The sequence below is a fragment of the Oryza glaberrima genome, chromosome 5, assembly GCF_000147395.1.
Source record: "Oryza glaberrima chromosome 5, OglaRS2, whole genome shotgun sequence".
Classification (NCBI taxonomy): Eukaryota; Viridiplantae; Streptophyta; class Magnoliopsida; order Poales; family Poaceae; genus Oryza; species Oryza glaberrima.
Window position 1 is genome coordinate 2,356,795 of NC_068330.1, and position 225,838 is coordinate 2,582,632.

The 225,838-nt window shown below is 42.1% G+C and overlaps 32 protein-coding genes and 1 non-coding gene across 41 annotated transcripts; 18 read left to right on the forward strand and 15 right to left on the reverse strand.

Annotated features, from left to right (window-relative positions):
- Positions 1-1,928: 1,928 nt before the first annotated feature.
- On the reverse strand, positions 1,929-9,580 carry LOC127772990 (uncharacterized). The gene is made up of 15 exons (XM_052298994.1): positions 9,445-9,580; positions 8,597-9,033; positions 8,035-8,175; positions 7,780-7,931; positions 6,169-6,438; positions 5,954-6,075; positions 5,443-5,560; positions 5,268-5,360; positions 5,087-5,164; positions 4,911-4,998; positions 4,729-4,818; positions 4,473-4,538; positions 4,222-4,266; positions 2,613-2,678; positions 1,929-2,244 (listed from the first exon to the last, which is right to left on the reverse strand). The coding sequence occupies exons 2-15, from the start codon at positions 9,003-9,005 to the stop codon at positions 2,219-2,221; spliced, it is 1,764 nt and encodes a 587-aa protein (XP_052154954.1). The 5' UTR covers positions 9,006-9,033; positions 9,445-9,580; the 3' UTR covers positions 1,929-2,218.
- A 3,795-nt stretch (positions 9,581-13,375) lies between these two features.
- Positions 13,376-15,042, forward strand: LOC127772931 (uncharacterized). The gene is made up of 2 exons (XM_052298926.1): positions 13,376-13,776; positions 14,749-15,042. The coding sequence occupies exons 1-2, from the start codon at positions 13,391-13,393 to the stop codon at positions 14,837-14,839; spliced, it is 477 nt and encodes a 158-aa protein (XP_052154886.1). The 5' UTR covers positions 13,376-13,390; the 3' UTR covers positions 14,840-15,042.
- Positions 15,043-17,207: 2,165 nt separating this feature from the next.
- Positions 17,208-25,920, reverse strand: LOC127775087 (coiled-coil domain-containing protein SCD2-like). Of its 2 annotated transcripts, XM_052301397.1 has the most exons (17): positions 25,322-25,919; positions 24,886-25,055; positions 23,157-23,220; positions 22,813-22,854; positions 22,685-22,738; positions 22,546-22,595; positions 22,434-22,461; positions 22,169-22,246; positions 21,968-22,075; positions 21,820-21,880; positions 21,144-21,257; positions 19,767-19,894; positions 19,016-19,073; positions 18,375-18,413; positions 18,242-18,282; positions 18,003-18,129; positions 17,208-17,825 (listed from the first exon to the last, which is right to left on the reverse strand). In XM_052301397.1, the coding sequence occupies exons 1-17, from the start codon at positions 25,751-25,753 to the stop codon at positions 17,704-17,706; spliced, it is 1,716 nt and encodes a 571-aa protein (XP_052157357.1). In that variant the 5' UTR covers positions 25,754-25,919; the 3' UTR covers positions 17,208-17,703. The 2 variants fall into 2 exon arrangements, 1 of the variants encoding a protein (XP_052157357.1); XR_008017865.1 differs by lacking the exon at positions 17,208-17,825 and having other exon boundaries at positions 18,027-18,129; positions 19,000-19,073; positions 25,322-25,920.
- Positions 25,921-27,552: 1,632 nt separating this feature from the next.
- On the reverse strand, positions 27,553-33,679 carry LOC127773762 (sodium/hydrogen exchanger 1-like). The gene is made up of 15 exons (XM_052299936.1): positions 33,551-33,679; positions 32,986-33,199; positions 32,767-32,885; positions 31,816-31,913; positions 31,271-31,330; positions 31,097-31,143; positions 30,820-31,014; positions 30,648-30,694; positions 30,489-30,555; positions 29,896-29,996; positions 29,690-29,791; positions 28,921-29,059; positions 28,756-28,818; positions 28,565-28,648; positions 27,553-28,184 (listed from the first exon to the last, which is right to left on the reverse strand). The coding sequence occupies exons 2-15, from the start codon at positions 33,157-33,159 to the stop codon at positions 27,846-27,848; spliced, it is 1,635 nt and encodes a 544-aa protein (XP_052155896.1). The 5' UTR covers positions 33,160-33,199; positions 33,551-33,679; the 3' UTR covers positions 27,553-27,845.
- Positions 33,680-36,217: 2,538 nt separating this feature from the next.
- Positions 36,218-41,309, forward strand: LOC127774778 (senescence-associated protein OSA15, chloroplastic). Its single transcript, XM_052301070.1, has 13 exons — positions 36,218-36,364; positions 37,152-37,576; positions 37,839-38,009; positions 38,105-38,178; positions 38,264-38,340; positions 38,448-38,519; positions 38,709-38,777; positions 39,323-39,369; positions 39,499-39,622; positions 39,698-39,766; positions 39,847-39,950; positions 40,376-40,451; positions 40,825-41,309. The coding sequence occupies exons 2-13, from the start codon at positions 37,260-37,262 to the stop codon at positions 40,996-40,998; spliced, it is 1,374 nt and encodes a 457-aa protein (XP_052157030.1). The 5' UTR covers positions 36,218-36,364; positions 37,152-37,259; the 3' UTR covers positions 40,999-41,309.
- A 2,603-nt stretch (positions 41,310-43,912) lies between these two features.
- LOC127774629 (glutathione S-transferase 4-like) lies at positions 43,913-50,378 on the forward strand. Its single transcript, XM_052300909.1, has 2 exons — positions 43,913-44,109; positions 49,795-50,378. The coding sequence occupies exons 1-2, from the start codon at positions 43,960-43,962 to the stop codon at positions 49,900-49,902; spliced, it is 258 nt and encodes an 85-aa protein (XP_052156869.1). The 5' UTR covers positions 43,913-43,959; the 3' UTR covers positions 49,903-50,378.
- A 1,440-nt stretch (positions 50,379-51,818) lies between these two features.
- LOC127773108 (probable glutathione S-transferase GSTF1) lies at positions 51,819-53,499 on the forward strand. The gene is made up of 3 exons (XM_052299126.1): positions 51,819-52,169; positions 52,386-52,434; positions 52,621-53,499. Exons 1-3 carry the CDS (start codon positions 51,942-51,944, stop codon positions 53,076-53,078), a joined length of 735 nt encoding a protein of 244 aa, XP_052155086.1. The 5' UTR covers positions 51,819-51,941; the 3' UTR covers positions 53,079-53,499.
- A 45-nt stretch (positions 53,500-53,544) lies between these two features.
- LOC127773109 (pectinesterase inhibitor 8-like) lies at positions 53,545-54,230 on the forward strand. Its single transcript, XM_052299127.1, has one exon. The coding sequence runs from the start codon at positions 53,624-53,626 to the stop codon at positions 54,173-54,175; it is 552 nt and encodes a 183-aa protein (XP_052155087.1). The 5' UTR covers positions 53,545-53,623; the 3' UTR covers positions 54,176-54,230.
- A 1,267-nt stretch (positions 54,231-55,497) lies between these two features.
- Positions 55,498-56,567, reverse strand: LOC127774720 (protein SRC2-like). Its single transcript, XM_052301003.1, has one exon. It carries the CDS (start codon positions 56,446-56,448, stop codon positions 55,609-55,611), a length of 840 nt encoding a protein of 279 aa, XP_052156963.1. The 5' UTR covers positions 56,449-56,567; the 3' UTR covers positions 55,498-55,608.
- Positions 56,568-58,678: 2,111 nt separating this feature from the next.
- LOC127773476 (PWWP domain-containing protein 1-like) lies at positions 58,679-66,389 on the forward strand. 2 transcript variants are annotated; one of them, XM_052299544.1, is made up of 4 exons: positions 58,679-59,588; positions 63,210-63,293; positions 63,762-64,432; positions 64,538-66,389. In XM_052299544.1, exons 1-4 carry the CDS (start codon positions 58,694-58,696, stop codon positions 66,068-66,070), a joined length of 3,183 nt encoding a protein of 1,060 aa, XP_052155504.1. In that variant the 5' UTR covers positions 58,679-58,693; the 3' UTR covers positions 66,071-66,389. The 2 variants fall into 2 exon arrangements, with proteins under 2 accessions (XP_052155504.1, XP_052155503.1); XM_052299543.1 differs by having other exon boundaries at positions 63,762-66,389.
- Positions 66,390-67,547: 1,158 nt separating this feature from the next.
- On the reverse strand, positions 67,548-69,589 carry LOC127772979 (1-aminocyclopropane-1-carboxylate oxidase-like). Its single transcript, XM_052298983.1, has 2 exons — positions 69,342-69,589; positions 67,548-68,744 (listed from the first exon to the last, which is right to left on the reverse strand). Exons 1-2 carry the CDS (start codon positions 69,447-69,449, stop codon positions 67,926-67,928), a joined length of 927 nt encoding a protein of 308 aa, XP_052154943.1. The 5' UTR covers positions 69,450-69,589; the 3' UTR covers positions 67,548-67,925.
- Positions 69,590-73,393: 3,804 nt separating this feature from the next.
- On the forward strand, positions 73,394-74,996 carry LOC127772978 (1-aminocyclopropane-1-carboxylate oxidase-like). The gene is made up of 2 exons (XM_052298982.1): positions 73,394-73,636; positions 73,912-74,996. Exons 1-2 carry the CDS (start codon positions 73,529-73,531, stop codon positions 74,728-74,730), a joined length of 927 nt encoding a protein of 308 aa, XP_052154942.1. The 5' UTR covers positions 73,394-73,528; the 3' UTR covers positions 74,731-74,996.
- A 3,735-nt stretch (positions 74,997-78,731) lies between these two features.
- On the forward strand, positions 78,732-82,159 carry LOC127773327 (uncharacterized). Of its 2 annotated transcripts, XM_052299385.1 has the most exons (5): positions 78,732-79,115; positions 79,227-79,840; positions 80,612-80,801; positions 81,081-81,145; positions 81,230-82,159. In XM_052299385.1, exons 1-5 carry the CDS (start codon positions 78,975-78,977, stop codon positions 81,723-81,725), a joined length of 1,506 nt encoding a protein of 501 aa, XP_052155345.1. In that variant the 5' UTR covers positions 78,732-78,974; the 3' UTR covers positions 81,726-82,159. The 2 variants fall into 2 exon arrangements, with proteins under 2 accessions (XP_052155345.1, XP_052155344.1); XM_052299384.1 differs by having other exon boundaries at positions 78,732-79,840.
- On the reverse strand, positions 82,000-88,644 carry LOC127773326 (cullin-1-like). Its single transcript, XM_052299383.1, has 18 exons — positions 88,324-88,644; positions 88,082-88,181; positions 86,461-86,646; positions 86,338-86,385; positions 86,054-86,257; positions 85,889-85,966; positions 85,606-85,695; positions 85,446-85,526; positions 85,299-85,361; positions 84,617-84,652; positions 84,457-84,543; positions 84,215-84,364; positions 84,077-84,132; positions 83,688-83,970; positions 83,379-83,522; positions 83,075-83,293; positions 82,811-82,978; positions 82,000-82,521 (listed from the first exon to the last, which is right to left on the reverse strand). The coding sequence occupies exons 1-18, from the start codon at positions 88,461-88,463 to the stop codon at positions 82,420-82,422; spliced, it is 2,235 nt and encodes a 744-aa protein (XP_052155343.1). The 5' UTR covers positions 88,464-88,644; the 3' UTR covers positions 82,000-82,419.
- Positions 88,645-93,492: 4,848 nt separating this feature from the next.
- Positions 93,493-99,432, forward strand: LOC127773988 (probable serine/threonine-protein phosphatase 2A regulatory subunit B'' subunit TON2). Its single transcript, XM_052300245.1, has 12 exons — positions 93,493-93,794; positions 95,022-95,113; positions 95,336-95,398; positions 95,521-95,619; positions 95,949-96,107; positions 96,643-96,714; positions 96,790-96,922; positions 97,037-97,101; positions 97,240-97,315; positions 97,461-97,562; positions 97,749-97,941; positions 98,801-99,432. The coding sequence occupies exons 1-12, from the start codon at positions 93,623-93,625 to the stop codon at positions 99,039-99,041; spliced, it is 1,467 nt and encodes a 488-aa protein (XP_052156205.1). The 5' UTR covers positions 93,493-93,622; the 3' UTR covers positions 99,042-99,432.
- On the forward strand, positions 98,178-98,297 carry LOC127775224 (small nucleolar RNA snoR104). The gene has a single exon (XR_008017901.1). It is a non-coding gene; the product is annotated as a small nucleolar RNA snoR104 (small nucleolar RNA).
- A 1,229-nt stretch (positions 99,433-100,661) lies between the features above and the next one.
- Positions 100,662-109,738, forward strand: LOC127773596 (anaphase-promoting complex subunit 7). Of its 3 annotated transcripts, none has more exons than XR_008017599.1 (19): positions 100,662-100,815; positions 101,151-101,219; positions 101,473-101,523; positions 101,661-101,798; positions 101,892-101,954; positions 102,138-102,253; positions 102,475-102,559; positions 103,110-103,169; positions 103,806-103,851; positions 104,223-104,296; positions 104,562-104,612; positions 104,686-104,886; positions 104,959-105,003; positions 105,275-105,368; positions 105,438-105,583; positions 105,722-105,951; positions 106,348-106,408; positions 106,502-106,778; positions 108,480-109,738. XR_008017599.1 is itself a non-coding variant. In XM_052299722.1 (18 exons), the coding sequence occupies exons 1-18, from the start codon at positions 100,747-100,749 to the stop codon at positions 106,586-106,588; spliced, it is 1,686 nt and encodes a 561-aa protein (XP_052155682.1). In that variant the 5' UTR covers positions 100,662-100,746; the 3' UTR covers positions 106,589-107,032. The 3 variants fall into 3 exon arrangements, 1 of the variants encoding a protein (XP_052155682.1); XR_008017598.1 differs by lacking the exon at positions 108,480-109,738 and adding an exon at positions 107,094-107,346; XM_052299722.1 differs by lacking the exon at positions 108,480-109,738 and having other exon boundaries at positions 106,502-107,032.
- LOC127773599 (monothiol glutaredoxin-S8) lies at positions 107,228-107,572 on the reverse strand. Its single transcript, XM_052299724.1, has one exon. It carries the CDS (start codon positions 107,570-107,572, stop codon positions 107,228-107,230), a length of 345 nt encoding a protein of 114 aa, XP_052155684.1.
- Positions 109,739-110,491: 753 nt separating the features above from the next.
- Positions 110,492-113,580, reverse strand: LOC127773597 (uncharacterized). The gene is made up of 7 exons (XM_052299723.1): positions 113,267-113,580; positions 112,273-112,339; positions 111,824-111,870; positions 111,398-111,485; positions 110,981-111,114; positions 110,799-110,897; positions 110,492-110,716 (listed from the first exon to the last, which is right to left on the reverse strand). The coding sequence occupies exons 1-7, from the start codon at positions 113,486-113,488 to the stop codon at positions 110,642-110,644; spliced, it is 732 nt and encodes a 243-aa protein (XP_052155683.1). The 5' UTR covers positions 113,489-113,580; the 3' UTR covers positions 110,492-110,641.
- Positions 113,581-116,820: 3,240 nt separating this feature from the next.
- Positions 116,821-118,448, forward strand: LOC127774879 (uncharacterized). The gene has a single exon (XM_052301172.1). It carries the CDS (start codon positions 116,823-116,825, stop codon positions 118,077-118,079), a length of 1,257 nt encoding a protein of 418 aa, XP_052157132.1. The 5' UTR covers positions 116,821-116,822; the 3' UTR covers positions 118,080-118,448.
- Positions 118,449-122,163: 3,715 nt separating this feature from the next.
- LOC127772504 (probable chromatin-remodeling complex ATPase chain) lies at positions 122,164-132,265 on the forward strand. The gene is made up of 25 exons (XM_052298431.1): positions 122,164-122,826; positions 123,398-123,529; positions 123,675-123,778; positions 124,376-124,488; positions 126,612-126,709; positions 126,839-127,018; positions 127,096-127,317; positions 127,473-127,607; positions 127,692-127,974; positions 128,061-128,134; positions 128,366-128,586; positions 128,665-128,752; positions 128,853-128,946; positions 129,029-129,217; positions 129,569-129,600; positions 129,742-129,821; positions 129,918-130,007; positions 130,112-130,181; positions 130,441-130,486; positions 130,570-130,628; positions 130,788-130,953; positions 131,129-131,307; positions 131,386-131,592; positions 131,728-131,832; positions 131,935-132,265. Exons 1-25 carry the CDS (start codon positions 122,338-122,340, stop codon positions 131,953-131,955), a joined length of 3,477 nt encoding a protein of 1,158 aa, XP_052154391.1. The 5' UTR covers positions 122,164-122,337; the 3' UTR covers positions 131,956-132,265.
- Positions 132,266-132,672: 407 nt separating this feature from the next.
- Positions 132,673-137,345, reverse strand: LOC127772505 (double-stranded RNA-binding protein 2). Its single transcript, XM_052298432.1, has 5 exons — positions 137,059-137,345; positions 136,319-136,466; positions 135,914-136,168; positions 134,483-134,702; positions 132,673-134,238 (listed from the first exon to the last, which is right to left on the reverse strand). The coding sequence occupies exons 3-5, from the start codon at positions 136,157-136,159 to the stop codon at positions 132,923-132,925; spliced, it is 1,782 nt and encodes a 593-aa protein (XP_052154392.1). The 5' UTR covers positions 136,160-136,168; positions 136,319-136,466; positions 137,059-137,345; the 3' UTR covers positions 132,673-132,922.
- A 2,939-nt stretch (positions 137,346-140,284) lies between these two features.
- Positions 140,285-146,771, reverse strand: LOC127773356 (transport inhibitor response 1-like protein Os05g0150500). Its single transcript, XM_052299419.1, has 3 exons — positions 145,999-146,771; positions 142,271-142,763; positions 140,285-141,474 (listed from the first exon to the last, which is right to left on the reverse strand). The coding sequence occupies exons 1-3, from the start codon at positions 146,496-146,498 to the stop codon at positions 140,704-140,706; spliced, it is 1,764 nt and encodes a 587-aa protein (XP_052155379.1). The 5' UTR covers positions 146,499-146,771; the 3' UTR covers positions 140,285-140,703.
- Positions 146,772-153,923: 7,152 nt separating this feature from the next.
- On the reverse strand, positions 153,924-161,910 carry LOC127774437 (ATP-dependent DNA helicase Q-like SIM). 3 transcript variants are annotated; one of them, XM_052300681.1, is made up of 16 exons: positions 161,776-161,905; positions 160,966-161,669; positions 160,634-160,853; positions 160,445-160,555; positions 160,041-160,230; positions 159,191-159,494; positions 158,711-158,910; positions 158,467-158,523; positions 157,862-157,942; positions 157,409-157,472; positions 156,835-156,934; positions 156,639-156,722; positions 156,285-156,372; positions 156,010-156,123; positions 155,707-155,799; positions 153,990-154,973 (listed from the first exon to the last, which is right to left on the reverse strand). In XM_052300681.1, the coding sequence occupies exons 2-16, from the start codon at positions 161,567-161,569 to the stop codon at positions 154,665-154,667; spliced, it is 2,619 nt and encodes an 872-aa protein (XP_052156641.1). In that variant the 5' UTR covers positions 161,570-161,669; positions 161,776-161,905; the 3' UTR covers positions 153,990-154,664. The 3 variants fall into 3 exon arrangements, 2 of the variants coding, with proteins under 2 accessions (XP_052156642.1, XP_052156641.1); XR_008017736.1 differs by having other exon boundaries at positions 153,996-154,264; positions 154,404-154,973; positions 160,966-161,910; XM_052300682.1 differs by lacking the exon at positions 156,639-156,722 and having other exon boundaries at positions 153,924-154,973; positions 160,966-161,910.
- Positions 161,911-164,104: 2,194 nt separating this feature from the next.
- Positions 164,105-166,544, forward strand: LOC127773214 (glycine-rich cell wall structural protein 1.0-like). The gene is made up of 3 exons (XM_052299241.1): positions 164,105-164,304; positions 164,443-164,518; positions 165,266-166,544. Exons 1-3 carry the CDS (start codon positions 164,263-164,265, stop codon positions 166,252-166,254), a joined length of 1,107 nt encoding a protein of 368 aa, XP_052155201.1. The 5' UTR covers positions 164,105-164,262; the 3' UTR covers positions 166,255-166,544.
- A 7,282-nt stretch (positions 166,545-173,826) lies between these two features.
- Positions 173,827-176,126, forward strand: LOC127773216 (bifunctional protein FolD 2). Its single transcript, XM_052299242.1, has 5 exons — positions 173,827-174,026; positions 174,111-174,294; positions 175,230-175,387; positions 175,474-175,686; positions 175,769-176,126. The coding sequence occupies exons 1-5, from the start codon at positions 173,934-173,936 to the stop codon at positions 175,997-175,999; spliced, it is 879 nt and encodes a 292-aa protein (XP_052155202.1). The 5' UTR covers positions 173,827-173,933; the 3' UTR covers positions 176,000-176,126.
- An 80-nt stretch (positions 176,127-176,206) lies between these two features.
- Positions 176,207-180,013, reverse strand: LOC127773213 (histidine--tRNA ligase, cytoplasmic). The gene is made up of 6 exons (XM_052299240.1): positions 178,588-180,013; positions 178,235-178,414; positions 177,616-178,008; positions 177,247-177,528; positions 176,768-176,908; positions 176,207-176,691 (listed from the first exon to the last, which is right to left on the reverse strand). The coding sequence occupies exons 1-6, from the start codon at positions 179,950-179,952 to the stop codon at positions 176,392-176,394; spliced, it is 2,661 nt and encodes an 886-aa protein (XP_052155200.1). The 5' UTR covers positions 179,953-180,013; the 3' UTR covers positions 176,207-176,391.
- A 2,579-nt stretch (positions 180,014-182,592) lies between these two features.
- On the reverse strand, positions 182,593-192,575 carry LOC127772964 (DNA-directed RNA polymerase II subunit RPB1-like). Its single transcript, XM_052298964.1, has 13 exons — positions 192,320-192,575; positions 191,249-191,512; positions 190,275-190,574; positions 190,032-190,190; positions 189,795-189,955; positions 189,492-189,713; positions 189,277-189,418; positions 188,838-189,173; positions 188,475-188,761; positions 188,130-188,388; positions 184,889-188,028; positions 184,710-184,781; positions 182,593-182,919 (listed from the first exon to the last, which is right to left on the reverse strand). The coding sequence occupies exons 1-13, from the start codon at positions 192,404-192,406 to the stop codon at positions 182,865-182,867; spliced, it is 5,484 nt and encodes a 1,827-aa protein (XP_052154924.1). The 5' UTR covers positions 192,407-192,575; the 3' UTR covers positions 182,593-182,864.
- A 7,216-nt stretch (positions 192,576-199,791) lies between these two features.
- On the forward strand, positions 199,792-201,143 carry LOC127774931 (ferritin-like catalase Nec2). Its single transcript, XM_052301220.1, has 2 exons — positions 199,792-200,549; positions 200,636-201,143. The coding sequence occupies exons 1-2, from the start codon at positions 199,929-199,931 to the stop codon at positions 201,017-201,019; spliced, it is 1,005 nt and encodes a 334-aa protein (XP_052157180.1). The 5' UTR covers positions 199,792-199,928; the 3' UTR covers positions 201,020-201,143.
- A 674-nt stretch (positions 201,144-201,817) lies between these two features.
- Positions 201,818-202,748, forward strand: LOC127775007 (translocator protein homolog). The gene has a single exon (XM_052301305.1). It carries the CDS (start codon positions 201,959-201,961, stop codon positions 202,526-202,528), a length of 570 nt encoding a protein of 189 aa, XP_052157265.1. The 5' UTR covers positions 201,818-201,958; the 3' UTR covers positions 202,529-202,748.
- Positions 202,749-203,258: 510 nt separating this feature from the next.
- Positions 203,259-205,142, reverse strand: LOC127775006 (REF/SRPP-like protein OsI_017815). The gene is made up of 3 exons (XM_052301304.1): positions 204,940-205,142; positions 204,548-204,811; positions 203,259-203,968 (listed from the first exon to the last, which is right to left on the reverse strand). The coding sequence occupies exons 1-3, from the start codon at positions 204,979-204,981 to the stop codon at positions 203,513-203,515; spliced, it is 762 nt and encodes a 253-aa protein (XP_052157264.1). The 5' UTR covers positions 204,982-205,142; the 3' UTR covers positions 203,259-203,512.
- A 917-nt stretch (positions 205,143-206,059) lies between these two features.
- On the reverse strand, positions 206,060-210,436 carry LOC127775005 (translocase of chloroplast 101, chloroplastic). 2 transcript variants are annotated; one of them, XM_052301303.1, is made up of 2 exons: positions 209,441-210,436; positions 206,060-209,329 (listed from the first exon to the last, which is right to left on the reverse strand). In XM_052301303.1, exons 1-2 carry the CDS (start codon positions 210,293-210,295, stop codon positions 206,285-206,287), a joined length of 3,900 nt encoding a protein of 1,299 aa, XP_052157263.1. In that variant the 5' UTR covers positions 210,296-210,436; the 3' UTR covers positions 206,060-206,284. The 2 variants fall into 2 exon arrangements, with proteins under 2 accessions (XP_052157263.1, XP_052157262.1); XM_052301302.1 differs by having other exon boundaries at positions 209,420-210,436.
- A 7,741-nt stretch (positions 210,437-218,177) lies between these two features.
- Positions 218,178-220,561, forward strand: LOC127772606 (DNA-directed RNA polymerases II, IV and V subunit 12). Its single transcript, XM_052298555.1, has 4 exons — positions 218,178-218,261; positions 218,369-218,507; positions 218,750-218,842; positions 220,317-220,561. Exons 1-4 carry the CDS (start codon positions 218,229-218,231, stop codon positions 220,337-220,339), a joined length of 288 nt encoding a protein of 95 aa, XP_052154515.1. The 5' UTR covers positions 218,178-218,228; the 3' UTR covers positions 220,340-220,561.
- The last annotated feature ends 5,277 nt before the right edge of the window (positions 220,562-225,838 follow it).

Genomic DNA, 225,838 nt, shown 5'->3' on the forward strand with positions numbered 1-225,838 from the left:
ATGGATCTTTTAAGCCTAATTTCTCCATGATTTGACAATATGGTGCTACAGTAAACATTTGTTAATGACGGATTAATTAAGCTTAATACATTCGTCTCGCAGTTTACATGCAGATTCTATTGTGTTTAATACTTTAAATGTATGTCCGTATATCCGATGTGACACAGAAAAAATTTTTATCTCTGGATTTAAACATAGCCTTAATCATTTTATTATATTTTTAAAAAAAGTGATCAAAAATGTACTCTTCATCTACTAAATTAATTATTTATCAGAACCTAAACAAAAATCTTATACTCTTTACTCATTGATTATATACATGTATATAGTTAATTGGTTTTGTTATATAGGGGATGAGTTAATTTCCCCTTATGTTGATGATAAAAAAAAATATGTCACACATTTCTTTACATATGAATGCACGAGTATATTCACATATTTCACTCATTACTGTAAGGCTTATCTGCTTAAAAAATATATTGATATTTCCATTCGTCAAACAAATTTCTATATGTGGTTTCACCATCTGTTCATCTCATGCTACAACCATCATGCCCACACGTCAAAAACATCATCCACATCCCGTATATATAAAACAGATTAATTGTTAAGAACACGACTTTTGATCATTGTACACATCGCTGATTCTTATGATCATGCTTACATTCTTTAACAAATCATTAAGATCAAATTTCAGCCAGCCCACTGTCACCCGGTGCAATGCACGGGCATTGTGCTAGTATAGGCTAAAAAATAATTAATTGCACAGATTGCGACTAATTTGCGAGACAAATCTTTTAAGCCTAATTGCTCCATGATTTGACAATGTGGTGCTACAGTAAACATTTGCTAATGACAAATTAATTACGCTTAATAAATTTGTCTAGTTGTTTACTGACGGATTCTGTAATTAGTTTTTTTGATAGTGCCCAAACACCCCATGCGACACTCTATATAATATCTGATGTGACACGCTAAAACCACCCCCAAAGGGGAAGAATGTAGGTTGGTGGACCCAATCGGTGCTATTCACAGCTTTAGGCACATGGGCGACACACGCTATAGGGGGCGGAGAAGGTAGCAGCACAAAATTCCTATTTCGCGCGCGCTGGCTACGGAAGTAGCGCACACCCACGCCCCCCTCAACGCCCATAATTAGCGGTAATGACAGTAATTTGTGCTAATTACGGTAATCTAGCAATATTTTTATTTTTCTTGAAGTTTTTTACTAATAGATTGATAAAGAAATCTATACGTGAAGTCAAATTTTGAAAACTTTCAACTTTTCGTCTTAAATTTGAAAAACTTTCAACTCTAATTTAAAATTTTCAACCCATATTTAAAAACTTTCAAGTTTGAAAACTTTCAATCTCGATTTGAAAACTTTCAATTCAAAATTTGAAAACTTTTAACTTAAGATTTGAAAACTTTCAACTAAGATCTAAGATTTAGAAACTTTCAACTCAAATTTGAAAACTTTTAAGTTAAGATTTGAAAACTTTAAACTCTAGATTTGAATCTTTTTTTCAGATTGAAAAATTTTCAAGTTAAGATTTGAAAACTTTCGACTTAAATATTTCAAAAACACATGTACTAACAATTAAAAAAATTGGGAAAATAACTTAAAAAAAAGGAAAACGCGCGAGAGGAGAGGAAAGAAAAAGGAAAAAGCGAAAAGATGGGAAAAAACGCAAAAAAATAGCGAAAAAAAACCGCGTGGGGGAGCGCCTTCCGTTTATGGCATACGCGTGCCAAATAGCCTCCGCGCTACTAGGGGAGTTGATTGTTGTTACAGGCAACACGAGTGAGCGATGGAAGAAGTAGAGAGAGAATGTGTGGTACTGTAGCGCACAAATTTTAGGCCGATCTCAGCCATCCAAAAATTGTCATTTTTTTTTTGTTTTCAGGGAATTGACAACTAGACAGTCCCAAAAAGTGCATATCTGATCTTGAAAATATGCGTACTATACCTGACTATCAGGTCAGCGTGGACAAAAAGTCGAAACGAGAGAACCTGTAAATGACAGTGTTAAACATCTAGCTAATTTAATATAGCATATAAACACGGTTATCGTGAACATGTATGGTATGGAAGCCACCCACGATAACAATCAGGTATCAAATATTCATTACATAAGGTTTAAAGGGAGACTATGCAAAACTGAACAAGTGCGAGACATCAGGCCAGTGCTGTACAATGAGCCTGCATTACCTTCGCTCAACCTGTTCTTTCCTGCAAGAAACCTGTACAAAATATAAGAGGAATAAAATAGATGAACTTGATTGCAGTTTTCCTTCGATTAAGCACAACATGGTTGTACTAGAATTTAAAAGGAAATAAGTATGGATGCAATATAGCAATGAAACCAAGAAGAGATAATGCGTTGCAGCGTTCGTAGAAGATACCATGGACTAAACCTATGAAATCTATGAAAGGTTAAAAGCAAGACTAGCATAAGATATGTGATTACAGGACATAAGGAGCACATAGTAATTATGAAACGTTATCACAATGCATATGGGCGTCTAGTATGGTATCAACAATTTCACAAGAATTCATTCGACACTTCGTGCAAAATTAACAGAAGATTAACACAGCAAAGATCATTTACCAGGCTCTACTTGGTCAAGTGGCCTTGAGGTTGATGTTTCTTCGGCGGTAGGGATTTGAGGATCGCCTAGACAATAAAAAAACATTTTAGTGAACTGAAATTCTCAATATCCACAAATGGAAAGCACAAACACATAAAACCAGCAATGTGTATTCCTAGCACAAAAAATCATTACTTAGTAATTCCGAGTAGTAAAGCAAAGACACAGGGGCGAACACCACACAGCAGCGACCATGGCTACCCTCTGTTCCTCCCAAACTTGTTGGAGTTTCTCATGCTTTTGGTAGGTTAGCAAAGGATTTCCCTAAGATACAAAAACCTATTCTAAAACCTCAATATCATTGGTAGGTTAGTTCCAAAAGCATTGATGGGCCATATGAAGATGTTGGCAGTTAGACCAAGATAGTTAGATAAACCAACGCATCTGCACTAACTGCAATTTGCTGGCAAGAGACAATGCTCTATTACTCTCTCCGTTTCAGGTTACAAGTCGTTTTGACTTTTGTCAAAGTCAAACTGCTTTAAATTTTATCAAGTTTGTAGAAAAAATAATAACGTTTTCAACCCAAGATAAATTTTTATGAAAATACATACACTTATTGATTTAATGAAAGTAATTTGGTATTATAAATATTACTATATTTGTTTATACACTTGGTCAAATTTAAAATAGCTTGACTTTGACCAAAGTTAAAACAACTTATAATCTAAAATGAAGGGAGTATGACTTAAAAGCATTTAAAGCAATTGTCCAAAAAAAGGACAAATTTCTTTGTCACTGCTGTAGGAGCATCCAGTGGCATTCTCTAAGTGTGGATTTTCTCATTGCTTGGAGGTTGCTACGTACAACACAATAGGTATCCTTTGACCACAAAGTTCACATATAAACTCATTTTTTTAAGGAAATGTAAAGCTCTAAAGTGTAAGACTTCAGGAATAGTTTCTTGTTTCTCTCAAATATTTATCGAACAGCACACCGAGAAGAAAAAAAGGATTCCATTGATGAATTGTATAAGTAGAATGGCTTGCTATCCTTAAGTGCTTTTGGAGCCAAAAGATTTGCATGGAGCAATATGCAAAAAACGATTCCCATCTAGAAAAAAAGATTTATTCCTAAAACACTTGCTGTGCCTTTGGAGCTTTTCGTTTACATTACCTGTTTAATGCAAATCAATACATCAGTCCAAAGAACAGTGTTCAGGGTTGTGAACTTTTTGGGTTTAGCTGCTTAGGCTATCACAAACTTGGCAAGATACATCTACTGCTTTAGCTGTATAAAATTTAATGCGACCAAATCTATTGTATAGAAGAATAAATCGATCTCAGAATATGGAGCAGGGATAGAAAAATGTTCTTTTTTGTTGAGAAAAAGGATTGCTAAATTTATTGAATTGCTAATCATTGAAAACATGAAAGCTCACTACATTGACATCAACAGGACAAATTAGAATTCACAAAACCATTTGTACATGTAAATCGCATAAGACATGCACGAGTACAGGGAAATGGCTATCAACCTCACATGGTACTGAGGCACTTACCAAACTACAAGACAAAACCACATTACATTTTTACATCACAGTTAACCTGTATAGAAAAGATCACTTGCCTGTCGTTGCTAGTGGCTCCTGGGTAGAAATCTCTTCCCGAGAATCTAATCGGTAAAACAAAATGATATACTCAGGCAAATGAACACAAATTATAATCCTTCAATTATCGTACTTGTGCTATGAAATATTCATGACGTAGTAATCAAGAAACATTATCACAATGTATAAAATGGCATTTAGCATGCTATCAATAGTTAGCACATGACTGTGTGCAAAAGAGCAGCAGATTAACACAGCAAAGATGACTTACCAGGACCTACTTGATCAAGTGGTACTGAGGTTGATGCTCCATCTGCAGTAGGGATGTGAGAATCACCTAGACAATACAAATACTTTTAGTAAACTGAAATTCTCAAAATCCACAAAAAGAAACCGCAAACACACATGAAAACACCAGGTTGTGCTTTCTAGCACAAAAGTTCATTCCTGAGTAATTTTGAATAGTAAAGAAACACACACGTTGGTAAACACAACACGGCAGCAACCATGGCTAAGCTACAGTTTACCTGCCCAGCCCTCTTCTCTTAGTGCACCTTCCCCAAGCGGGGCTAGATTAGGAATCTCTTCACAGGTAGGGCCAGCAACAAAGAAAACGCCTAGGAAATGAAAAACATCAATTTATATCATTGTTGCACAATGTACCGGTAAAGCATATCTACTCTCGTCACCATTAAAGAAATCTGCAGACCTCTTTTAACTACTTCCCCATTTTCTAAGACATTTGCTGTTAACTTTTTTATGCTTTGAGCACCTTTGCGTATGTGAAATAAGATAACCTATAAAATCAATTCGGTATAATTGAGCAAGTTCATAAAAGGATATCAAATTACACAACCAATGCAGCTCACAGTTAAGAACATTTACCGCCATTTCCAGTGTGGAATTGAGGCCATTTCCGTTATCAAAATGACCTTCACACAATTCTAAGAGCAACTCTTCCAACTAACACCATCAACAAAATAGTTACACAAGTCAAGAAAATAAACTAATACACACAGTGATTGCTTTCATTTTATAAGAAACTTCAACGTCTAGAACATGTTACCTGAATTGTATCATAAATCCTTTCTCCATTGAGACATTCAATAATGTCACCTATTCTGACTCCCAGTTTCTCAAGGATGGACCCTTCTGATACCTATATTTTAGTTGACAGTAGGCGTATATCTTCAGGAAGTGCAGAGAAGTCTACAATTAGCAATGATAAACAGTCTATATACCTCTTTAACAATTAGGCCATCACAAATATGAGTCTTGCGCAATATCATCTCGATATGGGGAAGGTCTAGAAACTTAATGGCCCAAAGCTTAACTCCAAGTTGAGGGCGAGGGATGCACCTACTCCAGATAGCCATTAATTTCAATTCAACAGAGGATATAAAGGATAATAAAAATTTATTAAAACATAATAATTTGAAACTCAAATAACTTGTACAAAATGTTGAAAGTTTGACAGAATATATCAAATCAATTGATACGGAATAGAGTTAAAACAAAATATATATAATCTATTCCAATACTCTGTGCAACTAAGGCCCGTCATGGTGCTGATCCTACAATTTGATACATGAGTTTTAGCATTGCATGATTTAACTACAATATACATTAGAAAATGCACATCTAAGGCAGTTTAGGTTATCTATCTGAATTAAATCAACTCTACAATTTAACTTTCAACAACAAACAGATGTGCAACACAATAGAAAAATAGAACTGAAAAAGAAAACGTACCGGAACTTATGCCATAGCTTCAAACACTTGAGTATCACCGATGAAGGTATAAAAGCATGTATAAGACCAGTCATTCCCACCACCTTCCCCTTAAGGTCAATCACTAATCCTCCCAAGCCAAACTACAACATTTACCAAATTAACTAGAACAAATCATACATGCCATACACTACACAATTCAAAATAAGAAATGGTGTGGGGTAAAATGGAGATACCTCGGGGATTGCACTGCTAACGTACATATAGTGATGACGATCACATAAGTATGGATTAGAGTACAACACTCTGCCATGACTTATACGCAGATACAAATTTTCATCTCTTCCAAGCATGAAAATATGTTGAGCACGGTCAACTCTAGAACTAAAAGTAGGTAACTCGCTAGGTGTCTCCAGAGCAATCTCAAATAAAGCCAGATTATAATGTGTTTGAGAGTATATCAAGCGGGCCTCCACTGTGGTGTCATCTAGTAAGTGGACATAGACCTGGACGTTGATTGCATAATATACCACACTAAATTAGAGAACAACACCCAAAAATTACATAACTGTACCAAAAGGATAGAAAATGATCCACAATCATTTCAACAAAAGAACAGTACCAAAAGGATAGAAGATGATCCACAATCATTTCAACAAAAAAATACGATACATATGTTTCTAGAAGAGTCGAATGTAGGACAACTAAATTGATTCAGTAACCTTAGATACATATTGGAGGATAAACTACTTTTCTAGGTTGGGCAGAAGTTAAGCTTCTATGGAGGCAATATTATGTTTCTGTTTGAAGTATTCATTGTAGCAATTCATATTTTTAATATAATGGAACTTCCAAGCTGGATCTTAAAGACGTTAATAAAAAAAAGAAAAAAAAAAGTCTAATTTACTACCCCAAACTATCGCGTTTGTCTACTTTACCCCCTAAACAATTTTTAGGCTCACTTAACCCCCTAAACAATTAATACCAGGTCGTTTAGCTCCCTAGCCTGGTATTCCACGACTGTTTCGCCAGCGTGGAGGTGGTTTTGATTGATTCAGCCACGTGAGTTGCCGACATGGTTGCTAGATGACGTAGCTCTGAAACTGGGCCATCAATGTGGAGCGTTCGTTCCTCTTGTTGGGTCGTCAACAAGGGTTTTTCGTTCTTAACGTTCCGCTAGCCACTACACGAGAAATTTCCGCGCGGCACCATATAATCAGAGATCATTAGTCGCCTTCTAAAGCCGACCTCATCCAGATCACCTCCTTGTCTCCTTTCTTCGTGAGCGACAGCCCCCAACCCCTGCTTATTCACATGATCGCTCTGGATTTGTCCTCCTGATCGCTGCTCCTTGCGGCAACGTTGAGGTTAGTCATAGTATCTTATTGGTATGATTTTGCTATGGTAGAACTATGTGTTGGTTTTGGATACAACACTCCCATGAACAAGAAGCAGAGGAACCAGGATAGCATTTAGCAATATACTAGTGTACCTGTCGGTAATCCTAATAAGCTTTTTAGTGTGTCCAGATTTTGTCGTAGCTATCATAGGCTAACAGAGAGGCAAAGAAAAGATGTTTTCTGCACACCATGGATATGCAACATGCAGGTGTTTGTACTTATACCTGTGTCAACCTCTCTTCTTACTTGGCAATTTTCTTGGTAATCAAACCTTACTGGTTTAATTAGCTATCACAACCGAAATAAAATGGTATTATGGTTTTATTTTCTTTTTTTTCTTTTTTCCTAAAATAATTCTTTTTCTTTAGGAATAGTACGATTAGGTTCTGTCCTTTTAGTTGTATTTTCTCCAACTTCATGAAAAAACATCAATATTTACCAACATACCTCAGCATTAGGACAAAACTCATCTTCACCAGACCAACAATCTAAGCTTGACTTTGAGCAAATAATATCAGAGGTTGTCATTACAATTCCCTTTTTCCTTGTTTCATCCCAATCAACTAGAAACCCCGAGCAGCGAGCTAATGGTTTTCCTCCTACAAATATACATACATACGTACGTACATATATATATATATAGTATCAGCAAACAAATAAAATTTTCTATTATATCAAATAAGAGATGTGAAAACTATGTACCAATGGATGACGAAAGTCCTAAAATGAATTTTGCAGCACCAAGGACTGCTTTCTTTGCAGGTTCATGGATGTCCAACAACTTTGGGTCCGAAAGACACAAAGATTTACTTGAGTTAAGTGTGGGCAGGCTCAGCTGACGAGCTACAAGACCATCAATGCATAAGTACATGATAATTTAGAGTTAGAGGAATATTTTTTTTTAATCTTGCAAAACATTTTTTATTAAAGAGAAAACGCACTAAGAAAGTAACACTAAAAAAATCCTCCTTTTTTCTATTAGATGGAGGGTGGTACTGTTCTCAACTTTTGACTTACACCATCATTAACAATGAGTTATGCCAAATCTGCATTATATGTCAACAGCATAAAGAAGAAAATGAAAGAAAGGAACATTGGCATATACAATATACATAGTGTACAGGTCAGTCAACTAATTTATAGAGATTGCTAGGAGCTAAATAAGGTCACTAGCTGTCGATACAGGATATGCACGATCTGTATAATCAATCAACCATAAAGGTATATTCCAACAGAAAAGAAGGAAGACTGGACTGAAAATTACCTCTTTTTTCTTGGAATTCCTCACGTCTCTGCTGGTAAGCATCAACAATGTCCATGTCAGGTGGCTCAAGGATCTCTTGACCATCAGAATCATACCCACTGAATTTGAAAGGTAATAAGGGCATGTGGAGTGGAGAGCTCAGTGCAGAAGATACCTCCTCCTCCTCCTCCTCCCCTTCATTCATCTTCTCTGGCACCTTTTCCTCACCATCCTCACAACTATGATCGGCCTCGGTCATTTTTCTCCTCCTCTTCATCCCTTGAGCTCGCTCAGATGATGGTGAAGCAGGTGGAGATCGGGAGCAATGTGAGCGCCCCTTGCTGTCTTGCTCATTACCACGGCCACGCACAGTCCTCAGGGGCTCCTGCAACCTTGGCACATCGTCCTCTTCCGCAGCAACAGGTGCCATACTCTGGGGTTGCTCGATTTTCCTGCAGCTGCATATGTAGAATTTGCAAATTTAGAGGAAAGGCATATATGTCGTGCTTTTCTGAAAGCATGATTGTACTCCCTCCAAGTTGAAAATAATTGTTGTTTTGGACAAGGCTAAAAAATATTTTCTATAACACTATTTTTCCACTGAATCCCTCCCTGGTTTGCTTCCCCTTGGGGATTTAACCTCCAAGAACCGAACAAGCCCTGACGGGGCTGAGCCGAAGAGGCTATTCTATGAAATCTATAGAAGGAGGAGGAGGGAGAAAGGTGATGTGCAGCAGCGTCGGCGTCAGCGGCGAGACTACTTCATCAATCTTGCCCGCCACCGCCGCCGCAGCAGCAGCACAGCGTCCGCCAGAAACCCTAGCCCTAGACATGGAAGAGGAGGGGAGAGGGGAAGGGGAGAAACTCACCGGACCGGAGAGAAGGTGGCCACCGGAGGAGGAGAGATCGTGGTCGCCGTCGCCTCCGAGTTGCGCTGCACCGCGCCGGCCGCCGCAGCGTCGCCTCCGAAAGCGGGAGCACTTGGTGGGCCGGCTGTTAATTTGGGCCGAGATGGGGCGGGGTTGGAATAAGTCCACTTTTACTCCCTTAAAATTGACCCGAATCTAATCCATGACCCTCAACTGCAAAACCGGATAGGACGACTCCCCGAACTATTCAAACCAGTGCAATTTGACTCCCTTAGCAGTTTTGGACGGCGGTTTTGCTGACATGGCGATGTTGACCAGGTATGTGGTGCTGACGTGGCGTTTAGATGGCATTAAGAAGAAAAACTATGTGGACCCCATTCGTCATTCACACAAAAACAAAATTATGGGGCGCATGTGTCATCACCTATCTATCCTTCTTCCTCCCTCTCTCTCCCTTCTCTGTCTGTTTCTCTTCCTCCACTCCGGCGTAGGATCTGGAGCAGCGGCGGAGGATGGCCGGGTCGTTGCCATGGTGCAGGAATGCGAGTGCGGAAGCGACGACGCAGGCGCGCCGGCCAGGGGAGCTGGCCGGCGGCGGCAGCGGCATCGCCGTACAGCCATACGTCAAGGTTGCCGCGCGCGAGGAGCTCGTAGACGAGGAGGCGGTCGGCGCCGGCGGCGCAGAAGCCGAGGAGGCGCGCCAGGCTGGGGTGGCTGAGCATGCCGAGCACCTCCAGCTAGCGCGCGGAACTCGTAGTTCCCCTCGCCCCCGGAGGCGTGGTCGGAGGATTAGATCTTGTTAAATCCATTTCAATTTAGTAAATCTGATGATTCGCGATGCTGGCGTGTGCTCACTTTTGGTAGTGTTTTGTTATTGTGATTTGGGGGTGTGCGCGTCTGTTATAAGTTAATTTAGTAGTATTTGTTGTGGTGATTGTGCAGCAATTGGTGTGGTGATATCTGTTCCGGTAATCTGCGATGAGGTTGTGCTCACTTTTTACTTGTATGTGATTGTTGAACAGAGACGCGATCAGCAAGGATGACATCAAGGTGTTTGCCGCAGTGTCATCAAATCCTGGAGCTGAGTTCACGAATGCTGCTCGCTGGAGCTGAGTTCCTGACCATGCCTCCCGGGGCGAAGGGAACCGCGAGTTCCACTCTTAGCTGGAGGTGCTCGGCACGCTCAGCCACCCCAACCTGGCGCGCCTCCTCGGCTTCTGTGCCGCTGGCGCCGACCGCCTCCTTGTCTACGAGTTCCTCGCACGCGGCAGCCTCAACGCATGGCTGTACGGCGATGCTGCCGCCACCGGCCAGCGCGCCTACGGCGTCGCTTCCGCGCTCGCATTCCTGCACCATGGCAACGACCCGGCCATCCTCCGCCGCCTCTCCAGATCCTACGCCTGAGTGAAGAGAAACAGACAGAGAAGGGATAGAGAGGGAGGAAGAAGGATATATAGGGGATGACATATGGTCCCACAATTTTTCTTTGCGTGAATGATGAATGGGGCCCACATAGTTTTTCATTTTAATGCCACCTAAGCGCCACGTCAGCACCACAGACCAGGTCAATGTTGCCACGTCAGTAAAACCGCCGTCCAAAACCGCTGAGGGAGTCAAATTGCACTGGTTTGAATAGTTCGGGGAGTCGTCCTATCCGGTTTTTCGGTTTAGGGTCACAGATTAGATTCGGGTCAATTTTAAGGGAGTCAAAGTGGACTTATTCCGGCGGGGTTCCGGAACAACCTTCTTTTACTTTTTGAATATGTTCAGTTTGACTCCTTTAACTAATGGATGAATCTGATTGACTGATTCATATCCTCAACCAAAATACTACTCCGTATATACTACCAGCAATTTTGCTATATATTTGTCGATAAATTTTTCCCCAAAAATTTGACAGATGTAATTACAGTACAATCGTAGTATAATTACACTGTAACTTGCATGTAATTACACTGTAACTATAGTGTAACTTGATGTAACTTTCAAAATATCTCCGTAACATGTTATTTCCGTAAAATGACGGTCGTGGGAACAAATTCTTTCACATATGTGTGTGTGCTATGATTTGTTTTCTTCCTCACCAAAACAAATCTTGTAATAGATCTAACGATTCAAAATTATGTGAAACTTACATATAAGTTACACTGTAGTTACATGCAAGTTACAATGTAATTATATATAAGTTACAGTGTAATTACACTACGATTGTACTATAATTACATCTGTCAAAATTTTTGGAGAAAAATTTGTCGACAAATGTATAGATAATTAAAACTAGTATAATTTGACTCCCTTGGTGGTTTTGGAGGAAGATTTCACTAACGTAGCGTACACGTGATGGTATTGACCTGGTCTTCCTTCCACGTGACATTGACATGGCGTTGATGTGATATTATTATAATTAAAAAAATATATGTGGGACATATTTATCATTAAATAAAAAAGAGTGAGATCCATTGACATATGGAGCCCAAACTTCACTTCGCCTTCTCATCTTCCTTCTCCCCCTCTCTCTCTCCCTTCTCTCTCTTTCTCTCTCCCCCTTCTTCAGCACCAGCAGATCACCCGGCGCCGCGCCACCCTCGACTCTGACCAGAATCGCGCCTAGCCACAGACGGTTCCGTCCACGTCGAGCAGTGTCAACGGCTGGTGCGCGAACAGCACGGTTCCAGGGGTGCGGCCTGCCGCGGAGGAAGACAGAACGGCCGCCGATACCCGCGGTCAAGCAGCAGCACGCACTCGCCGGGGCAGGCGGCGATCGGCAGACTCAATAATCTAAATTATAATAATTTTAAGCTGAAACAAACAGGGCCAGATGTGACATAGAGGTTGGTTTTTTTTTTATGGAGGAAGTACTGACATAGGCATAGAAAATGCTTTCGCATCACATACATAAAAAAGGCTTGCACTCAAAATAGAAAAAGGAAAGTAGTAGAGAGAGGAGCAGATCGTACACTACGCGAGAGGTGAAGCAAGGCGGGCAGACATCCGATTTTTAGTTCACGGATCAGGCACCAGATTAAAGCATTCTCTATTATTTTGCACCGATTTTAATACTTACATAGAGCGTCATATCTAATTTTGTGTCTGGGACATGCCGATTAGATTCGACCAGTTAAATTGTACTTTTTCTCCCAAAATAATATCCAAGTTAGGTGCAAATTGAATGGGGAATAAGTTCATATGAGGTCCCTTAACTTATCAACGAATCCAATTTTCATCTCTTAACTGAAAAACCAGACACAATGGTCCCTCAACTATCATAACCGATGCAGATTAGGTCCCTCAGCGGTTTTGAGGGCAGTTATGGCTGGCATGGCGCCTACGTGTCTAATTTGACTCGGTCTTCATCTGACATGTGATTACGTGGCAATTCGATTCGGAAAAATAATAAAACCTATGAGACCCACATGTCAATCTCACACAGAAAATAATAATAAAATGGTGGGATCCATGTGGGCCCCATATGTCGGTCCAACTCACCCCCTCCTCTTCTTTCTCCTCTCTCCCCATCTCCACAGAGAGAGGAAGAGAGGGGAGATGGGGAGAGAGGAGAAAGAAGAGGAGGGGTGAGGATGACATGCGGGGTCCACGTGGGCCCCACTATTTTTTATTAATTTGTGTGTGAAACTGACATGTGGGTCCGACGGGTTATTATTTTTCCCGGATCGAATTGCCACGTAAGAGCCACGTCAATGCCACGTCAGATAAAGACCAAGTCAAATTAGCCACGTAGGCATCACGTCAGCCAAAACCACCCTCAAAACCGCCGAGGGACATAATCTGCACCGGTTTTGATAGTTGAGGGACACGTTGTGTCTGGTTTTTCGGTTAAGGGACGAAAATCGGATTCGTTGACAAGTTAAGGGACCTCATATGAACTTATTCCAATTGGATGGCTACATCCTACATTGGTAGCGACCCAATCTGGCCTAAGAGATAGATGGGCCTGAAATGCGCCGATGGTCAGGCCTGCCACATCACCACTTCACTGGGCCCTAATACTCCTTTTCTAGGGCCCATCTCAGGATACCGAGTTGCTACCCCCCGACCCGGCGGCCAGATCGCGAGCTGGGAAGAGGCGGCGGCGGCGGCGGCGGCGGCGATGAGCGCGGGGGTGGGCGGGCTGCGGCAGCTGCTAGCGGCGGCGGTGACGACGGGGGTGGCGGAGGCGCGGGCGGCGATCTTCGGGCACGCGCTGAACCCGACGGGGAAGCGCGCGGCGACGAAGCTGCTGCGGAAGAAGATGGTCGGCGAGCAGCTCGCGCAGTGGTACCCCTACGACATCAAGCGCGACGACCCGCTCGTCATGGCGCGCGAGGAGAAGGCGTAAGTGCTCCCCATCCCTCCACTTGAGCTGTACTAGCTTGCACGCTGCCTGGTTGTGCCCACCATGTGTTCGTTCATTTGCTGGGTTACGCCCAGGACGTGTTTGTTGATATGCCTAGGTGACGAACTATAAGAGAGTATCCAGGATTTCTGCTCTGTTGGGGGGCAGTTTCTGTGTCATGTGCTCGCCTACTGTTTGTTGATATGCGTGAGAGTGGTGACTTCTGTTGGATCATGCTTGAGAGGTGCTTGCCGATGTGCATCACCAACACGGCTTTTGTGGCTCGATACATCCTGTGTTACTCATCCGTGTGGCCATGGTAGATTTACCGGTTGTCTGTTGTGTTGAGTACCATGGCATTTTACCGATTTCCACTTGCTAGGTGCATAGTCCTTTGGTAGGGAATTCCTGATGGTGGTATGATTAGGTGAGGTTGTGGATCCGTTGGGTTTGAAATGAGTAGTATTATCACTGCACTCACCATTGTCACCGTTGTTCTTGGCGCACTGTGAATATTATTGGTTGGTTTTGATAATTTGATGGCTGCGTAGCTTCGTTCTTAGTCTTGAGGGAACAAGTTCAAGCCTTGGTTTCTGTTTACAGTGGATTCATCAGTCACCAATTGTAGTGAATTGAACTTCCACATCCATGATATAACCGCCGAAGGTTGAGTTCATCTTGCCCAACTTTGACCCCAAATTCTCTTGAATATTGTGTTGTTATAATCTGATAGAAATGATTGATATAATCTTTACCACTTGAGTTATGCTGTACAGTATGTATGTGGATTACATTTAGTTGATTATCATTGTATTTACTGTTTTTAAATGTACGGCTAAAGTACAGAAGGTGTTCCTGCTATTCTTGTCAATTTGATTTTATTGCCATTTCCCCCTTGATGCCTTCTGCTTTTTAACTCTTAAGCATGTAGCATGGAATTTTGTAATTAACATCACATCTCTCTTTTGTAGGCGTTTGTCAAAGCTGGAAATGCTTAAGCGTCGCGGGAAGGGTCCTCCAAAGAAGGGCCAGGGAAGGCGTGCGGTCAAGAGAAGCAAATAGTTGCCATAATCTGCATACATCTGTTCCTGGCGTTCATCCTGTTTGGGCGCTGAAATATTTCGTTGTTGTCAGCAATGTACTCTTTCTAGTAGGTCAAAAAAGATCCATTTCACCACTGATCTGGCAATGAAATTTGCTTTCCTTCATCATAAAACCGATGTATTTGTGCTACCGGCATGAATGCAAGACAAATTTTTATCGATTGTTCTGCTGCCATAAATTTAGCTTTGGCTCAAAAGATTGCATTTGAGTATACACTTGGTAACCTTAGTTCTGTCCTCTCTTTCTTCTCATATACAGAATTCGTAGTTTGGTATTGAAATGCTACAATATGTTCAAACTTTCCTTTTTCTTGCATGCAAAGCTCGATTTTGGCAGTACAATGAAGGCTCAATTTTGCCAGTACAAAAGAAAGTATGAACATGGTTGGTTCTCTATTCAGCTAAAAAGAAAAGGAAAAATTATCATAAATCTGCAATCTGATCTGATCTCATCTGATCAACAAATTGCGTTTCTTACATTTGGACTCATTCACATCCTATGAACTAATCCTATCACTACAGTCATTCACAGGACACGCAACGCCAATTAAAGCTCCTCAATCGCCGGCGACCCTGTCCGGTTCAGGCGACACGTCCGCCGTCACCGGCGGCGGCGCCGGCCTGACCCTCCTCCGCGTGGCGAGCACGGTCATGCCGCCGGCGAGGCGGACCATGTAGGTGCGGTCGTTGCGGATGGTGACCGTGCCGCCGCCCACCCACGCGCCGTTCCGGAGCACCTCCACCGCCGTCCCCGGCGGCAGCAGCGGCGGCAGCGGCGTCTCCTTCTTCTTCTTCTTCGCCTTCTTGCTCCCCGCCGCCGCCGCCGCCGCTGCTCCCCCGCCGCGCGGCTGCTGCGATCCCTTCGTCTTCCACGGCGGCGGGCTCTTCTTCCTCGCCACCATAATCAATGGAGGAGACGAGGGGGCTCGTGGAGTATTTGTAGGCGGCTTTTGCTCGCTCTCGCGGGGTGAATCGGAGTCCGACTCGGATTGTGTTGGACGACACGTTACGTAGCGCTACGCTACGTAGGAACGAACGAACGACGCGGACGCGCGCTCGGTAGATCGATGCTACCGACTCTTGACACGATGTACGTGACGGGCAAAGCCAAGGCCATTAAGCCAGCCGTGCACTGCAACTGGTTGGTACATGTATGCCACGGACGCCATGGCGACGAACTCCGACATTTCTGCAAGTCCGAGCTGTCGCTGCTGTCGTGTACAAGGCACGTAGGTTTTTGCTTCATATTTTACTCTTTATATAGCTGTGTTAGTTCTATAGCTGTTAGGAAGAAGCACATCGAGATAAAAAATCTGTCATTTTTCATGAGCACGTTTACCTAACTGCAAAAATAGTATACAAATTAATATATATTTTCTAAGTATGAAATTATTATTACTCAATTAATCGTATGCTAATGATTTATCTCGTTTTACACATCATTTTAATCCTCTCCAATCCTTTTCTCTCAAACACACTTAATCGCAATCAAAATATATATTTTAGAAGTTGATTTTCATGTTTTTATCATAGTTTACTTTTTAGCATAGTCACTAGGAACAATAAGCGTTACGAACTTATAATTAGGTTTAGGCAAAACGGCTTAGAATCAGAACGAAGCATGAAAAAAAAAAGAAGGAAAAAGTGAGAAGAGGTCTCAAACAAAACTAGGCGCTTCTCCTCTCCGGCTAAATCTCGCCGTGCACGGCGTCGACGCACCGGCCGCCGTCGAACACCGCGGCGTCGCTCCCGTTGCGCGCCAGCGCGGCGGCCGGGAAGCTGAGCACGCACGCGAAGTCGCTCTCGGCGCCGTTCTGCACGGTGGCGACGTCCACCTTGACGACGTACCACCCGGCCGCCCTGTCCCGCGCGAGCGCCGCCGCCACGGCGCGCGCGCGGCGGCCGGGCGGCACGCGCTGCGTCCCCGCCCACGCCGCCGCACGGGCGTCGCCGGCGCCGGTGCCGCGCGCCGTGATCCCGGGGAGCGCCGCGGCGTCGCCGAGCCGCTGCCCGGCGTACGACGGCGCCGCCCGGAGCGCCGTGCACCGCCACGTGTAGAGCCCGCCCGGGTTGTCGAACCGGAGCGTCGCCGAGAGGTTGTACGCCACGGCGGGCGCCGCGGCGTCGAAGGCGAGGAGGCGGAGCTCGGCGGAGGCGACGACGGGGACGACGTGGTGCGGCCGGAGGAGCAGCCGCGGCAGCAGCGACGGCGCGAGGACGAGCACCGCCAGGAGCACGGCCAGCGGCGCGAGGCACGCGGCGGTGGCGGCCGCGGCCGCCGCCACGCACTGCCGTCGCCGTGCGCTCGCCGGCGGCGCGGGTGGCTGATCGGTGGACATGGCGTACACCCAAGGGGAGTGGATTGCAAATTTGCAATTTGCAATTTGCAAAGCTGCAAATGTGCTAATGAGCAAGCAATGCAGGATAGTGGGGCTTTGCTTTGCTCTCCTCTTCTCCTTGAAAGAGTCTAACTTTTTTGTTTTTTCTTCTCCTTGAAAGAATAGAAGCACCATTGCAAAAGCAAAAGGAGAGGAACCAACCAGTGCACTGCACACATCTTGTTGCAGCAGACCATGTAATTTGACAACGCAGCATACTGATGATTCCATGATTAATCCAGCACTTTTGCTTTAACAGAATAATAAATTAACATACCAGAAAATTAAAAAGGAGAGATTCCAGGAGAGAGAATTTAGTTTTGGTTCCGATCAAAACTTTTACATGAATGAATATATATGACAAGTGCGCAAAAACAATGAGACTCTAGGACCAGCGAACAAAAACAAAATTGGCACTAGGCCTCGTTCCGTTATTATGTTTCTGCTAAATTTCTGATCCGGTTGGGCTCCCGTGATTGCTAAAGTCATCGTCGAGAGATCTCCTCGTCGATTCCCACAGCTGAGACTCGATTCCCAGCTTCCTCAGCTCAGTAAGTCCTCTCTCAACTTGTTTACATAATTTTGCAAACAAGAAAAGCATCAGATAAAGTAAGCAATTTAGCCGGTAAATTTTGTACAAGACAGTCAAAACGAGAAGTATATGATTTCAAACTTTGAACGAATAGTGCAAAGGATGGCAGACTTTGAGACAAGAGTTTCATCATTGTTCAGAGAGGAGATTACCTTCTATGATATCGATCGTAGAAACTGGATGATTGCCTTGTTCTATCCAAAACTGTAGCCGCTCATCAGCTATATCTTCTTCTATGTCATGACTTTTGGCCCGTCTCCAGAAGTAGGTTAACCATGACTGCCATATGTATTCATGAGTTCTTGTACATACCAGTTCTGACCGAAAACGAATTTTTGTGCAACATCACATCGATTCCAGGAGAAAACAAAATGCCAGAGTGGTTTTTCACCTGCTTGAAGCGTACGTCGTCTTGCTCTTCCTCGCTTAATTCTAGGACCAATGACAGCATATGTAATTAGAAAGTGAAATTGTTATTCCCGAGCTATGGATGTAAAAAGGAATATTAGTGAAGTAGAACTAACCTAATGACTCTGGAGGGTTCTGGCCTTCAGAAGATGGACCTGCAGTAATTGGAAACTTAAGTCATAGTAGTAAAACTACACGTCACGCATTGCTGCAGGCCATTGATGTGCGTAATAAAGTTGCAATATTCAGACTGGAAGTTGTATTCATCTAATAGAATCAGGTCAACATAGCGACATAGTAATTTTTTTGAAGTCTCAGTGAATTGTGCAGGGATGATTCTAGAAAGCAGTTCTAATCACAATAAACTGCAATTCTTCAGCACATTAAATATTATCTAATATTTTGTTGTCAAGTTATTTCATATGCAACATCTGAATAAATGAGCTATCTTGTAAATACGGTTTTGTTCATGGTATCACAATCAGTCAGTGTATCACTTCTCATCAGGAACGAGGGAATTGGTATAACCAGCTCTCAAAATCCCAAGCTATGCTATGTGTTAAACATCAAATTGTCGGTACCCTCACAGTGAGGCTCGCATACATTCCCCATGTACTGAATATTAAGAAAAAAAAAATATTTTATGAGTTTATCTTGATAGAGAGAGAAATATTTTGAGATAAGAGACCTGGGAACCTCATAAAACAAAAATATTATAAGAAAAGAATAAGAAATGAGTACATTTTGGAGAAGCCACCTGAGAGAGGTCTGACGCGTCGATGTTCTGATAAAGCAAGCATGACTGCGTCCTCTACCTTCAAAGGGGATATTAAATTATTGAGACCGAAACCCAAATAAAAATAATAATTCTCTACCATTCCGTGGGAATATGTAAATGAAAATTCGTTGACACATATATTGCATCTGATATATACAACACAATGATAAAGCTAGTCAATCTAATACTTCCTCTGTTTCATAATGTAAGACTTTCTAACATTGCCCACATTCATATAGATGTTAATGAATCTAGACATATATGTGTGTCTAGATTCACTAACATTTATATGAACATGGGCAATGCTAGAAAGTCTTACATTATGAAACGGAGGGAGTAGTAGTAATAGTCTAGTAGCACTCTTAAGTTTCATACATCACTTTGCATTTCACTAATTACACAAAAAAGTGATGCATGAATAGTGAATTAGCAGTCTTTGTATCACCTGATGAGACTGAAACCAAATCAAAATATTTTGAACTAACTTCATCAACACTAAAACTGACTTTAAAAAAAATGAGAGAATTGACAGAAGATAACTTTCACATTCTAGGAAAAATTCATTGCAAATTTATGAACAGAAAGAAAATGAAAGATGAACAAAATATTCAAGTACACGGTTTTATTTCTGGACCATGTATCTCACCAAACTTGTCATGTGGTATCACATGGACTTTGAAAGAAAGGTATAAACTAGATGAATATCAAAATAATAAGTAGCAAGAAAAACCTTGAGTGAAGATAATTCACGTAGTCCTCTCTCAACTAAAAGCATGCTCTCAATATTTCCATCTCCACTCATATCATTCACGTGACTTGCGTCAGACATTTTGCTTTTGGTCTCCATGTCAGCATGATCTGCGTTATAAACAAACAATTCTGTAGAGCAGATATGTACAGATATGTAGTGATTGAAATGATGAATTTATATGAGCTATGTACACTTCAAAAGAATGATGCTTCATCTGGTAACATGGTCATGAAAAATGGAGATAAATAAAAGATCAACCCTCTTGATGAGAACTTTAGTGCCTAAAGCAAAAGATGGAGCAAGTTACTCTGCATGTTCAGGGGACAAAAGTCCTTGGAATCATTCAGTAGTTGCATGGTGCAGAATTAAAAGTGGCAATCATCCAATATTAACCACAAATTAAATATCAGAAAATGGACAGCGAACTTTGAACAACTCAAGTACATTCTGTAGATTAATTTAAACTCTTACTAGCTATTTGACCTACTTAAGTTTTTTTTTTCCTGGAACATGGCAGAGATCTGCACGTCATTTCATTACGAGAGAAGAAAAGCTAAAATAGCCAGGTACAGCGACCTTACATGACCATGCACAACCAAAACAACGGCCTCACAGTAGCGTATCTAGAATTATTTTAGAGCACGAGCAAACTTCACTATAGCTAGTATTTACTACAGAAATTCTATTTCATTTTTTTCTTAATTACATGGAATTTTAGTGGATTAACCACCGACGAGCCCGGGCAGCTGCCTGGGGTCACCAGGCAGTAGATCTGCCCCTGCGGCCTCATGCGACCTTACATGACCAGAACATCAACCAAGCACAACCAAAGAAACAACTAAAAGACGCCTCACACAAGCAAAACAACAACTAGACAATGCCAAACATGACCTTTAACCGACCAACACAATGCCTAGAAACAAACAAACAACTCCGACCAGCCATAACCAGATATGAGATTCAGATCCCACCAGAAAAGGCCTCACAACCACGACCGTTGGCTCCCACGGAGGCGGTATCAATAGCTGCTTCAAATAACATCGGATCCCACCCATCCGCCATGCAAGCCTTGATCATTGAATTCATCTACCAATTAAGGTGGACCTACTGAAGTTAAAGAATTGCTTCATTCTATTATGGCCTTTGGCACTAAGTCTTGGCATTTTATCTGAGAAAATCAAACATAAGTTTTTTTCTCGATCTAAGCTATGAGGTATCCTGATCGGTGATAATTTGGGTCTCGATTCCATGTCCATAAGATAGCCAATGGTTATAATCAAAGCACTTGTAGAGTAACTGAACATGAGATACTTGAATCAACATCTTCACAAAAGAGTTTTTGATAAGGAACCTGACCTGACAATGCTCCATCTCTAGCTTTTTGCCCAATTGACAGGACAACTTCAAGTGAAAGTGGTGCAAATGATGACCAGTATTCTTGTTTTTCTTCAGCAATATCACAATGTATACCTGATAAAAAAAAACTCAATTTAGCTAGCCATAGAAAACATGTAAACAACAAATTTATTTTTGAAACAATTGACTGGCTGAAAAGGAAAACAGTCTGAAAGATACTAATTCCTCAACACCCTGACATTAATCTGTAGCAAAAAAAATAATAAAACAGAAAAAGATATGAAGCTTCATAGAAAATCATAGTATCCAAGTAATGAACACACTGCTACACAAATATACTTACTCAATTTAGTTATTTGAAAAAGCATATAGAAGTAGCAAGGCAGCAATCACAATATTTTAAAGGTAAAATATGCAAAGCATTATCCAATCTTTTGCATGTGTATTTAAAGGACAGAACAGGCAAGGGCAATAATGCATATCTTGATTCTTTCAGTCTTAAAGTTTACATCTGTTTAAAATTTTACGAATTTACTTTTACTTCCTATTTTTACTTTTGCATCGTACTTGTAGAATCTCTACATAGTACATACATTTGAGACCTAGTTAGAATTTACAACAGAAGGAATACCACCACTCTGTAAATAAGTATTAATAGTGTGAAGTATCTCAATACCAAGTCTAACACACAGTTTCCAGTAGCGAGCAAGCCAACATCTCTTTAGCACCACCTCCTCCTAAAAAGGATTTTCATAAACAGATTTAATGATATATCCATTTGCTACGAAATGTCAAAGTATAAATAGTGAGGCAAACATATTCACCATCTCTTCTTGAGAAAGGACCATTCTATTGGTTGCTCCGTGAAGAGATCTCACGATTGATCCCGTACTTTTTAGACGCTGAGATACGGATGATACAGAATTGGCAACCTACCCGACAGCATAAATAAAAGTTAGGTTTGCAAAATACAACTCTGGGAAAATCGTTCAGCAATAAGTAACCATATTTGGTGAAAGCTCTACCTTTGCTTCTGACCGAAGGGCTGCAATTTCATCACAGCTAGCGCTGTTAGACCTTCTTGAAGCACTTCTCAATGAAGCCTAAGAGCACAACAGATCTTCGGAAAGAGTTAGTAAACAGAAATTTGTTCACCCAAAAGCACATAAAGTCATAAACTCAACATTATTGTGCAGAAATATTCATAAAAATGAAGCTCTAATAAAAAAATCTTTCAATTTAAATTGTTCCATCAAATTTGAACATATGGATTTTGGTGCAGAAACCTACCTTTCTTTGTTGTAGCGCTGCATCCTTTCTGGGAGTCAAGATGGGAACATAGTTTAAGATAAGAAGCAATGCATGTATAACAAGAAGATGCGTGTTTTGTTAAATTATACACCTGCTAATCAGATTGGCCTCTGGCTCTATAGCATCAGCAATAACAGCAGCCTGAAATGTGGACATCAGAGATGTTGACACAATACATCAAACAATGCATTGAAGATGCATAGCTGAGGGGTATCTGTGTATGGACATACCATGTGCATGGACTTAGCATCTCCTTCCTCACTCCTTTCTTCTGCAAGGTTAAACTGGAAGATGCATGTTTGAGTGTTTCTAACAAATTAAAGCAGAAATTAAATCCAAAATCGTGATTTCATCTCACTTTTTCGTACATGCCCTCGGTTTCCACTTGGAGTGAGTTAATCTGCAAAGGAGGCATCAAAGAATCACACTAGTGTTGCATATAAGAAAGGTTAATCTTAAAGTGGAGAAAGATAGCTGTTTTGGACTTTTGGCAGATGGATCCAAAAGTCCATACAAACAGTCATACCACATTTCGCTGGAACAAGAATCAAGGACTAAACATAGATGAGAGCAAACTCATATTTTAGGACAAACTCAAGTAGTATATAGGATATTCTGCATTTCCTATCATTAATATTTCTTATCCTCCTGTGTTTTCGAAAAAAAAAATTCTTAGAAAATGCTGTTTATGACAGGAATCACCTCATCATGAAGAGAAGAAGATGTGCGCCGCGCTCTTAGAGAGCTTCCAAGATCAACTGATCTCCTAAGGATGATTTAGCCTATATTACTTATTAGTGATCATAAAAAATAATATTCAAAAGAGAACAAAAACTCAATTAGGTGCTTGCTGTCAATTAACAACACAAAGAGACTTCCGGAAGGAGATACGACAAAAGGCATTATTTGTTACACCATCCCAAAATATAAGCATTTTTTTTGAGAGGGTACAACTCAGGACACACACGAACACATACCACACTCACACCACTACACACGCGTGCACGTCCCTAACACATGGTAGGAAAGAGATTTGAGGTACTAAGTCCTCAATGCACGGGAAACATGCAGTACCACTGAACGCGCAAGCGTGTGTGTACCCTACTACCTAGGTGGAACCAACTGAAGTTGATCCCAGGAAATGTGGAAAAATAAGCATTTCTAGCTCCAAAAGTCGCTATATTTTGGGATGGAGGTAGTAGTAGCTTATTTGCCGGATTGCTGTCATGGATTATTGCTCCACGGCTCTAAAAATACGGCTTCTCAACAAAAAAAAAACATCTACCGCGTTGCTTAGACCACTTGTTCTAAGCTATCTGTTAAGTTTATTTCTCAAAGTATTTAACTTATCCCTATCATCAAGTAGATAATCTAAGGCAATAATCTGTTTCAAATGCCACATCAACCTAGGTTAGTGCATGCATGAATTTTGTAACAAGCTTTTTGTGTTTTTAGATTAGCTATTTGACTTATTTCTATTCGCGACTTGTTCTGTTTAATTTTCTCCAAAGCAACACATTGGTGCACTTGGATCCACCATTTGTGAAGAAATGCATAAATTTACATAGATGATAGGTAGCGCTTAGGGTAAATCCCAAATGCAATACATATAAAGCAACACTCGTGGATGTGTTATCCATTCCGAAGCTCATGATAATATGGTGCCTACATCAGAAAATTAGCAACAGAACAAATTCATAAAATTTCCATCCAACAACAAAATGATGGCACAAAGCCCATTGCTTTGATCTGCAGCTCAATTTCTCTGCCGAGTAAACTAACACATCTCACTGATATGTGGTATATAAGCTACAGCCTCAAACTAAACTAGCCAGTATTAGCATGCATGCCATTATTATTAATCAGTGGCGGAGCTGTTGGGGGTGCCGGAGGGTGCCAACACACCCCTATCTGAACCCCTCCTCCCTGTTGTTGTATGATTGTACTTACAAGGTCAGGCAGTTAGCAAGTCTAAAAAAAACATTAGCCCATTAGCAAGAAACAAGATCTACAAAATTAGTTAGTGATTTCCCATTTTTTTTCAAAGTAAAATAGAAGATGCCTATTTACATTGAAAGGATTTAGCATTAAGAACTAGTTCCAAACTTCCAATTATATTATTAAAGAGCTAAAATTCAAGTTTTTTTTGTAAAGAACTAGTTTACACATTTATTGTTATTGACAGTGACTATTTGGCCTCCTTTGCTATCGATATTGGTTATTCGGCCTTATGGCTTATCCCTACCCCACACCCCCCAACCCCAAATCCTGGCTTCGCCACTTATAAATCACATGGGACAGGATAAATAACATCCTCTCGAATGCATAGCCATGCTGAATTGAGCAAGGAGAAGCTATATGTATATGGGAACAATTTCAACAATGCAGTATGAAATCTGCCACGTGCAAGACCTGAAACATGTGAGCATACCTTTGCTCCCGTCGATTTATTGCGGGCGACTCTGACCCTGGACCGCTCGTCGCTGGCCGGTTCTGTTGCTTGATCGAAGGTATCATCGGAACTGACTTCCCGGGCGTGTATCGGTTCGTCAACGACGGTGGTCGGCTCACCGGAGCCTGATCCGAAAGGTAACGACCTATCTAAAATGCACAGAATTACACGCCACCACTTAGCGCGCCGAGCACCATGCCCACCATTGGTTGGTGAACACAAGTAACAAATAATCACATCAAACACATCACCCGCATAAACAATGCGAAATGCGTGATGTAAAATCATAAATCAGCCGGCATATTCCATTAATTAGGAGATCGTGAATGAGTATTAGATTATTAGGAAGACGGGATTGACGATTGAATGCCGCTGCCGAGTGATGGAAGTGAAAATGGGGATGGATTGAGGTTACCGATGGGGAAGGGGAGCGGGTGCCGGTGCGCCGCGGGGTGGAGGAGAGCTCGATGGGTGGCCCCGAGAGCTCGTACTCGTCGTCGTCGCTGCCGCTGCCCCCATCCCCACCACCACCCACGCCGCCGCCTCCTCCTCCTACCCCCGCGCCGTCGGTGGACGCCATGACCCGCGCGAGCCGCTGCGCCGCGGCCCTCGCCGCGGTATTATGCGCGCGGCCACGTCGCCCCACGGTGGACGCCGCCCCCGCGCCACCCAGCGACCCCGTCCGCGCGTGGCGGTGCACGGGCGACGCCGTCGGAGATCCACCCGGCGGCGACGTCTGCGCCGATCCACCGCCACCGCCCCCGTAGTAGTGGTACCCGTACCCGCCGCCGCTGCCCCGGCGAGCGTACCCGCCCGCGGGGCTCGCCGGCCGCGACAAGCGATCCATGGGAACACGGCGTCGCGGGTGATCGATCGATCGATCCCCCTCCTCGATTCGTCGCGAGAGGAAGAGAGAGAGAGAGGTGGAGGTGGAGGCGGAGGAATGGGAGGTGGTGGTGGTTTGTGTTTGCGTCCGAAGGCGGAGGCGGAGGCGGAGGCGGGGGGGACGTAACGGTCTCGAGTTTCGAGGGGGGGAGTGATCTCGAGTGGCGTGGGGGTGGATCTTGTGTGGCGCGGGTCGCCTGTGGCTACACCGGTTAGACGTGTACTTCTATACACTTGTGTTCTTTTTCTTACATATAGTGGTAAACAGGGGCGGATCTATAGGGTGGTCCGGTTGAATTATGGACCATAAAAGAAAAATAATCTAACACAGAACTAGTACATGTTAATAAGAGGAAAAAAATTTTAAAGTGAGAAAAATAAGAGATATAAACTCTTTATTAATATAAACTTTTATAGTGAGAAAATTAAGAGATATAAACTCTTTATTATTATATTATGGTACACTTTAAATTATGTGGCCTATTGTATATTATCTTATTATATTTATCTGTGTTTAAAAAAGTTACGTAAGATAGGTCATCCATATCTAAAATCCTGGGTATATCACTTGTGATAGAGTGCTGCATATTCATCCAAAGGGGGAAAAAATAGTGTGGCTATCTCATATCAACTGGAGGAAAAATTTCTAACTGAAATGTACCATGTAATCATTAGTGAACTCAAAACCTAATGATACTATATAGCCATCGACCAAGCTTGTCGATATACTGTAGTGAATTGGGCATTATATGTTTTGTTAATATTTAAAGTAGTGATTCACTGTATTGGAACATTATAACGTATTCATGTAACTATAGTGCATCTATGTGATACTTTAAAGGATCTAGAATTCTAAATCTCTTCAGAATGTACCATGTTACATTCTTGATGTATGTGTTGCTTGTTATACTAGTACGATCAGTGTCAGTCAACCTCGATAATTTTTGACAAAACTTAGTACTGAACTACTTAAACGATAAAATAACACTATAAATTTAAGCATAATCACCTTATTATGACACCGACATTGAATCCACCACTACAGAAAGAGAACAGGAAATAGAAGAGAGTGCCGAGTTCTGTACTAAAGATAAATGATAATGTATTCTTATCCTACAAGTTGTATGGGTCCCAAAGCACTTGAATAGAACTAGAGAGGAAAGTATGTATGGGTAATGCTTGAAACTTGGTGCAAATTGTTTTGGTAGAATCCATGAACCATATATTAACGAAAGGGCATGTAGCCTAGTGGTTACAGTGACCTGAGTAGTAACCTAAGGTCCTGAGTTCAAATCTCCTATGGAGCTCAGATTGGGTTGTTTACGGGGCTAAGTTCCCTATTTCAATGGCCGTATATATCTGGTTGGATATAGAGGCCGGGTAAAAAAAATTCCCTTCTCTAAAAAAAAATGAACCATATATTATGGTACTAACACATTATATTGGACCAAAGACAAACTTGGCACTAGTATAGACATACTTGTAATCTAGCTTAAATATACCTAACTTCCCTTCCTCTCCTAAAGAGAACTGGCCTGGCCATGCCATAACATTATTGGCTTCATTAATCAAATCATACAAAAACAATTTACAACCATTTAGAACGAACGTGTTTGGCATTTGGCATGTCTAAGTCCAGCTATTTCTTCCAAACGCAGGAATAACAAACCATACAAAATTATAAAGCACGAGTACACATGAAATTTGCATAAATGGAATTGCATCAACGGTTGAAACTACAAGAACAAACTTTACCATTCCTTATGAAAACTGTGGCACCTTCATTTAAATTTAACAAAGAGGGAGTACTTTCTACAAATCCAATACAACCAATACAATGCATTTGTTTATCCTCTACAAACAACATGTAAATTTACAGATGAATTATACACTTGGAATAATGGCTTCCAATATGAACCTATACCAGCTTAAATACGTCGTTCTACACAAACTATCTGCACAAGATATGACAACAGTACACAAATGTATCCTGGAACAAAATTGAGTGGTCTCTGAAAATTTACAGAAATGCTTGCACCTTCTGAACCTCAAACTCAGCTATGTTCAGCCTCAGTCACAGTGCCCAGTTGAGATCCATGGATGCTCCGCTCCACTGGCGAACCAGGCACGAAAGGGACGAAGCCTCGGCCCCCGAACATCGGGCGCATGAATCTATCATCAAACTTGCGCCACACGCGATGAATGGAGCGAGTCTGAATGGTGAGAAGAAGCTGAAGGTTGTTCTGAGGGGAGGGCTGGCCTACATCGAAGTCAGACCCCAGCAGGCTTCCAAGAAGTGGGTCTATGATTGACTGGCTTGAGAGATCAGCTGCTATGTCAGGCCTTGGTGGGATGAGGAGATTGAGGAGAGGCTTGGTAAAAAAACCAAAAACCTGAAACAAATATTGATGGTGTATACATTAGCAAAGTGATAATAATTGGACTACTTTCTTTGTACACGATGGAAACGGAAATGTATGATATCACTTCTTTTCTAGATTAAACAGGATCATATACATTGATAATCCCCGTATGGCTGCATTGTTCATGGGTATTTCACTTAATCTGTAAGCGTCATATAAAGAAATGATAAATACTGCATTAGATTTGTTTACGCTCATATAATCACATGTCCCCTATTGACTTGGCTGAACCAAATATAGCACACACAAACAAAAGTGCACAAATCTATCAACAGATTGCTAGAAATACACCTGCTGAGCAGAAAATAACCATCCAAGATAATAACAGAGAGAAAGCATTACATCCTTACCATTGTGCTGAACAGAACAACAATGACTGTGCTGGTGATCATGATAGCATTGATTCGCAATTCAGTATGACCAGATGCGGTGAACTGCAAAGTTTTATGAGAACGTTACACATCAGACTAGGTTTTAGTAAATTAATGTGGTAGTGGTTCCAAATCACTTTCAGAGAGACAGGTTAACCATCAAACATCACCTTGTGATAGGCAAGTGCAATTGATACTGCTCCTCTCATGAGACCTGCCCACCATATGATTACCTAGAGAATAAACCCATCACAGTTAGCTGCTTAGCTCCCTCTGTTTTCAGGAGGGAAAGAAAGTGATACAACTACATAAGAATAAAAAAGGTCAATACTAACTTGCTGCTTGAAGGAGATCTTTGGGCGTGTCTCTTTTTTACTTAGATTGGATAAGAAAGACAAAGGGAATACAAATGCTGCTCTTCCAACCATAACCAAGCCCAATATAGTTGCACTTAAAGCAATTGGTTTTTTAGGACTGCATCATAAGGAAAACTGATATAAATTAGTTATTATGTTCAGAAAAAAAAAAACATGGGCAAGACATGCAACGTAGTTGCTGTTGTGTGAGCCTGTGTTTAACAGTGTGCACCATGCCAAACAACAATTAATAGAATCATAGAAGCTTGAAGATGTTCTTTGCAGACTTCTCCAAACTGAAAAGGAAGGGTTCCGACTTTCTCTCATCAACAACATATCACCTCACATAGAATATACTTTTGTCAGCTGACAGGACCATCAGTCTAAGAAGGAGCTAAGCAAATTACAGCATCCCTAGTGATGGAAAAATTGAACCATAGAGGCAATTGTTCAAGGCATTACCACCGGGGACTTGAACCAGGAGGCAGACAAAAAAGCAAAACTAGTTCTTTTGTTTGAACCAAACCGAAAAAAAGATACTTGCTCGTGGTTTCCAACATATGAAAGGAGCAGGTGCGGTCCTTTGGCAGACAGGAGAGAATGGATGAAAGAACACGATCATTTGTTTTTATTCTGGCCATGGATCCCACCAATGAATAACACGCTACACCAGTGGATGCAAACCAAACCATCGGATAATGAAAATATCAGAAGAAACTTTATGAATTGGTCGTGGACAAAAACACACCTGCTGCTAGCTAATTTCCATTTTTCAATGTCCAGTGCATCCATCCCAACATAGAGAAATAGAAAAATTTCAGCAATGAAAGATAAAGTAGCAAAAGTGTGCCTGTAAAATGAATGAAGAATATCAGGAAGCCATATACATAAATATTTTCATCTAAAAGAAACCACAAGGGTTGCCAGTAAAACTGATTATCAGACAGTACATACTTGGTAGTAATCCTAGAGCTTTCTGTCACATTATGCCAAGTGTAATGTGACATTACTATTCCAGAGAAGAACACAGTGAGAATGCCACTCAGATCTAGCAGCTGAAATATATATATATATGAAAGGGTCAAAAAAAATATCAATATCATGTACTTTGGAAGATGCTGGTGCAAAGTGAGATTAAAGAAATTACAGACTGCCAAAAGAAGTACAAGAGTAAAACATCAACAAATTTACACTTAGTATTACATGGATATAACATGATACTCCCTCCATCGCAAAATATAAGCATTTTTGGATTTCGACACAGTCTTTGATATGCTACTTTGACCAAAAATATCTATATAAAAGTAAAATTTTTAAATAAAGAGAGTTGTATATTATGATAGCTTGTTTAATGATAAATCTAGTAACATCAATTTTACGGGATTGATCTTTTTTTTTTTGCTATTAATAGTCAAAGTTAAAAATATTTGACTTAGCACTAAAAATGCTTATATTTTGGGACGGAGGAAGTAATTGATAAATGTCCGAAATAATTTGACTTAAGAGAGTTGCTTATTTTGAAGTTCTTATAGTTTGTAGGCACTCACCATCGACAGCATATATGAAAGGTACGCCATGAGTATCATGATAGCAACTTCTCTGTCAGTTGAGTGTCTGCATAATATCACAAGCTTGCCACAATGATTTTCATATCTACATAAAAAACAAACTACTCTGTGGCATGACTAAATCACATAGGAGCAGACCTGGCAAAACATAGTTTCTTAATAATATAGGCACTAAGCAACCCAGCCTGCCAAAGTGAGTACCAGTAATTAGTCCAAAAAGGCATGGTCAAATGAATCATCAGAAAGGAAGGTAGTAAATGGAAAAGAAAAGGAAAGATCAGTGGAGGTTGTCAAAAACAAAGAGACTTACAACTACTCCAAGAAGGGTACTGGTGAAGAATAGGTAGAGAAAATTTCCTATGAACGCTAGTAGAACAAGGCTATCAAAATTAGCAATATCAATGTCTTCAATTGCATTAAAGAGCACAACAGATGTAGCATCATTGACAACCCCTTCACCAAAAACCAGACTATAGAGTAGGGGTGTTTCGTCTTGGTTAAGCACCTGCAAGTAACAAAATTACATATTTAATGGTGTGCTGTTTCATTTTACAAGACATTAACAACAGGTCATTAAATGGAAAAACCTGTAAGGTGCAAACAGAATCTGTTGCTGAGAAGATAGCCCCAATTGCTGCATATATGGATTAAACAAAAAGATAAACAGCGAGCAGAATGATGATGTATTCAATGGTACCAAAGTCCAACCAGTCGCTTCAATAATTTTGAAGTGTAGAAAGGCCAAGAATAAAGTATCTAACCAAGATAGTCCCCAAGCTGGAGTGGACCAACATCAAGTTTTTTGAACAATGTCATGGCACCTGATATGTCCATTAGAAAAAAGGAAAATCTTAGCGGCCAGAGCAACATATCAAAGTTTGAGGATGCAAGGTTTGAGACTTTGAACAAATCATGTTTGTACCATTGAGTAATGAATACAATAAGGCAAACAACCGTGCATCTAACATACATACTTTTACATCCAGCTCCACAACTGAAAAAAACTATCCAGCTGGCTTCTTCGTACTGAATTATGGATTTTCATGCATCATGTAGCCACTTCATATAGAAGCGATTGGCTCATTACTGATTCTTTTACTCTCTTAAACCAGCGTTTAATTTATCTTAATCTCAAAGAAATCAGTCACACATACTTGAAAGTTGAAATGACGATATTTGGTTTCAGGTGTTAAACACCAAGATTTTGTATTTTGGTGTAGGTGTTCATATAGTTGGTTATCTTGTGATCATTAATATGGAACCAAAATAAGATGATGTAAGCTGAGCAAAGAATTCAGCAACTTACCTAGAGAGATTATCACAAAGGATATCAATGTCCCCACAGCACCAAATAAAATAATTGTCATAAAATTGCGGAAGAATTGTTTTTTCTTTACTTGAAACCTGATGATTATAAACAAAGATGCATTTCAGTTAAAAGCTTCACTTATATAAAATGTAAGTAACTTCAGGCTATCACTTTGATGTTAGGGTCAAATGTTTTAGCGAGAACTGAAAATACATGTATTTCTGCACAAAAATATAATGCTGGAGCTTATAATGTTATTAGCTAATCCAAAGAAATACACAGGAAATTCATATTAATCAATTCAGTTACTGCAGGAATGCATGCAATTTTCCTAGGTTCGAAACAGGGCAGAGTAAGGATGCTGATTCTCTATAAAGACTATATATATACTTGCACAGTCAAGCTTACTCACGTTCAGTAAGAATGTAAGAATGATTAGACATACTTGGATCCAATCATCACCAAGTCCTCTAATTGTAAAAGGGCTTCATGTACTACTGTGATACAATCCTTTTTAAGTCTGTATTTCGGGGGGAAATAATTGTTTGGGACAGACGTGATAGTTTAATTCATTTTTCAGTATAATTTCATGGGAATGGGTGGGCAGTTGACTATTTTATACATCCAGCTCAATAAGTGTACCTTAGCATTCACAAATCACGTAGGTTTTGAGGAAGTCTTAGAAACATGGGTTTGATACATCCAGAGGAATCTAAGTAATATTTTATACAGAATGGCAATAATAATATCATCATATGCATACTTCAGAAATACATGAATTTCTCAAGTGAGTCCTATTGCGGTGCATTTTGCTCTCAAGATTAAATTAGCCAAAACCAAATTAAACTAAGACAAGGCACCTTCTTTTCTTGTACAGAAGAACAACAAAATAAATTCCGCTTTGGTTGGGAGCTCACTAGAAGAGCTATAGGTACACAGAAAGCTCACCCAGCATTAAAGATGATCGGTGGAAGCAAATAAATGAAGAAGAGGTCCTCACTGAACACAAGAATGTGCGAGTTCTTCCCACCACTGACGAGCAGAATCACACCTCCAGTGATCAGCCCCTGCAAGCGCCAACCCACAGAACAAAACTCAAAACCACTCCCCTGTAAGGCAAAACCACAAACACCTGGGGTGCAAGGCCAGAGAGCCCTCTCATCTCACCATGACAAGCGCGGTGATGGATTCATTGACCCACCGGTTCCCTTCCAGCAGGTGCCCGATCACAATGCAGCTGCACAGCAGCGCCACGAAGATGTTGATCGCGACGATCGAGTCGTAGTCCGACACCGACAGCCCGCCGGATTTGAGAACGAGAGCTCCCAAATCCAGCCCCATCTCGACCGCCGCCACCTCAGTGGATCCTCCTCAGCTCACCCTGGCAGAATGGAAACGAACAATTCTCAATGTTAAAAATTGGATCATTTGCTCGGTGCAAGCAAGCAGATCGATCTCCATGATTGCCTGAACACTGTAGCCGTCAACAAATTCAGAGAAACCGCAAAGCAACAGCAAATCACTCCCGGCTTAATCATTCCACAACCCAAATCAACAAACCAGTGACCAGTAGGATGAAAGATGATCCGAGCTACATATTCTCACTGAATTCCTCAATTCCGACTCCAAATCCAAATCCGACCCAAGAAGCCACCATGCCGCCACCTCTCCTCTCAAGAAAAGGATGTGCACAAAATAAAAGTAAAAACAAAATTCGAAATTCCGCACGCACCTGCAGATTCAAGCGAGATGGCCACCCTGATCTGAAGCAGGAGAGAGGATGGAACCAACAAAAAAAAATCTGGATTCAGAGAGAGAGACGTGAGAAGAAGTAGAGGAGGAGGTGGTGGACTGGTGGTCGTGTCCATCTGGCCATGAGGCCGTGAGAAACGGAGGGGAATTAATTAACGAAAATCGCGCCGCCTGTCAAACGGTCAAACGGGCCCCACCAGGCAGAGGCAGGGAGGAGACCCATGTGGATGACGGGTGGGGCCCTGAACCGGGTTGGCCCCGCCTGTCAGTGGCTGTGGCTGGGTTGCCGTCCTGTGGTTTTGGTTTTGGTTTAACCTGGGGGGTGTGAGGCCGACGTGGCACGGGGTGTGTGTGGGGCCCACCTGGGGATGGAGACCAATATTTTTTTTTAAGATAATGGAATGGATGGAGACCAATATGGGGTATTGGGAAGCAATGATGGCGAATGGATGGGTGATTAGAGCAAGGATAATAATAGAGTCCACTTTCTACTATTATTTCATCTTAAAGTCAACATATATAATAGATTGGCTATAAGGTTGGCTGCAATTTTCTTCTTCTCTCTCTATCTCTCACTTATGTATTTAATGGATTTGTCTTGGAGCTTGTGATAAGCTAGCTCTTGCATGAGAGCCAACATCCTTAATTTTTCACTACCTCTCTTCTCCATCTAAGCTTACAGTAAGCTTATAGCTCACTATTATACTTCTACTTGCTCTTGCTCTTAGATCGTTCGGATGATGATTCATGAGTGTCGCCCTGTCGAAGAGGCAAGATGAAATGAAAGGAGAGAAGGGTATCGTGTATCATGTGTGGTCGTCGTCCACTGCTATTAAAGACAAGAACAGAATATAACGGTAAAGTTATACTACCTTCATCCCTTAATATAAAAAATATTCCCTATTTTCAAACGTTTGACCACTCATTTTATTTAAAAAAAATTATACAAATATAAAAAAGAAAAGTTGTACTTCAAGTACTTTGAATAATAAAGTAAGTCACAAATAAAATAAATAATAATTCCATTTTTTTAATAAGACGAATAGTCAAACAGTGCAAGTAAAATGTCAAAATTACTTATATTAGGGGACGGAGGGAGTAGAGTAGTACAGACATAGGTGGTGTTCTTTTCTCTGGAAGATGAAGATAAGGTTTTTTACACAAAACGAGGTGGTATTAACGTATGATTGATTGAGTTTTAATTATTACAAACTTAAAAAATAGATTAATATGATATTTTAGAGTAATTTTCATATAGAAAGTTTTCGCACAAAACACACCGTTTAGCAGTTTGAAAAACGTGACACGAAAGTCTTAATATTCTTTCAACTTTTATTGGAGAAAAGGACGGGACTATAGGACTACCTTCATTCTAAAATTCGAACAGGGCTGACTGAGTTCGTTTATTCATGTTCCCTATTTCCCTCTCTTGTTTGTCGCGTGTAATCTCTATAGAAAAATTATTTTTAAAAATCATATTAATCCTTTAAAAAGTTTTTTAAGCTATACTTAATTAACTATGTGCTATGTTGCTCCATTTTTCGTGATTAGGGGGTCAATTCCCAACTCCATGAGACAGACACAGTCTTAGCATGATTGAAAGAAAGGAAAAACCATATGAATTATAGAGGATTTTATCCTATGAAAAATAATCCTATAGAGTTATTTGAAATAAAAAAATGTTTCCTATCAATTTCTTAGGAATTCATGTGGAATGAACATTGCAAGATTAATTTTAGAGGAAAATAAGCATGATATCTTACTTCATAATAATCAAACAACTTTTCGAAATCCCATAAGAACTCCCTAAGTATAACATTCTGTTCCTACATTTGTTCCTATTGCTGTGTTTTCTCATCCCCACATTTCAAAGGAGCCATAAACTCTTAAATAATGTTTTGAGTTAATGGTTTGCTTGTTTGATCTATCTTAAATCCATTTTTAGGGCCCCTTTGAATCGTAGGATTGAAAAAAAGGAGGAATGGGAAAAACATAGGATTCTGATAGGAATGCAAATGTAAAACAAAGGATTGCAAAACATAGGAAAAACACAGGAATGGCCGTTTGATTGGACCGCAGGAAAAACGCAGGATTCAAATGAGAGAGATAGACTCAAGGGAAGTTTTCCAAGAGGTTGGAGTGGATGTTAAATTTCCTACATTTTTCCTCTAGAATCGTAGGAAAGGAAAGTTTTCTACCTTTTTCCTTTTATCATTCCTACAAATCAAAGACAAGAATAGTGTAGGATTTCAATTCATTTGTTTTTTCTCCATTTATCCTCCAATTCAAAGGGGGCCTTAATAGCATTAACTTTCTTTTCCAAAATAAGTATATAAATCCAAAACCATGAAAAGAAGTATTTTTTTTTTCAAATTTTATTCCAAAAACTACGTTCCAACAAGCATGCTCCATACGGCTAGGCTATAGAGTTGATAGAGAGATGTGGAGGGCCCACGTGTCAGGGACACCCAACGGGATTGTGTTTTTTTTTTGACATAGTGTTGACAGCGAAAGAGTGTGGAATGAAATTCTTGGCTGTAGATGAGCCTGTAGGCCCCGCCACGGATGCGAGGCCACCAGCGGATGAGCGCCACGTGTCCGCTACAGGCATGGGCAGCGCGACCAGAGAAGTGGACAGGACAAGGCCGCATCCGCCATCCTCCATTGATTCATCTCCCTTCCTTTGCTTGAGATTCCTCAACCTCTACATCTCTCTCCTCCAATCCCCTCCTCTCTCTCTATCTCTCTTCCCGGCCTGTGCAGAGACGGAGGCAGGATAGGCCGGCGAGCAAAGGTTCGAGTTCTTTCCCCTCGGATTCCACAAAGTAGGTGTCTTTTTTGTTTAAGAAAAATAGAATCACCAAGTTGTTGTTCTCGTTGAGTTTTGGTTGTATTTTGTCACTCGAGAGCCTCTGCATGTTCCAAAAGATGGTGTTTTATTGGTGGTGTTTTGATTATGCTAGATGTGGAGGATGGACGGATCAGATATTCTGTTGTTTACTCGCTTTGAAATTTATGCTTGTTTTAGTATTATGCATCTTTGGGCAATTATCGCATGGATGGATCATACATGCCATTTCTTTCGGTTCGAATGTCTTCCTGTTTACTACTTTGGAATTATCGTTTTTAGAGTTTCGAATTAGCTGATTACTGCAAGTACAGTTCCCCGCTGTGTTTTTGTTTGTGATTCTGAACTGCAAACTGATCTAGGATCGAGAAATGTTGGTGTATTTAGAGATTTAAGGGGGGCGACTGATGTGTCACCATTTAGAAAATCAATTATGCATTTCCTAATTGTCATGTCTGCATGCTGTCAAGTTAAATTTGAGATAACTGCTGAAGATTACAGAAGGCCTAGAATTCTATTACCCCATTCATAGAGTAGCTGTGATTCTGACAATACAATGCACAGCAGGTATTTAGAAAGGAAACTGTTACTACATGGTTGTTAACAGCAAGCAGCTATTATTGATCTGATAAGGAATGAATTTCTACAGTATTTTTGACGCGACGTATTAGCATCAGTTTTGCTCAAGATTCACTTACTGTTGCGTGCAACTAATGTCCAAATTTCACATCAGGTACTAAAGATCATATCTCTTCAAACTGGTTAGGAAGCTTACTTAATGAAGACACAATTGGATTGATTTTAGTGGCCAAACCCAAGCCAACATACAGACTGTGCACATATGGCTACTCGCATTCCTGGTACTGTAGCAGCTAGCGGGGTGTACTACAATGATCAATACAGAATGCCATGTAAGCTGAAAGGAATTCATTGCATGGCATTGAATTGTATACCGCAAAAAGCGAAGGTAAGGAAGTGCATGAATGGATACCAATCAACATTCAGGTTTTGTGTAAATGAGAAAAATGGACAAACCACCGGGCAGTCAAATGGTTCCTTGATCCAACAAGGCCAGAATTTCCGGTGTCATTCTTATGGTTCTCATAACAGCAGTGAAACTAAAGAGTGCAGCCTTGAAGATGGCACTGATTCATACAGGTAATATTTGTACTACATTACAGGATAATGAGCCTACTTTTTCCCCAGATGACCAATGTTTATTGAATTTGTGTATCTGGACATGCAAATTCATTATCATCCTAATTCCTATCTTTCTACTGTCTTTAAATGACACGTCCTATGTACAAAGCTGAACACAGTCATTTTTAAGATGGACATAACCCATCCAACATTTTTTATTTTGTTTTTATGGTTGACATAACCTGTTTGTCTTTTTAAATTTCTAAATCTATTGTTGCAGGGATTTTGAAGAACATTCAAGAGGAGCCTCCCAATTTTCAGATAATCAAGTTGCAGCAAAGAAAAAATCAGTCAAATCTAGTCAAGGGTTGGCTGAAGCTTGCAAATTTGTTTACAACGATGCAAAATTTGTGAATGAAAGAGCTCAAAATGATATTCTCTTGCTTTCACGGTATTCCTTTCATAATAATCTTTAAAAAATATATCCCTTGGTAAAAACAAGAGATTTGTACATAACAAAATTATGTGTCTCATTTCTAATCCTAGTGGCATAACAAGGCTGAACAAACGTGCGTGCCAGGATGTTGCTGTTTTAGGGTCAGGATTTCTCAAGCTTGATGGTACATGATTTCCCTTTTAGCTGACAAGCTCTTAGTTTCTTTGGTATGATTTAACTATCCATCTAAAGCTATTATTTACTGAAAGCTCGTGCAAGGAAGGACACTAAAAAAATTGACCACAGTGTGAAGGAAAGGGCAGCGCGGCTTACCCATTTTGCGAGAGTATGATTTTTCAATATGTTTAGATAATTGAACCATCCATGTGCTTTACTTTTTGTTCCTTTCTACCTCTATGTACTTTAGCCTGTTACCTCTGTATGCATATTCAGATATTAAAGGAACAGGCTCAGTCAGACTTGAAGAAAGCAGCAGATCAGCATTGGAGCGATGGTGCTTTGGAGGTCTGTGCTAGTTCTCTGTCCTTCACTTCATTTTGCTGGAACTAGTTGAAAATACTGAGCGATATATAGCTGCCAAATGTTTCTGGAGTACCGATGTTGTTTTATTACCGGTGTTAACCTTCTTTGTGTGTGTTACTATCAAATTCATGGGATTATGCTTATATAATACACTATTTATTTGCAATGCAGGCAGATCTGCGACGAGCTGACTCGGTTGTTAGACGACGTGCCATGGAAGATGCTTTCATGGCTTTAAAGGTAGCCCAACTTGTTCTTTTCCATCTCTACTGTCTTTAAATGCAGCAAGTTGGTTTAGTTTTCATTACAATTTACAAGCTAAGATATGCAAGATTTTAGGATGAAAACATAATCAGTTATTTTGATTTATGAAAGCAAGATTTATAACTCAAACTCGTAACAATTCTTGATTATTTATTTGCTTAACATCATGCCCCATACATCATATTTCCAACAAATTTTGTTTGTTTTATGAGCCTGCTGTCATGACCGGTTTGCTGTTATGCATTACATTAATAGCTAAGGTTTAGTTTGATTGGCTTAGCAGAAAATAAATAATCATATATCTAGACATGAATAACTAGCCTCAGACTTAATCATACTCTATCTACACCTTGCCATATCGACATTTTTTTGGTATTTGTTGCTGCACAAAAGGAAAAGTTTATGGATCACATACTAGATGTTTTGATCAATTTGACCCTTCCCAATTCTCGGTATTTCTCATACAGCATCTTGATTATTAAATATTACACTTGTATGTAATTCTGTAATATTTAGTGCAGTTTGTTCGGGATATCCATGACATGATGGCAAACAGATTACAAGAGCAGTAAGTTCATTTCAAATGCTCATTTCTTAGAGAAATTCAATGTTTAATTAAGGAGGGTATGATTTTACTTCGCTGGTTCATATTCATTGTTAGAACAATCTGATTTGTACTAAAATAAATATACTTTAGATTCGCAAAGGATGGTTCCTCTTCTCCTGCTAATTCAAGAAGTTTCATCACCCTTGAGAAAAATGGAAATACCTTCGAGCTGTTTCCTCATGAAGTTTCAACGGACCAGATTACTGCCATAGAGGTTATATCTAGATTAACTTATTTAGCAGAAAACTCCCATCATATGGCTAATTTTGGTTAAATTTGTTATCCATAGCAAGCATACTGGAGTATGGCATCTGCGTTGTCTGAGGCTGATGGTATCGACTACACAGATCCTGAGGAGGTGAAACATTTTTTACCCACATTATAAAGATGAACCTTCCTATGTCCATCTTTCTAACCTTCTCTTTTCTGTTTCTGAAGCTTGAGTTGTTAGTAGCAACTCTCATTGACCTGGACGCCATGGATGGGAAAAAGAGTGTTTCCTTACTTGCTGAATGTTCAAGCTCTCCAGATGTTAATACCAGGTATATCAAAGCATTATTGAGTACAGTTACCTGCAATGTATGTTGCTTCTGCGTTGTTAGCAAGATCGAATCCATCTTCAAGTACAGAAAATGAGAATATACAGAAAATGAGAGAATGTTAATATAAAGAATGCAGATTTGATATGTCCTGTCTCTATACATCATGGCTATGTGCCAAAATAGCTAATTAGCGACAAAAAATAATTTATGGATAAAACTATTATGTATATGTCCTTAGTGACTTAAAAGCCAATTCAAAAAAGGAACTATGTTGAAAATACCGTAGAATTAACTCAAAAATTAAGTCTTAAATAAATTTTGGCGGTGGCTGATTCGTTGTAGGGCAAACGTTGAGGCTCTATGTTATATTTCTGAATTACATCGCATTCGTATTGACCATTATTATGTATGTATACCCCTTGTAGGAAAGCTTTAGCTAATGCACTGGCTGCAGCTCCATCCATGTGGATTCTTGGAAATGCTGGGATGGGTGCATTACAGGTGAACATAAATCTCTCCTATAGCTCCTCCTATTGACAATTTCTGATTACCTTCATATCAGAATTTTTTGTATGAGAAATTTCTAAGCCTCTCAGAGCCAGGAATCATGCTTGCCCCACAGTTCAAATTTGATCTTCATATTCATTTGTAACCATGATTTCCAAGCTGTACAAACTGAAGCTCATTTCTCCCTTGTGATCAATTATCTAAAAAAGGTTAAAATCCATAGTACAACGCAGCCTGTTTCTGCATAATAATCAGTTATTGTTGAATGAACTTGCTAGTTGCTACTTGCTACATGAACTAGTTTCTTTGAAGTTACTTGGGTAACTATTGATGTTTCATCAATCTTTGCTTGCTCTTTCAATTGCAGAGATTGGCTCAAGATTCCAATTATGCTGTAGCCAGGGCTGCAACAAGAGCCATCAATGAACTCACAAAGCAATGGGAGCTTGAAGAAGGTGACAGCCTGAGGTTTGTACTGAATCAAAATATGGTTTCTAAAGAGACAGCCGATGACAGTGCAGCAGCAGATGACACCAGGTGATCATGTGCAAATAAGAAGGAAAAAATTACACTAGGATTAACAGAAACTTATACAAACATCACGTTTCAGAGCATATATATGGATAAGGTGAATGTCTATCTCTGTCACAGTTTCAGAGCATAATGTGCTGCTTGGTATCAAACCAGATCACCAGAATCATCAGAATGACAGAATGCATGTAACTGACACATCTTTTCAGTGCCAAACTGCCAAAGAAATTAGGAACTGGTGTAAAGATAAATGTATTCCTTCAGTAAGACATAGTCAATAGTGTTAGAATAATTGGGCTAGGCCCAACTTATCCTATTAAATCTCAAAGGCCCATAATAAGTGTTAAGGATAATAATACCACCTCAGGATTTAAGGGAGGAATATCTCAACCTAAATAGGGAGTTATTGGAGGCCCCCTGTTGACTGGTTGAGGTGGGGGTCGGAATGCCACGCGCGCGCGCGCCGGGCCGAGGCCGTGGGCGTGGGCGTGGGCGAGGCTGGCTGGCGGCGTGCGTGCGTCACGTCGCTATTCTTTTGCAGCCACTAACCACGTTCCAACGACTGCCTCTCTCTCCTGATAGATAAGGAGGCCGCGAGTCCGATCTGTAACGGACGCTTGCTTCTTTCTCGGTGTTACGTTCCAACGACTGCCTCTCTCTCCTGATAGATAAGGAGGCCGCGAGTCCGATCTGTAACGGACGCTTGCTTCTTTCTCGGTGTTAATTCCTCCTCCTCCGCTTCTTTCCCGGTGTTAGTTCCTCCTCCTCCGCGCCAGTGCTGTTCTCGCTTCCTCGCTTCTGATCTCTTGCGCGCACGAGAGATTGGAAGGAGCAGTGCCTCCGCAACCACATCTGCGCCTGAGATCTGCACCGGGTAGGCGGGTGATCAGGTTTTTGGGGAGTGCCTCTCGCACGACTGCTCGCCATGTCTGGAGATGCCGCCGCCGCTGCTGGAGGATATGGCAGAGGTGGTGCGCCAGGAGCTGGAGCCGGTGCTGCGAACGACAACATCAACGGAGGCAATTCTGCCTCACAATCCAGCGGAGGGCCATTCTCGGGGTATATCCTTCTCTTGTTCCCTTTGTTAGCGCTATCGCTTTACTGTTATGTGCGCTATGTTCCTGTTCCTGACATTCATGATGCCTCTAGCATGTTATTGCGTTACTGTAATGTTCCTGTTCCTGACATTCATGATGCGCATAGTATGCTACTGGTTATGTTAAGATCACCCTACACTGCTTATGCCATGATTATTGCTTTAACATTTTGGATTAAATATGCCGACTCATGACTATATTTCCAACAAATAGATGAAGCAAAAGAGCATGGTTGAAGAAATTATGTTCCTCAGATGTTTTTTGCTATTCGATTGGGAAATGGATAATAGTGCCACCTCCTGAGTATTTCTTTGAGAAAAAAAAGTCTATTTTACAACCCTAAAAACTTTCACTCGCACCGAGTTGTTAAATCCTGAACTTTAGCCAAGTGGCATACTCCCTTTTTTTTTTTACATGGCATACTAAAATTTGATGCAAATATGCAGAATTATTAGTCGTGCTTAAAGCACCTAATGATAAAACAAGTCATGTCGAAATAAATGATACTCCCTCTGTTTCAAGTTATAAGACGTTTTGATTTTGGTCAAAGTCAAACTATTTTTAAGTTTGACTAATTTTATAGAAAAAAAATAGTAATATTTTTAATCCAAGACTAATATATTATGAAAATTTATTCAATTATAGATTTAATGAAACTATGCTGATGTTGTAAATATTACTATATTTTTCTATAGAGTTAGTCAAATTTAGAGTAACCTAAAACGGAGCGAGTATTTACATAGTTCTTTTAATAAAATAAATGATCAAATGTGAAGTTTAAAAGTCAACAACTTTATATTTTTCAAAACCGAGCTAGTAAGTAGCCCAACAATGTCACGCAATCCGTGTCCAGTACAATGGCACTTGTTTAGAAGGTAATCCAACGATCGGAAACGATTTAGTACCATGAGGTACCGGTACCTTGAGGTACTTCTTGTTGGACCGGAGCAAATCTCATTGCATAAACCACCCTAATTGTCACTCTAGTTTTGATATTCTACCCTATAACCTATTTCGTTGCAAAATCCCACCCACCGTACACACGTGAGTAGCTGATTTGCTCCATTTCTTCTGACATGGATTCGCAGTGAACCGTATAAGCCATGTTGTGTTCATCTAATATGGCTATGAGGTGAGTTTGACTTGAGCTCGTTCTTAGGTCCTGTTTGGGAGAGCTTAAGATTCTGAGAATCTACTGGTTGATAGCCAGCTTATGAGAATATGGAGAAGCTACTAAACATAGCTTCTGAATTTTAGTTTATTTTTTAAGTAGAATAATAGATTCTCAAAATCTATGTGACAATCTCGATTGTTTGGGGGGGGGGGGGAGTTTTTGATTCTGGGAGAAACTGCACCTACTAGAAGCTCCCCAAAATAGATCCTTAGACTAGTTCGAAGTGGCAAGAAGGGTAGAATGACAATCAATGGCGTTGATCGGCAGCGAATCCATATTGAAAGAAATGGGCCAAATCAACTAATAATGTGTATGGAGGGAGTAATTTTGGCCTTTGGTTGCCTGAGCTTTTGCAACAAAATGGGTTACGGAGTAGAATGTTTAAAACGAGAGTGACAACTGAGGAGGTGGTTTATACGATTTGGTCAGTTTAAAAAGGACCCAAGACATGTTTTGCACGAGGACAAAAACATCCATATAACTAACTTATCATCGAAGAGATTAGTACAAGGTAATACTATACCATTTCTAGTTTGAAATCGGCAGAGATGGTTAAGCTAGCTTTCGTAAGCAGGAGTGTACATCACCATTCACCACACCAAGCCGTTTCACTGAAGCTTCCGCCTTCTCGCCGATAAATTAAACGGAAGCAGAGCTGCTGCTGCAAGAAGGCTTTCAGCTCACACGGGAGAGAAGAGAGATGGGAGTGAGGGTGACCGGGCCGGCGGGATCGCCGCTCGTGGCGGCGGTGCTGGCGAGCCTGGAGGAGGCCGCCGCCGGCGGCGGGTACGAGCTCGTCGGCATGGCGGCGGCGCGCGAACGGAGTACCCGGCCGCACCTTGCCCGGAACGTAAGCCGCCCACCCTTTCTGAGAATTTCTTTTAAAAACCTTTTTAATTTTAAAAATAAATCTTACAAAACTTATTTTTAACATATGAACAATTTTGCCACGCTAACTTGCATGGCAAAAACATATTGTCACGCTAATCTAACTGACGTAGCTGTTATTTGCTCATACCATCCTCACTAATATTTTTTTTAGATAATGGAAATGTGTTACATCTCCGGCCTCTGCCCGTAGGCACACAGCCAAAAAATTCAGACGTGAACAGAAAAGTTAAAAAAGGCGAGATGGGACAAACCCCCAACTTCTGCCGATGATATGATCTACTAAAATAATATTTTTTTTCAAAATCACGTAGATTCTATCCCGAAATTCTGTAGGTGCTACGCCATCCAAAATGGAATAAAAGTTCCTTGGCTACTAATTCCAAGCGTGTAGCACCATTGTGCATAGTATCCTGTTGCTCCTGTGAAAGCATCATACACCAAGAGTGGAGCCAATTGGAACACATGAAGATAACTTGCATGATGTTAGGCATTTTTTTATGGTTAAAAACTATATCATTACGGCAACGCCAAATTGACCAACATAAAGCACTAGCTCCAAACAAAATCATTTTTTTTGTGGGTCTAGGCACTCCCCTTAGCCAGTCACCAAATATATCTTTTGCATTGTGAGGAGGGGGGATGTTGAAGGCAAAGAAGACACATCACCAAGCAAAACGTGCAACATGACAGTCAAAGAAAAGATGTTGGATGGTCTCTTGTGTATTACAAAAACAACATTGCTTGTTTCCCCTTCAATTTCTCTTTATGAGATTATCTTTTGTCAAGATTACTTTTTTGTGAAGAAACCACATAAATACTTTGATTTTTAGTGGTACCTTTACCTCCCATAAGATACTCTTGTGGATTCTTACATTGGAATTGATGATCGCATTATATATGGATTTGACCGAAAAATGGCCATTTTTATGTAGCGACCAAATAAAGCAATCCTTTTCATTTGACAGGGTTATGTTAGCTAGTCGAGAGATCAGATCGTTCCACTCAACTAACTTTGGTCCTACAATTGATCGTCGGAATGAAACATTCAACGGTGTTGTGCTCATAACCTCTGCCAAAGTAGAATGTCTTTTTCGGACCACATTGTACAGAGAAGGATATTGATATTTGAGAGGTTGCAAGCCCAACCATGTATCTTCCCAAAATCTTATTTCCATCCCATTACCAGGTTTAAAAGATCCATACTAAAAAAATTGATCTTTTACTTTCATTAGGCCAGCCCAAAATTGGGATGTTCTTGGTTTGTGTGACATGTGGGAGAGGGGTTTACCCTTTAAGTACTTGTTGCGCAAAAGGTTTTGCCATAGGCCATCACCATTAAGAAGCTTGAATAGCCATTTGCTCAACAAACATCTATTCATGATATCAAGATTTAGGACACCCAGTCTACCTTGATCTTTTGGCCGGCATATATAATCCCATTTTGTTAACCTATATTTCTTTTTCTGGCTATCACTGCTCCAGAAAAAGCTCGATCGGTAGTAATCCAGTCTTTGAAGTACACCTCGAGGTATTTCAAAAAAGGATAACATGAACATGGGAAGACTCGAAAGAACCGAGTTAAGAAGAACCAATCTCCCACCATAGGAGCTGTTTTTGCCCTTCCATGCGCTAAGTTTTCTTTGAAACCTATCCTCCACACATTTCCAATCAGAATTTCTGAGTTTTCGATAGTGTATGGGGATTCCTAAGTATTTGAATGGAAAGGAACCAGAATTACAACCAAACAGTTGTCTATATTGGTCCTCCATTTCCTTGGCTCCCCCAAAGCAGAAAATTTCACTTTTATGAAAGTTTATTTTCAGCCTCGAGAGATGTTCAAACACACAAAGAATGGCCTTCATGTTTTTTGCTTGTTCAAAATCATGTTCAAGAAATATTATTGTATCGTCGGCATATTGGAGAATGGACAAACCATCATCCACCAAGTGTGGAATTACCCCTCTAATTTGGCCATCGACTTTGGCTCTTTCAATAAGAATGGCTAACATATCAGCCACTATGTTAAAAAGAATTGGGGACATTGGATCCCCTTGTCTCAAGCCTTTGCATGTCCGGAAATTTTTTCCTACATTATCATTGACTTTGACACTTACAGTTCCTCCTTCAACCCAGTTGGAAATCCAATTGCACCACGATTGTGAAAACCCTTTCATTCGTAATGTCTGCTGAAGGAACTGCCATTTAACTTTGTCATAAGCCTTTTCAAAGTCAATTTTGAATATGATACCATCCATTTTCTTTGTGTGTAACTCATGGACAGTCTCATGCAAAATCACCACCCCTTCCATGATATTTCTATCTGGCAAAAACGTCGTTTGGGTTGGGCGAATGACTTTGTGAGCAACCGTTGTAATCCTATTGGTGCCCACTTTTGTAAAAATTTTAAAGCTGACATTCAGTAGGCAAATAGGCCTATATTGTTGAATTTGATTTGCATCAGCCTTTTTTGGCAGTAGCACGATGATCCCAAAGTTTAGGTTATAAAGGGATAATGTCCCTTTATGAAATTCTCTAAATAGAGCCATGAGATCATTCTTAACAATCTCCCAAAAGACCTGATAAAACTCTGCAGGAAAGCCATCTGGACCTGGGGAGGAGTTATGATCCATTTGAAAAATTGCCTCTTTGACTTCCTTTTCTGAAAATTCAGCAGTAAGGATGTCATTTTCCAAGTCGGACACTTGAGGAATATCATCAGTCCATCCCTCTATCATGGATACATGATTATGATCTGGAGGACCAAATAATCCTTTATAATAATTGGTGATGTATTCTTTGAGATTCCCCTCAGGCGTTATTATAGTGTCCTCTTGTTCCAACTGGAAAATCATCTGCTTACGATGTTTACCATTGGCTATCAAGTGATAATATTTAGTATTACTATCTCCTTGGAGTAAATGATTTGTCTTAGATCGCTGGTACCAATACAACTCTTCCTCCCTTAACAGTTTTGCCAAATCATTTTTGGCCTGCTTCAACGAAGTTAACTCTGTGTTGGAGAGAGTTATGTGTTCGGCTTTTTTGTCTAGTGTGTCAATTAAAACTAAAAGCTTTATTTTTTGTTTTTTATATGTGCCACTTAAACTTCGCGCCCACCCTCTTAAATGTTGCCTAAGGTGGACGATCTTGTGTTTCCAACGTTCCATAGGATTCCTTCCCTTGTTTATGCTTTGCCACTCTTTGGCTACCATCTCAAAGAATCCATCCCGCTCTAGCCAGCCTAATTCAAAACGAAATGGCGGCTGATTGCCAAAATGTGCATGCGATCCGGATCTCAGTATAATTGGAGAGTGGTCTGAAATGGCTCGAGGTAAGGCTTGACACGTAACTAAAGTATATTTTTGCTCCCAGTCAGTGTTCATTAACACTCTATCCAACTTCTCATAAGTTGGATTTTCGAGGTTATTGGCCCAGGTGAATTGTCTCCCCGAAAGATCAATCTCTCTCAAATTGAGACTATTGATGACCGCATTAAAAAGAAAAGGCCAACGAGGGTCAAAAGAATTATTATTCTTTTCTTCGGGTGATCTAATGATATTAAAGTCCCCCCTACCAATAGAGGGTATGACTTCTTACCACAAGTCTGAGCTAGTTCTGTCAAAAATTGTTCTTTTAACTCGGGTTGAGCAGCACCATATACTGCCATTAAAACCCATTTGAAACCATCCTCTTTATTTCTTAGAAGAAACTTCACATAGAAGTCCCCTTCTGAAATTTCACCTATATCAAAAACATTTAAATTTACTCCTAAAAGTATTCCTCCTGATCTCCCGATAGGAGGTTTCAAAGAAAATCTTTTCCACCACAAAGGTTTTTAAGATTTGAAGGGGTGAATGATGGTTTTCTAGTCTCAAGAATGGCAATAAAATCCAAATTTTGCTCCTTAACATATTCAGATATAAATCTAAATTTAGATGCATCACCAAAGCCACAACTATTCCAAAATATTCCTTTCATTTCTTAAACTTATTAGCTTTCTTTTTTGGACCAGTCAAAAGAGGACATAGCACTTTATGTTTGACTTTGGTCGAAATCTTCCTCATTTGAGGTATGGCCTGAGAATCCATAGACTCATCATCATTACTCTCAGCCTCTTCTAGCCAGTCACTACATAAGTGCTGGAGAGAAGACAATTTTAACAATTCATCATTGTTTTTATCTACATTACTAGTAGACTCTACAGCACTACTATAAAGAGTAGCAAATCTATCCACTTCTGAAATTTTAATCTGGTTAATGGACTCCTTTATTTCTAAATCATTCTTTCCTAGAGAAACCCCTAATTTAGAAAAATTTGCAGCAAGAGTCTTATCTGGAATTGAAGCAACAGAATTTGTGGTATTAAACTTGTTACCTGTTAGCGTCTCGAGGTTATGAACCTTTTTAAGCAGCTCTGCCCGGTTTGCCACCGGCGCATCTGCATTTGCCATCGCCTTCTGTCTTTCACTTTGCCTAGTTGGAATAGGGTCCACTGGGCGACGAGGTCGCCTTCTTGTCGGGGATCGAGCTCCACTGCCTGTGCTGCATCCTGGGCTTTAGATGTGGCAGCACTGGAGGCACTAAGTTGGTCTTCATTGGTTGCTAGTACTGCCATCAAGTTCTTAGTCGATGCTACTCTTCCATCGCCTGCAAGCCGGCTATTCTTGGGGAGCAATTCAGACTGCACGTTGCAGTCCAATACATGCTCCACGGGAGACAAGAAGCTAGCTGAAACATGCTGTAATTCTTGTGCAATGCTGACAGGTTCTTGTTGTTGCTCTTTGCCATTCGTAACCACCTCATCTGTTCCTGCTAGCTGCACAGCAACCTCAGTAGAAAGTACCTTAGTCGTTGCCAACTTCGCTAGCTGTGTCGAAACCTCGTCGGAATACACCACCTCACCGACAGCCGCCTTGGTTGACTCGGAGTTTCCTGTCCCTTGGGCTCCCAATTGACTCATGGGCGTTTCCAACACCACGGAGGAGTATGAGGCAAACGCTTCCAACTCCGTTGTTGTAGCAGGCGTATCTGAGCTAGGAGACGGTGAAAATGCTTCATTATCTAGAACCATATTATTGGTGCGCGTTGAGGGCAGCTTAGCCGGCGCTAAGCCTCCCATTTCCATCCTTAGCGACCCATCAGAACCATTCTTTTGGCGTTTTGGGTCCCTATCTTCCATGTGAACATCATCATCACCACCATTTTTTCTTTCTCCGTCCTGGTCAATATCATCAATCTTCTTCTTTCCTTTCCCATCCACCTCAGGCAATTCCGGTTCAAAGAAGATTTCATAGCCATGGTTTCGGACAACAATGTAAACACTAGGTGGTAAATCTGCTAACTCATATCCTCACTGATATGATAGGATAAAACCGTCACACCTGTTGCAGGTGATGTGTCAATGTTTTTTTTTCCTAATGCTAGATGTGGTCAAAGGGTTAAGATTTTGAAAATAAGTTTTGAAATGATTCATTCTTAAAATTAAAAATTTTAAAAGTATTTTGAAAAAAAAATCCCTTTCTAACACACATTTGCATATCTTAATGTGTTTGAAACTTTTTTAATCACTCGAGTGGACATCTACTCGTATATTATTATTCCATTGTAGTATCATAGATTTGCATACGTTGTTCTGTTCTTGCAGCCGTTTGGTAAGATCGCCGCCTTTGCTGAGGACGGCGAGCTCGCGCTCGTCGACGCCGTCGGTGGCCATGTTGATGGTAGCCGCTCTCATGCCCGCGTGACGTCTTGAGCCATCGGCTTGGAGAAGGCCCCACTGTACAGGCAACGTACTGACAGTTGGGCCCCACCGTGCTGTTATACTACTTAGGAGTTGATTATTATGGTGGGGGCCATGTGTCAGTCTCGATTTGATAGCAATGTGTCATGCGGTGAAGATGGAAATGTTTGTGTGCGAGCGCCAGTAATTAAGAACAACACAGAGGAGGTAGGGGGGCAAAGGAGTTCTTTTGTGTTGATTCCTATTGCATCGAGATAAGACTATTTCTTTACTATTGATTTTACAAAGAAAATTACTATCCATACGACTAGTGCGTACGACTTGCGTATGACTAGTACTTAGCTACTGCTTGCCGTGGCTTACATGGAAAAAAAACCAGCTTGTATGAAGTGAATTGATTGGCTGATAAGGCAGGGTTGAATAGAGGTCGGATGTATAGCGGTACTCCTTTACAAATAAAGTTCATCGTAAAACATCTCGAGAAGGTATATATATGTGATCACTAATGTTGTTGATGGGATGTTTTTCGTACCGTGCTTAAAATTTGATGTACAAGTTGTTTTTGGCTTGTTGCATCACTTGTGCATTACTCCTCTAAAAGAACTTGTCTAATGTGGCGTCAAGAACTAACAATTAAGTTACAGTTGAGTCAATCAGGAATATGAGGCCGCGCCGTCTGTAAGGTCTCCTTCTATGTCCACGTCAGTGTAATTTGTTTCTATCGTTCGATATATCATACACGGTTCGGATGCAATTTGCCAGATTATGCATGCACTAGAATGCACAGGTACTAGTGCTTGACAATGACCTATCATATTACAAGTTTACATAATGCAAAATGTATGAGGCTATAACCCTGCACTGATTTTTGTCTGAGGGTGCATGCATGGATAAGGATGGATGCTATTGGCCATCCATGCAACAAGTTTGCAGGGTGCACGAATGCACGATGGCCTCACTCCCTCGTGTGTTATTGTGTTAGGTCTGCTATTTTCTTTTTTTAAAAAATATAGTCCAAAAGAGAGACGAGGTGGGGAAGACTTGATTATATTGTTCTCTTTTTTTTTTCAGAACACGCAATACGATTACGCATCTTTTCACCGAAAGACGGGGAAAAGAAAAGAAAAACTCAAATCACCCATACAAACTGATTGATTGAAATAGGATCACATCAAGGTGGAAGGGAAAAAAAATTAAAACAACATATATCTTTTATATGAACTCTAGATGACAACAACATTAACAGTCAGATTTAGGATAAGTGTGTACATTAACATCTACTCCCTCCGTCCCAAAAAAAAGACAAACCCTGGTTTCCGTGTCCAACGTTTGACCGTCCGTCTTATTTGAAAAAATTATAAAAAAAATTAAAAAGACAAGTCACGCATAAAATATTAATCATGTTTTATCATCTAACAACAATGAAAATACGAATTATAAAAAAATTTTATATAAGACGGACAGTCAAAGTTAGACACGAAAACCCGGGGTTTGTCTTTTTTTTTTTTTGGGACGGAGGAAGTATCTGTATTGTAATGTGTTTTTTTTAAAAAAAAAGAAAAAGCTTGCATGCATGATTTCTATGCTAGTTTAAAAAGAGCAGTGATGGTGATGAGGGGTTAATCTGTCATCACCAACTACTTACTCTTTTGTAATAAAGAAATAATATGTGGGGTCAAAAGGTTCACATGTTAACCACCCCATCGTCTCTAATTTTACTGGGAAAGACAAATGATATTATAACGTCATATGGATCATATATTAATTACAAATATATATAGAATTTAAGAGATGATATATACAGAAAATAATGATAATAGCAAGTTAATCATTATTTTTCGTCAATTAAAATTCTGTTGCCACAAAATGTTTCATCTGATTATAATAAGTTCTTATATTTTTTTACTCAGCAGCAGTAGTAATACCATTATCATCAAGCCTATGGTCACATCATTCACGCCAAGTGTCCAAGCACCTACTCCGAAGCTTCTTGCTGATTAAATTAGACGGAAATGGAGCTGCTAACTGATGCCTAAATTATAAATGTCAGCATGTGTAGAACGAGGAAGAACTCACATCAAGCTTTCTCAAGAGAGATAGAGACAGAGACAGAGTTTAGAGAGACATCGGAGATGGTCGCGAAGGTGTACGGAGTGGCGGCGTCGCCGTACGTGGCGACGGTGCTGGTGTGCCTGGAGGAGGCCGGCGCCAGCTACGAGCTCGTCGCCGTCGACATGGCCGCCGGCGAGAACAGGTCCCGCCACCACCTCGCCCGGAGCGTACGCCCCTCTTTGCCCTCTCCAACTCTAAGATTCGCTTCACTTTCATACATGATGCATCTCGATCTCTTCTTGCACAAAATCAATTAATTGCTCGCTAGAAACCTTTTCATCTCTGAATTAATTAACCAATCAATCAAATCAAATTCGGCTATATCGTTCAAAAAAAATCAAATTCGGCTATATTTCGTTCATATTTGCACGTGTTTCTCGCAGCCCTTTGGCAAGATCCCTGCCTTTGAGGACGGAGAAGTCACTCTCTTTGGTATGAGGAACACCACACCTCACCCGAATTACTGTGATATGCTCCATCTCAATTACTTATATATTGGAAATGAATAATGAGTATTCACTTTTTTTGAAAGGAATATTCACATATTATTATTATTATTATTATTATTATTATTATTATTATTATTATTATTATTATTATTATTATTATTATTACCAGAGTCGCGTGCAATTCAACGCTACGTGCTTCGCAAGTACAACAAACCGGATCTCTTAAGAGAAGGCAACCTTGAGGAGTCGGCAATGGTGGACATGTGGATGGAGGTGGAGGCGCACCACTACGACCCTGGCATCTCCCACATTATCCGGGAGTGCGTCATCAAGCCGATGATCGGCGGCGGCGCTCGTGACCAGGCCATCGTCGACGAGAACGTCGAGAAGCTGAGGAAGGTGCTGGAGGTGTACGAGCGGAGGTTGTCGGAGTCGGAGTACCTCGCCGGAGATTTCGTCAGCGTCGCCGACCTGAACCACTTCCCCTACACCTACTACCTCATGACCACCGAGTACGCCACGCTGGTGGAGTCATGCACGAACGTCAAAGCATGGTGGGAGCGGCTGCTCGCGAGGCCGGCGGTGAGGAAGGTGGCCGCTCTTTTCCCCCCTGTGACATCAGCCTGAAGAAGCTCCACCTCTTGGCGTTAATGACAATGACAGTTGGGCCCCATTGTATTGTTAACTTAGGTTATGGTTGGGACCCACTTGTCAGTGTCAGTTCGCTAGCATATAGAATTACTATATGAAGTACTATGCATTATTGTGCGTCTATCAATAGAAGAATAAACCAGAGGAGATACCACTATACAGTGTACACGGCATTGGCAATGTGTCAATGTACATGACACCTATTATTTTTTTATCACAAAGCAGTATATCTACCATTGTTCATGTCATTATTGAAATTCATTGTGAACAGGCTAGGATCATATGTCCTAATTACTGGATGTTGTGGAGGAAACTAGAAACAGAGGCAGTGCGAGGTACAAGCACAAAGTAGAACAACTGTTTGCTGAGCCGCACACTTGTTTGGACACTACCACTTTCATGCAAAATTCATGCATATATATAAATATATTTACACCTGATGCATTTTAGCTTAATTAAATTCATTTCCAAAGAAGTAGTAGCAAATCAAGCGAAACAAAAGCAAAAATAAAGCAATAAAGATGAAGGCTTCCTCGTTGGCCGCCGTCGCCGCCGCGGTGCTCGTCGCCGCGGCGTGCTCCGGGCGCGCGCCGGTGGCGGAGGCGACGATCGAGAGCACGTGCGGGGCGGCGGCGAAGGGCGACCGGCGCGTGGACGTCGGCTTCTGCGCGCGGCAGTTCGCGTCGTACCACGGCGCGGCGGAGGCGGACGCGTGGGGGCTCGCCAAGATCGCGGCGCTCATCGGCGTCAACCTCGCCGACGACGCCGTGTTCGACATCGGCGCCGGCAAGATCCGCCCCTCCCCCGGCGGCGGCGCCAAGGGGGACAAGGCCATGGACGCGTGCGCCAAGGCGTACGACGCCGTCGGGGTCGCCTTCGCGGAGGCCGCCGACGAGCTGGGCTCGCGCCGGTACGCCGCGGCGAGGCAGGAGCTGGCGCGCGTGGCGGCGCTCGTGCAGCGGTGCGACGGCGGCCTCTCCCGGGCCGGCGCCAGGTCGCCGCTGCCCAGGTACAGCGCCGACTGCCAGCAGGTGGCCATCATCGGCATCGCCTTTACTAGCCTCCTCAAGTGACACGTCGCCGCGTCGAACATCTTTGGTGGTGTGGCTTGGTTCTTGGCTGCTTACGTACAAAGTGAATAAATTTTGTATCTGTAGTTTATAAAATCGAATAAATTAAGACAATTCATTGGGTGTTTGTTTGGTTTAGGAGGTTGATTTTCATTGTGTTAGATTATATTTGGTCGAGTGATATAAATATTTTGGGACTATCTATATTTATGGCGCCATATTTTTCAACAAAAAAATAGTCGACATGTATTTACATTGTAGCTTCCTAAATTACATATGTAATTTTAGTGTATTTACAATGTAAATCCTAAAAATACATATATAAGTCCTAAAATTACATATGTAAATCCCAAATTTACATATTAATTACATATGTAAGTGATGTGTAAGTGAGGTGTAACCACTGTGTAAATTCGTATAAATATATAAATAATTATTAATTTTACAACGGAGGTGAAGTGCTAATGAGCTTAGAGCTTGATTAGGTGCAGCTGGTTCTTTCACATAAGGTGTAAGATGGGTGCATGTGCTTGAAACGAATCTTATCGGAGGATCTCACGGTTAAAACATCCGACTGTAAATTATCCTAAAATATGTCGACACAAATTTAGCAATATCGAATATTTTTGTGTAATGTGACCAAAGTTCTAGATCAATGGGTTGAGAAACAACATCGACAAACGTGGGATGCTATTTCTGAATGGTTTTAAATTTTAACAAGGAAAAGATGAGATTGTACCTATGTTATTAGGATGGGAACAATGGTTCAGAACGACGGATGCGGCATGATTCCACGTTCTTGGTGACTTAGATTTTGTAATGTTGGATTTGAAAATTCATGTTATTTGCCCACTTCCTTTTACCAAATTTTGGCCAAGACCATAGATACCATGTTACTGCCAAATAACAAACTTTTTGTGTATTCAAAATTTAAAAACCTGTTTCCAAAAAAAATCGCATAACTGTCAGTGGGAAGTTCCATGCGTTGTAATCCAAATGAACAACTCATATTTCGTTTTCACCATGTAACTGAATTCTAGTCCAATATGAGTTTGGTCCAACAAATTGTAGGATCAAGCTGATGGCAAATGAACAAGGGGGAATTCAGATCAACCCTCGATAAATTAAATCAAAAAATACGAATAAAAGTTACTCAGGTTTATGTCAAACCGTATGGTTCAACATATGGATAAAGTTAAGCGATAAATTCAAGGCGAGATCATAGCATTTCATATCCTTATCGGACTAAAACAAACAAACAAATTGATAATAGTAGTCATTTTGACATAGATCTTTGTTCCAAATTCATATGTGCAAATTAGAAAGGGATAAAAACTTCCATGATATATTCATGTCACTGCCAAACAGTGCAATGCCCATTGTGACACCTGATTATTATTAATTACATCAAGAGTCGTGCAGCACGTACAGATGGATCAGCAGCTCATGCCGGCGTCCAAGGGCGCGTCCATCTCGCCGTCGGCGAGCATGTCGGCGAGCACCATCCCTGCGACCGCGCCGCCGACGACCCCCATGCCGAGCCCCGCCCCCATCCCCATCCCTCCTCCACCGCCGTGACTCGCCGCGCCATGGCCGTACGGCGCTGGGCCATAGCCGTACCCGTAATGGTGGTGGTGGTGATGGTGGTGCTGCGCGTGCGCGCCGCCGCCGCCGCCGCCGTAGGGCGAGCCGTGGTGGTACGCCAGCGTTGGCGACTGCGCCGCGCCGCGGCGGCCGCCGCTGTGGCGCCCGGCCGACGGGTACGCGGTGATCGCGCCGAGCTGGAGGCCCTTCCCGCTGACATGCCGCGTCGACGACGCGCCGCGGGCGCCGGCGGCGGACGCCGGCTCGGCGGCTTCGTCGGTGATCTGGTACGATATGTGGAGCACGCCGCACTTCCGGCCGCTGACGGGGCGGCGCACGTGGTAGCTGAGGTGCCTGTGCTCGCCGCCCTCGGGCGCCGCGGCGACGAGGTCCTTGACCGGGACGAACACCTCCCCGACGTCGCTGTCGCCGAAGACGCGCTCGGCGCGGAGCAGCACGTGCAGCGCGATGGCGCGCATGTCGGCGCCGGCGTCGGGGATGGGGAAGCGGAGCGGCGCGTGCCACATGGGGCTCCGGCCGCCCTCCCGGTCGGCGTGCGTCCGGTGCGTCGGCACCCGCGGGTCGCCGCCGGAGATGGACGCCACGGCGTACACGCGCATCTTGGAGAACATCGTCACCTTCTTGAGGTTCTTGGCCGAGACCAGCGTCACCTCCAGCACCCGGCGCGCCATCGCCGCCGCGGCGAACGGCCGGCCGGTCACTGACGGCGACCGATCAAATGAAGCCGCAAATGATTTTTTCTCTCGCAAGTGTTCACGTTCTTGGATTAAGGAAGGACGATGCACGCAGGGTGGTTAATTGCAAACAAGGTTAATTAAGATTTGAGGGCTTAATTTGTGTTTACGAGGTGTAATTAATTTGTGCGGCGAGCCGTTCATGTCGGTGGCATATAGTGCCATGGGTATTTTTAGTAGTAGAGGTTTGGAGAGCACAAAGGTCATTTCTCTGTTGGTTTCACCTCCATTGCTGTGGCAATGTGACTGGATTTGAATTCTACTTGAGGATATGTGTTCAATCTTTTTAAAACATAGGCAGAATTTTTGCCTCATTTTGTTTGATAGAGAAGAGATACACAACACCAACAAAGAAAGGGCTCCCTCTCAAACACTAATCTATTTAAAACTCAAACTCAAGCACACCACATAAACTACAATGATATATGTTCATGTTTCCCTTTTAGGTCATGTTTGGAACAGAGGAATGGAAAACACATAAATAGGAAAAAAGAACATAGGAAAACAATGGAATTCAAAACACAGGAAGATAAATTTTGGACTGTTTGGATCACATGAAAAAATTGACAGAGAAACACAGATGCAAGCATGAAGCAAAGGAAATTTTCCTTTAGATCAAAGTAGATGTTTTTTATTTCCTATGAAAATGGAGGAATTACTACCTTTCCAAAGGAAACCAACAACCCCATTCATTTGTTCCAACTAACTTCATAGGAAAAATTTCCAAAGTATTATAAACGTAAAAAAAAGTCCTTCAAAAGTTGTTCCCAACATGGACTTAGAGGTTGCGATTATTTAGAATTTTTTTCCTATTTTGAGCCTAACGCACGCTCCCAGTTTACCCCATGGGCCCCCTTTATCGGCAAGTGACCGACAGGTGGGTCCGTAGACAATCGGGATGAAAATTTCGGCTGTAATGCTCCACAGGTCGGCTGATAGGTGAGCCCGTTACATCCGGTTGATCTGTTTGGAGGGACAACGACAAGATCAAGCATATCAACCCCTATGGGTTGGGCCCCACTTTCGTATGCATACATGTGTACTGTGAAAGTGTGAACTCCCCTTAACATATAAAATGAGGATCTATGTCACAAAGAAGGAGGTTTGACTAGCTAAAATAGGCTAAGTTAGATTCACATCTCAGACTCAACAAAGAAGGGTTCATCATGTCCCTGCAAGAAAAAGGATTCATCCTCTCTCACTTAGATCATCCCAACATCATCTACCATAAACTTGATCATCATCACTTAGAGTGAGTTTGAGGAGAAGGGGATTAAGAAGATTGGAAAGATACGTAAAACGAAGTGAGCTATTAGCGCATAATTAGTTACGTATTAACTATTTTAAATTTCAAAAATGGACTAATATGATTTTTTAAAGCAACTTTCCTATAGAATTCTTTTTTATAAAAAATGCATCGTTTAGTAGTTTGGGAAGCGTGCGCGGGAATACGATGTCCTTTCTCACCCTATGTCACCAGAACGAACGCTCCCTTAGTGCAAGAACGTAGGAGTAGGGCATTACGATTTCGAGCAATCTAAACCTGTATAAACCATCTGTCTTCATTCTCTAATATCCCCTCGTTCTCATGCACGACTTGAGCACGAGCTCAAACCTGCACCATGACCGAACTATCAAATGAGGGTACTTTGCCTTCCTGCTAGGGGAGTTCCTTGCTCTAATAGTATTGAACACTTGGCGCATTAAACATGAAAAAAAAAGATACTATCATAGACACCATATCAACGAGAAACACACGTCGTTGATATATATTTTGTTCTTTTTATACTTAAATTGCACTGATGAGTTTTAGGATAAACTCAAACAATCAATTTCTACCAAAATAATAGGTGACTAATTGATAAATAAGTAACAAATGACATATATGTATATAAAACAGATATATCAGGCCCACAGTAACATCACGCGGATAACCATCTATGCTACGCGCCCACTGTTTCGACGAAACCGCTCCTGCGTCTCTTCGTAAAATACCCCGATACACCATTACAATTACGCGCAAATGCCACGCTACTTTGTCTCACTTTATAAAAACTTTGCTACCCCTATATGTCATTTCGCATTATCGTTCGACTATATAACATAGGTCCGCATCTGGCTTGCCCGACATAGAAACCATTTCTCTCATTTCTTTTTTCTCCTCTCTTCCCAATTTCCCATCATGCCCCCGATCCCCTCCCGTTCGGGGCCCAAGCTCCCGAAATCCCCCATCCCCAAAAGTCCCAAACCCAAGCCCAAATCGAGAGACCCCGCAACCAAATCTAGGGTTTCGCCTCCTCTCCGCAGGATGTCCGATCCCGCCCCCGCCGCCGCCGCCTCCACCGCCACGGCCACGGCCGCCGCCGGCTCCGGCGCCATCGTGCACCCCGGAGGCGGCGGCGCGTGGCCGCGCGGCGTCCGGTTCGGCGACATGGTCTGGGGCAAGGTCAAGTCCCACCCGTGGTGGCCCGGCCACGTCTACAGCATCACCCTCACCAGCGACGGGGAGGTTCGCCGGGGCTACCGCGACGGCCTCGTCCTCGTCGCCTTCTTCGGCGACTCGAGCTACGGCTGGTTCGAGCCGCACGAGCTCCTCCCCTTCGAGGAGCACTTCCGGGAGAAGTTCGCCCAGCCGGGTGGCCGCAACTTCCCCACCGCCATCGACGAGGCCGCCGACGAGGTCGCCCGCCGCGCCGCCCTCGCGTTCCTCTGCCCCTGCCACCGCCCCAACGCCGCTCGCCCCCACGAGCTCGACCCGAGGTACCTCCTCGTCGACGTGCCTGGATTCGACACCGACGCCGAGTACCACCCCGAGCAGGTTGCCGCGGAGCGGGAGAAGATCGATCCGCGGGCGCTGCTGGACTACCTGAAGGGCGCCGCCGTGGAGCAGCTGGACGCCGCCGAGCTGATCGGCAAGCCCAAGCGGCACATCCCGGCGGTCCAGATGAGCTCCATGCTTGAGGCCTACCGCCTATCCAGATACGCGCTGAAGGATCCCACCTACGCCCAAGCTTTCGGGATGGACTACGACGAGGCGCAAGCGGCGAAAACAGCGTTGGAGAAGAAAGCTCGAGAAGGTATACTCACTCGCATGCCCAATCCTATTAATCCTTTTAGCTGCGCTGTATGCTACTATGCTATTGTTTCTGCTGCTATGTACTCGAACATGCTCGTTAAGCTAACCGTAATACCATTGCTGCGATATAGATTGAAGTTTGATTCCTTTGTTCTGAATAGAAGTGTAGATCTGGTTCAATTAGTTTTCTGTTTCATATTTTTGTTGATCTGTCTGTTGCATGATTGTTGTTTCATTGGGGTTGATGTGGTTTGTCACACGATTATTATAGAATTGATTCAAAATGAAGTAAAATTTGACAGATGCATTGCAGCAACCAATCTTGAGTTGTCGTAGATTCATGGGTATTGCCATGATCTCCAATTTGATATCTTATTTTTTCCAAACAATTACTAAGGGTACAATGAGAACTTATTTCCCCACTACCTTGTAGGAATATATTTTTTTAAAAAAAGATTAGGGCCTGTTATTATTCGATTGTGATTTTGTTTTGTCATGCTTTTATTCATATATCTCAATTAGAGATTTACGTGCTACTTAGTACTTGCTGCAGTTTATAGGCCAGGCCTCAGTTCCTAACTTGCTATATGTTTGGAAATCGTGAGGTCCTCTCTTTTCCTAACATTTATGCATCATTTTTCTGTTCATTGCCCATGCACTTCAGATTGTATGCTTGCTGTTTGTTTTTTTTTCATCCCTATAGTTTGGCATTTAGACATGTGCAAGCAGTGCACAACACAACATTTGTTGGTTAAGCGTAACTAAAGTCATGCATCATAAAGGACTACTATAAATATTGGTTAATGTACCTGATAAAACAGAGTTATGAGAAGTGAATGTGATTGGATTTCTCATCTGCATAACATGTTTTGTTCTGGATGCACTATTCCTTGTTCATTGATGAAGCAGGCTCTGAGGTAAGGTGGTTGAGTTCACCTTTACATTGTGAAGGAAGGCACCAAGTTAAGATACGTATGACTACAACATTTGTTAGCCGTGCTTGTTGGTTATTATATATTTATTAAACATGTATAAAATGTATGAACATTAACTACGTATAAGTTTCTTTGCTGTTATTTTAGATGCATCTAGCTGAACCATTCGGAAGCGGTAAATATGATTAGGATTTCTGTTCTTTATGAAAAAGGGTAATTCTCAAGATTTGCGCATAACATAACAATCACAAGAAAGGAAATCATATAATTATGTATCGTCAACCTAAAAAATATATAAACGAAGCGTTCTTTGCAGACTCCAAGTTTATAAGTCTGAGAGATCCATGCCTGGAGTAAAGCAAGGTGCATCTAGCTTGCACTAGGATCAGAGGTTCCAACACCATCAAATAGTGAGGGTACTGAAAGGGGGATCAATCTTTTGCCTCTCCTGTCCATGTTCTTGACCACCACTAGTGTGTTTAAGTTGCTCCTTCGGTTAGAAGCCCCCCTCCATTCTTCCCGTGATCACAAATCCTTCATATTGGAATTGTCTCTTCATATTACCTTCTGCTGCTGCTGTCCTGTTCCAGTGATTTACTTCCCTTCTCGTCCTTTTCTTAACTCGACTAGTTCCTTTCTTAAGATGATGCCTTCAGCTATTGCTGCTGCTGTCCTATTCCTGGAATTAACTTCTCTTCTCGTTCTTTTGTTAACAAAACTTGTTCCTAGAATCAATGCTAGTTCCTTTCTGAAAATGATGCCTTCAGCAACTTTGCTTTGCCTTCAGAGTTCGTAGCGGTTATCATAGGTTCCTTTTGCACAGAACAGAATGATTAGGGAAACACTAGAGCCTTCAGTTTAGTTTAGTTTATTACTCTTTCCATCCGAAAATATAAGATGTTAGGACTGGATGAGAGACATCATATTACTATTAATTTGAACATGATGTTTAGATTCACAGTGCTATGATGTGCTCTATCTGATCCTAGTACCTTATATTTTGGGACGGGGGAGTACTACACTAGAGCCTTTTAGTTTAGTTTATTTTTGAAAAGCTAATCACAGTGCACAAAAAAACTGAACCTCTCCGGTTGCCACCAAGAAATAGCTCCCCGCGGTTTTGCTTGTTCTAGGCGATGCTTCTTCCTGCCCGGACAAATTCTCCTCTTTCCTAGGAAAAAGCAAAGATTCCATGAATTGAATATATAGACACCCCTTAGGTTGAAATTCATCCGAAATTCGAAACGAATCCACATAAGATTATTTCAGTAAATGGACATGAATAACATTAAATTACAAATTCCACCTGAATTCTCCATCACTCTCTTTTGGCGAGATGGTGATACCGAGTCACATGGAAGCTTGGAAAGACGTGGAGAGCCAATGGGGGTTGGAGAGGCATCACAGAATATGCTCCTCCTCCGTTAGATATTTGGTGGCCGATGAGCGAGACAGACGCCAGCATTTGTGCCGTCCAGGAGCAAAGCACTGGTGAATTTTGTCCTGCCGTGTCAGTCGGACTGTCACCCTGTCTTGGCTTAAATAAAAAAGCTTTTGAAGCATTAAACCCCCAAAATGGATCAACCAATCCTTGCCTCTCTACTCTTTAGCCATTCCAATTTTCTGCGTTAGATAATGATCAATTGACAAAGAAGAAAGTTAAAGGAGCTCATTGGCTCTCTCTGGAGCTATTTTTCAACTAGACATAATAATTCATGGAAGGGAATGAAGGGATTTCCCTTCAAGAAGAAGATCTCACTTTGCATGGCAAATGAGACCAAAGGCGAATCTCTTCCTGCCACAAACAAATCCCAAGACCAAGAATATAGGTGACGGTCACGTAGTAGTAGCAGCATTGGTAGTGGTTGTACGTCATTACTTGCAATTTGCATGTGCGTGCACGTATGTAGGCACATTTTCTTTTTTTAAAAAAAAATTCTGATACATTGTGTTCGCTCGAGAGAGAGAGAAGCCACTACATACTCAATTCGTTTCAAAATAAGTTAACCTAGCACATTATATGACTATCCTATTTAAATTTTAAAATAAATTAACCTAGTACAGTATGTGACATATTCTATTTAAATTTGTAGTATTAGGATATGTCACATTCTGTATTATTTTTTTTTGGGATAGAGGGAGTATAATATTTTTCTTTTCGCCATAGAAAAAAATCACTGTTTTTTTGGTTGGATATTAACCTGGCCCAAAGAGAGAATCCCAGGAGAAGCAGAGTCGCCAGCACTCACCTTTTGCATCCACCGACACGGATGGACGGCTAGGATGGATCTACCGACGGTCTGGATTGCGCGCTGGAAGAGTCACCCATCTATCCTCGCCAGTCGCTGATTCTTTTTTTAATTTTTGGCATTGCTACACTTTCTTTCTTTCTTTCTTTTTGCAAGGTCTTTTTTGTGTGTCATACACATTGATTTGTCAAGGAGATGAGTAACAAATAAATATAAATAAAAAGAAAAAAAATCAGGATGCATTTCCCTTTACTACTCTCCAGCTCGTGCTTTCTCCTCATTCTTCTTTTTTCCCCCAAGAGTGAATTGCACTTGCACGTGTTCTGTTACACAGTATCAGTGAAAGCCTTAATTTTTTTTTCTTTTTGTTGAGACATGTGGCAGTCAAAGCCTTCATAAACGAACGAAATGTCATGATGTTTTTTTAAATCTCTCTAGGCAAGAGACGTGTTTGGTGGGACCGGAAAACACAGGAGGAACCCCAGGATGATCAGGGCGAGTCTTCAAATACAACTCCTGCAGGTATTGTACTGTACAGTATATATACGACTGTACATATTCTTTTCATTTTTATTATACTTGTATTATTTTGTATTTTACATTTTTCTTCCTTCCAAAAATCCAATTTCTTTCAAAACAAAAAAAAAACCCCGACTATTTTAACTCAATCACAATATCATTAGTTAAATTAGTTTATTGTTGTTTTATATATTTCAAATACAACTTCTGCAGGATTGTAATGTACAGTATATACGAGTACACATATTCTTTTCATTTTTATTATACTAGTATAGTATTTTGCATTTTCTTCCAAAAATCCTATTTCTTTCAAATCCAAAAACACTCGTCTATTTTAATGTTGATATAATTTCCACTAGCTCAATCACAATATTTAAATTAGTTTATTGTTGTTTTTTATTTCATATATATAAAAATGGAAAACCATTTGCGTTGACTTGGTCTTGATGTGTGGCTACGATGCGTTTGCAGGTCGTCCGGCGAAGGGCCGCAAGAAGGCGGCGGAGAATCCCGGCGGCCGCCGCCGGAAGGGCAGCGCGGCCAGCACGGCGGCGAGGCTCATGGAGAAGATCATGCCCAGCGCGGCGGCGATGAAGCCCAGGGCCAAGAAGAAGGACCAGTACCTGCTCAAGCGCCGCGACGACGCGCGCGCCCCGCCGCCGCCGTCCATGCCGGACGCCTTCCCGGCGGCGCCCATGGCCCCCGCTCTCGACGACGTCCCGCCGGGGTTCCCTTCCGATCCCCCGACGCCGCCGCTCCCCAGCAGCACCCTCGCCGCCGACGAGGAGTTCTTGCTGCAGAGGCGCACTCCACCGCCGCTGCTGTCCGCGCCACCCACCCCGCTCGCGCTTCCTCCCGCCGCCGCCGGGCAGGTCGGCGACGGCGGCGCGCCCACGGACGCCGCCACCGCCGCCGCCGCCGCCGCGGCGCCGAAGAAGGCGACCAAGCCGAAGAAGGCAGCCGCCCGCAAGCGCGAGCGCGAGGAACCCGCTGACGCCGCCGCCGCTGCCGCCGCAGGCGGCGTTGCCGGCGAGCCTAAGAAGAAGAAAAAGAAGAAGCTCGCCGAGCTCAACGGCGTGGCGGTCGCCGCCGCCGGCAAGCCGGGGTTATTGCCTGCTAAGGTAGACCATGATCTGAAGCAGGTAATATCCGAGCTTCAAAGCCTTCCTCTCGTTGCCTCCTATGTCGCCGGCCGCCGCAGCATCTCTGACGAAGCTCGCTCCTTCCTCCTCGCCTTCCGCTCCAAGTCTTTCAAGAAGAGCCATGAGAACGATCCACCCGAGGACAACAAGGCCTCTAAGCCCAATGCCGCCACCGCCGCCGACGGCCAGAAGCCGCCGGCGAAGAAGAAGCCGGCCGCGAGGCCCGGCGACACCACCGCCGCCTCCGCCAAGGTTGCCGGCGTCAAGCGCGCCCCGTCTGATCGCCAGGAGGAGCTTGCCACCAAGAAGAAAGCCAAGCTCAACAAGATCAAGACGCTCGCCACTGACAAGAAGGCCGCCGGTCTGGAGCTCGCCGCCGCGGCGCCTGCGGCGGCGAGGAAGAATGATGCGATCGCTGCCAGGAAGAAGGAGAAGGAGCCGGCTCTGGCTCCGGCGATCAAGACGCCATCGCCGACGGCGCTGATGATGAAGTTCCCGCCGAAGACCACGCTGCCATCGGTGGCCTCCCTCAAGGCGAGGTTCGCGCGGTTCGGGCCGCTCGACGTCGACGGCATCCGCGTCTACTGGAAGTCCCACATGTGCCGCGTCATCTACAGGTTCAAGTCCGACGCCGACGTCGCGCTCAAGTACGCGCGCGCCAACACCACCATGTTCGGCCAGGTCGCGCCCAACTACTACCTCCGCGGCGTCGAGTCGGACGGCGACCTCGCCGCCGACGCTGCACCTCCGCCTCCGCAGCAGCGCTCCGAGCTTCGCCTCATGGAGACGGCCCCGTTCAGGCCCGGGACCTCCGGCGGCAACGGCGCGCCGCTGCCGCTGTCCAGGGCCGTGCCGGCGCGCGCGGTGGTTGGGCAGCAGCCCAAGTCGATCCTCAAGAAGACGGTCACCGACGACGGCGCGCCGTCGCCGGCGGCGCTCCGTGATGCCCCGCGGGTGAAGTTCATGCTCGACGCCGGGGACAGCAAGCTCGAGCCGCCGCCACCTGCAGCGCCGGCGAGCGGCGGCGGAGACGCCGCCGCGCCGCTCGCCAAGAGCGCCACCAAGTCGGTCGGGTTCGCGCCACCGCCTCTCCAGCCGCCGGCGCGCCCGGCACAGCACCCCCACCTGCAGCCGCCGGCGCGTCCAGCGCAGCAGCCTCCTCGCCCGCCGGTGACCCAGCCACTCCCTCCGCCGCCGCCTCTCCATCAGCACCAGCCATACCAACCTCGCCACACCGACGCGCTGCCGCTGCCGCTGCCGCCGCCACCGCCGCCGCCATTCTCCGTGCAGCAGCAGCAGCTCCCTCCACCGCCACCATACCACCTCCGCCACAGCATCGACGGCATGCACCACCAGCTCCCCGGACCACCGCTGCCGCCGTCGTACCAGCATCGCGCCGCCGCCGGCGTCGTCTTCCCCGGACAGCATCAGCAGCAGCCATACCGCCCCAACAACGACACCCAGCTCGGCCTCCCCGGCGCCGGCGCCGCCGCCGGTGACGTCACGCCGGCGTGGAAGAGAGGAGGGAGAGAGTTCGACGAGGAGTTGATGAGGGTGATGCGGGGAATCGCCAAGATGGTGGAGCCATTGACGGACAAGAACGGCAACTTCCCCTACCACCTCTTCACCTCAGCTTGAGAGAGAGTGAGCAGCGTCTCTCACAGACATATGGGCCCCACTGTCAGTGGCAGTAGCTGGGCTACCATAACCTCTTCACCTCGGCTCGAGTGAGAGAGAGCTGTCTCTCTCACAGACAGATGGGCCCCACTGTCAGTGGCAGTAGCTGGGCTGGTAGTACTAGTAGTTGGACTAGTAGCTTGGTGACTTAATTTTGCCAAGAAGAAAAAGGATTTTAAAAACAAGGTGTGTGTGCCTGTCATGTGATGTACTCTTGTTGTAGCGGTACTGGGATTAAGTTTGGTTTGGTATGGGTGCATCGACCATACTATTATTAGTACCTTTATTTCTGGGATTGACTCATGGTCAAGTGAAGAAACAGTTGCAGACTTGCAATATATTATTTCTGACTATGATGTTGCAGGGATAACATAGGAAAATCAAAATCCACAAACCGTCAAGTAGCTCTTCACGAGGCACGACTTATCTCCATTTTAAGCTCCCCGGCTGCGTTAAATAGTCTTGATTCTCGCTCTGGATTATTAGGTTCAGTAGGTTTAGAATTCAAAACTGTAATAGTAGTTCTAGATTTTTTTAAACTTATCGGTGAGAAACTGAGAGTACGAAAAAAATTCTTTAGCTCTTCCAAACAACACCTTAGCTTTGTATTCTTAGTTGTTGCTCTTTGTCAACTAGCTATTGGGTCATCAGATTCCCGTATATAACGTGCCATATTGGTGAGGAACTTTATCATCCTTCATATATGACTTTCGCCTTTTACTCTGTTATAGTTCCTAGCTACGCCTCTCTCTCTCTCTCTCTCACACACACACACATTGAGATGGCCTCCTTTTTTATTTTTCTTTTAAGAAGAATTTGAGATGGCTTCCTAGCGATGTTCTCTTGTCAAGAAGCACACGCATGTCTCCCTCATCTTATGAGAAATGGATTAATGAACCAGTTATTATTCTATTATACCTCTAAAGAACCTATGTAAAATCCTATATTCCACGATGCCAGGGGTGGAGCCAGGATTATATCAAGAATATGGCTTAATCACTAGAGTATATACTTCTTGAACAAATTTTAATAAGAAAATTAGCAAATTCCTTGGTATTTTTTCCGTCAGGTGTAGGGCCCTGCATGATGCCCAAACATTCTGGACATAGAGAGGCCACCTTTGACACGCAGAAGTTTACACGATTTAGTTTTCTTATAACATTACTTCATTTCAAAGTATAAGTTCACACGAATAAGATAGTGTTCCTTTCTAGTGAAGATAAAAATAAAGTTAGCAAACGTAAAATAAAAACGCCGAAGGAAGACCTGAAGGATGGAACACTGTCCTCCTTGGCAGGGGCGGATTTACAATGGGGGCGGAGGGGTCTTGAGACCCCACTACCGCCCCCGAGACAGTGGAGACCCCCTAAGCCCTCACTAATTCTTTTTTCCATAGATCCATAGGATGTGGGGATTGGAGGTTCGATTTATACTGATGTAGTTTATTCAGTCCCCACTATTATTTTTTTTCTAGATCCGCCCCTGCTCCTTGGCTAAACAATGTTAATTTACATGCCTTACGACTGTCACATTAGAAATGAAGCACAAACCAAACCAGGTAATTTCTATTAACAAATCGATCAATTCTCATTCCAATAATATTGGCACGGCTAACAATCCCACATGACAAACTCTTACAACCTCTAGTCCTAGTTGAAAATACCTACAGCCCGATTAAAATTTACAATTACTTTATTTCATAATCATAGAAAATATATTAAAATTAATATAGTTCCACTTAATCCATAGATAATTGAAAATTTTTAATTCAATTTTACTCTATTATATTGCCCATTAATTAATTATAGTAATTAATTTAAGCAGATTTTGGCGCCTTGACTGCCTCGAAGCGTGGCTCCTTCGCATCGAACTTCTGCTTGGCGTACACATCCATGTACTCGCCGAACACGTACTCCGGGTACTCGCCGCCGGCGCCCACCGCCGGCGAGATGGTGGCCTCGAACGCCGGGTTGTAGAACGACGCGACGGAGCGCCGGTTTCCGTCGCGCATGGGGAGGACGCGGTGCCACGCGCTGCGGTAGCGGCCGTTGCTGAGCACCTCCACCTGGTCGCCGGTGTTGACGACGATGGCGTCGGCGAGCGGCTGCACGTCGACCCACTCGCCGCCCCTGAGCACCTGGAGGCCGCCGACGCGGTCGTCCTGGAACAGCAGGATGACGCCGCCGGCGTCGGTGTGGGCGCGGAGGCCGGTGATGAGGTCGGGGCGCGGGCACGGCGGGTAGTGGCTGACCTTGGTGCCGAAGAACGGCGCGTGGCGGCCGTCGCCGGTGAAGGCGCGCCTCATGCGCCCCTTGTCGAGGCCGAGGTTCTCGTCCATGGCCTCCATCACCCTCTCGGCGAGCCCCCGCAGCGCCGCGCGGTACTCCCGCATCGTCTCCTTGAACTCCGGCGGGTTCGACGGCCACTGGTTGTCGTCGTGGAGGTAGAAGATGTCCTCCCAGTCCATGTCGTCCACCGGCGCCGCCGCCTCGCCGCGCCGCTCCGCCGCCATGAGCCCCTCCAGCGTCCTCACCGGCTCCGACTCCATGAACGCCGCCTCCCGGAGTCGGTAGCTCTCCAAGCACACCTTCTTCACCCGATCAAGAAGCTCCTTCGGGACGCCATGGTTCACCAGCTGCAGTGATCCCAAGTGATTATTAACCATCATGATATTGCTGTCATGATCAGCTAATCACCAATCATCACATGATGATCTGGTTAACTCGATAATGAAAATGAATTACATTTCCGGCTTATGTTATAAGTCACCAACTAACCGTTAACTTGCATTATAATATAATTTTCGGTCGCTGTAACAATTTCAGCTCCAACTAAAATACTCTCTCCGTCTAACAATATAAGGGATTTTAAGTTTTTACTCATAGTGTTGATCACTCGTCTTATTAAAAAAATTATGCAAATATAAAAAAAATAAAAAATTGTGTTTAAAGTACTTTGGATAATAAAGTAAGTCAAAAAAAGATAATAATTTCAAAAATTTTTGAATAAGACAAGTGGTCAAACAGTGCAAGCTAAACTCAAAATCTCTTATATTATAGGACAGAGGGAGTAGGAGTGAAGCTAGGTGCGTTGGAGATGAACTAGAGAGTTGGAGATGCGTTTTGACTAGTCTACAACTTCACTCCAGACTCAACACCTGGAGCTAAATTTAGGAGTTGGATCTCTACCAAACAGACCCTAAAAATGCACGCAGATCTGATTAATTAGCTACCTGGAAGAATCCCCACTCCTTGCAGCCTTTGTCGATCTGCGCCATCGTCTCGGCCCTCTCCGCGGCGGTGCCGTCGAGCTTGGAGAAGTCGATCACCGGAACCACCATGGCTGAAACCTTGAAGAAGATGGTGGTTTAGAAGTTCCTTGTAAAGAATATCAACTTTGGTGTTTTCAGTAATTGAGCTGCTAATGCTGCTGCTTAATTAAGTTGTGATGGCTTGAGTTAAGCTGGAGATGGAGATGGAGCATGGATGAACGCATATTTATAGGGTAGAATTGCACTGACCAAGGATGGACATAATAATTTATTTTGCAATAATGAACAAATAGTTTGCTTCTAAGAAATAAACAGGATAATTTGGTCAAAGCACAGGCAAATGTTGGAGCTGACCTGGCATCTGCCAGGTTATCTGGGATGAAGCTTCTGGGCAGCGACAGCCGTTGGATGCTTCTGGCAAATTGGTACTATTTGCATCTCCATGTAATTATGCACCAATTGGAGCAAGCTGATGATGATCATGTCCTTGTCATACGTGACCTTTGAACTAACCCTCATTACACTGGCAGAGGATTGCCATGTTGACAGGACAAATCCTTGTACCATGATTTCATATTATTGTTCACATGAATGATGATTCATAATTCATGGAGTTGATTTAATCTCGTTTATCATGATGGTAGAAGTTTAGTTTATCGAAAATAATAAAAAGAACTCGACCCTTGAAACTAGTAGAATGATCTTTATTAAATTAAGAAAAAAAAACTATACAACACGACACTAATAGGATTCTCATAAACCACTTAATACCTTCTGCCGGACCGGCGAAAAATAAACCACTGAACATAGCCTATCTTGTTTGGTGGGAGGTACGGATGTAAACTCTTAGAAATAAAGTCCGTCGTCAACTCCTATTATTTTTTACTAAAAAATATTTGCGTATGGCGGTATCTGTACCAACAAGCACTCCTCAATTCTTGGAATTCTCTCGTGGAAAATATGTGAGACTATGACAAATTTCTATCAACAAGGTAAATTTTCCTGAAAATTGGCATCTGAGATAGTCGGTGCTACTCTCTGAAGATTCACACACCAAAGAGTCCAATGATCGATGGCACAGTATTCCCTGAGGAAAAAGAGAAGAAAATGAAAAAGCTTGCTGCATCTTGCCAAAGAACAAATTGTTCTGAGAGTGTTATTGATGTTTCCTGGATTTTTTTTCTCTCCAGGAAAGTGTGAGGAAAATGGCTGGAATTCGTAGGGGCCAGAATTGTGTTCCTCTCTCTATCTGTGTCTGAAACTCTGTCTCTGTTTCTGCTTGTGAATTCAGAGTTGCCATCTCCTTTAATTTGGTCACTAGCTCATCCAATTGCTCAGACTTCACAGTGGACTTGTTGTTCCTTTGCTCTTGTGTTTTTTCTGCAAGTGCAGCAAAATTCCATAAATCCCAGTCACTGCACCTATCAGCATGCAACTGGGGGACCAAATGAATTAAATTGTCCATGTGATTGTCAAGCTATCAGATGGAACCTCGGTTCCCTCTTCCATTTTGTTTCCATTGTGGATATGTAAATGAATATTTCAGTAAATGTTTGCAGCAAGAAATTTTGGGACTCCCTGTCCTCTTCTGAGGTTTCTTTCAAACAAAAAAGAAATTTTGGGAAAAAAAATTTCTTCAGGTGTAAGACGTATAAGTGCATAACAGAGCAATTCATTCCGGAACCCTACTAGTTTTGGCCTTGTTTTAGATATATTGTTGAGCAGGTTATTTTCACGAATTATCGATTTAATAATATGATAAATTATTTTTTAAAAAAGTTAACAAATGACTTAAAACATGTGATTTAAACAATACAGTACAAAAAAGTATTTTTATGGAGAAACATGTTTTTAAGCTTAGATCAAATAATTTGTTTTAATAATCCAGTGAATAAGCTTAAAAGAACGTAGAGTTAGTGGTTGATTTAGGGCTAATTTTTCCTTTGGAAATATGACTATCAAAAATAGATGGAGAGAGAGTGGATTTATGAAATCAGTTTACAGCTACGTATGGAAGAAAGTTTAGGTCAATTTTTTCGTTAAAGAAAGTTTAGACCCAATTATATTGCATATTGTCAGTGCTATCAATTCTGTAATTAATTTCCACGTTGAAATCGGAATCTGGCCGTCGCATCACGTCAGTGTAAAAAAGATAATAGACGGCCAAATGAGACCAAGAAAAACATTTGGCAGGCAAATGTCGCCATCACCTTTACCTGCATAGGAGGGTCATGTAGAATTAGGCATAGTTTGGTGAAGTAATTAATTAATTACATAATGCCTTGTTGAGTTAATTATTCAGTTAGTTGCCATTCGTTCCAGATCAAGAATTCAAAGATTGAGGATGATATATTTAATTTGCATGTTGCAACATGTATATGTAAGAAAAGATAAGAGTATATATCACCATTGCATCAGGGGGTTTGCAATTTGCATCCAAGATAACAAAATATATTTTTCTTGAGGAACATTTGAATTCTTCTCCTTCTCCCATGCCACTGGTGATGTATGCATTCATGCACGTGCATTTTGAATAAGTCATTTGTGATAACTAATATACCTAATAGCCCATGAAGTAATCATGCATGAATCAATTAGTTGGAACCGTATCTATATGTCCATGAAAATAAACGCATTATATGTACGATGGACCACATGGCACGTCGACGAAGAACACATAATGAAAAAGAAAGACATTCCCATTTGCCAGTCCTAGCTATGTTGCATTAGGGATGATGTGAAAGACAAAAATTTTTAATCAACACAATATTGAATTGAATTGAAATCTTTCTCGTGAACTCGAGAAATCTCCAAATTAAACATCATATATTATCAGTTCCCTCACATTGTTCTTGAGCAAAACATGCATGCATATGAAACGGTCAGCAGCCACACAATTGTCAAACATGGATGATCAACCGTGTGCATCTATATATTGGAACTTTTTAAAAAGTTTTTCATAAATATGTTACTAGAACTACTATAGCGCGCGTAGCTGCAAAGTTGATTTTCTCACTGCTCGATCTTCAAATATCACTCATTTTTTTTACGGTGATCGTTGAAGGTTACTACTTACTAGTCAATGTACACGTGTTGCGTGTGTTTTGTGGTCGGAGTTGTATCCTTTCATTCTCTTTAAACATTATTTTTCTTCTTATTTTTAAAGAAAAAGTAGCAACCAAGCGTTAAAAAAGACAACAACAAATAAGAGTACATAAATTTGCTAATTCCTGAAAATTCATATTTTTGGCTCTAGTAGATGGGGATAACAGTCCTAAAGGGCGTTTGCCTACATCTGGTTATTTGGTGATGAAACCAGGATTTCTTAATTTTATTTGGTGCAAGGGCTATTAGGCCAAATTTTATTTAAATTCCGATAAGTACAATAACTACTATTGAAATCTCAAACTATGGGAGATGCCTACCTACGGCCCCTACCATGCCCTATAGGTTATTTTTCATGAACATTGGGAAATTATAATATATTCTTTTTTAAAAAAAAAGTGCCCCCAATTTCATTTGAGAACACAAAAAGCTGAGTGAAAATAATCAGAAAACAGTTCCAATTTTGTCCGATGCAGAACAACATATCATGAGTCGATATCCTCTCTCTGCATCAACTTGTTCGGAGATATATCAATCATCCTTTATGACTTGATTTGCTTTCTTCATGTTGCATCGACCGGTAGACTAGACTCTTTGAGTCCGTTTATCAATCTACTCTTTAGAAGAGAAGTCATACAAATGGACAACACAATGACTACGTTGTTTGGGTTGATGAGAAAAAAATTAAAGTCATTGATAATGACAAGTAATCAATCAAACAATGGTATATATGCCAAATCTAATTAAGCATGACACATATCCAACCAAATACTTGGCAATCTATCCAAGCATCCTGGGGTGCGCTACATCCCAGAAACTTCTAATTTTTGCCACATGCAGAAAATTATTTATTATTTACAGCAGCCAACCAGCTGATTAATTGGCCTATAAAACCCTCATTCCCTAGCTCCATTTGAAGCCATCAACTGCAAGCTTACATCACACTAGCTAATTAGCTACTTACTCTTCTTCTTGCTAGCTTGCTAGCTTCTGCATTTAGACATTGCAAAATCTGAAAAAACTTGAGAAATTAACTAAACAAAATGGTTGTTCCGGTGATCGACTTCTCCAAGCTCGACGGCACCGCCGCAGAGAGGGCTGAGACGATGGCGCAGATCGACAATGGCTGCGAGGAGTGGGGATTCTTCCAGGTAGCTATACATAATCAGATCATGTGTCTTCTTAGTTGTTGCAGAGATCGAAAGTTATAAATCCTCAATTATATATAAGAATAGTTGGTGCAGCGATCGAAAGTTATTCTCGATGAATTTAAACATATCAACATATTGTGACCAAAATTATCCTTACATTTTTAAGAATAGTTAATCAAATGAACATGTGATGATTGGTGATTAGATGATCATGACAGCATCCATCATGTTGATTAATGATTAAGATGGTTAATAATCACTTGGGATCACTGCAGCTGGTGAACCATGGCGTCCCGAAGGAGCTTCTTGATCGGGTGAAGAAGGTGTGCTTGGAGAGCTACCGACTCCGGGAGGCGGCGTTCATGGAGTCGGAGCCGGTGAGGACGCTGGAGGGGCTCATGGCGGCGGAGCGGCGCGGCGAGGCGGCGGCGCCGGTGGACGACATGGACTGGGAGGACATCTTCTACCTCCACGACGACAACCAGTGGCCGTCGAACCCGCCGGAGTTCAAGGAGACGATGCGGGAGTACCGCGCGGCGCTGCGGGGGCTCGCCGAGAGGGTGATGGAGGCCATGGACGAGAACCTCGGCCTCGACAAGGGGCGCATGAGGCGCGCCTTCACCGGCGACGGCCGCCACGCGCCGTTCTTCGGCACCAAGGTCAGCCACTACCCGCCGTGCCCGCGCCCCGACCTCATCACCGGCCTCCGCGCCCACACCGACGCCGGCGGCGTCATCCTGCTGTTCCAGGACGACCGCGTCGGCGGCCTCCAGGTGCTCAGGGGCGGCGAGTGGGTCGACGTGCAGCCGCTCGCCGACGCCATCGTCGTCAACACCGGCGACCAGGTGGAGGTGCTCAGCAACGGCCGCTACCGCAGCGCGTGGCACCGCGTCCTCCCCATGCGCGACGGAAACCGGCGCTCCGTCGCGTCGTTCTACAACCCGGCGTTCGAGGCCACCATCTCGCCGGCGGTGGGCGCCGGCGGCGAGTACCCGGAGTACGTGTTCGGCGAGTACATGGATGTGTACGCCAAGCAGAAGTTCGATGCGAAGGAGCCACGCTTCGAGGCCGTCAAGGCGCCAAAATCTGCTTAAAGTTAAAAATAGACTTTTATTTGTGAATTAATTAATTGATTAGTTGCATAAACTATACATAACCGCTTTTGCTATTCAAGATAATAAATAGGTGACCTTACAAAATTTAAGTGGTTATTATTGTCATGAGAATACAACTATTGTTATGTTACAGTATATAGTTTGGTATTTTAGTGTGTCACGGTTTGTCAGTAGGAATATATAATAATGTAATAGATCGTGTTGTTATATATACATGAATAAACTATATAGATTTTTTTAATTAAGTTTTGTCCTATTTATTCGTACGACATGTAGTTTCCGTATCATTAATGACAAAACAAAATTGTTATCCCAATTCCTCAGTAATATTATTAACGACTCTCATGCAGGGTACATTTTGACTTTTCTTAATGATTCTTCTAATTTGTGACGTTTAAGATATCATACCATATAGTACTACTAACGATTGTTTTACATACAGGCCATACATTAAAAATTAAAAAGTACTCCTATGTTGACCTAATGAGTAGGATGTTATTAATGGATGAGCCTTCAGTGGCTTGTGTAATTTACAGCTGTGTCACTGACACGTGAATCATAATAAAGTGGGACTCATATTTCAGTGATGCTAGTACCCATGATACGCACTATTCTAATAAAAGCTCCTTTCCCATTTTTTAATTAATGCTATGAGAGAAAGTATAAACCAAATTAGTCATACAATCGTACCCTAGGCGGGTGTGCCGACCTATGCATCATATTCCATATTTTCCTCCAAATTCAGATCCTGATACTGATAGTGTCGGATAACATATCACTCATACTATATCATGTTCCATATTATTTTATTTGAATTAGATTCAAGAACGAATAAACTATTTGTATCAATAGTATATAAATATTAAATATAAGAAGGCAATTAAAGTACCGAAAGAGATATATCAAGGAAAATCTTTTAAAATATTACATGCGAGTTCGTAAAATAGTGATTAACCAATCGTTTATCATCATATTTGTAGGTGGATTTATAATAGATGTTCATATATGTTTTATAACATACGGGCGGATACAAGTCTTCACATATCCTAACCCATAACTTTTTATGGATTTGGATTCGAAAAGTATCTGGGATTCCATTTTCTCTCTCATATTCTTCCCGCGAGTCTCGGGTCAGGTGGGTGGTCGGGTAATACCCATCCCATTTTCACCCCTAGTAGGAAGTGACCAAGCATAGATCAGGTGATAAAATTTACCAAAAAAATTGGCAAATTTTGTATGAGAACCATATGGGTCTCTCGAAGTAATTAGTAATTGCTTTTAGAATGTTGTGTGCTTAATTTCTCAAAGAGTGTAGCTGATCCTTAAACTTGTATAATTGTATCATCTAGATCTTTAAACTTTTAGAATGCCGCAATTATAGGTCCAAGGACTTGTTAAATTGTGTTATTTCGATCTCAAACTGCAATTACCTCATAGGGATCCTATATAGTTTGCCACATAGACGCTGACGTGCTATAATCAACTATCCTACCTCGAGTGACAAGTGGGTCCACTAAGAGTTCTTTTTTCTTTCTTTTCCGTTTTTCTTTTGTTTCCTTCTTCTCTCCTTTTTTTTCTCTTTCTTTTCTTTTCTTTTCTCTTCTTCTGCTCATGGTCATCGTGGAAGCCATCTAGGGGACACCACCAGACGAGGGTGGATGGATAGCGGAGGCCGGAGGGGACACCACTATGGTGGCGAAGCTAGAAGGGTGGGAGAACAGCGGAGCCTGGAGGCAAGGATGGACAGACGAATTGTAGAGGCGCTTTCGTCACCGCTGCCTAGGAAGCAAGAGCAAATGGTGGGGAGCGACATGGGGACAAGGGTTGGTGGGATGGCTATAGCAAATTCCGGAGCAAGCTCTTGCTGTCTAGTGCTAGCGAAAAGGCGGAAGGAGGGATAGCGCCACCCGTTACTATCAGGTGCCGGAAGAACAAGTCACGGTTGCTCGTGAGATTGTCTTAGTGGGAGAGGGATATGTGACTATCAGTTGGTGTAGAATTAGTGATAATACCACATTAGCATCCATGTGGCGTGCCACGTGAGCACCACATAGATCTTGGAGGGGTCGTGGCGGTTTGCGACACAAAAGGGCACAATTTAATAGGTTTTGGGACTTAGATCTGTGTTTTGAGAGTTTAAGGACATATATGACACGGTCACATAAAGTTTTAAGGACTGGCTGTGCACTTTACTATTGTTCAAAAGAATATAGTAATAGTAGTAGGAGTTTAGTACACTCATCACAAGTGCGTTAGGTCATATATGGCATGACACAACTCCACGTTCCACGTTGGATTTAGAGTTTAAAAGTTAAATTAGAGTTATTTCCATGTTGGATTTAGAGTTATTTCAATTTGTATATTTCATCTAAAATAAAAACAAAATAATTTATCTAAATATTACTTATCAATATAATCACAGCTACGGTTCACCGATTTCTGAAGCTGAACACCCAGCTGTCAGTCATAAGAAATCTTGATCTGGAGTACCACGGGACGGTTTAGGGTGCAACCGTAGATCACTAGATGCCAACTTTCTGGACCACCATCAGTGCGCGTCCAAATCAGTGCTCCAGCCTCCATGTGGTAGCGACTCTGCCATTGGCGACAAGAAGGGAACAGGATGCTATTGCACAGAGCACACAAATGGATTGAAAGAAAAATGGCCACAAAGGCTCTAGCTACCTCTATGATGGAATGGTCTTTTTTTTTTCTCTCCTTTTCTTTTGCGTTTTTTGGATGATTGGTCCATAGTGGAGCAAGATGCCTTAGCTGGAGGCTATCCATATCCCTGGTATAGCATAAATGTCTTCTGTGGCGTAGGTTATGCCAACTTACATAGTAGAAATTTAGGCCCTGTTTAATTCTAGAGGTGAAAAGTTTTGGCGTGTCACATCGGATATACATATATATATTTGAAGTTTTAAACGTAGTCTAGTAACAAAATAAATTACGGATTCTGTCTGTAAACTGTGAGATGAATTTTTTAAGCCTAATTAGTTCATCATTAGCAAATATTTACTGTAGCACCACATTATCAAATCATGATGCAATTAGGCTTAAAAGGTCGTCTTGCAATTTACACGCAATCTGTGTAATTAGATCTTTTTTCTATATTTAATACTCTATGTATGTGTCCAAACATTCGATGTGACAGGGTGAAAAGTTTTTGTGTGAGAACTAAACAAAACCTTAATAGAAAAAAGGGCATGTAACTAGACTCAAGGTTGTCTACGAAATTGTTTTGAGATATTTTGCGTTTTGAATGAATTTTGGTTACTTGTTGGAGGGAGTTGGTACACGAATCCCCTAAGAAATGCATATAAATAATTGTTTGAAACAAATATGGTTTTAAAGCGTATTTTATCGTCCTCGGCATAATTTCCCTCAAGGATTGGTACCAAGTCATCCAAAATAGTGATGGTTTTTGGTTAGGTTTGGCATCACCGAAATTTTATAACTACACCTAAAAATATTTAAGCACCGACTTGTAAGACAAAACTATTTTTGAATTTTAGAACTAAAATTTAGGGTTAATTTAGAGGTATTCACTCGCTGTTTTCATCACTTAATGTTACATTTTAAAACCATGAAGAATAAAACGTACTACCTCCTTGCACAAATATATGACGTTGGTTAGTTCAATTTTGAGCTAACCAATGTCAAACAAAAAAAATTTGGAGGGAGTAAGATTCTTACAACCTAATTATTTTCACTGCATCCATCACATGTCTGCGGTTTATAAGCTGCAACCAAAACAATCCTTTCAAACAAGTGCTTGGTTAAAAAAACAAAATGGATAAAAACAAAATCATATATATGCCGTACCCGTTGGTACACGTACCAGTCCAAGACATGTGCAAGAGTACAAACACCAAATAAAACACCCATTGTTCGATTCGAATTTCGAAAAGCCCGCACGAATCTCGAGGCACAATTGACGGACAGATCCAACAAAAAAATAATAATGACGACGTTAATTAGTAATTACTCAACCATTACCATGTGCTAAGCTAGGAGGACCGGGTAAAAACTTAAAAACCGCTGTTATAACTAACAGCGAAAGAACACTGGCAAAGCATGCACAAATTCGGGGAGCCAAGAATGGCATTACTGGATCACATCACCCACCACACTAGTAGTCGTCGTGACGCCTTCCCTTCCACTCTCGCCGCCGCCGACGCCGACGACGACGCCGCCGACGAGGAGGAGCCAAGAATTGCATGGCGGGATACGCGGCGGAGGCGGGCGCAGCTGCTGGCGCGGGGCGTGGGCGCGCAGCACGGCATCCGCCGCTGACGTCGCTGGTGGTGTCCACCATCGCCGCCTTCTCCGCCGTCGTCGTCTTCGCCATCCTCCGCTCGGTGCGTGCGGCGTCTCGTCTCTTCGATCTCACTCTTGTAGTCTTGTTCTTGGCGTGTTCGATCGGATCGATCACCTGTGGATGGCGGCGTCCATGGCGTGCGTGTGTGCAGGCGTACGACGCGGCGGTGTCGAGGACGACGACGCTGCTGGGGCACAACCTGGAGCCGACGCCGTGGCACCTGTTCAAGCACGACAAGGGGCGGCCGCCGGCGCGCGCCGCGTTCCGGTGCGCGCCGTCCCTGACCTGCCGGCCGCCGGTGGCGCAGCCGGCGCCGGGGACGACGAACGCGAGCGCGAACGCGTCGGCCGCGCCGCGGCTGTGCCCGGCGTACTTCGGCGCGATCCGGCGCGACCTGGCGCCGTGGCGGCGCGGAGGGGGCGGCGTGACGCGCGCGCTGCTCGACGCGGCGCAGCGGCGGGCGTCGATGCGCGTGGCCATCACCGGCGGCGGGCGGTGGCTGCACGTGGAGCTCTACTACGCGTGCGTCCAGAGCCGGGCGCTGTTCACGGCGTGGAGCCTGCTGCAGCTGATGCGGCGCTACCCCGGCCGCGTCCCCGACGTCGAGCTCATGTTCGACTGCATGGACCGCCCGGCCATCAACCGCACCGACTACGGCGGCGGCGGCGACGGCGACCACGGCTCGCCGCCGCCGCCGCTGTTCCGCTACTGCACCACCCGGAACCACTTCGACATCCCTTTCCCTGATTGGTCCTTCTGGGGCTGGTAAGAATTAAAAAATACTCCCTCCGTTTCAGGTTATAAGACGATTTAACTTTGGTTAAAGTTAAACTATTTCAAGTTTAACTTAAATTTATAAGCAAATATAATAATATTTATAATACTAAATTAGTTTTATCAAATTAATAATTGAATACATTTTCATAATAAATTTGTCTTCGGTTGAAAATGTTACGTTTTTTCTACAAACTTGATCAAACCTGAAGCAGTTAGATTTTGATCAAAGTTAAAAACGCCTTATAACCTGAAACGGAGGGACGGAGGGAGTACTTACTTTGTCTTATTGCTTGTCTTCTTCCCAGTAGTACGACAGTGCTACTATTAAAATATTTGAGTTTAGAACATGATTTAGTTAGAATTTTAGAACTTTTAACATCTACAATTTCCCAAAAAAAACTTAGTTCATGAATAGAAAATATGGTATGTTTAAATTGACCTCAAAATGCACTTTCCATTATATCATAAATTTGTTACATTTTATAGACATATTCTACCAATGTTATGATTAGTGGCCAAAATTTTAATGGTTTACTAAACATCGAGTATTTCCCACCAGAGAGAGTAGTATTATCCGTTGGGTTCTACAAAATATCAAATATGGTGTGGAAAATCACAGATTAGAGAGAAAGGATTATGCATTGATGTTTTTTTAAGTAGTGATTCGCTCGGGTTCCGATTCTATGACCGATTTGGGTAAAGTCTCTGTTTTTCAGCAAATGTGAGTTGAGGTTTTATGTATTTTTACATAATATATAGGCCTGAAACGAACATCGAGCCGTGGAGCAAGGAGTTCAGGGACATCAAGGAAGGGGCCAAGGCAATCAAATGGCAAGAAAGAGTGGCAACGGCGTACTGGAAGGGCAACCCTGACGTGGCGTCGCCATTGAGGGTCGCATTGCTTAACTGCAACGACACCAACATGTGGCACGCCGAGATCATGCGCCAAGTATATATTCCACTCACATAAATAAACACGTGATCAATCATTATATTATACTGTCTCTATCCTAAAATATCGTAACTTTTAGCTATTAATCATAACCGAAAGTATTACATTGTACTACCTATGCCATAAAGTATCGTAACTTTTACCTATTAATCAGAACATAAAGTATTTTAGAACTAAAGTATCGTAACTTTTACCTATTAATCAGAACATAAAGTATTTTAGAACTAAGACAGTAATAAAGGTTAATAAAACTGACTAACATTATGATGAATGCAGAATTGGGATGAGGAGGTCAAGTCCGGGTACCATAACTCCAAGCTCTCCAGCCAATGCACCCATAGGTAACGTAACGGTGTCGTGGCGTTAAAATAACCCTATGATTTAGTTTTATGCACCGATCAATTTAGCCCAAACCTTTGTTTCAGGTATAAAATATACGCGGAGGGGTTCGCGTGGTCGGTGAGCCTAAAGTACATACTGTCATGTGGGTCCATGGCGCTAGTGATTGACCCGCAGTACGAGGACTTCTTCAGCCGTGGGCTGCGGCCGGAGGTGAACTTCTGGCCGGTGCACATCGACGTCGCCGCCGGCGGCATGTGCGAGTCGATCAGGGACGCCGTGGAGTGGGGGGAGGCGCACCCGGCGGAGGCGGAGGCGGTGGGGCGGCGCGGCCAGCGGCTGATGGAGGAGCTCGACATGGACGCCGTCTACGACTACATGCTCCACCTGCTCACCGAGTACGCGCGGCTCATGCGGTTCCGGCCGGCGGAGGCGCCGCCGCCGCGGCCGCCGGCGCAGGAGGTGTGCGAGGCGTCGGTGCTGTGCCTCGCCGGCGAGAAGCAGAGGCGGTTCCTGGAGGCGTCGGCGGCGAGCCCCGCCGTGTCGGAGCCTTGCGTGATGCCGCCCGATGCCGGCGAGTGATAAAATGTGTTACATTATGTTTTTTTTAGAGCAACACGGTAGGATACGTAGGCAGAAAATTTGAGCAGTTCAACTTGGGATTTTAGGATTTGCTTTCAGCCTTAAACTTATTTTATTTTCAGCCGAGCGCAAAACAATTCGAAAATTTTGAGCAAGGCATCGACGCGGCGCGACCGGTTAAATTAAGACATACTCATACATTCGCATAGGAAATTCGTAACTAAAACCGCATTTTTTCTTTTTTCTGGCACAGGGCAAATGAAACGAGAACAAATAATGTAAGATTCACTTAATACTACTATTTCATAGAGCAAATAAATACCCATTTAGCATCCAGGTTAACTCAGGAGTGCCAAGGACATACATAAAAGCATACTGATGATATGCATAATAACGGCATGGTTAGCACCTGCGCTTAATAGTGACCAAGTGCCTCACTTATCCAGCCGATATGCCCTGCTACCGTTTTATCTTTGAGATTATCATCATTCTCCTATCCGATGACGCATGTACAAAATGAGACCAGACCAGCCAGTGCTGCAGCCAGGGAAGACCGCGGTACATCGTAACATAGAAATGCCCAAAAAAACACCGCATGACCACGAAATCGTTGATGAAGCATCATGACACCGCTGCAGCGAAGCTCGCGAGTCAGCAAAGCTTAGCTGTTTCTTGACTTAGCATCAACCACCAATCAAGCCAGGTATCTGTACACATTAGCGTTGTCCTTCTCGCGTTCCAGGTAATCCCTTGTGATGAGGTCCTCGATTCGCTTCTTGATGGCTTTGAAGTCAGGCTGCAGTGGACAATAAACCAAAGTAAGGGAATGCAGTGTACTGTAGTCATATAACTAATTTAAAAGAAATAACTTCTTCCTTATGATAAGAACAACTTCTCGAGATGAAAGAAAAACAGCTAATTCAAAATGATTGACATGTGAGCTCAGAACACATTAGCACATCAGCTAATTCAAGATGCATCGAAGACAAAAATATGCCGCATGAGTTGTACTCATATGCAACTATACAAGATGTGATAAGGATTAAAATATGTGGGATTTCCTAGAAGTAATATGTAGTCCGTACCTTGAACATGCGGCTGAGCTGCTCCACACATTCCGCAACTAGCTGCTGATGGCCCATAACTTTGCGACTCTTCATAATGCGCACAATCGATGCATCAATTGCATACCGCCTGTCCTTGTCAACATCTTCGACAACCTTTTTCTTTTCATCAACAGGAGGTAGGGGTATCTGCACATAATATGAAGAATAGAACCATTAACATCATAGCATTCATACTCCAGAAAGAAGGTCCATCAACACGCAAAACACAAAAACACAAAATACCTTAATTCTTCTCATCCTGTCAGTGAATTTTGAATTGAACTCAAAAACATCGTTGGGAGAAATAGATCTATTAGCTGGTTCCTTGTTAAGAATCTTGTATTTTGCACAGGAGAGAGAATGGAGCAAACGCACTACATCATCATCTGATAAGTTTAGCTGTGTTACAATCTCAGAATAAGTAAGCCTGTCAGATCCGTTGAATAGCAGCAGCAACGCAGCCTGCAAAAGGAGAGGCATGTCAAAAAAGTATCATAAAGGTTTTTAGTGCAACAGATTTGTTGACAGTCATATAATTTAAATTTACCTGATATGTTGTGACAATGAGCTCAATAGTTTTTGCCTCAAACTTTGCATTGATATTGCAGGTTCCCAAGGAATATATCCAGGTAAGCTTTCTGTGTTTTGTTCTTGTTTGGTAAAACTCCTTGAAAACCTCCACGCATTTCACCTAAAAATGATAAATGCAAATGTTCATGTAAAAAGGATCACATGGCAATAAATGTTTCATGGAAAAGAAGATAAATATGGATCATGTTTCAGCTTAACATTATCAAGGACAATTGACAAGCATGTAATGATGAACCCTAAAGATCTGCAAGAAAAAGTCACTTACCATCTCAGCAGGAAGGTTAATATCGAAAGTCTTGTAACTTGGCCAGAATCCTGTTGTCAAAACAGTGACAGCCAAGTCTATCCCAGGATTCAACTCCTGATGTGCAGCCACAAACTCTTCAAACTTAGTTTGATGGTCCCTTGCAACAGTAAGATCAGTAACCATTCCCTCCATTTTAGAAGTAAATTGTCCACCACACTGCTGCTTGAGTTTGGTAAGTATGCTTCTTTCATGTTCATCATTGGCACTCTTATCAAAAAGCAATCTCCTTGCAAGTTTTTTCCTGCAAATAGCTCCACACATGAAGCAATATGAATACAAAGTCCAAAAAGTAATGTTTCTTAAATTCAGGAGGTATATAGGCTTAAAACAAGATAACACAACATTACCTGTAAAACTCAGCAAAGAGGTCTTTATCGCTGATGTATGCAAGCAATCGCACCACCTGAATCATATTTCATTTTCAGCTTAGATTTCCTTCTACAAAAATTTAATAATGGTAGCAAAAGAGAAGGGAGAACATGCACCTTCTCAAGAGCATCTTCGATGGCTTCATCACTGAGCTTTTCACTGCAACCTTTCTTCAGAATATTGTCACAGAAGGTGGCAAGCAGTTCAGCACTAGAACTGCCAGAGACACCCTTGTTACAGAAGACCTCGAATGCTTCTTTAAGGGCCTGTAGAATGAGAAGTTTAAGAATGAGGCATCACATTTGACTTAATGAACCAATGGTAACAACAAGGAATAGGAATGTGTCGATTGGCAGACCTTATGAAAGAGGGTGTGACCCTGGAAACATTCTGTGACATAAGCTACATACTTGTCATGGAGCTCAATGATTTTCCAGACAAAAACCTAAAAAGAAAATCACATGTTAGGTGGAAAACATTTCATCACCAACGAAGTGCAAGAAGTTCAAGTTGTGTACCTGTTCCTGCATACCAACCATGTCCTTTTTCTCGGGCTGTACAAATAGTTGATATTAGAATATTAGCTAAATACCAGTTTGTTGCAACGAATTTGAAATAATCAAAAGTTCTGAACTTCAAAAGATCTATATATTTTTCAGGGAAACATATAATTGTAATCAAATATAAACCCACAAATAATCTAACTACAACTCTACAAGCTACATGCAAAAACAATCTTAAAGATATAATGTTTCTCAGGGAAACATATAATTGTAATCAAATATAAACCCATAAATAATCTAACTGCAACTCTACAAGCAACATGCAAAAACAATCTTAAAGAATCACATAGCATCCCACCAACCGTCACCAGTAGGCTCTTTATACAGTAGAGCACAAAAAACTAAATCAAATAACATGAATTTGAATCACTAATAATAAATGCAAGGGAATCAAGCATTTGAGTGTAACCAGAAACAGCATATACCGCGTCAGGAATTGTGCACACTAGGAAAACTATAGAATAAAGGACAATTTTACAGGGTTAAATAGCAAGAGACAGTCAGCAACCTCTGTTTGATCAACTGAAACCAGTTTAAAGGGAGCTAATTTAAAGCACTAATCTGGCATGCACAAATCACAATCCTAATAACCATACTTTGATGGAACACAAGAAAAATGCTAAAATAAATACCGCACCTTCTTATTACTAGCAGAATCTTCTGCTTGCTTGACCAAGGCTGTGCCCTCATTTGTAACATGCTGCAGAGAAGTAATAATTTAATCAGAATGCACAAAAAGGTTATAGGGAATAAGCAGACCAATTTTGAGGCAATGAGGCAATACCGTTTTAAACATGTTAGCAATAGGTTCTAGACCACGGTTAATTTTGGAGAAGAGCCTGTACATCCTAGAAAGGTCTTCCTCCTGGAGAAGATAATGGGTATTCAATATTATTTGTTTTCATGATATACGGTTAAGAAATGAATCATGTTGTCCAACAAACCTTGTCATCACGAAGCAATGCAAAACACCCAGAATGCTCCTTCTCCAACAGGGGAGTTGCATATTGTGCAAGCAATTCATTTTGCACTTTCTGTGACAATCCAGGAAGGATAATAATATGAGATGATATTCCAAACCATACAGGGAAAGTGCCCAAACATTATTTAAGAAACATCGATATGGCAGTCCAAATACAAATCTGTAAGGACATATCTCAAATGCAAGTATAAGCACTCATCAACATGAAGTGATTGGAAACTGGAAAAGGGAATTCTCAAACAAACCTCCAGTAACTTCTGTTCACTACTAATATGCAAGTAGTGACCAACTCGCTCCTTCTCTTTCTTCAAGCACTCCTCAGCCTAACAAAAACAGCACCCATTTATTACACCAGAGATGTCATTTACAAATACAGACAGAACCAGTCAGAAGATCCTCCTCAAATGTACCTTTATCATGTAATCAGGACAAGAGTCCTCGAGAATCCAGCTTTGAGCCTTGAGAGAGTAGTAATCTGTAGTATCCTTAAGCAAGAAATCTTCAAAGTCATTCTCATAACATTCCATACTGCCTAGTCCAATTTCAACAAATATGCCCAGGACATTCTTCAGCAGGGCCCTGTCTATCTGTTCGCCTTCACGCTCTTTGTCAATCTGTCAAAGAAAGGTATTGCAACTATTTAAGTATACGCGCAAAATCATTTTCCCAATTCAATGTAGGAATGCTGACTCACCAGAGCTATCACTGCACCTTTAACTTGTCCTTTGATTTCTTGGTATATCTGTTATGAGTTGGTCAGATTAGGACACAGAAAGTTTGCAACACAGAGATTGAACAAGAGTAAAAGCTATTTTACCAAATCTCGGAAGCAAGTAAGCCCAACTTGTTCAAGTGGTATAAGCGACCTCCGTGAGATGAAGTATCGATCAAGATAAAAGAAGAAACGTGACAGCCACCGAACCATGATTTTATGGTTTGACCACCTCTTTACTAGTTCCCTCAGCATAAACTCGTCGTGTTTATCTCTTAATGAAGGTAAGACCTGAAATATATTAAAATTAAGTGATATAAAGCTCATAGAGTGTACATACAAATATAACAAAGGAGCATAGCATACAAAAAGAGCATGTAATACATGTTAGAATATCAGATCAATATGCACAAGTAGGAAAAATAGTTTTTTTTTCAAGCAAAATGTGTCAGTTTGCTTAGCGCAATCCTAAAAAATTATGTACATGATTTCTACCATGTTTAGACAAAACCAGGAGAGCAATGCTAGGATGCAAAGCATGATGTTCGTCAAAGAACCAGTATCAGCCAGACATTTAAGGATATCTCCTGACCTCAAAGTCATGGAAACAATCAGCACACTGGCATGAACCTAAAAGGATGCCTTTTATAGTTTTATGTTTCTAGGCTATAGTCACTTTTACAGCAGCCTTGGCCAAAACAGTGGGGGCGGAAATGCAACGTTCACCTAGTCACTAGTCGTTAGTTGATCAATGACCCACTGACTAGTCGGAGGCTCCAAGCCTCCAAAATAACCACCATTTAAGGATATCGGCACAATTTTTTACATGTTTCGTGGTATATGTTGAGACCACAAGGTCCACACTGCATACACTAGTGTGGGTGTGCCTGGGACTGGCAGAAGGGAAGACCGGTATGCGTGCGGCAAATGCATGGGCCCACTGTGAGCAGGGGCATGGCAGTGTGTAGGATAAAAAAGAAGAAGCAACAAAGGAGCCAGGGGGAATTTGGGGAATTTAGGCTAACCGTAGACCCCTTTACCCCCCTTTTAACCCACACTTTTGGGCCTAAATATTTCAGCTCATACCATATTCTGTCTCCTAGTTGGTCTGCCTGATTGATTAGTCACCAACTAAAACCAACTGACTAGGACCGACTAGTCGGTCGAACTGACTAGCCCACTGTTTACTCCCTAATCGAGACAGTGACTAGGACCGACTAGTCGGTCGAACTGACTAGCCCATGTTTACCCCCTAATCGAGACGGTGACTAGTCAGGCTGGTCGGCCAACTAGGTGAAGTATTACAACCCGCCGCACATTGGTAGAGCGATCAGCTGTTGACTGACTAGTCATAGATTCGTATCCTACTTGCAGAGTTTTGATTCACAAGGAAAATCATCATCGTTTCAGTTAAGTTAACTAATAAAAGGAAACAAATTATGACCTATTCAACTGAGATAGACTTACTACACAATCGAATCAAATAGATCACCTCTATCAACAATAATCAGGTAACCGAATCAGACAAAACTAAGATCCCCAAGTACACTAACCCCATTCTCCTCCTAACCAAGGCGAAATTATAACCCATCGGTGCCCGGCCACCACAACCAAAATCGCCTGCATCAACCCCAAATCACCTACTATCGAATCCAACCGGAAATGACAGACATGCACAATCATATCAAACATTTACAAGAACTGCAGAAAAAAAAGATCGTCTCACCATGGAGGTGATGTACTCCTCGAATGACTCCCGGTACTTGTCGTAGAGCTGCTGCGAGTAGTCGTGCGGCGGCTTCTGCGTGCACATGTTGTATATCGTCCTGCAGACAACAACAGACACGGAGTGGGGGGAAACCCTAGATCAGCACCAGATCGAAGCGAATCGGAGGGGAAACCCTAGCGGGCGGGAGGAGGAGGAGGAGGAAACCCAGGAGGAGGCGGCGGCGGCGGCGGGGGACGTACGTGTAGAGCATCATGTAGTCCTCGGAGCTGAACTGCGGCTCGGGCTTGCCCTCGAGGATGTTCTTCAGCTTGGTGATGCCCTTCTGCATGAACGCCCATCCCTCCTCCAGATCGATCGTCCTCCGCTCCTGCCCCGCCATCGCCGCAGCCGCCGCCGCCGCCGCCGGTGAACGGAGGCCGCGCGGACCAAACCCTAGGGGAGAGACGCCGCCGCGTGGGTTTGGGTTGGGTTCCGCGCGAGAAAAATGGGGAGGAAGCGGGCGAGAGAGATAGAGAGAGAGAGAGAGAGAGAGGAAGAGGGAGCGGCAGACTGATGACAAAGTTGAGGCGGTGACGCGGTTGGGGGTAAGTATACCGCTTATATCGGTGTAGTAAGCGTGTCACACAAATCCGCAAGTGAAATTGGGCTGCGAATTGCATGGGTGATCGGGTCGAGGCTATCCTCTGGATATACTCTATTTCAAAATATAATAACTTAGATTTATTTATTCAAATTTGTACTATTAAAAAATAACTCATCCGATTCTAAATTGACAGTAAGAGTATTTTACAGCGAATTATTTTGTATGAATTTCTTTATCTCTATCCATTTTATAATCAGAGTCGTCATCTTTCCGTTCCACCAAATTCTATGTTTTCTCTAAGTTACCCTCATGGCACATCTCTAATTATATGGGTTTGGCATGTTACAACATATTAACATGTTACCTCTACTCTCTTAAAATCACCGGATCCACTGCTTTATTCTCTTAAAAACACCTTCCTGACACATCTCTAATTATATGGGATTGGCCCATTACAACGTATCAGTATGTTATTGGTGGGAGTATGAGAGATTTTTTTTTTGCGTGCTTCGGTAATAAAACCATATATAAATCGTAACTTTGCTATTTGTTGAGCGATTAAATAAATCCCAAATCACAGATAATTGATAATTTTGTTGGTTTGATATTCAATATTTTTCGAATTTTTTCAATCTTGAGAGTTGAGACACCGTACGTCTCTAAAAGCAACTGCTTCTTCTTCGGCAACCACACCTCTCCTCCGATAACTATTTGAGTGCACTGACTTAAATTTTGAGGAGTGGCTAAGCATACTGCTTTAATCGTGTCACATGAGAGCATTGTACCGACTGCATTTCGCAATGAAGTGTTTTTAAGGATAGTGGGAGACAAATTCCTCGCATGAATCGGTAATAGAGGGGTGCTTTGTTGATTTGGTAGTTAAAAACATATTACATAGATTACAATTTTAGTATACTTGTTAGCTAATTAAAAAATCTCGAATCTCACAAATGATCTCACCATTAGTTTGATTCCCAATAGCTCTGTTATATCTTTAAAGGGAGACATTGTCTCCCTATCATCGGCAATTGCTTCCCAGGCAACCACGTGCTCCTCCGATTCTTTGGCAACAACCCTTTTAGGGTGACTATGAAGTTCCTTTAGCGAACACGACTTATTGTATTAGATCACCACGCTGACTCTATTTCATGATGGTTTTTCCTATGCAACGGTGGGAGAGAAGTTTCTCACGTGCTTTGTTAGTAGAGAAATTTTTTACTTCAGTAATAGAATCGTATATAAAATTCTAACTTTTCTACTTGTTATCAACTAAAATTTTCCAAATCTCAATCAATTTAATCTCACTACTAGTTTGATATTCGATGAATCTTTGAGTGTCATCAGCCTATAGACATCATCTATCCGCCAACAACCGATCCTTCTCTAGCAACCAAACCACTCCTCCGGCAACTACCCTCTTATAGTGAGCACACCCACAACTCATCGTGGATCACCATGTAAACTCCCTTTTGCAATGGACTTTTGTCGACGTTTGATATCACGACTACGATATTTTGCATACTATAGGGATCGTTGGTACCAGGGTATATGCGAGATTGAAGTAGAAAAGATGGAGACAATGATTTTTATACATGTTCGGCCCCTTATCTGTCAGGTAATAGCCCTACTCCTGTTGGCCGAAGCCGGTGTTGCTTCTTTATTCATCTGAATCACACAGGTACAATAATTGGGATAACTCATCTGACTGTCGTCGACTTGGCGGTATGGATAACCAACTCGTAGTTGACGACAGGGTAGTCTTCCTCCTCGAATCTACACTCGGCGAGATCAGAGATAGCAGCTATATCTCTCTTGTTGACCTCCGCAGACACCATATTAGATTTGTCTAGGCTTATCTCTGATGTCGATATCTGGCGGCGTGTGTTGGCTTGTATTGATCTATATTGATCTTGCTGTGGCTTTGTGTCATTGTGGCATTGTGGCGTGTCCCCTCTCCTCTTAGGGGGCCTTGTATTTATACCCATAGATGTCCCCTTGTTCAAGTAGAACTAGGGAGACCAATATGGATACAATATATTGTTTCCATATATAACTCTACTCGTCATTCCTTATCCACAACTCTTTCTATATACGAGGTTTGTTTCCGTATAAGACATGGTATGTGGTGGGCTCTACCGTGCTTAGTCAACTACTATTAGTTATATGGTATCCATAACCCTGACAACTTTCTTGTGCGGTGGTGGAAGATAAATTTGTCATGTGTTTCAGTGTAGAGGATTTGGTAATAAACCATATATAAATTGCAACTTTGCTACTTGTTATGCGATTAAAAAATATCCCCAATCTAGGTAAATGATATCCCTGTGGGTTCAATATCCAACAGCTTTTGCATGTGCTCATCCTCTATACATCATCTATAGATATTTTATAAAATGTTACGTAAGATCCATCTATCTTTCTAATAAATAGATAGATGCTTTTTTTGACAAGTTTTAAACATTGTTTCACCTGATTAACCACATTGCCAATTGTAATCTAATTTCAAACAACATGCAACTAAGTTTGCGTGGTGATTTCTATATTATTGAAACATGTAGGATATATCTCAATAAATATAGTAAGTTGAAGTATGGTCGTGATAAAAAAGAAGTATTAATGCTATGTTTATCTTACGATGCCTCATATATTACATAGGCACTAGAATAAGTCAGTTGTTGCATTTAGTGAATCTGCCAAACCCCACCAATCTAATGATGAACTTATCGGTAAGACCATAGGCTCCCAAGAGTCCTATTCATGTTTGTTAATCACCTTGGTGTTCGGGATTGACATCACCCCGGATGCCCGTGACTAACAACATAGGCGGTAAAGCATGCCCTGGAGGAACCGAATGGAGCTAGACCAAGATCAAGGGTGACCAATAGAGGTCAACACTATCAAAATGACACTGGCATTGATAAATTAACAATGGAGGATGATGGATTTTGGTTTATATTGCCCTAATGGCTTTCAGGCTCACTGTCCTTGTTTACTACTGCAAAAAGGGTGTGGTAGTAGCTAAAGAGAATGAGAGAGAATGAGAGAAGGGAGAAATTGAGGGTACGGTGGTGGCTGGGTAGGGAGGGAAGAGGAGACTTGGGATATTGACAGCTAAAACGAGCGCCATGTTGTCATATTATAAAAATATATTATTTGATAAGCCTATTATAGCAATTTTTTATTTTACATGTGAATGTACATGAACTAGCTAATACCAACTAGCATTGCTTTTCCATTGTTATGTTGCTCTTACAATGGCAAATTTCGCCTATTAAATTCTCATACAAACGAACAGTTCATTTTATTTTATTTGACAGTGATATGATCCATTTATAACCTATTGATTTTTTGGTATGTGTTTAAACAATGTATCGCCCTTATTATATTAACCGTACCTAGTTTTTGATATCTTGTAGGTAAATTAGCACGAAAAAATTGCTGTTCTCTTCTAAATTTGAGACCTACTTCAACATATTTCAATGTCTCTGAAGACTGGTTATGATGTGAAATAAATATTATTCACTATGATATTTTCTATCGTAGTTAGATATTACATAAACCTACACAGTGATCTCATATACGGAGTAATTAAATTGTGCTTGATTACCAGCACACTATGCCACAATTTACCATGTACAAATATTTGGCTAGAGCCACTAGGGGTGGGCATCGGTCCGATCGAAAATTTTGGTCTCGGTCTTCGGCCTTTCAATTAGTTTGGTCATTGAAAAGTGAAGACCGAATTTCAACGTAAAAATGTCAAGACCGAAAAATTCATTATTGGTCTCGGTCCAGACCAAAATTCAACAATAGTTTCATATATGCGATCATAGAAATTTTCAACATAAAAATCACAAAAATAATACTTTCTCCGTTTCACAATGTAAGTCATTCTAGCATTTCCCACATTCATATTGTTGTTAATGAATCTAGACATTAACAACAATATAAATGTGGGAAATGCTAAAATGACTTACATTGTGAAACGGAGGGAGTAGTACGTATGAGTAAAGACTTTTTTTTTTACATGTCTAGAAGGAATAGAGATGTGAAAAATTAGAATTTAACCCTATTGAACTCAGTGGATCGTAAGTTGCATTTGGACATTTTTTTTTGTCAATTTGGTCTTTTCGGTTGACCAATGAGACTAGCCGAATTGACCAAACTAAATTCGGCCTTTCACTACTTAGGACCGAATTGCTCGGTCTTGATCTTGTCTTTTCGGTCCGGTTTTTTTCTGCCCATCCATAAGAGCCACAGTTGTAGCAAGGTTCTTTTGGAATAAATTAGATCCGCACCAATTTTACATTGCTCCATTAACTTGACAACACCATCAATTTTACATTGCTCCGCATGACTTAACCATCTATAAGTCTAACACCATCATTGTTATAACCGTATACACATGACGATCACTTACCCTACACTGGCTGTGCTTCGGGAGAGAGGGTTGGGAAGCCTAACTCCCTAGCGCGCAAAACAAAGCATCGTTTAGTGCATAATTAATTAAGTATTAGCTAAAATATTAAAAATGGATTAATATTATTTTCTAAAGTAATGTCCATATAGAAAATTTTTGTAAAATATGCACGTTTAACAATTTGAAAAGTGTGCGTGCGAAAAATGAGAAATGTGAGTTAGGAATGTAGAGATAAGAGCTCAACCACCTTTAAGGGAAAAAAATGAATTTTATATTTTTGCAAATAGAAAAGAAACATCGAATGAAATCTGCAGTATTTCGAATTCGAAAGATTTCATTTCATACGCATTTTGTCTTTTTTCTTCACCCCCAACAACACGCATCCGGCTGGCTCGATCTCGACACACCAACCAAAAATCGAATCGCGTTCGAGCCATCGAGCCGACAAGGCGACAACAGCCACAACGCCTCACTCCCCCCACCCCACGCGCTCCGACGAGCTCCGATCCGCCGCCCACCTCGCCGCCCGCCGGCGATGAGCACCGCCTCCGGCGACGGCGGGGACGGCGGCGGCGGCGGGGATGGCGCCTCGTCGGCCGCGGGGGGCGGCGGGAGGCGGATCCCGCCCGCCTCGTCCATGCCGTGGGTCCGCAACCTCCGCCGCTTCGTCGGCACGGGCGCCGGCCTCGGATCCGAGGCCTTGATGGGTCAGTGCCGTTCGCCGCCGCCCCATCCCTTCTGCTTTCCTGTGGTGTTTGGCCGGGCCGGGATTCCGTTCCTCATCGTGGAGATGGCGGTGCTGTTAGGGTTTACGCGTCTCTTCCATGAAAATGATGATGTGATTGGGGAGGAGAAATTATGGGCCCCCCTCTAGTGGGAAGGATTACTATTATGTGTTCCTCAGGTTTGAGATTGCATAACGCAGCGTGTGGATGCGTGGAATGGGCTCGCTCTTGCTTGATTTGCAGTGGGTGATTTGGGTGGAGCGGCATAGTTTCTTGACATTTGACGAAGGTCACAACTCACAAGATGTTCAGGCTTCTGGGAGTCCTCTGCACAGAGGAAGGCTTGCCGGCTGTGGACGCAGTCAGTAGTGGCAATGTAGGGTGATGGGCTGGGATTTTGAGTCTTCGTCGTGGAGATGGCGATAAGGTTAGGGTTTACGCGCCTCTTCCATGAAATGGTGATGCTATTGGGGAGTAGAAGTTAGGGTGCTCTAGTGGGAAGGGTTACTGGATGAGTTATAGTGCCTCATGTTTGAAATTGCATAATGCAGCCGGTGGATGTTGAAATGAACTCACTCTTGCTTGATTTCCACTGGGTGATTTGGGTGGAGAGGCATATGCTTTTCACCTTTGAGGCTTTCACAAAAGTCACAAGATGAAATCTTCTGGGAGTCCTTTTCACATACTCCCTCCATCCCCCCCCCCCCCCCCCCAAAAAAAAAAAAAACCCAATCCTGGGGTGCATCGCTAGGATTGGGTTTTTTTTGGTACATAGGGAGTAGTAACTAGTAAGGCACTGTAGGCATGTCGGCCACAGACGAGTAAATAGTGGTAGGAGTAGTAAGGCACTGTAGGCTTATCGGCCACAGACGAGTGAGTAGTGGCATTGTAGGAAGACAAACATCAGATTTTAGTCATGTGCGTTTTACTTGTTGATACGTAAGCTGAGGCTATTGGTAATGTGGCTTGAGGATATCTCCCAGCTAGTTCAGGAAAACTTTGATCCATATAGTGCATATAGTTGAGGCTTAGTTGTCCTTTTCTGTTTTAATCGCATTTGTGGAATTAGGGACTATAAGATAAGATGTCTCATTGGCATGCAATTTTTGGGTGCATTTGCTACAATAACATGGTTGCTTTGTTGATCAATATTCGCATGTTTTTCATGTGCCTGCTTGTAAACTATTTGTTTTAAACCTTTGATCGCAGAACTGGAAACAAAAAGGATACTGCTTGAGATTTTCAAGGAGCGCCAACGGAAGAGTATGGAAGCTGGTGCCATTCCAAGTTTTTATAAGAAGGTGCACAGCTTGGTTCAGTTTATTGGATACCGAGATTTCATAATCTTTTACGTTATTATCAAATTCGCAGCGTAAGCAAAATAAAGATCTTGACAACAGTAGCTGCTTTGACAAACGATGATAAAAAAGATATTGGTTTCCTAAGTATCATAGTTTAGTTCTGATTCAAGAATGCATTGCCTTCTCGTCAACTCATGAAATTAATATCTCCTTTATGGACAGAAACCTGAAGATGGATCCATTAGCAATAGAGTTCAGAAATTGGCAAAGTACAGGTTTCTAAAGGTAATGTTTGATTTCTTCTTATTGCTATTGAGATATTCGTGTTTGGTTGGCAGCTTACTTGCATTGCCATTTAATCTTCTCATGGTTTGGGCCTTACAATAGTTATTTTAAACAAATGGCAGAAACAATCTGAACTTCTGCTTAATGCTGATGATCTTGATGCCATGTGGGTTTGTCTCAGAGAAAATTGCGTAATTGATGATGCTACAGGTGCTGAAAAGGTAGGTTGTTTTATGTACCTTTATTTCAGACCAGCAATCTGCCAGTTTTTAATCTAAAAAGTTTCAGATCCTTGGATGACAATATGCATCATATGTCTACAATATGCACGCAAAAAACTCATCCAAAATGAAAAAAATCTTTTGGTGTGATATGCTTAATCTCTTTTAGGGGATTTTTTTAGTTCATTGCTACTTGCTTGAATTTGGTGTACATACTGCCCTGTAAATCTAACGATGATCCTTGTATCTGTATTTGTGTTTGGTGTAGTTGTTCATGTAGCAGTTTTGGTTCGATTACCTTGCTCATCTATTTTTCTGGAGTCTTGCAGATGAATTATGAAGACTTTTGCCATATTGCAACAGTATGCACAGAGCAGATCGGCCAGAAGTGCAAGCGTTTCTTCAGCCCTTCAAATTTTATGAAGTTTGAGAAGGATGATTCTGGGAGAATTGCAATCCTACCATTTTATCTTTATGTTATGCGGACAGTAAGTTATTTTCAAACAAATATTATTAGGATTACCAAATTTGATTTGTGTAATATTTGATGTCTTCCATTTGCATCTCTGATAAACTGGTAATTCTAGCCCACACCATGCTTCTTTTCCAATTTCCCATTGGATGTACTCCTAGTTCTTTTTACTAAATGACAAAGTAGGCTAGTTATATGTTATCATCAGTTGCTCCATTATTATTGTTAGTTAGCTTTTATTAGAAAAGCCATTCAAAGCAATAACACCAAATCGCTATTACAATACAAGAACATGAGTCATGTCATTCACCAAAATAAACTTGATGGGTGTAACAATGCCCAAGGAAGCTAAAATCGTTTCCTCCTATTACATCAGGATGGGTCACATTTAAGTCTGAAACATCACATAAACTCTGAATTCCCATCCAGCAAATTTTTTGCTGAATCCATATTTATAGCTATAACTTATTTCAAATCATTATCATGCATGCTACTGTTTCTTTTTCCTTGCGTATACAATTGTATGACATTCTTTTAACTAATTTCTTCAGGTATCTCTCACACAAGCGAGAATTGATATGAGTGAGCTTGATGAGGATTCTGATGGTTTCCTTCAACCTCATGTAAGGACATCCTAACACACGTTAACGCCATTGCACACCTTAGTAATGTTTGACATGACTTAATTCTATTAACAGGAAATGGAAGCATACATAAGAGGGCTTATCCCCAATTTGGCACAACTGCGTGATATGCCATCAGCATTTGTTCAAATGTACTGCCGCATAGCTGCACGCAAGTTCTTTTTCTTCTGCGATCCACACAGACGAGGTTTAGAACCAACCTTTAAGTGCAGTTGTATTAATATGCAAATTACTTTAATCGATACATTTATTCTTTGTAAGAGTAGCTAACTGTTTGTAATCGATACATTTTTTTTTTCAGGGAAAGCATGCATAAAGAAAGTATTGCTGAGCAATTGTCTTCAGGAACTTATGGAACTACATCAGGTAATAGAAGAAACATATTTCATGGTTTGCTGGTAGAAACTCTGTAAATTTTATACCCTTATAGGCTTACAACATAGTATTGCTGTATCCTATATTCTGTTTCTTTGTGGTTACGATTCTTATCAACTATATTTTCAGGAGAGTGAGGAAGAGGTTACTGATACTGAGCAGGCTGAAAATTGGTTTTCCCTGACGTCAGCTCAGCGCATTTGTGGTATGCCAGCCACCCTCATGTCTGGTTTTCTGATTTTTCTTTTGTGGTAGCAGTAGCACACAATCAGTGCTCTCCAAAAAGTTACCTTTTGCCATTCTATTGCAGTATAGTTGATGATCTACCTAATGCGCATGGTCCCATGCAGATATGTTTCTTGCACTTGACAAAGATACAAATGGAACATTGAGCAAACAGGAGCTCAAGGAATATGCAGATGGCACATTGACTGATATCTTCATTGAAAGAGGTTAAAATCCATTATCTGCTCTCATGATACTTTATGTTTGTCTTTCTAGACGTCCTAACCAAAAAGAAACACGCAATTGCAGTATGTGAAGTTTTTTTATGCATTATACACATAGATCATGGTGTATTTCATAAATCTTTAGTCGTGAATAGATAAACAATATTATAACTTCTTTTCTTTTTCCAGTTTTTGATGAGCATGTACGCCGGAGCAAAGTTGGAGGTGGCAACAGTCGTGAAATGGACTTTGAAAGCTTTCTTGACTTTGTTTTGGCTCTAGAAAACAAAGATACTCCTGAAGGATTGACATACCTATTTAGATGCCTTGATCTTAATGGAAGGGGATTCCTGACAACTGCTGATATCCATACATTATTTAGGTATGTACGGGGAATCTATACTGTATATTTTTTGGGCAGTGACGGAAACATCTGCTTCGGAAAAGTGGCTTAAGCAGGAGAAAGTTGATTGTTGTTCATTAGAATAGCTTTTCCATGGCATATAAAAGTTGAGCTAGCATTGTTTTTGTCAAAATTGGGAACAGCCTCTGCAATCACATGCTGAATAATTTACTGCTATTCTATTCCTCTGTTAACTTTTATCTCGGAAGAAAAGAAAGGAGGATGTGAGAGTTAGCATTCCTGCCTGATACAATCTTCCTAGATTTAATCTGCCATTTTGTTTGCTTGCTGAACTATTAGACAGTTTTGCTGGCCTTAGTGGGCAGGACATCACCATGGCGTTGGTTCAATCGCACATAGGTGTCGCTGTTTCTTACATACTCACAAGTGCAACATCTTCATTTGCACGTGTACATATTTTTATATACTTCAGTATTTTCTCAGTTTCTTATGAGAACTAATTAGTAAATAATTAGGAAATCTTGATGTGTTCAATAGACTATAGGAATGGTTCAAACTAGATGTCATACATATTTGTAATATCCTTTGGACCTTTGTAAGGCCTTGTTCGGTTAATCCCAAGAGGGAGGGATTGGAGGGGATTAATTCCACACCAATACACCACAATAGGTGTGGAATAAATCCCCTCCAAAACCGTCTCAATCCCCTTGTGGGAGGGATTAACCGAACAAGGCCTAAGTGGTTTTACCATCAAAAAACCATTTTGGAACAGTTATTCATATTAAACTTCTAATAGGTTTGCCAGTTAGATCACCAGTCATCATTATTTTTACTTCGATTGTTCATCTTACTCAAGCAACTTCGTCATCGTTTCCAGGGATGTACACCAGAAATGGATTGAAGGCGGAAACTATGAACTTTGCATCGAAGACGTGAGGGATGAAATCTGGGACATGGTAAAGCCGGCAGATCCTCTCAGGATCGCACTAACAGATCTTCTATCTTGCAAGCAAGGCGGGACTATTGCCAGCATGCTTATAGATGTGCGCGGCTTCTGGGCCCACGACAACAGAGAGAACCTCCTCCAGGAAGAGGAAGAGCAAGTGGAAGAGGCCTGAGTTCTCCAGCTGCCGTGCAACCAACCTGGTAAACTCTCAACCGCAAGGCACTGGCAATTGCTGGTATCTCGCAACCGCAAGGCACGGGCAATTGCTTGTACCACTGTATGTGTGCCATTGTAGCTTACATAGTGTATTAGAATCAAGTTCAACCTGTTCGCTGAGAGACTTGTTGTAACCTGTAAGTGTTCCATTTGTGTAACCGGAGTGAAATCTGACATATTTTGAGTTGAACATGGTTTTGTCGTGTCGACCAGATGTATTACCGCAGGGCTTGGTTGGATGCAGAAAGGAAAGCCTCAGCCTGTGGAATTTGTACGTCTATGCGACACCACGCATGTAATTCGGTTTGCAACTGCAAGTCTATATACGCAAAAATACATTGTATGCCCTTTGATGTAGTGGTTATTTGTGCCCTTCTCCGTGCCAATCACTAGTTTGCTTTCATTTGGACGTGCTCTACTTTCTGCATTTGGAAGATTGCACAGATTTCATTGACTGCTCCCTCTACGTTTTCTAGCAGTGTTTAAGGTTGAGATGAAATTCGTTTGATGCCTTACACAACTTTAGGACAATCGTAGGAAGAAAAAAACAAAGGAATAGGAAAAACATAGGATTCTGGCAGGAATACAATTGTAAAACAGAGGATTGCAAAACACAGGGAAAACACAGGAATGGCCGTTTGATTGGGCCACAGGAAAAACACATGAATCAGATGAGAGAGATAGACTTAGAGAAAATGTTCCAAGAGGTTAGACCTCTTGCTAACTTTTCTCTAAAATATACATAGGATTAATCATTTCATAGGAATTTTAAAAGCTTGGATAGGATTCAATCCTTTGTTTCAAAGGACTTCATAGGATTTTTTCCATAGGATTGAAATCCTCTAAAATTTCTACATTTTTCCTACAAATCAAATGGGCCTTACTTGTTTGGAAAAGACGATGCAAAATTGCAAATGCCCTATATTTATAGATGGTGGGAGTAAATATTTTGAAAAACTTTCAACAACATATGCTTATTTTTGTTGGGTCCCCTTATTTACTGGTTGGTTAAATACAGTGGTGATGCCGGTTCGGCCCTTTTGGACACTACTAGAGGTTGTGTTCGGCAGCCCCTCTTCCAACCTATCTCTCTCGTTTTCCACACGCACGTTTTTTAAACTGCTAAACGGTGCGTTTTTTTTAAAAAAATTCTATACGAAAGTTGCTTAAAAAAATCAAATTAATCTATTTTTGAAAAAAATTTTAGCAAATAATTAATTAATCACCCGCTAATCGCTACTCCGTTTTCCGTGCGGGCACTTAGTGTTGGGAACCCCTGGTTCGAACACACCCTCTGTCTGAAAAAAAAAACTAATTTCATATAAAAACGTGACACATCCTAATAAAATAAATATTGACATAACCAATTTATCTGAACATAGAGTTGTTGTCGTATCTTAGTATAAAGTTGGTCTATTAGGATGGAGTACACACTAATAACTCTTAATTTGACTTGATTTTTTTTCTTAATTTGACCTTTTAATTTCAAAAAACAACTTTGAAACGGGCCAAAATGTGCCGCCAAACAGCGCAAACCCCATCCATTTTGAAACGAAAGCTGACAAGTGAAGCCAGCGGAGTGGAGTGGACAAATCTCCGAACCACAGATTCCAATTCAAAAACTTTTTCCCCGAGTAGCCTCGCCGTCGCCGTCGCCGGAGATGGAGGCGGCGCGGGAGTCAATGGCGGCGCTCGTCGACGCCGGCCTCTACGACTGCGCCCAGACGCTCGTCCGTAACCCCCCATCCTCCCTTCCCTCCCCTCCCCCTCCCCCTCCCTCCCGCCCCAGTTCCCCTCTCCGAATCACTAGGGTTTCGCTTTTGCCCCCACGAATCAGTCGCTGCACCTGCGTGCGCGTGGATCGGGCTCGCTTGGGTCTCGTCTCTCGTCTTGGGACCTGTGGTTGGTTCATCGCCTGTGCCGCGCGAGGTTGGGCGGGTGGTTGGGTGATTGTGCGATCGGGCTGGCTGGGCGCGAGATATTTTTTTTTTTTGTCTTTGTTATCTGTTTCATAATGTATCGAGATTGATTTCGAGTGGAGATAATGCTAGTTTGTTACTTGCAGGGGTGCTTTCTTGTGTCTTCATCACCTGCGAGCAGCGAGGCTGGTATGTCCATGAAGGTGGAAAGCTTGGTAAGCTCCATTGAGTAGCTCGGGAAATGGTGCTAATTTGGTCTTAACCATTGATAGTCCTTGTTCTGTCCAGAGTTGGATCGTTGAAGCATTTACGCTACTTAATCTATGGGAAGTCTGTTTATGTTGTTGCTTTGTTGCTAGGAGCTTAACTGAGGATTCTTCATCTAGAAGAACTTTACATTGTCGATTTCTGTTGTCTAGAAGGTCCAATATTGATCTTCTTGGAGCTTAAGGTGTCAGTGTATTGCAGGTACTGCATGGTGATGCTTTGCATGGAGAGAAAGAATTTCGCAGGGCACTGGTAATATTGCCGATAAATCTATGTTGATAGAAAAACGATAATGCATTTTGGGATTTCATTGTATTCGGAAATGTAACACATGATTCAGACCCCAGTTCTGAAATCTTAGTCTCTTATTTCCTGTTTCACCATGGTAGAGTGCCTACAAACAAGCTATGCAATACAGCAAAAACATTCCTAGGCAAGCAACAAGTAATACTAGAAGCTCAGTAACTGCCACTGGCCGGTCTCCTTCTCCAAATTCTTCAAGTCTTGCACCACTCAATGAAAATGAGGTGAAAACAGCTCGGCAGGCCATTAGATATTCCGTTCGTTGTTATTTATTTGTCATATCTAGCAAGCAACTCATTCTTTTTCTACTGTTGCAGGTGAAATTTAAAATTGCACTTTGCTATTCTGCTCTACGTGAGCATCGTGAAGCACTTCAAGAGGTTTCCATTTTTCATTCACCTTTGTTTAGTTCTCTATTATATTCCTGAATGTTACTCCATCCTGGGAAGTGGAAAGGCAGGATCATCTGAATATATGTAGGATGACTCGGACTCACTTGTGGTAGCTTCTTCTGTATGATGGAAGACATATGATGCAAAACATGGCCTCTATGTTGCCTGCAGATGGAAGGGATTCCTTCTAAAGCGAGGACTCTAAAAATGAATCTGATGTTAGGGAAGCTATATCGGATATCCAGAAATAATCGTGCAGCTGCTGTATGTTATAAAGAGTGCCTGAGGTATGCAATGCCAAATTATTTTGCTTCCTAGCTCCTCAATTCTGCAACAGTGCAAACAATCACATAACTACCATTTTCTTTTGCATATCACGTTTCCCCCTTAACATTGATACAGAAACCAACATTTTTTTTCACCATTAAAAATATTGCCCCTCACTTGGCCATTTCATGAAGATTTAGTTTGACAAATTTCTTTCTACATCTATATGCTCTTATGACAGGCAATGCCCTTATGTTTTTGAGGCTATTACAGCTTTGGCTGAAATGGGGCTTTCTTCAAAGGAGTTCTCTTTGATATTCTCACAAGTAAGTGTTTTGCTCCATAGGCAGCTTGTATTTTCAAACTGAATATAGTGCAGTTTTAGTGAGGTCAGATAAATACTAGTTATGCTAGATCCTAAGACTCTTGAGTGCTTGATTGCCTGCCATTTTTTCTGGTTGCCTATTATGCTTGCCATGTATATAGGCTGTCTAATCCCATTGATGCCATGCCTTGGCCAGTATTGCTACACAACTACATAGGTCATTGTTTGTTTTGCTTTACATCAAAGGACCATTTCTCAGCATCATATAAACAATGATATTTTATTGATGGAAGATGCATACTGCAACAGAGAAAAAGAAGTAAATTACATGCTGTTAATAGTTCTATATAATATATCCCTTTATTTTATTGATGATCTCTTTATTTCATATACAATATTTACCTTCGCACAATTCAATGTTATTACAGAACCATCATCCCACCAATTTTTTATCCTTTCTATATTTCCTTTGGCGCCGTGAGCACTGCAAAAAGGAAATAATGAGCGCACATCAGTTTATTATGCAATTGAAGATGTGGTATTCTCTGTAGGCACCAAATCGAGGAGGCAAGGCTCCAGGTGACTCTTTAGATGCACAGCGTTGGTGGAACGTAAGTGAACTACTTGCACCCTTGTGTAGATAGAACATGCGAACCCCAAAAATATTTGACATTTCTTATGTTTGATACAAGTAAACTTCTATGCTGGATTTTCTTAGTATATTTTATTTACATTGATTATTGAACCTCAAAACCACTTTTACTTTCGAAACTTATTAAATTGGAAGAGTGGGAATGAAGTCCTTTCCTTTTCAGCTCTATGTTACCATTGTATGAACTGAGCCCACTTGTGGAACAGTTCTATCATGCACAGCTTTTAACTCATGGAGTTCTTTTCCCTGACCACAAATAATTTGTCACCACTGCGTCAACAAATGCACACCTGCACTTCTATTGTTTTCTTGTAGTGGGGATACTGTGATCAATACTAGAACATTAGGAAGCACCATGATATTGTACCTACTGATCACATGCAGTTGTATTTTTTTTTATGTTGTGGATTTATCAGAAGAACCCATTTTGTTCCGCTCACAGCTACAGTGCTGCTTTAGATTTGGGCTCAATTATGTATAAGAGTTTCCTTGCAAACTCTACTTAACTCATGCAGCATACAGTTGATCATACTTATTGTTCTTGTTATTGGTTGACTCAAACAATTATTGACTTAAATCATTGTTTTCTTAACAGCGCTATGTTGAGGCCCAATGTTGCATTGCTTCACATGATTATAAAGGTGATAAAATAGCATTAATCCAAATTCATTTGACAGTTCTAAACGTAAGATGCACTTATTTTATTTTTGTCATTGTCAAAAAATCGTGTTGCATGATTACAGAGGATTTCCACTACTAAACAAATGATATGTAGTGTTAATGTGTTATATCACCCTGTATTGTCATCTATGTCTTAATTTTCTGTTGGCCCTTGTTCCTTTGGTGTTGGTCCTTGTGCCACTGGGTAAAGCTTGATAGTCAACATTTCTTAACTTCGATTTGTTTGCTTGTATCCTCTCATCTGTTAAGCATAAACTTGAAGAAGTAATACTGATATGCCAAATTCATTTATAGTGGTCGCAAAATATAATCATGTTATTTTTTTGTTTAGGTGGCCTTGACATATATCTAGACTTAATGCAGCGATTCCCGAACAATGTGCACATCTTGCTGGAAATTGCTAAGGTTTGTTTTTCTTCAAGCATTCTGTTTATGTTTTATGTGCTCTCTGTAACATGTGGATTCTTGATGCATTGAGCACCATGGCTATGTCATACTTCTTATTGTTTATGTACTTCATGTTTGGTTCTACTGTGCTCCTCTGTCCTGTCTATAAAATTTCCTTTTGTTATGTGTTGAAATTTTGGAGTTCCTCTTAAAATTTTCATTTGGTGGATTTAATTCCCCTCCATTATGAATTGATCCTGAATTTGGAGCTTATTATTTGAAGGTTGAAGCCATCATAGGTAGGAATGATGAAGCTATCATGAACTTTGAAAAGGTAAAATTAACAAGTATAGACTTGGAACCCCTTAAAACGTAAGTATGTGGTAAAATTATTTGCTTCCTTGCAGGCTCGGTTAATTGATCCAAACATCATGACATATATGGATGAGTATGCAATTCTCCTTAAGTCAAAATCTGACTACACAAAGCTTAACAAGTTGGTACATGATATGCTGCATATTGACCCTGCAAGACCAGAAACATGTCTTGCTCTTGCAGCATTGTGGGAAAGAAAAGATGAAAGAAAAGCTTTGACATATGCTGAAAAGGTTTGTATCGTTACATAATCTTTTATTGAAAGCTAATCTTGATCCTAATGTTCCTTGATTTTCCTTCAACAGAGTCTCCGAGTTGATGATAGACATATAACTGGATATATCATGAAGGTAATAATGCAAAAGATTGTCCGAACGACTGGATTTTGCACTGTTGTAGACATGCAGTGGCATTTTCTTGCTTTGCAAAGTATTATAGAGAAATCTCTGCAATGAATTGCGTGGGATTAAAACCAAAATGTTATTTTATCAAAGTTAAAACCAAAATGTTGTGATGGTTTTTCTTGGTATTTACTCTGGGAAGTTGTATACTTGTAGCTTTGCTACCTTTGTTTTTGTTTATCCACACGTCAGGCTTATTGTTTGCTTATTGCTTTTCAAGGGAAATCTTCATCTTTTGTTGAATCGACCTGATTTGGCAGTCACAGACTTCAGGGGAGCTCAAGAACTTAGGGCCGATCTTCGCTCTTATCAAGGTATTTTGGTGATGCTCCTGATTTTGAAGATCAAATCATACCATCAGTCTAATACATATACTATATCAGGATTGGTACGTGCTTATCTAGCGCTCTCTAAATGCAAAGATGCATTATTCACTGCACGTGAAGCAATGAAGGTTATGCATCAGTCTGCAAAAGCTCTCAAATTAGTTGGTGATGTGCATGCTATCAGTTCCAGTGGGAGAGAGAAGGTAATATTTATTTTCCTTGGTCATTTATACCTCAATTATATTTTGGTAATGGTCAGTTAGTCACTTGGTCACAATTATAGTTTGCACACTTCCCCTCAATAATAGCACCCTTTGACAAATTCATTGCACAATTTCCAGGCTAGGAAGTTCTATGAATCCGCCATTCGTCTTGAACCTGGATTTCTGGGAGCTGCATTGGCTTTGGCTGATCTGCATGTCGCTGAAGGACGAAATAAGGATGCAGTATTGCTGCTTGAAAGATATCTAAGACAGTGGGCAGATGATTCTCTACACATCAAGTTGGCTCAAGTTTTTGCAGCAACGAATATGCTTTCTGATGCACTTTCCCACTACCAATCTGCTCTAAGGTGCGACTTTTCTCTTGGAGTTGAACTGTCAAATAGCATCGTTGTTGCAATAGCGTGTTTCCTCTTTTGTTATTGACCTGAAACCCAAAGAGTACTTGAGACACTCAACACACAAGTAGTCAATATATAATGCATTGATATACTGGATATAACTAAAGTATGTGGGTAAGATTGTAATGCTGGTTCCTGGACTATGTAGCAGTTAAGTTTTGTGCTGAATCCGATAACTGGGTTGGACGGGGTGAACTGAATTATCTGTATGATACAATTTTTTTTGGAGACACTACTGTTTCAGCTGGTGGAATTCGTTTTTTTATAACCTTTGGCTACTACTTATCCATGTGCCAACATAACTATTTCATGTTCTAGTTGAAAAAGATTCCACCCGTGATGCAGGATAAACCCACATAATGAGGCCGCAAAGAAAGGATTGGAACGCTTAGAGAAGCAAATGAAGGTTCGTGTTCCATATGTAACCATCTATCATGGAGCCTACCCAGCTCTCACATCCAGAACAAGAAAAAAAATGACTCTGATTTTCCATATGCAGGGAGTAGACCCGGACGCGCCTGAAGAGGACGAAGAGAACGAAGCTGACGATGTCGACGGTGATCAAGACGACGCTGAACTACTGTAGAAAAAACCTGATCAACTCACATCAACCCAAGGCACCACCTCTTACCAAGCGTCAACTGCGAAAGAGGACCAAATCTGCAGCCGCTGCCACAGCAGGAGAGCCCCTCAATTGCCATATATCAACTAGCAACTTGGAAGGCACGGCAACTGGAAGACGAGTGACGACGACGGGTGCCTCTCCCTTACCGCGAGTAAGTTTTCTTGCTAACACGAAACCTCGTCGTAGAGTTGCAATGCTCACCGTAGGTTTATTTTTCTAATGCTGGGGAAATGTGAACTGAACTTGTTGGTTTCAAGTCATATTACTACCTCTGTCCTAACATATAGCAACTTAGTACCCAACAGTCCAAATTCCTGGTATCTAGGATGTCTCATTTGATATTAGGGTGCTATATTTTAAGACGGGGTAGTAGTTAATTTGCTCTCCATGTATTATTGTTTTTTACATTATTGTGTTATATATCATGGCGACAAAAAAGGGGCTGCAAGTCGTACAACCTGTGCAGTGATCAGATACGTACGGTATGTATAAGTACGGCGATTCTACCACGCACAGTGGTACATACGTATACGTACACTAGCCAGCAGCTGGAGCTGGCTGGCTTCTCTACTACACTGGCATGCAGCTTGGTGTGGCAGGCTACACCCAGAGCGCGCCGGCGTCGCGGAGGAGCGGGACAAGGCCGCCGGCGACGTGGAGCGACATGACCCGGTCGGTGGAGCCGACGAGCCTGCCGCCGATGAACACTGTCGGCACCACGACGCCGCGGCCGCGGCCACCGCCGTTGGCGGCGGTGCCGGCGAGCAACATCCCGGCGAGCGCGTTCTCCATGTCGGCGCCGGCGGGCTCCTCGTCGAGCTCCACCACGCGGGCGTCGACGCCGAGCTCCCGGAGCAGGCGCGTCACGGCGTGGGACATGCCGCACGAGCTCTTGCTGAACACCACCACCGCCTTCTGCGACGCCAGCCTTGTCACCCTGTCCATCTCTATATATGCAAATGTCTATGTGCCTAGTGTCTTCTTCCCCGTCTCCGGCGACTACGACCTGGCCGCGGAATGCGCCGGGATCTTTGGCTGGATGGATGTCACCGGCGGTGATCGCCCGATCGATCGAGGTTGTGTCACTTGTCAGTGATGCTGATCTGCTGGTTGTGCTTGCATTTGAGAGGTTAGGGAAGGCATGCTTATATAGTGTTCTTATGCATGTTGGCGAAATGGTATATCGCGCGTGCAAATGCTGGGTGAATATGGAGTTAAAGAATCTTCAGAGGAATAATTAAAGGCGATCGATCGATTTATGCATTTCTGCGGGTTTTTTTTTTCTTCTCTCTCTTTCTTTTGGTTTTGGGATAATGGTTGGCACCATTTCTGGGTTGTGAAAAAGATGAGCTGATAGATAGGTTGGTAAGGAATATGGAACATTTTGGCGGCGACGGAAACGATTTGCGGCGTTTTTTTTGCACAAAAGGTGGCTGCATTTTGATAAGGCCTGGATACACCTGATAATTTTTGTTATGAACGATGATCGTGCTGTGCAAGGTTACTTTTTCGATTATGATTTCTTTCTTTTATCCGGGAAGGATGATCAGCAATCCACTAGACTGTCGATACGTAACAATGTAACTCGGTACTATGTATGATGTTTGGGAGTGAATTAACACACGATCAGAGATAACCAATGTGAATACTGGCTGTCAGATTAACTTAATCCATGGTCTACACATGCCGACATGCGTATACGTAAAGAGACCTGCAAGTTATGATGATCTTAGGAGTCAAAGAAGATCAGCAATTAAATTAGTTTATCCTATGTTCTGATAAACTTGTTTCATTTGAGACAATACAGAGCAGCCAAACTGACAAAATCTTGCTTTGCTACGTACAACAAAAGCTACTTCTGCAGGTATATCACTGAAGCTACAACAAAGGCTAAAGAGCATCCTTGGACATTTGTGAGGCTATTAAACTCTGGATCCGGGATAGGGACTGATCCAATCAGACATCTGATGCAAAGGGACAAAGAAATACTAGGAAACTAATACATTTTGTACTTCATGTCAGCTATACTTGACAATTCAGTAATTTCAGTCAGTACTGTGGTACCTGGATTATCAAATTGTCACAGAACTCTCTTATCTTTTACTTTCACATTCAGACCACATCATTCCTTAGAGTTATCGTCAGCTCAAGAACAATGTTCTCAAGTCTGAACCACAGCTAGTGATAATTACAGACAATTTCAGTTTCTGCCGTATTAACCCAGAATCAACCTCTCGAAGGGTCAGATCAGCAATCAGGGGAGCCAGATTCCACACAGAATCCCTCAAGAACAACAATGGCCATTAACCACTTGATCAGTGCTGCTCTATCCAATAACTTAAAGCGAATCTCCAAAAGCAGCAGAGGCTTCTCTTCTCCCCACCAGTTTTCTCACCAGATATGGACAGCAAGCGATGCCGCGATCCGAGATCGCTTTTGCCATCGGTAAATCTTTCAAAACAGACCAGGATGATGGAATTTCATATGGATAAGGAGCATCTGGTCTGATATAGGGTAGGGATTCCAGGTAGAGTGTGGTCTCAGGAGATCCCATGCCACACTGTATGTGGCAGATTGTGGGAAACATGGAACCTTGGGCAGTTGCAGCAATGATATTTATAATGAAAGGAATGGAATGGATTCTGCAAGTGGAAGATCAACCATGCATATTGTATTTGACAGATTAGGGAATTTCTTCTGTGAGGATAATCTTTATCTTCCAAACTGTGACAAAAAGCATTCAGTGTTGTACAACAGTACAGTATAAAGAACCTTGATGTGGACAACATAATTCTTAGAGAAGTTTACTGGAATTGAAGCATGGAACCTGCGAATTATAGAGCAATGGCGATGGCAAAACGAGTATTGTTCAGGGAAAAAAAATCAGAGATCATTGGGTAAATGATGAGTTAATCAATTGTTTTAAATTTTTGTAGGAGACAAGTTATGATTTCATACAACATCACACAATGAAACATAGCTTCTGTGGTCTATGAAAAGTTAAAAGAGTAAATCATTTGTTATAGTAAGAACATACCCTATGTGGCTTGAGGAGATGAGGGCATCAAGAAGATGTGAAACTTATGACAATTGTAAAAAAAAAAGAACAAATCAAATAGATCAACTTTAAACCATGCCGAGCATGGAATTGTTCTCCCTATTCTTTAGGGAAATTACTGCCAGTCAGAGGCAGGCAATTAGACTTTATACTCCTTTTTTTAGGGAGTATATGGGAAGTGTAAAAACTAGAAACAAAACAAGCAAGAAAAGTACAAACCTTTCAAGATGTTCTTTTTTTTTTTCATTTCCATATTTATCTTTCTGATTGCTGCTAGGAGTTATCAGAATCTATCTGCTACAAGGCAACAAGATTGGATGACTATGGGCTTCAGCTCAGGTGATGAGCTGAAGTGCCTTCTTGGGGTGCCTGTCTATGATATTCCAAATGCCGTGTGCTGCATCTAAAATGTCTCTACAGTCTTCCAGATGATTCCAGTTGATAGCTTTTACACGTATACCAATTGAAGATATTTGAAACTTTACAGTGAGGAGGGCAAAGACGAGAATCAACTGGAATTAGAGGAGATCCAAACAAAGATGGATGCCATCTGCGGTTTGTTGTCACAGTATCACAAAAAAGTCAATTCACATTTAGGCAGAATAGATGTTTGTTTCGTTCATAAAAAGAATGGGTGTTTGTTGATTGCACCTGTCAAGGTGCTTAGAAGTATTTGACCACTTAATGCCTATATTATTGTGAAACTAAGGATGAATCAGGCAGGATACAGCTTAAGAACCAAAGAAATAAATTGGAATTCCTGTCATCCTATGCTGTCTGAATATTTTAAATAAAAGATTAGGCACTCAGGCAAACTGATATCCTTATTATTTCCAAATGGTGCAAAAAGCTGAAGTTTCAATGGATAATTTATTATCAACTTTCCAACTGTTAAAGCAAAATCATACATATTCTATGCATGCTATGTCGCAGCAAAACCTGATCGCATAACCATCCTAATTCTTCTTTGGGTATTCTCTTGCACCAAATATAGTCGATCCAACTCTAACATTTGTGCTTCCCATTTCAATCTGTAGAAACGCAGAAACAGTAGAAAATGTTAGACATTGAGTTACTAAATCTATTAACATGATGGTTGCAACCTGTTCTTACCGCTTGCTCAAAATCAGCAGACATGCCCATAGACAGTTCACACTGCTCCTCTGGAATTCCAAGCTCCTTGCACACCTCTTTCCGGCAATTAGCCAGTGCCTATTTGTTCAACAAATTGCACATATATTAGGCCTTACCCCTATGGAAAATATAGTCCAGCTAAGTGTGTCTCAGAAAATAACCTTGAAATTCTCTGGAGTTGAGGAGTAATCAAGCATCCCTATTGTCATCAAACCAGAAAACACGAGATTCGGGCAGCCTAATTTGACATGCTTTGCAAGCTCTACACATCCTGATGGATCTACTCCAAATTTTGCTGCAGAATGGCAATTCAATTTCAGAGCTATGGATAAAATATTCAATGCTTGTGGACAAGAATATAGTGCTTCCATATGCAAGATTGATCATTCCACGTACTTATCCATGACTACAGACAATCCGATGCATAGCAATGCTGGACAGTATAACAATAAGGAACAGAGATGCAAACAATCATATGAATTCTATTGTAAGTTTATAACCAACCCAACGCATGTAGATCTGTTGCTACCAGAAATTAAGTTAAAAAGTAGTACTGTAAAGGAAATTAGAGTACCCACATTCTTCTCCACTGGTGTTGACCTGGACTAAGACTTTAAGGGGTTTTCTTCCCAAGTCAGCTACCACACGATCAAGGCGATTGGCAATCTGAAAAAGCAAACATTGCATTTATCTTGTTACAGTTGCAAGATTGCGAAACTGATCTGACAACCAATTATTCTTCCCTAACTTATGAGTGATGCAACTGAAGTCATGCTATACAAAATATGAAATAATATCAAGTTCTACTACAACATTGATATGCAATCATTAAGGCATACTATTTTTTTGTTATGTTACTTTCATTGAACCTGTAAGTGATACCTAATTATCCGAAAATAAGTATGATGAGTTGATGATTGATCAGATAAATATGGTGTATCTTATAGCGTTAGTATTTCAAAGCAAAAAGTAATCACACGAAGAAATATTAATTTGATGTGTACCTTCTGATCATCAACACTCTCGACCATGTCAAGATTTGGTACACCAGCTGTAGGTCAAAACACAAGAAGATAAAACTTAGTTGAATTTTAAACCTGGAAAAAAAACTTCAAATACCTAATATTCAAACAAAATTGATAGCTTCATTGATAAAGAATGAGTCTAACGTTCCATGAAACCAGAACAAGAATGTAATTCAGTGCTTTACATTTAGGAACATACAGAAGGCCCACATAATAGTCAATTGCACAGTTAACTATTCAACAAATTGAGTAATTGAGAGTAGATAACTCTGGCTGCTAGAATAAAAGAACAAGAAAGCATATATTGAACGGCCGACAAAATTGGCAGTAAGAAACTAAAGCCATGTTTTAGAGATAGCCATGGCTAACCAGTGAAAGAGAGGGAAAAAAAAAAGTTCAAGCACATCGTCTTAATTACAAGTACCAACCTAGGAGGGCTCTGGCCTTGTTGCTTTGGAGGTTCCCGATGAAATGCCACTCAATATCCTCTGGAAGCTGCAAAACAGACAATACTTGCTCAGTTGCCAAAGTTTGAATATGTTTGAGGTCATTTAATTCAAGAAAAACATCCAAGAAGAACTCCAAGTGAATATAAAAGAGGAAGAAAAGGAATAATGCTTCACTAAGTGGAGTGCTTGTTACATATGAACACAGAACACGGTGAGAGGAATAATCAGTGAATTCCTTGACATTTATCTTTATTTTCATGAATCATGATTCACTACAGGTTCAAAATCAAACAATACTTATGTATACATTACCATGAGAAGAGAAACCATGAATGAGAATATCTCAAAATAATCTACAGATAAGGTTTAATGATGTACATGATTCACATGATGTGAGGCCAGTCCAAACAAAATTATCACCACACAAAACCAACACATCCTCTCTTCAAAGTACAACTGATTGTAAGCCAAACTCTTTGGAACTAATCATAGTGCAACGGCAGAACGCCTACAGCTTCCAATCAGTTGACAACACGGGGATCCCTCTGCTCTTTACCCAGAATCGAACTGTTTGCTATGGAATTGCTGTGAAAAACCTATGAAACTCAGTGTTCCAAATGGAGCTATAATGTTCGAGAATCAAGATTCTACTACAAAGCCGCTTTCCAGTTCATTTACTAACAAGCTAACATGATCGATGATTCTATTCTAATCGATGAAGCAGTAAAGCTTACACACAAAATTAACGCGCTGCGAAGGATTGATTACGAAATTAACTACTTGCTGATTTTTATTACGGGAAAATGCATGACGATGCTAAATTGCTCACTACCGTATATCTATGAGACCTCAGGAGTGAGTTGGATCAACAATTTTCTCTCAATCGCAATCGATAAATTCACAATCACACAGCCAGCGAGAAAAGATAAAGGGCGAGAGCTCCGCGAGGAAAGCTAAGTAGGGCGAGGGAAACCTGGGGGGCCTTGTCGATGAGCTCCTGGACGTAGTTCTCCCCGAAGCAGCGGTGGCCGGCGTCGTACACGCCGCGGATGACGCCCACCGGCTTCGTCTTGCTCACCGCCACCACGCGCACGGACTCCGGCGCCCGCCCCGACCGCGCCGCCGCCTGCTGCGCGCGGGACAGCACCGACCGGAGCGCCGCCGCCGCGCCCTCCGCCGCGGCAACCGACGCCATCGCCCCCGACCCCTCTCCCTCCTCCTCCGCCGTGGCCGCCGTCTCGGCCGCCGCCGCTGGTGTTCGGTGGATGGTCCGCCGCCTCCGCTTCGGATGGAGAGATCCTTTCACCTTAATTCACATGAGTTTTGAGTCACTGACATGTGGGCCCTGGTATGGACCCACATGTCAGTTTCTCTAGGTGGTGTTTGGATCTAGGGACTTAACTTTAGTTCCTCTATTTAGACACTAATTTAGAGTATTAAATATAGACTACTTACAAAACTAATTACATAAATGAAAGCTAATTCGCGTGACAACTTTTTTTAAGCCTAATTAATCTATAATTAAAGAATGTTTACTGTAGCATCACATAGGCTAATCATGTATTAATTAGGCTCAATAGATTCGTATCGCGAATTAGTCCAAGATTATGGATGGGTTTTATTAATAGTCTACGTTTGATATTTATAATTAATTTCCAAACATCCGATGTGATAGGGACTTAGTACCATCTAAATAGGTCCCAGTTTTTCTTTTCGCTTCTTCTCGAACTTCTCTACTTTATCTTTTCTTTTTCTTTTAGAAAACAAGAGAGAATCGTGTGGAGGGAGAAAAATATACAGAGGTGCGGGAACACTCTGGACCGTGCGATATGAAGTGAACGGATAAGATTGATCCCCCACCATGCGAAAAACAAATGTAAAAAGAAAAAAAAATCCCCTTCGGCGCCAAGCTGAGCTGACACCTCCAAGTCCAACCAACTCGTCTCCGACCCAACGGCAACGTTTTTTTTTTTAAAAAAAATAGACTTTTTATGCTTTAATCTTATTAATAGACATTTTCAAAAAATATTTTCAAAAACTGAACTTTTGCGTGGCAGCATTGTCCTGCCACGCCAACAATGGTGACATGATAAAAGTTATTTGGCCACGCTAGACGAACAGACGTGGCTAAAAGTTTCAGATTTTAAAATACTTTTGGAAATGGTATATTAATAAAATTAAAATATAAAAACTCTAAACAAAATTTCACGGCAATGGGAATCATTTTGAAACAAATCAAACTGAAAATCCACTCCGCAATCTTAAATTTTTCCTTAGTATAATAGGCTAATTGGGTCCAACTACATAGGAACTTCTTCGAGCTAAAGCCAAACGGTTTGGCTTGGTCCCGTGGGAACAATGTCGACTTGCACCACTCCTCTTCCCTAGGGCCGCTCTGGCGAGCAAAGGAAGCGGCAACGATGGAGGGGATCCGGTGATGGGACGACAACAAAAGCGGAGGAGGAACACGTCCTATGCCTTAGTGCATCCATCGATTATGGCAAACTTAGAGTGCGTTCGTTCCATGGACAATGAGTGAGATAGCACATCGTTTTCTGTGCACACGCTTCCAAACTATTAAACGGTGTGTTTTTTTGCAAAAAAATTCTATAGGAAAGTTGCTTTAAAAAATCATATTAATCCATTTTTACAATTTGAAATAGTTAATACTCAATTAATCATATGCTAATGGCTTACCTCGTTTTGCGTATCTTCCCAATCTTCTCAATCCCCTATTCCTCAAACTCACCCTTAGGGAACATGGGGATAATGGAACGTGCTATGAATTGAAGCTCGGGTTATTGGATAAAGGAGGAAGGTCGATGGCGAGTTAAGAGTGGAGATATCGGCTGACTTGAGGTGTGACAACATGTTCCCAGCATGGGGAATCCATTTTCGACGTTGTGGAAAGTGGATGAGAACTATGTGATGGCTAGTGCAGCTAAAGTGCAGTTGGGAGTAGAGGCATGCCTTAATGGTGGACTCCACAATGGTGGAGATGAAGGGAAAAGGGAGGGAAACCCTAGCTTCGGCGACACGAGGAATCGACAAGAGATTGTATGTAGCGACAGAAGGATGAGATGTCTTGACCCTCCGGATTGGCTAATGCCGATCAAGAACCAAACTAGAAAAGCTATCCACTGCGTGACGGAGAAAAATATAGATTTATACCTAATTAAAAAATACATGTAAACATAGAGATTTAGTGATGCTAACAAGAGCTTGTGTGTTGCAATGGAAAACAAATGATTTTGTAGCTTATTAAGTTAATCCTATCTTATTATAAAATTACAGCCCACTAGTATAAAGCTCGACATGTAAATATGCCACCTCAATGGCGGAGCTAGGGCCCGGCCAGCGCGGGCATGTGCCCAGGCTCCACCACTATGCAGCAGTTTATCAGCACTTAGTTACAATGTTTAGTCACCAGCTAATCAGCATACAATTTATAGGTAATGCCCTCTTGCACGTGAATCTTCTTGTTGATTACCATGCTTAACTAAATGCCTGTTACTTTCAGATAATTAATTCAATTTCACACCATCACAATTATGATCTAAAGATAAAATTATATAACTTTCTGGTATCAGTCTTATTTTTTTTTCAATAAGATAGTACAAACTCCATACTCTAGCCTATATAGCCATCATCTCATTGATATATTCTCATAGGATTTCCTCTCCTAAATTAGAACTTGATGTCCGCCAATTTTACATACGTATATGATAAAAGGTATACATATTTGAATTGATTTATGTATATTTGTTTTTCGCTGTTAGACTTGCCCAAGCTCAAAAGTATTCCTGGATCCGCCACTGTGCCACTCATCATCCACTAGCAATAATTACACTGAAAAACTTATGTAAGCATGCAACATCGTCTATAATTCATTGAATTCTATAAATTAACATACAATCATCTTTCTTCATATTATTTTTTATAATGTTTCTAACATCCTCCGGACAACATAAACTTCTTTTATTTTTTAAGTAGATAGTAGATAGAAGTAGAACTGTAGAAGTAGATAGATAGTATAAAAGAGAAGAGAAGAGATAGAGATAGGCTGTGTTTAATTATCTTCAAACTTTCAACTTTTCCGTTACATCCAACGTTTGAACATATACATGAAACATTAAATGTGAATAAAAAAAATCAATTGCACAGTTTGTATGTAAATTGCGAGACGAATCTTTTGAGCCTAATTATACCATGATTTGATAATGTTGTGCTACAGTAAACATTTACTAATGACATATTAATTAGACTTAATAGATTTGTCTCGCAGTTTATAGGTGGAATATGTAATTTGTTTTATTATTAGTCTACATTTAATACTTTAAATGTGTGTCCGTATACGTTAATTTTTTTTTCGCCAAAACAACTCAACACGGTCATAGAGATATAGAAAAGGTCGTGTTGGATTTAGGCCTGATTTGGTTCGGACTTGTTGATAGGGAGGAGGCTTGTTAGATTCCACCCTTCTTTTTTTCTTGGGGGTAAGAAGAGGACCTTCACTGTTGGTTCCCTCCATGGTGTCTCCCACGAAAAAGAAGAGATGTTTAGGCAAAGGGATGGACGGTGGCGCCGGCGATGGCGGCTGGTCCACCCTGCCGGCAGATCTGCTCGGTGAGGTTTCCGGCCGCCTGAGCTACGACGCCGACGTGCTCCACATCCACCAGGTTTGCGCCCATTGGCGCGCCTCCACGGCCCCCTTGGCTGCCGCCCGGCCATGGATCGTGGCCGGCCACGAGACGTCGCGCATTGTCAGCGCCATCGGCGAGGACTACTCCTTCTGGCTCCCCCATGGCAGCGGCCAGAGGATCATCCCCTGCTTCGGCGACGCGCCGCCGGCGGGGCTCCCGTACTGCTGCGGCACGCCGCGCGGGTGGCTCGCCCTGGCGGACGCGCCGCGCTCCCCGACGCGGCTCGTCCTCTGGGAGCCCGTCTCCAAGGCGGAGATCGCGATGCCCCCGCTGCCCCGCGCGGGGTTCGCCCCGCAGATCTTCCTCTCCGGCGACCCCCTCGCCGCCGCGGCCTCGCCGGGGTGGATGGCGATCGCCAGCCAGCCCTTCAGCGTCGCGGGCAAGTGGCAGACGCTCTTCTTCTGGCGCCCCGGCGACGCCGCCTGGACGCCGCAGCGCGAGCCGCCGATGGACAGGATCGACAGCGCGGCGTTCCACGGCGGCTTCTTCTACCTCACCGTCAGGTACTGGTACCTCTACGCGTACGACCTCCGCCACGACGCCGGCGCGCCATGGCCACCGCCGCGCGTCCGCTCCACCTTCGTCTACCTCGACGCCGACCGCGCGTGCGAGCTGTCCAGGCAAGGCCGCAGCCTGCGCGCCGCGCACGTGGTCGCCGCCGCCGACGGCGTCGACCTGCTGCTCGCCGTGCTCTACTGGGAATGCCACCGCCGGAGTGTACAGATGGTCGCCAAGGTGTTCAGGATGGAGTGGGCGGCGGCGGCGGCGGACCTCGAGCTCTCGCCGGTGACGGACCTCGGCGAGCACGCGCTCTTGCTGGGCCGCGGCGACGCGCTCGCGCTCTTCGCTGCGGAGTTCCCCGCGATCAGGAGGAACTGTGTCTACTTCGTCGAGCACGACAATGCCCCGCATCGGCATTGGGCTATCGCCATGGATTTAGGGGCAAATGCTTCGGAGCTGATTCCGCATCCACAATTTCAGGAAGATGAGCCAAGCGAAGAAGATGGCAAATGCGCCGCCGATCGCTCCTTGTTGCCGTATTCCTGGTTTTGCCTCAAACAACCCTTCTTCAAGCATAAGTGACATGGCCTTCGCCATCAATAATTGACATCATTGGCTTTACTGTATACTTCCTCTGTTTCACAATATAAGACTTTTTAGCATTACTCACATTCATATAGATGTTAATAAATCTAGACATATGTGTGTGTCTAGATTCATTAACATCTATATGAATGTGGGCAATGCTAGAAAGTCTTACATTATGAAACGGAGGGAGTAAATTTGATCTATTAGGGCAAGTATAAAGGTAGAGACCGATATGGTCTCTACGTTAATTAGAGGCTATCATGTTACAATAGTTAAGACAATAAGGTCTCTAATCATTAATGTACCAAAATACTTTCTTACTAGTCATCTTTCCTTTATTAGACTCAATGCAATAAAAAATTTCCTAATAAATGCTAAGAGTCGACTTTATGCTGTTGTCATGTGTAGCAACCATCTTTCTCTTTTCTTTTTTTTCTCTCTTCCACATCACCAAATATGTTTGCATGACAATAAAGAGAGACCGCTAATAAAGACCATTGTACATGCCCTTAGTTTCATCAAGGATTCTAGTGATTAGGAAACTATGGAAGGGAGATTTTTCCCTTCTATGGGAATTTGTTCCCAAGTAGAGTTGTAGAGGGACCAAGCTTAAGAGTGTTTTGCCAGTTTGCCGGTTTGGTGGTTTGGGAGAATGCGAAAGAATCAGCATCTTACTCCTGACAATTCAATTTGCATCTGTAAGTACAAACCAAAGCTTGTGACATAATTTAATTTGAAACCGGATTAATTCAAGTGACATGACCTTTACCATCAATAATTGACATCATCGACTTTACTGTGTAAAATTTGATCTGATAGTTTCATCACGGATTCTGGTGATTAGGAATCTAAGGAAGGGAGATTTTTCCCTTCCATATGGGAATTTGTTCCCAAGTAGAGTTGTAGAGGGACTGAGAGTGTGTCCCTAGCTAGCTTAAGAGTTAAGAGTGCTTTGCCGGTTTGCCAGTTTGGGAGAATGCGGAAGCATCAGCATCTACTCCTGCCAATTTCAATTTCCATGGGTAAGTAGAAACCAAAGCTTGTGACATAATTTATTGTGAAATCGGATTAATTCAAGCGAGTGCCCTTTCCTTTGATGTGGTTATTTTCTCTTTTAGTTTCTCTACTGTGTGGTGAGCCTACAACATCTCATGTTTCATTGGTCCGGTGATGGTGTCGTATACTAACTGAAACAAATTTATATTTGCTAGTATTGTCATCCTCTGTGTTAAAGAAAAGAAATAAAGGCATTTTTATTCAATTTTTGTGTTACTATCCTGATTCCTGACACAAGATTGCATCGTTGCGTAGACCTATCCCAGCAATATATCCTTTGTAAACACAGTGAGCAAAGTGAATTCTTTAGTCTTCAAATGAAGTTTGATTTCCCTTGGTCTTCTTTTTTTGTTGAAAGAAAAGAGTATATATTTGAAATTTTGTACTTTCAGTGCCTTGTAGAAGAAATTTGCAGAACTTGTCCTTGCTTATGTTTCAGTCGTTCTAGGAGTCCAAGTTTTCCCAAGATCAGTTACATTACAGGGGTTTGAGAGCACAGAAGCCCTTTGCTTAGTCTGGACATCAGTTTCAAGTCTTTGGGCACTGTGATAGGATATGGTGAAGAGATGATACATTATGTTGGCTGGGAGAAATTCCATAGCAACAAATGAGATAGGGATATTGTTCAATGAGCTGTATGATTATATTTCATCTCAATTGATTTTCCATTCTAATGAGTGAACTAAGAGCCGAAGACTTTTCTCGATTTTTCATCAATGCATCCAAAGAGGAATCAAGGTCCTCATAAGGTTAAGTTTTTTTGTCAACAAGCAGGGTGGCTCAGGAAGCAATGGATTCTCTCCCTCAGAATCTCAGATGTTAAAGCGGTGTGAGTAAGGCGGGTAAGTTCGCTGACTTGTTTCGTTATGTCTGATTGCTTAATGCTGTTCTAAGTTGACCGCTCTGCCTATTTTATGTGACCATGTAGATGTGAGAATAATCTTCAGTAGTGGTGAGGCCCTTGTGCAGGAAAAGGGCAATCTCAATATATTTGCTGAATAAGTTCATGAACACATGTCCCATATGTTCATGGTGGTCATGGTCATTGACTCAGTGCACAAGAAGTTACATGAAACCTTCCTCTAAAGTTCATTGATGACAGCGGTTCTCCTTAGCTTTTGTTTTGCAGGGTTTTGAAACCATGTTCAGGTCAGCAATTCCCAAGAGGATCTGCTTCGGTGGTATGAAGAAAAAAAATGCCAAGGGCCATCCTATTATATCTCATGCAACTGAGAGGTGTGCTGCTGGTGTCTTGCAACCTGCTGGGCACTTCAAATTAGGTCCTAATGAATTCAAAGTTCTATACGAAAATTTGACATTTTAACCCTTTCACAAAACTTATTCTATAAATGAACCATGACAAAAATTATAACCAAAAGTAGGCTTCTACCTCAACGCCATGGACTTTGGCGTTGAGGCTCAACATCTTAGCGCCATATTTCACGGTGTCAACGTCAATGGGCTTGACATTGACATGGTGGGCCGAAGTGCCAAGGCCTATGGCGCTAAGGTAAAGGTCTATTTCTGATTTTAGTTTTTACCAAGGTCTAGTTATAGAATAACTTTAGTGAAAGGATCAAAATGTCAAAATTGTGGTGAAGTCTAGGGTTAGTGTACTATGTAATATAGGAGAAAACCGAAAAAACCCACTAAAAGTTGATGGAGCAGTGAAATCATGGTATCATGCACTGAACCCGCCAATAGGTCGGTTCAATCCAGGCTTAAATTTTTCTTGGATCGAAGAGAGGCTTGCTGGGTCCAAGTCCAACTACATAGGAACTTCTTCGAGCTCAAGCCAAGTGGTTTGGCTTGGCCGCATGGAAATAGTGTTGACCTGCACCACTCCTCTTTCCTAGGGCTGCTTTGGCCGAGCAGAGGAAGTGGCAATGATGGAGGGGATCTGAAGATGTGACGACAACAAAAAATGGAGGAGGAATGTGTCCTAAGGCTCAGCGCATCTATCGATTATGGTGGCCAGCTTAGGGAATATGGGGATAATGGAACGTGCCATGAATTGAAGCTCAGGTTATTGGAGAAAGGAGGAAGGTCGATGTCAAGCTACGGTGGAGATATCGGCGGATTTGAGGTGTCACAACGTCTTCCCAGCACGGGGAATCCATTTGCAACGTTGTGAAAAGCGGATGAGAACTGTGTGATGGCTAGTGCCAATAAAGTGCAGTGGAGGTGTAGAGACATGCCTTATGGTGGACTCCACAGTGGTGCAGATGAAGGGAAAAATGGAGGGAAACCCTAGCTTCAGCGACGCGAGGAATCGGCAAGAGATTGCATGTGGCGGCATAAGGATGAGATGTCTTGACCTAACCAAACTAGAAAAGCTATCCACTGCGCGACGTGAAAAATGATAGATCTATACCTAACTAAAAAAATACGCAAGGTAAACATAAAGATTTAGTGATGTTAAGAGCCTTTGCGTTGCAACGGAAAACAAATTTGAGTTTCTAGCTTATTAAGTTAATTAAGCACATATTTAATCCAAATAGCACTTTCATTATTTTTCTTATTGAACAAGTAGGTGATTCCAAATTTAGAGAGAGTTAGCCATGAAACGGGAGAGAAATCGTTGAAGGGTGATGTAATAATATAGATTGTAGAACCCTAATATCAGTGGTATAGATGGTGTGGCAGAAGAGACTCCATCACTTTTAAGAAGTATTGAATGGTATCAGTAGATGATAGAACTATATCAAATTTGCACAGTGAAGTCGCCGGTGTCAATTCATCACAACATTCGGCCGATCAACGTTAGATACGGAAGGTCATTTTCGCTGAAAAGCCGACGTAGGAAGCAAAACATAAAAAAGGCCCACTATCAATTAAGCCCATTGGCTAAAACTACATTTTGTATTCCAGCCCAAGAAGGCCCCCCAACATCCACAGCCCGGCCCTCCCTCCCCACACGCTGGGCGGGAAGAAATACTCAATTCTGGAGGGACCAAATCGTAAAAAAGCCCCCTACCTCCACTCCGCTCCAATTTCTTTCCTCTTCCGTTTCTTCACTAGTTCATTTCACGCCGCCCCCGCGCTAGCGGCGACAAGGCGAAACCGCTTCAATATAAGATGACCCCAATTCCCCAATTCGGCAACTCCAATCCAATTCAATTCCCCACCCCCGATCCGCCTCTCGCAAATCTCCCGAAACCCTAGCCGCCGCCGCCGCCGCCTCGAGCGAGGCGTGATGGGGAAGCCGGGGAAGTATGGCGACGGCGACGACGACGACTCGGAGGAGGAGCAGCTCTCCCCTTCGTCTTCCGCCGGCGAGGAGGAGGAGGAGGAGGTAGAAGAGGAAGAGGGGGAGGAGCAGCAGGAGGAGCAGGGGGAGGAGGAGGAGGGGTTTAGCGGGGACGAGGAGGAGCAGGAGGTGGAGGGTGAGGCGGATGGGGAGCAAGTGGAGGAGGAGGAAGAGGAGGAGTCTAGTGGCGGGGAGGAGGAAGCAGAGGCGGAGGGTGAGGAGGAGGAAGAGGAGGTGGAGGAGGAGCAGGGGGCTGGGGAAGAGGAAGAGGAGGAGGTTGATGAGGAGGAGATCGAGGCGGTCACCACCGGCGCCGGAGAGGACGACGACGACGAAGAAGTGGGCGATGACGGGGGCGCGGAGGAGGAGTCGCAGTCCACGGAGGACGACGAGGTCGCCGCCGGGAAGGATGGCGGCGGTGAAGATGGCGACGAGGTGGGTGTGGCACGGTTTGGTGATCTAGGTGCTGGTAGGGGTTGGGTGGTTTATGTTTGAATCTGTTGATAGGTGGTAGCGATTATGCTATGATTTCTCTTTTTCTGAAACGAAATCAGCAGATTTCCGTTGATTATACAGATTTTTTTCCTGTTTCCCTCTGTTTAGCTGTAAAGTAATCTGTTATGCGTCTATACTCCTGTAGACATTTGAGGGATGATATTAGTGTTCATTTAAAATTGTAGATTGTTTTTTTTAGAAAGAGAGGCAGTCCTCTCCCGTGCAATAGGTTGTAAATTTTAGTAAAGTTGTTCTTGTTTCCATCTGGTGAGGATTCCTGTATCCGTTTGGGTTTTCTTTATGCGTAAGTGTGCTGTAGCAAAATGTTTAAAGCTTCGTGGTATATTTGTGCTACTGAAGTAGTTTTTTATCGCAATTAGCCAATCAGCATGGTTTACAGTTATCAAAGGAGTGATTGTTAGTTCTAAAAAAGAGTTTCAAAATATTTTGAAGGGGAGTGACTACTCTGAGTGTCACGCAACATCACTGAGTTGCTTGTCTTCAATTGCAGTTGGAAGATGCTACTGGAAACGCAGAGATCGGGAAGCGGGAGCGAGCAAAGCTCAGGGAGATGCAAAAGCTGAAGAAGCACAAAATCCAGGAAATACTGGATGCCCAAAATAAGGCCATTGATGCTGACATGGTTTGATAAGTTCCCGTATCTCCTAGCGATTAACCTCCAAATAGGAATACCTTATTGACATGTGATCTAAATCTTCTGTGCTTTTTTGCGTTCACTTCATGGCTTTGAGTTCTGTGGTAGCTTAGAATATTAAATTCATGGACAGAACAACAAGGGGAAGGGACGTCTGAAGTATCTCCTGCAGCAAACTGAAATATTTGCTCATTTTGCGAAAGGAAACCAATCGACAGAGAAGAAATCACGTGGAAGGTATATTCTTCCTTGGATAAATATGCTAACCCTGTACTTTCCATTAAGGGAAGTTACTGCTAACCATTTGTCATTTGTTACAACAGTACAGTGCCAATATTTTTCTGTAATATGCGAAATACTTTCTGTTTTTGAGACCTGGTAGTGATGACTTGCCGTCCCATTCCCATCTTCATAGCCTTGATGAACTCCAAGATATCATGTAGTGCATTCCTTTAGCTGAAAATTGTCAGGATTATTAAGAAAAGCTTTTCTCTATTGGAACTTCTACATATTCAGATTTCAGATTTAAAGTAGTTAAAAATGGTCAAGCTGTTAAAACATGCACCTAACCAGTCATCTTTGGCTCATTTATCATTTTCAGTAAATTTTGATGAGTGCATACAGCTTTCAACATCTTTTTGTGCCCTAGCTATCTAGTATTCTAGTATCAAGTGGTATTTGTTAAACATATTTCAATAATTTTTGGGGAATGGTACTACTTACCACAACATTCAGATCTATTTATCCAGGGCATCTATCTCTTCTTGTTGTGGTACATATTTCTTTGTTCTTCATAGGTCTTCTTTGTTTAGCTAATGTGGTAAGGATCTTTAGGGGACGTCATGCATCAAAGATGACAGAGGAGGAAGAAGATGAGGAGTATCTCAAGGAGGAGGAAGATGCCCTTGATGGTGCAGGAGGGACCCGTCTGGTTTCACAACCATCATGTGAGCATTTGCTTGATGATTCTGTCAAACCTTTTGTTTTACAAGCCAGTCTTAAATGCAGTTTGTGTAACGAAAATGTTTATTTTGCATGGAAGGTTCGATTTGTTTGATGGCGAAACAGTATAGAACGGTTCGCAATTTCATTGCGAATTTGCGATTACTTGTGCTGAATTAATCAACATTTTGTGATTTTTTTTCTGTTCGGATGGTGTTTAAAACGAAAGCTGTTGTGAGGGAATGCAGTAAATTATGTTGCTTCATCTCACGGCCTGTTATGGAAAGAAAACCCTGGTTCTGATTTCTCAACTACTCTTGCTCCTACTGGCAGGAAAGGAGATAATATCTATAGCCATTATTTGAGCAAGACTGGGTGAAAGTGTTAATGTTGTTTGTCTGTGTTAGTGATGAGGATGTAGAACCTGATGGCCATAACTAGATTTGTATTCTCCGTGTTTTTTTTGTACTGGATAGGAATAGGATGTGCTCCTCCCCCTTTTCTTTTTTTTTTTTCTGAAACGGATGTAGGAACTCAGCCGTTAATTTAAGACTGGGAAAGGTGCAATAAAATACCAACACCAACCCAAGTCGAGAAGACGTACCAATAGAGAGAACCTCTCATAAAGACCACTCACACGTTTTGTTCGGCCTCACCCAAGTATAAAGCCATTGTTTCGATGAAATGCAACCTCAAACACTTTGACTAGAACATAGGCGTTGCTTTGAATTTACAATATTACCTAGACACTCGTGTCCAATTTTTTTTGCCGAATCGGACCCCAGAATCCAAGTCGGCTTCCGACATCCGTGCTGGATTCCAAGAAGTATTTTGTGTGCCCAATTCTTTTGTGCCAAAGGCACACCGTCGAGAAGACATACCAATAGAGAGAACCTCCCATAAACACCACTCACACATTTTGTTCAGTGTCACCTGAGAATAAAGCCATTGTTTCGATGAAATGCAACCTCGAACACTTTGACTAGAACATAGGTGTTGCTTTGAATTTATTTTGCTGAATCGGACATCCCGAGTCCAAATCGGGTTTTGACGCTCGTGTTGGATTCCAGGAAGGATTTTGTGTGTCAAATTCTTTTGTGCCGAATCAGACACACTAGTTCGAGTCGGATCCGGCACACGTTTCCATGTCCACGTGAGAATTATACTAATTTTCATTGGCTTACACGTGTTGGGCAAGGATTCCGTTCCATCCAAACAAAGCTATAAAATTGTTTGTCCAAGTTTGCTAGTTTTAATTCTCCTAAAATGTTTCATCTTTAGGTCAATTCAAATTTATTTTGTCATTGATCAGACGATTGATGATATTCCCCTGAAAAAGCCCTAGAAATGATATCTATGAGGACTCCGATTAGGGAGCTTTTCACGGCACCCTGATATAATTAAGCGTAAACGGTTCGAATATTTGCTCCACTGAAAACAGACAAAAAGGACGCGGTAAATTTAGAAAGGAAGAAGAAAGAAACTGACTTCTGTCTTTCTAAAATTGTTCTTTTGCATGCTGCTTGTTTAGTCGACATGCTTTTGTTCTTGTGTGAACCAAGGTCCAAGTCAGCGACCGTATGCTGTGCAACATCAGCTTTTTGTCAAAATAGTCTTTTTTTTAAAGAAAAAAACATCAAAGCAGTCTGTAGAACAAAAGTTGTTAGTTTTTTATCTATTAAAGAGGAGGAATTAGAGGGATTAATTGTGGCTTTCATGGATTGCACTTAATTGTAGAAGAAAAATACATACAACAGGTACCCGGTAGTTTCTACCCGGTAGATCTGGACATACCCGATCTGCTGCTGCTCAGCTGGCTCTCTCTTAGTTCGTAGGTGTGTGTGATAGCAAGGTGCAATACGCTAGTTGTTGTCCTAGATTCCTAGTTCATTCATTTGATTATTTTTTTTGGGGATAAGTCTGCATCCTTCACAGCATTTAACCCCAGTGTTTATGTCCAGATGTTGTTATCTTCACATCCTTGTTATAACTGAATGGTAGTGTTTATGTACAAATGCCCTGGTAGCTTTCTTTGTGATTAAAATGAGTCCGTCACAGACTCGTGCAATCTCATCAGTTTATGTTAACTACTAAATGATCATTATATTCTTGTTGGTTTACTTGACAGGCATAAAAGGAAAGATGAGAGATTACCAACTAGCTGGACTTAATTGGCTCATACGCTTGTATGAGAATGGCATCAATGGAATATTGGCTGATGAGATGGTACTCTATTGCTCTTCATTGTTGTTACACATATCAATTAACATTAAGATTATACTTATTGACTCTTATATGGTTATGCTTAATTCAACTTCATGAGCTCATATTTGGCATGAAATCCTTCTCGTTCAGGGTCTTGGAAAAACCCTTCAAACTATATCACTGCTTGGATATTTGCATGAGTTTAGAGGAATAACCGGTCCCCACATGGTTGTTGCACCAAAGTCCACTCTTGGGAACTGGATGAAGGAAATACAACGGTTTTGTCCTGTTCTGCGTGCTATCAAGTTCTTAGGAAACCCCGAAGAAAGGGTAATCCCCATGTTATCTCTGTCATTCATGTGAACTTCTTGTGGTATATTGCTAACATATTTGTCATACTTGGTCAGAACCATATCCGGGAAAATTTGTTAGTCCCAGGGAAGTTTGACGTCTGTGTTACTAGTTTTGAAATGGCAATTAAAGAAAAAACTGCATTGAAGCGTTTCAGCTGGCGTTATATTATTATTGATGAAGCCCACCGGATAAAAAATGAAAATTCCCTTCTCTCTAAGACTATGAGGATTTACAATACTAATTATCGTCTCCTCATTACGGGCACTCCACTACAGGTATGTTAGCACCACCTTGTCACATTAATTCTACATTGCTACCTATGCAAATTATGTACTCTTTCTAATCTAATTATGGTAATTTGCTTCAGTATACATTTCTTCAAGTTCAAGTTATGTCCAATTTTATCACCACTGACTTGATTATGCTGCAGAATAATCTTCATGAACTTTGGTCTCTTCTCAACTTCTTGTTGCCTGAAATATTTAGCTCTGCTGAGACTTTTGATGATTGGTTCCAAATCTCAGGGGAAAATGATCAACATGAAGTTGTTCAGCAGCTTCATAAGGTAACAGATTTGATATCGATATTCTCAATTGATAGATCATGTTGGTTTTCCTTGTATGATTTGTGTAACATGTTACACTTGAAGGTTCTTCGTCCATTTCTGCTTCGGAGGCTTAAATCTGATGTTGAGAAAGGTTTACCACCAAAAAAGGAAACTATACTTAAAGTTGGAATGTCTGAGATGCAAAAACAATATTATCGTGCTCTGCTTCAGAAAGATCTGGAGGTTGTCAATGCCGGTGGTGAACGCAAACGCCTTCTTAACATAGCCATGCAATTGCGGAAGTGCTGCAACCATCCATATTTATTCCAAGGTGCTGAGCCTGGTCCACCCTATACAACTGGAGACCATCTAATTGAGAATGCAGGTACTATTCATCCACTCTAGTATTTGTCATAATTTGGTACTATTTCTGCAATACTGCACATATGATCATGCACTCTTATTTTACAGGAAAAATGGTTCTGTTAGATAAATTACTTCCCAAGCTAAAGGAACGTGATTCCAGAGTACTTATTTTCTCACAGGTCACTATTTTCTTTCTGTTACACTCAAGTTGAATTTGCATTGTGTCAGAGTTCAGACAGCATCAAGGATATGATAGCAAGCTTATTTCATGATTTGTGTGTGTTCTACTTGTGAGCTGGTTTGATGCAAATGTCCACATTTTTATCTTGTGTTTTTTTATATATAATGCTTTTCTGCCTATGTTTTATGTTTTCATAACATTTGTGTATACACAACTGTGTATCCTGCAGATGACTAGGCTCTTGGACATCTTGGAAGATTATCTGATGTACAAGGGGTATCAATATTGCCGAATTGATGGGAATACTGGTGGTGAAGATCGTGATGCTTCGATTGAAGCTTTCAACAAGCCAGGGAGTGAAAAATTTGTTTTCTTGCTTTCGACTAGGGCAGGTGGTCTTGGGATAAATCTTGCTACTGCTGATGTTGTTATTCTTTATGACAGTGACTGGTATGTCCTTTTCAAATCGTAATTTTTTCTCATTCTACAATTTGTGAAGTTAAAGGTTATGGTTATTTGGTTTCACAGGAATCCTCAAGTGGATCTGCAAGCGCAAGATCGTGCACATAGAATTGGTCAAAAGAAAGAAGTTCAAGTTTTTCGTTTCTGCACTGAGGTTTTATTTAATTTATTTTAAGATTTAAAAACACTGGTTTAGCACTAAGCAATATCTTCTATTTATTTATATAACAGAATATGCTTCATATTCTATGCAGTATACAATTGAGGAAAAGGTGATTGAGAGAGCTTATAAGAAGCTTGCCCTGGATGCTTTGGTCATACAACAGGGTCGATTGGCAGAGCAGAAAGGTTAGTTTTTTGCTTCATAAAATGTTGCTTGACAAATGAAAATTCAAACATCAATTAATGTTCTTCTGTCATGGTGTTTCAGCTGTCAATAAGGATGAGCTATTGCAGATGGTCAGATTTGGTGCTGAAATGGTATTCAGCTCCAAGGATAGCACAATAACAGATGAAGATATTGACCGCATCATTGCTAAGGGAGAAGAAGCAACAGCACAACTTGATGCAAAAATGAAGAAGTTCACAGAAGATGCTATTAAGTTCAAAATGGATGACAGTATGACCCTCTCTCTCTCTCTCTCTCTCTCAATATCTCTCACACACTTCCTTCTCTATGTCTGCATATATTCAGTACAAACTCATAAAGTTTGGTCTCTTTGGTTCTTAATAACTCTAAGAAAATATCTGGAAATGGAGGTTCAAGTACTTGTCCGCATACTTCAGACTCATTTTGAAATATTGTCAAATTGTATAATGCATTCTAACTACTTCTATAGTTTTCTAGACTAAAGGTTATGGTTAAATATGTCTGCACAAATTAACGTTTCCCAAAAAAATCACCACATGGCTCTAGTGTACATATGGAATGTATTCTTACCAAGCTTATTCATTCATGTTTTTTCTGCAGCTGCTGAACTGTATGATTTTGATGATGATAAGGTAATGAAACAGTGCTATGTTCTGTTGTTTGCTGCATGCTCTAAGTTCAGTTTAATTATCATCATTGTTTTTTATATTAAGATGTGCTGTCATATTTGGTCCGATTTTGTGATAATTGAATGCACGTTATTTTTTCTGAAGGATGAAAACAAACTTGATTTTAAGAAGTTGGTCACTGACAACTGGATAGAGCCAACCAGCAGAAGAGAAAGGAAGCGAAAGTATGCTTTATATAACTATGTTATGTCCATTTTTAATAACGAGAATAATAGTCTCCTTCTGATCAGACTATTTTTTTGTTAATATGTTTCTATTAGCTACTCTGAGTCTGATTATTTCAAGCAAGCACTTCGCCAAGGTGCACCAGCAAAACCTAGGGAACCGAGAATTCCTCGAATGCCACACTTGTAAGCTTGTTCACAGTCTTTTTTTTTTTTTCATTTTTCAAAATTTTTAATATTTTTTTCATTTAATTGCAGTGGTGTACTCATTTTGGTTTTGTTTTTGTTAGGCATGATTTCCAGTTCTTCAACACTCAGAGACTCAATGAATTATATGAGAAGGAAGTCAAATACCTTGTGGTAATCTCTCCACTAGAACTATTTGCGATATCAGTTTTTTTACTTATGTCAGAAGCATGAGACATTATATTACTATATGATAGGTCATTAGGTTGCCTTTGTTTGTGATATATTATTCCCTAGTCATGTAGAATTTCCAGATATATTGGTTTTCCCAATGTCCAACAAATTGTCTATGTGTACATGCTACTAAATGAGACTGAGAATTGTTTTCGTGATTCTTGATCTTAATTTTTACCTGTTTACAAATCTTAACCAGCAAGCAAATCAGAAAAAGGATACGGTTGGTGAGGGTGATGACGAAGGTATTACCAACTATGCATTTATAGTGGCACTAAAGCAGATAGATGTTTTTTTTTGTTCTGACAAGTTCTGTTTTAATATTTAGATCAACTGGAACCGTTGACTGTGGAGGAGCAAGAAGAGAAAGAGCAGCTATTGGAAGAGGTGGTTACAAACAATGAAAATCCTTTTTGGATTTAGTGTTACTGTTGTTTATTCTAGGGGGGAAAAAGGACATGCTGTTTTTGTCGTTCAATATATCTGCCTGCTTTATATCTGGTTCCTTCTCTGAGTTTGTTTGGTTTTGCATTGTATAATATCCAGGGCTTTTCGACATGGACAAGGAGGGACTTCAATACATTCATCCGTGCTTGTGAGAAGTACGGTCGTAATGACATAAAGAACATATCCTCTGAAATGGAGGGGAAAACAGAAGAGGAGGTGCAGCGGTACGCTAAAGTTTTCCAGGAAAGATACAAGGAATTAAATGGTATATTTTGTAACCTTTTCTCTTACTGTTTGTATTCCCTACTGATGACCTATTTAATGTGTAGCTAACTTTGTTATTAACTTGTAACCAAGAAATGGATTGCTTACATGCTGAGCTGAGTAATGGTCAGATACAAAATCTGTTTTGACTAAATATGATGTCCTCATCCTATCAGATTATGACCGAGTTATTAAGAACATTGAGAAAGGAGAAGCAAGGATATACCGGAAGGATGAGATTATGAAAGCTATTGGGAAAAAGCTAGACCGCTATAAGAACCCTTGGTTAGAGTTGAAAATTCAGTATGGCCAGAATAAAGGGAAGTTATACAACGAAGAATGTGATCGTTTTATGGTATGCTACACCACAATTGTTCCTGAACAATTTAAGCCCCTTTCGTTTTTGCATTTTAACAGCTTGTGTCTATTACAGTTATGCATGGTGCACAAACTCGGATACGGAAACTGGGATGAACTGAAAGCAGCCTTTCGCATGTCGCCCTTGTTCCGATTTGATTGGTTTGTGAAGTCTAGAACAACCCAAGAGCTAGCTAGGAGGTGCGAGACCCTCATTCGTCTAGTGGAGAAGGAGAACCAAGAATATGATGAGCGTGAGAGATTGGCCAGGAAAGATAAGAAGGTTGGTCATAGTAGACCTTTTTCAATTCCCGTTTGGCTTCTAGTTCACTTCATAGTGAAGTACAAACATATTACCTAGTAGTCATCACAATGCAATCTTTCTAATCTTCAGTTTTTTACTTTCTTGCACTTGCAGAATATGTCGCCAGCAAAGCGTTCTTCATCAAGGTCGCTCGATACCCCTCCACAAAGCTCTTCCAAGAGGAGGCGCCAGTCCTACACTGAAGCCAATGCAGGCTCGGTAAGTGTTATTTACATCGCATTCTGTTCATCTTTACTAGAACCACACACTGTTTTGGTTATTACAGTAAAGTAGGACCTCACCCACTTGTTTTTTTCACAGGGAAGGAGAAGGCGAGGGTGATCTGATTATTGTTCGTTCCTCCCCCCATATGCATTTAGGGAGCTCATTTGGAGGTTGACATGAAACCCAAGGGGAAACCCCAGATACATCCCAATTGTCTAGCAGTAGCTTTAGCTCAAAAAAAAAAAAAAAACTAGCAGACATAACTCTAGTGAGATGGTTAGCTTGTATACCGGTTAAAGTGGTTGTGTTTTAAAGTTTTAAATTGGACGGGCAACATTACAAATTTTAGGTGATCATAACTATAACAAGTAGTTGATCTCTCTTTTGGAGACATCAATCAAATAAAACAAAGTTGCTTTTACCTGTATGCATGTCGTCTCCACACCAATGTACCACCGCTCGTCAGGCGTCTGCATCATTGCACAGGTAATGATACTCTCCTTTTCCTGGAAAGGGGATATGGCATCGCATGTATCATTTTATGCCTTCTGCTGCCTAATTAGTAATTACCCAGTCGACTGCAGGCAAACTATATCTTGCAATAGCGGTGTGAGAATATCATACACAGGCAATCCTGCAACTACTACCAACTTCCAAGTATTGAGAGAATCAAATAACTTCCAACTTCCAAGTACTGAGAATCAAAAGAGATAAAAGCATTCATGTGACGAACATTACAACAGGCTCCATAAAGATGCAGAGAGCTGGAGTGAAGATGTACTCCACTGCACTACATTTTATGGATGCTCAGTGCGGTCTGAAATCTCACAAACAAAAATTGCATTCGGTATATATACTGTTCCCATTCACTCTTCTTGATAAGATGTGGTACATAAAAAATCCAACAGGTTCAGATATCGCGAGAGATGCCCGCTCTCCAACTCTTCATATAGTTATGTCTATCTAGCTAAATACCCAAGGAGACAAAAAAAATGAAAGGAAAAGAAACAATCAAAACTGAGATGCAGCTGAGAGTTAAGTTCTCAGCCCTGACTAAAGCTCAGATGAACCAAAACTGTGACTTTCAAATATGGAGCTTATTGAGCTCAGAACTCGCCGTTGCAGCATTGCTTGTGTCACTGGTGTTCGTGCGAGCTTCAGGTTCTTCTTTTCTAGGCGAGGCCGAGAGGATCTGAACAGCAGGTTGAGCTGCTCCAGCACTAGAGTTCACCACATTTGGCCTCGCTGAGCATACAGGGACAGTTGTTCTGATTGTAACTGAGGCAGCTAACCAAGGAGGCCGTTGCTGGTATAACGAACTCGGCAAATTTACCGGCATTCTTGTTCCAAATCTTGGTGGAGCTTGTGCACGGGGAGACCGGCACTCAGGTGGTGTGGCCACACTTATTTGAGGAATGTTTATGTGGGCAGGATCACCACGACAAATAGGACTAGGTGATGTAGCCACACTTATTTGAGGACTATTTCTGTGGACAGGATCACCATGGCGAACAGAACTGTAATGGTGCCGTTGGCCAGTTTCACTCAGAAGAACAGGATTGACCCTGGATGGTGATGACTCCGGTGGCTGTTCTGCGGGCTTCTTTGATTCCAACCGCAAACCGCCCATGATTTCTATATCTTGATTTGATTCTAGCTGTTGTGATGGTGAACGCGTGGCGGAGCTTGAGGCAGTATGAGATTTGCTTTCTTGCTCGGAGGCAGGACTGCTCTCGGTATATTCTTCTTTCTTGTTATCTTGAACAGCATTTTCTGATGTACCACAGAAATCTGGAGCAGTGTATCGGGAGAAGACCGCAGCATCAGGAAGCTCAACCATATCAGCACCCACTAACCTTTTCTCATGAATTTTGTGAACATTAACTGGCAATGGACGTCTTGGTACAAAGGAGGCAGGATAAGGCGAGAAGTACCGTGGAAGGACGGGGGAAGCTTCAGGATAACATGGAATAAGACCTAAACCATCTTGGCTGGATGGCATGGTGAATTGCCCTCTAGGTGGAGGGTACATGTGGAGCACAGTTGGAGGCGGTGGAAAGCCTGTACTGCCCATAGTGGGTACCATTGGAAAATGCGGCTTCTGCTGTGTTGCTTGCACCTGATGCCACATATGGTACATTGCTTGCTCTGGTGGAACACTTGGGTATGCATGCTTTTGTAAATGCAACCGGCCATAAAATGATGCATTTGATTTCGGATAAGAGGGTCTCCGAGATGACGGGCGGTTACTGCTTTGCTGTTTTTCCTTTTGCTGTGGTGTCTTTCCTCCATTTGTCTGATTCAAGCTTGCAAGAGTACGAGCCACTATAATCTGTTCCTGATCATCATCGTCATGATCTGGTGGACAAGATGAGGATGATGGCTCACCTACTTGGGGCACTGTTAGGCACAACAAAACCAAATAGTCAGTGAAAAAGTTCTGAAGTTGATACAATGGAATGACTAGGAAATGCCGCAGTGCATTATGCATAGGTTAATAAGGGAAGATCCATTAACATATATGATTGTCTTTCCTCTTTATTTTTCCAATAAAGTACTTAGCACATAGGCGGTCCATTGTTGTACATCCAATGAACCATGCATTAAGAGACCAAAGGTGGTAAGAAGGTGAGAAGATACTCACATTGCTTCAATTCAGACCAGGCTGCCATAGCAGCATTTTTCTGTGCTTGTTTCTTGGTCTTGCCAGGATTGCCAGTAAAGGTCATCCCTGCCAACTCCACTGTGCATGTGAACACAGGTGTATGACCTGGCCCAGATCGAATTGTAGTGTACACTGGCAGTTTTAAACCTGCTCGATGAGCTGTTTCTTGAAGCAAGTTCTTGTAGATCCCAGTTTCATCCTGAGGAGTGAAACAGCTTTAGGCCCTCAGCTTGAAAAACCATTCCTCAAGAGGTTACAGAATGCACAATATAAGGATATGCACAATAAACACAAGTAAGCTCAATGTTTATTTATTTAATATCCATTTCATATGCTGACATCAGTGAGCATTGTAGAGATGCACACTGGAAGAAGAAAATCACATGGCTGCCAACGTTGTATACTGATTTGTTTTTACTGCAAAATCAGGAATGATGCAACTAGATGGGGCAAATCAACATCAGATATCATAAATGAGTTAAACCATCCCAACCGATCCATCATAAATAATACCACATCCCTTTGACTTATTGCTTGGGGGAATTGTCAAGAACACTGAACTTTTAATACACCTGCCACTGGAAGTATCTTAGATACATCCACAGCGTAGATGAGATTTATTGTCCTTTGACCAAAGGAAAGGTTGGTTTACCACCAATTACATCCAGTGATCCAGGACATTTCACAATGTCCATCCACTGAGAAACTACAATAATATGTACTACAATATAGTAGAAGCAGCGTGTACAAGCCGCCATAATAGCATCAGCAAGTACAACTTGTCAAATAAAGCACAAGGACTGAACTAAGTATTTTTACAGATAAAGCAATGAGATGATGCGTAATATGTCAGTAAGTCTAGCATGTTAAGCAAAAAGTCTAACTGTGACTTGTGAGTTATGGACTTGAGCTATGGACAATTCCTCACTCTTACCATATCAAATTAAGCTACAACAAGTTAAATAGAGAACTGATGATGACTGTTACTTTCAACTTCCTATGCCAATCTGATTTTTTCGGTACTAACAAGCATGATGATGTGACAGTGATATCCTTTTGTGGTTCTCAATAGATGATTGGCAACGATGCAATCTGAGGTGATCTGCTAGCTAGTACACATGTGACATGAATCTTATTTGGCAAAGCTGAAAGGATACAATTTAACTGTCCCCTAGTTCAAGCACTTTATCTGTTTATCAACAAAAAAGCATCCATGACAAGTTACTAAATCTCTGATTCTACATAGAACTACAATGAGATCTAAGGTTAGCGCTCTTCCAGGATGTCAGTCAAAACATACCAGAGATTTCTCAAGATGACAAATGCAAAAGTTTTTCACACAAGACATGCAACTGATTTCCATATCATAATGCTTGAGAATCAATTTCTGGAGGGATCAACAGAACCTACCAGAACTTTTGCAGCAAGTGACGATGATGGCCCTCTCTTCGACAGCTCATTGAGCGCAACCTCTGCCGCCGCATGCTCTGCCAGCCGCAGAGTAGAACAGAAGGCGGGGCTTTCGAACGTTTCTCCATTGAAATTAACCGTGGCCTTAAACCGTGGCGCGTGATCTGGACCCTCGCGGATGCACGCATAGGATGGCAGATTGAAGCAGCTCCTCTGAGCAAGCTCCTGAAGCTGGTTCTTGTACATGCCTGCAAGCTGCAAACCAAGAAAGCAAAAAAATGCACTCAGAAACTACGTCACAATTACAGGTCGGTAATTGCAACCCGAAAAGGTGGAGAATGATCATATCTTGTTCCCTCAATGATACAAAAACAGCATATACCGATGACGCGAAGAGGCACATACCTCGGATATAATTCTATCAAGCTATGAAGATGAAGCTATCAATGTTCAGAGTTGAGAACTGCTTTTGCTCATACTATCTCCTCTGTCTCTCTCTCTCTCTCTAAGTTCTCTTTTGCCATTGCTATCCTCTTCTTGCTGCAACACAGTACTACATAAATAAAGAGGAAAAGTGTCATCTGTTTGTACTCGCAATGCTGCAGATGATGACATAATTCTCGGATTTAAGAGACGCAATAAACCGAATGCTAGCGTTCGCGGTAACAATCGTACGGGAACGAGATCAATGCAATTATCCAGAACAATTGTGGCTCACAGCTTAGCTCATCGGTACCGGAGCAGCGGAGTCAATGGAACAACCGGAGGACAGCAAGAACGGCTGATTCAGCTCCACCCAATCAATGCAACGCCGCAGTAAAAATAAAATAAAATCAAGAACACAGCCCGGACGAAGAGCAAATCCAGAAACCAAATTCGCGTATGATTAATTGAAGTTAAACCCACACACTAATCAAATTCAGGCGCTGGGGTAACACCCAAAATCCCGCGACGGCGGAGGCAGCAGCCGGACCCTCCACGAAGCCAGCCCAGCCATCGCCATGGCAGCCGCCGCCGCCGGAGAAGAGACCAAGAAACCCTCACCACCACCACCAACAAGATCGACGAAACCCCCGTTCACCCAGATCGAAGAAGCCAATCAAGAAAACAAACCCCAAGCACAGCGAGAGGTTAGCAAAACCAACCTTGCTTGCTTCTTGATTCGTCTTCTTCCTCCTCGATCCCTATCCTTCAAGCTCCAGGAAAGCGAAGGGGAGAGAGGGGGAAAAAAAAATCATCCTCCTCCTCGTCCGGGTGGGTGGGATCGCGGCGCAGGCTGCTGCTGCTGCTGCTGTCGTCTACGCTTGCTTGGTAGTAGTAGCTACTGCTGCTAGTGCGGCAAAGCGGCTGACGCTGCGGGAGAGAGAGCGAGTGGGAGGAGAGGAGAGGAGGATGGGTTAAGCTTGAGCTTAAGCTTAAGCTCGGAGAGCAGCATTAGGCGAGAGCTAAGTGCTAACCACTGCTACTAGAGGAGTAGGAGTGAATAGTGATAGAATTAAGGCCATTCTCAACCCAAGACATTAGACATAGTTTCTATAAACTCCACATCATCGAAAAACTAGTACTAGACATTACTCTTCCAATACAAACATCACTATTCCATACTTAAATTTAATGCTACTTATCTCACATGATATCTTAGATATTGTGTAGAAACTAAGTCTCATCCAAGACATGGTTTTCTTCTCTTTCTTCATTTATTCACTTGTCACATTATTTTTTATTTTAGATGTCAGTTTATTTAATATTATCCTAGTTATTAGGTTAGGTATGGTCATAGAGCAGTAGGGGGAGTGTGAGTGTGAGAGAGAGGGAGTAATTAAGAGGTCAGGGCGGGGGAATGGAACTATGGAAGGGAGGGAAGGGGTGTGTCGGCTTTGCTAACCTTTTTGTCTGCTTTTATTTCTCATCATATTACTAGTACTATTATCTAATAATGAAACAAATAAGAACATTAGAATGATTTATTGCTGGAGATTCAGATAAGCATATGTTAGTATCTAATTAATGAGAAGCTAAGAAACCGTCGAGTTTATGGTTATGTTTAAAGAGCTTAAAATTCTGAGTAATGATTGGTTGGTAATAAGTTTCTAAGAATCTAGAAAATAACTGGATTTTTTTAGTTTCTGGATTCTAATTTATTTACTAAATTCTATAACTATATAAGAATTCAGATTGTTTTGGGAATTAGGGATTTTGAAAGAACCTGCAGCTGCTATAAACTCTCCTAAATCAGACCTTAGGCTTAAACTCAAATCAGTTTTTACCTTAAGTTATCGGCAACGCGTGAAACAAGACAAGCTATTAACGCATGATTAGTTGGGTATTAATTATTACAAACTTAAAAAGATATATTTTATTTTTTTAAAAGAAACTTCTATAAATTGTGAAGTTAGCCGAACCGAATATCCATTTAGGATGAAGCCTTAATCAATATTACTATAGGTCTCTCCTGTCAAAAAACAAGTTGCTTTTTGAATTCCATGTCAAACTTTAATAACTTCAAACATCAAATACTTTTAACTATATCCAACTTTTATATCTAAAGTACTTCACGGTGTTATAGTTCATTGGGGTTTTGAGATAATTTGCAATCGGAATTAAAGGTCAAAGTTGCATCTTGACCGAATTGTGGCCAAAGGAAGCTTTAGTCAGAAGCAAAGTGCCCACTATAATTAATTGTGGCCAAAATGATTGTGTTCATCTCATGCTAGTAGTAGTACTTAAGTTTGACCCTTCGTTTTAGGTTGTGCTATTCCATACGGCCCATTTTCCCGAGATTCATGTGTCGAGATTTGCTTGCCTATGTATATAACTTTTACTTTCTTTTCAATTTATGAAGTAGATACATTTGGGATTATCCATGTGTCGAGATTTGCGAAATGAAGGAAGATCAAGCAAGCTGTCCATGCAAGGCAGCAGATGCAAGTAGGTAGCTTTGAGCATGATGACTCAGTCACAGCTAGAGACAGATCAAGCAAGATGCTACCACAAAGTACATTACTGCGATTGTTTTACTACACCCCCTCCTTTCCACTCCTTTCCGAAATAAGTTTATTTATGGGTTTGTCTTCAATACTTGAACCATCCGTTTTATTTAAAATTTTGTTATGATCAGTATTTTTGTTGTTATTAGATGATAAAAACATGTATAATATTTTGTGTGTGAGTTATTTCTTTTAATTTTTTATATTTTTTTAATAAAACGGACGATCACGCATTAAATACAGAATATATAAATAAACTTATTTTGAGATGGAAGGTGTAGTAGAGAAGCAAAAGCCCTATTTAGGAGAGATTCTATAATTACATCTTTGTTTCCCCCAAACATGACCAAAATATATTGTGCTAGGTTCCTAGTATCAAGCTAAGCTAGGCAGCACTGACCACCCTTTTGGAATTGTTTATCAGTTATCATTGAAGATTGCAGGTTTTCTTCTACTAAGGCCCCGTTTAGTTCCCTAAATTTTTTTCCCAAAAACATCACATCAAATCTTTGGACACATGCATGAAGCATTAGATGTAGATAAATAAAAAAACTAATTACACAGTTAGGGAGGAAATCGCGAGACGAATCTTTTGAGTCTAATTAGTCCATGATTAGCTATAAGTGCTACAGTAACCCACATGTACTAATGACAGGTTAATTAGGCTCAAAAGATTCGTCTCGCGGCTTCCAGCCGAGTTATGAAATTAGTTTTTTCATTCGTGTCCGAAAACTCTTTCCGACATTCGGTCAAACGTCTGATGTGACACCCAAAAATTTTCATTTCCTCGACTAAACACACCCTAACAAAGTGGATGAACTTACATGTACTTACAAGTAGTCAAATGACACTTGCTCCAGCTGTATGAAGATCCCCTCATCATTTCCCCTTTCTGCTTATCTTAAGCTGGGTAGAGCCAGGTAATCAATTCTTAAGCTGGGTAGAGCCAGGTAATCAATTATTTTTTACCAGGTTCATTGCTTGCTTATGCATATCATATAATCCCTCCAACCCAAATATAATAATCTAGGATATATAATAATCTAGATCAGATTAGATACAACCTGTGATATAAATCTGAACGGTCCCCTAATCTGTCCTAGATCGCTATATTTTAAAACAGGAGTATTATCTAGAGTCCATGCATTTCCATGTCCTGTATTTTAAAACAAAGAGTAAACAAGTACAGTAATTAAGGAGCAAATTCATACTGTCCTGATGAGGTTTAAGGCTTCAAGCTGTGAACTTGAGCCTGAATATAGTTGGGCACAGCTTCCAAGTGTTATCACCAAGCCAGTATGTTAAACAGTTTGCAGCAAATAAAGTAATATCAAATGGATGATGAACAGCACAGGCCAATAATTATTAAACATTCACAACATGCTGAAGCAACAACAATTCATAATTTAGGTCAAAAAAGTAGAGGTGACAAAGCTCAGCTCCAGATACAAATTTTCCACTAGTACAGTACAAATGGATGCCATATTTTTGTACATACAAAGTGCTAAACACGCTAAGAAAACAAACCGAAGTTTTCTCATGATGCTATCTAGTAGTTTTCTGTAATTCATCCAGTCTCCTCCTACAGTTATTAACACCTGAAAAAGGCTGTGAATTTTCATTCTACACCTGCAACAGTTTTGTAGCCGAGTAGAGATCATGACAAGTCTATCCAACCATCAGCCTTTCTACTTGGAAGGAAACAATTCTATGTTATGCGAGGAAGGTGTTTGAAGGTACTAATCGAGATTGAAAATAAATACCTCCATAACACCCGCATACCGATACCGCACATACTGCCCCCTACACAATCTGGACGCAGGCTGGTGTGTCGGACCTTGGACCTGCGATAGTCCGGTAGACGTACAGTTTCTCAACAGGTGTTTCATCCGGAAGCGAATCCAAGGGGCATGACCTTCCAGGATCGTTCATGATCTCCACACTAAGGCGGGGCATCTTGCGTGCAAGCTGTCGGCATGCGCCCAGGGTCAACAAGCACGACGACATCCAAAGGGATCGCATTGTCTCCAGCTTTGCTGCGTTCGCCAGCAATGGCTTATCACCAAATGGGCAGTCCCTGATCTCCAGTTTCTTCAGGCTCTTGCAGCCTGAGAGGATGTAATGCAGGCCCAAGTCGCTGTTCCCAGCGAAGGCGATTGAAAGCATCTCAAGACGATCAGCATGTGCCCCAATGGATTTAAACACAAGATCTGTGAGAAGGCCTGAGATAGAGAGACGCCTAAGGCCCCTGCATGACTCCACAATGGCGCTGAAACCTGCATCAAGAGGCTCCCGTGTGATGTAGTCTGGAGTGTGTGGCTCAAGGATGCATAGGCGGAAGCAAGTGAAGTTGGGACGGTTCTTTGCAATGGTAATAAGTGCCTCATTTGTCATCCGTCTGCAGAAGTAGAGCACTGACTCCAACATTGGACAACTTGCAGAGACATCAACAAGACCTCTTTCAGTCAAGAATCCTGCACCAAAAGGGTCAGAAGGGAAGACCCGCAACTCTTGAAGTTTATTGCAAGATGATGCCACAACAGCTAAACCATGATCCTCAATGAGGTCCATCACCTGAAAAATTGCAGCTTAACTTTTAGAAGAAAAATATAGAGAAAAAAGATTGCATAAAGAGCTAACATGACCAGGTTAATAGCCATTGGGGTTCAGATCATAATTCAGTTTAAAATATCTGCCGTAGAGCAAGCAACTCATCTAGCAGTTAACAGTTAAAGGATGGAAACTATGAGGGTTCAGACAATAACTCAGTTTGCCAAGAAAGGCAAAGAATGCTGCCCTAGAGCAAATGGATTCATCTGGCAGTCTTTTCACAATGATTCTAATAAGGATAGGATACCATTGTCATCTATGTTTTTTCCATATAAATATCCTACTTCCCCAAAAGATAAGAGTGGTAATTCCAATCTATTCATTGGAGGCACCCAACAGGCCAGCATGCCATTGAATGTAACATGCATCCTACAAAACTGTATTGACAAACATGAAAAACATATGCATGATTTAACACTCAATAGATTATTCCAAGCCACAAATTCTTGTTGTCATGGGAAAAGTGCAGTCAGTTTCATCATAAAATGCTATTGCAGCCCTAAACCAATATAATTGATAAAACTACATTGTGAAAAAAGAATACATGTAGTCGGACTTTTACTAGTGACCATGATAAGTAAGAAAACATCAGGAACCTTTTTACTGGAGGTCACAGAAGAAAAGAAAAAATTAGCAAAATCCACTTGTAGGGAATCAAGTGCTTGTATTGCAAAGAGATATGCAACAGTTTTTCAAAAGTTAACAGATTCGAATGGGATGAATACATAGTAGTAAAAAAGAATTGACAAGAGTTGCATACCCATAATTGTTGCAAATTTCTGCATCTGCTAATGAATTTGATGAGCTCAGGACCTCGCACAGTAGCATAACTCAGATTAAGTGATGTGAGGCCTTCACATACACAATAGAATGCTGGCAGATAATCTGGAACAGCATCCCAAGCCCCAGAAAGCCTTCTCAAGCTTTTACAACCTCCAAACGCCGCCTCCAGCTTTGCAAACAGATCGGAATGGTAATCAGCAGAGAATTTGCCAGTTCCGAGTTCAACTAGCTGAGGAGCCTTATGAAGGAGGCTAGCAAGCTTGTCAAGGGGGATAGCATTGTTGAGCTTAAGAGTCTTCAGGTTGTGACATCTGGTCACTAACCGTTCAAGTACAGTGATATTGACCTCCCCCTCTAAGCATGAAAAGTTTAGAGTTACTAGAGAAGTGAACGATTCCGGGAAGAGGCTGAGCCAATGAATAGAACAATCCTCAATCTCGTTCTCTTGCAGGTCAAGTTCTCTTAGGTGTCTGCAATATTAGACAAAATCAGAAGTTGAAGAAATGTGCATGGTGACTCATATCTTAAAAGAAGAATGAAACTGTAAGGATAGCATATAGCCATTAACCAATGTTATCACTTGTGAAACAAAGCCCATATGAGTATATGGTGGAAAAGGCAAGGTAAATGAGAATCCACTCAAACAAACAGAAGCAAACTTTGACTACTGCATTCAACAACCATGGCAAACATAACTGGAACATATCATAAGACTAAAACAATGAACACGTAGGGTTTACTATCATTTCACAGGGACTTGATTTCATGTGTGAGCTATACTAGCATTCCCCACTTTCAATTACACTATGCGAACTCAGCTTATAATGAATGGTATTGTATTTGTTTAGTAGATAATGATTATACTCCCTTTGGTCTCAAATACTTCTCACTGTATGCTATTCACCTTTTTACCTTTGATCGCTCGTCCTTTTTACAAAAAAAGTTATGTATGCTTAAAAGTATGCCATGTTAGAAATGTGTGTCATGCCATAAATACAACCGCACAACTTTCATTAATACTAAATTAATCATATAAAAGTTAATAATGGTCAAAATTAAAACATTGATGATCAACAGTGAAGTAAATGATAGCGAGTATCATATGTTAGCAGTGAATATAAACCAATGGATAAAATCGGTGTAGGGATCAAAATCAACTAAATAAATGGAGTCCAGCAGCCTCTGAAAGTTGAAAAGACCTATTTTTTTACCACGTATCATGAATCAGCATGAGCAATATTACCTAGATAAATAGATTAATCATGGTGGTTTAAAAAATAAGGTGAAGGAAAGCAACATCAACAATTGGAAAGCAAACCATTCATGAAAATTTTCTTATACCCTATTATTCAAAAGGTATTAAGAAAGGCAACACGTGAAACACACTTTTAGTTGACACAAAATACCTGCCTACTCTAAAGCAAAAAAAGGAGATAGCAACAACAATAATTGTCAGTTGCAGATAACACAGCACATCAGTTGTCTAATGTATCATGTATGGCTAGGGCAAGTTTGAACTTTTTAAGTTGACACTTCCAGTATTTTAGACTACTCCTTGTAAAGAATCAAATCATCAAAATCTAGCATCTTGTTAAGAAGGAACCATCTAAAACAACAAGGTGTACCCTATCCATAATCAAGTCAAATTTCTGAGTGGACAGTGTAAACCGACATCCTCATAATCATTGTTTTAACAAAAAAAAAGGTTTTATTTGCAGCTAGGGCACCAATGTGCTGCCCACTACTACATACTCTGTCCATTCAAAATTCAAAATATTTGACGTTGGGAGAAATAAACACAGTTCTCTCAAAGTCAAATAAATTTGACTGGAGAGAGAAATTCTTAAGGTAATTCAAAGCATGCTCAATCAATGGATATAAGTAGCAACAGTAACAACAAGGATAAGAATCACACAAGAAAAGTTTGTACTTAGAAGATAGTATTTCGATATAGCTAAGATTCATCAATGTTAACTACCATCTGCACCCAGAGCTACAAGTGTAGATCCTTGTAATTGAAATAAATGTAACGCTGAGTTTACATGCATAACAGTGTTAACAAAAATGTAGCAAGAACTAAAAAATGATTCTGGCTCAATAACAGAGTAAATGTATGAAAATAGTTTTGCTAAAATCCTGCTTCCATTGTAAATTTTGAATGCTCTAAAATGTAGTCTCCAATCTAGAGTCAAAATATTTTGAATCAAAACTTAAATACATCTGGATTTATCAAACAAGTGAATGTACCAGTAGCCCTCTAGTCTAGCATAAAAACTAGTATCTATGCTAAGTTCTCAACCATCAGCAAGTACACATGTGGTGCTCAGGCTCATTTCGTCCTAATATCCAAGAATATGGCCTTATACGATCACCGAACCAAATTTAGTTATCTCACAACCTATTCTAATCTGCCTGTTTGAAGTGTACAGTAGTTAAACTTCACAGTTCAACTGTTTCGAGTTCCTCAAAATGATGCAAATGATACTGCTTTGGCATATTAAACTACTACTAATCGATGAATCAGGATCGAAACTCCCACTATTAGATCCTTCTATCTGGTTTAGGATATAAATTCCCCAATGATAGGAATCCCACACATTCCTAATTCTTTTCTGGGGGGAGTCCAGAAGATACTCGCAAGAACAAATCTGTTTGTTTTAACTGTCCATTACATGAGGACATCACAAATATTGGAGCAAAAATCACTTTCCCTCACCAAAAGCAAGATAAAAGGTAGTAGATTCTTGAGCACAAAAGGAGGGGGAGGGGATAAACTGGGAATCTACATGACAAAAACATGCTTAAAAGACCTGGTTCTTTAGAATCTGGAAGTTCAAATCAGGATAGGAACTCAACAAATTCACTTAAACATCAGGAAAATATAAAGGAAAACAGTTCAACTCAGATCTAGTAACTCATGATGGGAAGAATACATTCTTTTAAAAAAGCCCAAAATTATAAAGGCGCATCACCAGTTGTTTGTAAACTTGAAATATCCCATTCTTTTGGGTAAAAAGCACAAAAAGAAACAAAGAGATGGATCCATCATTGCTTAAACAGGTAGAAATATTTCTTCTGTCAATCACACAGATCCGTGCAAGAGAATCACATCTTCGCAAACCAGGCACTCAAATACAAGTCAAAGCTTCCTAGGAACAAATCATAGCTAAGATTTAAAGAAGACGTGAGCATCACTCAATTCACTCTGTTACTTAACTCCTAATAAAAGGTACAAATCACAGCAGAATTTTCATGGGAATCATTCCTTTGACATTAACACGTTATAAGCATCTAAAATACTGTCACAAGAAGACTTCTTGGTCTTCAACTTAGGAAACACCAAAAGTAAATCCAGATCATACACAAGTAAACAGAAAAAAAAACTGTCCCTTTGCAAATTAAACACCAAGAATAGATCAAATCTTAGCAGAAAGCCACATCTACTTCCACATACTACTCAATGAAGTTGAAAACAAAGTTAATATAGGAATCATGGAAGAACAAATCACTTCAGCTAGACCATGAACTCACTAAAGAACACTGTGAAGAAAGAAATGGCACCAAGAAATCTGTCATGTTTTAGCTAAAAAGAAGACGAATCAAAGCTTGGGCCGTGAAAGATTCCTCTCAAATCCAAGAACAACCCAAAGATCCCATGCTTATTTAGCTAAAAAGATTTGACCCAAACAACACTCTCCACCTCACCTGCAACCGGCAGCAATGGCGGCGAGGCCCGCGGTGCTGAAGCCGTCGCAGGAGACGAGGCGGAGCACCTGGAAGTTCCTGAAGGACGCGGCGATCATCTCGAGGCACTCGTCGGTGACGACCATGCGCTTGAAGCTGAGCTCCTCGAGCAGCGGCCACCCGTCGGCGGCGGCGGCGATCCACGGCGCCGCGGCGGCGCCCCAGGCGGGGGGGACGAGGCCGAAGTCGGCGAAGTGGGGCTTGCCCTTGACCTCGGCGGCGCGCACGGACGGGAACCGCTCGACGGCGTCCCGCGGCGCGGCGGCGTAGCAGTTGGCGACGGCGAGGCGGCGGCGCGACCGGCGCTCGGCGCGGAGCCACGAGCTGCACGCCCCCGCCGCGGCGCCCCTGTCCGCGGCGGCGGGGAGGAAGGAGAAGGCGTGCTCCCAGACCTCGTCCGGGAGCGAGTGCCACGGCGGCGCCGCGGCGGCGCACGCCGCGCGCGAGCCGCCGCGCCCCATGCTGCAACGGATCGGGCGGGCGGGCGGCTGTGGCTTTTTTGCGCTGAGCTACCCGGCGGCGCGGCGCGGCGCGCGCGGCGGCGGCGGCGGCGGCATCTGCTCCGCTTGTGCTCGAGGTTGGGTTTGGTTGGGAAGGTGAAGCCTCCTCTTCTCCTCTCTTCTCTCTTGCTCTCACTTCTCTACTACTACTAGTACTTCTCTTCTTCTTCTCTTTCTCTTTCTCTCACTTGTTTTGTGAATAAAAATTTTGTTTTATTTTTATATTTGGTTTTTCTTGCTCATCTCATGGAGGTGATCACTCTCTGCCTGCCTCAATATTTATTCTATTTTTATTTTTATTTTTAGTGTTATTTACTTGTGCTGAAAGGCTTTTTTCAGTGGGTAAGTTTTTGGGGAGTGAGCATGATGAGGTGAAAATGTTGGGATGAATAGTGATAGGAGTGGGGGTAGGAAGGGGTGTGCCTCTTTGTTCTTAGCTTGGACCAATTGTGATGGGATTGTTTGTGGAGTGAGCTGTGTGTTTAGGTTAGGTTTATGGTGATGAGCAAGTATGCCGATATTTGATCATTGCTACTCAATTCTTAGTGTTATATGGGATTATGGATTGTAATAATGTCATTTATTTGTTTAGAGAAATTGGTTATGCCATTGTTGTTTTTCTCAATCTAATGTTATCATATGTGTTATACTATTATTGTATTTGGGGCATAATACGAGAAAAGTAGCGAGGTGTAGCATAGCTAAATATAGATAACTTTATTTTGACTTACCAAAAGAATGTTGGTTTTCACTTCTTATCCACAAAAAACAATAAAGGTAATCATGATATAGTGTATTGGCCATAAACAATATCGGTGCCCCTTTTCTTAACCTATATTTTCATACCAAGTCACGCAAGTTCCTTTTTTATTCAAGTGCATCTATGTGTTAATTCTCTATGAACATTTATCTTCACCCAATTATTGTCAATATTTTCACATGTCCGGTTGTTTGACACCAAAAATATTTATAATCATGCTTTCTTGTTACAAACCAAACAATTTCACTTGAACATCGTACATACTAAATAAAACCCCACGCATTGCTGCGGAAAATTATATAATAATATGTAAACATTAGGTACAATATAGAATTGATTTGTACATTGACAATTTGACTTCACATGCTTTACACAATAACATCTAAATAGAACATCCAACTGTTGAAATATAAATGATATCGCGATATCGCTTCATAAGAGAAAAGAATGCTAAAAATGAGTTGAGGTGATTGTGCTAAAAAAAAGCTAGACAAAATGAAGATGATATGCATATGCATGGCTCATGAGATATATGGACAATTTGCACCATAGATAAATTGATCTAAATGAAAGCAATTGAGGTGATATTATTTCATAAGAAAAAAGAGAATTAGAATTAATTATATTTAGTGGTATAGGAAACACATCATCCTCTCGAGATGAAACTAATTTGGGTTTGAGAAAGATTATTCGACTAATTGACATAATCTTGGTTCTCGATTTGTTTTGATCCATTGTCGTCAATTCGTATTTTTCTTATTTTATTTCTTAAAATATTCTTGCTTATATTTTCCTGATTTCCCATCTTTGGATAGAATTTCCAATTATCGTACATGTCTATATCATTTTTGTATTATAGGTGGATCCTCATCATCATTTATATGATCTTTAACTAGCTCATCACATCACACATGAAGATAACAACTAGCATGACTTCTTTCCATCATAAGTGGTAATTACATTATATAAATGTCATTATAAATTCCAACATTTATGCATAGTAGCCCATGGTACATGAGAGACCATTGGAGCCCATTGTTTAGAGAAGATCCTAGTTTATTTTGGGGGGTGGTCCCACCACAGAGTGGGGCCAACCACGGCAGCATGTGATGGGCGCATGGGCCTCTCTACCTTTTTACTGCCCCAGTCACAGAACGGCCTGCCTCCTCCCCCAAAAATAAAATTTTAAAATACAAATTAACCAAAAGAATTTTACTTTCTCCTTTTTTGACCTGATTGCTTGCTCGCTCGTTCATTCTCTCTCAAATCCCAATCTCGAGAAGTTTTTATTCTCGCCGCCTTTTTACTGTTGCAAACCAATCTCTCTCGCTGCTACGAACAACTTTTCACGGTAAAAAGAGAGAGGGATGCAAATGTTAATCTCGGTTAACATCATTTTTTAAAATATATATATATACCTTAGTTAGCATCTAAAGATATTTTGACTAATGTCGGTGGAAGCTTTTTTTCATGGTTAAACTCATCATGGTAAGAGGAAACTTGCATTGAGATTGTATTACGGAGATTATATCGGTATATGGGTTAGTATCGTGTTTTAGGATATTTTTTTTAGACTATTTACTCTGAGCCCAACGTACTTGTCAATTTTAAAATGTACTCAGTGATAATTTTTTTCAATGCACACTTGTTAGGATAAAAAGTCTATGTTACACTTTTAACAATATTCTTTTCTAAAATGCAAAGGAAAACAATGGTTTTAAGGGCAACTATAAAGGGAACAATGCAATAAAAACTAAAAAGATTTGACATCTTAAATATAACTTCTAGACAAAGATCCAACACTTTTTGTTAGCTGCAAATTTCCCATTTATAATTAAGGAAACTGATTTTAAATATTTAAAAACAAGTCTCATTAAAACTTTTCACATTTATCTACTTTGCACTTTGCATTTCCCTCTTACTTAAGAAAATGAATTTTACATCTTAAATATAAACTGCTGTAAATTAAGAAGGTTTTTCTCCGCATAAAATAAAATATACCACTTCTTAAGTCCTAACCCCTCTAATATAGGGGAGCGTATCCTATGCACACAGGCCCTCGCGTGTACACACCGTGTACACCAACTAAAAATTATCACAAAAAATTCTAGGAAAATTCATACATGTACTTTCAATAGTATTACATCTATGTGCAAAGTCGCATCTTCAAATTCATTCTACATAGAGAATAACAAAAAAGATAAAATTATGACAAAATTGCAACCTTAAAACTGTCAGATTTTTTGTTTTTTTTGTTACGACTAAAATATAATGAATTTGACGTTAAGATTTTAACCCTAGGTGTAATACAATTGAAAGTATGTGTATGATTTTTTCTAGATTTTTTGGTGACATTTTTTAGTTGGTGTGCACGTGTGTACACGTGAGGGCCTGTGTGCATAGGATATGTTGCCCTAATATAGTATTCCATCAGATGATAAGCATAACCATTCTTATCTTTTAATTAATCCTGGCCCATGTCAGTGGGCAGAACTAGAATATTTACTGGTCCTGCTAATTACTCATAATTTATTTTTTTACGGTGATCTCGAAGTACGTGGTGTTTTGCAAAATCTTCGAGAGCCGTGAAAAATTACTGCAGCACGCACTGGTCCCAGCATTAAGCTAATTAATGCTTAATTAAGCCATCGAACCGCGTAATCTAACATTAAACCCGATCCAAATCAAATCGGATCAAACATTAGCAGCAGAAGCAGCCAGAGTAACTGGGAGTACTGCTGTAAATTTTCTAGGTCAGTCCGGGTTGAATTTTTTTTACCGCGAGCTCAGAATTTGCAGGGTTTTTTTTCCCTGATCTGTTCGACTGCTCATCACCGTTAAGAGTATAGCTTTACTGACGGGATTTGGAGATGGTCCTGAATCGTTTTTTCACTTCTCCTTTTTGCAGTTTTCAGAAGACCGGTCCAACGTGCAACCTCTTTCTCTTTTTTTTTTCACTAAAAAACTTAAGAGTATATTTAGTTTGAAATTATCGGCTTGTCATAATTTTGCTCGCCGAGATGAAACTGGTCACACGGGGTACCTCTCCCGTTAGAAAATGTTTATAAAAATTAAGTGTTTCACGTAAAACGAGATGGTAATAATATGTGATTAATTGAGTTTTAATTATTACACACTTAAAAAATAGATTAGTCTGATATTTTAGAGCAACTTTTATATAAAAAGTTTTCGCACGAAACGCACCTTTAACCGTTTGAAAAGTGTGCCACGAGTATCCAAAATTTAATCTTCTGCTTGCAGAAGAAACGAACATGGCCCAGTGTCACCGTTTATATCTTGCCAGCGGTAAGAGTAAAGTGCATGTGTAATCTTTAAACTTGTGCATGTGTGTTATCTAAGGTCTTGTTTAGGGGAGGTTGAGATTATGAGAAACAACCAGTAAGAAGTTAGCCGGTGAAAATGTGGAGAAGCTTCTAACTTATAGTTTATTTTTTTTAATTCTATAACTACAGCTTTTCAGAATCTAGAAAAAAAATTGGACTATTTAGGTGAGCTTCTGGTAGCTGGAGATTCTATAAGAAACTACAGCTACCAGAAGCCCCCCCCCCCCCAAAGGCTGATGAACTCTCAAAATGTATTTTTAGGTTTTTAAACTTTCATTGAGTGTCATTTAGATCCAAACGGACTTCAACTTGCTTTGTGTGCTTGACGTCTATGTGTTAATGGAACAAACATGTCAATCACATATAGAAAATTTAAGAACGCACATTTTCTCCTCTCTTTTTAATTTATTTTTTCAAAATTTAAATATATTTTCTCATCTCTCCTCTCTTTTTAATTTTTACTTTTTCTATGCGATTGACATGTGGATCCCACTAACACATAGGCGTCACCATGGCATGGCATGTCATGTCTGGTCTATATGGCACCCATAACAAGTTTGGTATCAAAAAATACATCTTAAGAGTCTAGGGAGTTAGATAATATATCCGTACAAGATTAAGGACCGCTCGTGCACTTCACTCCAATAATAATTTACCGCGTTATATTTTGAATGATAATATTACCGTGGTTAAAAATTTATTCCTACCCAATTTTTTTTTACAATATTTATGTAGTAGGGGAAAAAAATACAAGATTATAACGCTAAGGCTATAAAAGAAAAGAAACATGTCACATCATGTGCCCATCAGCACAAACACACACTATCAAGGGACGCACCTAGCACGAAGTTAGCCGCCATTATGTATGACCATTTGCACCTAAGCTAATAACAGGGCAGGGTTTGCAAGACCGTACAATTATCGCATGGTTATCATGTGTGGTAACCTTATCAGTTTTTAAAACCATAATATACCTCGCGATAACCACAAACCGTGAGGGGTGGTAACTCTACCCAAATCAGTTTGGTGAAAGTTTTTTTTAAAAAAACATATCATAAGCTTTAAAAGTGTGTCCACGATAATCCGTCATCTGGTAGCCTGACTATATAGCTCGGATAGGATATCTTACACTGGATGTAAGAGAGCAATTAGTCAAATGCTAACCAAGAAATCATATCCAGAGAAACCATGATGCCAAAAGTTTGAATCTCATCCAAACCCTAGAAAACCCAAATGCTATTATGAAATCATACGGAGTAGTAGTAGAATCTGATGACCTTTGTAGGCAGAGATGGATGATCCTAGATGGCATCCTGCCATCTGCTCTTTTCATGGGAGCCCCTCACTTTTCCCATTTTTTTGGCCGGCAAAAGGCTACAGAGAGGCAGGCCTAGTACACTCTGCAATGCATCATCCCATCTCATGATGCCCATCATTTTCTCCTTTTTTTTAACCCCCTCCTTTTCCAACTTTTTTTTCTCCATTTTAAATCCCCTTTTCTCCACACCCCAAGTGCAATCTATCCATTTTAAAAAAGATTTAAAAAATGAGGGGAAAATAAAAAGGGAGAGGAGTGCATGATGGGAGGTAGGAGGTGGGCCCGGATGTCCAGATCCGATTGACCAAATCATTTGCACGGTAAAATTACCAAAACACCCCTGGGTGACGTCACTGCCCCAGGCTTGTGTTTCTTGCTTTTTTTTATTTTTCTCCTCTCTTTGGTCTGACACTGTGGGCCCGGCTCCTTTTTCAGGCCTGCCTTCACGAAAACATCATCGACTTGTCCAGCTTTTTTTTTTTCACTTTCTTTCTTCTAAATTTCTAATTTTTTTTTGGGAACGATTAAAATAAAAGGTACCGATATACGTACGGTGGTGATGCGTGATGGCCTTTGGAGTTTGGAGAGGGTACAGTGAATTTAATAATGCTGATGCACATGCACCTTTTTTTTTTCCTTTTTTTTTCCGCGTCCGTGTAGTAACGTGCTTCCAAGCAGCTAGGGGATGTGGTAGTGTCTGATTGGTTGGGTAAAAAAAAATGAACAAAGTAAAACTTTATATTGATAAATTTTTACCAAAAAGTTTAAATTTAATAATAATTTATGAATAAAGCTTTATATATGTATTATTTTCATTTTAGAAGCTAATGCAGGGATCTCAGAATCAGTTTTAACATTAAGTTTTAAAATTCAAGTTTTGGTCGTAATTGTTGTGTAAATGTATTTGACTGAGAGCTATGGATCAAATTTCGACCATGAAAGGTAAGAAAAATGCTAAACGAATGGATATAGTGAAGTGCTTTTGATTGGGAATCAAATGATAGGAGTACTACTTTCATGATTCACAATTGAGTACTCTGAAAAATAGTAGGAGTATTGGTCAAAGCTTTTATACCTCGAGATCAAAACTGGTATTGTGTAGTAAGGTGGAAGCAAATGCTTTACGTTTTTGGTTCTTCACATAAATTTAGTACAGTACATCAGTGTTAAAGACTTCTATTTTTAAACAAAGTCCATATGTCATGTAAGTTCATATTTGAACTTTACATGCAAGAATAACACTACCACGTCAAGATAAATTGCATTCCCGATAATCAACTTAGCATGTGGAAGTAATTTAATGTAAAAACTTGAGAAATGAGCATGTATAACAACTTGTTAAACGGATGCAATCTATACAAGAACTTAATAAGTGAACGTATGGGTAAAACAATTTGAAAGGTGCGTGTAATTTTGGTACAATAACATAAGATTTTTCGGCTATACGCATTCAGTTTCTAAGTACTTGTTTTGTTAATTTACTTATACAGATTTGTATAAGCATGCTTATTTGTCAATCAAAATTTATTGTGTAGAAATTTTTTAAGTTGAGATGGTGGAAGATTAAAAAAAAATATTCAAAACCGATGGTCAAAATTGGATGAGCGACTCTAAAAATGGATGAACATAATTCTTGCAGATTAAATCAATGATAATATCCAAAACATTGCCATGTAATGACATATTGATATCGTAAAACAACTTACATAGCACTCTTAATCAAAGTAGTACATACCTATGCCAACTTATTGCACCAAAATACTAAATTATCAAATTCTTATATTGAACTGCACCTGCTTGTAGGTTATTGCACTTAGACGTTACATTCTCAAGTTCTTGTATCAGAGCACACCCACTTGTCAAGTTATTATACTTGGATGTTTCATTCTCAAGCTTTTTATTGCACCCATCTAGTACCGTGAGTATAATTTACTCTTAGTTTAATTAGATTCTATAACAAAGCTCTACTCCTATATCCCGTATGCATCTTTAACACTGTGAGACCATACTCCGTGGCAGTGCCAATTGCCATGTCGAAAAAAGGAGAGAAAAACAAAACACCACAGTGCCAGAATCGTACTCGTGTCACTCGTCGGCAGGATTAAAAAATTGCATTACTGCCACGAGGTAGGGTTTAGCAGCTCTGCGCCAAACAATTTTTCATTTCAGGCAAGTGAACAGTATGAAAACAGTATACAACACAATCACCTTGTCAGATATATCTTCCTAACACTTGGAGTTAACTGGACCATCCATTGGGAAAAACAAGTTCCAGTTTGGCACTCCAGGATCCACACAGATCCACCTGTTGGTTGAAAAGATCACAAGTGAGAGTGAACATTGTTGACAAAACCCTACGGGGATTTGATGTGAAAACTGATGTGATGCCATCACTGTTCAGATGAATCAGTCTTTGGCAATAATATCTGGGAACGGAACTGTACCTCCTTAAAATCACATCAGGAAATTCTTGTTCAGATGGAGTGTCAATGTTCAGATGGGTAGCCAAAACAGTGCTATACAATAATCCCCATCATTTTTTTACTTCATATTGTTCCCTTGAGAAAAAAAATTCATACGCCACAAAGGAAATTGCAGCAAATAACCACAGAAGCTGTGTAAATCAAGCTAAAACCAAACAAGTAGTAACAGGCTTAGATGAATAATTTTCATCCCGCTATCCCAGCATCTCAATAGTTTCTGTATTATCTTCTGCGTTTTGAGAGTATTTCAGCTAATCTCTGTCTTGCAGTGGTGAAACCTGTAGAGTGGCTCCGAGAATGCCTCTTTCCTTTTCTTCTCCCCATTTTCTTGCCTGCTAGACGCTGGCGGCGTATCGCAGGATCTGCCCAACCCCTGCCCCACTCGGAAGATGTAGAAATAGGTTTTGGGTCATTCATTACCAATAGCATAGCAGCATTAAGGTATTCATATAAACCTTCCTCTTCTGATTGCATACTCAAAAAGTTCAGTCCGGCCTCTGTCACCTCAGGATACTGGATTAAAACACGAGGCTGAAAGCGGATCCATTAATCAGTCGGGGGATAAAACGGAAATAATATTGGAAACAAATAAGCAGTTTTTTTTTCTTAGCAACTCATTTTGTCCTGGCTCTATTCAGGATTATCTGTCCTTTTAATAAAGCAATGAGGACTCAATAATGCAGTACCGGTGTGATACACATAGATGATCCACTGATGAATTGAATTTGTTGACCATGTGATACAACCGTTATATCTAGATTGGACTTATCCATTACAAACACATGCAAGTTGGTTTTCTGAAAACTGAATGTAGTTCAGGGTTGATATTTGTGTCCATTTGATGTCAGTAGCAAGCTAGTTTTGGTGATTATCAATAATCCATGATAGTTAACAGGCTACCTTTAGGATTTCAATCTCTGAACTAAAGTAGAAAAATGATGGAAGATGCAATCCCCCAAATAGTCCCTAGAGATGCATGCTATATTTTCTTTTATCAAAGCAAATCATGTAGTTCATGGGTTATCTTTTAAACATGTTAATGGTATATGGATACAATTGATTTTCACTTAATTAATCAAGGAAATTATTTAACATTACATATGTCCAACTCATGCCAGAGAAATATTCACTATCCCTACTTGGATCTCAGTATGCCCATCATTCAACTATCTGAACAATATAAACTGAGGTGTGAGGTACATCACGATCTTCACAACAAAAAGAACTATAAATCTGCAACAAACTACTGAAGTAAATCACTTACAATTTCAGCAGCTTCTTGTATGTATCCCCTGCCTTCTAATATGCGAGCAAGGCCTTCCCACCATACCTTGTCAGTTGTGGCAAATCTAGGAAACTATAAACAATATTTAATCAAGACAACAGATTTGAGGTTTAGCATTGCTACTCAGCAGCTATGGTCGAGCAAAAGATACTTCAAATACTTGTGTTGCTATCAGCCTATCATGCAACCTTTATCAATCTATTTTGCATCCTTAAGGCAAATTCCCTGCTTATTGCTCCCGATTTCATAAATAGGAGATGGGAAATACACGAGAACACAAACCTTTTCCCTTATATAACTGACCACCCCTCTGAAATTCGGAACCTCCCCAAACCTTTGCCTTCCAGATATATAACGGGGTATATTGCTGCAACCCATATCTTCCGTTGCTTGTCCCTGGATTTATTAAGATATGCTTGAGGATGCAACAAAATAAAATGACCAATCAAAGTCACATAACTAAGGTTGTAAAGAAAAAAAAATACTTCAACTTGTAATGGGCATCACATCCATCACAGTTCAGCACAATTTAGGGTAATTTATAATTATAAACTCACGTTTTGAGCTTGGAGCACACTCATAAACATAACTGCGTCTTCCTTGAAATCATGCATTTGAGGAGGGCCATTAATACAGATGTCACACCTGAGGTGACAAGTCAGTTAGACTCATAAAATGCTTGACGAGATAAATTTGAAATAGAGCCGTTAAAAATGCAAGTTCCACAACGACCAATATTTTTTGCAGTAACGTGTGAGCCCACATCCCCTCATGTCAATATTACAGAACATCTTTTAAATATTTGTGATACTACTGTCATACCATTAAGAAATTCGCATCACATGAAACTGGAATGAGCATGTATTATTTCATTAAAGGAGAGGAGACATGGAGAAATTAGAGAAAAGTACATGCGGCATCCATCAGTACCAAATTCCTCCCCGAAGTACTTTACTAATATTTTGGCTCTACAAATTGAAGTGTTCAAAGCATAACTGCAACATAGAAAATATAAATAAACATTAATCAAGTTTAGTTGCCAAACATTTTAGCAAATATACATATTACGACATTACCAGAATTTGAATATATGGTTACGATACATACTGAAAGCAATCACGTAGCATTCTGTATGCTACTTTTGTCTGTTCCTTGCTTCTTTTATTAGGAAGGAGTGTCGGTGCTCTCAAAAGGTTACAATATAGAGCTGCATGTAAAATGTATAGAAATCTCAAAATAAAAACAAGTGACACGTTGAATGGAAAATTAAAGCAAGGCCTAATAATTATTCATAAAAGTAGTGCATTAATACTAACATTAATACAACCTTTGGTTTGTAAGATGACTTTGAATAAGAAGACAACAACAGGAGATTTTTAGCGTGAAAAGGAATAGATGGGTGATAAGATGTCAGCAAAACTCTAAACTAACAGCACGGTCAGCTTCCTAATAAAAATAAGGCATGCGAAGCCTTTTGGATGTAAGTTGTTATTTTCTTATAACTGAAGCTTTTGGATGTAGTAGGAAAATAATTGAAGTTTTTACTTGTAACATTATGCTTGTCTGCAAGTTGTTATTTTCTTATAATATGAAACAATGTGGCTTACTTTTGGATGTAGTAAGAAAATAATTGAAGCTTCCTAATTATAGCAAGTATGAGCTATGGAGTATAACAACTCACTGCAATCCGCCAACTTCCCATCTCTACCAGCACGGCCAGCTTCTTGATAATATGCTTCCAAACTCTGCATCAATCAAGTTCTGACCAGTAAAACTCACGGAAAAGAAGCATAAACATAAATTAATCCAATTTGGGATGTATCTGGATTCTTAGAGAACAAAAGCCATATTGTTTCTGCATGTTGCAGATCAGTAATGCAACCCAACACTAAGCCTTTTGAATATTGTTTCCACCATTCAACAAGAAGAAGGAAAATGTATAATCAACTCCTACAATTTTCATACTGCACACAGTATCTCCTTCAATTGCCATCACTGTTACATTCTAGCTTGGCATCCTACAGGTTCAAGTGTGGAAATCTGTCTGCCATCATCAGAGTCAGAACAAGTCTTTGGCAGCATTAGAGAGGCTTCTATGTATTTTCGTGAATGAAGCACTAAAGGTTAAACCAACCTGTGGGAAACCATAGTGAATAATTCTCCTGACATTTGATTTGTCAATTCCCATGCCAAATGCTATGGTAGCCACCACAACCTATATAAAGAGGATAAGGCCATTAGAGTTGGGATAAAGGCTTGAAGGGTTCACAAAGAGACGGAGATATGAAGAAAATATAGAGAACTTTTACAACCAAGAATTTGAATGGTACACAATGAATTTGTTCTACAACATTCTTCTAAAAAATCAGTCACCATAGCAGTCATCCATCCAAGATTGTATCATATTAACAAATAGAAATGTGGAAAGTTTCCTTGTTGGATTGTTGAAAAACTTTTAAGTGTCTCAAAACTCAAATACACTGGTTAACCTCTAAGCTTGTGTAACCATGGAACAGTACAACACCAGACATCAAGATTTTCAAGATCTCCTAGACAAAAATATGTTACTGTGGAAGTACATCTGACTGCCTCTACAGAGAAGTAGCTTGCTCTAACATTATCACTTTTTCATGCATACTGTTTTCTCAAACTAAATTTGTATACCATCATATGAGCACATGGAAATTGCACCTAGCAGTGGCAAGATATAAGCTAGGAAGTGAAACAAGTAATTATTACCTCCAAGGCATTGCAATGAAACTGTTGATGCACCTGTCTCAAATGTGATTTAGGCATCTGAAAAAAGAGTCAAATAGCTCAAAACAAGTTACAGGACTGTGAATAGCAATTAAGAAATAAATATAATCAAATGTACTGTAAGTTACAAAAAAGCTGATTGCTTCTAGAGAATTAGCATATATCAGGAAATGGGCCCTACCGATCAAGTATCATTTGCCACACAAATCAATCAAAGAAGATTTACCTTCGCATTATATGCTGCAGCTTTGAGACCAGTTTTGCACAAATAGTTTGCTAACTCCACAGTTTGTTTCCTGGTGGGTACGTAAATAATGGTAGGACCTTGATCAGCAATTTCTGAGGAACTGGAACCAGTTTTGTTGCATTGAGAAGAAGATGCAGAGTTCTCAGGCCACGAGCACTCAAGGAACTCTCCGCATGTAACTACAAGAGAAGCATGTCAATCAGATACATACATGAAATTACAAAATGACGAAATTAAAAGCACCGCTACCACATATCCTCCAAAATTTCCAATAGCCATATTAAGCTTACATATGATTTCCATCAAAGGATCTTAAATCCCCAAAAGAATGATAATTTTTTACATAAGCATTGGCCGTGAAACATTTATGTTCGAAAATAATGTAACCAGTATTTCTTTTCAGGATCAAGCAGATAATTTCCACTCAAAAGAAAAAAGTCATATAAAATAGTCCATTACCATCAAAATCATCTACTCCTGGATATACATCCAACTCATTTTCAGCATTTTCATTTATCAAGGGCATGCCGACTTTAGTTTTTCCAAAACTATTATCTTCATGGCTCATGGAATCAACATTTGCATCTTCATCATCTGACATAGCATCATCCGGAGACTCATATGAACTGCTTTCAGAATCAGGGTTGATCTCACGAAGAGCTTTCTGTCCCTTCCCCCTAAAATTCCTTGAATCATTATATGTTACTACAAGTTCTCTGAAGTCCTTTTTGTAAGCTGAGACTGAGGTCCTACTGTGCTTTACCTGCAACCAGAAACATGAGGGAGGGGGAGGGGAGAGGGTAAGAACTAAGAAGCCCAGTTTAATACAGTGGCATAAGATAAACAGTAGGTAGTTCTATAAAACTTCTCAAATTATATCTAACTATGAACTTTTAGTAAGGCAATTCATCAGGCAATAACAAAATAGAGCAGTTTGGAAACTTGTTTGTGTAGCCCCGGACAAGATTATTTCAAATTCACATGATATACTAGTCCAAAATACAGATTCAATTCTAGCAAAGCTAACCATTCATATCTTTGATGTAGTACATCTTTTAAGTGAAATGCACACCCCAGGTGCCCATCTACTTGCAAGGAGGCATCTATTTACAAAATGTAATAAAATATTGGTCATTCAACATAATTACATGTAGCTAAACTGTTAGAAAGGCCAAATAATTTAAACTTTTTACAATTTAATGTAGCATATTATAATGTAATGTTCTCTACTTGCTTTTACACATCCTCTAGAAAGAACATAAAAATGGAAACCAGCAGAACAAATTCAGAAGTTTCAAGTTTGACTTACCCTGAATCTGAGATTAGGCCGGAAAAAAGATGTCAAGACGACCACTGTATCTTCTGACATTTTCAGCGACTTGATAATGTCTGCTCTTACGGGGATGGTAGCAGTAGCAGTCAATGCCATCAAAGGAATATCATGCTCCAAGAACTTCAATTTGCTTGCACTGAAATTTTCTCGAAGCACAGATAATCTCCTGTATGTGGAAAATAAAGTAGAGATTTAAGATGCTGCAAGAAAATATAAGGCATTCTCCTAAAAAGTATGGCAGACACATGTTAGTTTTTTAGTACCAAGAGAAAAACATCTCAGTGAAGGCTTGCACATATAAATTTACTAATTGTGGTAGAAAAAACAACGTAAACAATGACATGCACCTTCAGTAGAGGATATCGAACACAAGAGCAGACCTATAGTCCGGTCGAAAATCATGACCCCATTTAGAAACACAGTGAACCTCATCGATAGCAAAAAGTGCAATCCCTGGCTTTTCTGCAAGTTTCTTCAATGGTTCCATAAGCCTACATGTAAATAAGTTCCCAAAATAAGTGCAGCAATACGTAATTAGGAAATCATCAGTCCAAAAGCAGAGTGATTACCTTAATACTGTCTCAGGGCAAACATAAATAATCTTATACATGCCAGACATTGCTTTGCCCTCAACACGGCTATCAGGTTGCCCTGAACCAAGAAAGCATGCAGATATCCCATGCTTTGCAAGTTTTAGACATTGATCGTGCATTAGACTAATCAATGGTGAAATCACTACCACAACCTTTGCAGTCAGAAGAGCAGGGATCTGAAAACAAAGGGATTTTCCTGGCAACACAGCCACTCAACCATCACATCAAAACTGCTAGTTGCATAACAATGGAGGAAGCCCCCAAATTACTCAAAAAGATAAAGAGCAAAGCATTTATTTAAAGAATACCTGAGCCTGTTGCTGCTAGAACAAGAGAATCCTTGTGAGCAAACCAAGCATCCAAAGCTTCCTTTTGGAATCCTTTCACACAGGAAAATCCAAAGTGTTTCCGCAGAACAGCACTAATTTTGTGTCCGAGGTCAGACTCACTTCTTGAATTAGCAAGCAAAAATTGAGATTCAGGCTTCAATGCAGAACACACATCAGCACTGACTGCCACTGGCGCTCTAGGATCATCGGAAGCCGCTAAACAGGGATATGACGTGCTAGCTTTCTCACCACAAGATCCCCTTCCGCAGCCAGTATTCGATGCAAGATGATCGGTAATGCTCGATTGCTTTAATCTTTTCCTAGGATTAACCAATTTGTTCCCATCATCACTCGGGCGTGCTTCTGCATTAGATGAGACACAACTACGGCTTCGTGTTTCCCTACTCGCCTTTTTCATTTTCCCATTGCCTGAACCACCCAGCATAAACTCCAGCACATCGGCGCGGCGCGTGCCGACTGCACCGATCGCTCGGCTGATCTCGTCGAACTCGAATCCCATGTCGAGCAACTCAGCGATGACACGGTCGGCGGACACATCGCCCACCGCGGCGCCGTCCTCCATCCCCAGAACCAACCAAACCGAGGCTCCCTCACAACGCACTATTCTGCCGTCGAGAACCCGCCGCTAGAGGAGCACCGCCACCAATAGCTAAGCACGATCCCTAGACCAAAACCATTTTGAGGGAATCAAGCACGCCGAAATGGCAGGAACACGCGGCGTCGATCGATTCAGGTCGAACGATTCTTGGGGAATTGGTCAGATCGAACCTGGCGCGGCGAGAAGGAATGGCGAGCCGACGAGGATAGACCGGCCACAATCGGTTGCCCTCCGCCGCCGCCGCCGCCGCCGCTCGCCGCGAGGATTGGGATGGCCCCGGCGGCGAGGGTTTCGTTTTTGGTTTCGAATCGCGCGAGGGAAAAGGAGGAAGAAACCCCGCGATTCAGTCGCTGACATGTGGGCCCACGCTGTCAGTGGCTCAGGGTGCCCTCGAGGGATCTCGCGGATTCATCTGGGCCGTAGGCGCCTGATCGGACGGTGGACGACGTGCCACGTCGTCTCCGCCGTAGACGGCGCCGCCGCCGCCAGAGAAGGGCGGCCGCCGCTCAACTGCGGCGAGGTGGCCGGCCGTTCTCTGCGGCGCCTCCGCTATGTGCTTCGTATCGATCCCAACTCCGGCGTTTCGGAGGTGCAGGGAGAGGCAAAGCCGCCGCCGCTCCCGCTGGTGGCGATCAGCCGGCGGCGGCGGCGGCGGCAGCTCCGGTCCGGCCGGAGGAGCAGACAAGGTAGACACCGCCGTTCTTGGATAGGAAACTCTGGTGCTTCATGGCATTGCTGAAATCCCGGCGGGGATGATGGTGTCATTGAGCATTGGGGACTCTGAACTTTCTGATTCTTCAGAATTGCAAGGTAGATGGTTTTGCATCACATCTAGTTGGAATTTGCAGAGCAGCATCAGATCTCAGCTGCAACCTGAAGATTGAGTGTCATGGTCACAATGTGTATGGTTTGTATGGATCTTCCTGAAAAAAAAAACAGAGAAAAGCTCAGTGTGCCTTGAACATTCAGGCACACTCTTGACGATTGGGTTCTGAACTTCTGATTCTTCAGAACTGCAAAAGTGAGCTTTGAACAGTTCATCACCTCTCAGCTGCACTCTGAAGATTGAGTATCATGGTCATAAAACTCATTGTATGGATCTTCTTGACAGAGAGAAAAATTCAGTTTGTCATCAACATTCAGGCACAATCTGAAGAGCTCTAGGATGCATCCAATCCACTGGAACGAGCCATGCTTCAGCAGGTAAGAAAAAAGAATCTTCACAATGCAAAGAAATGTGTGTGTTTGCGCGCTTGTTTGCATCAGCTATCTTGAGAGAATCATTCACTGACATGGTTTGTGCATAATTGCATATCCGTATAGATAGCAGGAGGATGTGAAGGTGATGAATATGATTCTCTTCCAGGTTTGCATACTGGAGTGGAGTACTAGCATAGAAGACAGGGGAGGGCCTTCCTCTGCTGTCTGTCTTATCATTGCCCTCAATTCCCGAGGCGATAGCAGTTCATAGTACATCCCCTTTTTTCTCATGTAGGTGTGGCAAATTATGGACTTTGCATGTGATGCTGCTGGGTTGCAAGTGCAACCCCCATGCATATACATCTTCTGTGCTTTTCTCGATGAAAAGCATGTAGAAATTCCGTTTGATTACTCCCTTCGGACTGATAATATTAGTCGTTTTGAACAAGGGTGAAGCAACTTTAGAATTTTTAACTATGAATATTTAAAATATTTATCTTAGAAATATGAAAACCATATGTATAGATTAGTCTTAAAAAGTACTTCAACAAAATCATATATTTGTTAATATTTCTATATAAATTATAATAGACAATAGTTGTTAAAGTTACTTTTTGGAGATTGTGTCCTTATCTATAACAACAAGTATTATCAATCCGGAGGGAATACATTTTTAGACAATAGATAAAATGGTCGCTGCATGTAGCTGTGTACTCATAGTTTCCCTCTAATCATATATATTTTAGAATTCCGACCATTAATTTTATATTAGAATAAATTTATGATATTTAAATAGTACTTTTCGAGGTAAATCTACATAAATCATTTCTTTTGTTTTCAAACTAAGCATATTTGAGAAACTATTGATGGTCAGAATTTTAAAAGGTTGATTGAATCTTTTGCTAAGCATCAAATATTTACGACCGGTTGGAGTAAGATGCGTCCTTCAGAACTATTTGAAACACATGAATTGAGAACTGTTTCCTGCGAAAATTCATGCGTTCCAAACAGGGTCGCAAAAAAGAAAATGCGAGTACCTTGAACATTCAAACAAAACCAGGAGAGTGAGAAGATAAAAGGCTAGTTATTGTTGTGAATGCATTTTCTTGGGCATCTGGAGATGTGGGGAATAAATACCTCATCAATACCATTCCCTCCTCCCAAAAAACAAAAAGAGAAAAAGAAAAGAATACAAAAGAAAACCAATAGAATTGTTCCCTTTTGCTCTCTGATGCTATTTAGTCATGTCCCTCCTCAGGGCCAAACATTGCCACTTTGTTCTGCCCCCCCCCCCCCCCCCCTCTCTCTCTCTCTCTCTCTCTCTCTTCTTGGTGACCCCTTTCACTCCCTCAAACACTTGCACCAATACTAGACACCAGCACAACATTATATTCTCTCTTCTCCTCACTTCTGTCATCATCTCTCTCAGACTTCTCTTTCTCTCTCTGTTTCCAGCCATGGCAGCTGCTGAAGAAGGTCCAGAGCCACTCAAGTATCAGGTAAGCAGTTTAGGGTTCTTGCAATCTTGTTGGCAGATATGCAGAGCTACTGGTCATTCTTCTGCTTGTAGGAAGATGCTGATGGTGTTCTTTTTGTCTTTGGTTTGTGCTCTTTTTCCTCCTTTTTTTCTCCTCCAGACTTTGGCTTTGAAGGTTAGCATCCACTGTGAGGGCTGCAAGAAGAAGGTCAAGAAGGTGCTACATAGCATAGAAGGTATAGATGGAGTAAAAACAAAACACAACTTTGAAGAAATCTTTTAGTTATTACCACATCTTATCAGAACATTTTGAAGGACATAAGAGAATGACTTCATACAACTGCATTTTTTTTGTTGATCGTCAAAAAAATGTTCTCTATTTTAGAGTTGTAGCAACAAAAAAAAAATCATGAAAGTTTCCTCTCTCTCTCTCTCTCTTTTTTTTGAAGTGAGGAAATCACAGAACTGAAGTGAGAAAATTACACCTTCAAAACTTTCATTTATGCTCCTTGATAAGCATATATAGCTCCTGATGTTCCTATTATAGAGAAGTGTTTCAGTTCTTACAATTATTTTTGCATGTTTACTTTTACCCATGGACAGTACTCCTATTAAATTTCAAACAGTTCGGTTACTATCAAGCTAATGATACATGTACGGAAGAAGAATCTCATCAAGGATATCATTTTATTTGCAATCCTGCAGACCTGCACTGTTTATCTTCAGAAAATTAATTTCTTTTATGTTCATCCCCTGTTTCCTATTACAACCATACTCTGAAACTCACCACAAAACTCTGCTCCCTGTCTCAAATTTAGCTACAACATAATGGTCATACAATGCTTACATTATCTGAATCGAAATGTTAGCACAATGCTTTTTGAGCAAATTTATATAAAAAAAACCAGTGAAATTTATACTGATTTGAAACAAATATGTACTGATTTGGTTGCACTTGTACATTTGATCGTCAACATTTTCAGGGGTGTACAAGACGGACATAGACGTGCAGCATCAGAAGGTGGTGGTCATCGGCAATGTCTCCGTCGACACGCTCGTCAAGAAGCTCGTCAAGACGGGTAAGCACGCCGAGCCATGGCCGGAGCCCGCTCCGCCGCCGCCGGCGGCAGCAGCGGCGGCCAACTCTCCCGGCGGTGGCGGCGGCGGCAAGAAGAAGAAAAAGAATAAGAACAAGAACAAGAATCCTGCGAACGGCCAGCCCGGCGAGCCGGCGCCGCCTGCTGCGACGGCGGAGGTGGCCGCCGGCGGCGGCGGTGGAGGTGGCTCTGTCCCTCCGGAGAATGACGACCATGGGGGCTCGTGTGATGAGGCGTCCGATGACGAGGGCAACAAGCAGGGCGGTGGTGGTGGATCCCCGAAGACGATGGTGGCCGGAGACGGGCAAGGCGGCGGCGCCGGTGCGGTGGCGCCGCCGTTCGCCATGACGCCGCACGGTAAGCAGCCCGTTGCACCTCCCGGCAATGGCAATGGCGGTGGAGGAGGAGGCGGCGGCGGTGGCAAGAAGAAAGGAAAGAAAGGCGGTGGCGGTGGCGGTGGCGGCAATGGCAACGGCAACGGCAATGCCGCCGCCGCCGCCGCCAATGCCACCGGAGACGGCGCCGGTGCAGTAGTGGAGGCAAGCCCGCAGGACGCGCCGACGAAACCGTCCCCCGGCAACGCGGGTCCTCTCGCCGTCGTCGACGGCGGCGTCTTCTACCCGCCGGCGACGCCGATGAGCTACCCGGCGTCCTACTACGGCGGCGGCGGCGGCGGGCACATGCCGCCGTACGTCATGAGCTACAGCACGGCGCACCCGCTCCGGAGCAGCGCCTACTACTACCCGATGGCCGGCGGTTTCGGCGGCGGCGGCGGTGGCGGCTACCTCTACTCGACGGCGGCGGCGGCGCCGCCGCCGGCGTCGTCGTACTACATGTTCAGCGAGGAGAACGCCAACGCATGCAGCGTCATGTGAGAGGGGGATCGATTAGTTGATTAATTAGTTAATTAATTACTGAGTTAATTAATGGAGTGCTTAATTGTGTTAATTAAGCAGCATTTGCTACAAATATTCTCACATTGTAGCCATCCATCCAGGGACTTATATTTATAAGCTGGAGCCTTTTTTGTATTGGACAAAAAAAAATTAATTTGGATGTCCTGATGTATATATTGTAGTGATAATGTAGCTGAAAATAATTGAGTGGTCATAGTAAGTGGAACTAAGAGTGTCAACCTTCATTGCACCATCAAATTTCGATATAATTAAGAAACCATGCTTAATTGATCACTTTGCTTTATGTTTCAGAAACCTTGTTTTGCCAAGGAAAGGAAATGTATAAACTCCAAATGAGAAAAAAAAACTCTTCATTTGCAAAGAAAATGTAGTAAGGCCTTGTTTGTTTCAGCTTAAAATTATTGTAAACTAGATTATTAAATCAGATTACTCTAAGCTAGATTATAATAAGTTGAAATAGAATAAGTTGCGAGCTATTTGTTTCTCTGGATTATTGGAGGCATCTAAGGGTAGTGGGTCTTTAGCCACCCAATAATCTGAAAAAAGCTCCTCTAGAGAAGATTATTAGATTATAGTAATCTAGCTTATAGATTATAATAATCTATCATAATAATCTATTTGTTTGTTTCAGCTTACTTCTAATAATTCAGATTATAATAATCCTAAGCTGAATCAAACAGGGCCTAAGAGATTTTACCATTGAATGGATATGCAATTTATGCTGTTTCAATTATTGGCAACTTGTAAGAATAACTGCCTTAAATTGAATGGAAAAAAAGGTATATTCTATTTTCTAGAATATATTTTGATAGATACAACAAGAATGTCAACTGCTGCCGTCTGCTCTACTGAGAGCAGCCCCAAGAAATAATATTACATTATATTCCTCTAAAATAGAATGTCATTGCAATCAGAGGACACAAGAATTTTGATGTAAATATGTGTGCCATGTCTCAACTTGAGGGCAACTCAAAGAGGGGTATTTGACCTAACCTTGAGCACAAGCCTAAATGATCTCAATTTGAACTATATTTTGGGGCTCAATATTTCAGTCAAACTGCAAAATTCTTTTCATGTTGCAATATTTCAGTAAAGTTGGAGAACATGAAAAGAATAATAAACCATCATAATTTGTGAAGCACTATTGATATGGTGGTGGTGGAGTCATGATGTATGACTCCACTCACCAGGTTTCAAATCTAGATACTCATGAATATTATCCATACGTAAATAAGTTTTCAAAATGAATTTAGTAAAATGAGGGGTATGCTTGCACGTCTACCGTGCAATAAAAAAAATCATCAACTTAGATTTTAATTATATTAGCATAAAAGTGGTGGCTTGGAAAGGAACTTTTGCAACCACTAATGGACTTCGAGCAGCTAATCAAAATCACCATTTTAATTTGGACAGAGAAACCAATACAAACCTTTCAAAGATATGCATGGATTACTTTGAGAGGAGAAAAATAAACAACATTTGTACGGGCTCAATCTACGTGATTAGAACGGACACTATAAATAAACCTTAAAAGAATGGATTGATTGGAGATGCAAATTAAACAATGTGAGAGGAACGCTAATGCAGAATCAACAGGTAGGACCTAACTCCAACTTCACTTGTTTAATCAAAATCAAAGCCCATAAGATCTTCATGGAACTAAGCTGGGGAAGAAAGCTGAATTATTGATATACCACAGCTCGAGATAGCGGCCCTCCGTCCCTGTTTGGAATGCGAGAATTTTTTGTGTACTATTCTTTTATATAAAAAAATACATCGTATTATAGCTAGGGTCTAAATATGGTTAAAGCAAATTATATGTTGTTTTTCTATTTAATTTCTGTGAAAGGGGTAACTCCATTCCAAAATATTAGTACTTATAGGTTGTTTAGTGCTCCCTCCGTTTTACGATGTAAGACTTTTTAGCATTACCCACATTCATATAGATGTGTGTCTAGATTCATTAATATCTATATGAATGTAGACAATGCGATCCATTAATATCTATATGAATGTAGACAATGGTATAAATCATGTGAGTCTAGATTCATTAACATCTATATAAATATGGACAATGCTAGAAAGTTTTACATTCTGAAACGGAGGGAGTAGAAATTAAATTGTTTAGTATAGATTAAGGTTGAAAAGAAAATACTTTAGTACTCAATAAATAAGGATGTGTGAAGGTGAGAATAATTGTGGGTAAAATAAGAGCAACTTTGAGTGGGAGGTAATTGATTTATAAGTAATACTACGAATATTACTAGAAATTCTTATATTCTGGAACAAGATTTAAATGCTAGAAGTTTCTACATTTTGAAACGGTGGGAGTAGTTTTCATGTTTAGCAAACATACCAGCATAATAAATGCCTCTCTTTTTTTCAGAGAAAAATTAAATTTCAATGGGCTCTACTTTGAGTCCAGCTAGCTTTAACTGCACAACCCAACGTTGAGAAAGTTGGTAAGATTCCTTTAGAAGAGAAAGCAACAAGGAGAAGATTTGTCCACATCAGTTACCAATGTTCTTCCACAAGAGCAACACCAGTAACAAACAACAGAGGAAGATCACAATATAATGCCATGGTGGTACACTGGAGATCTCAAATTTTTATACCAAAGAATGGAACACTTCTCCATGAGAGGGTACACTCTCTTTGTCCTTTGTTTCTTGCTTTCCTTTGAAAGGATTCTTAACTTTAATTGTTCTCTAACCACCTACTAAATATTGTATGCTTGAACTTGACTAGCCATTTGACCAAACACAAGACAAGTAGAGGAACATGGCATTATAACAATTAGCAAAGCTCATTGCCCCAAAAAGGAGGAAATAAAATGATTAGTTGGCCAGTGATTCCATGTAAATATGATTGCATTTCCTAATATTCTTTGGAAAAATAAACGGAGAGAGCAAACCTTACTGTTACAAATCAACATCGGGATTCATATCCGCAAAAAGGAACACAAGACATAAACCTTTCCCTGCAGAAACATACCTCAACATAGGGATTTATATCTGCAAAAAGGAACACTAGGTATAAACCTTCCATGCACAAACATACCACAAGACATAGGGATTTATTTTTTAAAAAAGGGAACACAATGCAAAAACATTGGGTATGCATCAGTGCCATGGGTTTTGGACCAAGAGAAAAGCTTGATCATGTTAATCTATCCTTTGCAACTTATTTTTTTTAAAAAAATATCACGATAAATAAATTATTTTGTAGAATTTATATATTCCAAATAGGTAAAAAAAAATACCTAGATTTGATCAAACCGTCAAGAATGTGCGGAGTAAGCATAACTCAACTAGTTAGTTTTTTAGTGGTGTAACCAATCCACCCAGGTTCAAGTTCAGACTTGACACGGGTGCTCGTATTTACGGCTAATTATTCTTTCAGTGGTAGGTGACGTATCCGTCAGCAGCGAGGCACCCGTAGTGACTTCGTCAATCTCAAGATATATTGGTCCAATTTTTCGGAGATGCTCATAGGAATAGGATGTATATGTGTGCGTTTGTACCATGCATGTTTATAATTAAATGTCGGCATTGTAGCCAGGGCACGGCACACCGAAATGCTTCCCTGCAAAAGTAGAGAATCCCCTGATTGATACAATGTATGTAACATGACACCATGACAAGCATAACTGTGCTCAAACAATGCACTGCAGGGAAAGCCATGCACAGAGCAATATTATCTGATGAGGAAACAAACTTATGCCGTCTCCTTGGATCACTCACTGATCAGAACAAGGCATGATTTGATGTCACTTATCTCCCCTCTTTTGCTCCCCCTTTTCTCTTTGCTTCTCTAGTAACTTTTTTTCAGTGAGGTTATGGATGGAGCAGCTATAGCCTGAGATTGCAAAGACTTATCTGAATAATCCTGCAGCTAGCAATTTGCTTTCAATCATATGTCATGCACATTGCCACAAATGCTCTCACCGTGCATTCTTTCATGCAATGCATTGGGTGTTTTACATGGCCAGATACATGGATGTACCTTGTTTTTGTTCCTGGCCAATTTTTTTGATGCCTAGTTGACCTCAGCCTCTTTGATGTCAATACAAGCAAAGGGAACCTTTATTTCTTTCTTTCCCTCTCAAACTTATCTCCATAGGCTGATTCTGATAGGAGAGACCCTTTTCATGCCTCCTCTTCTCTTTTATCTGAAAACTGCGGCATCTCAAGGTTCAATTATCGACATATTCTCAAGTTAAACAAAAATACAAAAGGGAGAAAAAAAAGGAGTATATGTGTGGGTGATATATTAGGTATTGCGCTGTCCTCTAAAAAAATATGCAAATTTATTCATGAGCGAGCTAGATCATCTTCAGTTCTTCAGCGATATTCCTCTGCAGAAATTTTAGCTCAATATTCGGGTAATAAGGAAATGAAATAATTATTAACCCCTTTCATGATCTCCACTTTAAAGAAATACTACCCCCATCACTTTATTTTGAGTGTGGAACGTCTAACAAGGTAGTAATAATCATTGATGGACCCTAGGGTTTGAAATTTCGTTTTGAAATTTCTGAAATTTCGTCTCCCACCGGCAAGCTCATATCTCACCCAAAATTTTCCCTTTTTTTTGCAAATTTGGTCAAATTTTATTCAAATTCATTCAAAATCAGTCAAAATTTCAAATAATTTCAGCCAAAAAATCCAAAATTTCGGCCCCCCTCAGAAAATAAAGAAATTTCAAAATTGAAAACCTGATGGACCCTCCTCCGGTTTTCCCTGAAGTAGTTGATTATCATAATGAAAAAGAAGTGTACCTAATCTGATCTTCATACAGGTCCAAATCTTGTGTTAGATCTCCATGTGATCCCTCTAGCACTATCTAGAAAGTGAAAAAAAACTAAAAGGCATATGGTGAAGATATATACATTGGGTGGCTTGATTCTCCATGCTATTATTCCCCCCTAACACTGGTGATGCCGAAAAATCGATCCCTCCCTAGGCAGTCTCACTGAATTTTGGTACATTTTTGTAGCATCTTCTCTCCCTCTACCCATCAACCACATAGAAGAATGAGAGAGAATCACATCCCCCTCTCTCTATTTCTCTCTCTAGAATGATCAATTGGATTGGTACATTCCAAAATATCCATTGTATCATTGCCTCTTCAGCAATGGAGATTGCAGAGGGATAGCTCCATCCATGGACCACTGTGATATGCCAAGAAGATACACTATTGCTAGCCATCTGATGTGACAACATGATGAAAAAGAGTTGAGAACTTGAGATCTACACAATTGGGATATAGCTTCCACTCACCTTTTTTAAGATAAAAAAGCATTGGCTAGCAATAAGTAGCATGACTTCTTTTACGATCTTGGGAGGTACAAGATATAAAGGTATATTTTAGTGTTAATCAGAAGTTATTTTTCTGTACCTCATCCCAAACAGCGATATAACTCTACTTCTTGATATCAATCAACATCGATACATATCGTATCACAATATAATGAACTGTGGTAATGATGCTCTGAAATGTTGGATCAAATTGGTTAGGTGCTGGTCGACGTAGGGGAACCGAATAATTCTTTCTGAATTGTGCTTGTGTCATCTTGCAACAAAGTGATAAAAAATATACCAAAATATAGATGGATTAACTATACATAGGAATTAGGTTTCTTTGGTTGTGTACATCCACTTTAGATATAGAAGGGCTTCTATTCTACAGGTTAAGTTAAGAGTTAGTGTTCTCATGTATCCTTTTTTTTAAAAAAAAAAGTTTCAAGGGAAGGGAATTTTAGGTTCTTAACAGGTTGCAGACCCACCATTGATTAATTATATCATCACACATGCATCCAACATAAGTCTTATTTTTCAGATAATGGATTAAAAACCTGACCTCAAAAGGATGTACATAAGAGCCTAGAACTATGTAAAAGAAATCCAGCTGCTAGTGCAAGATTAAGCATATAACCGGGATCAGTGGGTTGCAGGCCGGTTTAAGCCGGCAGTGGCCGGTTGCTCGAGACAAGAAATCCATGGTCATCAACAATGGCCTAGTGTTCAGTTGCTTTTGTTCACTGCTCAATGCTAGTGCTCAGTAGGGAAATGTCTGACCAAAACTTGAAAAAGTTGATACCAATTAAACACTCTGTCCATTATTTGTAGCTGTCAGCTGTGGCAGCGCAACTACCTTTTTTTTTTTTAAGAAAATGGATTAAAATCCGGCCTCTACATCCACAATGGATGTACATAGCCCGGCAGTGCAACTACCTAGTTGACATTGATAAGAATGATCTAATGAGTTATGAGTTTAATAAAACCTCTTTAGTAGAAAGATGTATATTCCTTGTTCATCACTTATTCCCAAACCTCGTATGGGGCTACTCGTTTTCATCTACAATCTCAGATAAAATCCTTTTCATTCCGCTTAGCCTTATCGGGTATTTTAGTGATAGGCTCTATAGAAATTGGACGATCCTATTTGGTCAAATATCTAAAGAAAAAAATTCCAATTTTTCCTTAATTAAGGTACGAAGGCTTCTTATCCACAAGAAAAGAATAACTTTATTCTTTCATACACTCTCTCTAGTTATTTTAGATTTGTACTAAGTCAAACTTATCTAAGTTCAACTAACTCTGTAGGAAAAAGTATTCCCTCTAATTTTAATGTTTGGTGTCACTGACTTTGGGACTTATTGATTTCTTTTATCATTAAAGACACTTTAAGCATGACATATATATTTGCTTGCATAGAATTTCTAATAAATTGGATGACCAAAAGTCAACGGCATCAAATATTTTAAACCAAAGGGCTACAATATATCCAACACAATATATATATATATATATATATATTATATATATATATATACTATAAAAATATATTCAAAAGCTTATTTAATGTTGTAAATGTCACTACATTTTTCTACAAACTTGATCAAACCTATTTTTTTTAACTTAGAACAAATCCAAAATAACTTATATATAGAACTTAGGGATTACTCACCGAGTTATTAAGGACCGGGTATAATAAAAAAGATTCACAAATTTGGTGAAAAGAAAACAAAAGGCTCACAAACTTATATTCAATGGAACTCAACCCTCCAAATTTTATCAAAGGTCTTTGAAAAAATATTCTCCAATTTGAAAGCATGAAAAAACAAACTAAATTCCAGAATCTTGACTACGAATCTAAACATAGATTATGCCTAAATACATTGTCAGAAGTAAAGCTTTTACATCAGCTGTAAACCAAAACTATCGGAAAAGCGGTCCGGCCCATAAATTCATCCACCTATTCGGCTATTCCTCCACAAATCCCATCCAGCCCAAGGCCCAAAACCTTTCCGTCCCCCACCCAAGTGGGACCCATACGGCCCAAGGCTTACACCCTTCCCGTCCCCACCCAAGTAGGGCCCATCAGGCCCAAGTCCCAAACGCTCCCCCACCCCATTCCCCAAGTAGGGCCCGTCCGGCCCAAGGCCCAAAACGCTCCCCGTCCCCACCCAAGTGGGGCCCATGAGCCCAGTCACCTAACCCACATCCGCCGCTTCCCCTCCAATCCACCCACCTCGCCGCCCGTCGCCGTCGCCTCGTCGCCGCCACTCACCTCTCACCAACAATCGCGACGACGAAAAGAAAAATAAAAAAAAGAATCTCGTCTCACCCCCAATGGCGCAGATCATCGACGGGAAGGCGGTCGCCGCCGACATCCGCCGCGAGGTCGCCGCCGACGTCGCCGCCCTCTCCTCCGCCCACAACCTCGTAAGTCACCCACTCACTCACTCACTCGCCGGCTGCGGCGGCGGATAGGTTGGAGATGATGAGAGCTTGAGTGTTTCTTGGCAGGTGCCCGGGCTGGCGGTGGTGATCGTGGGGAGCAGGAAGGACTCGCAGACGTACGTGCAGATGAAGCGCAAGGCGTGCGCCGAGGTCGGCATCCGCTCCGTCGACGTCGACCTCGCCGAGGACATCTCCGAGGCGGCGCTCGTCGCCGAGGTCCACCGCCTCAACGCCGACCCAGCCGTCCATGGTATATCTAATCCATCCTTTCTTACTACAAGAACAATAATCCCCATTCATTCTAGTGTAATTAGTACTACCTGGTTAGTGGGATAGATGTGGAGATGATTTTAGATTAGGCTTAGGTGGAATCTAAGGTAATCATAGTGATGCTGTAATGATTTGGGGTACCTTGGCATGAGCTCTACGGTGGAGTTGACTTGATCTTGTCTTCGAATCGGAACATCGGTAGTCAGGGTGATATGTGTTTGGGGGTTATTGAAGGATTTAAGGTATGTGTTTATATTCACTATTTGGATCTGAAACTGAAAAGGCTATTTAAGGATATCTCCAATCTCTACAATGTGGGGTTGGTACTTAATCGTGAGATTCACACTGCAATTCCAGTCCTCTGTTGCTTGACATCTGGACTGAAAAATTTGTGTGATCTTTTTGAAGTCTGCTCTTGAATGGATATCGGGATACAGGCATTTGAAGTTGAAAGATTACATAAGATATGTTGCCTAGTTGATTACAGGAGCTTGTCCTTTTGATCTATATCTGCTAAACTTGTAATTATCTCCTTATGCTATTCGAACAAAGTAGTTCCTATTTTTCTTGCTCATGCTTAAGGACTGACTTTATCTGTTTCATATGCAAGATGGATGTTGTAGTAAAAAAATTGGGGCTTAGAAGTGGCTTAGATATAATCTATTAGCTTGTCTACAAAAAGTGTGATTTATATTTTCCTAACCACGTGGATGTCAGGTAAACACAATTAACTCTAGATTTAATGTCCATTTAATAATGTACAAGCTAGAGTTAGTCTGAAACAGCACTGTAACTTCAGATTTTGCCTCTGCCTAATGTTGAGGTATTGATTGGAGGTATATGACTACATCTATATGGATCTGAATTCTGATGCAATCACAAGTATTTGACAATGAACTTGTGCTGTCATAACAGGCATACTTGTCCAGCTTCCATTGCCAAAGCATATTAATGAGGAAAAGATATTGAACGAGATCAGCTTAGAGAAAGATGTTGATGGGTTCCATCCTCTGAATATTGGCAAGCTTGCAATGAAAGGCAGAGACCCACTGTTCCTACCATGCACGCCGAAGGTATGGAAACACTACAACAGAATGCTAGAATATGACTGCTGCTGCAGTTTTCGTTTGCAGTTTTGATGTTTTGATTTTCATTGAAGGGATGCATGGAGCTCCTAACACGGAGCGGAGTTACCATCAATGGGAAGCGAGCGGTCGTGGTTGGCCGCAGCAACATTGTCGGGCTACCTGTATCCCTGCTTCTTCTGAAGGCGGATGCGACCGTATCCATTGTTCACTCCCGGACCCCAAACCCTGAAAGTATTGTCCGTGAAGCAGACATTGTCATTGCAGCGGCTGGCCAGGCTATGATGGTACATTGTTCTACCACCAAATTATGACATGGTTCATCACAATCCACTGCCCAGTTCTAACTGCAGATTTCTTGGTTGCCAGATCAAAGGAGACTGGATCAAACCAGGCGCTGCTGTCATCGACGTTGGGACGAACTCCATCAGTGACCCAACCAGGAAATCGGGGTACAGACTCGTCGGCGATGTGGATTTCGCAGAGGTGAGCAAGGTTGCTGGTCACCTGACTCCAGTCCCAGGTGGCGTTGGCCCCATGACGGTGGCGATGTTGCTGAAGAACACGGTGGATGGAGCGAAACGTGGTATAGTTCAGTAAAGTTTCCATCTTGTATGCTGTAACTGCAAGGATGATGTTGTAATTGAGTGCATTTCTGGACAAATTCGTTCTCATTTTTGTTGTGTGACGGTTATTTCGAGAATAATAAGAATAAGTTTGTCTGTCATCAATCAGTAGGTAGTAGCTGATGTTTGTCTGATAAATGCGAAAATAATGTGCATGGTCACTATGAGTTGGTCACCAATCAGTAGAGTAATGTTTTGAATTTGGTAATTTGATTCAATTACACCAAGCGCTGTAACATGTAAACCAATTCAAACAGCCAGTATAAATCAAAACGCCGAATGGAATTTTCCAGGAACTCACACAGGCAAGTATGATGCATCACAAGTTGAAACATGAACTACAAAATTATATTCTAAAAATCTTCTCTATGGGTTTCTCAATTTCTGTTTCAACACCTGAGCAAACTCTGTCCTGTCAACCTCCTCTTCCTGGCTGGCTGCCAAGTTCTTCAGCTTCACCTTTCCACTGCTTATTTCAGACTCACCAACCAGCACCATCCACGGAATGCCAGATTGCGTCGCGTACTTCAAGTGGTTCTGTATCCTAGTAGTGAGTTTGAACTCTGCCTTTATCCCAGCATTCCACAGTTCACTAACAAGCTCAGCGGCCAATATGAGGTCCTTGCCGATAATTGACACCAATACCTCTGTCTCGGTGGCCCGGATCTGCAACTCAGGAACGATTTTGTTATGTTATTGCAACTCATTCAAAGAATGAATAGGTGATAGGAGCATTAGGTACCTGATTCTTTTCCATCTCCTGTTGCTCCATGATTGCGAAAACTCTTTCTATTCCAAGGCTAACACCAACGGCAGGGACTTGCTTCCCACTAAACATACCAACAAGGTTGTCATACCTGCCTCCAGCAGCAATGGAGCCAACCTGTTGGGAAATAGGGTTAGTTCAGGAAGCAGGAAGCAACTATAATTCAATCGGTCAGAGAAAGGTGTTAAATAAGTTCAGATGACAAATAAAGTGGAAGATTTTCAGATATAAACCAGTGCCTGGTAAATTGTAATCAACTACTAAAGACTACGCAATTAGAAAAAAAAAAGGTAATCGAGGATATCCTTTCCAATTATAAGAATGATAAGAACAGAAGGGATATAGAACGATTTCCAGTTTATCAAGTGTGCAATTGAATAAACAAAATGATGGGCTAACTGAAAACACTAACCAGTTTAAAAATGAGGTGCAGAGATGAATAAAAATTATCTAACCTGAGTGGTGCCCTTGAACACAGCTTCATATATCACACCAGTGTAGTAATCAAGGCCTCTAGCAAGGCTTAAATCAAAAACAATCTTGCCTATTGCATTTGCTTTATCTAGAGCTTTGAATAATATCTCCAGCTCATTTAGTGCAGTAACAGACCCAGCGTTCCCCATAAACTTGCTACCTTCCTTTCTCAATTCCAGCAAAACTTCCAGCGGTGGTCCCCTAGTTTTCACTAAATCACCAATCTTATCCGCAGTTTCATTAGATATGCCCTTCTCGTCCACCTAAGTCAACACGACAAACAGTTAGGGCCATGATCAAGTCAGTAACATCAAATAAACGAACCATAACATGTTAGTTTGGATACTTACCAGTTCCTTTTTCACTTGTTCAAATGTTTGCTTGTCTAGCTTGTCAATGCTTGAGCAAACCGTTCTGAACTTTTCAGGAGGCACACCACAGATCTCTAACATTCCATCAAGCAACTTTCTGTGGTTTAGTTTTATCTCATACGTGCCTATATCCAACTGATCCAACAACTCAGTTAAAACTTTGATAACTTCAAAATCTGGTTCCATTGTTTCATATACTCCAGCTATGTCAAAGTCGCATTGGTAGAATTCTCGATATCTTCCCTTGGACGGGTTATCTCTCCTGTATACTTTAGCTATCTGGTATCTCTTCAATGAACTTATGTTATTCATAGCAACATATCGGGCAAATGGAACAGTCAGATCATACCGCAAAGAGCAAAGCTCTCCACCCTGCAGATTATTTGGTGTAAAGATCAAATCATGACTGTGAGCACACAAGCTATGGAAAATAATGCAAAGAAATGAATAATCGAGCAGCTGAATGTAGCATGCCCACAAATACTGATCAAATCAAGAATGTTATGAAAATAAGTTAAAAACCAGCATAAATTGAGGCTCAGTGCAAAATTTAACCTACCTACCGACCTAAAGTGTACAGCGGGACTGAAAATAATACCTGATCAGCAAGGTCATAAATCAACTTTGAGTCTTCACCATATTTGCCCATAAGTGTTTCTCTCAGCTCAAATACAGGTGTATCAAGTGAAACGGCACCGTGCATCTTGAATACACCTGTTATTATTGAGAAGGCATGCTCCCTTATGGCCATTTGCTCTTTCCCAAAGTCACGTGTTCCCTAACAAGATTAAAGAAAAGCATCAGGCATCGTAAAAGGGTGAAATCATACCAGTCTGGCACTCTGGCTAAAAAGATGCTTCTGAAACCTTATTTCAAGCAATTGGAGCATAGAGATTAAGCCAAACAAGGAAATGTAAATGGAACACCTTATGCAAATTACATAATTCTTACCTTGGGAATTTTAGGCAATCTCCTCACTTCATTGGTCTCAACAATCTCCTTCACCTTGTCCACAAGGGACACCAATCTGGGACACTTTGGATCAAACAACAGTGAGAGCTCGGTTCCCCACTCTGCAAGTAGTGCAGAATTCACCGAAAGAACCTCCTTTCCGTTGGTCACATGGTCCCTAAGCAACATCAGTACAGCAGAAGTACCCTTCCCCAAAGTTTTCTTTTTCTTGCTCTTCTTGTCACCTTTTGGTTTCTCTCCACTAGCCTGCGGATTTTCAGTTGAACTGCCCGCCTCATTCTCCCCACCAGCTTGTGGCTTCTCAATTGAACTATCCATTTCGATCACCGCCATGGCAACAGCTGCTTCCCATGCAAGGATATCCCTGAACTTGAGCAGGGAGTTGTACACACCCCGCAAAACAGATACAGAATCTGAATCAATCGTGACCTTGCCAAGCATCCCCTTCAAATCATCGATTTCAACACCATCAGTAAGCTTCTTCCGGAGCTCAGCATCATCAATTCTCGCAACACAAAGCCTTGCCCGCGCAACGCTAAGCTTGAGCATTGCCTGTACCGGCCTCGCGAGTTGCGTTGCCAGAGCAACCAATGCCTCCTCCTTTCCCTCACCGGTTTGGACAGCATCCCTCTTTCCCAACTTCACCGGAGCGTTGAGCTCGATACGCACCCTCGCGTGCAGCGCGCGCACTGCCTCGCGGAAGATTCCATTCACGGTGGGCACCTTAGTGAAAGACGCGGCATCGGCGCCACCGGCTGCGCCGACGAGCTTGGACCCGAAGAGGAGCATCTTGACATCGGCGGCGACATCAGCCTCGTCCTTGGCGGAGAGACCATCACCAGAGGTCGGCACATCAAAGGCCGCGACGTCCCCGCGCGCGGCCTCGCAGGAGAGCGCGGCGACGGCGTCGGCGACGCGGACGAGCGGGGACGCGCAGCAGTCGATCGCGGCGGCGAGCGCGACGGCCACGGGCGCGGAGGCGGCGGCGACTGCGGCCTCGTCGCGGGAGGCCGGGGGCAGCGCGGCGGCGAGGTCGAGCGACCCAGCGAGGCCGGTGGCCGTCGCGGCGGTCACGAGGGCAGAGGAGTCCCCCGCGGTGACCAGGAGCTTGTTGAGCAGCACCGCCGCGGCGGCGCGTGACTCCGGCGGTGACAAGGCGAGGCCGCGGAGCGACGCGGGGGTGTCCTGCGGCGAGGGGCCGCGCGTGGAGAGCCTCTGGAGCGCGGAGGGGTCGATGGCGGGGTCGGCGAGGCCGTGGGAGAGGGCGTAGACGGCGGCGGGGGTGAGCGCGGCGCCCTTGCCACCGAGCGTCACGGCGGCGGCGGCGGCGGCGGGAGGCGCCATTGGTGAGATCTCCGGCGCGAGACGCAAAACCCTAGAGCAGGAGGAAAGCAAAGGCGTCTGCTTCAGATGGATGGATGGACGGTGTGGATTCGCCTATGGGTTTTTGGGATTGATGGGGGGATACTTTCGATGGAAATGTGTGAACGAGAGATGATTATTACAAATTGAACTGAGCAAACTTTAAAAAAACTCGTGATGTCAAAACGCCGTAGTATTACATGAAATTTTATGGTTTTAATAAGATAAAATATTTCCTAAACCCCAGGTATATAAGCTTATATTGTTGATTTGTTGGGGAATAAGTTCACTTAAAGGTCCCTTAATTTGTTATCGATTCTAAAGTTTGTCCCTGAACCACAAGACGTGTTCCTCAACTTTTAAAATAATATAAATAAGGTTTGTGATTTGAAAGACAATTTTTAACTGACGCGACATTTAAAGTAAAAAACCATGAGACCCAAATGTCAGCAAGTGTTTGGTGAAAAAAAAATACAATGGGACTCACATCATCAACCTCTATCTTTCTTCTATTCTCACTTAGAGCATCTCCAACAGCCTCTCTAAATCGGACTCTCCAAACACCTATATAGCCAACTCTCCATCTGATTTAGCTAGTTAAACTAGATGCTTACTCCAACAGACTCTCTATTAATCTTCTCTAAAATAACAATCGGCCCACATGTCAGCTTCTACTATCTTCTTCTTCCTTTTCTTCCCTTCTTTTCCCCTTTCCTTCCTTCCCGTCAACCATCCCAATCACAGCGGCGGCTGATGAAGGAAATCGCGGTGGGTCGGCGCTGGAAGCCGGCAGCGCGGGGAGGCAGGAAGGCGGTTCCTGCTCCACCAACACCGACGCTCACGAGGTGCTCTTCCTCTCCCCGCTGAGGACGACGCGTCTCCATCTCTGCGTCTACTTCCGCTTCACCGCGCATCGCTGGGTTAGGGGGGGTGATGTCGGCAGCGGCGGCGTACTTGTTGCGGTGGCAGGTGTTCGTTTGCAGCGCCCTCATCGTGCTGCCAACGGCCGCGACGGCGGCGCTGCTCCTGCGGCTGCGCAGGGCGGCCGCGGCGCCTTCGCCCTCGCCGCTGCCAAGGTGCTCTTCCTCTCGAGCTTTCTTCTTGCTTCCCCTCTCTCCAATCCTCTCCCTCGTTGAGGCCAATGGTGGACGGAGTGATGATGCGATGCGAGGCTGGTGGCAGATGATGTGGACGGCGTCGGCACTCCTTGGCTCGGGGGATGGCGGCCGTGGTGGGAGGGGGGAAGATGACGGCGCTCCTCCCTGTGGATGGTGGCCGCGGCGCAAGGAGACGACGATGACGCTCCTCCCACGGGCGACGATGATAAGGTAGCTGAGGGGAGGAGGAAATTGACGGCAGCGAGAAGAGACGGTGCAGCGGCGACGGAGAGAGGCAGCGACGCCGCAGCCGAAGAGGCGGCACGGCGGCGACCTGACGACAAAGAGGGGCGTGGCAACGGAGCTGGAGGGAAAGGAGAAGCACGAGTTGAGTTGAGGAGAGCTGGAGAGGGGATAGCCAGCCTAGGAGGCTGGCCAATGTTGGCCAGTGGATGGGCTTGGATGGAGAGGTATTTGGCTTGGAGAGTTGAATGGAGAGTCTGTTGGAGGAGTGTTTTTGGTTCATTTGCAAATTTTTAGCTTGGAGAGCTGAGTAGAGAGGCTGTTGGAGATGCTCTTACTCCTCTCTCGCGGGCGAAGAGGAAGGGAAGGCGACAAGGCGCTTGACGCCATCACCGTTGGCTATGGCGCCTTCTTCTCCCCTTGGGTACCGATGAACAAGGAAAGAGGAAGAGAGAGAGCAGGGGGAGAGAGGGGGAGGAGAGGGAATAGGGAGGGATTGGTGATGTGGATCGATCCCACCGTAATTTTTTAATTTTTAACCAAACAGTGACCGACATGTGGGTCCTATGTTTTTTATTTACTCAAAAAGTGTCACGTCAAAGCCACATAGGTGTCATGTCAGTCGAAACCACCATCCAAACCGTCTCAGGACATTATTTGCAGTGGTTTTGACACTTGAGGCGCGTGTATATTGCAGTTTAGGGATGAATTTCAGATGTGACAAACTGAGGGACCTAAAATAAACTTATTCCTTTATTTGGCTCGTCACCAACTTCTCTTTCCCAAGAGTTCAATTCTTGAGCGAATGGATAGTGATGGGCCTCTGTATAATCAGGATTTGAAATAGGCCTGTACATACTTAGGGTTTGTTCAGAAGAACTGGCTGCTACTGAACAGGCTGCTGCAGCGACAGCTGCGGAAACGGGCTACCGAACAAGTCCTTAGATAGCGAGTCCAATTCTAATGATTTCCTAATCGTTTATTTATTATTTCGTTTTTTCAATTTTATTTTTGCTGAGCTCTCCTTTAATGATTTATACTCTTCCGTTTTGCAGACAACGATTCGTAGGACATGTTTAGATCCAAAGTTTTTCTTCAAACCTTCAACTTTTCCATCACATCAAAACTTTCCTACACGCACAAACTTTTAACTTTTCCGTCACATCGTTCCAATTAAATCAAATTTTCAATTTTAACATGAAACTAAACACAGCCGTACTAGAGAATCCACAAGATATCGACCTCATGCGACTTGCCGTGTGAGTACTTACTCGAGCATCTACAGCACGTTATTCATCTGAAAGTTGAATGATAGATCTACTGCAACAATGCACAATGGCAGATCAACAAACATACATATATAGCTGATGGCTCTCAACGCAGCGAGCAACAACCACGTGGTAAAAAATAAACTTGCCAAAGTAGCAATGGCAGCACACGGTTGAAAAACCAGCTACACGAAGACCATACATCATGCACAAGCTTGCAAGCAAAACAGAGGAAAATTCCTAACTACTTAGGTCAGTGGAAGCAATCTCCATCGCCTAGATCGCCTCATCTTTTTGGCTCTTCCTCTTCAGCCTCCTCATGCGCTTCTTCTTCCACTCGACTGAATACAACACAAACAGAATTATTAGTTCAGAGTAAGCTAGCTAGCTAGCTAGAAGAAAATTAGAGAAACAAGCACGGCTGCATAGCTAAAAAAACTGCAAAAGCGAACAATATGCAGGAAGCCGTTTTTTTTTTTTAATTCCCTGAGGAAAAGAAACCAGGGTGAACTGAAAGGAAGACATCATCGAAACTTGGAGCTTGTGTGGTGCCAAAGATTTAGCGGCATTATTGCCATGATGTAATACAGTGAGGCTCTTTCTAATTAATATTATAACACCAGCATTGCTGGCTTCGGTTAAAAAGGAAAGAAAGACAGCATCAGAACAAACTTAGTTGATTCATACACGACAACCATCTTTCAATGCCTAACTTAGATGTTAACAGTGTTGGGGGATTCAAGTTTGCTCTCTAGCATAGAGATGGTTGAACAAGCTAACAAAACTAGGAAATCCTAGATGGCAAATTTAACAATGCATATTACAGAAATTGAACATACAGATATGTAACTGAATTTCATGTTGATAGGGAATTGAAAACATTCACAATGTCACGTTGTAACTGAATTTCCCACTGAAACTACAAAAGAACTATCATATATAAAGTGAGCACCACAGAATTGCTGATCACCTATAATAGCTACAACTAGTAGATAAACATAGTTTCCTACTGACACTACAACAGAAGTAGCATCCTTAGAGAAATTTTAGTCCTTGAGAAAGTAACTTGAGGTACCTAAAATTTAAATTAAATTTTGGGTAATTTTACCATCCTTGAGAAGGTACTAGAGGTACCATATTTTTCTAGTGTAAAATTTGGTACCTTGGTACCTTTTCAAGGATGATAAAATTACATGCATCCTTAATGATCAGGTAGAATCCTAATATTCTAATTATGTTTCATTTGGTTATCACTAAACTGACCTACATGATATTTGTTGACTGGATATATACAAGTATAATCCAAATTTTGTGGCCTTATAGAAAATCCTAGTTCTTTTGTATATGAGGCATTGTGTTTTTATTTTACATGTAGCTGTCTTGAAAAGAGGATAGATGTTTGATTGTGGTCAGAGTAATGCTAAGGGCTCCTTTGAATCATAGGGATGAAAAAAAATAGAGGAATAGAAAAACACAAGATTCTGACAGGAATTGAAGTGTAAAACAGAGGATTGCAAAACACAAGAATGATTGAAGCGCAGGAAAAATGCATGAATCCAATGAGAGATAGACTCATAGGAAATTTTCCAAGAGGTTGGAGCTCTTGCTAAATTTCCTCCAAAATCCGCATGCAATATGTTATTCCATAGGAATTTCATAGGATTTGGAAAGCTTCAATCCTTTGAATCAAAGGGGCAAATAGAAAAATTTCCTATAGGATTTAAATCCTATGAAATTCCTATATAAATCTTTTGATTCAAAGGGGGCCTAAATTGGTAATATACGATGGCCAGCAGTAAACTGGCAAATGAAATTACTGCACCCATCTAGAACCTTCCGTGACTGCTGTGGACATGCAAGATGTTTGCGAGGAGACCAATAAGTCTCCTGCTTTCACACAATTTATGTTTTTTTTAACAGAAACTTTCACACGATTTATGTACTTGCATTTCAACAATATATTGGTAAAGTATCTATAGGTTTTAGTATAGTTTCTAAATTTTGAAGTAATTATGCGATTCTTATGATCATTGCTGCAAAAAAAGGCATTGCATGTGCACAATTACTAGTAGTACTGAAATAGACCCTTTTTTGATAGTCCGAGGATGCAAAACATATTATGAAATCTGACCTTGTTGGGCTGTATGACGGGCTTGGTTGCGAGTATGATGGTGAGGTAGGTGAGTATGTCGGCGATGTTGAGCTGAGGAACAAAAACATAAGCAAAATAAGCAAGGGTGCGTATACGAAGACACAACAACTGAGCAGTCTGCCAAAGCCTCTCTAGTCCATATGACAACAATTCAGTACCGATAGTAATTTGGGCTGCTTGGAGAGTATGCATGTGAAGGCGTGTACTTGACCGAAGAAGGAGTGTAGCTTGGCGAAGATGGGCTGTAGCTTGGCGAAGATGGGCTGTAGCCAGGCGAAGTAGGGCTGTATGCAGGCGATGTCGGACTATATGAGGGTGACGTCGGACTGTAAGACGGCGATGTTGGGCTGTATGATGGTGATGTGGGGCTGTAAGACGGCGATGTTGGGCTATATGACGGTGATGTGGGGCTGTAACTGTAAGACGGCGATGTGGGGCTATAAGACGGCGATGTGGGGCTGTAACTGTAAGACGGCGATGTGGGGCTATAAGATGGTGATGTGGGGCTGTAACTGTAAGACGGCGATGTGGGGTTATAAGATGGTGATGTGGGGCTGTATGCAGAAGAAGTTGGGTTATATACAGGAGAAGTCGGACTATAAACTGGTGATGTGGGACTGTAACTTAGTGATGTAGGGCTGTAGATAGGAGATGAAGGGCTGTAGATAGGAGATGTAGCGCTGTATATTGGAGATGTTGGTGAGTGTGGTAGACTGGTAGGCACATATGACGGACTGGTAAGTGGGCATGATAATGGACTGGCAGGCGAGTAAAAAGGAGAGACAGGATTATATGGTGATGAAGAGGTGAAGCTTCCTGGCCCTGGAGTACATACGGGAGGAGATGGACTGTAACCACCCCCTGACGAAGGAGTGTAGTTGCCTGGTGAAGATACGGGTGAGAAAGCCATTCCTCCAACATACGGCGAGAACTGAGCATCTGCTGCAGTGGGGGAAGCCCTGATGTCTGGACTCAGCAGGTAACTTGGCGACATCATCCCTTGATGATATGGTGTCCCAGAGATGGGCGAGCATGCTGGTGTCATCATGCCAAAGTCCAGGCCTTCAACATAGCTTGGGAGTTGAAGCTCGATGGCCTGCTTCAGCATCTGATCGTTCAGATACAAATCACAGCCTCCTGTACCTATAGGAGCAAGCTGGCCAAGCATAATGTTCTCGCTGACACCTCTCAGGGGGTCAGATTCAGCATATACAGCAGCATCAAGCAAGATGTCCACAGTCTCTTCAAAAGAACATCTCATAAGAGGCCCTGTGTCATTACGGTTGATACCATGCCTTGTAATAGCCATCAGATGTCCCCTGTATGTCATTGTATCACAAAGAACGGCCAGATGCCTGTAGTTGACATAAGATCCATCAAAAGATATGACAACCCTCAGCTCATCCAAGAGAGCTCGGCGGACAGCCTCGATTCCAAGAACCTCAATTACTTCAATCAAATGGTTACTTGTTGTCCTAGTAGCATCAACATCTTCATGGCACATGACAGCCAAGAGATTAACACCTTCTGTATCAAGCATCCACCCCTTCTCTGTTTTGAAGCCATCATTGTCCTCAAATTTATTGACGTTCCCCTCTTTGATAAACACTTTGTTAATACCTGGAATTCCACGAAGGGCCATCTCTGTCAACATGTTACTCTCAATCTTCTTGAGGAAGACATCATCCTCACCATATTCATCCGGTATTTCTCCCTTTTGAGCTTCATCATTTGTGATCCGGACACGAAGGATCAGTTTATCTGCATTATCATCATTAAATATACATGACAAGTCATCATCGAATTCATGATTGATCTTCTCTGCAATATCAGCCATGCTCAATTTCTTATCAACCATGATCTCACGATTCAGCTCAATACGCAGCAGCCATGGAGAAATTTTATCAGGGTCAATGTCCTCATCAGGCATTTCATAGTAGGACTGGACAAATTCAGCATCTTCTTCAATAATGGTTCCCAGAGGATCAGGATCATACCATATCTCAGTAGCATGCGTCACACTCCGCAGAGTAGTGTACTCTAAGGCACATTGGACATTCTTCGCCAATTCCTTCTTCTTGTTCACCTCAGGCTTTAGGTGAACTGACAATGATGGAGTTTTTATATTCTTAGCAACATTAATGATTTCTCTCAGCCTGGGAACACCAAGGGTAACGTTCTTGGCACTGACACCAGCATAATGGAAAGTATTCAGGGTCATCTGAGTTGCTGGTTCTCCGATGGACTGTGCAGCTACACATCCGATCATTTCACCTGGAGCCACTAAAGATTGAAGGAATCTCGATTCAATCTCACCAATAACCCATTCAAAAGCTTCCTTTGTAAGCCTGTACTCCTTCAAGACCCTCTTGCTAGCAAATGTGCTTCGAAGCAGGATATTGAAGAACAAAGTTGCATTCTTCTGAGCCTCAATACTGATATCATCGTCACCAGGAACAACCTTAAGTCTTTCTTGCAGCTTATCTATTGCATCCACAATTTCCATTGGGTGCATGTCAGAAGGCCTTCTCAGATCAATCTTGAATGTCTTCTGAGCATTCCAGATAAGCCGCTTGAGATTGACAGGCATAGGCCATGTATTATCACCAGTTGTAGCAATCTCAGTGCCAAGCTGGAACCGGTCAGCTTCTAGCTTCTGAACCTCTGCCTCAAACACATTTCTAATCTCACTGATGATCTTCAAATCCTCAGCATGTTGAGTCGACAAGTAGTTTGGCTTCCAGTTCTCATCATCCAGTTCATAACGAAATACATTATCAAACTCAGCCTTTTTCATCTTCAAGGAGTCCAACTTCTGTGACTCAATCCAAATAGCATCCATGCCATCTTCTCCATATAAGAACTGAATGACATCTCCCAAAGAATTTCTAACAGTACCATCATACTTCACCATGATATCTTCCATAGCCTTCACAAGTCGTCGCTGGATATATCCAGTTTCCGAGGTCTTCACAGCAGTATCAATCAGACCTTCTCTACCACCCATAGCATGAAAGAAAAATTCTTGTGGTGTCAGGCCTCGAAGGTAAGAGTTCTCCACAAACCCACGACTTTCAGGACCATAGTCATTTTTCGTGAAGTGTGGCAATGTTCGATTGGTGAAGCCAAATGGGATCCGCTTGCCCTCAACATTCTGCTGTCCGACACAAGCAGTCATCTGTGAAATATTGATGAAAGTTCCTTTTGAGCCTGCGGTGGCCATAGCCTTCAGATTGTTACTTTCAGACAAACTCTTCTCGGCACTACTTCCAGCAACATCACGAGCCTTGTTAAGAACCTAACATAGAGAAAGGTAGGTAAGCAAGTTGCAAGTCTATCAAATGAATGGTTCATTCTTTTTTCAATTGAAAGAGCGGAGCATAAACAGTCAAGCAGTACCTCATTTACTCTATTTTCAAATGATTCCATCGTGGTGCGTCCTGCCTCAGCTTCCAATTGGTTATCACGAAATTGCTTAATAAGTTTCTTCACATCATTTTTAGCTTTTGAGATTGTCTCATTAATATTCTCCATGGTGGCTGCATCTGCAATTGTATCCCCAATTCCAATACTGAAACCATTTTGCAGAAGCCAGTAGTTGACCAGCCACTGTGTATGACCTAAGAACTTGCGAGCAGCATCTGGACCAACCTCTTCCCTGCAAAGAACAATATATAACTTGCTAAGCAAAATTCCAAACTGCAACTGGATTTCAACATTAAAAGTTAATTACAGCATACTTACCAAATAACATGAATAAGACTTCCAGTTGATGTTCCAAGTGTCTTTTTGCAAAGTGTACCAGATAGAAGCTCCCCCTTCTCTATCCGGACCATAGTATCACCAGGAGTAATAAATCCTGTTTCAGCTTCAGAATGCCAGCCAGAAAATCTAATCAAATTGATTTGCTTGGGAATAATTAAGTTGAAAACTTGTTTCCCAGTCCAAATAGGCCTTGGTTTCAAAATGGCGGGGGCAGGGACCTTTCCATCAAAATCTTCCCACCACATTAAGATGTTCATAAATACATCCTGGAAAAAAAACAGAAAGATGAGCATAACTGCGCTGAAAAGAACTAATTAAGGTATCATGTGCAGACTTGCTAACCTTTTCAATAAGAGTATCTCTTTTAGTAATTTTGCGACACCCAAGAAGCGTGTCCTGGACAATACCCATAACCGGCCTGTTCGATTGAGGAGACACAATACATTTTGGAACCATCATCAACTCTAGAACTTCAGCTCTGGTCTCAAATGACTGAGGAACATGCATATTCATTTCATCCCCATCAAAATCTGCATTGTACGGCGAAGTGACGGACAAGTTTAAGCGGAAAGTTGAATAGGGCATGATTTTAATGCGATGCCCCATGATAGACATTTTGTGAAGACTGGGTTGCCGATTGAAAAGAACAAAATCCCCATCATTGAGGTGCCTTTCCACCTGAAATGAAAAAATAAAACGCCAAATAAGGAAACTAATATAGAAGACAATACTGTCATGTGACTATCAGTAAAGTAAATTCTACAACAAAGTTGGTACGCACCTTGTAACCCAGCTCCAGATGCTGATCACTACTTTTCTTCACATAACGAAGATCAAGCCTCTGACCGTCTTCCCTGATAATGTATTTTGCACCTGTCTTCCCAGGGGGAGGGTGGGGCCCATATTCTACAAGTTCTTTCAACCTGAGATCATTGAATAGGTGTAAGTGATCATTAAAGAACTGTGATCGTGCCTCGATAACAGTAAATGATTTACCTCTCGATGTTATATGGAGTAACAGTTTCTGGGTATGTCAGGTTCAAAGCAATACTCCATGGCACTCCCAATTCATCAATGTTAATATTCGGGTCTGGTGTGATGACAGTACGAGCTGAGAAATCAACACGCTTCCCCATCAAGTTTCCTCTAATGCGGCCTTCCTTTGCTTTCAGTCTGCTGCAAATTGATTTAATAGGCCTTCCAGATCGCTGTGTGGCCTAAAAATTCCAACAAAAGAAAGTCAGGATAAACTTATCATTGTTAAGTAAAATGGCAAAATGACTTTGTAATCTGCTCTCCCTTGGCTGGCCAGGAAGTTCATTGTCAAAGTATGTTGCAATGTGGAATTGCAATAACTGAGCAAACTCTGTTATTATGTGAGCTGGGGCTCCATTTCTCTCTTGCCTCCTCAAGTTCTCATTGTGTCGAATTATCATTGCTAATTGATGAGTCAAATCATCCTGTAAAGAAAAGCAGTGAGTTAATGAAGGTGCATCCTTTTAAAAACAGCCTAGGTTAAAAGGTATCTCTGCTCACCTCACTTCTGGAAGAAGTATCCATCATTACAGATGGTCTCACAGGGGGTGGAGGAATCGGAAGGACTTGCAAAATCATCCAATCAGGACGGGCAAATTTGGGGTTCAGACCCAATAGAAGACAGTCCTCGTCACTTATATGTTTAAGAACATTAAGGACCTGAGAACACAGGAACCACATGGTTAAATGAATATTCTTAAAAAATAATGTATTGAATTGAGTAATTAATGATTGTGTACATACCCTCTCAGCAGAGAGGATTTGCTTCCGGTCCACAGGTTCAGGGAGTTGCTCTTGGTCATCGTTTTTCTTCTTTGGTGCTTTATACTCTGCAACCATCTTCATACCGTCAACAGTGATATTCGGCTGCTGAGCACCACAGCCACCCCTTTTCTTCACTGGATCATCAGTACCTTGTTGCTCCTGAACATCAAGATTGTCACCGCCTGCACAGATCTTTCTGTTCTTGCAAGCATCATATATTCTTTTTAGTTTATTTTTTGGATTCCTGATTTTAAGAGCCTGCTTGAACTTGATATCATCCTGCAACAAAAGCATCCGGCCATTGTTAAACAAACCCAAAGCTGAGCAGCAAAAAGGTTCATATGATTAGGATGGATATTAGTTAACATGCATCATCTTTCTCAGAATTTACCAAAAAGCTGCAAAATTAGTTCAGTTAGTGAGGCTTCATGGTTTGGACTGTTTTACACAACATTACAAGAATGTACATTTGTACAACCACAGGGATTTGCCATCTATGCAAATAATTAGGGTGAGAAAGATTGAAAACATACAAGTATATTGACCATGCCACGAATAGCCAGAATAGAAACTATTATGGTTTCAGTTTTGCATGTCTAGCATTAGACCAAAAGCACCTTCTAGCTTTTGCCAGGCAAAAACAGGATGAGCAACGGAAGAAATAAGGCGTAAAATGATTGCATTGTACATGTTAGGCATATGTAACACAGAAAACAAATGACAACATTAAGCATGCTGAGTGACAACAGGAGAAACAGAACAAAGTTTCAAACATGGTAATAAAGACATATATGTATATTTGCGTTTGCAAGTATAGTTGTGTTTACATGAATAGTCAGAACAAATAGCATTATGGTTCCAGTTTATCAAGTATAGCATAAAATCAATGGTCCTTCCTACTTTATTTGGATATGTTGCAAAACATCCAAACCACAGAAGAGCAGTCCATGTACCTCATCTGCAAGGATCTTGGAGCAATTGAAGCAGACGCAGCGCATTATGGAGAGTACAGTCTTGATGAAGCCGATGTGGAACATTGGCTTAGCAAGCTCAAGGTGGCCAAAGTGGCCTGGGCACTCTGCCATCCCAGCCATGCATGTCTCACACTTGATCTTCCGGTCAATTGTCCCCATCCGAGGGTCACTCAAGCCACCAGGCTTGGGCTTCCCCTTTTCCATAGTCTCTGCATGCTCTATATGCACCACCGACATTTGTCTCTACAAAGCAGCAACGCAGAAATTACATCAAATACCATCCCAAAAATCGTGTTCCTTACACATTCCACATGCAGCTTCTGAGTTCTTGCATTTAATGAAGCACTCAACCTATTAAACCGGATGACTCGAAATATTATTAAACCCATCTAATTAATCCATGTTAATATTATGTTATTAACTGCATCTCAAGTGTGACTGTTATTTTAAAATTCACTTTAAATATGCGAAATTCATCCAACTTTTCAGACTATACAGAGCTGCTCAACTCAATAGGTACACCACACAATTGCAAACAAATTAAAGACTGCGAAGTATACAAACTTAATTGAACACCTCACAGCTTATGACAGAGAGTAAATGTTTCGTCAACTGCTTGTTTGTTTCAAGTACAATGCACAATGCACACTCACAACAGCTAGCAAGTTGAACCCTAACTGCTTCAATCAGGTTCCAACATCCATTGTTACAGTGCTCAAATTTTAGTTTAATTCGCTCTCTCACAATGGTACGAGCGAACTCCCCCCAAATTCAAACCAATCCAAGTCCACCCAAACTCAAACAATTGGAGCTCATGGTCAACATTCACTTGGAATTTTTCCCCCTTCTCATAGCATCAAAAGTTCAAAACTCGTCCAACAGCAGCAATCAGCAAGCGAGCACCAAAACTCTCATCCATCCACCCACCCACCCACCCACCCGAACCCGCCCCAACTCCGATCGAATTCCGACTCCGCGCGCACGCGCGCACAGAGAGAAACGGAGAGGGGGAAGGAAGCGAAGCGAGGAGTAAGCAAATCAGTGCATTACGATCTCGTCGGGGCTGAGGACGCCGAACTGCACCGCCTCCACCTTGGCCACCTCGGCCGGCGAGTACGGGAACCTCGCAGCATCCATGTCTCCCAATCCCCCCACACACACCCCTCCCCGCCGCCGCCGCCGCGCACCACCACCACCACCTACCCAGTCACCAGTGCGTGTGCTTTTGGCGGTTAAGCCGGGGGCGGAATCGAATCGAGACGAATCGGCGAAAAATCGCCGCTGCCTCCGCCGCGAGATGGGAGGGGAAAACGCGGGGGTTCGACAGAGGAGGAGAGGTGGGGGGTAGGGCTCTATTTATAGGCGTATCGTGCGCCGGCTCGCTATTGTGAGCTATAGGTCGGTTTACGGGTGGGCCGGGTTGGAAGGATTCGATTTTTTTTCCCTATATTCCCTTTCAGTTTGGATTTATCCCAAGTCAAAAATTATTCCACCGACATAGTGATGGCCGCGATTTATTTTGGCACTTGGATCCTGTTAAAAGAGCAGCTAAGAATCCGTATACAATTCAGATATTACGGCTCGTTTAGTATTTTGCTGCACAAGGAATATACGGAGTTGTTAATATCAACCGCTCAAGTAAGTGGCATAGCCAGGATTTTATACCTGTGAGGTCAAGTACTAATGGTTTATATTTAAGTGGGGTTATTTCTCTAATTTTTTTTATCTATACATGAAAAACGAGGTTTATAGGGTGTTTTTCAAAAAACTGTGGGGTCAGCCGACACCACAGAAATGACCTAAATCCGCCACTGGCTTAGGTAACACATAGTGGCGTTTGTTCAAAGGGATCATCCATGCAAAAAGTATTGGAAAAGATGGTGCGGCACAGTAACGGAACCAACACCACCATGACCGACTAAATTTTATATTTGTTGACGGTTAACGACAATGGATATGGCAGCGACGAAGCTCGGGCATCCACCCAACCTTTCCTGCCGCTGGTGAATAGCACGGTACATTCTACGTTAATCTTTCGCCATCACCACCATCCATCCTCAAATGTGACCATATTGTTGTGTTTTAGACGCCCTTGTCGACGGCTTGAGGAGAGAACCATTAGCTGGTGAATGACGGTGAGTAGCGGGGAAAGGATGGTGGTGATGGCTGTTGAAAAACAATGAATATGCGATGAGGCGTACCGCCTTTTCAGCTTTTCAATGATTGCTACAAGAAAATGGACGTTGACACGTGTGCTATATGAAGGTTGACAATGCACACTGTCACGGCATCGTCATCGTCATCTCCTGTTCCTCATCAGACAAGCGATGCAGCTTCTCTGTCGGACCAAGATGGGCTCAGAAAGTCGCATCGTGAACGATGGCCCAATCCGGCCTATCACGGGAGTGAGTGGACCCAGTAGTGACTGGCTGGGCCACATGTAAGGGAGAGAGATCCAATGGCTCATTGCTATATAAGGATCGGCAGAGAAGAGATGTGATTTGAACAATGTAAAAACAGAATTCCCCATCTAAATCAATCCTTCTCTGTTCTATCTCTGCTTCTTTGAGTTCTTCCTTCTTCCTTCCAATTTCTTCCAAAATCCTCACGAATCCTCCATTGTTGCGGTACAAAGCTAGGGTGTCGTGACAAATTGATATCAGAGCAGTTAATCCTGGAGAAGCCACGCTATACCTCTCGTTTGCAGCTTCAGGTGGAGGCTATGGAGAAGCAAAATATTGATTTCGGCAAGGTGCTGGGTGAGATCCAAGAGTCCTTGGTGTTGCTGAATCGAGCTCAAGTGGATACGCAGGCCTCCATCGTCAAGCTGGATCAAGGCGTGAGTGCTTGGAGACCACAAGTGGAGGCGGCTATGCAGGATCTGCGTGACGAAGTTGGTGACCTTCGTTAGCAGGTGGATCTTCTGAACAAGGCGAAACAAGGTCCACCGGCGGCGTCTTCCCCTTGGGTCCTGTTGACGGGCGAGGAAAGGAAGGCCCCGTTGCTGCCTACGCCGACGGCTACCTCACCAGCAGCTGTGGCGGAGGGTGCGGAGAAATGGGCCAACGGCCACCGTCTTCATCAAAATTTCTGGGGAAAGGCATCGGGTGTAGTTACTACCCTGATCCATTCTCCGGGCAAGGGTACGTCTGATTCCAACCAAATTCCCTTTCGATCCTTGGAGAATTTCGATTTGGATGGGGGGGCGAGTGATTTTGACCAGGGAAATCGGCAGTACAATCATAGAGTTCCTAAACTTGATTTCCCTATGTTTAATGGATCAGACCCGCAGGATTGGCTTATGAGATGTGAGCATTACTTTGATGTGAACAACACTTATCCAGGGTTATGGGTGCGGGTTTCAACTATCTATTTCATTGGTAGAGCAGCTTCCTGGCTTAGGTCTTCTAGGGCTCATGTTCGTTTCCCTATTTGGGAGGATTTCTGTGTGGCAGTAGCTAACAAATTTGATAGGGATCAACATGATGAATTGATTAGACAAATGGATACAATTAGGCAGACAGGGACTGTGTGGGAGTTTTATGAGAAATTTGATGAGTTGATGAATCACATGTTAGCTTATGACCCAGCAGTGAGTATGAGATATCTTATCCATAGGTTTACTGAGGGTTTAAGACGGGATATTCGTAATGCTGTCCTCCTGCAACGACCTCGAGACCTCGAAACTGCTCTTGCTATTGCTACTTTACAGGAAGAAGTGGCGGAATCGTCGGGTGGACATCCAACTCGTGAATTGAAGAAATTTGATGGCCAAGTGAATAATAGATCTTCTCTAAAAGGGGCTTGGCCATTACCTCAACCTCCTGGACGAGCAGTTGGGGGTAATCGCACTGAAGATCGTCTGGGTACTAAACCACATCGCTCAACCTCTTCTTCGTCAGACAAAATTTCAGCTCTCAAGGCACAACGGCGTGCACAAGGACTTTGTTATATCTGTGCTGAAAAATGGTCTCCTACACATAAATGCTCTACTTCAGTGCAACTGCATGCAGTTCAAGAGCTTTTCAGTATTTTACATGAAACTGACAGTACTCTTGATGATGAGCCAGCAGTTTCTCCCACTGGTACATTGATGGCAATATCTCTTCAAGCAGTATTGGGTTCAGAAACTGATGGCACCATGCGAATGGTAGGTCAGATTCAAGGGCTGGAGATTCTCATCTTGGTAGATTTGGGCAGTTCTGTGAGTTTTCTGAATTCTACCATTGCTGACAATCTAAAGAATGTTCAGAGAAAACCTCAACAAATTTCGGTTCAAGTGGCTAATGGAAATATCTTGCATTGTACTTCTGCCATTACTAGTTGTCAATGGAGCACTCAGGGGTATGTGTTTAATACAACTCTCAGGGTTCTTTCTCTTAACAGTTATGACTTGATTTTGGGCATGGACTGGTTGACAGAGCATAGTCCCATGACAGTGAACTGGGCCACCAAACAGCTTACTGTCTCACTGAAAGGACAATTTATTCTGTTACAAGGAATTAATTCCCAGGTTTCTCAGTGTAACTTACTGCTTGGCCGTCAAATGAAACAGCTGCAAGCTAGACAGCCAGTGGCTCATCTTGTTCAGTTATGTGTCTCTCATAGCAATATAGAGCAGGAGTTTATTCCAGACAGTGTGCAGCAAGTGCTTCAGGAATTCTCTGGTATCTTTGATGAACCATCTGGTTTACCTCCTTCCCGATCATTTGATCACACTATTCCTCTGCTGCCTGGGGCTCAACCTGTTAGTGTGCGACCCTATCGTTACACCCCTGCCCAAAAGGATGAGATAGAATCACAGGTTACTGAGATGTTGGATAAGGGAATAATTCAGCCTAGCGCAAGCCCATTCTCTTCTCCAGTGCTGTTAGTTAAGAAAAAAGATGGCACGTGGCGGTTTTGTGTGGACTACCGTCATTTGAATGCAATTATTGTCAAGAATAAGTATCCCCTCCCTATTATCGATGAATTGCTTGATGAGTTATCGGGTGCACAGTGGTTTACCAAGCTTGATCTTCGATCGGGTTATCATCAAATACGAATGAATTCTGCCGATGAGCATAAGACTGCTTTCCGTACTTACCATGGTCACTTTGAATTCAAAGTGATTCCCTTTGGTCTTACTAGTGCTCTAGCCACCTTTCAAGGGGTGATGAATAGCATTTTGTCCTCGCTCTTGCGGCGCTGCGTCTTGGTTTTCGTCGACGATATTCTGATCTATAGCCGCTCGTTGGAGGAACATGTTAAGCATTTGAGGGCTGTTTTTCAGATTCTCGCTCGGCATCAGCTCAAAGTCAAGAAGAGTAAATGCTCATTTGCACAGCAGCAGTTATTGTATCTGGGTCATGTCATTAGTCCAAATGGAGTGGCCACGGATGAGGAGAAAATTCAGGCTGTGCAAATGTGGCCCACACCTACCTCTGTCAAAGGAATTGCGAAGTTTTTTAGGTTTGGCGGGATATTATCGAAAATTGACATTTTGGTATTCTCAGTAAGCCACTCACTAATATGTTGCGCAAGGGTCAGATTTTCATCTGGACTTCAGTGGCTGAAGAATCCTTTCAAGCTCTCAAACAAGCTCTCATTTCTGCCCCTGTTTTGGCGATGCCCAACTTTGCTCTTCCTTTCACAGTTGAGACCGACGCCTCTGATAAAGGAATCGGGGCTGTTCTGCTACAAAATGATCATCCCATAGCTTTTTTGTCTCATGCTTTGGGTCCTCGCCATCACGGATTATCTACTTACGAAAAGGAAAGTTTAGCTATTATGCTTGCTGTAGAGCATTGGCGCCCATATCTTCAGCATGCAGAGTTTTGCGTTCGTACTAACCACCGTAGTTTGTCCTTCTTGACTGACCAGCGTTTGTCTACTCCTTGGCAACAGAAGGCAGTCACTAAGCTTCTTGGGTTGCGTTATCGCATTGTGTATAGGAAGGGCACTGAGAATGGGGCGGCTGACGCATTGTCTCGTGTTTCTGATCCTTCCCTGGTTATGTTGTCGGCTTTGTCAATTTGCATTCCGGAATGGATGCAAGAAATCATTAATGGTTATCAACAGGATCCGGATGCTTGCAGTAAGGTTCAGGCTCTTTGCATCAATAATGCTGCAGTTCCTCAGTTTACTTTGAAGAATGGAATTTTATATTTTCAAGATCGCATTTGGATTGGTTAGAATAGCTCTGTTCAGCAGAAGATCTTAGCTAACCTTCATACAGCGGCCATTGGTGGCCACTCTGGTATTCAGGTGACTTACCAACGCATCAACCAGCTCTTTGCGTGGCCTGGATTGCGTGCAGATGTGGTCCGATTTGTGCAAAGTTGCGATATCTGTCAGCGCGCCAAATCAGGACATGTGCGGTATCCGGGGTTTTTGCAACCATTGCCGGTTCCTGATCAGTCTTGGCAAGTGGTTTCTTTGGATTTCATCGAAGGCCTTCCCTGTTCCGCATCATTCAATTGCATCTTAGTTGTGGTTGACAAGTTCTCTAAGTATGCACACTTTGTGGCCTTGGCGCATCCTTTCACAGCTTTTGAAGTGGCTGAATCTTATATGCAAAATATACATCGGTTGCATGGATTACCTCAAGCTCTCATCTCTGATCGGGATCGCATTTTCACTAGCACATTGTGGACAACTCTCTTTCGATTGGCTGGTACTCAATTAAGGATGAGCTCTTCTTATCACCCCTAGACGGATGGACAAACCGAACAAGTTAATCAGTGTTTGGAAACGTTTTTGCGTTGCTTTGTGCATGCTTGTCCTTCCAAATGGAGCCGCTGGCTGACCCTCGCTGAGTACTGGTATAATACCTCCTTTCACTCTTCGTTGGGTACCACACCTTTTGAGGTTCTCTATGGCCACAAACTGCGCTACTTTGGTTTAACAGCAGCTGCAGCCTGTCCATCTTCGGACCTTGCTAATTGGCTAACAGAACGTGACCACATGCTGTCCTTGATTCGGGAGCATTTGCAGCGGGCTCAACTACGAATGAAGTCTCAGGCTGATGCTAAGCGCTCTAAAAGAGAGTTTGCTGTGGGCGATTGGGTGTATATGAAGCTGCAGCCCTTTGTCCAGCAATCAGTTGTCACTCGCACTAATCGCAAGCTTTCTTTCCGGTTCTATGGTCCATTTCAGGTGCTTGCGCGCGTCGGCCAGGTGGCTTATCGTCTGGCGCTTCCTGCATCTAGTTTGATTCATCCTGTGGTGCATGTTTCTCAACTCAAGAAGGCATTGGCTCCTACTGAAACAGTTCAATCTCAATTGCCGGTTTTCCTTGCTGATCAAGATGCTTCTCCAACTCCTCTTCGCATTTTGGATCGGCGTTTTGTTCGTAAGGGAGCCAAACTGGTGGAATTTGTTCAGGTTACTTTGGTCTGGACCAGATGCTGAGGTGATCACCTGGGAGAATGCTCAAGAATTGCGGCATCGCTTTCCATCGGCTGAAGCTTGGGGACAAGCTTCGTCTCAACGGGGGGAGAATGTCACGGCATCGTCATCGTCATCTCCTGTTCCTCATCAGACAAGCGATGCAGCTTCTCCGTCGGACCAAGATGGGCTCAGAAAGTCGCATCGTGAACGACGGCCCAATGCGGCCTATCACAGGAGTGAGTGGACCCAGTAGTGACTGGCTGGGCCACATGTAAGGGAGAGAGATCCAATGGCTCATTGCTATATAAGGATCGGCAGAGAAGAGATGTGATTTGAACAATGTAAAAACAGAATTCCCCATCTAAATCAATCCTTCTCTGTTCTATCTCTGCTTCTCTGAGTTCTTCCTTCTTCCTTCCAATTTCTTCCAAAATCCTCACAAATCCTCCATTGTTGCGGTACAAAGCTAGGGTGCCGTGACACACACGTGCACAGGATAAGTAATAACAAGATGCAGAATACACTTTCTCTACTGCGTAGGTACAGTAGGCAGTATAATGGCCACACATATACTAGTTCGAGCAAGGAGATGCTTACATACCTCATTGTCACGGGCTCACATTGATTGGTGCTCACCACGCTACTATGGGTTAGGTCATGTACAATGTGTCCTCGGGATTATGGGTCTCATCTTCCACCTAGATTCGGATGCCACGTTAGATTCTCGAGGGTTGCCTCACGGGCGTTAAAGTAGCTCCTGTAATAGCTGGTTGCTATATTTTGGAAAATGGGAGTAGTTATTACGCAGAACCCTTTACTTGAAAAATGTACTATAAAAACAATGACTCCACATAAATACATTAGTAAACTAATGAAACGGTTGGTACAATCTTTTCTTTTTTGTTATTTTGTTATTATCTATTACTATTTTCATGTGGTCCGGTCAGTAAAACATAAAAAAATGAGCATGCGTCTATCGGTCGGTTGGGAATTTCTGCAAACGTTTTCATCCCAAGCTATTTTTTTACCCTACATAATCAGTTGATCACTACAGATGAAGATTTTTTTTCCTTCTAATCTTAGAATGAAGAAATTGAAGATGAATTTGGCCCTATGACCAAAACCTTACCGGCCTCCAACGCACGCATTTTGTACAACCTCCGCAGCCCAACCTAAAACCGCGCTAACCGAACCCAAAACCCACCGCCCAAATACACGCGCGCGCCCGCGCAAACGCTCTCGCACTCACCCACCCCACTCACCTCTCTCTCGGTCTCGCCTCGCCGCCATGGCGGCTCGCGCGCGCCGCGCCGTCGCCGTCGCCGTCCTCCACCTGCTGCTTCTCACGGCCTCCCAGCTCGCCGCTCCTGCCTTGTCGGCCATGGCGCCGCCGGCCGCGCCACTGCCAGGCAGCGCCGACCCGCGGTGCCACGCGAGCCCGCCGCGGCGCGGCGCTGTGGCGGTGTACCCGAGCGACATGGCGCACATCCAGTTCCTCCTCAACGCCAAGTTCGTGGAGGCGGAGTGGTTCCTCCACGGCGCGCTCGGCCGGGGCATCGACTTCATCGACGGCGCCCTCTCCGGCGGCGGGCCGCCCCCCACCGGCGCGCGCAAGGCCACCCTCGACTTCCGCGCCACCGAGGTCGCCGCCGAGCTCGGGTACCAGGAGGTGGGTCACATCAGGGCGATCACCCAGTCCATGGGCGGGTTCCCCCGCCCCGCGATCGACCTCAGCGACGCCGTGTTCGCCGCGGTGATGGACGACGCCATGGCCACCCGCCTCGACCCCCCCTTCGACCCCTACGCCAGCAGCGTCAACTTCCTCCTCGCCTCCTACATCCTCCCCCACATCACCGCCTCCGCCGCCGTCGGCATCAGCTCCTCCCTCATGGGCTTCTCCTCCAAGCGGGCAAGCCAGCCAAGAAATCTCACCGAATTCGCTTCTTGTCCGGCCATGGCGGCGGCGAGACGACTGAATCCGTTGCCGATGTGCAGCTGCAGGCGAGCATGCTGGCGGTGGAGGCGGGGCAGGACGCGGTGATAAGGATGATGCTGTACGAGCGCTCCGACGAGGTGGTGGCGCCGTACAGGGGGAGGACGGTGGCGGAGTTCACGCGGCGGATCTCCGAGTGGAGGAACGCGGCGTCGAGGTGCGGCGCCAAGGACGAGGGGGTGAAGGTGCTCGACCGGAGGCAGGGCGCGGAGCGGCGCACCGTCAGCAACATCCTCGGCGCCGGCGACGACTCGCTCGGGTTCGCGCGCACGCCGGCGGAGGTGCTCCGCATCCTCTACGGCTCGGGCAACGAGCAGGTCCCCGGCGGCTTCCTCCCCCGCGGCGGCAATGGCACCATTGCCAGAGGATTCTTCCAGCTCGCCTAAATGATCGACCATTGTTGCTGCGAAAAAAATGATGGTTACAAACTTACAATTCATCACAAAATAAAATCTTAGTTCAAACATATTTCATCCCAACTACTCCCTCCGTTTCAAGTGAATATGCTTTCCGAAGAAGACTAAATATGCTTTTTTTTAAGTACAGTACAAACATGTACGCTCACAGACACACGTACATACACACCCTATAGACGGACATTGTACCTTTATAAATAACTTCAGAAGATTGAATCGACATATCATACGATAATTCAACGGGAATACTCTGCTGAACACTAATTTCACGGCCTTGCAGTACTCCCGCCATACATGAAAAGGGGGCACGCAAATATAACAAACTAGTATTTAACCAAGTTTATAAAAATATTCATACTAATAATTTTAATACCAAACAAACATATCATCAAAATATATTTAATATTATAAACATTGTTATATTTTTCAATAAACTTAGTCAGATTTATGAAATTTTTAACATAAAAAATCAGAATGAGTTATTAAATTATACTAATATGAAACGTTTGGGGGTAATAAATAACTGTTTTATGAAAAAATGGTGCAGAAAATATGATTCATGCAGAAATTCACGAGTATAGCGACAGAGAAAACCATTCTTCACTTGACTCGTCTTCATCCATCCGACGCCGCACGGGGGGCAGGTGTCCTCGTCACCTTTGCTCCAGAAGCTCCCCGCTCACCTGGCCATGGCTGACGATTTGATTAACCCAACCCGCTCCGACACGTGCCACCCCTTCCCGCCACCTCGTCTCCACACGTGTCCCCGCGCGAGCTCATCTCGCGCGCATTTTTAACCCCCTCTTCTTCCTCAATTCCCCCATCGGATCATCGATCGCAAGAACCATCGCCACGCGCGCGCGAGAGAAATCTGTGTCTGCTCGATCGGATCAGAGCACAGCAGTAGCCATGGCCTCCGCCGCCGCCGCGCAGGAAGGGATCACTCACCGCGCCGTGAGAGGGGATGGCGGCGATGCTGCGGCGACGGCGGGTGGTGGCGAGGCGGCGAGCCGGGATCCGAGGAAGGCGGGGCGCGCCAAGCGCGGGCTGCGGTCGCTCGCCGCCGCCGTGTCCGTGTCGGTTGCGCTGATGGCCGCCTCGTTCTACGGCTCCGGGCCGGCGTCGGCGTCGGCGTCGGCGGCGAGGGTGACGGTCGCGCGGGCGGGGTCGGTGGCGGCGGAGGCTGTGATGGCGCTGGCGGCGTGGATGGTGTGGGCGGAGGGCGGGCTCCACCGCCGCCCCGGCGCGACGCTGGCGCCGTTCGTGGCGCAGCTGGTCGCCGCGCTGGCGTGGGCGCCGCTCGCGCTGGGGCTCGCCGCGCCCGCGGCCGGGCTGGCGTGCTGCGCGGCGATGGCCGCCGGCGCCGCGGCGTGCGCGCGCGGGTTCGGCGGCGTCAACCCCGTCGCCGGCGACCTCGCCAAGCCGTGCGTCGCCTGGGCCGTCCTCCTCGCAGTCATCAACTACAAGATGATGAACTGATCGATCAAAAGCTTGTGTCTTTTACGACGACATGTGTGTGCAGTGTTTGCTATGTTTGATCTCCTCCTGTGAATGTAATGGAACACTGCCTGCAGTGGCAGCCACAGCTTCCTGAATGTTTTGCTACATTATATAAATACAACTTCAGCTGCTTGTATGTAATGTACACTTGCTACTGGTTTTCCCTTCCCCTTTCTTCTTCAAGATTCTTCTGGTTTTTCTTTCCCCTTCCTTCCTCAAGATTTTCCCCCTTTCTTCCTCAAGATTTAAGAGTGTGCTTTGCTTCTATGGCAATGCCAACATTTATTTCCTCAAGATTTAGGATGTGCTTTGCTTCTATTGCAATGCCAACATCATAAAAATGTTGGCATTATGAGATTTGGTATTTTACCAAAATCTTGAAAAGATCTCAAGATTTAGGGTGCATCCGATTCTTTGCAAATGGCAACGTTATTAAAATGTTGGCACTGCAAGATTTGTTATTACCAAAATCTTGACGAATGATGAAGGGTGTTCGTTTCGCAAGGTTAACTACTCTGCTTTTGCTACCAAAGAGGCACGAAAATTTTGGCAAAAACTATCTGTTGTATATTTGGGATTCTACCAAATATTTGGTGATGCCAATTTTCTTGGCAATAAACCAAATGGATACTAGTTCTCTTGACATTGCCAATTCACAAACCAAACAGTCCCTTGATCAGAAACATCGTCAGATCGAATATGTTGAAAATTCCCAAACTTCAACATTTTCTTTTTTTTTTTAACGAAACATTATGGGTCGAACTGGAATAGTACCAAATACACATATGGTTGTTCACATAACACAAGGATTACACGACCAATTTGCAGCAATTAACAAGACCCAACAAGGCGATCACACATTACTAATAGGACAAGATAATAATAATTCCATAATTCATCCAAAGCTAAGTTCTAAGTAGTATTTTGGCCACCCACACGGTGAAGAATACGTGTGGGGTGGGTTTACTGCGACGGGATGGGCTGCATCTCCGGCGCCGGCGAGGCGGCGGCGTCGGCGAGCGGGTAGCCGAACACCCTGGAGAGGCGCTCGGTGGGGACGAGCGGGAGGTAGGTGGCGACGGCGCTGCCGCGCTTGGCGCCGTCGGCCACCGCCGTGTTGTACCTCGCCGAGAGGCTCGCGGCGGCGGGGAGCACGGCGCGGGTCACCGACGGCACGAGCGGGAGGCGGTTCAGCGCCGCCCACGCCTCCGCCGCCTTGCGCTCCGCCACGGGCTCGTACCGGGTGTAGAGGTCCCGCGCCCTGGGCTCGGCGCGGGCGATCGCCGACTTGGCCAGCCCCGTCGCCGTGCCGACGAGCCCCGCCTGCCGCACCTCCGCCGCCGCCGAGCGGGCCAGGCCCGGCGCCTCCTTCACCACCGGCGGCACGCGGCGGTCCAGCTCCTGGACGGACTCACCAACCTGTCGAACAGAAACAGTTCATGAAAAAACCATCAGTTCCTGCAACAACATAAAAAAAAAAAAGGTTCCAAATGTAGTTCATTCAAACAGCTAGGAAAATTAGTTTAAACACAACTGATTTTCATCTTATCTTAAGACTTAAAGAGCAAGAATGCATCATTTGATCCATCATAGAGAACTAAAAAGATGATTTAATTTTTAAAATGGTACTAATCAAGATGAATTGAACATGATCGATCAGTAAGATGAACAGGCTGAGATCAATTTCATAAAATTAGTTTGATTTCAACTGATTAAGTTGTACTTGTGCTATCTTAAAACCATCAAAACTAACTCGTTCACTCAAACAGCTATAAAATTATTTCGTCCCAACTGATTTTAATCCCATTTTAAGAGCGAAAACTCATCATCTGATCCTCTTTTTTTCTCTCTTTCTCAAGATAAGCCAAGATGAATTGAACATGACCAACCAATAATACCAAGATGAACATGCTGAGATTAGTCCCATATGCAAATTTGTCTTCAATTTGGAAAATTCGACGGGCGAATTGAATGATGCCCTAAATTAAATTTATCTACCTTGCGGTCGAGGAACTTGAGGAGGTCGAGGGGGACGCCATGGAAGCGGTCGTAGACGGGGCCGACGACGGCCTTGACGGTGCCCTCGACGTGGTCGACGCCGGGGCGGAGCGGCCCGGCGCCCTGCTTGGCGTACGCGTACGCCGCCGCCGCCAGCACCAGCACCTGCGCCGCCGCCTGCTGCACGAACTCCAGATACCTCAGCCTCTCCTCCTCCGCCGCCGCCTCCATCTCTGGCGTCTTCTCCACCGTCACCTCCTCCTCCTGCTCAACCAAACCAAACCACACAAATCAATCAACCACCACCACCAAGAACTCAAAAAGAGAGAGAGAGAGAGAGAGAGAGAGAGAGAGAGAGAGAGAGAGAGAGAGAAATTGGAGCAGATTCTTACGGGGCGGTTGCTGATCGGGGCGTCGCTGCCTGAATCGGCCATGGATATTGGATGTTGTGTTAGATTGGTGGATCGAAATCGAAGGTGTTCTTGTTGGAATTTGGGGATTCTTTTGCTTGGGTTTTTGGGCGTGGGGAATTCGGGGATTTTATAGGAAGGCGAAGACTTAATTGAGGCGTCAAGTTTTTTCTCGCCGTTTTTTTTTTAGTTTTTTTTTCTTAAGTGTTAAGGGTTCGATGACGCGTCTCTCTGTTTGGGCGGTTTGGTTCGCGTCGAAGAGACGAGGGGCTTCTAGAAGGAGGGGCGCTTCACGTGTCACTGACATGTGGGCCCTGTGGCTTGTGGGTCCCACGCGTCGGTGGGTAGACGTGACGTGCGGGCCGCTCGGGTTCACGCGGGTTCGCGTGTGAACGCCATCCGCGGATTTTTGTGGGGTTTTTTTTATATTTTTATTTTTTAAAAAAATTTGGACGACTCGGGAGCTGTGGGCTTTGCGTTGACCACCTGTATATGACTTGAATTATGAATCTCTTCTGATAATGAGAGAAAAAAAGATCTGAATTGCAGCAAGGAAAAAAATACTACTAGCAGATATGAACAATCATATTTTTCAAATTTAAAGATGAATTATGAAAAAATCTCATTGGTCTTAGACCAAATGTACATCAACGGACCTGGGTTCAAATGCAATTACACTGCTACTACCATTGAGAAAGCAAGAAGCAATGAAGCTGAATGGTACCCTCAATTCATTTCAACATATGTTCAGATGAATTCATATGCTATCATTCCTATCAGAACTCAGAAAGAAGTTCACAATCAGCCGAATGCCAGCAAGAACATGCTAGTATCTTCTTTTCCAGGACATCACATTGCAGAAAGTAGTGCAAATTCAAAACAAGCTGCTGCAAGAAAATGCACTCCAACAACGATGCATATGCTTCCAATCTCTCAAAGATCTGAAGTGACAGATATTTCACAGAAACACCTGCATCTCAACAAAAATCATCAGCAGAGGCTCAAGACATGCTTATCAGCAGCTTGTAAAGACCACTTCCAGGCTCCAGCAAAAAGCATAATTACCAGGATAAAAGCATTAAATTCAGAGCAACAATGGTACTGTAATAGAAAAACGGATGGTATATAGATCTAACAACATTATTCAGTTGAAGTTCCACATTAAATCTCACAACCCTCTTCAGCCAAAATTATGATAGGAACGATCTTCGGAGTACACTGGTAAAAGCAAAACAGACAGAAAATTATGGTTCATATAAGATAGGAAAATTGCTAAGACGAAAGGAGGCGCAGCCGACATGAGTAAATTGTTCATCTTGATGCGAAGCTAATAGGCGAAGGAGGGTTCGCTGGGCCTGAAGCTCCTGTAAATGGAGGCTGCAACTGGGATAAGACCCAACAGCGCGATCTGGACCTGCTCCGAGGTGCTTGTCCTGACAGTGATCTGGCCACTTAGCTTGTTGTTCAATCCAAGACGAACCGCCATCTTTGAGCCCCTTCCAATCGAGAACTGGGACTGCAAATTCGCACCGAGAGCAAGGTCTCGGCGCCACTTCATCAAAGAAAGACCCAGGGTTGACAGGGACTGGCCAATCGGATAATCTTTGTCTTTCAGGCGTGCCTCCAAGTTAGCTCCATAAGCGGTGTCGCCTTGAGCTCGCATTGCACCTGTGCTCGCCACCAGTGCCAACCTCTTCCCAAGAGAGAGCTGGTCCTCAACCTTCAGCCCAGTCGCCACAATGTCGCCCAAGAAAGTCACTGAAAATCCTCCAGTAGTCTTGTTCTTCTTGATATTCTTGAACTTGGTTTCACCACGGAGAATGTACGCAAGCTGCCGCCCAACAGTCTGGATATCAAAACCAGCAAGCGACGATGCATCCTCCCCAAGCTTTGCTGAGATGGAAGAGTCCAAATGGATGCTAAATTCCTTCTTGTCCTTGGTGACCTGAACCGCCATATTAGCTGGAAACTTGTTAAGGAGAGCAAGCGTCTCCTCAACACTTACTCCGTCATAACCACAGTCATGATCCCACCCGTGTGCATCTAACACAGGCCTTGCAAGAACAGTCGAAGTTGGCTCCAGAAAGCGGTACCGGTATGTGGGATTGTCACAGTCAAATGAAGGGGGCAGCACCATATCAGGTAAGGGAACTGATACGTTCTCTGGAGGAGGATCCAGATCATTTTCTCCTGCGATGTTAGCATACCCATAAGCATCCATATCAGTTTTACCTCTCTTCTTCATCTCCTTCAACCTGCGGATCTCATCCTTCCACTGTTTCTTCTGGAGAAGCTTGACCCTGTAGTCGTACTCATCAAAATAAGCATTCTTCTGCTCCTTTGTCAGCCTCGCAAGCTGAGATTTGGTCAATGGCTTGAAGGGAGGAAGCTGGTCATATTCCTCTTCATCTTCATCCTGCTCTATATCAGAGTAATCATCCAAATCGATGTCAGAATCTCCTTCATTGCCACCCTGATCTGGTGAAAGCTTCGGGTGAGCTCTTGACTGCAACAGGGAGGAGAGCAGGAAGGGCAGAGGCGGAGAGCGGAAACGGAACCCAAAAAGCTTTCCAGGATTTGGATCCTGAAGTTTCAGAAGTGAGTTTGCTTCAGACAATATCTTTGAAGAGTAGCACAAAAGCAGCATCTGATGCCTCCAGCTCTGGCCATTTGGAAGTACTTTCTGACCCTCGCGGTTTCTCCTGCAAGAAGGATGGTTCTCAACAAGAGCTACTGGATTCATCAACCGCATATCTCCTGCAGCTTGCCTGATGGATTGCTGGATAATGTGAGACCTCTGAGCCATTAGCACCTCATATGTCATAGGGGCACCATTTAGACCTTCAGGAGGGGCGGAAGCAGCATGAGTGAGAGCAACAATGGCGTTGAACCATATAGATGAGCCCAGAACAGAAGTAATGGTCTTTAGAAGAGGCAAATCATTGAGATCACGGCTCAGACTATCCAGGCGGTCCACATACAGAACAATATCTGGGGGGCATCTCTTGGTATATTTCTTGACAGAAGCGAGGATTTTTCTGTTGGATCCTTGGTCCATCACATTGGGTCGAAGGCCTGGAGTATCAATGATCCGTATCTGGACACCATCGACATTACCAACAATCTCCCGTACACTGTTGGTGGCTGAACTGAAAGCATCAGTTTTGGACTTCTCTTCACCAAAAATTGAATTTATAGTTGCACTTTTTCCGACCCCTATCTTCCCCAAAACAAGTATGTTGCATGAGAAGTTCAACTCCTCTTTTCCCTCCGCTTCAAGCAGCATGGCCTTCTTCCGTGCATTGTCAAGGCTGAAAGCTCGGTTTGTCTGCCTTCCGTGTCGAATACCCTCAGCAAGGCTCAGACGGTACAACACCTGTGCTGCAACTGTTTCTTCAGGAGTAGCCCCTAATCTATAGACAAGGCGCAGAAACTTTACTCGGATCAACTCAACCTTGTCATGCAGCTTCTTCTCTTCCTCCGTCATCTCCTCAGTAGGCTCAGCAGTAACTGCTAGCTCAGAGGGGCTGAATAGGTTTGACCGTGCAACTGGGCGTGGGGCTGTTGGCCTGAGAGATGGGGCTGATGAGCCCAGGCCAGCTGGCCGATCCATGGAGAAGATTCTAGAGCCATCTTGGGAAGAAACTGTGACATTCCCGTCTGCAGATGCACCAGTTGCTGCTTTCAGCAGGGCAGCCAAGGCAGCAGAATCAAACCCCTTCTCATCGTCATCTTCATTATCGTCATCATCCCCATCCTCCTCAGAATCATCAAGGACAATCTGCCCATCCATGCTATTAGTGTACTCTCTCGAGCTGCTCAAGCCAGATACAGGACTAACACTAGCAGAACCTTCCCCAAGCTCCTTCATGATCTGCTTCGCAGCTTCCGAACTCTCTATAATAGCAACTCGTGCAGGCCCCCTGTCAGAGCTCACTCCATCTTCATCGTCATCAGCCTCGTTAGTACCATCATCTTCATCATCAGCTGCAGCTAAAACTATCTCTTCATCATCATCAGCGTCTTCTTCACGGTCAATAACCTCAGCAACACCTTCATCCTCCTGACCAACATTATTTTCCTTGGTTTCCTCTGGAGCCAATTCTCGAGACACAACAGAACTAGCACCGCCATCAACATTACTCTCATCCTCAGTAAGCTTCTCAACACCAACAATCTCCACAGATTCACTGGCCTGGCTTTCAACAGTTTGCTCCTTCTCAGTACTCTCTTCAACTGCACTTTCGGCACTCACATGCGCAATCATCTCGGAGCTAGTGTCGTCAACAGTTTGCTCCTTCTCAGTACTCTCTTCAACTGCACTTTCGGCACTCACAGGCGCAATCGTCTCGGAGCTAGTGTCGTCAACAACCTGGATTCGGTCATACGAATAATTCAACATCCTTGTATGTATCAAAACTATTTAGAAACAAAAAAAACTACACTGAGCAAGATCAATTACCACTGGAATCACCCCACTTACTGGCTCAGGCTTCGCCTCCGTTTCTTCCTCCTCTCCCTTGTTATCCTCTAGCTTCTCCTCCACAGCCAATTTGACGGCGGCAGCCACGCCATTTGCCTCCGAAACCACAGCCTTCTCCAACAATTCTTCTGGAGCATTGCTCTCCTCCACCACCTCCACCGCCGCCGAAGCACTCGCTTCCTCCTCCGCCTTGTCGCCCAAATCTCCATTAGCTTCAGCTTCAGGAGCTACCTTATCCTCCGGCTGCGGCGCCTCCGCGGCCCCAGCAGAAACATCAACCTCTTTCTCCATTCCCAATTCACCATCATCCCCACCCCCAGTAGCCACCTCCTCCCCCTCGTTATCCTCCTCCGGCTTCTCCTCCACATCCGATTCGGCGGCGCCATTCGCCTCCGGAGCCAGAGCCGGAGCCTTCTCCTCCGGCTCCTCGCCCAATTCGCCCTTCTCCTCACCTAACGCGGCATCGGAGGAAGCCGGATAAGCATCCTCCTCACCCAATTCGCCGTTGCTCGCCTCCTCCTCCTCCTCCTCCTCCGCCGCCGCCGCCGCCGACAACGAGGAGGCAGCTTTCGCATCTCCCCCGGCGAACTCCCCGCCGCCTCCCTCATCCTTAGCCTCCGCCACCTCCACCTCGCCGCCATCCTCCCCGTCTCCGGCCACCTCCACCTCCTGGCCACCGAACCCCCCACCTTTCCCCTCCAATCTCACCTCCTCCTCCTCGACTACCTTGGGTTGCTCCGCCGCCGCCGCCGCAGGAGCAGAAGGGACCTCGTCGCCGTCAGGCGGCGGGGTGGGGGGCTTCTCCTCGAGCACGGGGGCGACCGGAGCGGCGTCGGCGTCGGTGGTGGAGGCCATGGCCGGGGCTGTTGCTCCGGCCACCACAAGCAAAGCGAAGGCGAAGCAAAGAAGAGAAGCAGGAGGAGGAGGAATCGGAGGAGGAGAGGATAAGGTGAGGGTTTTAGGTTGGGCTCAAAATTAGTATTTGTATCAAATCCCAAATTCCCAATCTATATATAGCTGGATGGGATGGGATGCTCTTCGATTTTTTCTCCTTTGCTAAAAGAATAAAAATATTTTTTTGTGTGTTCTTCTGGTTGAATAAAATGGTTATATCTCGCTATATATATATAGCTGTCTGCTCTTCGATTTCTTACCCTCTACTTCTCCTCAAAATTGAAACAAAGTTTTTCTTTTGTTGTGAAGAAAAAGATTTGGTTTTCTTCTCCTCAAAATTGAAAAAGGTTTTTTTTTTTTGTTGTAAAGAAAAATATTTGGTTTTCTGTTTTGGCGTGCGGTTTTGGAACGGCGGACACGCCGGGGGCGTGGTGGTGAGACGAGAGAGGAAGCAAAGAAAAGGGGAAAAAAATAGGGAGAGCGTGACGATAAGGTGAAATTTTTTTGATTTTTTTTTTCTTTTACGTTTACCTTTGTTTGTATGTTTGTGTGGTTCTTTTTTTTTTTTTGATTTCGTGCTAGGGTGGGGCTTTGGTTTGGTTTGTCTTGTAGTTGAAGGGGAGGAGTGTCAAAAATATCTTCTCTAGATTTTTTTTTTTTTTTTTTGCCTGTTCCAACTTCCAACTGGTTTTCGATTTTGATGGTTTTGGTGTTGCCTAGAAGACTTTGCTTTTACTGATAATTGGAAGTTTGAAACACATCATCTCTTCTATAAATGATCGAAATGTGCACTTCTCTTTTTACTAATCTTGTGGTAGTGTTCATCTCTCTTTTGCTATCACAGATTCACAGTCAAGGGTGGTAGCTAACTTTTAGTTATAAAACAAAGACCAGTATTCCTTTGAAGTAAAAAGTGTACAAAATTTTGAAATCAATAAAACCAATGAATTTTTATGGGTAAAACCAATGATTTTGAAACTATGTTTTCTTGGGTAAAATTTGATTGTACCTTCATTTATCTTGAAATTAAGAATTTACACTCCTAGCCCACATGTCATGGGCAAATGGGAATATATCCTTATTTTTTGTCTAAAGGGAAGGTATATAATCAAATATTAAAAATGTAAGATTGTAATAAGTTGCAATAAGGACCTTATCATGGATATTAATTTATTGAGTCCATAGATCTATAACGAGAATAAGATTGCAATAAGTTGCGAAAGGACCTTTATAGGGTTATTAATTTTTATTGAGTCCATAAATCTATAGTTCTATACCAATGAGATATATATAGATTTTGGTTCATATTGTGCAAAACATGTGCAAAACAGAAATTTGGTCAGGGCTAACTCTTAGCAATATAATCCCTTCATACTCGTAAAGGAAGTCGTTTTGGACAGTGACACGTTCTTCAAAACACAACTTTGACTTCTTGTTTCTATAAAAATATTTATTGAAAAGTGATATATGTATAATTTTATGAAAATAGTTTTCAAGACAAATATATTTATATAATTTTTACATTTTCAAATTCAACAACTTAAGAATTATTCATGATTTATATTCCCAAGGTTTGACTTAAACATTGTTCTAAACGACTTCTAATACGAGTATAGAGGAAGTATGAATTAGATGATCCAGAAAGAGCTAGCCTTTTTATACATCAATTTGCTATACCTTCTAAACAGATATATACACCAATTTGAAATTCCTACTAAAATTCGTTTGTTCCAATCAAGCCCTAGCTAGGTTATAGTACATCTCTGTTGTACAGTCCCCTCTGATACACGTGTGTCGAGATGCCTTCCCATTGGATCAAGCAAAGCTTGTTCGAGGATTACACAGTTATTAAAATAATAATGATGACTCCAAAGCTGATAAAAACTAATGATGACCCTAAAGCAAGCTGTCCATGTTTCCAGCATTGCAAGAAGGCAAGAAGCATCAGGGCATCCTCAGGCAAACATCAATTAAGCTGAATTAATCGCCCATCTCCAAACATGTGTCAGGAGTAGCATGAAACATATATATATTGATTATGGCTATCAATATATGCATTCCTGAAGGCTAATTTCGTTATTAGCGGACACTTCAACCACTTGCGATAATTGATTATGACTATCAGTTTAAACCCCTTTGTAGTGGTGTGGGCAGGGTTCAAAATTCCAGTTCTTTTGGACCCCTCCCCCCACTTCGCCCCCCCCCCCCCCCCCAATACGAAATTATTTCACCCAAATTTTTAGATTTTCTCAAAAATTTGTGTATTTTACAAAAATATTCGAATCTGGCCATTTTGTTTTTGAAAAAATAAAATTATTTTGGATCGAAATAACCGAAATTTCGGCCGTATGGGTGCCCCTGATAGAACTATCGAAATTGAAACTTTGAACCCTGAGTGCGGGTGGCTCGGGCGTATATCGAAACCGTCAACCAACTGAACTCAGTTTCTTTTCAAGAGACCCAAGAATATCATCCTTGCTGCAAAAACAGATTAGTTGAATATTATATCCATGTTCTTACACTGCATATTCTGGAAATGCCCACAAACTTGACATATATGTCGTTGATTATTGGGAATCCCAATTAGAATCCATATCTCATTTGATATATATACATATACTTTTCACCTAAGAATTAATATATAATTAATAAAGAGAGTGGACATCTGAGAATCGGTGGAAATTTAAAAGATACTGTTTTCAGCTTATGGAGCACCCAATGTTCAGAGTTCATAGACCCAAGAATACCATCCAAGCTGAAAAAGAAAGGACAGAATTGCTGTCCATGTTCTTATGCATATTTCTGAAATTAACTGTGTTCATAACCATGACTGATATCTCGGTGCTGACTGAGCACACCAATTAGAATCCTTCTTTCCTTTGATATATATACCTTCCATCTAATAATAACACCAAAAGATATAGATTCAAATTCCAAGCCTGAAGATCAGTGGGAAGAAAGAAAAAATAATAGTTCCCAGCCAATGATGCTGTTTTTTTGTCTTGTCCGTTTTGGCATTGAAAGGGCAAAAACACAGCACTAGCAACAGCTGAATAGCATCTCCTGCCCCATCAGAGAAAAGTTCAGAGGGGATGCATCTGGCAGCCAAGCCTGAAGCCCTGAACAACTGGACTCCAGGCCTCCAGGGGCTAAGCCAATTAACTGTGTCAGCACAAATAAAATATGCAGCGAATTAGTAATGGATAAAGCCATCAACTAGCTCTAGTGCTTGGCGTGTTCTTCTGCAGCAGCTGCACTGCAGGGAACAAGGCCAATTATCGGTAACAATGTATACAGGGCAAAACTGGACAAGTTCAGGGCACAGGGGAGAAAGCTGAAGCCAGGAGTGTCATTCGATGTGTGCTGCCATTGTGTTCTCATGATTTCACCGCGTTTGGTTTTACTTTTCCTTATAAAAACTAAAGCTGATTTTGAATTTTAGAAATTGATTTGTACCTTAGGGTTCCTTGCGCCTCTTTGATTAGTTGGCCAACTCACAAGTAAGAAAACTATCCAAAATCATTCTTAAAATCAAAATTGGTTTTACTTCTAGCTTTTAAGAAATAGTTGTGCAGTTTGTCTCGAATAATATTCTTAATACAAGCTTTTAAGTGCCACTACTGATCTTTTACACATATTTTGGATGAAGTAAAAAGAGATGTATTTCTTTTCTTAAAAGATGATGAGGGATGAGGCTTTCAAATTTTAAACAGCACAAAAGTTTTTAGATAGCTTTTAAGAAATAGTTGTGCAGATTGTCTAGAATAATATTCTTAATACAGGCCTTTAAGTGCCACTACTGATCTTTTACACATATTTTGGATGAAGCGAAAAAAAAAATCATCCAGACTCTTGGTACCAAAAAATTAGTATGTTCTTGTTTCTTCAGTCTTAATTTATGAAATTTTTGTCATGAAAAACTCAAGACCAATCGGTTCTGAGCAAAACAAGACCTAAAACTTTGGGCTTTGGTGGAGTCTACAAACCGCGACTGTGATCACAATCTTTCTCGGACCCTTTACATAATTGGCTTCTCAGCTCAAGACACTCATCGGTAGCTAAAGCTCATCTCAGCTCATCATCTCACTATACTCTCTTTAAGAAAAGTGGTGATATAATTGGTATCCATTTCCATTTTCCCAATATAGAAAAGCTGCACCTCCATTCCTGCATTGGCGACTGAAATTTCAGTCCCGGTGTGTGCTGCCAGTCTGTTCTCGCTATTTCTCCGTGCTTGGTTAGGCTTTTGTCCTGAAAATTAACTACAATGATTTTAAATCTTTGGAATTTGATTTTAGGATATCCCAAGGTTTACAATTTCGGATATGAATTTATGAGATTATGTGAGATCTACTGGTGTGTGCCGGTAGAATGTTCTTCCGCTGATTTTTTTATTTTTTTAATTTAGCAAAAGTTCTTCAAATTTTCAAGACTATTCATTCAAAATTTCCAAAAAAAATAAAATAATTTTTTTTGCAAATATCAGAATTTTGGCCCTCAGTCTATGCATATTTATGCATTCTGAAATAGCAAACCCAGATTAATTCAACACAATTTTAATTTGTTCATCACTTAATTTCATTGCCCCAGTTCACATGTTAAAAATATATCTAATATAGTTTTAATTAAAAGATCAACTTTAAAATTAGCTTTTGCTAGCTTTTCAGAAAAAAAAAACTGCATTATGCAGTCCAGTGTCCCTGGAATATTCTTAACGCTGTTAGGAAACGATAAGCAAATAAACGATAAATAACAATAGATCAATCACAGAAGACATGAGATTTAACATGGAAAACCCTCTCAAAGCAGGAGAGAAAAAACCACAAGCGACAGCCAGCAAAATATCTTTACTACATCAGGGTAAGGTTACAACGCCGAACGACGGCTTACAAGAGGTATATATGAAGGTGAAACCCTAAAGGATAACGATCCGGCATCTACAGGCATCCACTTTGCTCCAGCAGAAGCTGGCCTTTATTATGTGCAAATGAATTTGGATCACAACTAACAAACGCTATAGTATATGTTTCACAGATCACTACCCTTTCCCAGCCCTTTATATAATTGGCCAACTCAGTTAGCTCAAGACACACTCAGAGCTAGTTTATTAGCTCAGCTCACTATCCTTAGAGAAAAGCAGTTGATATATATCCAGCATTTCCATTTTATTTTCAGATATAGGAAAGCTAGCTTCATCTTCATTCTTGTTCGCAGATATTAACTATTTTGCAATATATTCGGTATGTTTATTTGATATTAATTCGGAGCACTAAAGTATCATGCATGTTTTCACTTCCATATATATTCTATGCATGTTCAGGCATTCGGTCCAAGAAATTTATTTTTTATTGATTTCAAACGATTTACATCAAATTGATATATAGAATCATATTCAAATTGATATAGGTATGCTTGATAAGTAGGGTTTGGTCTATTTGTAGCAAGAGCTAGCATATGGAGTCAACGGCGGAGCAGCAGAAGGTGGTGGTGGACATGTCGTCGCCGGCGAGCGGCGGCGGCGGCTGTTCCCGTGCCTCTTCTGCGAGAAGAAGTTCGTCAAGTCGCAGGCGCTCGGTGGGCACCAGAACGCGCGCAGGAAGGAGCGCGGCGCCGCCGCCGCCGCCGGCTGCCTGAACCCCTACGTCTTCTACGGCGCCGGCGGCGGCGCCGCCGCCGCCCCGGCGACGCTGTCGTTGTTGCTGCAGGTGGACAACTCGTACACCACCACCAGCTACATCGACGAACACGGCCGAGCAGCAGCGCCGCCGCCGCCGAATTCCGACCACATCTGCTGGACGACGGCCGGCGCCGCCTCACGCGGTGGCGCCGGCGCCGGCGGCGAGGTCGACCTCGAGCTGAGGCTCTTCTGATCGAGACGGCGACGACGACGAACATGACGACCATGGCTGTGTTACTCCTCTACTTGTTCTACATACGAGTATACGACAAGAAATCGTCACACTGAATTACTATGCCATCAACGTGTTCAATTGTAGCATGCATGAACACTAGAAATTAGAGAGAAAAATGATCAAATATAGGAGTATTGTTAAGATATATACTCCATCTAATTTGCATATGGATGTACATTGTCACGAAGTCAAGGCATGCAGTGGTGTATTTAGTGCTTATTAATAATTACAAGTGCAGGGCCGGCCCTAGGGGGGTCAGGCCGTGCGGCCGCCCGAGACCCCCAAAATCTAGGGGGGCCTATACACATATAGTATATATATACTACGTATTATATAATTTTAATTCATAGGCCATGGGACTATATTAAGTTAGACAGTTGAATAGTCCAATTCAGAAAATGAATTTTTAGTCTCTCGTGAGGCATGTTTCAGCAAAGCCGAAGCGATATTCATCTGACTCTCGTCGCTTCGCCTTAATCACATCACGCCACTCGCGTCGTGCCGCCTTAATCATATCACGCCACTCGTTGCTCCTGCGCTCGCGGCGACTTCTCGATGTCTCGTAAATAGAAACGGCAAGTGGACACAGCAAATCGCGGCTCGCCAGTAGCCACGCTCATGTCAGTAAGGGTCTCCATATAAGTTTTTGTCCTAGGGCCTCAAAATCCCAGGACTGGCCTTGTACAAGTGTAATGCCCATGTGTGTTGCACTGGGTAAATAGCAGGGTGCGTGGCTGATGTTTGATCTTAATGATTTATCATAGCACTCTACCCAGGCATGATCATAAGCATCAACGATATGTGCGGTGATAAAAAGTTTTGTTGTTCTTGGACAGTTAATCTTCTTTATATTTGCGGGATGTGGGTGATGATGCTTCTGACGTGTGGGTCCGATGGTTATAGCTAGTATGGGATGAACAGGTGGCGAAACAACGAATACAAATTTGTGTGGTGAACAGGCGGCCTCGGGGGAGCCGATCCGTAGCCAGGCGGCAAGTTCGGATAGTAGAGATGTACAACAGCAGATCGAGATGCTCGGGATATGGAGGACAACAAATATTATGTGCAGTTAAAACATTTTTACAACCAAAAAAAAATGGAGGAATTTTCTAAATACCAAATTATATACGAAGTACTACACATGGATTTATCTAATATCAATAATGAAATGGCTGATACCATGATTCTGCAACCAAGTGATTGGGGGTAAAACTATAAGAAATTCTAACATCATGCTAGCTCCAAAAATATTTAAAACATTTGTTTCCATACAAAGTGTCTCAGTGATTCTGAAACTCTAGTAAATTTCAGAAAAGCTTTTTCTTAAGAAAGGAGGAAAAATTTTGGTCACCTAGATATTGCAAGAACTGAAACAGGGAGGCATAACATAAGCTGGAAACGATCAAGTAGACAGTAATACTCCTACATAGTGATCGATGAATAGATAGAAAGGTCAGTTCGGTGTTGAAACTCGGTTGAGGCCGGTCCCGGTCCATTCTTCCATGGCCTGAGCGATGAATTCTTCCATGTCGGCGTGGGCGGCCTCGTCGAACGTCTGCAGGTAGCCGCCGGTCTCCTGGACCTCGCGGCGGACCTCCTCCTGGAACGCCTCGAACTCGAGCTCCACCTTGTCGAGGTAGGCGTTCAGCTCCTCGCGCTCCCTGCGATGCTCCGGCGAGTCGTCGTCCATGTCGCCGAAGTTCGGCGATGGCCCCTTCTCCCACGCCAGGATGAAGTTCGGCCGGCAGCTTCACGCGACGAGGTTGCTCCGTCGTCCCGGCGACCGCCTCCTCCTGATCCGTCTTCTTCTCCTTGCCCTCCGCCGCCGCCGCCGGGTTCAGGATCGTCGCGTCGTCGGCGTTGGCATCGGCATCCATGTGCTTGGAGATGTCGACGAGGTGATGAGGATTGTGGAAGGAAGAGGTGATTGGGGGAGGCGTCCAACTAATAGCGGACGCTAATCCAACAACGACACCGAGACCATGGCTGCGAAATCCCGAGTCCGAATTCGACAGGTGCACCCTCCTCTCGTCCATGCCGAGACGGCGCATACACTGTAGCTAGGACCAATTCTAGACTTTATGAGACGTTTTGGCCCATAATGTTGAAGCCCAATTAACAGGTATATACCGTCGCCTCCTCTCACGCCCCAGCCGTCGACGCGCCGCCCTGCGCCTGCAGCCGTCGTCTTGCCTCCGGCCGTCCGCCGCTGCGTCCGATGGATCCGCAACAACCTGAGCCCGTCAGCTATCTCTGTGGAGGTCATTCCTTCTCTCCTTTACCTCTCGCATCGCCGCTTTGGGTTTGGCCGATTTGCCGCACTGATTTTCTTTTTGAAGATGGGATGGGATGGGATGGGCTGTTTTTTTTTTTTGTTTTTGTTTTTGTTTTGGGGTGATGGTTTCGCTCTCCATTGGTTGGATTGGATTGGATTATGGCTAGTTGAGTTCAGTTTTAGCTGTCAAATTTTTGATATGATGAAATGTGATTTTTCTCTCTTCAGATTGTGGAGCTGAGAACACACTGAAGCCAGGAGATGTGATCCAGTGCCGTGAATGTGGCTATCGCATCCTCTACAAGAAGCGCACCCGCCGGAGTATGTTTAATCCGTAACCAGTTTCTTGAACAAAAGTAGCCTTTTGTTGTTGTCATCATCTTTTGTTAGTGCGTCATTTCTTGAGCTTCCATTGGTTAGCTTACACAATAGTAGGGGCATGGTGGACCGGGTTAGTGATAGAGTACATTGTATATAGTTCGAACGGTCAGGTTGTCGTTCACAACTCAATGGCCACATACCATGTGCCTGTGTTTATCTGCCCAAGGTGGTATGGTCGCAAGGAGCCCTTGAACTCAAAAAATGAAAAATCTTTGAGCCAAAATTAAATGCAAACTTATCTTTACTAAAAACTGTTGTAGTATCTCTTGTACCCTGTTTTTGAGAACTGAATTTTATTCTTGCGGTTATCCTTTAGTACAGTGCAATATTCTATCTGATGTGTATCAATGTAGCTTGCAATTTGCATGTCATACTTTTTAAGGAAAAATATTTCTTTCAGTAACACATTAAATGGGGAAATTCTGTTTACTTTTTTTTTTTTCGAATTGTAGCTCTATGGGCTAGTTTGTAGTCCACTTTTTCCCTGAAACTTTCTCTGAAGATTGTTTGTATATAAGAATTTTGTATTCCATGTCAGACCAGTTCAGTGGACTTGAGCTAGTGACGACACTAAAATTATCTGTACAATGATGTTTGATGGGTTATTAAGCTCTGAGTAAAAGGAAACAAGTTGAAGCACACAAGTACGTATAATAATCATCTATGCAATAATTTCTTTTGTACCTTACATTGCTGTGGATCCAGCAAAAAGGTATGAACAGTTGGCTGGTTGGATATTGATTCTAGGGATGGGAGCAAGTTGACCTGTGGGTATTCCTTGACCCGCTAAATTATATAAATTTCAATTTTGTAACTTGAAAAGTGAAATTTAGTTCGTTTGGTTGAAGTACAGTGAGCCTAAAAGTATCCATGAGTTGGTCTGCACCCCCTAAATTAGATTCCAGTAGCTGGGCTAGCTGTCATCATAAATCTTTTTTTGTTACCAAAAACTGATTGCCAACTGCCATCCGTTGTAAATGTATGAAGCATATATAGCCATTTATTACAGAATACTGTGCGGTTGTGCTCCTTTTCATTTTGAAATGATTGTACTTACCATTTAAAAGCTGGGATGTTTCTCACTAAAAACAAAGCATTTTGTGCTTATAACACTGCTCTGTGCTTTGTTTTATAGCTGGTTGTGGTCCTGTTGCATTTAGAAAGTAATGCTTATAATTAATGAAATATTCATCACACTTACTGCATTTAATTGTTGCCGTCAATTTGAAAACTGAAAAATGATTATCAGCTTGGCATCTTGTTTGTGTTCTCATACGGTCTGACAAGCAAAGTACACTATGCTCAAATTGAAAATGCTATAGCTAAACCAAGTTCAACGTCATCAGTCACCACCACAGATTGCTTGTCTTGGATAGTATGTGCATTTTTTTGATCAAGTGTGTTGTATTTGCAGTTGTTCAATATGAAGCGCGCTGAAGATATGGGAACGTCATGTGACATCAGTGTTTCTAAAGCAATGTAATGGGTGACCCCTAAAAAGGATGTTAGTAGAACTCTATGGTATTCAGTTGTAGGCCTGTATGGCCATTGGACTTTCGATAGAAGTCGCTAAATCCGAATTGTGTTTGAGATTTGAGAAATTTAAGATGATGCAGCGCTTATATTGCCTGAGATCTTCAAATCAAATGCATTGTTTTATTGCAGTTGCCAACGAGCAGCAACATGCTGCCTCAATTGTTTGTTGATCTGGTATTTGTTCAATTATTCTTTGTGTGTCAAGTGCCCAGCGATCAAATGGAGGTGCAGTTTTACGATAATTTCAAATTTTGTAACCATCTGAAATGTGTCGCAAAATGTTGCAAGAAGTTGATAGTCGTATTAAATTTGTAGTTCTTTTAAATTTAGTTTGTTCTTTTACAAATGTTGCATCCTCTCGTAAAATGGATGTCGTACAGTTCTTATTTTGTTGTCATATCTCTCCAATGATCAGGTGTGATGACAGAATTTTGGTTAAGCTGACAGATTTCAACAGGTGCAGGCGCGTGGGGACTTGATACCGCTGTGTCTCCAACATCCTCCTCTACACCGCCCAGAGTTCATTAGGTATTTTCTTCCCCTGTTAATTTTGTTTCCTATCTGTGGATCTGTGATGCATACATTCAAGTTGAGAAGCTGCAGTTATGCCCTGAGATCTATGGCCAGGCTATGACAAAGAGATACTTTGTGACGATACATTTAATTGGCTAGCGGTCTGGATCCCATGTAACAGTATGTCATTAGTTCTTGTTGCTATTATTCAAGTAAATATGGCTAACTGATTTCTAATGTGAATAGTCTCAGAGGTTCTGATTTGATTTCATTTGGTTGGTTCGGTGTACAGCTGCCGTCTGTGGCAGTCGGTTCAGTGTAGTCTCTCACATTATTTTTTTACTCTGTTAAACAACCTCAAATGAAAACTTCAGTTAAAAATGACAGATTCCATAGCTAAAATTGTTTATTTAGCTAGAACTAGCCAGCAGTATACTTATACGTTATTTCCTGAGATTGCACGCTTATTTGTAGTCAAACTATTGGAGCTCGAAAGCTAACTGAAATTCTAACATGAATACTCGCAGAGGTTCTGAACTTCTGATTTGATTTCATTTGGTTGGCTCAGTGTACAGCTGCCGGCTGCGGTGGTCGGTTCAATGTAGTCTCTCACATTCTTTTTTTTACTTTGTTAAACAACCTCCAATGGAAACTATCGTGAAAAATGACAAATTCCTAGCTAAATTATTTTATTTAGCTAGAACTAGCCAGCACTATACTGATTGTACAAGTCCTGAGATAAGCGCTTATTTGTGGTTAACCTATTGCAGCTGCAATTTTGGGTACAAGGACTAGAGTCTTTCTTTAGTAAAAATGCAGTGCCATGCACTTTATAATCTCAGCCTTGGGAAACAAATAGTTTGGTTTCTAACTGAATATTTTTTGTTTTAACAGCTTACATTTTCTTGTAGCATCTTCTCCAGGTCACTGCTGCTCAACATCATCTGCATTTAAGGTAATGCCAGTTGTCCTCTTCTGCACTCTGCCTTAATTCTGCTAGTTGTCCTCTTCTGCTGTGCTTGCTACCCGCTCTGCATGATCATTATGTTGCCAGGTGCTATCACAAGCACTTTTGTTTCAATCTTCTTTGTTGTTCACATCGCTTAATTGGCACTGGATTTTAGATCTTTTTTAGTGTGAAATGCATAATATATTCACGTCTGGCATGGATATTCCCCTTTGAGATGAAACAAGATATTTGGTGTGCATAGATCGAGACTGCTGCACGGCTGCTGTTTTTCTGCTTGTTGGCCAAGTTCATTTTACTGAATCCATTCCAAGCATAATTTCTAGCAGCTATAATCAAGACCATCTTGCTTGGGTATTTTGATATGTTATACATAATTGCTGCATAATTTTTTTTATGAATACCTATAGAAAATAAATTGTGTTATTCAGATTCAGCATACAGTATATATTTCAGAATATGTATATAATAAGTTTAAAGTTCAGAATGTAAATAGGCACAGCATTTAGATGAACAAACATGAGGTCTAGATTTTAGAAATAGCATAACAAATTGTTCTTTCCAGGTGTCTCAGTTTCTGCCTTTGTTTGCCCTAGCACTGCACACTCCATTCATACCACAAAACGATCAATTCAGCCTTAGACTTGTACATACGTGTGTATTGAGCTAATCACACTGGGGTTAGTAGCAATCAATTAAGAAGGTAGAACGAAGCAGAGACATGATGTAAAGAAAGGAAATATGCAAGAGTGGAACAAACCGTCAAACCCTGCGCACTGAGTTTTACATCCTCCAGATAGAATCATAAATTGCTATGAAACTATTGATGATATTCCAATCTGAAGTGCAACCTACTTTATCAATGTTTAGAAGCACAATCGTTGTTTCGTTAGTGAGGAAAATGCATAAATATGGCACTGTGCAGAACCTGCTAGCACAACAGGGAAGGGGAAATTAACCCCCAAATTCATGTGTTAAGTGCAGTGCACAATTCACTTCACCAATCAGTTGCCAGTTCACAGTACCTGACTTGTTCCTCCATCGTGCTTTGGCGTTGTGGATCAAAGGGACGCTATGTGAACATTATTTTGATTGGTGCGACTTAGAAGGACCTGAAAATGTGCAGTGCACATTTACGTTGATTGTTTCAAAATTCCATAATTGTTGATCTTTCATCTGATTTATTTTCAGTAATGGATAAGATTGTTAGGGGCTCTAGTGCTCCACACCATCATCAAGTACAACAACAGGTTAGATTTTAATTAGTTGAGCTATGTGCATGTTATTTAGTCAAATAAGAAAATCTTTGCATGCTATTTTCGCCCATGTGTTCCTTTCTTAGTCCCTCTTGCTGATATAACAAACGTTAGTGGTTCCGGTTTGACAAATAGATGGGCCAGGGGTGGAGACAAGTCGTTAAGTGTTGTTCGAAGAAATGACGATAACTGTGACGCCTCTAAACAGAACGCTCCAACGGCTGCAAATGGTATATCCTTATCAGATTGTTTGATTTCTAATTTTATTTAATCTAAATGTGTATCCACCAACACCAATGTCCTGACTATATTCTTGTGATGCAGGCCATGACTCAAAGGCTAGGGTGGATATATTGACGGTTTCTTTGTGAGCCTTTTTTTTTTTGTACTGTTTGAAATATGATATTGGCCTCATGATGAATGAAACTGGGAAATGTGCAGTGCAGTGACACGTGAAGCTCGACAACCTCTAGCTGGATAAGAAGGCATGCGGTTGAATGGCCAAGAGCTTGAGATGGAGCTTAAGAGGCGGTACGGCCCAAGCCCAGTTGGCAGTTTGCGTTCTGCCTTTGCCATTTCAATTTGTAAATGTAGTCAGGCGCTGAGCAACTTGGGGTGTGTTTAGTTCCACGCCAAAATTGGAAGTTTGACTAAAATTGGAAGTTTGAAGAAAAAAGTTAGAAGTTTTTGTGTGTAGGAAAGTTTTGATATGATGGAAAAGTTGGAAATTTGAAGAAAAAGTTGGGAACTAAACAAGGGCGGCTGAGTTTAGTTCTAAAATTTTTCTTCAAACTTCCAACTTTTCCATCACATCAAAACTTTTCTACACACAAACTTTTAACTTTTCTGTCACATCGTTCCAATTTTAGCGTGAACTAAACACACCCTCGCACGGCTGCACAGCTGAGCAGTCTGGACTCTGAAGGTGGCTGGCAGTAGCTGCTGGCTCATCACCCTAGACTGAGCAGGGCATGGGGTGATGAAGACAGGCAACCCATTCGGCAAGAGCATAGGGAAAAAAACATGGAGGAAGATCAGCATATACTGCAGTATGCTCAGTTGCTCACAGGGTATTTCTGGAATTGCCTCGTAAATTTTCAATGCCTTTTGTTGGCACTTGGCATTTTGCAGCACATTTTTTTGAAGCACATTTAACCATTCGAATATTTATCCTCGTGTGACTAAAATTTTCACATGCTTCCATTTGATCCCATGTGCTGCTACCAGACGTTTTAAGTGGCACCACTGTGTTGTCTGGTTTGATCCAAAGTGAGAAATTATTCTTGGTGCTTGAAATGATGCTTAACAGGGTGCAAAACAAATGGATAGATGAAAGGGTACAGTTACAATTTTTTATTGGTTTCTAATGATTAATGTGCAGTATTCATTTTCTCTTGTCATACAAAAATAGTGACTACTCAACTGCTTCTTAGGCATCTGTGTTTATATTGTGAAAAGAAATCCGATACTTCGGTTCATTCTCCAAATGAAAAATCGATGCTTAGTAGCATCTTACAACCATTACACATATGTACACTTGATACTGGTTTAATTGTTCTCCTGAAGAAATAAGTTTTGATTCGATATTCAAGACATTACTAATTACTAATGGACAAATAGTGGCATAAAAAGATCTGAATCATCAGTAAAATGCTTCCCTCCTGTCCAAATAGAGGTTAGCACTTGGATTTGCATATTTCATAGTATTCTGTTTTGATAACTAAGCAATAGATATTTAGATTTGATAACCACATACTATGGACCCCTTTAGTAAAATGTACTCCAGCTGCTTTGCATAGAAAATCAGGACTGTTGATGAATATTCTTCACCGAATATAGTTATAGATATTTAGATTTGATGACCACATACTATGGACCCCTTTAGTAGAATGTCCACCGAATATATTTATAGATATTTAGATTTGATAACCACATACTATGGACCCCTTTAGTAGAATGTCCACCGAATATATTTATAGATATTTAGATTTGATAACCACATACTATGGACCCCTTTAGTAGAATATCCTCTAGCTGCTTTGCCTAGAAAATCAGGACTGTTGATGAATATTCTTTACCGAATATAGTTATATTTTGGTGTATGTTATTTGTTTTCGCAGAGCTACAATATGGTTTTCTGCCTACTGATTTTCACATTACCATTTCACCATACCTCTGTTGAATGTCTTTCGTTCTTAAAAGATACTCTCTCCGTTTCACAATGTAAGTAATTCTAGCATTTTCCACATTTATATTGATGTTAATGAATCTAGACATATATATATCTATCTAGACATAATTAGGATGCATATCAAGCAACTGCTCTTAGGGAAATTCTAGATTATTTATTCATTTGCAGCTATAACTTCACCCCAACCTATCCTACCAGACACTTTCAGAACTACAAGACTTAAAAGGCAACTTTTGCAGGATTTCGTGCCCAGCTCCGAAGCAGTTGACATAAGGGAATCCCTATTCCCAGCCCAAAAATCTCAACTGCAAATGCATACCACTTGCTAATATATCTTAAAGGTAACTTTTGCAGGATTTCGTGCCCAGCTCCGAAGCGGTTGACATAAGGGAATCCCTATTCCCAGCCCAAAAATCTCAACTGCAAATGCATACCACTTGCTAATATATCATGTTCCCTTTATAAGGGAGCGG

Excerpts from the sequence above, each read along its gene's own strand:
- LOC127773356 (XM_052299419.1), bottom strand. The coding sequence starts at position 146,498 with ATGGGGCGCGGCGGCTCGCGCGCGGCGTGCGCCGCCGCGGCGCCGCCG. Across the intron at positions 142,764-145,998 it reads GCCATTGCTGCCGGTTGCAG|ACACCTAAGAGAACTTGACC; the intron begins GTGAGGTGGAGA and ends CTAATATTGCAG. Across the intron at positions 141,475-142,270 it reads GAAATTTGCAACAATTATGG|GTGATGGACCTCATTGAGGA; the intron begins GTATGCAACTCT and ends GCAATTTTTCAG.
- LOC127774778 (XM_052301070.1), top strand. The coding sequence starts at position 37,260 with ATGGCTACTCGCATTCCTGGTACTGTAGCAGCTAGCGGGGTGTACTAC. Across the intron at positions 39,623-39,697 it reads ACCAGATTACTGCCATAGAG|CAAGCATACTGGAGTATGGC; the intron begins GTTATATCTAGA and ends TGTTATCCATAG. Across the intron at positions 39,767-39,846 it reads ACTACACAGATCCTGAGGAG|CTTGAGTTGTTAGTAGCAAC; the intron begins GTGAAACATTTT and ends CTGTTTCTGAAG.
- LOC127774931 (XM_052301220.1), top strand. The coding sequence starts at position 199,929 with ATGGCGGCTCGCGCGCGCCGCGCCGTCGCCGTCGCCGTCCTCCACCTG. Across the intron at positions 200,550-200,635 it reads TGGGCTTCTCCTCCAAGCGG|CTGCAGGCGAGCATGCTGGC; the intron begins GCAAGCCAGCCA and ends GCCGATGTGCAG.
- LOC127773213 (XM_052299240.1), bottom strand. The coding sequence starts at position 179,952 with ATGGCGCCTCCCGCCGCCGCCGCCGCCGCCGTGACGCTCGGTGGCAAG. Across the intron at positions 178,415-178,587 it reads GATTGCCTAAAATTCCCAAG|GGAACACGTGACTTTGGGAA; the intron begins GTAAGAATTATG and ends TAATCTTGTTAG. Across the intron at positions 176,909-177,246 it reads TGTTCAAGGGCACCACTCAG|GTTGGCTCCATTGCTGCTGG; the intron begins GTTAGATAATTT and ends ATTTCCCAACAG.
- LOC127772504 (XM_052298431.1), top strand. The coding sequence starts at position 122,338 with ATGGGGAAGCCGGGGAAGTATGGCGACGGCGACGACGACGACTCGGAG. Across the intron at positions 124,489-126,611 it reads TCTGGTTTCACAACCATCAT|GCATAAAAGGAAAGATGAGA; the intron begins GTGAGCATTTGC and ends TTTACTTGACAG. Across the intron at positions 130,182-130,440 it reads AGGAAGTCAAATACCTTGTG|CAAGCAAATCAGAAAAAGGA; the intron begins GTAATCTCTCCA and ends AATCTTAACCAG.
- LOC127774629 (XM_052300909.1), top strand. The coding sequence starts at position 43,960 with ATGGGAGTGAGGGTGACCGGGCCGGCGGGATCGCCGCTCGTGGCGGCG. Across the intron at positions 44,110-49,794 it reads GGCCGCACCTTGCCCGGAAC|CCGTTTGGTAAGATCGCCGC; the intron begins GTAAGCCGCCCA and ends CTGTTCTTGCAG.
- LOC127773596 (XM_052299722.1), top strand. The coding sequence starts at position 100,747 with ATGGAGGCGGCGCGGGAGTCAATGGCGGCGCTCGTCGACGCCGGCCTC. Across the intron at positions 105,004-105,274 it reads TAACTGGATATATCATGAAG|GGAAATCTTCATCTTTTGTT; the intron begins GTAATAATGCAA and ends TTGCTTTTCAAG. Across the intron at positions 105,584-105,721 it reads GTTCCAGTGGGAGAGAGAAG|GCTAGGAAGTTCTATGAATC; the intron begins GTAATATTTATT and ends CACAATTTCCAG.
- LOC127775087 (XM_052301397.1), bottom strand. The coding sequence starts at position 25,753 with ATGGATCGCTTGTCGCGGCCGGCGAGCCCCGCGGGCGGGTACGCTCGC. Across the intron at positions 22,247-22,433 it reads CAGCGCTACAACAAAGAAAG|GCTTCATTGAGAAGTGCTTC; the intron begins GTAGGTTTCTGC and ends TTGTGCTCTTAG. Across the intron at positions 19,895-21,143 it reads TAGAGATGGAGCATTGTCAG|ATCATGCTGACATGGAGACC; the intron begins GTCAGGTTCCTT and ends TTTATAACGCAG.
- LOC127775006 (XM_052301304.1), bottom strand. The coding sequence starts at position 204,981 with ATGGCCGATTCAGGCAGCGACGCCCCGATCAGCAACCGCCCC. Across the intron at positions 204,812-204,939 it reads CCCCGATCAGCAACCGCCCC|GAGGAGGAGGTGACGGTGGA; the intron begins GTAAGAATCTGC and ends TTGGTTGAGCAG. Across the intron at positions 203,969-204,547 it reads TCAAGTTCCTCGACCGCAAG|GTTGGTGAGTCCGTCCAGGA; the intron begins GTAGATAAATTT and ends TCTGTTCGACAG.
- LOC127773988 (XM_052300245.1), top strand. The coding sequence starts at position 93,623 with ATGAGCACCGCCTCCGGCGACGGCGGGGACGGCGGCGGCGGCGGGGAT. Across the intron at positions 96,108-96,642 it reads ATCTTTATGTTATGCGGACA|GTATCTCTCACACAAGCGAG; the intron begins GTAAGTTATTTT and ends TAATTTCTTCAG. Across the intron at positions 97,942-98,800 it reads GATATCCATACATTATTTAG|GGATGTACACCAGAAATGGA; the intron begins GTATGTACGGGG and ends CATCGTTTCCAG.
- LOC127773762 (XM_052299936.1), bottom strand. The coding sequence starts at position 33,159 with ATGGGGCTGGATTTGGGAGCTCTCGTTCTCAAATCCGGCGGGCTGTCG. Across the intron at positions 31,015-31,096 it reads ATTCTGTTTGCACCTTACAG|GTGCTTAACCAAGACGAAAC; the intron begins GTTTTTCCATTT and ends TGTTACTTGCAG. Across the intron at positions 29,997-30,488 it reads TTTCATATATGCTGTCGATG|CTGCTAGATCTGAGTGGCAT; the intron begins GTGAGTGCCTAC and ends TATATATTTCAG.
- LOC127773476 (XM_052299543.1), top strand. The coding sequence starts at position 58,694 with ATGCCCCCGATCCCCTCCCGTTCGGGGCCCAAGCTCCCGAAATCCCCC. Across the intron at positions 59,589-63,209 it reads GGAGAAGAAAGCTCGAGAAG|GCAAGAGACGTGTTTGGTGG; the intron begins GTATACTCACTC and ends AAATCTCTCTAG. Across the intron at positions 63,294-63,761 it reads TTCAAATACAACTCCTGCAG|GTCGTCCGGCGAAGGGCCGC; the intron begins GTATTGTACTGT and ends ATGCGTTTGCAG.
- LOC127773597 (XM_052299723.1), bottom strand. The coding sequence starts at position 113,488 with ATGGCGTCGGTTGCCGCGGCGGAGGGCGCGGCGGCGGCGCTCCGGTCG. Across the intron at positions 111,871-112,272 it reads CAAGGCCAGAGCCCTCCTAG|CTGGTGTACCAAATCTTGAC; the intron begins GTTGGTACTTGT and ends TTTGACCTACAG. Across the intron at positions 110,717-110,798 it reads CTGCTGATTTTGAGCAAGCG|ATTGAAATGGGAAGCACAAA; the intron begins GTAAGAACAGGT and ends GCGTTTCTACAG.
- LOC127773599 (XM_052299724.1), bottom strand. The coding sequence starts at position 107,572 with ATGGACAGGGTGACAAGGCTGGCGTCGCAGAAGGCGGTGGTGGTGTTC.
- LOC127773216 (XM_052299242.1), top strand. The coding sequence starts at position 173,934 with ATGGCGCAGATCATCGACGGGAAGGCGGTCGCCGCCGACATCCGCCGC. Across the intron at positions 174,295-175,229 it reads CGCCGACCCAGCCGTCCATG|GCATACTTGTCCAGCTTCCA; the intron begins GTATATCTAATC and ends CTGTCATAACAG. Across the intron at positions 175,388-175,473 it reads TCCTACCATGCACGCCGAAG|GGATGCATGGAGCTCCTAAC; the intron begins GTATGGAAACAC and ends TTTTCATTGAAG.
- LOC127773214 (XM_052299241.1), top strand. The coding sequence starts at position 164,263 with ATGGCAGCTGCTGAAGAAGGTCCAGAGCCACTCAAGTATCAG. Across the intron at positions 164,305-164,442 it reads CAGAGCCACTCAAGTATCAG|ACTTTGGCTTTGAAGGTTAG; the intron begins GTAAGCAGTTTA and ends TTTCTCCTCCAG. Across the intron at positions 164,519-165,265 it reads GGTGCTACATAGCATAGAAG|GGGTGTACAAGACGGACATA; the intron begins GTATAGATGGAG and ends CAACATTTTCAG.
- LOC127774437 (XM_052300681.1), bottom strand. The coding sequence starts at position 161,569 with ATGGAGGACGGCGCCGCGGTGGGCGATGTGTCCGCCGACCGTGTCATC. Across the intron at positions 160,854-160,965 it reads TCTAGCAGCAACAGGCTCAG|GAAAATCCCTTTGTTTTCAG; the intron begins GTATTCTTTAAA and ends CTGTGTTGCCAG. Across the intron at positions 158,524-158,710 it reads CTGCAGCATATAATGCGAAG|ATGCCTAAATCACATTTGAG; the intron begins GTAAATCTTCTT and ends CTCTTTTTTCAG.
- LOC127775005 (XM_052301302.1), bottom strand. The coding sequence starts at position 210,295 with ATGGCCTCCACCACCGACGCCGACGCCGCTCCGGTCGCCCCCGTGCTC. Across the intron at positions 209,330-209,419 it reads TAAGTGGGGTGATTCCAGTG|GTTGTTGACGACACTAGCTC; the intron begins GTAATTGATCTT and ends GACCGAATCCAG.
- LOC127773109 (XM_052299127.1), top strand. The coding sequence starts at position 53,624 with ATGAAGGCTTCCTCGTTGGCCGCCGTCGCCGCCGCGGTGCTCGTCGCC.
- LOC127773327 (XM_052299384.1), top strand. The coding sequence starts at position 78,975 with ATGGCGGGATACGCGGCGGAGGCGGGCGCAGCTGCTGGCGCGGGGCGT. Across the intron at positions 80,802-81,080 it reads ACGCCGAGATCATGCGCCAA|AATTGGGATGAGGAGGTCAA; the intron begins GTATATATTCCA and ends TGATGAATGCAG. Across the intron at positions 81,146-81,229 it reads TCCAGCCAATGCACCCATAG|GTATAAAATATACGCGGAGG; the intron begins GTAACGTAACGG and ends CCTTTGTTTCAG.
- LOC127772606 (XM_052298555.1), top strand. The coding sequence starts at position 218,229 with ATGGCTGCGAAATCCCGAGTCCGAATTCGACAG. Across the intron at positions 218,262-218,368 it reads CCCGAGTCCGAATTCGACAG|GTATATACCGTCGCCTCCTC; the intron begins GTGCACCCTCCT and ends CCCAATTAACAG. Across the intron at positions 218,508-218,749 it reads CGTCAGCTATCTCTGTGGAG|ATTGTGGAGCTGAGAACACA; the intron begins GTCATTCCTTCT and ends TTCTCTCTTCAG.
- LOC127775007 (XM_052301305.1), top strand. The coding sequence starts at position 201,959 with ATGGCCTCCGCCGCCGCCGCGCAGGAAGGGATCACTCACCGCGCCGTG.
- LOC127772964 (XM_052298964.1), bottom strand. The coding sequence starts at position 192,406 with ATGGATGCTGCGAGGTTCCCGTACTCGCCGGCCGAGGTGGCCAAGGTG. Across the intron at positions 191,513-192,319 it reads TCCTCAGCCCCGACGAGATC|AGACAAATGTCGGTGGTGCA; the intron begins GTAATGCACTGA and ends GCTGCTTTGTAG. Across the intron at positions 190,575-191,248 it reads CCAAGATCCTTGCAGATGAG|GATGATATCAAGTTCAAGCA; the intron begins GTACATGGACTG and ends CTTTTGTTGCAG.
- LOC127773108 (XM_052299126.1), top strand. The coding sequence starts at position 51,942 with ATGTGTAGAACGAGGAAGAACTCACATCAAGCTTTCTCAAGAGAGATA. Across the intron at positions 52,170-52,385 it reads GCCACCACCTCGCCCGGAGC|CCCTTTGGCAAGATCCCTGC; the intron begins GTACGCCCCTCT and ends TGTTTCTCGCAG. Across the intron at positions 52,435-52,620 it reads CGGAGAAGTCACTCTCTTTG|AGTCGCGTGCAATTCAACGC; the intron begins GTATGAGGAACA and ends TATTATTACCAG.
- LOC127774879 (XM_052301172.1), top strand. The coding sequence starts at position 116,823 with ATGGTGTCTCCCACGAAAAAGAAGAGATGTTTAGGCAAAGGGATGGAC.
- LOC127772990 (XM_052298994.1), bottom strand. The coding sequence starts at position 9,005 with ATGGCACCTGTTGCTGCGGAAGAGGACGATGTGCCAAGGTTGCAGGAG. Across the intron at positions 5,561-5,953 it reads AAGCTATGGCATAAGTTCCG|GTGCATCCCTCGCCCTCAAC; the intron begins GTACGTTTTCTT and ends TATCTGGAGTAG. Across the intron at positions 5,361-5,442 it reads ATGGCCTAATTGTTAAAGAG|GTATCAGAAGGGTCCATCCT; the intron begins GTATATAGACTG and ends ACTAAAATATAG.
- LOC127772931 (XM_052298926.1), top strand. The coding sequence starts at position 13,391 with ATGGGCCTGAAATGCGCCGATGGTCAGGCCTGCCACATCACCACTTCA. Across the intron at positions 13,777-14,748 it reads ATGGCGCGCGAGGAGAAGGC|GCGTTTGTCAAAGCTGGAAA; the intron begins GTAAGTGCTCCC and ends TCTCTTTTGTAG.
- LOC127772978 (XM_052298982.1), top strand. The coding sequence starts at position 73,529 with ATGGTTGTTCCGGTGATCGACTTCTCCAAGCTCGACGGCACCGCCGCA. Across the intron at positions 73,637-73,911 it reads AGGAGTGGGGATTCTTCCAG|CTGGTGAACCATGGCGTCCC; the intron begins GTAGCTATACAT and ends GGATCACTGCAG.
- LOC127774720 (XM_052301003.1), bottom strand. The coding sequence starts at position 56,448 with ATGGCGCGCCGGGTGCTGGAGGTGACGCTGGTCTCGGCCAAGAACCTC.
- LOC127772505 (XM_052298432.1), bottom strand. The coding sequence starts at position 136,159 with ATGTACAAGAACCAGCTTCAGGAGCTTGCTCAGAGGAGCTGCTTCAAT. Across the intron at positions 134,703-135,913 it reads CACTTGCTGCAAAAGTTCTG|GATGAAACTGGGATCTACAA; the intron begins GTAGGTTCTGTT and ends TTCACTCCTCAG. Across the intron at positions 134,239-134,482 it reads CTGGTCTGAATTGAAGCAAT|TGCCCCAAGTAGGTGAGCCA; the intron begins GTGAGTATCTTC and ends TGTGCCTAACAG.
- LOC127772979 (XM_052298983.1), bottom strand. The coding sequence starts at position 69,449 with ATGGTGGTTCCGGTGATCGACTTCTCCAAGCTCGACGGCACCGCCGCG. Across the intron at positions 68,745-69,341 it reads AGGAGTGGGGATTCTTCCAG|CTGGTGAACCATGGCGTCCC; the intron begins GTAGCTAATTAA and ends GGATCACTGCAG.
- LOC127773326 (XM_052299383.1), bottom strand. The coding sequence starts at position 88,463 with ATGGCGGGGCAGGAGCGGAGGACGATCGATCTGGAGGAGGGATGGGCG. Across the intron at positions 83,971-84,076 it reads CTCTTTGCTGAGTTTTACAG|GAAAAAACTTGCAAGGAGAT; the intron begins GTAATGTTGTGT and ends AGCTATTTGCAG. Across the intron at positions 82,979-83,074 it reads ACAGGATGAGAAGAATTAAG|ATACCCCTACCTCCTGTTGA; the intron begins GTATTTTGTGTT and ends TATTATGTGCAG.